The 288,358-nt window shown below is 47.5% G+C and overlaps 1 protein-coding gene across 2 annotated transcripts; it reads right to left on the bottom strand.

Moving 5' to 3' along the window:
* Nucleotides 1–186,758: 186,758 nt before the first annotated feature.
* LOC542323 (acidic ribosomal protein P2a) lies at nucleotides 186,759–188,949 on the bottom strand. 2 transcript variants are annotated; one of them, XM_008657205.3, is made up of 5 exons: nucleotides 188,845–188,949; nucleotides 188,710–188,740; nucleotides 187,753–187,841; nucleotides 187,238–187,461; nucleotides 186,759–187,039 (listed from the first exon to the last, which is right to left on the bottom strand). In XM_008657205.3, the coding sequence occupies exons 3-5, from the start codon at nucleotides 187,838–187,840 to the stop codon at nucleotides 187,013–187,015; spliced, it is 339 nt and encodes a 112-aa protein (XP_008655427.1). In that variant the 5' UTR covers nucleotide 187,841; nucleotides 188,710–188,740; nucleotides 188,845–188,949; the 3' UTR covers nucleotides 186,759–187,012.
* Nucleotides 188,950–288,358: the final 99,409 nt, after the last annotated feature.

Raw genomic sequence — 288,358 nt, 5'->3', positions numbered from 1 at the left:
GGTGCTATAGCTGCGTGAATACTTGACGGAGTTGAGGACACACTCAATTTATAGACCCCGAGGTCGGTAGCTCTCAATTTGACCGCGATGTGTTGGCGGCCGGAGAAGAAGTGAGTCACCGGCATGGTGATTCGTGGCCTCCTTACCGTGACGGCCCTCCCGGCGGTCATCAGACCAGTATGGCACCGGGGTTGCGACGTGGTAACAACAGAGGCACGTGGCGTTCGGTCGTCGGACAGCCAACTCCGGCGAGGATAACTTCGACCGACCGCACGACAAGTGGACATGACGGCCGGAATTGTTTACTGGCCAGAGTTATCCACGACGACGATATTTCTAAGAACCAAGCGCTATCCAGTTGCTTTGGTCACAATCACGGCGGCGACGGCACGAATCTTCGTGCAGGGAGGTCGTCGGCGGCGAACACGCGGCGCTGGCAATCTGATCCATTTCAGGACACTGTACCATGGCGAGACCTCATCAGAGCACCTGACAGATCATATTTAGGTCACGTTTTCTCTCAAATTTCCATAGCAACCTACCCGAGGCTCTGCAGCAAATTTGTAGAGCTACAAACCAGCAACACTTTGACTATAGGGGTTGAACTCATTTGAGCACTAGATCAAGGTTTAATTCAACTCCAAAGATGGCTCTGCTACACTGAAAACCTGAACTTCAGAGTGAAACCAGCCTCACAGTCAAACTTTAGGCTATATTATCTCCAATATTTTCTTAACAACAATGCTCACACTCTTAAGCAAAGTTGTTCTCCTATAATTGGGTTACAATTTTGATGTGGTGACCCAGGGCAAACTCTTAATAATTTGGAAGATGTAGAGCTCCAAAGTTGAGCCAATATCACTGAAAATCAGACTTAATCATTTGAGAAAAAGTGTGGCTTTTTGCATATAAGCCCAAAACTTAGGGTTTAGATTGCAAATTCACATATGAGTGACCCAAATGACTTAAGACACTTATTTAACTTGGTTTTTGCACTTTAGTCCAAAAGTGGACTAATTATGCACATAGGCCCCTAGGGTTTGGATTTAGGGTTTTCCAGGGTTCCAATTAGGGTTTTTGGCATCCCAGGGGTATAAATGTGATTTAACTTTATTTTTGGGGACATTTTATAATTATTTCCCTAAAGCCTTTAGGTTTTCTCAATTTGGGTTAGGTCTTACCCCTTTAATCCCTATTTAGGGTTAAGTTCCCTATCTAGGGTTCTATTTGCAAAGTGCTATAACAATACAACTTGTTTGAAATTTTTGCCTAGTGAATGCACTCTAGGTGTATCAAACATATGCAATGCCAATGCTTATGATGCCATGCTCAAGTTTTAGTTACAGTAACACCAGGGGTGTTACAGTCTTCCTTAAGCTGTACCAGTCCTTGGGGCACATGGTGCTCCCGGAAAGCTGCTTCAAATTCCGCCCAGGTAGCATCTCTGATGGTGACGTTGAAGGTGTCCCACCAGGCTAAGGCCATCTCGGAAAGTTGGTGGGCAGCCAGTTGAACATGCTGGTTTTCTGGGCAACCAATGGCTTCCAGCTTTCTCTTGATCGTGCGCATCCAATCGTCTGCATCGAGGGGGTTGCTTGATCCGGCGAACGTGGGAGGTTTGAGTCTTAGGAAATCCCCCATTATGTCTTGCGGTCTTCCACCATTTGGCCGTTGATTTTCCAGACTTCGAGTGAGGACCTTGATGAGTCGGGTTTGATTGGCTAGAACTTGGGCTAGGTCTAAGGGTAGTGGTGGAGGTGCGGGGAGGTGGGTTCACTTTCCTCTCTAACGGCTTCCCCTTCAGCTCTCAGGGGAAACCCTGCTCCAATCCTGGAGGCGGTAGGCGTGGTTTTATCCGAAGCCATCTGCCAGGGAAGAGAGTCACTATTATGCACATGCAAATTGTTTTCAACCAAGTTATTTTATTCATTACACCAATACATTACAAGCATAAGACTACTACAGGTTGAACTACACGAGAGCGTTCCCTGAGGTACTACCGAACTCTTTCTCTAAGGTATCCCCAAATTCCTTGAGAAGATCATCAAGGCTTGCTAGGGATATATCCTCGGCGTCGGACCAATCATCGATTCTAGGGGGAGGTGGGGCTGGAGTGGTCTTCTTCTACTTCTTCTATGTTTGGCATCCTTGGTTGGTGGTTTTCTTCTGGATTTTCTTCTTGGGAGCGAGCTTCCATAGCTTCTTGTCGTAGTCCATCTTTAAGGTTCGATAGGCCTCACGAGTGTTGGCTTCCTCGCCTTCTGCTATGTTGAGACTCTCCTGGAGAGATGCCTTCTCTTGCTTAAGCTCTTTGACCTGCTGCTCTAGGCTTTCCACTCGGGAGTTTAGGTGGGTGCAGTGGGAGGAGAGCTCATCATAGTGGTTGTCGAGGGTGTGGAGGTATCCGGCCATGTAGACGATGGTGGGGTCATCTTCTGTGGGATCTCCTCCTGACAGAGCCTGGAGTCTTTTCCTCCAGGTGGGGGTATTTTTGTTGCTGGGTGGAAAATATCGAAGGGGGTCTCAAAGATCTCTCGGCTGTAGTTTTGGCACAGCTGTTTAAGGGCTTTTCGGGCAACACCCTAGCAAGTGTCTGGAAAGCGGTGCCCGATGAAGGTGATTTGGAAGGGAGGGTGGTTTGGGTAGTTTCGGCTTTCTCCCAGGTAGACTGCCATAGAGCACTTTTCTATTCCATTTTCGCGGTATTCCTTCCAGACATATTCGGGCTTCTTGCGGATCCCCATGCGTAGCGTGCAACTTCGAAGAAGGTGAAGAAAGCCTTCCTCCTCTGAGCAATAGGATGTCCTAATAACCCAGGGGCCTTCCATCTGGTAGAAGAAAAGAAGGGTCTGTTAATATCGGGGAAAGGGGGAAGTGTTTCTTGGGGGTAAGAGGTGTTTTCTTGTTAAGGCAACTTTTAAGGTCAGGGCTGCGGTCTACGGCCAGTCCTATAGGCTCTGATACCACCTGAAGCGTCCCGATCCTTTGGGACTCAAATGTGACACAATTACTAGTCCTAGGAGGCTAGTAACCACATTCATTACTTCAAATAGTTAGAGAGTCTGAATAATGTTATTACAATACCGGGGATACAAGCTCGAGAGTGAGCCGAAAATCATAAAGCGCAGTGGAAGATAAAATAGCCCAGGCCACAGGCAGAACTGGGTGAAGACACAGCCCCATCAATCAAGCATAGCAGAAAAGAAGTCTTCAGCTGCTGAAAAACATAAATAAATCTGGGTGAATACACTAGGTATTCCGCAAGCCCACCCGGCTCCCGTAAAGAGAAAGTGACCTATATTGTACATGCTTTATATGGTGGAGTTGAAGTCACTCATACTTTTTCAGAGAAAGGCAGTACTCAATGTTTAAGGTTTTCCCAAGACAATAGAAGTAACACTTGCTTGACCACCACTGAGCTTCCCGCTCCCGTGGTACCACTTTCTTTCCAGAACATACACACACATTTCCCAGTTCCCGGTTGTAGTAGAAACACTAATTGTCATACCATACCAGACTCGTCCATACTAGTGGACATGGACTATTCGAATAGGTTTAAACTCTGCGCAGAGTGGTACACTTTACCCACTAGTCCGGCTCTGCGATCTCATGGCCAATGAGATCCGAATCCGAAACTCTTTCCTTCCTTGCACGTCCTAACCTTAACGGTTATACCGGAAGGAGTCAGGCCACCGCCATGTCCAAACCGGACAAAACATTCCCCCTCCTTATCCTCCCGGTGCTACCCCAGCCTTCATAACCCTGGGGTTGGACCGTACGAGTTCAGATCGAGTGGCTGCCCACACAACCTCGAGTGGTTGTACTTTTTATGAGTACAGGTAATGAAAGATGACAAACCGGTCCTTATACGAGAGGACAATCCTTCTGCTCACGCCTAAACCAGCTGAGCCAACACCTTAGGCCCTCCCCTAAACCAGGGAGTCCCTGATCATCCTGCTCACAAGGTGATGAGGGTGAATACCCTTCATCGCACACTTTTGGAAAACATGTCACTTGTACCCTTTTTACTTGCCCCATATATTTTAATCAAAGTAATAGTTAATGCGGGCTTTCTCATGCTCACCATGCAATTCGATTCCCATCCCATAATCCAGGCTTAGGCAGTGGTAGAGAGAAATAGGTAAATAATGCATCAAGGGAAGGATGGACTTGCCTTCGTCAAAGCTTTCCTGGCATAAGAGGTTTATCTCGGAGGGGTCGGGTTTCTGCCCTTCTTCCGGAGCTATAAGTTCCGGAGGATCGGATCCCTCTTCCGCTAATCAAACACAGATAATAACAATACATCAAACATAGTGACTTTAGTGGGGTGTGCAAGTTCTTATACTTTATTATTTTTGTGCCCTATAATTTATTTAGACTATTTTTGGTGCATAAAATATTAGCATCTAAATATATATGTGAAAATGGGAAAAAGAAATGGGAAAGGAAAAAGAGAAAGGATTTTCCAGCTAGCCGGGCCGAGGGGGGGGGGATTTCGGCCCAGTTGGCGCGAGCGTGCGGGGGCGGGCGTGCTTTCGGCCCAGTTGGCCCAGCCGCGCGGGGTGACGGCGGGGGACGGCGCCGTGGCGCGGGCCCGCACGCCAGAGAGAGGGAGGGGCGGACGGCGCTAACGGCACGGAGGAAGGGGGGAAGCTTGACCGGGGTCCGGCCGGCGGCGAGTCCGGCGGTGGTTCTCCGCCGTGGGTCCGGTTCTTTGACGGGGAGGTGGTGGCGAAGCACGGGCGGGTGAAGGGGGTCACGGGGGTGGGGCGAATTTTGCCTGCGGGGGCCTATGGTGGCCTGTCGGCGGCACGGTGGCGGGTGCCCGCGGCGGTGATGCCGCCGGTGAGGTCGCCGACCACAATAGGGGGGGAAGTGGCGCCCTATGACCGTGAGAGTGTGGTGGAGCTTCGATCATAGCTTAATTGGACAGAGGATCGCTAGAGAAGGGGAAGGGAGCTCACCGGAGCGACGAAGGGAGCACGACGGCGCTAGCTCGGTAGGCTCAGGGAAGAAGGCAGTGGAGGGGCCGGAGCTGTGGGGTGAAGACGGGGCTCGGGCGGGTCCTTTTATAGGCACTCGGGGGAGGGAGGGGGGATGGAGGTGACGGCGAGCACCGGCGAGCTCGCCATGACGGCGGGAATGGTGCTAATGCCGATTGAGATGGCTCGGGCAGGCGGGGGTGAGGGGACAGCTCGAGCACAGTGGCGGGGTTGTCGCGGAGGCTAGGCGAGCATTAATGGCGAGGCAACGAGGCGAGGGGGGGCTCGGCGGCAGATGCGCCGGTCAGGGATGGGCGAGAGGGACGAAGCTGACAAGCGGGCCCTGGCTGCCAGCGAGAGGAAGCGGCGCGAGAGGGAGGGGGACAAGGCGCTGACGGGCGGGGCCCGGATGTCAGCGAGAGGGAGCGGCTGGGCTGGGTAGAGAGGAGGGGAGCGCGGGCGCGCAGGGCTGGTTGGGCCGAAATTCGGCCCAGCCGAGGGAGGAGGGGAGTTTTCTTTTTCTTTTCTTTTTCTAATTCTAATTCCTTTCCTTTCCTTTTTCTATTTTTGTTTCTTTTCGTTTCTTTCTCCTTTGAGACCAAAAATATTTTCTAAGTGATCTTGAGTGAGAAATATAGTCTATGTGAGGTGCTCTAATTATTTCAAGTGTATGCACATGAGAAGGGGTTCTAAGGGTAGAGTTTAAGGGAGAAAAATAAAATAAGGGGGGGGGGGGGAGATTTGGAGGTTAGGGTGTCAAACCTTGGTTGGGATTTTGGGATGTTACACCTGGCCAGGGTGCAGCTGTCCGTCCTCCATCCGGACGATGGTCGTGTCGTGCGCAAGCGGCTGCTGTCGCCGGTGCTGAAGTGGCGGCTACCGCTAGCGAGGCTTCCCACCGCAGCTGTGGTTGCTTCCGTCGACGAGACCGTCAGTGCCACCTGCGCTCTGGGCCTCTGGCTCTTTGGCTTTAATGGCTAGTTCTCGTCCCCCATGAGGGGACGTGAACGAGGGCCTTCCAGTGGTAGCGTTTGCCCTGAGGCCATCGCTGCTGCTGTCTAGCCGTCCGAGACGGAGGTCGTTGTCGCGCTGCTGGTGCAGTGGTTGCCGGCGAGCCACCTGGAGTTTGTTATCCCGCAGGCCTTCTGGTGTGGAGGTTGTTCATTCCTGCGGGAATGGACCCAGAGTCCCGTTTGTAATGGTACCCTCTTGAGAGCAAGATGTAATAGCTTTAGGTACTAAGACATCTGCCGTAGGTCAGGACAGCCGCCAAGGGTGCTGCCGACGTCTGAGTCTAGGTACCATTGTTACCCCAAGTACGTGTGTTTGTTCTTTGTGGCTGCTGATGCCTGATCATTTGGGTATAAAGCCGTGTTTCTTTCCTCTTGTTTCGAGCATTAGGACTTGTTCGTCGGTAGCAGAATCACTTATCCGAGCATGAGCTACCTTTCGATGAAGGTGACGAGTGAGGTATCCGTATCCCGGAGGCGTAGGAGTCCCTCGGCTTGGTCGGCCTTGCCGCTCAAGGTCTCTCTTGCTCGTCATTAGGATTCCGCTATCAACGCAGTCGAAAGGCACGAAAGTCGTTTTGGCGAAAAACTTTTCCGAGGAAAGTTTTGGCGCAGAGGGGGCTTCCCCCTTCTAGACCCGAGGCGACCGTTTGGACTGGGACCCTTGCGGAGGGTCTGGTCGTGGTCGTTGGGTCTGCTCGGTCTACCCGAGGCACGACCTCAAAGCAGCGTGCCTGGGCCAAGGGTATGTTTTGCCCGCTCTGTGACTTTGTTTTTGTCTCCATTCTTCTCCTTTCGTCTGAAGAATGTTGTCCTGCTGCCTGCAGGGCTCGAGACGGCTCTTGACGAGGCTGCCAAGAACTGCAAGGCGCTTGCCAAGGTGGCTGAGCAGATGGAGGCCAAGCGTGTGGCCATGTCTGAGGCCATCTCGGCTTTCTGCCAGGCCTTTGGCCTCGACGGCGTCCCCTCGGGTAGCTCCCCCTAGAGTCATCTGCAGGCCTTGGGCGGCCATGTGCGCAACAGACTCCGCGGGGCGCTGCACCACGGCGTTAGGCGGTCCTTCGTCGTGCTCGCTTCCCACTACGACGTGGATCTGGAGCGGGTTAGCGAGGGGTACTGCTTACCTGACGAAGAAGAGGCTGCCTTAGCCGAGGTCCAGAGGCTTGATGCGGCTGTCGAGGGTCTAAGTGCGGCGCTGGCTTCCTCCTTTGAGGTGGAGGTCCTTTCGCCTGTGTCACCGCCTGGGGCCAGGCCAGATTCTGCCAAGGGTGGAAACGACGCCGAGGGTGCCGCTCCTCCCCCTGCCGCTGTCTGAGCCAGCAAGAACAGTTTGCTTGAAGTATGCGTATGTTTTTTGCGGCCGCTGAGGCCTAAACATTTTAGTCGTTGGATTATAAAGCTGCGTTTTCTTTCCTCTCGTTTCGTGTGTTAAGACTTGTTCGGTAGCAGAATCCCTTGTCCGAGCGTGAGTCACTTTTCGCGGAAGGTGATGAGTGAGGTATCTGTATCCCGGAGGCGTAGGAGTCCCTCGGCTCGGTCGGCCTTGCCGCTTACGTGGTCCCTCGTCGTTTTTAGGATTATGTTATCGACACAGTCGAAACAGCACGAAAGTCGTTCTGGCAGAAAAGTTTCCGAGCGTTAGGACTTGTTCGGTAGCAGAATCGCATATCTGAGCGTGATCTACTTTTTGCGAAAGGTGACGAGTGAGGTATCCGTATCCCGGAGGCATAGGAGTCTCTCGGCTCGGTCGGCCTTGCCGTTCAAGGTCTCTCTCGCTCGTCTTCAGGATTTTGTTATCGACGCAGTCGAAAAGCACGAAAGATGTTCTGGCAAAAGACTTTCCCGAGGAAAATTTTTGACGCAGAGGGGGTTCCCCCTTCTAGCCCCCGAGGGAGGGTCGGGCCTTGCTGAGGCAAGGCTGATCCTTCCTTGATGGTTAGACTTTATTTGTGCATGTAAAGAAAGCGAGGTACAAAAACGACTTGAAACATTTTAAGGGTAAAAGCGACGTAGCTGTTGGATGTTCCGAGCGTTGCTCTAGACCTCGCTTTGATCGTTGGATAGCTTGTATGTCCCGGGCTTCAAAATCTTGGCGATGATGAAGGGCCCTTCCCAGGGAGGAGTAAGCTTGTGGCGCCCTCGGGCATCTTGTCGCAGCCGAAGTACCAAGTCTCCCACTTGGAAGCCTCGGGGCCGAATCCTTCGGGCGTGGTAGCGTCGCAGGGACTGCTGATACCGCGCCGAGTGTAGTAGGGCCACGTCCCGAGCCTCTTCCAGCTGGTCCAACGAATCTTCTCGGTTGGTCTGGTTGCTTTAGTCGTCGTAAGCCTTTGTCCTCGGCGAACCGTATTCTAAGTCCGTGGGTAGGATGGCCTCGGCCCCATAGACTAGAAAGAACGGCGAGAAACCCGTGGCTCAGCTCGGCGTCGTCCTCAGACTCCAAACCACCGAGGGTAGTTCCTTTATCCACCGCTTGCCAAACTTGTTGAGGTCATTGTAGATCCTCGGCTTTAGTCCCTGCAAAATCATACCGTTGGCGCGCTCCACCTGCCCATTTGTCATTGGGTGAGCTACGACCCAGTCCACACGGATGTGGTGGTCTTCGCAGAAGTCCAGGAACTTCTTCCTAGTGAACTGCGTGCCATTGTCGGTGATGATGGAGTTCGGGACCCCAAAGCGATGGATAATGTTTGTGAAGAACGCCACCGCCTGCTCGGACCCGATGCTGGTTAAGGGTCGGACCTCGATCCACTTGGAGAATTTATCGATGGCGACTAGCAGGTGCTTGAAGCCCCCGGGTGCCTTCTGCAAGGGACCGACGAGGTCCAGACCCCATACGGCAAACGACCAAGTGATGGGTATTGTTTGCAGGGTCTGAGCGAGCAGGTGCGTCTGTCTCGCGTAGAATTGACACCCTCTGCATGAGTGTACAATCCTAGTGGCATCGGCCACTGCGGTCGGCCAGTAGAAACCTTGTCGAAAAGCGTTTCCGACGAGGGTCCGAGGTGTTGCATGGTGACCGCAAGCCCCCGAGTGTATTTCTTGTAACAGCTCTTGTCCTTGGGCAATGGATATGCATCGTTGGAGAATGCCTGAGGGGCTGTGGTGGTACAACTCCTTTTCATCACCTAGTAAAACGAACGACTTGACGCGCCGAGCCAGTCGTCGAGCTTCGGCCTTGTCGAGGGGCAGCTCTCCTCGGCAGAGATATTGCAGGTATGGGGTTTGCCAGTTTTGGTTTGGCGCAACCCCATTCTGCTGTCCCTCGATGCGCAAGGCCTCACCCTCGGCGGTCGAGGGTACCTCGGGCTGGGCCGAAGTCTCATCGGGCTCGGGCGCGTCGTCGAGTTTCACGGATGGTTGATATATGTCCCTGGAGAAGACATCCGGGGGAACCGTCGTTCGCCCTAAGGCTATTTTAGCCAGCTCATCCGCGGTCTCATTGTACCATCGAGCAACATGGTTGAGTTCCAGCCCGTGGAACTTATCCTCCAAGCACCGAACTTCGTCGCAGTAGGCCTCCATTTTTTGATCGCGGCAGTGGGAGTTCTTCATGACTTGGTCAATGACGAGTTGCGAGTTGCCCTGAGCGTTGAGGCTCCGAACCCCTAGCTCGATGGCGATGCGCAACCCATTAACCAAAGCCTCGTACTCGGCCATGTTGTTTAACGTCGGAAAATGGAGGCGCAACATGTAGAGCACATGTTTCCCGAGGGGTGAGATGAAGAGCAAGCCAACACCTGCTCCTATTTTCATCAGCGACCCATCGAAGTACATGGTCCAAAGTTCGGGCTGGATTGGAGCTGTCGGCAATTGGGTGTCGACCCATTCAGCCAGGAAGTCCGCCAAGACTTGGGACTTTATGGCCTTCCGGGGGGTAAATGAAATTGTTTCACCCATGAGTTCCACTGCCCATTTTGCTATCCTACCCAAGGCCTCTCGGCACTGGATGATCTCTCCCAGGGGGAAGGATGACACCACAGTCACCGGATGAGACTCGGAGTAGTGTCGCAACTTTCGCCACAACAGAATTACTGTGTACAGTAGCTTCTGAATTTATGGGTAGCCGATCTTGGTCTCGGACAGCACTTCACTGATGAAGTAGACCGGCCTCTGGACGAGCAATGCATGCCCCTCTTCTCGTCTCTCGAATACGATCGTGGCGCTGACCACCTGAGTGGTTGCGGCTACATAGATCAAGAGGGCTTCTCCCGCAGCGGGGGGCACCAAGATGGGTGCGTTAGTAAGGAGTGCCTTTAAGTTCCCGAGGGCTTCCTCGGCCTCGGGGGTCCAAGTGAAGCGCTCGCCCTTCCTTAAGAGGCGGTACAAGGGCAATCCTTTCTCGCTGAGGCGCGAGATGAAGCGGCTTAGAGCCGCAAGGCATCCCATGACCCTTTGTACTCCTTTTAGATTCTTGATGGGTCCCATGTTGGTGATGGCTGCGATTTTGTCTGGGTTGGCCTCGATGCCTCTTTCGGAGACGATGAACCCCAGGAGCATGCCTCGGGGGACTCCGAAGAGACACTTCTCGGGATTGAGCTTTACGCCCTTTGCGTGCAGGCACCCGACAGTCACTTCGAGGTCGGAGAGGAGGTCGGAGGCTCTTCTTGTCTTGACAACGATGTCATCGACGTAAGCCTCGACCGTCCGGCCGATGTGCTCTCCGAACACATGGTTCATGCACCTTTGGTAGGTTGCACCTGCATTCCTCAAGCCAAAGGGCATAGTAATATAACAATACATGCCAAAGGGTGTGATGAAAGAAGTCGCGAGCTGGTCGGATTCTTTCATCTTGATTTGGTGATAACCTGAATAGGTGTCGAGGAATGACAGGGTTTCGCACCTAGCAGTGGAGTCCACAATTTAATCGATGCGAGGCGGAAGGTAGGGAACCTTCGGACATGCTTTGTTTAGGCCAGTGTAGTCTACGCACATCCTCCATTTCCCACCTTTTTTCTTCACAAGCACAGGGTTAGCTAACCATTCGGGATGGAATACCTCTTTGATGAACCCTGCAGCCATCAGCTTGTGGACCTCCTCGCCTATGGCCCTGTGCTTCTCTTCATCAAAGCGGCGCAGGTGCTGCTTCACGGGTTGGGCTCTAGCTCGGATATCCAGCGAGTGCTCGGCGACATCCCTTGGTATGCCCGGCATGTCCGAGGGACTCCACGCAAAAATTTCAGCATTTGCGCGGAGAAAGTCGACGAGCACTGCTTCCTATTTGGGGTCGAGCTCGGAGCCGATCCTGACTTGCTTGCAGGCGTCGTTGCTGGGGTTGAGAGAGACGGATTTAACCGCCTCAGCTGGTTCGAAGTTGCCGGCGTGGCGCTTCGCGTCAGGCGCCTCCTTTGAGAGGCATTCCAGGTCGGCGATGAGGGCCTCGGACTCGGCGATGGCCTCAGCGTACTCCACGCATTCCACGCCGCACTTGTAAGCGTGGCGGTACGTGGATCCGACGTTGATGATTCCGTTGGGGCCCGGCATCTTGAGCTTGAGGTACGTGTAGTTGGGGACGGCCATGAACTTGGCGTAGCGCGGTCTCCCCAGCACCGCATGATAGGTTCCTCGGAACCTAACCACCTCGAACATGAGGTTTTCCCTGTGCAAGTTTGAGGGAGCTCCGAAGCAGACGGGCAAATCAAGTTGCCCAAGGGGCAGGTCGCGCTTACCGGGGACGATCCCGTGAAAGGGTGCTGCACGGGCCCGGATCATGGACAGATCTATCCCCAAGAGCCCTAGGGTCTCGGCGTAGATGATGTTGAGGCTGCTGCCTCCGTCCATGAGGACCTTGGTGAGCCTAGCGTTGCCGATGATGGGGTCGACGACAAGCAGGTACCTTCCTGGGATCGGCACATAGTCGGGGTGGTTGCCTTGGTCGAAGGTGATGGGCTTGTCGGACCAGTCTAGGTAGACCGGCGCCGCTACCTTCACCGAGCAGACCTCCCGTCGCTCCTACTTGCGGCGCCGAGCCGAGGCGTTCGCCACCTGTCCGCCATAGATCATGAAGCAGTCACGGACCTCCGGGAACTCCTCATCCTTGTCGCCCCCTTCTCGTTGTTGCCTTGGTCCTTGCCACCTTCTGCCGAGGGTCCCGCCTTGATGAAGTAACGCCGGAGCATGTCGCACTCCTCAAGGGTGTGCTTGACGAGACCCCTGTGATAGGGGCACGACTCCTTGAGCATCTTGTCAAACGTGTTGACTCCTCCGGGAGGCTTCCGAGGATTCCTGTGCTCGGTAGCAGCGATGAGATCCGCGTCAATGGCGTCGCACTTTGCTTGCGCCTTCTTCTTGGCCTTCTTTTTCGAGCCACGCTGGACGGACGCCTCAGGGGCGTCTTCTTTCTGTCTTCCTTGAGGCTGCTTGTTCTTCCAGAAGATGGCTTCTACCGCCTCCTAACCAGAGGCGAACTTGGTGGCGATGTCCATCAATTCGCTCGCCTTGGTGGGAGTCTTGCGCCCCAGTTTGCTCACCAGGTCCCGGCACGTGGTGCCGGCGAGGAATGCCCCGATGACGTCCGAGTCGGTGATGTTGGGCAGCTCGGTGCGCTACTTTGAAAACCATCGGATGTACTCTCGCAGGGATTCCCCTGACTGCTGGCGGCAGCTTTGGAGATCCCATGAGTTCCCAGGGCGCACGTACGTGCCTTGGAAGTTTCCTGCGAAGACCTTGACCAGGTCGTCCCAATCGGAGATCTGCGTAGGAGGCAGATGCTCCAGCCATGCCCGGGCAGCTTCGGAGAGGAAAAGGGGGAGGTTGCAGATGATGAGGTTGTTGTCATTCGTCCCTCCCAACTGGCATGCCAGTCGGTAGTCCGCAAGCCACAACTCCGGCCTTGTCTCCCTTGAGTACTTGGTGATGGTAGTCGGGGCTCGGAACCGGGCTGGGAACGGCGCCCGTCGTATGGCCCGGCTGAAGACCCTCGAACCCAGCGGTTCGGGCGAGGGGCTCCGATCTTCCTCACTGTCATAGCGTCCTCCGCTCCTGGGGTGGTAGCCTCGGCGCACCTTCTCTTCGAGGAGGGCTCGACGGTCGCGGCGGTGGTGCTCGTCGCCAAGGCGATCTGGGGCTGCAGGCGTCCCGTCCCGCGTGCGCCCGGTGCGGACCGAGGTCTCCCGCATGAGTTGGGAGGACGTTGCGCGATTCTCCGAGGGGCACCTTTGCCTTCGGGAGGCAGAGCTCTCGGCTCGTCGGACCGCCGCGTTTTCCAGGAGACCCTTAAGTTCGCCCTGGATACGCTACCCCTCGGTGGTGGATGGCTTCGGCATTGCTCAGAGTAGCATCGCCGTTGTAGCTAGATTCTGGCCGACCCCGCTGAAGGTCGGGGGCAGCCCTGCCCTGGCATCGTCAACGATACGGCACTGGACGTCTCGGGCCCGATGAGGCGCTCCTCCGGCAAGTGCTCGGCCTGCCCACTCCTGCTCGATGTTTTGTCGGAGCTGCACAAGCCACCCTGCTTCTTCGTCGAGCTTGGCCTGCATCTCGTAGAATTGCTCGAGTTGTGTGGCCTGACCCCCCGCAGGGACTGGGACCACAGCTAGCTCACGCGGGATGTCAATGCGAGACGCAGGCACAGGGGCGTTGTCATCTTACGGCATGCCGAGGTGGTTGTCCTCACCGTGATCCCCCTGATCGATGTGGAAACACTCGCGGCTTGGGTCGCAACCCTTGTCACCGAGGCTATGGCCATCGTCAGAGCAGCCGGAGAGGCAGTAGTCACATGCGGACATGAAGTCTCGCATGGCACTGGGATCACTAAGTCGGAGTCATCGTCTTCCTCGGAACCCGCGGGTCCAAAGGTTGAGACGGCCATCAGTCGGTCCCAAGATGACCGCATAGGATACCCCGGAAGGTCAGGGTATGCCCTTGCGGAAGCGCTCACCAAAGCGGGGTCGCTTGGTGGATCGAAGCTGAATCTAAATGGGTCAGGGTGGAAAGCGGATAGTACCTCTTGGTCGATGGACGGTGACAAAGTCGCATCGGGGACGGACTGCACCGTTATCTCAGGTACGAGGCTAACGCCTAGCAAGTCCTTTGCAAGGGTGCTGGCGTCATCAGTCCGCTTGGGGTTGGCACGTTGCGGGGAAGCGACACCCGTTGTTGTCTCAGGTGCGAATACAACACCCGACATGGCCCCCGCAGGGGTGCCAGTGTCATCGAATCGCTCTGGCCTGACAGCCGACGAGGTGCCGCCTCCTGCATGGCCATGGTTGCCCCGTCTCCTCCTCCTCCGGTGAGGAAGGTGGCGGCGCAAACCCGGGTGTTCCTCTTCTGCCACGGTGGGAATTCATCGTCGAGTTCGCCGCCGCCAGGCGAGCCGACGATCGTCGTTGCTGTCGCGCTGCGGGGGGAGGAGTACCATGTTGTAGCTACCGTCAAGGGACATGAACTCGAGACTCCCGAAGCAGAGCAGCATCCCCGGCTGAAGAGGCTGCTGGAGGCTACCCATCTGGAACTCAACGGGAAAGTGTTTGTTAACACGCAGCGAGCCCCTACCTGGCGCGCCAACTGTCGACGTTTCAGACCCGCGAGGACCGTCAACCGACTAGTAAATTTGTTGCTGCGTGTCCCTGCCCAGATGGGTTGATGCAAGATGGAACACAAGAGGGAAATGAGTCTTATGTTATCTCGCACCGGGGTGCTCGTAGTAGGGGTTACAAGCGTCGCGCGAGGGAGCGAGGGCGAGAGCAAGAGAGAGAGAGAGAGTCTCTGCGTGCTGCCTGTCTCATCTGCCCCGCCTGTCCTCGACGTCCAACATTGTCAGTGTTGCAACGTTTGTCCACGACGTCCCCTCGTGAACGTCCTGGACATCCCCTTTTATAGATACAAGGAGATGCCAAGCTGTACAAGGGGGTGTAGCTATGTGCTATCGTGGCTGGCGGAGAAGCGCCTTGAGCCCTGTAGACGAGCTAACGTGAGCGTCGGAGAAGTGCCTTGAGCCCTGTAGAAGCACAGCCGTCGGCGCGGCATGGATCCTGCTGACGTTGTCTTGCTTTCGTAGGGGGTTTGAGAGCAACCGACGTTACCGGAGTAACCTTAGATGGGACACCGGTCTTGTTCCTTCATAGCCTGAGGCAGCTAGCTAGGAGTAGGGTAATGATGTATCCCCTGTAGCGTAGTCGGTCCGAGGCCTAGATCGGGCGAGGCATAGACTTCTCCTGAGGCCGAGGCTGGCCTCGGGCGAGGTTGTGACTCCTCCCGAGGCCGAGGCTAAGGCCGAGGCCTGGGGTCGGGCGAGGCGGAGATCTTCTTCTGAGGCCGAGGCCGAGGCCTGAGGTCGGGCGCGGTGGAGCTCCCTGTTGCGCCCAAGGCCAAACTCGTGGGAGATCGTGACTCAGTTTTATCCTGGTGGTTGGCATGATAGCCGGAGCGGGGCGAACAACGCTGTTTTCCTGTCATATCGGTCAGTAAAGGGGCGAAGTGACTGCGGTCACTTCAACCTTGCCGACTGAGGCACGCGTGTTAGGATAAGGTGTCAGGCGATCCCCGCATTAAATGCGCATGCGATACGGTCGACTGGTAAGGCGATTTGGCCAAGGTCGCTGCACGACAAAGTCTACCCAAGCTGGGCTTTGGGCGAGCCGAGGGTGCGTCTGCTGGCTGAGGGGACCCTCGGGCGAGACGTGAATCCGTCCGGGACTACTGTTCTCGCCCGAGGCTGGGCTCGGATGAGGTCGTGTCCCTCGGCAGACGTGGCCTTGACTTGAACCGCGCTTTATCAGCCGTGTATGGTTTATTCTGAAGATGTTTTCCAGCCGGATTAAGGAGCATTGGAGGTACCCCTAATTACGGTACCCGACAGCTTGAATTTGGTCTCTGCCAAAGTAGAACGCCGGTCATCGAGTAAATCGACCGGTATAGGCTCACCGGAGCTCGGCCCCGCGCTGTTCGCCGTCGTGGACTTCGGACTGTAAAGAAACAGGGGTTCTTAACGAGTTATCCAAGCCATCGGGGGCCTCTATGCAAATCCGCCAACGAGGGCGCGCACGCGTCCCCGTTTTCTGTTCGGGTTGGGCCGTTTGGGTCAGTTTTGGCCCAACACTATTGAAAGATTTTCTTTTTCTTTTTCCGAGAAGCTTTAGAAATCCATAAAAAATTTGTAGAAAAATGCTAAAAATACCAGACCAATTTTGCTAGGCTTCTAATTTCTTATAGTATTTAATAAAAATAGTTTCCTGATTTTTAGTTCCAATAGGGAATTTTGGGGCATTTAAAATAGCCAAAATCCATACTTCTGGAATTTTAGAGAGTAATTTATAATCCCAAAATTCACCAAACTTTTTAGACAAGCTTTAAGTAATATTTAGAAGCCTTGGGTAAAGTTTGGTATGATTTGGACCATGTTTGATACTTAGAACCCAAAACCCTAGCCCCTGCCCTATGAACTTCACTATGGACTCCGAAAACCCTAATTTCTCGGAGATCCGTGAAGGAAAGTTATATTCAAGACATTAGATAATAAAATTTTATTATCTTAGCATTTTCATGAGCATTACATGAGCATTCATGATTATATATGGTTATGTCTAGAAAACGAGGAGGAAATAGAAGTTGAAGAAGCGAGGACTTCACCACCACCACCTGAAGAACCTCAGGCAGGAAACTGCTTTTACTTTGATATCTGCGGAACAGAGCCCGATTCACCTATCATACAAGGCAAGCCCCGGTGCATTTGCCACCCCCTTGTTATTTTGAAATCTTTCTCACTTACTTGATGCATTAGGTTATAGGAGTTGTGTGCTAAACCAGTTGTTGTATTTCCTTCCTTGGATTTGATTACTTCTCCTTAATCCCTGATTTACCAAAAGGTTTTTCTTATGCTTAGCCTTGCTCTAGAAAACAAAATGTTTTGTTTTCCCAAAAGATGATGCTTCAAAGTGGGTGGGATGTTTTCAAAAACAAAATTTGATGGTGGATCCATCATGGCCATGATGGGTTCAACATCGGAAAAGATGTACCTCTACCAGGTACCAAACTTTGGGTTTGAAATGATAAAGCTGAGAATGGGCGAGTGACTTGCACGAGAAGAGAGTCTCGGTGTAGTGTCTCTGTCTGAGTCGATTAAGGACCTTGTCGATGTAGGCTTGCTGATCGAGGACCCTTTAACTGACACATGCCTCATCATGGGTAAGCTTTGCCTCGGGCAGACTAATACCAGAATAAGATAACACACAATGGGAGTGGAGAGATGGCGAGAGTAGCGTGTACCCTCCGTGGCAAGAGGCTGGACGGTGGTGTATCTGTGCTCTCGGTTGGCGTGAACCTGATCTGGTCTTAAGAACCCCGGTGGCGAGTTGACATATGCAAGGGTTAAGTGCTACATATGTCGTGTGATTGGAGATCCTCAGCTGAGTATAATTGATTTGGATCGCCGTAACTTCGCGGACATGAAGACTTGGTCACTGCCCTACACGTAGCAATCCAGTGAACTAAAGGGATGATGAAAAGACGGCTAGTATAGGCCAAGTGTTTGAACTAGGGTAGAAAGAACTATAGCTGCAGGTAACTTTACTTAACCTGACAAGTAAAACTGGATTTTAAGGATCCACTATTAGTAAGCATTTCTGCAAAACAGAGTCCTTGATTCTTGATAAGCCTTTCCTTGAATCCCGTTTGAAACCAGCATACCCTTGAGTGTCTTTTCTTTAGTCGGGTAAGTCTTGCTGAGTAATTCCATACTCAGGGTTTTATTCCCTGTTGTTTTTCAGGTTATAGTTTTGTGCTGCTGATGATGGTGTTAAGTGCCGGTGGGCTTGGCCTTCTTATAAGTCTAAGTAACCCTTCTATACTTCTTATTGAGGATAGTCCTTTGAGCTAGCATATATTCCAAACTTATACTTTTGTAATCACTCCGATAAATATAATGTAAAAAAATTTGTAACTTGTAAAATTTGGTATTAAGATTTTTGCTGCAAAAATGTTGGTGTGTGATTTGTGTTACTTAATCTTGTGGTCCTAGTTGTAAGTGGTTTATCCGATGTCCTTGGGGCAATCGGACGGATCCTGTTAAGTTATCTGGTGCACATGCATAGCCATCTGAGGTCTTTGAGACAAGGACAGGTGCATGTGGGCCCAATAACTTGGGAGGTTCTGCCACAAAGAACATGCGCATGTGATCCGTTCCCCATCAGCAAGGCTCCAACCTCTTTGCACTGATTAGAAGAATGCAAAGAAATATGAGCACACACATGAATGTTAGCACCAGTGTCAGCCCACCACTCAGGGGATTAACACACTAAAAGAACAGTAGGTAAAAGATTACCATACCCTGATATTCCTTCTGCGATCTCACTAACAACCATGTTTACTGATTTCTTCTCTTGAGCTGGTTTATTCTCTTACTTAAATTTGCGGTCTGAACAAGCGTTTGCCAGTGATCAGTACTCCCGCAAACAAAGCAACCAACTCCTTTGTTCTTCTTTTTAAATGAGGCTACTTGATTGGGCTTCGTGGCATTCTATTACTTGTTCTTCTTTTTATTATTATTATGTGACACATTGGAGTTCTTCTTTTGTACCATATTGGCACTAGAAGTCTCAACTTCTTTTCCATGAGTGTCTTTTGCTCTCGCCCTCTCCTCAACATCAAGAGAACCAATAAGCTTCACGGGGTCGGGCTCTAGCTCGGATATCCAGCGAGTGCTCGGCGACATCCCTTGGTATGCCCGGCATGTCCGAGGGACTCCACGCAAAAATTTCAGCATTTGCGTGGAGAAAGTCGACGAGCACTGCTTCCTATTTGGGGTCGAGCTCGGAGCCGATCCTGACTTGCTTGCAGGCGTCGTTGCTTGGGTTGAGAGAGACGGATTTAACCGCCTCAGCTGGTTCGAAGTTGCCGGCGTGGCGCTTCGCGTCAGGCGCCTCCTTTGAGAGGCATTCCAGGTCGGCGATGAGGGCCTCGGACTCGGCGATGGCCTCAGCGTACTCCACTCATTCCACATCGCACTCGTAAGCGTGGCGGTACGTGGATCCGACGTTGATGATTCCATTGGGGCCCGACATCTTGAGCTTGAGGTACGTGTAGTTGGGGACGACCATGAACTTGGCGTAGCACGGTCTCCCCAGCACCGCATGATAGGTTCCTCGGAACCTAACCACCTCGAACGTGAGGGTTTCCCTGTGCAAGTTGGAGGGAGCTCCGAAGCAGACGGGCAAATCAAGTTGCCCAAGGGGCAGGACGTGCTTACCGGGGACAATCCCGTGAAAGGGTGCTGCACGGGCCCGGATCATGGACAGATCTATCCCCAAGAGCCCTAGGGTCTCGGCGTAGATGATGTTGAGGCTGCTGCCTCCGTCCATGAGGACCTTGGTGAGCCTAGCGTTGCCAATGACGGGGTCGACGACAAGCAGGTACCTTCCTGGGATCGGCACATAGTCGGGGTGGTTGCCTTGGTCAAAGGTGATGGGCTTGTCGGACCAGTCTAGGTAGACCGACGCCGCTACCTTCACCGAGCAGACCTCCCGTCGCTCCTGCTTGTGGCGCCGAGCCGAGGCGTTCCCCACCTGTCCGCCATAGATCATGAAGCAGTCATGGACCTCCGGGAACTCCTCATCCTTGTCGCCCCCCTTCTCGTTGTTGCCTTGGTCCTTGCCACCTTCTGCCGAGGGTCCCGCCTTGATGAAGTAACGCCGGAGCATGTCGCACTCCTCAAGGGTGTGCTTGACGGGACCCCTGTGATAGGGGCACGGCTCCTTGAGCATCTTGTCAAACGTGTTGACTCCTCCGGGAGGCTTCCGAGGATTCCTGTGCTCGGTAGCAGCGATGAGATCCGCGTCAATGGCGTCGCGCTTTGCTTGCGCCTTCTTCTTGGCCTTCTTTTTCGAGCCACGCTAGACGGACGCCTCGGGGGCGTCTTCTTTCTGTCTTCCTTGAGGCTGCTTGTTCTTCCAGAAGATGGCTTCGACCGCCTCCTAACCAGAGGCGAACTTGGTGGCGATGTCCATCAATTCGCTCGCCTTGGTGGGAGTCTTGCGCCCCAGTTTGCTCACCAGGTCCCGGCACGTGGTGCTGACGAGGAATGCCCCGATGACGTCCGAGTCGGTGATGTTGGGCAGCTCGGTGCGCTACTTTGAAAACCGTCGGATGTACTCTCGCAGGGATTCCCCTGACTGCTGGCGGCAGCTTTGGAGATCCCATGAGTTCCCAGGGCGCACGTACGTGCCTTGGAAGTTTCCTGCGAAGGCCTTGACCAGGTCGTCCCAATCGGAGATCTGTGTAGGAGGCAGATGCTCCAGCCATGCCCGGGCAGCTTCGGAGAGGAAAAGGGGGAGGTTGCAGATGATGAGGTTGTTGTCATTCGTCCCTCCCAACTGGCATGCCAGTCGGTAGTCCGCAAGCCACAACTCCGGCCTTGTCTCCCCTGAGTACTTGGTGATGGTAGTCGGGGCTCGGAACCGGGCTGGGAACGACGCCCGTCGTATGGCCCGGCTGAAGACCCTCGAACCCAGCGGTTCGGGCGAGGGGCTCCGATCTTCCTCACTGTCATAGCGTCCTCCGCTCCTGGGGTGGTAGCCTCGGCGCACCTTCTCTTCGAGGAGGGCTCGACGGTCGCGGCGGTGGTGCTCGTCGCCAAGGCGATCTGGGGCTGCAGGCGTCCCGTCCCGCGTGCGCCCGGTGCGGACCGAGGTCTCCCGCATGAGTTGGGAGGACGTTGCGCGATGCTCCAAGGGGCACCTTTGCCTTCGGGAGGCAGAGCTCTCGGCTCGTCGGACCGCCGCGTTTTCCAGGAGACCCTTAAGTTCGCCCTGGATACGCTACCCCTCGGTGGTGGATGGCTTCGGCATTGCTCAGAGTAGCATCGCCGTTGTAGCTAGATTCTGGCCGACCCCGCTGAAGGTCGGGGGCAGCCCTGCCCTGGCATCGTCAACGATACGGCGCTGGACGTCTCGGGCCCGATGAGGCGCTCCTCCGGCAAGTGCTCGGCCTGCCCACTCCTGCTCGATGTTTTGTCGGAGCTGCACAAGCCACCCTGCTTCTTCGTCGAGCTTGGCCTGCATCTCGTAGAATTGCTCGAGTTGTGTGGCCTGACCCCCCCGCAGGGACTGGGACCACATCTAGCTCACGCGGGATGTCAATGCGAGACGCAGGCACAGGGGCGTTGTCATCTTACGGCATGCCGAGGTGGTTGTCCTCACCGTGATCCCCCTGATCGATGTGGAAACACTCGCGGCTTGGGTCGCAACCCTTGTCGCCGAGGCTATGGCCATCGTCAGAGCAGCCGGAGAGGCAGTAGTCACATGCGGACATGAAGTCTCGCATGGCACTGGGTTCACTAAGTCGGAGTCATCGTCTTCCTCGGAACCCGCGGGTCCAGAGGTTGAGACGGCCGTCAGTCGGTCCCAAGATGACCGCATAGGATACCCCGGAAGGTCAGGGTATGCCCTTGCGGAAGCGCTCACCAAAGCGGGGTCGCTTGGTGGATCGAAGCTGAATCTAAATGGGTCAGGGTGGAAAGCGGACAATACCTCTTGGTCGATGGACAGTGACAAAGTCGCATCGAGGACGGACTGCACCGTTATCTCAGGTACGAGGCTAACGCCCAGCAAGTCCTTTGCGAGGGTGCTGGCGTCATCAGTCCGCTTGGGGTTGGCACGTTGCGGGGAAGCGACACCCGTTGTTGTCTCAGGTGCGAAGACAACACCCGACATGGCCCCCGCAGGGGTGCCAGCGTCGTCGAATCGCTCTGGCCTGACAGCCGACGAGGTGCCGCCTCCTGCATGGCCATGGTTGCCCCGTCTCCTCCTCCTCCGGTGAGGAAGGTGGCGGCGCAAACCCGGGTGTTCCTCTTCTACCACGGTGGGAATTCATCGTCGAGTTCGCCGCCGCCAGGCGAGCCGACGATCGTCGTTGCTGTCGCGCTGCGGGGGGAGGAGTACCATGTTGTAGCTGCCGTCAAGGGACATGAACTCGAGACTCCCGAAGCGGAGCAGCATCCCCGGCTGAATAGGCTGCTGGAGGCTACCCATCTGGAACTCAACGGGAAAGTGTTTGTTAACACGCAGCGAGCCCCTACCTGGCGCGCCAACTGTCGACGTTTCAGACCCGCGAGGACCGTCAACCGACCAGTAAATTTGTTGCTGCGTGTCCCTGCCCAGATGGGTTGATGCAAGATGGAACACAAGAGGGAAATGAGTCTTATGTTATCTCGCACCGGGGTGCTCGTAGTAGGGGTTACAAGCGTCGCGCGAGGGAGTGAGGGCGAGAGCAAGAGAGAGAGAGAGTCTCTGCGTGCTGCCTGTCTCGTCTGCCCCGCCTGTCCTCGACGTCCAACATTGTCAGTGTTGCAACGTTTGTCCACGACGTCCCCTCGTGAACGTCCTAGACATCCCCTTTTATAGATACAAGGAGATGCCCAGCTGTACAAGGGGGTGTAGCTATGTGCTATCGTGGCTGGCGGAGAAGCGCCTTGAGCCCTGTAGATGAGCTAACGTGGCCGTCGGAGAAGTGCCTTGAGCCCTGTAGAAGCACAGCTGTCGGCGCGGCTTGGATCCTGCTGACGTTGTCTTGCTTTCGTAGGGGGTTTGAGAGCAACCGACGTTACCGGAGTAACCTTAGATGGGACACCGGTCTTGTTCCTTCATAGCCTGAGGCAGCTAGCTAGGAGTAGGGTAATGATGTATCCCCTGTAGCGTAGTCGGTCCGAGGCCTAGGTCGGGCGAGGCATAGACTTCTCCTGAGGCCGAGGCTGGCCTCGGGCGAGGTTGTGACTCCTCCCGAGGCCAAGGCTAAGGCCGAGGCCTGGGGTCGGGCGAGGCGGAGATCTTCTTCTGAGGCCGAGGCCGAGGCCGAGGCCTGAGGTCGGGCGCGGTGGAGCTCCCTGTTGCGCCCAAGGCCAAACTCGTGGGAGATCGTGACTCAGTTTTATCCTGGTGGTTGGCATGATAGCCGGAGCGGGGCGAACAACGCTGTTTTCCTGTCATATCGGTTAGTAAAGGGGCGAAGTGACTGCGGTCACTTCGACCTTGCCGACTGAGGCATGCGTGTTAGGATAAGGTGTCAGGCGATCCCCGCATTAAATGCGCATGCGATACGGTCGACTGGTAAGGCGATTTGGCCAAGGTCGCTGCACGACAAAGTCTACCCAAGCTGGGCTTTGGGCGAGCCGAGGGTGCATCTGCTGGCTGAGGGGACCCTCGGGCGAGACGTGAATCCGTCCGGGACTACTGTTCTCGCCCGAGGCTGGGCTCGGATGAGGTCGTGTCCCTCGGCAGACGTGGCCTTGACTTGAACCGCGCTTTATCAGCCGTGTATGGTTTATTCTGAAGATGTTTTCCAGCCGGATTAAGGAGCATTGGAGGTACCCCTAATTACGGTACCCGACAGCTTGAATTTGGTCTCTGCCAAAGTAGAACGCCGGTCATCGAGTAAATCGACCGGTATAGGCTCACCGGAGCTCGGCCCCGCGCTGTTCGCCGTCGTGGACTTCGAACTGTAAAGAAACAGAAGTCTGGGGACCTCTGTGTAATTGTCAGTGAGACGATGAATAGTGGCTAGGGGTTCTTAACGAGTTATCCAAGCCATCGGGGGCCTCTGTGCAAATCCGCCAACGAGGGCACGCACGCGTCCCCGTTTTCTGTTCGGGTTGGGCCGTTTGGGTCAGTTTTGGCCCAACACTATTGAAAGATTTTCTTTTTCTTTTTCCGAGAAGCTTTAGAAATCCATAAAAAATTTGTAGAAAAATGCTAAAAATACCAGACCAATTTTGCTAGGCTTCTAATTTCTTATAGTATTTAATAAAAATAGTTTCCTGATTTTTAGTTCCAATAGGGAATTTTGGGGCATTTAAAATAGCCAAAATCCATACTTCTGGAATTTTAGAGAGTAATTTATAATCCCAAAATTCACCAAACTTTTTAGACAAGCTTTAAGTAATATTTAGAAGCCTTGGGTAAAGTTTGGTATGATTTGGACCATGTTTGATACTTAGAACCCAAAACCCTAGCCCCTGCCCTATGAACTTCACTATAGACTCCGAAAACCCTAATTTCTCGGAGATCCGTGAAGGAAAGTTATATTCAAGACATTAGATAATAAAATTTTATTATCTTAGCATTTTCATGAGCATTACATGAGCATTCATGATTATATATGGTTATATCTAGAAAACGAGGAGGAAATAGAAGTTGAAGAAGCGAGGACTTCACCACCACCACCTGAAGAACCTCAGGCAGGAAACTGCTTTTACTTTGATATCTGCGGAACAGAGCCTGATTCACCTATCATACAAGGCAAGCCCCGGTGCATTTGCCACCCCCTTGTTATTTTGAAATCTTTCTCACTTACTTGATGCATTAGGTTATAGGAGTTGTGTGCTAAACCAGTTGTTGTATTTCCTTCCTTGGATTTGATTACTTCTCCTTAATCCTTGATTTACCAAAAGGTTTTTCTTATGCTTAGCCTTGCTCTAGAAAACAAAATGTTTTGTTTTCCCAAAAGATGATGCTTCAAAGTGGGTGGGATGTTTTCAAAAACAAAATTTGATGGTGGATCCATCATGGCCATGATGGGTTCAACATCGGAAAAGATGTACCTCTACCAGGTACCAAACTTTGGGTTTGAAATGATAAAGCTGAGAATGGGCGGGTGACTTGCACGAGAAGAGAGTCTCGGTGTAGTGTCTCTGTCTGAGTCGATTAAGGACCTTGTCGATGTAGGCTTGCTGATCGAGGACCCTTTAACTGGCACATGCCTCATCATGGGTAAGCTTTGCCTCGGGCAGACTAATACCAGAATAAGATAACACACAATGGGAGTGGAGAGATGGCGAGAGTAGCGTGTACCCTCCGTGGCAAGAGGCTGGATGGTGGTGTATCTGTGCTCTCGGTTGGCGTGAACCTGATCTGGTCTTAAGAACCCCGGTGGCGAGTTGACATATGCAAGGGTTAAGTGCTACATATGTCGTGTGATTGGAGATCCTCAGCTGAGTATAATTGATTTGGATCACCGTAACTTCGCGGACATGAAGACTTGGTCACTGCCCTACACGTAGCAATCCAGTGAACTAAAGGGATGATGAAAAGACGGCTAGTATAGGCCAAGTGTTTGAACTAGGGTAGAAAGAACTATAGCTGCAGGTAACTTTACTTAACCTGACAAGTAAAACTGGATTTTAAGGATCCACTATTAGTAAGCATTTCTGCAAAACAGAGTCCTTGATTCTTGATAAGCCTTTCCTTGAATCCCGTTTGAAACCAGCATACCCTTGAGAGTCTTTTCTTTAGTCGGGTAAGTCTTGCTGAGTAATTCCATACTCAAGGTTTTATTCCCTGTTGTTTTCAGGTTATAGTTTTGTGCTGCTGATGATGGTGTTAAGTGCCGGTGGGCTCGGCCTTCTTATAATTCTAAGTAACCCTTCTATACTTCTTATTGAGGATAGTCCTTTGAGCTAGCATATATTCCAAACTTATACTTTTGTAATCACTCCGATAAATATAATGTAAAAAAATTTGTAACTTGTAAAATTTGGTATTAAGATTTTTGCTGCAAAAATGTTGGTGTGTGATTTGTGTTACTTAATCTTGTGGTCCTGGTTGTAAGTGGTTTATCCGATGTCCTTGGGGCAATCGGACGGATCCTGTTAAGTTATCTGGTGCACATGCATAGCCATCTGAGGTCTTTGAGACAAGGACAGGTGCATGTGGGCCCAATAACTTGGGAGGTTCTGCCACAAAGAACATGCGCATGTGATCCGTTCCCCATCAGCAAGGCTCCAACCTCTTTGCACTGATTAGAAGAATGCAAAGAAATATGAGCACACACATGAATGTTAGCACCAGTGTCAGCCCACCACTCAGGGGATTAACACACTAAAAGAACAGTAGGTAAAAGATTACCATACCCTGATATTCCTTCTGCGATCTCACTAACAACCATGTTTACTGATTTCTTCTCTTGAGCTGGTTTATTCTCTTACTTAAATTTGCGGTCTGAACAAGTGTTTGCCAGTGATCAGTACTCCCGCAAACAAAGCAACCAACTCCTTTGTTCTTCTTTTTAAATGAGGCTACTTGATTGGGCTTCGTGGCATTCTATTACTTGTTCTTCTTTTTATTATTATTATGTGACACATTGGAGTTCTTCTTTTGTACCATATTGGCACTAGAAGTCTCAACTTCTTTTCCATGAGTGTCTTTTGCTCTCGCCCTCTCCTCAACATCAAGAGAACCAATAAGCTCAGCCACGCTAAACACCTGTCTCCTATGTTTTAGAGTGGTAGCAAAATCTGTCCAAGAAGGTGGCAGCTTAGCGATAATACCGCCAACCATGAACTTGTCAGGCAAGACACATGGGAGCTGTTCGAGTTCCTTAGCCAATGCCTGTATTTCATAAGCCTGTTCGACTACAGGACGATTTTCCACCATCTTATAGTCAAACATCTGCTCCATGATGTACAACTCGCTACCAACATCAGAAACACATAACTTCTCATCTAATACATCACATAACGTTTTTGTAGATGTGCACGTTAGAGAAGAATCAACATACTTGTTGGCAAGAGCGCCAATCACGGTGCCTCGAAATAGGTTATCGGCAACATTGAACATTCTCTCCTCTTCAGGAGTGAACTGTTCGGGTTTCCCCTGTGCGACATGATAGCAGTTCATTGCAGTCAATCAAAGTATCATCTTACTACGTCACCTTTTATAAAATGTCCCATCAAAAGGTTCACTTGGTTTTAACGCAACAGCAAAACCAGTAACAAAAAATGCCTAATATCAGGTTTTTGGATTGTTAGAGAAATAGGCATTTTCAGTTTTTAATTTAATCGAGAAAACCACAGTGATGTATGTGATGACTTGTATGTGCATGTGTGTATCACTACTCACATAAGCAGTAAACAACAGTAAAACAAGCACAATTACTAAGAACAGAATGTACCCTACGGAGGGACCGATGCTCAAGGCATCAGTGGCTCCATTCACATGAGACATCTCGTGTGTATGTTTGATGTATTCGTACGCAGTCAATGAAGGCAAATGTACATAGTGCAGTCCCTCGAACGGTGCCAGCGACGAGGAACCTGATTAGCGTTGGTCGAGCGGACGAAGCAAGCAGTCACGAGTACACTCCCCAAAAACCTAATCGCTCGCACACCCGTGCAAGAGTAGCTCTGCGAATGGCGATTTCGGAGGCCTGCTCTCCCACACCCTCTGTGCTACCAGAAGGTGGGACGGGAATGGCTGTGTGCAACGAGTCTGAGACTGTTCGTACATGCTGTAACCAGAAGCAGCCTCACCTCCTCTGTATATGTACACGCGCAGAGGGAGGCGAACGAACAGTAACATTCACCATCAGAGCTACCGTTACAGCTAGCCACCCGTCTGTTACTAGCCATAACACAGGAAACAACCAGTAACGGGCGACAGTAATGGACGGTCATCACTCCAGGAAAAAAGTGTAAACATTAGGAAGGAATATTCGGACCAAGGTCCGATCTACCACGGCCATGGCCCAGCCCGACCGGCGTTGTGCGCGCGTGTGGCAGTCCTTCATCCTTTTCTCAGCTTCTCAATAGATGCACCAATGGTCCACCTATTTAAGTTGATTGAATTGTCCCTTGAACTTTTCGGTATGGTACTAAAGTACTAGTACACCATAGCATTAAAGTGGGCCTTTAGCATTGACTATTATTGAATATTAATTTGGGCCAAGCCCACATTAATTCAATAATCCCCACCAAATGCTAAGTCACACTAAAATGCTCTCATCATCTCAAATGTTTAATATACTGGTGTTTCGATGGAGACTGTTAACTTGAACATCCACCTAGAATCTAGATTACACTTGACCACATCTGCACAATGGACTAGGCCTTGAATTGGCAGTTTTGCGTGGAATAAGTTTCATATAAACTCTTTACTAGTACTAGATTGACGACCACATCCCCTCTGGTTGGAGCATACAAGTCAAACTCCATAGCCTTTCATGGGTATCTAGAGACCATCCAGATCTTATAAACTGTTACTAGCAGTTAACCCATATAGGTATGTTCCTCTAAAGATGTTCTATAGGACAACATCTTTGCTTCACAAAGCCACTTGGACCTTATTAAGGTGTAAACACCAACCTACCTTATAGTAAGGAAAGATGTGCATATGAAATGAACCTTATTAAGGGTCTTTCCACTCAGTCTATCACTAGCTTGTTTCACCATTCTAATTCACGGGATCTCCGATTACATAGAACAGGTTACCACTATGATAAACTTTAGGTAGGTCTCAGGCCCATCTCATCGATGCACTATCTATCACACTACGTGATAGCCCCTTAGTAATTTGATCTGCCAGATTTTTTGACGTATGCACATAGTCCAACGCTATTACTCCGAAGTTTCTCAACTTCCTGACAGATTTTAAACGCCTCTTTATGTGCATTGTTGACTTCATATTATCCTTAGAACTATTTATCTTGATTATCACAGTCTGATTATCATAGTTCATAGAAATAGCCGACACATGTTTTCAACCACTGGTAAATTTATAAGGAGTTCACGAAGCCACTTAGCCTCAACTGAAGCGGTATCTAATGTTGTGAGTTCTGCTTCCATAGTCGACCTCGTTAAGATGGTCTGCTTGCAAGAATTCCATGCAAAATGTGCAACCGTTAGGTAGGAATATTCAGACCAAGGTCCGATCTACCACGGCCCAACCCGGCCAGCGGTGCGCGCGCATGTGGTAGTCCTTCATCCTTTTCTCAGCTTCTCAATAGATGCACCAATGGTCCACCTATTTAAGTTGATTGAATTGTCCCTTGAACTTGTGGTATGGTACTAAAGTACTAGTACACCGTAGCATTAAAGTGGGGCCTTTAGCATTAACTATTATTGAATATTAATTTGGGTCAGACCCACATTAATTCAACAATTATTTCCGCTTCATTCGGTTTAATTGAGAACATGTGGCACAAGAAACAAAAAAGAATACCTTTTGAAGATAGAATGTTCTTCTTTTTCTCCCAGTGATGTTAGTTATGAGAAGGACCTATATAAAAACTGGGGCAAAAATCCTACCAAATAGGTGTCAGATTGTGTGTGGACCAGTGGATGTGTGCATGAGAGGAGAGGTCGTGCCTGCTTTGAATTTGATGCCCAACTCCATACAGTGAAGTGCTAGAGGGTATTGTTTTAATTCGTGAGCACCTGTGAATGTGATTATGTTAGTGGACGGCGATGATGATGATGACATACTGATGAGGCTAACTAGATTGAAAGTGTTCGTTGGCTTGCCGGCAGACATTTCTGTGTCTAGGTTCTCAGCGGTTCTTATGGCCAGCAGATCAGAGAACAACCAACTACTACTACTAAGATGATACATCATCTTGTTCTGGTTTCGAACAAACGTAGACCGTGTCGCCTCATCATAGGGAGAGTAGAAGTGTATATGATGATATAATCGTAGTGCCTTCATTTGTCAGGGTAAGCAAATTCCTCGAATGAAAGGCATCTACAGGCTTCCTATTGGGAGTCTACCTATGAGCACGTCATAGTCAGTGACCACCGTTGGGGATCGACATGTTGAAAGCTACTGCATGTACACAATCGAAGCGTCATTGTAACATCCCTGATGTTACAAGAACTAAAACTTGGGCATGACATCATATCCATTAACATTTCATTATGTATGTTACACCTAGAGTGCATCCACTAGGCTAAAAGTTCAAAACAAATTGTGATGTGATGACTTGAAGTGATCCTTAACCCTAGGATAGGATACTTGACCAAGGTATAGAGGTATGTGGGTGTGTGATAACAAATTGAGTATGATCTCAAAGGTTAGTGGAGATGTTCAAAAGAGACTAAACATAGAGAGTTTGAGTGGAACATAAACCCTAGAACACTCAAAACCCTAATTAGGACCCTAGAAACCCTAATGAGTGCTCTATGAGATGAGATCAATTTCTATACACTTTTGGACCAAAGCGCATATATCAAAGTGGTAGAGTAACAAAAACTAAGCAACTTTTACATTTGGATATTTCCAAGTTTTGTGGAACAATTTGGAGTAAATTGCAAAAAGTCTCAAAGGCACCCATATGGCTTAACTCTGAAAAATAGTGAGATTGGGCTGGCTTGGGTCAGATTTGGCCTAGCACTATTCATTATTTCTCTTTTTCTTTTTACTGACAGTTTAGGAAAGTTGTATAAAATATTAGAAAATTGGTAAAATCATGAGACCCATTTTTGCTAGACCTCTAAAATCACATAGTATTTAATAAAAATAGTCCCAAGATTTTTATCCCAAACCTAGAATTATGTAGCCTTTAAAGGTGCTCAAACCAAGCCTTTTAGAATTTTAGAAATAATTTAGTAACTCTAAAAATTGTAAAACTTTTTGGGTAGGCTTTGTATGATGATTGAAGACCCTGAGTAAAGTTTGAAATGATTTGGACATTATTTGGTCACAAACCCAATAACTAGCTTCCTAGGGTTAAGTTACTTAATACTAATAGAATACCAACTTAGAAAACCCTAGTGATTAGTTTGTACCATGAAGGAAAGTTGTATTCAAGATACAACTTAGTATGTTTCTATTGTAACTACATATTCATGACATCGCATAAGCATTCATGTACATGTGTTGTCATGTATAGAAAACGAGGAAGAATCTATGGTTGAAGAAGTTGTCTCCCAAGCTGAAAATCCTCCAGCCGAGAACAACTTCTACTTCGACATCTGTGGAGTGGACCTTGACCCTCCTGCAACACAAGGCAAGCCCCGGTGCATTATCCCTTTTCCTTGTTGTTTAAAAACTTTATCACCTTGTTTGATGCATTAGGTGATAGGAGTTGTGTGATAAACAGTTGATGCATTCCCTTCCTTGGAGAATTGATTACCATTCCTTATTACCTGATTTATTCAAACAAGTTTTCTTATGCTTAGCCTTGCTTTAGAAAACAAAATGTTTTGTTTTAAACAAAAGGTGATACTTCATATGGGATGGGGATTTTTACAAAAAAGACTTGTGATGGTGAATCCATCATGGTCGTGATGGGTTCAACATCTCAAAAGATGTACCTCTGTAAGGTACCAAACTTTGGGTTGTAAATGATAAAGATGAGACCGGGCGGGTGACTTGCACGAGAAGGAAGTCTCGGTGTAGTGTCTCCATCTGAGTCGATTAAGGACCAAACCGATGTAGGCTTGATGATCGAGGACCTTTTAACTGGCCACATGCGTCATCATGGGTAAGCTTTGCCTCGGTCGGACCAATACCAGAAAGGCCACCATGCAATGGTAGTGGAGAGATGGCGAGAGTAGCGTGTACCCTCCTTGCCTCCGTGGCAAGAGGCTGGACGGTGGTGTATCTGTGCTCTCAGTTGGCGTGAACCCATTCTGGTCTTGAGAAACCTAATGGCGAGTTGACATATGCAAGGATTAAGTGCTACATAGGTCATGTGGTTGGAGATCCCCAGCTGGGTATTAATCGATTCAGATCACCGTTACTTCTCGGACATGAAGACTTGGTCACTGCCCTACACGTAGCAATCAAGTGAACTAAAGGAATGATAAAAGACAGCTAGCATAGACTGAGTGCTTGATCTAGGATAGAAAGAACTCTAGATGCAGGTAACTACTTAACCTGATAATAAAAATTGATTTTTAAGGATCCACTCATAGTAAGCTTTTCTGCAAACAAAGTCTTTGAATCTTGATAAGCTTTACCTTGGTTGCCAAAAGCTAGCATATCCTCGAGAGTCTTTTTCCTTTGATGGGTAAGACTTGTGAAAGTACACTCCATACTCAGGGTTTTCGAACCCATGTTGTTGTAGGTGATGAAACAATTGAGTTCTGCTGTTTTTGCTCCAAGGTGGTGCCCAATCAGGAGGAAGAACACTAAAACTTATTTGGGGAGGGTGTTTTGCCTCCCGGTAATGTAATAATAAATTCCACACTCAAACACCCGGTTATGTAATAACTACTCTTTCTATATTTTTGGTATGAATGTAAATTATGTTATTGTAATCCTTTCCGCTCATTCTCTACTCCGATTATGTGTAATGTCTGCGTGATGGTTAAGCGCTCTTGGGTGATATGATGAAGATACAGATAACCGAACTTGCCGAGTCATTATGCACACCTACATGATTGTCTGAGGTCCTTAGGACAAGGACATCTGTAGGTGGGCCTAATACCTTGGAAGCTTCCGTCACAGCTGGCATCGGAGCAAAACCCGTATCTTCGGACATTACGTAGTACTTCAAAAGGTTTTAAAATACTTACCTTGACACATTCTTTCAGTCATATCTTGCCACTTTCTGGTAGTAACTTATCTTTTAAAGTCGGGTAATAGAGTGCCAAATAATAGTATACGTAGGAGATAGGGGATCAACGAAAAAGTTGGTTCCATAATGATTAGGTTATGCATGCATCATGTTCAAACTATACTAAATAAATCTTCCCTTCTTATGGAAGTATGGCGCACACCAAGACTACCTAACGAAAGGCAACCAGACCTCGAGGTGTGCCCTGACACCAGTTGGCTCCTCGACATTAGGGGAGCAGTAGTGGAAGCAATGATCCCATAGGGGATCTAGAGGCAGGGTGGAACAACTCATGTCAGAACTATGCCATGGAAATAGGGAGCGTGCATGAGATAGCCGCTGTATTGCTGAGCTATTAGCGGAGGTTAACCGCTTGCAGCAAGAAATCATGGAACGAGACACGGCTATCGACTGGGCCGTAAATTCCCGCTCTTTTGCCTGGGATTGCGAGGCAAATGCTCTAGCCCGTGTAGCGGAACTAAGCACATCCTTGGAGAATCTGCAAGCATACTGTAACACTCTGCATGAGGAAGTGCACGTGTTATATGACCGACTGCATCCAAATGTGCCACCGAAAGTTGCAGCAATGGGAGCCGGAACATCTGGAGCAGCTAGTGGAGGACCTGATGGGGAGTTGGATCTTTTTGGAGCCCCTCCTTCCATGAACCTCACAGATGAACGTTCTCTCGAAGCTGGCAGTGGAGTGGGAGCGGCCAAGGACGAAGATAATTAGAGTAGTCTAGTATAAGTGGTGTCCTTATGTAAATTAAATAAGAAAGTTGAGTTGTACTAATGAGTATGTATAATTTGTACTAGTTGGGCATAATGTAATAAAGGTGGTGTACTTTCGGCATGTAATCTATTACTACTCTATTAAGAATGTAAGGAGGGCGTCCATAGCCCTGGTGCCCCTGCCTGCCCCCGCTCCCGCGAACTTCGCCCAGCGACCACGATCCCAAGCCTCGACGGACGCCATTACAGGATGACCGCATCTTCCCTTTCCATCCATACCCCCACCCCGCTTGGAAACTCTGCAAATCCATGCCCAAAATCTTCGACCATCGTCGCCCCCCATGCCTCGCTCGCTCGCGCTCCGCCTTCCATTCGTCGTGAATGTCGCCCTCATCCAACCACCGGCGCATCAACCAGATCCACTCCATCCAGCCAGATCTCGGCGACAGTAGAGGACCAAATGGTGGTGAAGGCGATTCATGAGTGCCCCTGGGAGTCGCTCCCCAATCGCCACCATATTCCAGTCCGTGCCATCGATTTCGGCTACCACCACGCCATCAACCCTGGCCGCCCCCGCTCCCCCACGCAACAGCCGTCGCTATCCCCTCCCTATCCGGCGTCCGTGATGCTCGCCGCCTCTGCTTCCCCACGCTGACTACACGCACCCTGCCATCCCCGCCCTCCTCCGCGCACAAGTCGGACGCTCGCCATGCTCGCCGCCCTCCCCTTCGGCCCTTCCCTCGCGCTCGCTCAAGAAAAAGTCTAGCCCCCAACCTCCCCAGCGGGGGCGAGCCTGAGAGGAAGAGCCATCACCACCATGTATGGCAGAGCCACCCGCGACCGCCTCGCTCCCCTTCAGCCCTTCTGTCGCGCGCTTGGAAAAAAGTCTAGCCCCCAAACTCCCCAGCGGGGGTGAGCCTAGGAGGAAGAGCTGTCGCTGCCATGTATGGTAGAATCGCCCACGACCGCCTCGCACGTACGCGCCTCACGATTCTCCCTTGGTTCCGCTCTGCTCTCGACTCACCAGGCGGTCGGGTGCCTAATCTGTTTTGCTGCTATGCTGCTGGCGCAGTGTTTCGTTGTGAAGCCGCCCGACAGAATGATGAACCTCATGATCTGGCACTGCACCATCCCCGGCAAGCAAGGGGTAAGCGACCTAGGGCTTAAGACCCTACCTCTAAAATGTGTTATTGCGCTGGATGTTTAGATTATTCCACTGCATCATCGATCGGGGCTGGATCAGGCGGGTCGATTTGTGTCCCTACATTTGCCCACTGTTTTAATCAGAATCCTCGTCCGATGAACAAGGCGGGGGACTTGTGTGTATGCAGCAGCCTCCAGTCTACCACGTGACATTTCAGTTCCTGCTTTGTGTGTCACGAGTTTCAGAGCTTGATTGAGATGATTTATGTGCCATGACATTCAGAGTTTGATTGGGGTAATTTGTGTATGAAAGGATCACGATGCCCAAGAGAGGGGGTGAATTGGGCTTTTCTAAAAATCAACACTAATTAAAACCTAAGCAAGAGCTAAACAAGAGCCCAACTTCACCCCAACAACTAGCACTAAGAATATAATACTAGAAATGTAACAAAGCTAAGATAATACTTCAAATACTTGCTAAACAAACACACAATGTAAAGTGCTTAAATTAAGTGCGGAATGTAAAGCAAAGTTTAGAAGACTCCTCCAATTTTTCCCGAGGTATCGAAGAGTCGGCACTCTCCACTAGTCCTCGTTGGAGCACCCGTGCAAGGGTATCACTCCCCCTTGATCCTCGCAAGAACCAAGTGCTCACTACGAGATGATCCTTTGCCACTCCGGCGCGGTGGATCCCTCGAGACCGCTTACAAACTTGAGCCGGGTCACCAACAAGATCTTCACGGTGATCACCGAGCTCCCAACGCCACCAAGCCGTCTAGGTGATGCCGATCACCAAGAGTAACAAGCCATAGACTTTCGCTTGACCAAGAGAAGCCTAATGCAAGTGGTGTGTGCTCTAGGTGGCTCTCACTAGCGCTAATGAGGAACAAGCGCGGATTATGATTCTCTAATCTCCTCACTAGGCTTTTTGGTGCTTGCAATACTCTACCAAGGTGTTGGAATAAATGTGGAGTACAAGACATTGAATATGGTGGGTGGAGGGGGTATAAATAGCCCTCACCCACCAACTAGCCGTTACAGGCAATGTGCTGCGCGATGGCGCACCGGACAGTCCGGTGCGCCACCGGTGCGCCAACGGTGCGCCACCGGTGCGCCAACGGTCACTTCCAACGGCTAGTTCTGACAGCTAGCCGTTGGACTCATGGTGCACCGGACAGTGAACAGTCCACTGTCCGGTGCACACCGGACAGTCCGGTGTGGTGTCCGGTGTGCCACTAAAATTCATCTCCGAAGACTGCGCTCTCGGGTTTCTGCGACTGGGAAGACTCTGCTGTGGACCAGCCAGGCCCCACCTGGCAGAGGGTGCACCGGACAGTCCGGTGCACACCGGACAGTCCGGTGCCCCAAAGCCAGAAACCCTACCTCTTGTTTTTCAGCTGATTTTCAAATCGGTTTTCGCTCTAACTTGTGTGTGAGTTCTAGAGTGACACCTAGCACTGTATATGAGTGTGATTGTGCACCAACACTACACTAGAACTTTCTTGGTCAAACTACTCATCGACAACCCCTCTTTATAGTACGGCTAAAAGAGAATAAAAGACTTAACTAAATCGCGAGTGTCCACATCTCCTTGACACTCGGACTCCTTAGACCTTCATCTTTTGTTCCGTTGTTTTAGCCGTCGCTTCAAGTTCTTATCTCCGGGATTGTTTTCACCGTTGTAGTACTTTTACCTGTCATGCGACCTAACTTACCATTTGTCTCTGCAAAACACACGTTAGTCACATATAATATTACGTTGTCATTAATCACTAAAACCAACCAGGGGCCTAGATGCTTTCAATCTCCCCCTTTTTGGTGATTGATGACAACCCTACAAGTTTTGTGAGAGTAGTTTGTTTTGAAGATTCTGTCAATAGAAAGAATGGTTAGTTATACTCAGTAATTTTTGACAGAAAGAATGTGTACCATAATAATAAGAGTGAGCGCATACACATCATAAGATTCTTGTTCATATAAAAGAGAAAGTAAATTAATGAAACAAGAGCTAGAAGACTGGTGATATGATATAAAGTGAAAACGTAATACACACAGTCAACCATAAGCAATGAGAGTATATGACGAGTTTGTGAGCCAAAAACATCAAGCTAGTACAGAGAGTAGCAGGCACAAATATTACATCAAAAGGACACTGACTCTCTACTAACTCTCTAACTCCCCCTAGCTCTCACAACTCATATCTCTCCCCCTTTGGCGTCAAACACCAAAAGGGACCCGAACCTAAACATCTGAAGCAGGAGGAGGCGGCGGGGGCGCATCCGGTCGAGGTCGAGGTAGCAGAGCGAACACCGACGGAGGGTCAGAGTCAGTCTCGGATCCAGGATCTGCGGTAGAAGCTGGAGCTTGTACTGACTCGGACGCAGGCAGCGCTGCAGGAGGTACCGGAACAGAAGCGGTCACAGATACTGCCACAGCGGTAGTGGTAACAGCAGATGCTGGTGGCACTGGCGGCTGCGGGCAGACAGAGCTGAGAACCGGAGAAGTGAACGCCAAGGTGACCGGCCGGAGCGGAGAGGTAACAGCAGGGGGTGCAGACAAGATCGAAGGCACCACTGGAGCGTGAAGCGAAGAAGGCGGAGCAGACTGAACCGGAGGTGCTGAGATACCAGAATGCTGAAGCATGAGAGCCATGAATGCCCTATTCTCTGCCCTATCCTGAATAAGCTGCTGCTGAAGTGCATCCTGCCTGTCCTGCATGCTCTGAAACATCGAGAGCATCCTGTCAGATAAACGAGCCTGCTCGGCTGCCAGGAGAGCCTGCTGCTGGGTGAGAGTCTGCTGCTGCTGGGTGAGAGTCTGAAGAATCGAAGCAAGGGCAGGGTCCATAGCCTGAGGATGAGGAGGGGCAGCACTAGAACTCCCAGCCTCATGATCATGTGAGCGTGGAGGCATAGGAGGCGGAGGCGGAGGATGAACCCCAAAATCATCATCATCATCATCATCATCATCATCAGCTGCTGTACCCTGAGTGTCAAATTGTCGTAGAGCTGCATCCTCGGCCTGAGAGTCAAACACAGAAGCAGAAGCTGGCACTGGAATCTCAGGAGCAGGGCGGTAAGATCCAAATACAAGGCATGAGGCCTCAAGGGTGCTCTGAAAACGAGGTGGCTGAATCAGCTGCGCAAAGATGTGGCATAAGTAGTGAGCATAGGGTAGCTGCCGACGAGCACGAATCCCATCCAGAACGGTGTCCTCAATCTCACAGATCAGAAAGTCCACAACATCAAACTCAGAGTGGGACACCAGGGCACCAAGGAGCCAAAGCTGAATATGAGTGGTAGCCTCCCTGTATCCCATCCTAGGCAGGAGTGTCCGTCTGACGAGCTCATATAAGTACTTTGCCGCTGTAGTGAAGTCTGCTGGAGAACGTCGCGACCCATCTGTGAAAGGCGGGCGGAACAGAGCCGTGACGTGAGCTGTCCCTAGAGCCACACTGCCGTGAGGGCGACGTGGAGGATCTGAAGTGCCGTAGCAGAGACTGTGAAGGCGAGTCGTCGACTCAGGGAATCCAAATAGCTGTCTGATCTGACTGGCAGTGATCGTGACATCCTCGCGCTCAAAGCGGAACCTCATCCAATGATGATCCGGGTCAATCCAAATAGAGGCGTAGAAGACGCGGACCCACTCCTCAACATATCTGCCGCTGATAGTCAGAAAGGACAGAAGGCCTGGCAAATAGGTGAGATGCGCCTCAGACTCAGCACCGGCTGCTAGCAAGAAAGCAGGAAGATCCAATAGGCGGTGCACACGTAGCGCAATCTAAGCAGACATCTGAGCCCTGAAGAAAGACTCCTGAATCCGTGTGCTGAAAAGAACTCCTGCTGCTGGGTCTCTCTGAGCTGGCAGCCAAGACTCCACGGGTACGTACCGGAATCGACGTACCCGGGCTGCAGTAGCACGCTGAAGGTCAAACAGACGAGGATCCGAAACCAGAGGACGGACCTCAGTCTCATCACGCTCCCGGAAGCGAGGTGGAGGGACAGGAGGAGCTGAAGAGGGAGCGGGGGCAGGGGAAGCAGTGGAAGCTGGCGTAGTGCTGGTAGTGGGTATGGCGGTGGAGGTGGATGGAGCAATAGGAGTGACTGGAGTAGGCAGTGTGGGTGGCGGAGTGGAAGCGGAGGTGTGAGAGGAGGAGCGAGACCGGGAGGCGAGACGACGAGCACGGAAAGCAATCTGATCTGATGGAACATCCGGCTGATCTCCAAGTGCTGCCTGCGCAGCGGCTGCTGCAGCTGCTGCTGCTGCACGAGCCTCTCTGTCCGAACGCCGCTTCTTGCGGCCTTCCTGCTGCTCCAAAAAGACAGTCTTGCCCTTCACCTGCCTGAAGGGACGACGAGGGTCCTCGTCATCGCCACCCCCTGACGCCGACGCATTCTTCGTGCGCGGCATCCTGAACTAAAGTCTGCAAAGGAGATAGAGAGACTAAGCACAGAGCAAAAGTGACGGATAGATTTAGCAAAGAGTGAGATGTCTACCTGGAAAGCTCACACAAGAGGTGACGATCCAGGCAGGACGGGAGACGGCACACTGTCACACAAGGTCACTGAAATGACAGAAGAGGTGAGCACGTATTAGTCACATAGTCATAAGCATATGAAATGTGAATAAATACATACACAGAGAGATATGGCACGAGACAGGACGATCAAAAAGTCAAACGTCGTGAAAACGGCGTTTGACAGACAAATAGAGACATAGGATGATTGGAATTTGAATTGAGGCACGAAACGATATGGGATTGAGCCGATACTTCACGAATAGGTTTATATAGGTGAATATGAGTGAAGTGTGTGCTTGGTTTCAATTTAGGCGAAGAAATAGGGTTTTGGGCACTCGGCTCGGAAACGATCGCGCAAAACGGGAATTTTGGTGAAATTTAAGCCTGGGATCTTGGATTGACGTGAAATTTGGCAAGTAGGTTACTGGAAGTGTGGTGAAAGTGCCTGAAAAATTTGGGTTCAATTGGAGCAAGTTTGGCTGGTTTGGGCATTTCATCGAACACGTGGTGTGCGGGGAGCTAGGGTTTTAGGAATATGGCCATTTGAGGTAGGAATACCCTCCCGAAGGAGCCAAGGACCTGCAGGGATATGAGATAGGGACAGGGGAACACAATCCACCAACTGGATGCAAGGGATTTCACAGAAATTTGAGTTTACCACCAAGGGAGAGAGGGAAGAGCTCCACTGCCCACCAAGAACAGAGAACAGCAGAGAAGGGGAGAGGAGAGGCTGCTCACCGAGGGGGAAGAGGAGGGGAGCCCAAGGTCACCGGAGCACGGCCGGGGAGGATGGCCGCCGGTGGAGATCGCCGGCGAGGGGAAATCGCCAGACGCAGAGAGCTGGGCGGCTCGGAGAAGAAACAAAGCCTCTGGCTCGGCTTGGTCGGGCTGGGGGCGGTTTTTTAAAACGCGAGATGGGCACACCAGACAGTCTACAGTGGCTGTCCGGTGCACACCGGACAGCGCACAGTAGCTGTCCGGTGAGCCATCGGACATCGCACAGGAAAATGACTTTTAGCGCGCGGCTGCCGGTGCACCGGACATTGCACAGTGCAGTGTCCGGTGCACACCGGACTGTCCGGTGAGCCCAGACAGAGGGGAGTTTGGAAAATTTTGAATTTTTCTATCTAACTCCTAACCAAACCAAATCCCAACTTATAATCACACAAAATAACACTTGTTGGGATAGGTATTGGCACCCTCATATACTTTTCAAAATATTTTGTCATAGGCTAGATAATTTTTAGAGAAAATAGGCAAATGGTGAAATTTGCATTTGTGCTTGCACTAGGGGTTTTCAAGAGTGATTTGAGTTTTGAATACTCCCCCTAAGTGCAGTACCTCATGCATATTTCAAGAACCAATAATTGCATGAAAAGTAAGAATTTAAGTGCTAAAAGCTTAAAAACTAAGACTTCTCAGGTTTGACCCGAGTTAAGCTTTTTCACTCGCTTTATTGGCGGTTATCTCAACTAGGTTACACAAGTCCTAGATGCAATACAAGGAATTTAAATATGCAATGCAAGTGACAACACCATTTGACATTTCACATAAAATTTCTGAGATCAAGGATATTTAGTTCATTCCTCAACATGCAAAAGCGGGTCTTATCAAGTGGCTTAGTGAAAATATCCGCTAATTGATCTTCCGACCTCACTCCTTCTAAAATGATATCTCCTTTAGCAACATGATCTCTAAGGAAGTGATGACGGATATCAATGTGCTTGGTGCGAGAGTGTTGTACAGGATTATTAGCAATTTTAACAGCACTCTCATTATCACACAACAAAGGAACTTTTTCTAGAACTACGCCATAGTCTAGAAGAGTTTGCTTCATATATAAAATCTGTGTGCAACAAGCACCTGCGGCAATGTATTCCGCTTCGGCAGTTGACAAGGCAACACTATTTTGCTTTTTGGATGTCCATGAAACTAGTGATCTACCAAGCAGATGGCATCCCCCAGAAGTACTTTTCCTATCAATCTTGCAACCGGCATAATCCGAATCGGAATAGCCAATTAAATCAAAGGTAGCTCCTTTGGGATACCACAGACCAACGCTTGTGGTGTGCTTGAGATACCTAAGAATTCTCTTAACAGCGCGAAGATGAGCTTTCTTAGGATTAGATTGAAATCTAGCACACATGCAGACACTAAACATAATATCGGGCCTAGATGCGGTAAGGTATAATAAACTACCAATCATAGAACGGTAGAGAGTTTGATTAACCGGGTTACCTCCCTCATCTAAGTCGAGATGTCCATTTGTAGGCATGGGGGTCTTGATTGGTTTGCACTTCTCCATGTTGAATCTTTTCAACAAGTCTTTGGTATACTTCTCTTGAGAGAGAAAGTTACCATCTTTCATTTGCTTGACTTGGAAGCCGAGGAAGTATGTTAGCTCACCAATCATTGACATCTCGAACTCCTTCGACATCAACTCACCAAATTCCTTGCAATGATAGTCATTTGTCGAGCCAAAGATTATATCATCAACATATACTTGACAAATGAAAATATCACCGTTATGTTTCTTTGTGAAGAGAGTTGTGTCGACGGTCCCGATTTTGAAGCCCTTTTCGATGAGGAAGTCGCGAAGACGCTCATACCAAGCCCTTGGTGCTTGCTTTAGCCCATATAGCGCCTTGGACAACCTGTAAGCATGGTTAGGATATCTAGGGTCTTCAAATCCAGGCGGTTGCTCAACATATACAAGTTCATTTATGAAGCCATTTAAAAATGCACTTTTTACATCCATTTGATAAAGTTTTATATCATAGCATGATGCATATGCAAGTAGGATACGGATGGCTTCCAGTCGAGCAACCGGTGCAAAGGTCTCTCCAAAATCTAAGCCTTCAACTTGAGAGAATCCCTTTGCGACAAGTCTTGCCTTGTTTCTTACGATCACACCTTGATCATCTTGTTTGTTTCTGAACACCCACTTTGTTCCAATGATTCTTGCATCTTGTGGGGGTTTCTCCAGGGTCCAAACTTCGTTACGGGTGAAGTTGTTAAGTTCTTCATGCATGGCATTCACCCAGTCCGGATCCTGTAGCGCCTCATCTATACAAGTAGGCTCAACACAAGAAACAAAAGAGTGATGTTCAATAAAATTAGCATGTTTATGTGATCGAGTAATAACCCCTTGTGAAGGACTCCCGATGATTTGGTTTTGAGGATGAGCTTGAAGTAGTGATGAGTTCCTCCTGTCAACCACTTGGGAAGAAGATCCTGGAGCATCAACATCTTCGGCTTGTACCCTTGCTTGTTCATGAGAGACAAAAGTATCTTCATTTGCATGCCTCTCATCTTTTTCATCATCTTGTGGTACATTTGATGAAGAAGGCCTGTCAATGATTTGCACCTCTTCTTCATCTTCTTTTGGTTTGATAGCTCCAATAGGCATGTTCTTCATTGCTTCCCTAAGTGGCTCATCACCTACATCATCAAGATTTTCAAGTGCTCCTTGGGAGCCATTAGTCTCATCAAATTCCACATCATATGTTTCTTCTACCACGCCAGTGGCATGGTTGAATACTCGATATGCTTTGGACTTTAATGAATAACCCAAAAGAAAACCAATATCACAACGTCTTTGAAACTTCCCTAGATGATGGCGTTTTTTGTAGATGTAGCATTTGCACCCAAACACCCAGAAGAAAGAGACGTCTGGCTTTTTCCCATTTAGCAGTTCATAAGGAGTCTTCGCAAGTAGCCGGTGAGGAAATAGCCTGTTTGATGCATAGCAAGCAGTGTTGACAGCTTCGGCCCAAAACCTCTCCGGTGTGTTATACTCATCAATCATTGTTCTTGCAAGAGTGATCAAGGTCCTATTTTTCCTTTCAACAACTCCATTTTGTTGAGGTGTATATGTGGCAGATACTTCATGCTTGATCCCAATTTCATCACAGTACTCATGAATGTTGGTGTTGTCAAATTCTTTGCCATTGTCACTTCTAATCTTCTTAATCTTGCAATCAAATTCATTTTGTGCTTTCTTGGCAAACTTCTTGAATATAGATGCAACTTCAGATTTGTCATGGAGAAAGAACACCCAAGTGTATCTTGAGAAGTCATCAACAATCACTAGACAGTAGAGGTTGCCACCGGCACTGACATAATTTGTAGGTCCAAATAAATCCATATGAAGTAGTTCCAGTGGCCTTGATGTTGACATGAAAGCTTTAGTGGGATGTGTATTAGCAACCTGCTTTCCAGCTTGACATGCACTGCATGGCTTGTCCTTTTCAAATACCACATCCTTTAATCCTCTAACCATATCTTTCTTTAATACCTTCTTGAGTGTGCTCATCCCAACATGTGCAAGCCTCCTATGCCAAAGCCATCCAAGAGAAGCTTTGGTGAAGAGGCAAGTTCTTAAGTCTGCATCTTCTGAAGTGAAATCCACTAAGTAGAGGTTGTTGTATCTAAAACCCTTGAATAGCATTGATTCATCATCCATTTTTGTTACAATAACCTCTGATGGAGTGAATAAGCATTGAAGTCCAAGATCACAGAGTTGTCCCACTGATAATAAATTGAAGCTCAAAGGTGCAACTAAGAGAACATTTGATATTGATAAGTCATTTGAGATTGCCACCTTGCTAAGTCCTTGTACTTTTCCTTTTGAGTTGTCTCCAAATGTGATTTTATCTTGACCATCAACATTCTCATCTAATGAGGTGAACATCCGTGGGTTGCCTGTCATATGTTGTGTGCATCCACTGTCAATAACCCAATGGCTCCCACCGGTCTTGTAGTTCACCTACATTCACAGACAATTCAAGCTTGAGTTTTGAGAGCCCTATATTGCATAGGACCAGTGACTCTCTCAATTAAGGACTTTGCCACCCAGATTTGTCTAGGTCTACTCTTATTTGGTGGACCTAGGAATGTAACCTTAATCTTTCCATTTGCAACCTTTCTTAGAACATAGTGAGCATTGAAAGCAAATGGTCTTGAGTGCTTAGGCAAGGGAGTTGGTGGTTTAGCTTTGCAGTTGTGGGCAAAATGACCTTCATTTCCACACTCAAAGCATTTGATAGGCTTGTGAGTCTGCTTTGGCTTGTATTGAGTGATAGCTTTCTTTTGCACAAAAGCATTGTAACCAATACCACTCTTGTTATTTTTCATAACAGTGTTCATAAGCAGCTCATTTTGGAGGTATTGACCCTTGTTGAACTTTTGCACACTTGTTGCAAGATGTTCATTTTCACTTTTTAGTTTCTTGACCTCATTCTTAAGCCTTTGATTATCCACTGCCAACTCAATGTTGAAATCATTGTTCTCAATAGCAACTTTTCCTCTAGTAGTTGCATCAGTCAAATAATTCTTCAATTTTTGGTTGTCTAAAGTCAGGACTTCAACTTTTTCAGTCAATTCAGCATGTAGACTAGTTTGCTCTTCTTGAATCAAATCATCACATGAGGTTGCTACATCAAGCTTAACAACAGGGTTAATAGCCTCATGTGTTTTGCAAGATAAAAGTTCATTTTCAACAAGAAGATTGTCATGATCAAATTTAATTTGAGTATAGTCTTCCTTGATCTTAACTAGTCTATTTTGCAATTCCCTATTAGCTTCATTTAATTTGTCATATTTCTCCTTAGCTTCTTTTAGGGAGTTTGTGAGCTCATTTACAGTTGATGACATAGTTTTATTTTCTTCTTTTATTTCATCACTAGCCTTTATAACTATGTCATACTTGGCATTTAAAGATTCATTTTCATTTTTCAACCTATCACATTTAGCTTTTGACTTTCTAATGATTTGAGTATATTCTTTAAGTAAGTCAGCTAACTCATCATATGAAGGTGAAGCAAATTCTTCATCACTATCACTATCACTATCATCATCAATATTAATATCATTTTGTACCTTTCGTTCACCCCTAGCCATGAGGCATAGGTGAGAAGTGGATGATGGCGATGGTGGTGGTGAAGAGAAATCCCCGGCGATGGCCGCAACTTTTTCATCATCCTCTTCTTCACTTGAAGAAGATCCACTTGATGATTCGATGTCGGTGAGCCAGTCGCCAACAATATATGCCTTTCCATTCTTCTTCTTGTGGAACCTCTTTTGCTTCCCATCCTTCCTCTTGAAGAACTTCTTTTCCTTCTTTTCATCATCGCTGTCATCTTCCTTCTTGCCCTTGAACTTGTTCTTCTTGGGCTTGTTGCATTGATGAGCAAGATGACCAAGCTCACCACAGTTGTAGCAGTCCATCTCAGAAATGGGCTTTCTTTTGTTGGAAAAGAACTTCTTCTTTCTTGAATCAAATTTGATGCCTTCTCTATTTAGCTTCTTCAACATCTTGGTGGTCTTCCTTACCATCAAGGCAATGTTTGCATCAAGGTCATCATCACTTGGGGACTCTTCCTCAACTTGTATTTTTGCTTTTCCTTTTCTTTCATGATTTGCTTTGAGAGCCAAATCCTTTCTTTTGGAAGATGATTCTTCTTTGTTGATGTGCATGTACATTTCATGGGCATTGATCTTTCCCAAAATTTGTGTAGGTGTGGTAACTGAAAGATCCATTTGATGTAGCACAGTGACAATGTGTCCATATTTGTCTATTGGGAGGACACTGAGAATCTTCCTCACAACATCCGGTTGTGAGATTTGAGTAAGCCCCAATCCATTGACTTCCTCTACAAGAATATTAAGTCGTGAGTACATAGCGTTTGCATTTTCATTAGTAAGCATTTCAAAAGAATTTAACTTTCGCATAGCTATGTGATATCTTTCCTCACGTTCACTTCTAGTTCCTTCGTGTAGAGCACAAATGTCCATCCACAAATCATGAGCATTTTTATGATTCCGAACTCTATTGAACACATCTTTGCAAAGGCCTCTAAAAAGGGTGTTTTTGGCCTTCGCATTCCATTTCTCATAATTGAACTCATCACCTACAAGATTTGTGGGATCTCTAGGTTGGGGAAACCCTTGTGTGGCGGCTTTATAGACACCAATGTCTATAGCCTCTAAGTATGCTTCCATACGAATTTTCCAATAAGGAAAATCGTCACCATCAAAAACGGGAGGAGGTCCATCCCCACCGGACATCGTAACTCTAGCGGTTTAAGCTAATCTATGAGCAACAAGGCTTTGATACCAATTGAAAGGATCACGATGCCCAAGAGGGGGGGTGAATTGGGCTTTTCTAAAAATCAACACTAATTAAAACCTAAGCAAGAGCTAAACAAGAGCCCAACTTCACCCCAACAACTAGCACTAAGAATATAATACTAGAAATGTAACAAAGCTAAGATAATACTTCAAATACTTGCTAAACAAACACACAATGTAAAGTGCTTAAATTAAGTGCGGAATGTAAAGCAAAGTTTAGAAGACTCCTCCAATTTTTCCCGAGGTATCGAAGAGTCGGCACTCTCCACTAGTCCTCGTTGGAGCACCCGCGCAAGGGTATCGCTCCCCCTTGATCCTCGCAAGAACCAAGTGCTCACTACGAGATGATCCTTTGCCACTCCGGCGCGGTGGATCCCTCGAGACCACTTACAAACTTGAGCCGGGTCACCAACAAGATCTTCACGGTGATCACCAAGCTCCCAACGCCACCAAGCCGTCTAGGTGATGCCGATCACCAAGAGTAACAAGCCATAGACTTTCGCTTGACCAAGAGAAGCCTAATGCAAGTGGTGTGTGCTCTAGGTGGCTCTCACTAGCGCTAATGAGGAACAAGCGCGGATTATGATTCTCTAATCTCCTCACTAGGCTTTTTGGTGCTTGCAATACTCTACCAAGGTGTTGGAATAAATGTGGAGTACAAGACATTGAATATGGTGGGTGGAGGGGGTATAAATAGCCCTCACCCACCAACTAGCCGTTACAGGCAATGTGCTGCGCGATGGCGCACCGGACAGTCCGGTGCGCCACCGGTGCGCCAACGGTCACTTCCAACGGCTAGTTCTGACAGCTAGCCGTTGGACTCATGGTGCACCGGACAGTGAACAGTCCACTGTCCGGTGCACACCGGACAGTCCGGTGTGGTGTCCGGTGTGCCACTAAAATTCATCTCCGAAGACTGCGCTCTCGGGTTTCTGCGACTGGGAAGACTCTGCTGTGGACCAGCCAGGCCCCACCTGGCAGAGGGTGCACCGGACAGTCCGGTGCACACCGGACAGTCCGGTGCCCCAAAGCCAGAAACCCTACCTCTTGTTTTTCAGCTGATTTTCAAATCGGTTTTCGCTCTAACTTGTGTGTGAGTTCTAGAGTGACACCTAGCACTGTATATGAGTGTGATTGTGCACCAACACTACACTAGAACTTTCTTGGTCAAACTACTCATCGACAACCCCTCTTTATAGTACGGCTAAAAGAGAATAAAAGACTTAACTAAATCGCGAGTGTCCACATCTCCTTGACACTCGGACTCCTTAGACCTTCATCTTTTGTTCCGTCGTTTTAGCCGTCGCTTCAAGTTCTTATCTCCGGGATTGTTTTCACCGTTGTAGTACTTTTACCTGTCATGCGACCTAACTTACCATTTGTCTCTGCAAAACACACGTTAGTCACATATAATATTACGTTGTCATTAATCACTAAAACCAACCAGGGGCCTAGATGCTTTCAGTGTATCAATACATAGGGTTACTGAATTTTGCATATCGTCGTAATCTGACGCCATTAAATTTTAAGGGTAGGTGCATTGTTTTCACTCTATTGTATAGGTTCTATGAGTGCTAGCGCAGGTAATAGATTCTATGTGTGCTAGAGCAGGTAATGGAGCAAGAGGTTCACAGTGTCGACGAGGTGTATGCCGTGACTAAGGCCTGGGCGCCAAATAATGGCATTCTGATCAGTGGGTGCCAGACTAACCAAACAACAGCCGATGCAACTACACCACAGGGTGTCTCCTTCGGTGCTCTAAGCAATGCTATCCAGACCATTCTTGCAAATGAGCACGAGAAGGTGACGAATGCTATCCAGACCATTCCTGCCGACGCGAGCACGAGGCACACGAGCTGTGCTGTGTCATGCATGGCAAGCGAAACAAGTGCATGATGATGAAGAATGACCACCTGTTGCCGAGGAGAGCGTGGAGCTGGATGATGGTCTGCTCCTCCTGCAGCGTGAACTTGCCCCGCTTGATGTCCGGCCACAGGTAGTTGGTCCACCGGAGCCGGCAGCTCTTGCCGCACTGCCGCAGACGTGGCGAGAGACGGACACGCGACAGCATGCATGCATAGATGATGAGCATTCTGCTGGATGGCAAATATACTAAAACGAATGGAATGCGAAGAAAACGTGAGGTCGATGGATATATCGTCGAGCTCCGTCGTCGGATCCTCACCGGCCTAGCTGGTATGTACGAGTACGATACTACATGCAGCAAGCAAGTAGGTGAACTTAATTGCATCTCAGCCGGTCCATGTACCCAACGGTGTAGTTCTTCGCACCAAATTCTTCCAGCGCACAGGGAGTAGATGAACTTGCTTGTAGCACTTATTTATTTGTTGATTGGATCTAAGATTTGTAGCTTCAGTTGATTCAAGAAAAGTGGTCAGCGACATACAGTGAATTTTCTTTAATCAGGAACAAGTGTATGTAAAACTCACTAGATATCTATAATGCCTATGACCATATGCCTTTGTTACCTATTTGATACATTTCCCTTAAAAGTCATTAAGGTTGCTAAAATACTAATAAAAAGTCGAGTCATATGCCTCTATTCTTAAATTTCTCACGTGGGATCTTATGTTTCAGCCTAACAGTAGATTCAGCTCCCTTTTTCTTCATTTTGTTTCATGTTTCTTCTTTGTTCATATGGATTTATGTAGTGCAATTGTTGAAACGGGCAGCACACAAGCTCCAATTTCTCAGGGAGAGTTTACTTGTGGCACTTATTTGTTTGTTGATTGGATCCAAGATTTGTAGCAGTCAAGTCATTAGACCTGGGTTAGCTACATGTTCACTTAATGAAGAATCATCTAGATTAAGCATAGGTTATAATTCATTTTGTTCTTTAGAATTGAGTTTAGACTACAAGGTTCTTAATTTAGTTGTTGGAATATTCTTTCTTTCAGCAAAATAGCAAGTGGCATCCTTTCAGTCCAAGCGCTTGGAACATATGTGCAACCTAGCAGTAAATCTCGTCCAAAGACCATCCCTGCTGGCCCCGATTGACGCGCAGGCGCTCATCCTAGCTTGACTGCTACGATGAAATTAGAAGGCGTAGTTAGTGAATTTTAGTGGAAAATGGTACTGGTAGCTGGCCACAGCTTGTTCTCGTCCAGTTCAGATGCGCTAGCACTATAGTATACATAATTGTTACTTTCTGTAATAAATAATATTTCTAGAATATGATTTGACATCGTTATCTGTCTAGAAAATCAATAGTGCTTTTCTTTCTCAGATCTGACTGTACTATTGATTGTTGTATGCCATCTTAATTTGTGTTACCTGTGAACTAATAGTAATGTTTCTAAGCTTTGCATTTTCTTTTTATAACCACCAAAATTGTTTTTCTCTTTTTGCTTTATTGAGAACTTAAGTATAGATTATGGCATTGTCATGTTGTCTAAACCATCTTATTGTGTCTAAACACTATTTAGATGATCTAAACGATTATACTTAAGTATAGATTATGGCATTGTCATGTTGTCTAAACCATCTTATTGTGTCTAAACACTATTTAGATGATCTAAACAATAATCGTTGTGCAATAAAGTTTTATTGAATATTTTGTATGCCGTTGCAACGCACGGGCACCCAACTAGTAATCTAGTATATTTTTCTTCCTCAGATGCCATCAAGAACTCGTTCTCAAGACGGGGCATGAACTTCCCGCGATGGGGAGGAAACTCCAAACCCGCCACCTGTACCTCCCACATTAGCTGAGGCTATCACTGCCTTAGTTAATGCCACCGCTGACAACACTCGTTTCCTGTGTGAATTGGTGGGGAATCAGTTTCAGCAACATGGAGGCAGAGGTCAACCCTAAGGGCCCCGAGACACCATGTACTTGGAGTTTTCTGAAACTCGCCCGTCGCTTTTTGTTAAAGCTAAAGAACCTTTTGAAGCAGATGAATGGATACGAGTCATGGAGAAAAAATTCGGACTGATCCGATGTACTGAGACCCAGAAGCCTCTGTTCGCCGCCCAACAATTGAGAGGTCCTACCAGCACCTGGTGGGCAAATTTTTCAGCTATTCAGCCTGCCGGACATCTGGTCACATGGGCGGAATTCAAGCAGGCGGTCAGGGAACATTATGTTCCAGAAGGGGATTTATAGATGAAGCTGGAGGAGTTTATACGTTTAAAGCAAGGGGGAGACTAGGTAATGCAATATCTCAACAAGTTCAATCATCTCTCCCAGTATGCTATCGACCAAGTGGACACGGATTTAAAGAAGAAAAATTGCTTCATGAGAGGTTTGAATGATCGACTCTAGCGCAAGATGGCCACATGCCTGGATCTCACTTATAGCAGGGCTGTAAGCACAGCGCTGCCAGTGGAAGCCAAGAATTTGGGACAAGGGAAAACAAAGAGATATTGGGGTGAAGGATCATCCCAAGGGTCTAAAAAGCGGTCAACGTTGGTCATTTGTCCTTTCAACCCAAATCGCTCTTCTCCTCGTCCACCCACATATCCTTTCAAGCAACCAGTGTTCATCCGTCCCACTCCTGCCCCGCCCAGAACAATCAGCCGAGTGCCCCTGGTGGTCGTTTCCCCGCTCTACCCAGTTCCTCAAATGGTTGCTTTAATTGTGAAAAGTCTGGACACTTTATCAAGGACTGTCCCTATCCAAAGCAGAATAAATCAAATTTCTAACAGGCTTCTGGGAACGCGACTCAAGGAAATGGAAATGTGGCCAACCCTACAGTGGGCAAAAATACAAAGAAAACTGGGCGAGTTTACTACACCCAAGTGGTGACCACCCTAGAAGGAGAACCGATGATGATTGTACATTTTTCGTTGCCAACCATCCCGCCGTCATCCTTTTTGACTCTGGTGCATCACATACTTTTATGAGCAAGACTTTTGTTGAGAAACATTGCATACATAGTACTGAATCAAAAGAGGGTTTTGTTATTCAATCGCCTGGGTGTAAAGCCTAAATTTTGTATCAAGAAAATAATAATAATAAAATAATATATATATATATATACCTGTACATAGATTATATTTGCTTGGAAAAAAAATCATCCCTATTGAATTATATATTTTTATGCCACTATGCTTAAAAAGATGAAATAGATAAGTAAAATATAATGGTTGCATGCATTCTAGGGTTTTGCTTGTGTGCATTCAACTAGGAAATTCGAACCCCAAATCAAATTGAATTTTGAACAAATTTAGAATTTGTGATTAGATTTGGAATAAAAATTCAAAAAAAAAAGAAAAAGAAAATGAAGTTCATGTACCCTATGGGCCGAATTGAACTTAGTCGGCCCAACTCCCCTTTCCACTTCTCTCCTCCTGGCCAGCCACTGTGCCCTGCCGTTCTCACCGTGCCGTGGGCCCCACAAGCCAGCGGCCTCAGCTAGAGTCTGTGCGCGCCTACGCTGTCCTCAGCACCTCTCGCCTGGGTGTCTTGCGTGTGGGCCCAGCCTGTCAGGGTCATCCCCTTCGCCGCGCCGTCGCCACAACTCGCACGCCCGGCGGGATCGGAGCCAGTCCTTGCGCGGAGTCCGCCCGGGAATCTTGCGCCGTGAATGGTTCTCCCTGCTTGTGTCGTCTGACCGGCGGGCCTTCCTAGCCAGCCCCCCTCGGTCGCCCAGCTATGGCGGCACCACCAAACCCCGCGCGATGCGCGGATGCCGTTGTGGTTGCGCGGATTTGCGAGCTAGAAAGTCTGGGTCGGAATTCCGTCGCCCATGGTATATAAATTGATGGCCGCCACCCCTGCCCAACATCAGAGAGTCATCAAAAGCTTCGTCGTGCGCAGAGAGAGAAAGGATGCCGTCGCGGTTGAATTCGTGGGGAAAGTGAGCAGATAGTGTCGCCAGCCGCCGCGGAAACCACCCGTTGACTCGCCGGGTGAAGTCAAGCTCCAGGCGACGGGCGATTTCTCACCGAAGCTGTACCCATTTCCGCCTGCCGCGTGACGCCGTGGTCGGGCCTCTGAGCTTCATCCCCTCGGTAAGAAAACTATCGCTGGTGATCGCTTTGTCTCCCGCACCGCTTAGCTCGGTCTAATTTAGTGCTTAGTACTCGGGGGTGATCGATCGACTACCTCACCGGCGTGCGCCGCCGTGCGTGCTCGGTGTTGCCGCGCAGCGGATTTGGGGAAGGAAGAAGAACCGTGGGCCGTAGGATCTCAGGTTGACGGCTCTGATTAGAAGCAGGCGATACCCCTTCGCGACATTAAATCAGGGTCGTTGATCTTTGATCGGAAGACGTAGGATTGATCTGCGGGCTCTCGTCAAATGCTGGTCTAGAAAGAGATAGATCTAATCCTGACCGTTGGAATTGATCTGACGGTCCAAATTAGAGTGTACCCCTTCGCGGTGTAGCATTTGCTAAAAAGCCCCTTGACTTATTCAAAAACAACCCGCAGTCCGTCACAGTATAACTCTGTGTCTCGGGGATTCTTATAGTTATGCCCTTGTACTCTTCGATATTTGGCGCGCAGTCCAGGAATTAAAGAAAAACAGGAAAAGAGATTTAGAAATCGATTTTGAGTATAAAAATAATCCTAGAACTTATATAACTCATAGAAAATTTATTTTAGCTCCAAATTAACCCATTCCAGTTGCAATAATTTTGTGTTAATATTGTCTATCAACTAATAACACTGTTTAGCCATGAAACTTGAGTTAAAATTGTTCATTAGGATTAATCTATTCTAAGCACTAAATAATTTCGAAAATTCATAACTTAATAATTGTAACTCCGAATTTAGTTGTTCTTGTTTCTACGATCTCGTAGCAAACGTGTAGATCATAATTATATAGTTTATTCTTATGTTTGGTGTAATGTTAATTTTTGCCTATACAATGTTTGTTTGTATTGCTACGACTAGAGCGAGGTCACGTGTCACCTGAAGATCATCCTGGTACCTGGAATCTCAAGTCCCAGGCAAGTTGTGCCCTTGATCACTTCTTTTACCCAGCCATGTTCTGATTAATCATAATGATCTGCATAGGTTAATTTTGATGGGACCCAATAGGTTATCCTAGTTTGTCTATCTTTATACCTTGTTTACCACTGAACTTTTTGGGTAGTACTTGCTAGTGCTTTATGTGGTTTTGGGTATGAAGATACATTATTCATGATTATACTTTTGTTATCCGTTGTTATTTACTGTTCATGATAAGATCATTATGTTAATTGGAACATGGAGCGACCACCCGGGAAAACAGTGCTACCACAAGGGTATAATGGGACGCGCTTGGCTGATTAATTAGGAAAGCTAGTGGAGGACTACCTTACCCGAAAGGGGCAAGGGCAGTAGGGGAGTGGTCAGTGTAGGGAGGCCCTCGGGAGGATTTTGCTGCGATGGCGGTCCTGCAAGGGATTCCTGCATTGGAGCTTCCTATAAACTGTAGCGGGTTTTCTGAAGCTAGTGGAACTTTGTAAAGGCCTCGTAGTGTTACCCTGCCTCGCCTCCTCGGTAGAGGTGTATGGGAAGTCGCGATCCCTTGGCAGATGGGTAACATGACTTGTGGGTAAAGATGCACAACCTCTGCAGAGTGTAAAACTGGTATACTAGCCGTGCTCACGGTCATGAGCAGCTCGGACCCTCACATGATTAATTTATGGAACTTAAATTCAATTTGTCATATGCATTGCATCGCAGGTGATGTTGTTACTTCTGTTCTACTACTTAATTGGGTTGGTATTTACTTATACTTAGTAATTGCTAATAAAATTTTGACCAACTTTAAAAGCAATGCTCAGCTTCAACCATCCTCTTTGGTAAGCCTTACACTTCACGTGAGCTCCCACCTTTGGCGAGTTCATGCACATTATTCCCCACAACTTGTTGAGCGATGAACGTATGTGAGCTCACTCTTGCTGTCTCACACCCCCCACAGGTCAAGAACAGGTACCACAAGATGAGGCGCTTGGAGGATGATGCGATGTGTTCGTGAGAGGTCTAGGTCGTCGTCTCCCAGTCAACTTTGGGTTGCTGGACCGTTGTCTCCTTATAATGTAATTGTTTATTATTTTGTATAGAACTAATATTATATAGTAAAGTTGTAACATTCGATCCTGTGCCATGATTCATCATATGTGTGAGACTTGGTCCCAGCACACCTGGTGATTATGTTCGCGCCCGGGTCTTGGTGCCCCGAAACCCGGGTGTGACAGAAGTGGTATCAGAGGAATGTTGACTGTAGGACGAAACCTAGATGGAACTGGACAACCAATACTTACTTATCTTTGCTACTCTGATTCTTTTCTAAACTTCTCTTAATCTTTCTCATCTATTTCCGCTTACTCTGATTATTCTTACCTTTTCTTTTCTAAAGACAAATGTGGATTTCACACTTTGAAATCCTGTGCCTAAAGTGACTTTTAGGAATAGGAGACCTAATCTTAGGAACAAAAACAAAAATATTTTTTACCTCTATGAACTTGAATGTTTGTTCTTATGATACATGTCTGATTTGGTTCTTTGATTGAGTGTGATGAGTTGTGGAGTAATGTCCACAATTCCATCTACATATACATACAGGCATAAGAAATCATAATATAACTAGATCAACTAAGAATATCCTCCATTAAAATATATCTAGCTTCATAAGATCCATCTTATCTTAAAAGATATTCTCTTACCTTAATAGATTCATCTTATCTTAAAAGAATCTATCTTATCTTATCTTATCCTAACCACTTTGCTTATCTCACCTCGGAGTAACAATCATGATCCAATCCAACTTAATTAGATCTTATCTAGTTCAAGCTAGTCACACCAATCTAACCTAGATCTGATCTAATCTAAGGTGACTTATCAAACATGTTAGAAAATACTGATGAAATAGATTAGACTCTACTCCTATAGAACATGTCTTAACTTAGTTCACCCTGCACTAAATTAAGAACGACAGACCAACTTGGCCATATGCAACTACCTTAACCATTCGATAGTTGCAAAACCCCTTGATTTTAACCTAGCAGGAGATTCTAACCTACCTATACCACATAATCCATCCCACTCACATGTCCTTAACTCGGATGGCAACTCCAAGAAGAAATGCCAAACAAGACCAACTACATCAAAGAAGGATAAGCATCAACTCAAGTCTTCAAAGATCAAGTTGAATCGTCAGCGGAATCAAGATCCACAGTTTTGATGAAGTCTTTCCTTATTATACTCTTCCTTGCCACAACCTATACTTGCCATAACCGTACCTCATCTGACATAATAAATGCCTAGACATGTATATCAATATTTTCCAAATCATCTACTAACGTGAAAAAAAGCTTCAAACACAACTTTTGATTCCTAAACCAAATGAGAAACTAAATTTCAAACCAAACTGGTTGCACCCCTTTTTCTTACAAATCTCGAGGACGAGATTTCTGTTAAGGGGGTAGGATTTGTAAAGCCTAAATTTTGTATCAAGAAAATAATAATAATAAAATAAAATATATATATATATATACCTGTACATAGATTATATTTGCTTGGAAAAAAATCATCCCTATTGAATTATATATTTTTATGCCACTATGCTTAAAAAGATGAAATAGATAAGTAAAATATAATGGTTGCATGCATTCTAGGGTTTTGCTTGTGTGCATTCAACTGGGAAATTCGAACCCCAAATCAAATTGAATTTTGAACAAATTTAGAATTTGTGATTAGATTTGGAATAAAAATTCAAAAAAAAAAAGAAAAAGAAAATGAAGTTCATGTACCCTATGGGCCGAATTGAACTTAGCCGGCCCAACTCCCCTTTCCACTTCTCTCCTCCTGGCCAGCCACTGTGCCCTGCCGTTCTCACCGTGCCGTGGGCCCCACAAGCCAGCGGCCTCAGCTAGAGTCTGTGCGCGCCTACGCTGTCCTCAGCACCTCTCGCCTGGGTGTCTTGCGTGTGGGCCCAGCCTGTCAGGGTCATCCCCTTCGCCGCGCCGTCGCCACAACTCGCACGCCCGGCGGGATCGGAGCCAGTCCTTGCGCGGAGTCCGCCCGGGAATCTTGCGCCATGAATGGTTCTCCCTGCTTGTGCCGTCTGACCGGCGGGCCTTCCTAGCCAGCCCCCCTCGGTCGCCCAGCTATGGCAGCACCACCAAACCCCGCGCGATGCGCGGATGCCGTTGTGGTTGCGCGGATTTGCGAGCTAGAAAGTCTGGGTCGGAATTCCGTCGCCCATGGTATATAAATTGATGACCGCCACCCCTGCCCAACATCAGAGAGTCATCAAAAGCTTCGTCGTGCGCAGAGAGAGAAAGGATGCCGTCGCGGTTGAATTCGTGGGGAAAGTGAGCAGATAGTGTCGCCAGCCGCCGCGGAAACCACCCGTTGACTCGCCGGGTGAAGTCAAGCTCCAGGCGACGGGCGATTTCTCACCGAAGCTGTACCCATTTCCGCCTGCCGCGTGACGCCGTGGTCGGGCCTCTGAGCTTCATCCCCTCGGTAAGAAAACTATCGCTGGTGATCGCTTTGTCTCCCGCACCGCTTAGCTCGGTCTAATTTAGTGCTTAGTACTCGGGGGTGATCGATCGACTACCTCACCGGCGTGCGCCGCCGTGCGTGCTCGGTGTTGCCGCGCAGCGGATTTGGGGAAGAAAGAAGAACCGTGGGCCGTAGGATCTCAGGTTGACGGCTCTGATTAGAAGCAGGCGATACCCCTTCGCGACATTAAATCAGGGTCGTTGATCTTTGATCGGAAGACGTAGGATTGATCTGCGGGCTCTCGTCAAATGCTGGTCTATAAAGAGATAGATCTAATCCTGACCGTTGGAATTGATCTGACGGTCCAAATTAGAGTGTACCCCTTCGCGGTGTAGCATTTGCTAAAAAGCCCCTTGACTTATTCAAAAACAACCCGCAGTCCGTCACAGTATAACTCTGTGTCTCGGGGATTCTTATAGTTATGCCCTTGTACTCTTCGATATTTGGCGCACAGTCCAGGAATTAAAGAAAAACAGGAAAAGAGATTTAGAAATCGATTTTGAGTATAAAAATAATCCTAGAACTTATATAATTCATAGAAAATTTATTTTAGCTCCAAATTAACCCATTCCAGTTGCAATAATTTTGTGTTAATATTGTCTATCAACTAATAACACTGTTTAGCCATGAAACTTGAGTTAAAATTGTTCATTAGGATTAATCTATTCTAAGCACTAAATAATTTCAAAAATTCATAACTTAATAACTGTAACTCCGAATTTAGTTGTTCTTGTTTCTACGATCTCGTAGCAAACGTGTAGATCATAATTATTCTTATGTTTGGTGTAATGTTAATTTTTGCCTATACAATGTTTGTTTGTATTGCTACGACTAGAGCGAGGTCACGTGTCACCTGAAGATCATCCTGGTACCTGGAATCTCAAGTCCCAGGCAAGTTGTGCCCTTGATCACTTCTTTTACCCAGCCATGTTCTGATTAATCATAATGATCTGCATAGGTTAATTTTGATGGGACCCAATAGGTTACCCTAGTTTGTCTATCTTTATACCTTGTTTACCACTGAACTTTTTGGGTAGTACTTGCTAGTGCTTTATGTGGTTTTGGGTATGAAGATACATTATTCATGATTATACTTTTGTTATCCGTTGTTATTTACTGTTCATGATAAGATCATTATGTTAATTGGAACATGGAGCGACCACCCGGGAAAACAGTGCTACCACAAGGGTATAATGGGACGCCCTTGGCTGATTAATTAGGAAAGCTAGTGGAGGACTACCTTACCCGAAAGGGGCAAGGGCAGTAGGGGAGTGGTCAGTGTAGGGAGGCCCTCGGGAGGATTTTGCTGCGATGGCGGTCCTGCAAGGGATTCCTGCATTGGAGCTTCCTATAAACTGTAGCGGGTTTTCTGAAGCTAGTGGAACTTTGTAAAGGCCTCGTAGTGTTACCCTGCCTCGCCTCCTCGGTAGAGGTGTATGGGAAGTCGCGATCCCTTGGCAGATGGGTAACATGACTTGTGGGTAAAGATGCACAACCTCTGCAGAGTGTAAAACTGGTATACTAGCCGTGCTCACGGTCATGAGCAGCTCGGACCCTCACATGATTAATTTATGGAACTTAAATTCAATTTGTCATATGCATTGCATCGCAGGTGATGTTGTTACTTCTGTTCTACTACTTAATTGGGTTGGTATTTACTTATACTTAGTAATTGCTAATAAAATTTTGACCAACTTTAAAAGCAATGCTCAGCTTCAACCATCCTCTTTGGTAAGCCTTACACTTCACGTGAGCTCCCACCTTTGGCGAGTTCATGCACATTATTCCCCACAACTTGTTGAGCGATGAACGTATGTGAGCTCACTCTTGCTGTCTCACACCCCCCCACAGGTCAAGAACAGGTACCACAAGATGAGGCGCTTGGAGGATGATGCGATGTGTTCGTGAGAGGTCTAGGTCGTCGTCTCCCAGTCAACTTTGGGTTGCTGGACCGTTGTCTCCTTATAATGTAATTGTTTATTATTTTGTATAGAACTCATATTATATAGTAAAGTTGTAACATTCGATCCTGTGCCATGATTCATCATATGTGTGAGACTTGGTCCCAGCACACCTGGTGATTATGTTCGCGCCCGGGTCTTGGTGCCCCGAAACCCGGGTGTGACACTGGGGGTCAAATATTTACTAAGAAAGTAGTCTTCCACGTACTCGTGAGATTGGTCGGACATGAGTTCCCTACCAACATGATAGTTATAAAGGGACAAGATGTAGATGTAATTCTAGGCATGAATTGGTTGGCCCAGAATAAGACTATCATCAATGCGGATCAAAGGACTATTCAATTAAGTCATGGACAAGAAGAAGTTATGTTGTACATTCCTATATCTGTCCCAGTTAAAGTATCTGGACAAGTTTTTGAAGCCATAGTGCAAGAGATACAGGACATTCCGGTTGTGTGTGAGTTCTCAGATGTATTCCCTGAGGATTTTCCCGGGTTACCTCCGAAAAGGGATGTGGAGTTTGTGATTTAATTGAAGCCTGGTACGGCTCTTATCTCCAGAAGGTCGTACCGTATGCCACCCAATGAGCTGGCGGAACTCAAGATGCAATTGCAAGACTCAAGGCATCCGTAACTAGATTTGCCTTGCCCGGGTGATAATGAATCTCCAAATCATAATCCTTAATAAGCTCCAACCAATGGCGTTGCCTAAGGTTGAGATCCTTCTGAGTGAATATGTATTTCAAACTCTTGTGATCGGTGTACACTTGGCACTTGGTTCCCATAATATAATGTCTCCATATTTTGAGCGCATGCACTATGGCTACCAATTCTAAGTCATGAGTGGGATAGTTCAACTCATGTTTCAGCAACTGACGAGACGCGTAGGCAATCACGTATCCTTCTTGCATAAGAACACATCCCAAGCCTTGGCCACACACATCACAATAGATATCAAATCCCTTCTGTAGATCTGGCATAACCAACACTGGGGGTGACATTAATCTCAACTTCAGTTGATTAAATCTATCTTGGCACTTCCAGTCCCACTTAAACTCTCTCCCCTTCTCTAGAAGTGAGGTCATAGGCTTAGCAATCTTAGAAAACCCTTCAATAAATCACCGATAATAGCCTACAAGTCCCAAGAAACTTTGGACTTCAGTAACTGTACTGGGTATGCTCCACTCCACTATCTCCTTGACTTTAGCAGGATCCACTGATATCCCACCATTAGAGATGATGTGTCCAAGGAATGGCACTTCATCAATCCAGAACTCGCATTTGTTGTACTTGGCGTAGAGTTGATTTTCCCATAGCTTTTGTAGCACCAATATCAAATGTTCCTCATGATCACTATCACTCTTGGAATAAATAAGAATATCATCGATGAATACCATGACGAATCTGTCGAGATACTCCATGAACACCTTATTCATCAGATTCATAAAATAGGCTCGTGCATTAGTTAGTACAAATGACATAACTGTGAATTCATATAAACCATATCGGGTTGAAAAAGTCGTCTTGGGAATATCAGATGGCCTAATCTTCATTTGGTGATAACCCGATCGGAGATCAATCTTCGAGAATACACTAGCACCTCTCATATAATGCAACTGATCACGAGGCATTGAGTGGGGCTGTCTTGCGGGAACCATGGGTCGACGTCGTTAGGTGAGGCTGGGCCGCGCGGCGCACGAGTGAAGTGGGCCAAGGCAGGAGGTTCGGGCCCATGCAAGCATTTTCAATTTTTCCTTTTCTTTTTCCTTCCTTATTTTCTTTTCTTCCTTCCAAATTCAAAGCTTTATTTCAAATTTAAATTCAAATCTTGTGGAAAATTGGTCCTCAGTTTATATTACACAGTTAAAGTACTAATTTTGCGGATACATTTCTATACATACGAGCTACAGCTACAGAAATAATTATTTGCTTCAATAATTATCACCACAATCAGAGAACTTACAAGCAGAAATTTCAGTTCGTGGGCAATCCAACAACTTAATTCACAAGCAGGCAACAAAGTATTACTAATACTCGGCTCTATATTACTATGACATAAACATAAAACGTTGAATTGGCATTAAGGAATAACTTAAGCATTTCAAGAAACATGCACACTTTTGTTTACTTCTAATTTTTCACTAACACTTCTTATAATTATAAAATGGATGTTATTTTAGCATCATATGAAACTATCTAATTTAAAGTTGGAATTTTTAAGAGGGATATGTAATAACAATTCATGACTAATGTACAAAATTTACATTGTCAGGTTATATATATTAATTACTACAAATATGACAAATTGCTAATGCAATAAAGCATGTGTGTCAGCGTTTTGACCCCGGGGGGTCCCTGGACCGACGAGTAAATTTGTCGCTGCGTGTCCCAGCCCAGATGGGTTGGCACAAGATGGAACACAAGGAGGAAACGCGGCTCATGTTATCTCGCACCAGGGGGGGTGTGCTCGTAGTAGGGGTTATAAGCGTTCGCGAGAGGGAGAGAGTGAGCCTGTTCGTCCGCTCGTTCCCCCGCGCGACCCTCCGACATGAAGGCCCTGGACCTTCCTTTTATAGATGCAAGGAGAGGGTCCAGGTGTACAATGGGGGGTGTAGCTATGCGCTAACGTGTCTAGCAGAGAGGTACCTGAGCCCTATGTACATGCCAACGTGGCTGTCGGAGAGGTGCTAGAGCCCTGTGTATGCGGTATCGTGGCCGTCGAAGGAGTGCCTGAGCCCTATAGAAGAACAGATGTCGGTGCTGCTGGGATCTTGTTGATGTCGCCTTACTTCCGTAGGGGGCTAAGAACCACCGTCGTCATGGACGCACGCGGGGAGCCATCATTACTTGTTACTGGGGCGAGCCAGATGGGACACCGGTCTTGTTCCCCCGTAGCCTGAGCTAGCTAGGGGTAGGGTAATGATGTATCCCCCGTGGCGCGGTCGGTCCGAGCCCAAGGTCGGGCGAGGACGCGATTCCTCCTGAGGCCGAGTTGAGGCCGAGCCCTAGGGTCGGGCGAGGCAGAGACCACCTTCTGAGGCCGAGGTTGAGGCCGAGCCCTGGGGTCGGGCGAGGCGGAGACCTCCTTCCGAGGCCGAGGCCTAAGGTCGGGCGAGGCAGAGCTTCCTGTTGCGCCTGAGGCTGAACTTGGCTGTTGTCAGCCTCATCCTGGTGGGTGGCACAGCAATCGGAGCGGGGCGAGCGGCGCTGTTTTCCTGTCAGGTCGGTCAGTGAAAGGGCAAAGTGACTGCGGTCACTTCGACCTGGCCAACTGAGGTACGCGTGTCAGGATAAGGTGTCAGGCGATCCTCGCATTGAATGCGCCTGCGATATGGTCGGTTGGTGAGGCGATTTGGCCAAGGTTGCTTCGCAACGAAGCCTGCCCGAGCTGGGCTTCGAGCGAGTCGAGGGTGCGCCCGTCGCTTGAGGAGGCCCTCGAGCGAGGTGTGAATTCATCCGAGACTACTGTTCCCGCCCGAGGCCGGGCTCGGGCGAGGCGAGATCGCGTCCCTTGGTAGACGAGGCCTTGACCTGAACCGCGCCCATCAGTCTTTGCGGTTTGTGCTGATGGTGGTTACCAGCCGTGTTTAGGAGTGTTGGGAGTACCCCTAATTATGGTACCCGACATTAGCCCCCGAGCCTCAAAGGGAGTGTTGGTACTCACTTGGAGGCTTTGCAGCACTTTTTTGCGAGGGGACCGGCCTTTCTCGGTTACACTTTGTTCCGGTGGGTGCGCGCGAGCGCACCCGCCAGGTGTAGCCCCCGAGGCCTCGGACGAGTAGTTTGACTCCTCTGAGGTCTTAATGCCTTTCGTGACGCCTCGGTCGGCCTGGTTGTTCCCTCATGCGGCCTGGCCGTAGCCCGGGTGCATGGTCAGGTTCCGAGTTTTTAGGCTGGTTTGTTGACGCTGTCAATGGTTTAGCCGTAGCCGGGTTTGCGAGAGCAGCCCCCGAGCCTCTGCACGGAGCAAGAGGACGATCAAGGACTGTCTCAACTTTTATTATACGCCCCTTCGTCGCCTTTCCGCAAGGAGGAAGGGGGGGAAAGTGCCATGTTGCCCTCGGAGGGCGCCGAACATGGTGTCTCCAGTGAGTTGCTAACGGGTGATCCGAGTGGACGCCCGTGCCCCGTTCGATAAGGGTCGGCTAGTGGCCCAGAGGCGTGCTCCAAAAGTACCTACAGGTGATTTGCCGGACCCGGACCCGTTCAATAGGGTCCAAGGGCTCGATGCCTCCCTCTGTTGGGATTCCGTTACAAAATCGCTCCTGCTGGTCTCGGAAATGTCCTAGGGTACCTCGGGAGCGTAGCCCGAGCCTCGGCCATGTAACAGACGTACCCAGAGTCATCCCTTGCTCTACGTGCTCTGGGCGGCTGTCGAACCCTTCCGAGGGGCCAGCCTTCGAACCCCTGATCAGTAGTGGGCGCGGAGCCCGAGTGCTCTGGGGCGGCTGTCGAACCCTTCCGAGGGGCCAGCCTTCGAACCCCTGATCAGTAATGAGCTTGAAGCCCGAGTGCTCTGGGGCGGCTGTCGAACCCCTCCGAGGGGCCAGCCTTCGAACCCCTGATCAGTAGGAGGGCTCGGGGCCCGCTTCCTTCGCAGAGAAGGATCCCTTTCGAAATATCCCCTTTCCCGGTCCCTATAGCAAGAGAGAGAAAATGGGAAGAGGAAAAGGATATGAATTTAGACGGTGTGGCACACCTTTTTTGATGCGGTCATCATGGCGGAGGTGAAACGATGCCCGCTTCGCCTGCCAAAGGTGTCGCTTGCCCTGCCGAGGAGTTAATGCGATGGGACGGGCGATTCGCGGGGTAGCCGTTGCGCGTGCGCGAGTCGTTCGAGGAACGGGCGTTTCGCCTTCGAGTTTGAATTTCGTGGCGTGTTCGGGCGAAGTTTTGAATGGATCTCGCCCGGGCCTTTATATACCCGGAAGAGGGGCCGGCGGTGGTTCTTTACTCTGCCATTTGCGCTTGCCTTCTGCTTTGGTTTCTGCAACCTAAGAGAATAGCCAGAGAAAATAAAATCGTGCATCTTGTCCCCTCCGCATCCACCCCCTTCGTTCAGCGATGGCTGACAAGGTGACCGTCGTTCCACCGCGCGATCCGTGGCCTTTCTCCACCGTCACGGTGGACGATCTGGAGGCCCTCGTCACCGATGGTTTGCTCTGTCCCCTCTCCAGTGACCCACAGCCGGAGTGGATGGCCCCTGCGAGCGAGGCCGACCCGACTCCACCACCGGGGTATGTGGTTAGTTTCGTCTCCTTCCACGAGCGGGGGTTCGGAGTGCCAGCGAGCCGTTTCATGTGGGCGCTCCTGCTCTACTACGGGGTGGAGCTGCACAACTTCAACCCCAACTCCATTGCGCAAGCGGCCATCTTCGCGGCGGTTTGCGAGGGTTTTTTGGGGATTGACCCCCACTGGGATCTGTGGACCCATCTCTTCTCCGCGGAGCTCTTCGCCTTGACGACGGGGGAAAAGAAGGTTCGCATGGCGGTGCGGGCCGGTGGCTGCACCCTCTAGTTGAGGCAGGGGCGCGCGCAGCAGTACATCCCCGCCATCCTTGTGTCTTCTGAAAGGGAATTAGGCTTACACCTAATTTCTATATAATTTTGGTGGTTGAATTGCCCAACACAAATCTTTGGACTAACTAGTTTATTCTAGTGTACAAGTTATACAGGTGCAAAAGGTTCACACTTAGCCAATAAAAAGACCAAGTATTGAGTTCAACAAAAGAGCAAAGGAGCAACCGAAGGCTCCTCTGGTCTGGCGCACCGGACTGTCCGGTGTGCCACCGGACAGTGTCCGGTGCACCAGAGGACTCCAACTCCAACTCGTCACCTTCGGGAAAATCCAGAACCGGCACGCTATAATTCACCGGACTGTCCGGTGTACACCGGACAGTGTTCGGTGCTCCAACGAAGACGCTGCTCCGGAACTCGCCAGTCTCGGGATTTCACGAAGGCTGCTCCGCTATAATTCACCGGACATGTCCGGTGTGCACCGGACTGTCCGGTGCATCCTCGGAGCAACGGCTACTTCGCGCCAACGGCTACCTGCAACGCATTAAATGCGCGCGCAGCGCACGCAGAAGGCAGGCGTGCCCATACCGGCGCACCGGACACTGAACAGTTCATGTCCGGTGCGCCACCGGACATCGAGGCGGGCCCAGAAGTCAGAACTCCAACGGTCAGATTCCAACGGCACTGGTGACGTGGCTGGGGCACCGGACATGTCCGGTGTGCACCGGACTGTCCGGTGCGCCATCGAACAGACAGCCTCCACCAACGGTCAAGTTTGGTGGTTGGGGCTATAAATACCCCAACCACCCCACCATTCATCGTATCCAAGTTTTCCACTTCTCAACCACTTACAAGAGCTAGGCATTCAATTCTAGACACACCAAAGAGATAAAATCCTCTCCAATTGCACACAAGTCTTTAGTGATTAGCGAGAGAGATTTGCCGTGTTCTTTTGAGCTCTTGCGCTTGGATTGCTTCTTTTCTTTCTCACTTGTTCTTGTGATCAAAACTCCATTGTAATCAAGGCAAGAGGCACCAATTGTGTGGTGGCCCTTGCGGGGAAGTTTTGTTCCCGGTTTTGATTTGAGAAGAGAAGCTCACTCGGTCGGAAGGATCGTTTGAGAGAGGGTAAGGGTTGAAAGAGACCCGGCCTTTGTGGCCTCCTCAACGGGGAGTAGGTTTGCGAGAACCGAACCTCGGTAAAACAAATCATCGTGTCTCACTTCGCATTTGCTCACGATTTGTTTTAAGCCCTCTCTCGCGGACTCGATTATATCTCTAATGCTAACCCGGCTTGTAGTTGTGATTATTTTTTGAGAATTTCAGATTCGCCCTATTCACCCCCCCTTTAGGCGACTTTCAATTGGTATCAGAGCCCGGTGCTTCATTAGAGCCTAACCGCTCGAAGTGATGTCGGGAGATCACACCAAGAGGGAGATGGAGACCGGCGACAAGCCCACTACGAGCCAAGGGAGCACTTCATCAGAAGAGTCCCGCACCAAGAGGAAGGAGAAGAAGAAGGACTCCTCCAAACGGAAGGAGAAAAGATCTTCCTCTTCTCACCACAAAGAGAAGAAGGAAAAATCTTCTTCTCACAAGTCGCATCGGAAAGGCGACAAGCACAAGAGGATGAGGAAAGTGGTCTACTACGAGACCGACACTTCATCAACATCAACCTCCGACTCCGATGCGCCGTCCGTAACTTCTAAGCGCCAAGAGCGCAAGAAGTTTAGTAAGATCCCCTTACACTATCCTCGTACACCTAGACATACTCCATTACTTTCCGTTCCATTAGGCAAACCGCCAACTTTTGATGGCGAAGATTATGCTAGGTGGAGTGATTTAATGAAATTTCATCTAACCTCACTCCACAAAAGTATATGGAATGTTGTTGAGTTTGGAGCACAGGTTCCATCCATAGGGGATGAGGATTATGATACGGACGAAGTGGCCCAAATCGAGCACTTCAACTCCCAAGCTACAACCATACTCCTCGCCTCTCTAAGCAAGGAGGAATACAACAAGGTGCAAGGGTTGAAGAATGCAAAGGAAATTTGGGACCTTCTCAAGACCGCTCACGAGGGTGATGAACTCACCAAGCGGGAAACGATCGAGGGGGAGCTCGGCCGTTTTCGTCTTCGCCAAGGGGAGGAGCCACAAGATATGTACAACCGGCTCAAAACTTTGGTGAACCAAGTGCGCAACCTCGGGAGCAAGAAATGGGATGACCACGAAGTGGTTAAGGTTATTTTGAGATCACTTATTTTCCTTAACCCTACTCAAGTTCAATTAATTCGTGGTAATCCTAGATACACACTAATGACTCCCGAGGAAGTAATCGGGAATTTTGTGAGCTTTGAATGTATGATCAAGGGCTCAAAGAAGATCAACGAGCTTGATGAACCCTCCACGTCCGAAGCACAACCTGTGGCATTCAAGGCGACGGAGGAGAAGAAGGAGTCTACATCGAGTAGACAACCAATTGACGCCTCCAAGCTTGACAATGAGGAGATGGCTTTAATCATCAAAAGCTTTCGCCAAATCCTCAAGCGACGGAGGGGGAAGGACTACAAACCCCGCTCCAAGAAAGTGTGCTACAAATGTGGTAAGCCCGGTCATTTTATTGCAAAATGTCCTATGTCTAGTGACAGTGACAGGGGCGACGACAAGAAGGGAAAGAGGAGAGAAAAGAAGAAGTACTACAAGAAGAAGGGCGGCGATGCCCATGTTTGCCGGGAGTGGGACTCCGACGAGAGCTCCACCGAGTCCTCCTCCGACGAGGATGCCGCCAACATCGCTGTCACCAAGGGACTCCTCTTCCCCAACGTCGGCCACAAGTGCCTCATGGCAAAGGATGGCAAAAGGAAGAAGGTTAAATCTAAATCCTCCACTAAATATGAATCCTCTAGTGATGATAATGCTAGTGATGAGGAGAATAATTTGCGTACCCTTTTTGCCGATCTTAACATGCAACAAAAAGAAAAATTAAATGAATTAATTAGTGCCATCCATGAGAAGGATGATCTCTTGGACTCCCAAGAGGAATTCTTAATCAAGGAAAATAAAAAGCATGTTAAGGTTAAAAATGCTTATGCTCAACAAGTTGAAAAATGTGAAAAATTGTCTAGTGAGCTAAGCGCTTGCCATGAGACTATAGACAACCTTAGAAATGAAAATGCTAGATTAATTGCTAAGGTTGATTCTCATGTTTGTGATGCTTCAATTCCCAATCTTAGAAATGATAATGATGATTTGCTTACTAAGATTAAGGAATTGAATGATTCTCTTGCTAGCCTTAGAGTAGAAAATGAAAATTTGATTGCTAAGGCTAAGGATTTTGATGTTTGCAATGTTACTATTTCCAACCTTAGAAGTGAGAATGATATATTACATGCTAAGGTTGTTGAATTAAAATCTTGCAAACCCTCTACATCTAATGTTGAGCACGTTTCTATTTGTACTAGATGTAGAGATATTGATGTTAATGCTATTCATGATCACATGGCTTTAATTAAACAACAAAATGATCATATAGCAATATTAGATGCTAAAATTGCCGAGCATAACTGAGAAAATGAAAAGTTTAAATTTGCTAGAAGTATGCTCTATAATGGGAGACGCCCTGGCATTAAGGATGGCATTGTCTTCCAAAGGGGAGACAATGTCAAACTTAATGCTCCCCCTAAGAACTTGTCTAACTTTGTTAAGGGCAAGGCTCCCATGCCTCAGGATAACGAGGGTTACATTTTGTACCCTGCCGGTTATCCCGAGAGCAAAATTAAGAAAATTCATTCTAGGAAGTCTCACTCTGGCCCTAACCATGCTTTTATGTATAAGGGTGAGACATCTAGCTCTAGGCAACCAACCCGTGCTAAGTTGCCTAGAAAGAAAACTCCTAGTGCATCAAATGATCATGGCATTTCATTTAGGACTTTTGATGCATCTTATGTTTTGACTAACAAATCCGGCAAGGTAGTTGCCAAGTTTGTTGGGGGCAAACACAAGGGCTCCAAGACTTGTGTTTGGGTACCCAAAGTTCTTGTTTCTAATGCCAAAGGACCCAAAACCGTTTGGGTACCTAAAGTCAAGAACTAAAATTATTTTGTAGGTTTATGCATCCGGGGGCTCAAGTTGGATACTCGACAGCGGGTGCACAAACCACATGACAGGGGAGAAAAAGATGTTCTCCTCATATGAGAAAAACCAAGATCCCCAACGAGCTATCACATTCGGGGATGGAAATCAAGGTTTGGTCAAAGGATTGGGTAAAATTGCTATATCACCTGACCATACTATTTCCAATGTTTTTCTTGTAGATTCTTTAGATTACAATTTGCTTTCCGTATCCCAATTGTGTCAAATGGGTTACAACTGTCTATTCACTGATGTAGGTGTCACTGTCTTTAGAAGAAGTGATGATTCAATAGCATTTAAGGGAGTGTTAGAGGGTCAGCTATACTTGGTAGATTTTGATAGAGTTGAACTCGACACTTGCTTAGTTGCTAAGACTAACTTGGGATGGCTCTGGCACCGCCGACTAACCCATGTTGGAATGAAGAATCTTCATAAGCTTCTAAAGGGAGAACACATTTTAGGACTAACCAATGTTTATTTTGAGAAAGACAGGATTTGTAGCGCATGCCAAGCCGGGAAGCAAGTTGGCACTCATCATCCACACAAGAACATCATGACTAGTGACAGGCCACTGGAGCTCCTACACATGGACCTATTCGGCCCGATAGCTTACATAAGCATCGGCGGGAGTAAGTACTGTCTAGTTATTGTGGATGATTATTCTCGCTTCACTTGGGTGTTCTTTTTGCAGGAAAAATCCCATACCCAAGAGACCTTAAAGGGATTCTTGAGACGGGCTCAAAATGAGTTCGACTTAAGGATCAAGAAAATTCGAAGCGACAATGGGACGGAGTTCAAGAACTCACAAATAGAAGACTTTCTTGAGGAAGAGGGCATCAAGCATGAGTTTTCTTCTCCTTACACTCCACAACAAAATGGTGTAGTGGAGAGGAAGAATCGAACTCTATTGGACATGGCAAGAACCATGCTTGATGAGTACAAGACACCGGATCGGTTTTGGGCCGAGGCGGTCAATACCGCATGCTACGCCATCAACCGGTTATATCTACACCAAATCCTCAAGAAGACATCCTATGAACTCCTAACCGGTAAAAAGCCAAATATTTCATATTTTAGAGTTTTTGGTAGCAAATGTTTTATTCTTGTCAAAAGAGGTAGAAAATCTAAATTTGCTCCTAAAACTGTAGAAGGTTTTTTACTAGGATATGACTCAAACACAAGGGCATATAGAGTCTTTAACAAGTCCTCAGGACTTGTTGAAGTTTCTTGTGACGTTGTGTTTGATGAGACTAACGGCTCTCAAGTAGAGCAAGTTGATCTTGATGAGATAGGTGAAGAACAGGCTCCATGCATAGCGCTAAGGAACATGTCCATTGGGGATGTGTGTCCTAAGGAATCCGTAGAGCCTCCACATGCACAAGATCAACCTTCCTCCTCCACGCAAGCTTCTCCACCAACCCAAAATGAGGACGAGGCTCAAGTTGATGAAGGAGAAGATTGTTGGGGACTTGTTCTCAAATGCTATGAGTTAAGAACAAGGCAACATAGAAAATGTTAATCGTTAAAGTCCTTCATCCTCCGAAACATTATTTCCCTTAGGATATAATGGTTTTACGGACGAAGGTTATGAAGAACGTACCTTCATAAATTCATTAAACAATGACGAAGGATGAAACATAAAGAATATAAAAGACAACATGAACAATTATATATTATTATCAGGCATAAACAGAAGTATCGTTGAATTACAAGTGTACCTTCAATCGGAAGGAGATCACAATACAAGCGTGACGCAAAAAGCGAATGCCAAGTCAGCGTGTCCAGTACGGGGGTACTGTTCACCTATTTATAGGCGCGGGACACAACCCACACAAAATTACATTCATGCCCTTTACACTTGATAATAATTCTATAGTAATCTATCGAGGTCTAAATAGCCTTTTCGTCTTTAAGTCGGTTCCACCTTCTGCTGTCACGCCGAAGCTTTCCTGCTTACACCTTCGGCGCTGCACCATCCTTCGTATTATTCTGGTCTACTGTGATGCCGACTTGAGTCCGAAGATACCTGTTCACACATTATACTCCAGAAATACTATTAAATCCTGTTTTTGAGGACCTTCGGATGCCGAAGGTCCCCAACAGTAGCCCCTCGCAATAATAATTTGTTTAAAATAATAAATTTAGATTGCGACATGGACGAAGGTTTCACACCGAAGGTCCGAAAAAACACCTTCCCTTTGCTAGAATAGCAACATTCACTGACAAGCGGGGTCTTTCAATTTTCAACGCACTTGGCGTATAAATACGGCCCATACCGCAAACTCATTTGACACGCTCTCTGGCCAACTGCTCCCGCTCACTCAATTTTTAGCTCTTGTGCACTACGATTTGCTAAGCTTTTTGTTCTGAAGCTTCGGCTTTGAAAATAGTTTTTTAGTGTCTCCGAAGATGTCTGAAGATAAGAAGACTGCTGCTGAGATGAAGCTGAGCCTCGACGAAGAGAAAAACTTGGGATTTCTCATAGCGATGTCAAAGACCAACACAGAAAAAATTACCAAGGAGATTTTGGAAGGTTTGTCTGAAGATACTGGTGACAGTGACAGCTATGATGTGGACAGTGGTGGTGAAGACTCCGAAGATCGTCCCTGGCGACCAAGCCATTCAGTTTATGGTAAATCAACTATCAAAGAGAATCATCTTATCAACATGAGAGGAAGGTATTTTCGGGATTTGTCCATTGTGAGGGCCGACGAAGGGGAAAAAACTTGCCCACACCCTGAAGAGAATGAAGTCGTAGTGTACCGAAGCTTTTTGAAAGCTGGATTGCGATTTCCTTTGAGCAGCTTCGTTGTAGAGGTGCTGAAAATATTCGAAGTCTATCTCCATCAACTTACCCCTGAGGCAATTATAAGGCTGAATATCTTTGTGTGGGCCGCGAGAAGCCAAGGTCTGAAGCCTGACGCAAAAAGCTTCTGCAATATACATGAATTATCATATGAAACAAAGCCTTGGGGTAAGGAACAGTATCACAATAATTTTGGCTGCTACAGTTTCGTTTCTCGGTCCGGGTCAAGCTGCCCCGTGCCAACCTTTCGGAAGAGATGGCCCGGAGACTGGATGACAGAATGGTTCTATGTGAAGAATGATCTGACAATACGAGAAGATATCAAAGGTATAATTATGCGCCCTATTTGGCAAAGCTTCGGCCTTCGGAGGCCGAAGGTTGAAATGAATGAAGCCGCCGAAGAATGCCAGAGGGCCTTCGGCGCAGTCTGCTCTTTCATTGGAACGAGAGACTTAGTACAAGAGCATATTGCCTTCAGGGTATGGCCGCTCGCGGAGAAATGGGAAATGCCACAAGAAACCGTAAAAGAGGCCGACGAAGGTGGACTTATCAGATTGAAGTACACTTTTAAATTTGGAGATAAATTCGTTGAGCCAGATGACGACTGGTTGAAAAGCATTGAAAATTTAAGTGATGAACTGCTTGGGACTTATTCGAAGGCCGAAGACACTGCAATGTCAGCAGCCTTCGGAGGCCGAAAAAAGAAGAGGCTGAATCGAGTATTTGATGCAATCGGGTTTGTCTACCCTGACTATTGCTATCCTATTCGAAAGCAGAAGAGAAAAAACACAACCTCTGCAAAAGAAGAAGCTGCAACTGCTCCTAGCGAGTCAGAACCGAAAAGAAAGAAGTTAAAGGTCCTTACACATCGGCCGCGGTATATTGAACCAGCTTCGGTGCCTGAGTTTACCGGAGAAACTTCTTCGGCCACCGAAGCTGAAAAACCAACCGAGCCAACCTTGCTGCCAGAAGTCGCAGAAACGGCCGAAGTGCCAACAAAGATAGAATTGGAACAATCAAAGATTTTATTATCAGAAACGAAAGAGAAAGCCGAAGCGCCGTCCACAGAAAAAATGGAAGAGGTAAAGGAAGCAACTGAGGGCTCCAAAACATCAGAAGTTTTGAGTCCTGCAGCAAACATTGAGACAGTAAAAAATCAAAAAGTGCCAGTAGTAACTCCGAAAAGAAAGAGAATGGCTAATGTGCTAGATGTACTGGAAACGATCAAATCTTCAAGCACACCTCCGAAGAAGGCTGCTGTCATTCCTGAAACAACAACTGAAATTTCTGGTTCTAAAGCTCCAGAGCAAGAGACTGAAGCCGAAGCTGGGCCCTCAGAGCCCGCAAAGATAAAACCCTTGGAAAGTGAAGCAGAAAAAATAACAAAGCCAACTTTTGTTGAAGAAACCGGTGTTATTGCCCCCGAAGCATCCCCCAAAGTTCGTGATTATATTGTTCGTCATGCTTCGGGGAAAAAACTATCAGAGAAAGAAAAGCAAGAGGCCCAGCACTACGCCCAAAAACTGAAATATCCAAAGGGGGCGTTAATATTCAATGGCAGTGGGGAATAAGACTTCTTGTATTGTCTCCCCGACAGCAAGGAGATTTCTGTCTGTCGGGAGATGAGGAAGAGCTTCGGGTTCCCAACTTTAGAAGACGGGCTCTCAGTGCTGTCGAAGAACGATCTGGCCGACAGCCTGGCTTATAATAGCTTAAAGGTGCAACAAATGAAATCCTTGTATTTTTTGTTGAGTCCAAAATTTTTCGTTTGTTTAAACCTATTGACGCACACATCTTTGCAGGGCCTGATACTTAGCAATGCCCTCAGGGCACAGAAAGATGCTGAAGACGAAGGGTGTTCTATAGCCCTGAGCAACCTTCGTTCCGAAGTTATTGAACTGAGGAACGAAGGTCTCGAAAAAGATAAAATATTACACTCATTGATAAATAAAATAAAGGAAGACGAAGCTGCTTTTAAAGGTCAAGCTGAAGCTCAGAAGCACGAAATTGAAGATCTTCGGAAACAACTGGCCAGAGCCAAGGAAGAACGCATACTTGAAGAAACAAAGCGAGAACTCAGCGACCAATGGGCAGATCACCTAGAAATAACTGTTGAAGAGCTTCGTTCGTCCAGAAAGAGATGCTATAACAAATCTATAGAGTGTGTTAAGAAGTTAAAAGCTAGCTTCGCCAAGGTTGGCGCCTTCTCAAGCGAAGAAAACTTTACGAGAGGCAATCCCGAAGGTCCCATCGAATGGATCGACCACGAAGCCGAGGCCTTCGAAGAAATTTTAAATAGCCGAGGAGATATATGTGCCTTCTCTGGTGTCAGAGGGATTGTCACCATCTTAGAGAAGAAGGGCTGCGAACATGTAAAAATTTTAGCACAATCCGAAGCTGCTCTGTCCTTTGAAGATGCGAGAGATCCTTCAGCCGAAGCTAGTATAATTGGTGGAAAATTTTTTACCGATATCTGGGATAATGGTGGTCGAGAAATGGCCGGAGAAATTATTCGAAGAAGTGAAAAGGGCATTCACGATGCTAGAGAAGTAGCTGAAGCTGCTGAAAAGAGCGCAGAGGCCGAAGGTCAATTAGGTATTAACTAATAGTTTTTATTGTGTTGTAATCTTAGGCTTTAAGATTTGTTTGCGATTTGTAATAGCAATGTAGCCGTATCCTGTCTTACTTCAGATCCTGCTAAAGCGTCTTCGGGCCCTCAGCCGAAAGGAGACGACGAAATTAAAAAGATGGCTGAAGATATTATGGATGAAGTCGTTAATCGGCTCCTGAACGAGGCTGCAGAAGTCGTTTTGAGAGAAGATTAAGTATTTTTGTAAAAACTTCTGAAATGTAATATGCTGTAACATTTTGTAACCCCAAATGTAATATACCTATTTTTGTTAGTCGATTCTTTACGACGCATGAAACTTTACACGTACCGCTTTTGAGTCTTTGACGAAAAAACACCTTCCCTTCTTTTCATGCTTCGTGAAGAAGAATTTTTCTTTGTCACAACAATATCCAATGTTCTGATGAATAATATCCAGGCTACACTTCCGAAGATATTTTCCGAAGCTACACTTCCGAAGACCAATGATGTATCTTTTTGTGACTTTGATTTCTCCCCTTTTTTCAAAGCGTTCTTCTGTAGATTAATAATGTGCCCACCTCTTGTGCCATGTGCAAAATGATGTATGATGCTTATGCCATGCGAAATGATGCGATGATGTTATGCTATGTGAGATGACGTTTATTCCGAAGATACATACGCATCCCTGCAATAAAACACAATCTTTTATAAGCCTCCCTTAGGAGCTTCTTCGCCTTTTACTTCAGCGGAATCAGAGTTTATTTTTCGCTGTAAGCCTCCCTTAGGAGCTTCTTCGCCTTTTACTTTCAGTGGTATTCGCGTTGACTTTTCGCGCTTCGCCTTTTACTTAGGCGGTATCAGCGTTGACTTTTCGCTGTATGCTCTGCATTCCCTTTGGAACGACTTTGGAGCAGAAAACTTACACTGCGCTCCCTTTGGAACGACTTTTTGTGACTTCGGCAAACTTACTCTGCGTTCCTTAGAACGACTTTTTGTTGCTTCGAAGAATTTTCGATAGTTCGAAGGTCCTTTTTATTATCACAGGTCTTTGAACTTCAATCAATTTAAGCCTGTGAAGAAAACATATTTTTCTTGTAGGAATCAACGAAACTAATTACATGAAACCTAAACAATGTCCTTTATTACAGAAAATAAAACTGAACGAAAAAGATTGCTATTAAGGTAGGATATTCGTCAATAGATGTGCTTTGACTCTGGCACAGTGCTATTGACTGTACGAGCTTCGGACTGCTCTCTGAAGTCCCTCTGGTGTGGAGCATACTGGCTCCCTTCTGGCTGCTGGCCTTGTTGCAACGGAGGTGGAGGCGGAGGCTGTTGCCAGGAAGCTTGAGGCTGACTCGCCGAAGCAACAGAAACTGCAGGATGATTGCCCACATATTCTGGGATGTAGGGCGAATGATACGAAGCTGTATGCATGACCTGCTTCGGCTGAGCTTGTTGTGCTGCGGCTTCAGCTATTTCCTTTTGCTTCTGAATAGTAACATGGCACATCCTGGTAGTATGGCCTTTGTTCTCTCCGCAGAATAAGCAAAAGATTCTTCTCGGTTGATCGCCAAATCTTCCTCCAAAGCCCCTGGCGCCTCTGCCTCTTGGAGCTGGTGGTCGGAAGGAGCTTTGCTGTTGCCCCGAAGCCTGTGAGGAGCTTTATGGCCTTTGCTGTTGGCTTCCTCTATCATCATTTTGTGTAGAGTTATGAATTGATCTCACGTGCCTCGGGTAGAACCTCCCTCCGAAGCCCCTGGTTATTTCAGAAAACCTGAAAGCCTCCTCCCTTCTTTGACGAAAATCATTATCGGCCCGAATGTACTCGTCCATCTTCTGGAGCAGCTTCTCCAAAGTTTGAGGAGGCTTCCTGGCGAAGTACTGAGCTGACGGTCCTGGCCGAAGCCCCTTGATCATGGCCTCGATGACAATTTCATTGGGCACCGTTGGTGCTTGTGCCCTCAAACGCAAGAACCTTCGGACATACGCCTGAAGGTATTCTTCGTGATCCTGGGTGCACTGGAACAGAGCCTGAGCAGTGACCGGCTTCGTCTGAAATCCTTGAAAGCTAGTCAACAACAAGTCCTTCAGCTTCTGCCATGAAGTGATCGTTCCTGGTCGAAGGGAGGAATACCAGGTTTGAGCAACACTTCTGACAGCCATAACGAAAGATTTGGCCATAACTGAAGCATTGCCACCATACGAAGATACTGTTGCTTCGTAGCTCATCAAAAACTGCTTCGGGTCTGAGTGGCCATCGAATACGGGAAGCTGAGGCGGCTTGTAGGACGGAGGCCAAGGTGTAGCCTGCAGCTCAGCGGACAAAGGAGAAGCATCATCAAAAACAAAATTCCCATGATGGAAATTGTCATACCAGTCATCTTCGTTGGGAAAACCCTCCTGATGAAGGTCTTGGTGCTGAGGCCTTCGGTGTTGCTCATCCTGAGCAAGATGACGAACTTCTTCAGAGGCTTCGTCTATCTGCCTCTGCAGTTCAGCTAGCCTGGCCATCTTTTCTTTCTTCCTCTGTACTTGTTGATGGAGCATCTCCATATCTCTGATTTCTTGATCTATCTCGTCCTCTGGTGGTGTCGGACTGACAGCCTTCCTTTTCTGGCTTCGGGCCTCCCGCAGGGAAACTGTCTCCTGATTGTGGTCCAGTGGTTGCAGAGCTGCAGCCCCAGTCGCTGAAGCTTTCTTCGGCGCCATAACGAAGATTTATGATCGCCGAAGGTGTTCAAAAAACTTCAAAGAGTGGAAGTGAGTTCACCGGAGGTGGGCGCCAATGTTGGGGACTTGTTCTCAAATGCTATGAGTTAAGAACAAGGCAACATAGAAAATGTTAATCGTTAAAGTCCTTCGTCCTCCGAAACATTATTTCCCTTAGGATATAATGGTTTTACGGACGAAGGTTATGAAGAACGTACCTTCATAAATTCATTAAACAATGACGAAGGATGAAACATAAAGAATATAAAAGACAACATGAACAGTTATATATTATTATCAGGCATAAACAGAAGTATCGTTGAATTACAAGTGTACCTTCAATCGGAAGGAGATCACAATACAAGCGTGACGCAAAAAGCGAATGCCAAGTCAGCGTGTCCAGTACGGGGGTACTGTTCACCTATTTATAGGCGCGGGACACAACCCACACAAAATTACATTCATGCCCTTTACACTTGATAATAATTCTATAGTAATCTATCGAGGTCTAAATAGCCTTTTCGTCTTTAAGTCGGTTCCACCTTCTGCTGTCACGCCGAAGCTTTCCTGCTTACACCTTCGGCGCTGCACCATCCTTCGTATTATTCTGGTCTACTGTGATGCCGACTTGAGTCCGAAGATACATGTTCACACATTATACTCCAGAAATACTATTAAATCCTGTTTTTGAGGACCTTCGGATGCCGAAGGTCCCCAACAAAGATCAAAGAGATGAGCCCCCTCAAGATGATGGCAACGATCGAGGGGGAGATGCAAATGATCAAGACAAGGAGGATGAAGAACCAAGGCCGCCACACCCAAGAGTCCACCAAGCAATACAACGAGATCACCCCGTCGACACCATCCTCGGCGACATTCATAAGGGGGTAACTACTCGATCTCGTGTTGCACATTTTTGTGAGCATTACTCTTTTGTTTCCTCTGTTGAGCCACACAGGGTAGAGGAAGCACTTCAAGATTCGGATTGGGTGATGGCGATGCAAGAGGAGCTCAACAACTTCACTAGGAATGAGGTATGGCATTTAGTTCCACGTCCTAATCAAAATGTTGTAGGAACCAAGTGGGTCTTCCGCAACAAGCAAGACGAGCATGGTGTGGTGACAAGGAACAAAGCTCGACTCGTGGCCAAGGGGTATTCACAAGTCGAAGGTTTGGATTTTGGAGAAATCTATGCACCCGTAGCTAGGCTTGAGTCCATTCGCATATTATTAGCCTATGCTACTTACCATGGCTTCAAGCTTTACCAAATGGACGTAAAGAGTGCCTTCCTCAACGGACCAATCAAGGAGGAGGTCTATGTTGAGCAACCTCCCGGCTTTGAAGATAATGAGTACCCTAACCATGTCTATAGGCTCTCTAAGGCGCTTTATGGGCTCAAGCAAGCCCCAAGAGCATGGTATGAATGCCTTAGAGATTTCCTTATTGCTAATGGCTTCAAAGTCGGCAAAGCCGATCCTACTTTATTCACTAAGACTCTTGACAATGATTTGTTTGTATGCCAAATTTATGTTGATGATATCATATTTGGGTCTACTAACGAATCTACATGTGAAGAATTTAGTAGGATCATGACACAAAAATTCGAGATGTCGATGATGGGGGAGTTGAAGTATTTTCTAGGATTTCAAGTCAAGCAACTCCAAGAGGGCACCTTCATTTGTCAAACGAAGTACACTCAAGACATTCTAACCAAGTTTGGAATGAAGGATGCCAAGCCCATCAAGACACCCATGGGAACAAATGGGCATCTCGACCTCGACACGGGAGGTAAATCCGTCGATCAAAAGGTATACCGGTCGATGATTGGTTCATTGCTTTATTTATGTGCATCTCGACCGGACATTATGCTTTCTGTTTGCATGTGTGCAAGATTCCAATCTGACCCTAAGGAATCCCACCTTACGGCCGTAAAACGAATCTTGAGATATTTGGCTTATACACCTAAGTTTGGGCTTTGGTACCCTCGGGGATCCACATTTGATTTGATTGGTTATTCGGATGCCGATTGGGCAGGGTGCAAAATCAATAGAAAGAGCACATCGGGGACTTGCCAGTTCTTGGGAAGATCCTTGGTGTCTTGGGCTTCAAAGAAGCAAAATTCGGTCGCTCTTTCTACCGCCGAAGCCGAGTATATTGCCGCAGGCCATTGTTGCGCGCAATTGCTATGGATGAGGCAAACCCTGCGGGACTACGGTTACAAACTAACCAAAGTTCCTCTTCTATGTGATAATGAGAGTGCAATCCGCATGGCGGATAATCCCGTTGAGCATAGCCGCACTAAACACATAGCCATTCGGTATCATTTTCTTAGGGATCACCAACAAAAAGGGGATATTGAGATTTCATACATTAACACTAAAGATCAATTAGCCGATATCTTTACCAAGCCACTTGATGAACAATCTTTTACCAGACTTAGGCATGAGCTCAATATTCTTGATTCCAGGAACTTCTTTTGCTAATCTGCACACATAGCACACAAGTATACCTTTGATCATGTCTCTTTTATATATGCTATGACTAATATGTTTTCAAGTGTCTTTCAAACCAAGTCATAGGTATATTGAAAGGGAATTGGAGTCTTCGGCGAAGACAAAGGCTTCCACTCCACTCTACTACTCATCCTTCGCCGTCACTCCAAGCATCTCTCCAACTTTGGTATAATCTTCACTCATCCATTTTATAACCAAAGGAGGAGAAAATATTTCGTAGGGCTCTAATGACTCCGTTTTTGGCGATTCATGCCAAAGGGGGAGAAAGTATTAGCCCAAAGCAAAAGGACCGCACCACCACCTAATTTTAACATATAATTTTCAATTGTTAATTTGGTATCTTAATGTGTTCAAAAAAAGGGAGAAAGTAGTATTTCAAAATTAATTCATCAAAACCCTCTTGAACACTAAGAGGATAATTTCATTTAGGGGGAGTTTTTGTTTGGTCAAAGGAAAAGCATTTGAAACAGGGGGAGAAAATTTCAAAACTTGAAAATGCTTCGCAAACTCTTATTCATTTACCTTTGACTATTTACAAAAGATTTTGCAAAAACAAAACATGTGGTGCAAGCGTGGTCCAAAATGTTAAAAATGAAGAAACAATCCATGCATATCTTGTAAGTATTTATATTGGCTCAATTCCAAGCAACCTTTGCACTTATATTATGCAAACTAGTTCAATTATGCACTTCTATATTTGCTTTGGTTTGTGTTGGCATCAATCACCAAAAAGGGGGAGATTGAAAGGGAATTAGGCTTACACCTAGTTTCTATATAATTTTGGTGGTTGAATTGCCCAACACAAATCTTTGGACTAACTAGTTTATTCTAGTGTACAAGTTATACAGGTGCAAAAGGTTCACACTTAGCCAATAAAAAGACCAAGTATTGAGTTCAACAAAAGAGCAAAGGAGCAACCGAAGGCTCCTCTGGTCTGGCGCACCGGACTGTCCGGTGTGCCACCGGACAGTGTCCGGTGCACAAGAGGACTCCAACTCCAACTCGTCACCTTCGGGAAAATCCAGAACCGGCGCGCTATAATTCACCGGACTGTCCGGTGTACACCGGACAGTGTCCGGTGCTCCAACGAAGACGCTGCTCCGGAACTCGCCAGTCTCGGGATTTCACGAAGGTTGCTCCGCTATAATTCACCGGACATGTCCGGTGTGCACCGGACTGTCCGGTGCATCCTCGGAGCAATGGCTACTTCGCGCCAACGGCTACCTGCAACGCATTAAATGCGCGCGCAGCGCGCGCAGAAGGCAGGCGCGCCCATACCGGCGCACCGGACACTGAACAGTTCATGTCCGGTGCGCCACCGGACATCGAGGCGGGCCCAGAAGTCAGAACTCCAACGGTTAGATTCCAACGGCACTGGTGACGTGGCTGGGGCACCGGACTGTCCGGTGCGCCATCGAACAGACAGCCTCCACCAACGGTCAAGTTTGGTGGTTGGGGCTATAAATACCCCAACCACCCCACCATTCATCGTATCCAAGTTTTCCACTTCTCAACCACTTACAAGAGCTAGGCATTCAATTCTAGACACACCAAAGAGATAAAATCCTCTCCAATTGCACACAAGTCTTTAGTGATTAGCGAGAGAGATTTGCCGTGTTCTTTTGAGCTCTTGCGCTTGGATTGCTTCTTTTCTTTCTCACTTGTTCTTGTGATCAAAACTCCATTGTAATCAAGGCAAGAGGCACCAATTGTGTGGTGGTCCTTGCGGGGAAGTTTTGTTCCCGGTTTTGATTTGAGAAGAGAAGCTCACTCGGTCGGAAGGATCGTTTGAGAGAGGGTAAGGGTTGAAAGAGACCCGGCCTTTGTGGCCTCCTCAACGGGGAGTAGGTTTGCGAGAACCGAACCTCGGTAAAACAAATCATCGTGTCTCACTTCGCATTTGCTCACGATTTGTTTTAAGCCCTCTCTCGCGGACTTGATTATATCTCTAACGCTAACCCGACTTGTAGTTGTGATTATTTTTTGAGAATTTCAGATTCGCCCTATTCACCCCCCTCTAGGCGACTTTCATCTTCGAACAAGGGGTGGCAGCGCCGGTGGTTTTACCTCTGGAACAACAACGGAAGGCTCCCGTCGTTTCCTCAACGAGTGGTGACCGCCGCCGACAGCAACTGGTGCTGGGGGGCCACGCGCGAGAAACAGGAGAAGCTCCAGCCTCTTCTGGAGGCCTTGCAGAGGTTACGAGATGGGGGTCTTACCACCGCGGGGGTCATCGCCGCTACCCATCGCCGAAGGGTGCTTCTTTGGCGGAGCGGCGATTGCCGCTTTCGGAGATGAAGCCGGGTGTCGATTTGGAGGGCTCGCAGACGTCCTCGGCTTCCCTCCCCGTCGATGACCTCCGCAGGCGGGTAGCAGGTACGGTAGGGAGGCTGGATGCCGGCGCCCTTACCCAGCCCGCGATGCGCCCCGACCACGGGTACGTTTCTCTGGTAAGTGCCCGATCTTTCTTCTGTTTTGCACTGAGTCGCCTTTGATCCTTACTATTGGGGATTTTGTTCGTCCTCAGTGTTTGAGGTTTTACAAACCCTCCTTGCCACCGGTCCTGGAGGACGCAGTGGACTGCTGCGGAGAAGAAAAAGGAGAAGAAGGACACAGAAAAGGCCCGGGCCCGTGAACGGATGCGGGCTCGGGCAGCCTTGGAGAAGCGTCGTCAGAGGCAGGAGAGGGACGAGCTCCTGAGGGAGCCGTCGTCGGAGACGCCTGACGATGATGACGATGATGATGATGATGACGAGGGCGACGACATGGCGGCCCGTCTTGGCCTCAGCCCGGATCTGAGGCTGGGCTAGGGGTCGTCGAGCCAGCCAAGTGGGCTGGCGCCATCAGCATCTGGGGCCGGAACATCAAGGTCCCGGTCCGAGGAGCGGAGGCAGGCCGGGGGGGTACTTGACCCCTTGGCCAAGGTAATTGAGGTGACTCCGGGGAGTCAGGTCGATCCGCTCGCTCCCTAAGAGCAAGCGCCCGCGTCGGCTGTACAAGAGGTTGATCCTCGGGCCGTCGTGATGACGCCTGGGCAGGTCGTCCCTTCGGTGCCTCGGGCGCCCGAGGTGGGAACAACGCCGAAGCCGGCAGCGAGGCAATCCTCGGCAGCGCCTGCGGGGATCGAGGCCTGAGGGGCCTCCCCGCAGGCATGATTGGCCTTGGTCCGGAGCGGGTAAGTATCTGAGGATACCTCTGTTTTGGCTCTTTCTCTGTGTGCCTTGATCCTGCTCTATGATGAGCTGGAGGTAGAGGCAGCAGCGGCGCAGGCAAAGGCAGCGTCGGCACAGACGGAGGCGCAGCAGCGGCAGCTAGAGCTTGGCCAGGTCATTGGCGAGCGGGACCAATCTTGGAGCCAGACTATCGAGGCTATAGGCCGGGCTGAGGCCCTTGGGGGTCAGCTGGCCGAGGTGTCTGCTCAGGCCATATCCCTTGCGGAGGACCTGGCTGTGGCCGTCCGGTCTGCTCAGTCCGCCCAAGTCGTAGCCTCGGAGCAGCGTGCCCAGGCCGAAGGTACGTTTCGGCCACTTTGCGACTTCGATTCAGCTTCATTCTTCAACTCGTGTCTAAAGAATTTTGTTCGGCTGTCTGCAGAGTTCGAGATGGCTCTTAACGAGTCCGTCAAGGCGCTTGCCCAAGCGGCTGAGCAGAAGGAGGCCGACCGCGTGGCCATGTCCGAGGCTATCTCGGCCTTTTGCCAGGCCTTTGGCCTCGATGACGTCCCCTCGGGTAGCTCCCCCCAGAGTCGCCTGCGGGCCTTGGGCGGCCATGTGCGTAGCAGACTCCGCGGGGCGCTGCATCACGGCGTTAGGCGGGCCTTCGCCGTGCTCGCTTCCCACTACGACATGGATCTGGAGCGGGTCAGCAAGGGGTACTTTATACCCGACTAAGATGAGGCTGTCTTAGCCGAGGTTCAGAGGCTTGACGCGGCCGTCGCGGGCCCAAGCGCGGTGCTGGCGTCCTCCTTCGAGGTGGAGATCCTTCCGCTCGCGTCGCCGTCTAGGGCCGGGCCAGATCTTGCCGTGGGTGGAGACAACGCCGAGGGTGCCGCTCCTCCCCCGGGCGATGTCTGATTCTGCCGGAGCAGTTTGTTTGGAGTATGCATGTGTTTTTCGCGATCGCCGAGGCCTAAACATCTTATTGTCGTGTTATAAAGCTACATTTCCTTTCCTCTCATTTCGAGTATCCGGACTTGTTCGTCGGTAGCAGAATCGCTTATCCGAGCAAGAGTTACTTTTCGCGGAAGGTGACGAGTGAGGTATCCGTATCCCGGAGGCGTAGGAGTCCCTCGGCTTGGTCGGCCTTGCCGCTTACGTGCGCTCTTACTCGCTTTGCAGGATTATATTATCGATATAGTCAGAAAGCACGAAAGTCGTTTTGGTAGAAAACTTTTCCGAGGAAAATTTTGACGCAGAGGGGGTTCCCCCCTTCTAGCCCCCGAGGGAGGGTCGGGCTTTGTCGAGGCAAGGCTGACCCTTCCTTGACGGTTAGAATTTATTTATGTATGTAAAGAGAACGAGGTATATGAACGACTTGAAACATCTTAAGGGTAGAAGCGACGTAGCTGTTGGATGTTCCAAGCGTTGCTGTAGACCTCGCCTTGATCGTTGGCCAGCTTGTATGTTCCGGGCTTCAAAATCTTGGCGATGATGAACGGCCCTTCCCAGGGAGGAGTAAGCTTGTGGCGCCCTCGGGTGTCCTACCGCAGCCGAAGTACCAAGTCTCCCACCTGGAAGCCTCGGGGCCGAACCCCTCGGGCGTGGTAGCGTCACAGAGACTGCTGATACCACGCCGAGTGTAGTAAGGCCATGTCCCAAGCTTCTTCGAGCTGGTCCAGTGAGTCTTCTTGGCTGGTCTGGTTGCTTCGGTCGTCGTACGCCTTTGTTCTCGGGGAACCGTATTCTAAGTCTGTGGGTAAGATAGCCTCGGTCCCATAGACTAGAAAGAACGGCGAGAAACCCGTGGCTCGGCTTGGCGTCGTCCTTAGACTCTAGACCACCGAGGGTAGCTCTTTCATCCTTCGCTTGCCAAACTTGTTGAGGTTGTTGTAGATCCTTGGTTTAAGTCCCTGCAAAATCATATCGTTGGCACGCTCCACCTGCCCATTCGTCATGGGGTGAGCTACGGCGGCCCAGTCCACACGGATGTGGTGGTCCTCGTAGAAGTCCAGGAACTTCTTCCCAGTGAATTGCGTGCCATTGTCGGTGATGATGGAGTTCGGGACCCCAAAGCGATGGATGATGTTCGTGAAGAATGCCACCGCCTGCTCGGACCTGATGCTGGTTAGGGGTCGGACCTCGATCCACTTGGAGAATTTGTCGATGGCGACCAGCAGGTGCGAGAAGCCCTCGGGTGCCTTCTGCAAGGGACCGACGAGGTCCAGACCCCACACAGCAAACGACCAAGTGATGGGTATTGTCTGTAGGGCCTGAGCGGGCAGGTGCGTCTGTCTCGCGTAGAATTGACACCCTTGGCAGGAGCGTACAATCCTAGTGGCGTCGGCCATCGCGGTCGGCCAGTAGAAGCCTTGTCGGAAGGTGTTCCCCACGAGGGCTCGAGGTGCTGCATGGTGACCGCAAGCCCCCGAGTGTATTTCTTGCAATAGCTCCTGTCCTTCGGCGACGGATATGCATCGTTGAAGAATGCCTGAGGGGCTGCGGTGGTAGAGCTCCTTTTCATCACCCAGTAAGACGAACGACTTGGCGCGCCGCGCCAGTCGTCGAACTTCGACCTTGTCGAGGGGTAGCTCTCCTCGGAGGAGATATTCCAGGTTCGGGGCCTGCCAGTTCGGGATAGGCGTGACCCCATTCCGCTCTCCCTTGACGCGCAGGGCCTCACCCTCGGTGGCCGAGGATACCTCGGGCTGGGCCGAGGCCTCCTCAGGCTCGGGCGTGTCGTCGATCTTGACGGAGGGTTGATGTATGTCTCTAGAGAAGACGTCCGGGGGAACCATTGTCCGCCCCGAGGCTATTTTAGCCAGCTCATCCGCAGTCTCTCGTTGTACCGTCGAGCGATATGGTTGAGTTCCAGCCCGTAGAACTTGTCTTCCAGGCGCCGAAATTCGTCGCAGTAGGCCTCCATCTTCCGGTCGTGGCAGTGGGAGTTCTTCATGACTTGGTCAATGACAAGCTGCGAGTCGCCACGAGCATCGAGGCACCGAACCCCTAGCTCGATGGCGAGGTGCAACCCATTAACCAGAGCCTCGTACTCGACCACGTTGTTTGACGTCGAGAAATGGAGGCACAACACGTAGCGGAGATGTTTACCGAGGGGTGAGATAAAGAGCAGGCCAGCACCTGCTCCTGTTTTCATCAGCGACCCATTGAAGTACATGGTCCAAAGTTCCGATTGGATCGGAGCTGTTGGCAATTGGGTGTCGACCCATTCCGCCAGGAAATCTGCCAAGACTTCGGATTTTATGGCCTTCCGAGGGACGAATGAGAGCGTTTCGCCTATGAGCTCCACTGCCCACTTTGCTATCCTACCCGAGGCCTCTCGGCACTAGATGATCTCCCCCAGGGGGAAGGATGACACCACAGTCACCGGATGAGACTCAAAGTAGTGTCACAACTTTCGTCGCGTCAGAATTACTACGTACAATAGCTTCTGAATTTGCGGGTAGCGGATCTTGGTCTCGGATAGCACTTCACTGATGAAGTAGACCGGCCTCTGGACGAGCAGTGCATGCCCTTCTTCTCGTCTCTCGACTACGATCGCGGCGCTGACCACCTGAGTTGTTGCGGCTACGTAGATCAAGAGGGCTTCTCCTGCAAAGGGGGGCACCAAGATGGGCGCATTTGTAAGGAGTGCCTTTAAGTTTCCGAGGGCTTCCTCGGCCTTGGGGGTCCAAGTAAAGCGCTCGGTCTTCCTTAAGAGGCGGTACAAGGGCAGCCCTCTTTTGCCAAGGCGCGAGATGAAGCGGCTCAGAGCTGCAAGGCATCCCATGACCCTTTGTACTCTTTTCAAATCCTTGATCGGTCCCATGTTGGTGATGGCCGCGATTTTCTCCGGGTTAGCCTCGATGCCCCACTCGGAGACGATGAACCCCATGAGCATGCCTCGGGGGACTCCGAAGACACACTTCTCGGGATTGAGCTTCACGCCCTTCTCTCTTAGACACTTGAATGTCGTTTCAAGGTCAGAGAGGAGGTCAGAGGCTTTCCTCGTCTTGACAACGATGTCATCGACGTAAGCCTCGACCGTTCAGCCGATGTGCTCTCCGAACACGTGGTTCATGCACCTTTGGTATGTCGCACCTGCATTCCTCAAGCCAAATGGCATAGTAGTATAGCAGTACATGCCAAAAGGTGTGATGAAAGAAGTAGCGAGCTGGTCGGACTCTTTCATCTTGATTTGGTGATAACCTGAATAGGCGTCGAGGAATGACAGGGTTTCGCACCCAGCAGTGGAGTCCACAATTTGATCGATACGAGGCAGAGGGTAGGGAACCTTCGGACATGCTTTGTTTAGACTAGTGTAGTCTACGCACATCCTCCATTTCCCACCTTTATTTTTCACAAGCACAGGGTTAGCTAACCATTCAGGATGGATTACCTCTTTGATGAACCCTGCAGCCATCAGCTTGTGGATCTCCTTGCCTATGGCCCTGCGCTTCTCTTTGTCAAAGCGGCGCAGGTGCTGTTTCATGGGTCGGGCTCCAGCTCGGATATCCAGCGAGTGCTCGGTGACATCCCTCGGTATGCCCGGCATGTCTGAGGGACTCTACGCAAAATTTCGGCATTTGCGCGAAGAAAGTCGACAAGCACTGCTTCCTATTTGGGGTCGAGCTCAGAGCCGATCCGGACCTTCTTGTCGACGTCATTGCTGGGGTCGAGAGGGACAAACTTAACCGCCTCAGTCGGTTCGAAGTTGCCGGCGTGGCGCTTCGCATCAGGCACCTCCTTGGAGAGGCACTCCAGGTCGGCGATGAGGGCCTCGAACTCGGCGAGGGCCTCAGCGTACTCCACGCACTCCATGTCGCATTCGTACGCGTGTCGGTACATGGATCCGACGGTGATGACCCCGTTGGGGCCTGGCATCTTGACCTTGAGGTACGTGTAGTTGGGGACGGCCATGAACTTGGCGTAGCACGGTCTCCCCAGCACCGCGTGGTAGGTTCCTCGGAACCCGACCACCTCGAACGTGAGGGTTTCCTTTCAGAAGTTGGAGGGAGTTTCGAAGTAGACAGGCAGATCGAGTTGTCCAAGGGGCAGGACGCGCTTCTCGGGGATGATCCCGTGAAAGGGCGCCGCACCAGACCGGATCGTGGACAGATCGATCTTTAAGAGCCTGAGGGTCTCGGTGTAGATGATGTTGAGGCTGCTGCCTCCGTCCATGAGGACCTTGGTGAGCCTGGCGTTGCCGATGACGGGGTCGACAACGAGCGGGTACTTTCCTGGACTCGGCACGCAGTCGGGGTGGTCGCCTTGGTCGAAGGTGATGGGCTTGTCGGACCAGTCTAGGTAGACTGGTGCCGCCAGCTTTACTGAGCAGACCACCCGGCGCTCCTGCTTGCGGTGCCGAGCAGAGGCGTTCGCCACTTGCCCACCGTAGATCATGAAACAGCCGTGGACCTTGGGGAACTCCTCTGCCTTGTCGCCTTCCTTCTTGTCGTTGTCTTGGCCTTTGCCATCTCCCACCGGGGACTCGGCTTTATGGAAGTAGCACTGAAGCATGACGCATTCCTCAAGGGTGTGCTTGATGGGACCCTGGTGATAGGGGCACGACTCCTTGAGCATCTTGTCGAACAGGTTGGCCCCTCTGGGAGGCTTCCGAGGGTTCCTGTGCTTGGCGGCAGCGACAAGATCTGCGTCGGCAGCGTCGCGCTTCGTTTGCGACTTCTTTTTTGCCTTCTTCTTCGTGCCACGTGGGGCGGACACCTCGGGGACGTCTTCCTGCTGGCGTCCCTGAGGCTGCTTGTCCTTCCGGAAGATGGCTTCGACTGCCTCCTAACCAGAGGCAAAATTGGTGGCGATGTCCATCAACTCGCTCGCCTTGGTGGGAGTCTTGCGGCCCAGTTTGCTCACCAGGTCGCGGCAAGTGGTGCCAGCGAGGAATGCCCCGATGACATCCGAGTCGGTGATGTTGGGTAGCTCGGTGCGCTGCTTCGAAAACCGCCGGATGTACTCTCGCAGGGATTCCCCTAGCTGCTGGCGGCAGCTTTGAAGATCCCAGGAGTTCCCAGGGCGCACGTACGTGCCCTGGAAGTTTCCAGCGAAGGCCTTGGCCAGGTCGTCCCAGTTGGAGATCTGCGCAGGAGGCAGATGCTCTAGCCAGGCTCGGGTAGCGTCGGAGAGGAACAGGGGGAGGTTGCGGATAATGAGGTTGTCGTCGTCCGTTCCACCCAGCTGGTAGGCCAGCCGGTTGTCCGCAAGCCACAACTCTGGCCTTGTTTCCCCCGAGTACTTGGTGATGGTAGCCGGGGCTCAGAATCAGGTCGGGAACGACGCCCGTCGTATGGCCCGGCTGAAGGCTTGCGGACCTAGTGGTTCGGGCGAGGGGCTCCGATCCTCGTCACTGTCGTAGTGTCCCCCACGCCTGGGGTGGTAGCCTCGGTGCACCTTCTCGTCGAGGCGGGCTCGACGGTCACGGTGGCGGCGCTCGTTGCCGAAGCGATTCGGGGCTGCAGGCGTCGCGTCCCGCGTGCGCCCGGTGTGGACCGAGGCCTCCCGCACGAGTCGGGAAGTCGTTGCGCGATGCTCCGGGGGGCACCCTTGCCTTCATGAGGCAGAGCTCTTGGCCCGTCGGACCGCGGCATCCTCTAGGAGATTCTTGAGTTCTCCCTGGATACGCCGCCCCTCGGTGGTAGATGGCTCCGGCATTGCTCAGAGCAGTATTGCTGCTGCAGCCAGATTCTGGCCGACCCCGCTAGAGGCCGGGGGCAGCCTTGCCCTGGCATCGTCAACGATACGGCGCTGGACGTCCCGGGCCTGATGACGCTCTTCTCCGGCGAGTGCTCGGCCTGCCCACTCCTGCTCGATGTTTTGCCGGAGCTGCACAAGTTGCCCTGCTTCCTCGTCGAGCTTAGCCTGCATCTCGCGGATTTGCTCGAGTTGTGTGTCCTGACCCCCCGCAGGGACTGGGACCACAGCTAGCTCCCGCAGGATGTCAACGCGAGAAGCAGGCCCAGGGGGATCGTCATCCTCTGGCATACCAAGGTGGTTGCCTTCGTCGCGACCCCCCAGATCGACGTAGGTCGAGACGGCCATCAGTCGGTCCCAGGATGACCACATATGGTACCCCGAAAGGTTAGGATATGCCTTTACGAAAGCGCTCACCGAAGCAGGGTCGCTTGGTGGATCGAAGCTGAATCTAAAAGGCACAGGGTGGAAAACGGACGGTACCTCTTGATCGATGGACGGTGACGAAGTTGCGTCGGGGACGAACTGCACCGTTATCTCAGGTACGAGGCTAACACCCAGCAAGTCTTTCGCGAGAGTGCTGGCATCATCTGTCCGCTTGGGGTTGGCACGTTGCGGGGAAACAACACTCGTCGTTGTCTCAGGCGCGAGGACAACGCCCGACATGTCCCCCGCTGGGGTGCCAGCGTCGTCGACTCGTTGACAGCCGACGAGATGCCGCCTCTTGCCTGGCCACGGTTGCCCCGTCTCCTCTTCCTGCGGTGAGGAGGGTGGCGGGACAAACCCGGATGCTGCTCTTCCGTCACGAGGGGAAGACGTCGTCGAGTTCGCCGCCGCCGGGCATGCTGGCGACCGTCGTTGTTGCTGTCGCGCTACGAGGGGGAGGAGTACCATGTCGTAGCTACCGTCGAGGGACATGAACTCGAGACTCCCGAAGCGGAGCACCGTCCTGGGCTGAAGAGGTTGCTGAAGACTACCCATCTGGAACTCAACGGGAAGTTGTTCGTTAACACACAGCAGGCCCCTACCTGGCGCACCAACTGTCGGCGTTTCGACCCCGGGGGTCCCTAGACCGACGAGTAAATTTGTCGCTGCGTGTCCCAGCCCAGATGGGTTGGCGCAAGATGGAACACAAGGAGGAAACGCGGCTCATGTTATCTCGCACCAGGGGGGTGTGCTCGTAGTAGGGGTTACAAGCGTTCGCGAGAGGGAGAGAGTGAGCTTGTTCGTCCGCTTGTTCCCCTGTGCGACCCTCCGACATGAAGGCCCTGGACCTTCCTTTTATAGATGCAAGGAGAGGGTCCAAGTGTACAATGGGGGGTGTAGCTATGCGCTAACGTGTCTGGCAGAGAGGTGCCTGAGCCCTGTGTACATGCCGACGTGGCTGTCGGAGAGGTGCTAGAGCCCTGTGTATGCGGTATCGTGGCCGTCGGAGGAGTGCCTGAGCCCTGTAGAAGCACAGCTGTCGGTGCTGCTGGGATCTTGCTGACGTCTCCTTGCTTCCGTAGGGGGCTGAGAACCACCGTCGTCATTGATGCCCGTGGGGAGCCATCATTACTTGTTACCAGGGCGAGCCAGATGGGACGCCGGTCTTGTTCCCCCGTAGCCTGAGCTAGCTAGGGGTAGGGTAATGATGTATCCCCCGTGGTGCGGTCGGTCTGAGCCCAAGGTCGGGCGAGGCGGAGACTTCTCCTGAGGCCGAGGCCGGGGTCGGGCGAGGACGCGATTCCTCCCGAGGCTGAGGTTGAGGCCGAGCCCTAGGGTCGGGCGAGGCGGAGACCACCTTCCGAGGCCGAGGTTGAGGCTGAGCCCTGGGGTCGGGCGAGGCGGAGACCTCCTTCCGAAGCCGAGGCCTAAGGTCGGGCGAGGCGGAGCTTCCTGTTGCGCCTGAGGCTGAACTTGGCTGGTGTCAGCCTCACCCTGGTGGGTGGCACAACAGTCGGAGCGGGGCGAGCGGCGCTGTTTTCCTGTCAGGTCAGTCGATGAAAGGGCGAAGTGACTGCAGTCACTTCGACTTGGCCGACTGAGGTACGCGTGTTAGGATAAGGTGTCAGGCGATCCTCGCATTGAATGTGCCTGCGATATGGTCGGTTGGTGAGGCGATTTGGCCAAGGTTGCTTCACAATGAAGCCTTCTCGAGCTAGGCTTCGGGCGAGTCGAGGGTGCGCCCATCGCTTGAGGAGGCCCTCGGGCGAGGCGTGAATTCGTTCGGGACTACTGTTCCCGCTCGAGGCCAGGCTCGAGTGAGGCGAGATTGCGTCCCATGGTAGACGAGGCCTTAACCTGAACCGTGCCCATCAGTCTTTGCGATTTGTGGTGATGGTGGTTACTAGCCGTGTTTAGGAGTGTTGGGGGTACCCCTAATTACGGTACCCGACAATGTGAGAGCAAATTAAATCTGAAATTAATTATTTTCTGTGGATGCATGACCATATTAAGATTCCTTAGACTACTATAACATCATTCAAAGACCATGGAATACCATTTCTCATTTTTTACATATATATATTATTTTTAAATCATTTAAAACTACTAAATGTGTATCCAACAAGTTAAATCACTAACTCAGTGATACATGCACCATAAATCATGCAATGTTTACCAGTCACCAAGCAACATACATAGCATCTACTGTAAAATTTTCAATTTATTTGGAGCACTATAGCTACAGATCCAAAATAACAAGCAAATCATTCATCCTTTTTTCTATTTAACATACTTTTATTAACTCACCAAGAAAACATTAAACAATATATGGGTTTTATATTTTTCTTAGCTAGGGTATGACACCATCTAACTAACAAAACAAGTCTCATCATTTTCAAAAATTTTAAATTAAAACTAAGGAGAGAAGCAAGCTCATTTATTTTCTAAATCCCTTTTAAATTCGAATTTTTGCAGCAGCAATTTTTCACTAAAACATGCCAACTTATAGATCTAACAGGCAGAGCATTTCATAAGGAAGGCAACAAAACAAGTTTCATGATTTTAGGAGCTACCAAACTCAAGATATGGATCTTTGAACACAACACAAAAATCTGCAATTGGTGTGCACACTCACATTTGGCCCTGGGCCCACATGTCATGGATAGGGAGGTCTTCTTCCTCATGCAAGGAGCAGGGAGCAGCGACCTGAGGGACCTTCGCCTAGGCAGCCGGCGCTGGAGGAGCCGTGGCCAGGGAGAAGTCTGGCGGTGAGGTGGGTGGAGGTCCGAGTAGCGACGGCTCGGTGGCTTGGTGAAGAAGCCCGAACCGAACAAAGGAGGAGCAGGGACGGTTTGGACCCAGCTGCGGTAATGGAAGCTGAGACAGGAGCTTGGCGCGTCCAAGGAAGATGAGAGCAGAGAGGGGCGCAATTGGCCGTATTTAAGGGCCTGCGGAGCTCGCGGCAAGTGGTCAGCGTGAGCCGTTGTGGCTTGTAGTTGGCTGGGCGACAGTGGCCATGGATTGGGCAGCCATGGCGGTGGCTAGACTCAGCAGGCTTCCTTAGAAGCAAAGCAACAAACGGTGGTAGGTGTGTTATGAGACGTTTTCAAATGGGTAATAGAGGTATCAGACATGCTCTTTTGGCAAAAGAGGTAGCAAATGATCTCTTCCTTGTTCTATACTCTACATATCTTGCACAAGACTTGAGGTGATTCGTGTACTGGTTAGAGAGATAATGATCCCCGAAAACAGGTTTGTCGCTGCTGCTGAACAAGTGGAAACTGAGTGTCAAAACATGTCAAATGGAATCAGATGAACGTCATATTTTAATATGTTGTGCCTGTATTAGTTATTAACAACTTTTATACTTGTGGAAACTCGATTTGCTTAGCAAAAATTAGAGAACGCGAGACGTCAACCCGATTGGCATCAATTTCAGACTTGGAAAAGTTTAAGTTTTGAAAACAGAATTTTAATCCAACTTGAGGGCACTGTTTGAGATATTTAGAGGTTGAATCAAGACTTAAATTAGATATAAAAATTGTTGTATATTGCTTGTTCTAACTTTTGTAAAAGGTCAACCCTCATATTGTGATTAGAAATAGAAATTTCACTCTGGTCAAGGTAGTATCGTTATAAAGCTTCAAATTATAATTATAAGGCAATCGGAGTATTTTCTCGACATTTTCTTGGCATGGACCCTTAATAACTTTTGTTGTAGAGTTTACATAGAGTTGTTTGAGAAAGATGGCAAGGCTTGGTTGAATATCAAAATTCGCATTTGTTCAAACGAGCAGTTTCAAGCAAGCATAGGATTTATCTTCTCATGCAAGTATTTGGTTCAACTTCAAGAAATCTTTAGAATACACCTGATGGATAAACATGAATGATGATATAGAGATAACAAGTCGGTTTACACATTAGAGATTCTGCTTGAGAGTACGAATTTAGATTAATATTTGGACATAAATTGGATATTGAGAAAGCGATATTCGAGCATAGGTCGGATAACAACCATCGAGAGTTCGAATAAACGAGTTGAATGATTTTGGAATCTTGTTTTCGCTAAAAGTTTTAACAGGCTCCAAATTTTGGCATTTCATGAGATTGAATAATTCCAAATTCGGTGAAACTTTCATGAGTAACTTGATAAAAGGAGATAGACACGATCGAGAAATAGAAATTTTCACTAAGGATCCGAGCTTAGGATAAATCTCCCAACGTAACATGAAATAGACACTTGGGGTGTCACAGCCTTCCCCCTTAAAAGAATCTCGTCTTGAGATTCGAATGAGAATCATTAAGGGTGGAGAAGCATGTAACTCCCAGGTTGAAGGTAGATGCCAATTCATGAGATGGTATTTTGATAAGATACAGAAGATAGATTTTGACAGAACATCGCGACATATTGAGACGAAATGCAGCGATCACTTTGAGAGAATGTCCACAAAAGATAGCACATCCATATAGTCCCATAATGGATCATGACTATTAACCGCGATACCAGCGCGTGCCGAGGAGCTCAACCTTTTGTGCGCGCCCACATGAGGCTCTCAGTTTTGTCGCGACACCATCAGTCGTCAGTCACAACACCATTACCAAACGTATCCAATGAGAAATGCACCGACATAGATAGAGGGAGCCCTTGAGAGTATGGCTCGGAAAATACGACGAAAGTTGAAACATAGATCTGTTGTCACAAGGAGCAACGAATAAGAATTTTCTTCAACTTTATGTACTCCTTTATGATCACCATGAAGATTATCGAGTCAGAGATTAGTAAGAGAGGATATGAGGAGGGAGCGAGCATGAGAATAAGACTGATAAACTTGTAGATACATGAAAGAACAAAAGACAACAACAAAATCCATTGAACCAAATGGATACGCTGTTTAGAGATACAGTTGAAAAAACAAGCTCATGATCCTCAGAGAAAAGAGTATGAGGATGATTAGAACACGAGATTTAGATTGATCAACATCCAGTACTTGAGAATGGGTTGGAGCAGATTACAAGATAACAGGGCAGGATCAATAGGAGATCCAGAGATTCGGATGATAAGCCACAACATGATTCACAAAGGAAAAGATTACTAGATCCAGGCGAAAAGAGAGGTCGCCAAACCAGTTGGCTTCTAGGATGAGCAAATGAGAGGTTAACGAGAATTTGGACAAGGCTTCCAAGAAGAATTTGTGATTGGATATTGTTTTGCGGAAACAGACACCAACCAATTTTTTGACATAAACAAGTGTACAAGGAAGCTTTGGTCGGTCAAGCTATGGGGGTCTACAAGCTGTGCAGGTGCAACTTTAAGGGTAAAATACACAAGGGTTAGAAAATACTAACACAAGCATGGTTTTTATGAGCAGAACAAGCAACAACTTTTGGTGGTTAAGGGCAAAAAGGACTGAGCAACTACAACATGTCTTAGATAGCAAGGAAAAAGAAACACATAACACAACCTAGAAACACACGATAAGTTATTTTCTTGCAGTTGATAAAATAGCAATACATCACATTATTCACAATTTCTTATTATTGGAATAAGGATGAGGGAAGCATGTTAATTAATAAGAAACAATGATGCAACAATCATGATGCATGCTCATTCTAGGCATCTTCTCAGACCTAACTACTTTTCGGGTGCTTCTACAGCATCCTTCCTAATAATAGTAGCCTTTACGGCCTATATAAATAGCCACATATCTATCCATCTATTTCCTAAGGCTTCACGTCCTAGGTCTATTCTTATCGTCCTGACGATCTATCCAACATTGGTTTCTAAGCATGTTTTACTTTAGAAAAAGTTGGAAATGATGACTTATTGACTTCTCTGTAATGGTATTCGCTCCTATACCAGCTGTGGCAGAACCACTCAGATTATTCTAGCTTAAGTGCCCGAGTCACGCCTTGAAGGCAGCGACACACTTAAATTGGAATAACCTGTCAATTCCTCGGATCTAGTCTGATAGAGCCACTAACCAAGGATCGAGTACCATTAGCTCACGCGATGGTGAGACTCAGAGAAAATGCAATGAACATGAAACCATAAATTAAAGTATTTGAGTTATTACATAAATCGGAGTTTTAATAAAAGATAACATTGTTCTTAACATTGCAGCGGATGATAATTAACGTCGATAAAAAGGAATAGGACAAGGCCTAGCCCACTACTCCTCCTAATCCTCTCCTACCGAGGCGGGATCCCACTCGACCGTCCAACCCGATGGCAGGGTGGCTGGCCAAGTCACACCATCAACCAAGTCATGCAGTGAACCTGTAAAATAATACCACAAGCAAGTCTGAGTATACTAATACTCAGCTAGACTTACCCGGTGTGAGGAGTCTACTCCTCTACCTCTAGACCATGAAGTTGTTTGGCTGAGGGGTTTGGTTTGCCAAAGCACTAGCTGAGTCTAAAACAAGTTTTAGCTTTTCAAGTTCTATAATATTCCTTAAACTAGGTTTGCTCCTTTCTAAGCATACAGGGTAACAAACATTTAGTGCAACACACATATTATCTCAAGAATCCTCATTTCACTTCTTACTCAATGCAGCAGCATGGATCAAGCAGTCTCATTAGCTGCAAGAAGCAGACAATTCGAATCGAGTTTTAACCTTGCAAGGTAAACCTAAACACATGACATGTTAGGGCACTTCGTCCCCACACATATCAATCGTCCCCATCGATTCCTTGGCAACAGAACAGGGCTCACGACCTTGTCATACAATGCTCCACTGACCTCGGCCGCCACCGTGCAGTGACCGCACTTGTACCGACCATATCTAGAATGGGAGACTCTGTCTCAGGTCCAATGAGGAGTAAAGTCTACGGGCAGGTTCAATCAGGTACTAGGCTTATCGTTTACCATATTTCTCGACATGTGTTTAGTACGTTCAAACGCTTCACACACGGTACCACACATTAATCCTTATTCCAATTTCGTCTCATAGACAATGCATCCCCATGGATCCGTGTCCATAGACCATCATAATTTTGTTATAAAAAATGGATACAACCAATTCCTGACCTCACACGAGTGCTAGAAAAATCACTCTACTTCTATCGAGATTCTTAATTAGCATAGCAGCTACTCGACCTAGCATACTAGTATCCATCTCAAAAGGAATCCTGAGTTCATGCAACTAGGGTTTCAAGCAATTCCTACACTTAAGTGCACAGTACAAGCCTACAAACATTAAGTGCAGTAAAATAGCATATATAATGGTTATGCATAAAACCAGTGCTTGCATGGAATCCAACACTAGGTAGTGTTCGCTAGATGACACTCACTTGGCGAGCATCTCCTATCTTGGCCTTTGTTCAATCCATCCATCTTCAAGTTGTCTACCGACTTTGCCTTGTGGTCAGCTCCACTTTACGTCCTTCATTTCGCACGATCAATATCTCTCGGTCCTAAATGAGATGCAAGATGCATATGTATGAACAGGATGGAAAATAGCACAAGACACTCCAAGGCATACCGTAGCAAACTAAACATTAAATCGTAAGACACTGTAAACAGCCACACACTAGCGTTAGCTATCTATACATCATTGGGCACATGAATCAAAACCACCGGAAAGACAATGAACGCTTCTTATAGTTATCCAACGCAAACACGCCATCACAAGTACAAGCATTTACCACATTTACTTTAATCATTCTTGGTTATTTTATTATTAAACAAGTAAAGTACACATCAATTTTCTATGGCTTCTTATATAGGTAGACTTAGTTAAAAAGGAATGGTTACTTAATTGGGTTCTTCAATCATTCACAATATTCTAATGCAAGCACACACATAAAGTAATAGACTAATCACACTGCTTATTATACTAGCCTAATGAGGTTGGTTATTTAACAATATTAGATTAGCAGCATAAGTATTAGAAATGGTAACATATCATTAATTGTGTTTCTTATCCATATAATGACACTTGCTAAAATAACGTTGATTGAAGCTGATTACTTACTAGACTTCAACAATTTAATTTACTACTTAGGGAGACGTGCACTAGTTACTTATATATAGCCCAATTATATTAGTTACTATCATTATTAGTCATATTTCACTCAAAACCAAAACAAGTAAGCAGTCATTCAAGACAGACACAAGACAGTAGTGCAATTAACCACAATCAACAAGTTTCTGGACAGCAACATAGCAGTTCCTTGTTTTAATCATAACTCACAAGAGATTCATCCAAAAATAGTGATCGAATACTTTTTTGAAAGTTCAAAAATTCTCTACAACTTTGGTATTGTCATCTCAATGTGAGTAGACACATAGCGAGGTTAAATAGTGCTGAAATGACAGCTCTGTCCAGATTTGGACAAATTTAGACTTGTGACTTCAAAAATTCATAACCAAAGATTTATGCATCCAAAACAAGTGATCCTAGACTTTATATAAAGATAATGAAATTGTTTACAAATAATTTATGAACATCTCAGGTTGATTTAATTTGTATCAAGAGTAAAAGACACTAGGAAGGCCTTATTGTCTAGATTTACACAGATTCAATCTTCACACTTCAAACAACTATAACTTCACCTTTAGAACACCAAAAAGGATGATACAAGCATTTTTGGAAAGCTTAGTAAAAGTACTATATAACTTTTATAATCACCAAGAAGTGGTTCCAATTTTAATTAACTCAAACAATATAGTGTTCAAAATTTGTCCACACAGTGGACAGAACACAACAATCATCTTGTAAAATTCATAGCTCTTAAACTATCAGGCCTATAGTAATGAAATTTTAACACAAGCAAGATAATAAATTTATCTACAGCTTTCTTATCTATACTACTCTATAAGCTTTCAACGTAGGCGTCCACAACCGTGCCACCGCGCGCAACAGCCCCCTCCCCCCGTGAATCACGCAAGGTCCCCACCCATCGATGTCGCCCATCCGTGTTGTCCCCCTCCCCCTGAATCACGCAAGGTCCTTGCTCGTCGATGTCGCCCATCCACGTCGTGCCCCCGACATCGTGTGTCGGGATCCGGGACTCCAGCGGCAAGGCAACCACTACGCCGCACGGGTGCGGTGCAGGAGCTCCTCCAGCGGCGCCGCAACCGCCTCCGAGCCCTCATGGTCCAGCTCGAGTGCTCGACCCACCCGCTCCGCACCCGCCCTTGTCCCCCAGGCGTCGACGTGCGGGATTCGGTAACGATGCTGGAGCTCCTCCAGTGGTGCCGCAACCGCCTCCGATCCCTAAGGTTTGGCTCGAGGCTGATGGCTAGGTCGACCGTCTCCTCCATGCGCAGGAGGACGATCAGGCCGCACACATCGTCGAGGAGAAGCAACAGTAGATCGAGTACCCCATCTTCACCGAGGGCTCGTAGGAGCTTCTCAAGGCGCGTGTCGACATTGTATAGTACTTGCTGCCCTAGAAGGTTGCCACGACATTGATCCGCCCCACCCATCGCCTGTCAAGGAAGGTTACCGGCGGTCAACCCCTGCAGCGTGTGGATGCCGACGGGCAACGGTGGGTGGTGCGCCGGCCTGAGGTCGCGGGCGGCGGATCTCACCGGCCTCGAGATGGGCAACCTGCGCGGCGGCGGGGGGGGCTCTTCCGCGCGAGCCCGCGATATGGGCGCTTGCAAGCCACAGCGACAGGTGCGTCTCGGGCTACGGATAAGATTGATGCATTGTACTTGTGGATCGATTCGGTTGGGGTTGGTGTCATGAACACATGCTTGTGGTACTGGGGGCAGGGGGTTTGTTCTGGGAGAGGGGGTAATGTAACTGCTGACTGCAGTTAGATTCTGTGACAGCTGCCAGGGGATCATGATATTGGATCTGGAGGTCGATGGATTTGGTAGTCCATGTTTTATGCTCAGCACCATTGTTGTGTTTGCGTTGGGGGGATTCATGGAAACGCGGTGCATTTTCACTATCTCGATATGCTATTGTGATCGTCCTGGGTGGTGGTTAGTTGGGGATCTGCCGTGCTTATTATTTGATTCAGGTTTTTGAGGCATCATAATATTTGTTATGGTCCCTCTGAACCCCGTGGGGGCGATGATCCTGATCTGAATGCCTCTACTATGAATGCAATTTTTATGTGTAATTTTGAATAGTGCAAATATTTGTTTTTAAGAAAGGTAGGAACATTGCCACTCACAATTAAATTAAGTCACTTTTTAGAAACCAGAGAAAGCGGGTACTTGTAGAAGAGGAATCTGCATGATTATGGAGTCCATGTATTTTGTGTGACCCATAACGGAAGGTGATGTGGGTAGATTACTAAATCACCTTCAGTGTTGCAGATGTTTTTCATTTGCACACTTTTCTACTGCAAGTTTAAATGGCAGACGACATTCAGTCTCTGCATTCTCTCAACTCATTTGATTACCCTTTTATAGTTGACCCTGAAGATATTCCATTGGAGAAGGTTCAAGTTAAATCCTTAGGACATGTTCTGCCATATGTTGGTGTTGCTTGTTTGGGGGCTATTCTGTTTGGTTACCATCTTGGGTATGTACTTTATTGCTACTACAAGATGCTTGTTTCTTAAGCACAATTGGATGAAGCATAATTTACTGCATTTTTATTGACAAAAATGAATAATGAGCTGGAAGTATAACAATTACATCTTTTCTGCACTTCTGTTGTGGGCACAATTGGATGAAGCATCGTCGAGGAGAAGCAACAGCAGATCGAGTACCCCTTCTTCACCGAGGGCTCGTAGGAGCTTCTCAAGGTGCGTGTCGACATTGTATAGTACTTGCTGTCCTGGGCCAAATGACACCACGAGGACCCCGATGAAGATACTGAGGCGGAGGCCAAACTCGTCGTCAAGAAGGCTGGGCAGTTTGTGCTCGAGTGCAACAAGATTGGAGATGATTGCCTGCTCACTGGTTGTTCCTTCTCTCGTGATGCATCAATGCTTACCACAAGGTACTTCCTCTTAACCATAAGGAATTAAATGACTGATTTCACTATGTTGTTTGTGCGTATATTCACTCATCTGTTTGCTTGGCTCCATTTTTCTTCATTTAAGGCAAAATGTGAACTGCGTTTTGAAATCAGAGATGTTATGTCTATTCTTCAGAGAACCTTTTTCTTACACTTGTATGCATTTGCAGATGGATACCATAATTAGTGGAATAATGCATTAAATTGCCCATGTGTTTTACAGGTCACATGAAAAGATTCTAATCTTTTGCAAATTAACACCTTGGACCAGATTAAACTCTCTTATGAAGTAGCAGCTTTGGCTTCTAGTTCCTGCATATTCAAGCAAACGGAATAGGTTATACATGACGTGTCAAGAAAATACAAATACTATATAATTCAAGTTTTCTTCATTGCATTTATACAACTGTAGTCAAAACATGTATGCTTCTGAGTTAACACAGAACTCTCTTATGAAGCAGCAATTGGAGGATATTTTTGATAAAAATTTGTAAAATGGGGTATTGTTGGAGCCATTTTTTATCAATTGAGACCTATATTGTCAAGATAGGACACTGAGCTAGGGCACTGTTGGAGATGCTTTACTTGATAGCTGGTTAGACTTCTACTTGACATTTCTACCTGGCAGGCTATTGTACTCACAAGCCAAATTCCTCGAAATACTGGATAGTTCCTTTACTGTAAAAGTGTGTTTCCCCTAGCTGTCGAAGTTAGAAATGCCATCTTCTCTAATGAAGAAGCACAAGGAATATTGAAAATTCATTTCTCAAATTGCTTCTTTACTGCAATGTCTAGAATCTAGATGGTTTCATGCTATAGTGTTGTTCATATTATATGGTGATAATGTACATATAGAACTTATGATGGTGTTAGCTATGCTGTCATGGATCTAATTTCTTTCATGATATTGTTTCTACTATGCAGGGTTGAAAACCAAGAGGATGCTGTAATGGATCTGTTCATGTGTCTGATCCATGTATCCATTTTCTTCTGCAGGATGGCTGGCGATGCTTTTGACGGGGCCAACATTATTTTTTAAGAGAAAATATAAATAGAGAACAACACATGAATAGGGGAAAACGGTGAGTGGAAGCTATGTTTTCCTGTGTAATACCTTCCACAACGACTCTCTATTCACCAACCTAGGGAGGGCGAGGGAGTGCACTTGCTCTCCGTTGAGATTAGGGGGTTAGGGTTCATAGATAAATATTTTGCCTGGTATATTCTCGTCACATCAAGAGTTCGATTCATAGTATAATTCACCCACGCTTTTCTATTTACCCCTTCCAATGTTTTATTTATGTTATTCAATTAGTACTTGCATGTCGTCACTGAAGTGCAATACAATATATATACTAGAAGCACATGTTCTGTAGTTATGTGAAACTATATTATCATACATTAATTATTTTATATGATTATATTTAAATTTCTCGTGCTAAAAAATGGGTAATAAATACATGTAGTTATGTGTTCTCTTCATGGTTTGTGAAGCTCACCTAGTATTTTTCCAAAAAAGGAAAGCTCAAGAGATGTCACTATTGCTCTTGATTAATAAATATTGTTGATGCAGTTTGTTTTTAGGATTTGACAGTAATAGTCTAAATACCATATGTACAACTATAGCATTGAGAAGTATCTATATCATCCTATTTTAGACAACATGACCATGCGTGTAAAACAAATTAAATGTTTCTTTCATTTCTACCTTCATGATTCAGTATTGTGCATATTGTCCTCCATATGTTCCAAATTACATGTTGTTTTAGCTTTTCTAGATACATAGTTTTCTTATACACCTAGCTACATACATAGCAAAAGCTAAAACGATTTGTAGGCACCATGTAGTCCTTTCATTTGGTCGGTTTGTTTTGCTATAAATCTGTCGTTATTTTTTCTAATCGCGTGCACCATGTGTTGGAAGGTGATGTGGTGGCATGCTTTGCTGGTGCAAATTTCACTCCACATATAATTATTGTCGCTCCTGATGAGGTATGGATCTATATGTTATCTATGGTGTGTACAACTGTTGTTTACACTTGTTCTCGTTTAGTGATTTTCAGTTTAGAGTATTTTTGTGTCCTAGCCTAACAGTCGTTATTTGTACCTTTATCTTCTATGTTACCTGAAATGTCATTTTTATGGACCTTGAGTTAAACAAGTCTTCTTTAAAACAAAAAAATGTTACCGTCACCGAGATTTTTATTTTTGTTGACATATTTCATTTCATATAATCACTCACAAGCGATGTGAGGAGCACAGAAATTATAGACTACACACTCAGCTTTATATGATTATATTTTAATTTTTCATGCTAAAATGGGTAATAATCACCTGTAGTTATGTGTTCTCTTCATGGTTTGTGAACCTTACTTATATTTTTCCAAAAAGGGAAATACCAAGAGATGTCAGTATTTCCCTTATTTAATAATTAAATATTACTGATGCAGTTTGTTTTTAGAATTTGACAGTAATAGTCTAAACATCATACATACTGCTACAACAATGAGAAGTGTTTGTAGCATCCTATTTTAGATAGCATGATAATATGAGTGAAATAAATTAAATGCTTCTTCCATTTCTACCTTCATGATTCAATATTATGCCTATGCTCCTCCATCTGTTCCAAATTATATCAGGCAAAAAAAATTCTAGATGCATAGTTTTCTTATACACCTAGCTACATACATAGCAAAAGCTAAAACGATTTGTAGGCACCATGTAGTCCTTTCATTTGGTTGGTTTGTTTTGCTATAAATCTGCCGTTATTTTTTCTAACCGCATGCACCACTTCTACTGTCGGCCTCGCTGCTCCAATAGGGAAGAATGTGCGTCTTCAAAGGAAGGTAAACTTTAGAGTAAAAGCAGCTAATGAATTGTAGTTCAACAAGGATGGCTCAACTATCAAGAATCTCCAGGTGAGCTCCACAATTTTTTATTTATGATGATACAATGATGTGTTGTTGGCCCTTAACCAGTCGCTAATCGTTTCTTTTTCCCTACATTTTAGACTAGAGTCAATAAGCTTGTTACTGCAGTTATAGGGTGATTACTGAATGAAAATAACTTTTTTAATAGTAATAAGGTTTTTGTTCTATTAAACACAATCAAGATTTGTTAGCTTGCTTGCTGCTGCTTAGATCAATATTGGTTTCTCACATCAACTATGCTAATGTTGAGGTGATAATCAGTCCTTCACTAGCATAAGGATGTATATGCAGACTAATTTTTGTCTCCGTTGCATGGCATTTGTGTTGTTGTATATCGCTCAAGTACTGCTTATGAGCTTGCTTGAACTTTATCCTAGAGCCTCAAGAGTTGTCGTTGGTCAAAGCTACTTGTATCTTTCTTTCAGTGTTTTGCTAGAACTCATAACGTTTCAAGTTTGTAGAAGGATGAAGCATAGAAAGTTATTGTGTGCATCCATGGTTATGGTCTTGAACAGGGTTATTTATGTGAAATGATGGAAGCGCTTAATGTTCCATTAGCAGATACACCTGTGAGTAGCTCATTTGTTCTTCGCGTTCAACACTGAAATGTAACCATATGCATTCTAGATAAAGATATATTAGGTTCGTCAGATAAGTTGGTGTGCACCATATACTTTACAAACTAAATTGGGCATTAAATGTGTTGTCAGAGTGTAACACTGGATTTTAAGAAATGTTATACCAAAATTCATGTTGTTCATTTAGATTACTATGAGAAAGTGCTCAGTTAATATAATTGACTGACCTTTTTTAGTCTATTATTCATTGAATTAAACTTCATGTATTGGTTTACTGTCCCCAAGTGCCTCCTCTGCCCCGCACCACCATCCAAGAACCCAAATCACGCTGCTTCCATTCTCCCGTCTCCTCTCTTCGCTACTCCTCCCCCTTCCATAGCAGCGAACTGATGATATTCTTGTGGACTCTGAAGCTTTGTTTGCCTAGAATGGTAATTTTGTTGTATTCTATTTTACAGGATAAAACCGAGTTGAGCAATTGTCGTTCATCTTAGTGCTAATTAAGGGTTTCTACATTTTTTCGGAAAACGGTTAAACGTCTAGCATAGAGTATATTGCTACTTAACAATAACATTCAGTTATTGTTGTATGGCACCAGTGCTTCATGGTAACATATAGTTTATTGCTACTTAAAAAATAAGGTCGACATATGTGATATATAGAAACCATAGCAACACACGTATATAGAAGTTAGTATGGTACTAATGATTGCAATTTAGCGGTTCCGTTGCAACGCACGAGCACTCACCTAGTAATCATCTTAAGATTATTTGGTGATTAACTAGCTGGAACATTTCAAAGAAACATTGTTATTCAGGTTTGGACAGATTTCAACATGCAACTTTAAATAGTCATGAATAGAGTTCTTTATGTCCAATAAAGGTGGTTTTAGACTTTTTAGAAAGTTTAGGAACATTACTACAACTCTTATAATACCCCTAAGAAGTGATTCTAATTCTAACTCAGTCAAACCACACAATCATTCAGATCGGTATAGGAAACAACAAAACGTGACAGTCAACTTGCTACAAGCATAACTACTAAATCATTTAGCATAAGCTCATGAAATTTTTGGATAAGTTATATGTTAAAGTTAGCTACATATTTTGTAGAGAACACAACCACAGAAATGATAATTTGCTTCACTAAATTATCACCATAATCGGAGAACATACAAGCAACAATTTCAGTTCGTGGGCAATCCGACATAACTTAATTCACAATCAGGCAACAAAGTATTACTAACACTCAGCTCTATATTACTATGACATAAACGTAAAACGTTGAATTGACATTAAGGAACAACTTAAGCATTTCAAGAAACATGTACGCTTTTGTTTACTTCTAATTCTTCACTAAGTCTTCTTATAATTATAAAATGGATGTTATTTTAGCACCATATGAAACCATATAATTTGGGGCTAGAATTTTTATGAGGCATAGGTAATAACAATTCATGACTAATACACAGAATTTATATTCTCAGGTTATATATATTAAATACTACAAAAATGATAAATTACTAATGCAATAAAGCATGTGAGAGCAAATTAAACCTAAAACTAATTATTTTCTGTAGATGCATGACCATATTAAGATTCCTTAGACTAATATAACATCATTCAAATACCGTGGAACACCATTTCTCATTTTTACATCTTTATATTATTTTTAAATCATTTAAAACTACTAAATGTGCACCCAACAAGTTAAATCACTAACTCAGTGATACTTGCACCATAAATCATGAAATTTTTATTAGTCACCAAGCAACATACATAGCGTCTACTGTAAAATTTTTAATTCATTTGTAGCAATATAGCTACAAATCCAAAATAACAAGCAAATCAGTCATCTTTTTTTCTATTAACATATTTTAATTAACACAACAAGAAAACAGTAAACAACATATGGGTTTTATATTTTTATTAGCTAGGGTATGACACCATCTAACAAAGAAAACAAGTCTCATCATTTTAGAAATTTATAAATTAAATTTATGGAGAGAGGCAAGTTCATTTATTTTCAAAATCTCTTTTAAATACGAATTTCTACAGCAGTAATTTTCCACTATAACATACCAACTTATAGATCTATCAGGTAGAGCATTTTATAATGAAGGCAACAAAACAAGTTTCATGATTTTAGAAGCTACCAAACTCAAGATATGGATCTTTGAACAGAACACAAAAATATGCAATTGGTGTGCACACTCACATTTGGCCTTGGGCCCACATGTCATGGACAGGGGGTCTTCTTCCTCACGCAAGGAGCAGGGAGCAGCGACCTGAGGGACCTTCGCCTAGGCAGCCGGCGCTGGAGGAGTCGTGGCCGAGGGAGAAGTCTAGCGGCAAGGTGGATGGAGGTCCGAGCAGCGACGGCTCGGTGGCTTGGTGAAGGAGCCCGAACTGAACATAGGAGGAGCAGGGACGGCTTGGACCCGGCTATGGTAATGGAAGCTGAGACACGAGCTTGGCGTGTCCAAGGAAGATGAGAGCAGAGAGTAGCGCGACTGGGCGTATTTAAGGGCCTGCGGACCTCGCGGCCACTGGTCAGCGTGAGCCACGGCGGCTTGCAGTTGGCTGGGCGACAGTGGCCATGGATTGGCAAGCCGTGGCGGTGGCCAAACTGAGCAGGATTCCTTAGAGGCAAAGCAACGAACGGTGACATGTGTGTTTTGAGGCATTTTCAAACAGGCAAAAGAGGTATCAGACGTGCTCTTTTGGCAAAAGAGGTAGCAGATGATCTCTTCCGTGTTCTACACTCTACATATCTTACATAGGACTAGAGGTGATTCTTGCATTGGTTAGAGAGATAATGATCGCCGAAATAGGTTTGTCGCTACTGCTAAACAAGTGGAAATTGAGTGTCAAAACATGTCAAACGGAATCGGATGAACGCTATATTTTAATATGTTCTCCCTCTATTAGTTATTAACAACTTTTATACTTGTGCAAACTCGAGTTGCTTAGCAAAAATTAGAGAACGCGAGACGTCAACCCAATTGGCATCAATTTCAGACTTAGAAAAGTTTAAGTTCTAAAAACAGAATTTTAATCCAACTTGAGGGCACTGTTTGAGATATTTGGAGGTTGAGTCAAGACTTAAATTAGATATAAAAATTGTTTTATATTGCTTGTTCTACTACTTTTGTAAAAGGTCAACCCTCGTATTGTGATTAGAAACAGAAATTTCACTCTGGTCAAGGTAGTATCGTTATAAAGCTTCAAATTATAATTTTAAGGCAATCAGAGTATTTTCTCGACATTTTATTGGCTTTGGACCCTTAATAAATTTTGTTGTAGAGTTTACATAGAGTTGTTTGTGAAAGATGACAAGGTTTGGTTGAATTTCAAAATTCACATTTGTTGAAACAAGCAATTTCAAGCAAGCGTAGGATTTATCTTCTCATCCGATTATTTGGTTCAACTTCAAGAAATCTTTAGAATACACCTGATAGATAGAGATGAATGATGATATAGAGATAACAAGTCGGTTTACATAAGAACTAATTAGAGGTCTACAAATTAGAGATTTTGCTTGAGAGTACAAATTCAGATTAATATTTGGACATAGATTGGATATCGAGAAAGTGGATTCGAGCACAGGTTGGATAAACGACTTGGTTGATTTTTGAATCTTGTTTTCACTAAAAGTTTTAACAGACTCCAAATTTCGGCATTTCAAGAGATTGAATAATTCTAAATTCGGTGAAACTTTCATGAGTAACTTGATAAAAGGAGATAGACATGATCAAGAAATAGAAATTTCCACTAACGATTCGAGCTTAGGATAAATCTCCCGACATAACACGAAATAGACACCCAGGGTGTCATAGGAACAATGAATAGCTATGTCGTTTTTATCCTTAGAATTCCAAGTCATTATGTATTTCGACCTTCAAATATAAATAAAAGATCTGACCTTCAAGTGAGGCTCGACCCTGTCTGAACAGACCAAACCTCCCTCGGGGGCAAGAAGGGCGGAGCCCCTCTGTGCCACTTTTTCTCAGAAGTGTTTTTAACTAAAAAATGACTTTCATGTTTTTGGCCTAGTCAAAAAACAGAATCCTAAAAGAACTAGAGACATCCCGATAGGAAAGGATGGCCGAGCCGCGGGAACACCTACGCGCTCCTGGATACGGTTTCCCCACTCACCACCCTTCGCCTAAGAAGGTAACTCATATTTTGATAGGAATCCCGTGAAAAGACAAGCCAATAAACACGAAACAGGAGAAAAAGTGCATGATAAAATGCAAAAAAACAACGAAAAGTCTTGGAGAAATCAAACAATCATAAACAAACTTAAAAGTTTTTCACACAACCCTGCAGGGCCAGCAACTCAGGCATCGGAAGAAGGCGAGGCAGCACCCTTAGCATCATTGGGGGCGTTGCCGCAGAGTAGGATCCTGTCGAGCGGGGACACTAGCGGAATCACCTCCTCTTAAAAATGACAAGCCATCATCGAGCTCGGCCCTTAGACGACATTCGCGAGCCTCCAAGCATCTGCCTCGGCAAGGTCATCACCCTCCGGGAGGATGTAGCCCTCGCTCACTCGCTTGAGATCAATCTCGTAGTGAGAGGCGACAACAGCTAGCACCCGCTTCACTCCTATACGCAGGGCCTCGTGGAGTTCGCTCCGCATGTGGCCACTTAGGGCCAACATGCGCCTCCGTGGGGAACCAACCGAGGTGATGTCCTCAGCCCCGAAGGTCTGTCTGAAGGCTGCCATCACGTCGGACAGGGCGTCGTACACGACGCTCTTCTAATCGACGGCTCAGAGAGCATCTGGGACATCTCAATAGAGGTATGGAGGTCCCGCTCAAACTCTAAAATCAACCAAACAAAACACTAAGGAACAACTGAAAGTAGTCTGGGTAGGCAAAACATAGGTAAACAACACATACCTCTCGCCCGGGCCTGGCCACGGCCAGTTGAGCCTTGAGTTCCTTAGCAAGGGACCCATCTTAGGAAGAGGCTTCTATGGCTTGACGCTGAAACCCCTTATGTTCATTGGATACCCTCTTAAAGTCCTCTTCCAGCTCGCAAACCCTCTTGATCGGAGGCGCCGCCTCTCACCGCGATGTGGTAGCCTCGTCCCTCAGCTCCGAGTAGAGCGCTTGAATATCCGTCGCTTCAACACTATTCTAGGCAAGCTGCTCATTTGTCTGAGCAAGCAGGCCCCTCTGGCGCTGCAGCGAATCCCAAACGCCGAATTCGCGGCGAAGGAACATAGACTTGGCCGCATATTTCACCATAAGGTCCTGAAAGGAAAATAGATGCCATCAAGACACGTCCTAGGCAAAGGAATGTGTTGTTGTTCAAAAAGATCCTTCCCCTTACCCGACCGAGGAGCTAGAAGTTCTGCCACATTTCCATCTCCTCCTGGTCGTCGAGTGCGAACGCCGACATGCCATCCGAGGAGGCATAGTCCTGCAACGTAAGACATGGTCCTCCCCACACGAAGGGATTCCTCCCAATGGGGACGACAACGGTGCTCTCCTCGTCGAGAAAGAGCATGGTACGCTCTAGGGTGGGGCCCTCAGGTCACCCCGAGAGACTGGCTTTGTGATCGCCAGTGTTGGGGACCTTCGGCATCCGAAGGTCCTCAAAAACAGGATTTAACAGTATTTCTGGAGTACAATGTGTGAACAGGTATCCTCTGACTAAAGTCGGCATTGCTGTAGACCGGAATAATACGAAGGTTGATACAGAGCCGAAGGTGCGAGCAGGAAAGCTTCGGCGTGACAGCAAAGAGTGGAACCGACTTAAAGATGAAAAGGCTATTCAGACCTCGATAGACTACTATAGAATTATTATCAAATGTAAAGGGCATGAATGTAATTTTGTAAGGGCTGTGTCCCGTGCCTATAAATAGGTGAACAGTATCCCCGTACTGTTCACGCTGATTTGGCATTCACTTTTTGCGTCACGCTTGTATTGTCATCTTCTCTCGATTGAAGGTACACTTGTAATTCAATAATATTTCTGTTTATGCCTGATAATAATATATAATCGTTCATATTGTCTTTTATATCCTTTACATTATCGCCTTCGTCATCGTTTAATGAGTTTACGAAGGTACGTCTTTCATAACCTTCGTCCGTAAACCATTATATCCTAAGGGAAATAATGCTTCGGAGGACGAAGGACTATAACGATTAACATTTTCTGTGTTGCCTTGTTCTTAACTTTTAGCACTTGAGAACAAGTCTCCAACATTGGCGCCCACCTCCGGTGAACTCACTTCCATTTCTTGAGCTTTTCAACACCTTCGGCAAGCATCACCTTCGTCATGCCGCCGAAGAAGGCTTCAGCAACAGGGGCTGGCACGCTGCAGCCGCTGGACCCCAATCAAGACGTCCTTTCTCTTAGAGAGGCACGAAGCCAGAAGAGGAAGGCTGCCAGTCCAACACCTCCGGAGGATGATCTAGATCAGGAAATTCAAAATCTGGAAATCCTTCAGCAGCAGGTTCAACGCAAGAAGGAGAAGATGGCCCGTCTAGCTGATCTTCAGAGACAAATAGATGAAGCTTCCGAAGAGGTTCGTCATCTTGTTCAAGATGATCAAAACCGAAGGCCTCCACGCAGAGAGCTTCACCAGGAAGACTTCCGTAATGAGGATGACTGGTATGACGATTTCCATCATGGAAACTTTGCTTTTGATGATGCTTCTCCTCTCTCAACAGAATTGCAGGCTACACCTTGGCCACAGACTTACAAGCCACCCCAGCTTCCTATATATGACGGTCACTCAGACCCTAAGCAATTCCTAATGAGCTATGAAGCAACTATATCTTCGTATGGTGGCAATACGGCAGTCATGGCAAAATCCTTTGTTATGGCCGTCAGAAGCGTTGCTCAGACTTGGTACTCTTCTCTTCGGCCAGGGACAATCACTTCTTGGCAGAAATTGAAGGATATGCTGCTAACTAGCTTTCAAGGGTTTCAGACGAAGCCGGTCACTGCTCAGGCTCTCTTCCAGTGTACCCAGGACCATGAAGAGTACCTTCAGGCATATGTCCGAAGGTTTCTGCGATTGAGGGCACAGGCGCCAACAGTGCCCAATGAGATCGTCATTGAGGCTATGATCAAGGGGCTTCGGCCAGGGCCGTCAGCACAGTATTTTGCCAGGAAGCCACCACAAACGCTGGAAAAGCTACTCCAGAAGATGGACGAATACATTCGAGCTGACAATGATTTTCGTCAAAGAAGGGAGGAGGCTTTCAGGTTTTCTGAGATGACCAGGGGCTTCGGAGGAAGGTTTTACCCGAGGCATGTCAGGTCAATTCACAATTCTACTCAAAATGATGATAAAGGGAGTCAACAGCAAAGGCCACAATACTCCTCACAGGCTTCGGGGCAACAGCAAAGCTCTTTCCGACCACCAGCTCCAAGAGGCAGAGGCGCCAGGGGCTTCGGAGGAAGATTTGGCGATCAACCGAGAAGAATCTTTTGCTTATTCTGCGGTGAGAACAAAGGCCATACTACCAGGATGTGCCATGTTACTATTCAGAAGCAAAAGGAAATAGCTGAAGCAGCAGCACAACAAGCCCAGCCGAAGCAGGTCATGCATACAGCTTCGTATCATTCGCCCTACATCCCAGAATATGTGGGCAACCATCCTGCAGTCTCTGTTGCTTCGGCGAGTCAGCCTCAAGCTTCCTGGCAACAGCCTCCGCCTCCACCTCCGTTGCAACAAGGCCAGCAGCCAGAAGGGAGCCAATATGATCCGCATCAAAGGGACTTCAGAGAACAGTCCGAAGCTCGCACGGTCAACAGCACTGTGCCAGAATCAAAGCACATCTATTGACAAATATCCTACCTTGATAGTAATCTTTTTCATTCAGTTTTATTTTCATTCAGTTTAAGGATTTGTCATACCAAAGAGGACCTTCGAATTATCGAAAAAATTCTTCGAAGCAACGAAAAGTCGTTCCAAGGAACGCAGAGTAAGTTTGACGAAGTCACAAAAAGTCGTTCCGAAGGGAGCGCAGTGTAAGTTTTCTGCTCCAAAGTCGTTCCAAAAGGAATGCAGAGCATACAGCGAAAAGTCAACGCTGATACCGCCTAAGTAAAAGGCGAAGAAGCTCCAAAGTCGTTCCTAAGGGAATGGAGAGCTTACAGCGAAAAGTCAACGCTGATACCGCCTAAGTAAAAGGCGAAGAAGCTCCAAAGTCGTTCCTAAGGGAATGCAGAGCTTACAGCGAAAAGTCAACGCTAATTCCGCTGAAGTAAAAGGCGAAGAAGCTCCTAAGGGAGGCTTATAGCGAAAAATCAACGCTGATTCACAAAAAGATTGTGTTTTATCGCGCAGATATGCGTGTGCCTTCGGAATATCACCTTACATAGCATAACATCATCACATCATTTTTTGCATAACATAAGCATCATACATCATACTGCATGTGGCATAAGAAAGAGATATGATACCAATCTTCGGGAAAACGCTTTGAAAAAGGGGCAAATCATGCCAAGTCACAAGGAGAAATAATATTGATCTCTGAAGTATAGCCTTGAAGAATGTTTCTACGAAGCTTCAACACTTTTCAGGATACTTCGGATATTGTTGTGATAAATGGTAATTCTTCTTCACGAAGCATGAAAAGAAGGGAAGGTGTTTTTTCGCCAGACTCAAAAACGGTACGTATGTAAAGTTTCATGCATCGTAAAGAATTGAACCATAAAGAAAAATAAAACAAATATATTACATACAGGATTACAAGATATTACACATGTTACATTTAAAATGTTTTTACAATAGCATTTAGTCTTCCCTAAGTACCACTTCTGCAGCTTCGTTCAACAGTCGATCGACAACTTCATCCATAATAGCTTCAGCCATCTTTTTAATCTCATCGTCACCCCTAGGCCGTGCACCCGGAGATACTTCAGTAGGATCTGAGGAAGGACAGGACACGGCTGCATTGCTATTACAAATCGCAAACAAATTTTAAAGCCTAAGATTACAACACGATAAAAACTATTATTTAATACCTAATTGATCTTTGGCCCCTGCGCTCTTTTCAGCAGCCTCAGCTACTTCTCTAGCATCGTGAATACCCTTTTCACTTCTTCGAATAATTTCTCCGGCCATTTCTCGGCCACCATTATCCCAGATATCAGTAAAAAACTTTCCATCAATTATGCTAGCTTCGGCCGAAGGATCTCTTGTATCTTCAAAGGATAAGGCAGCTTCGGACTGTGCTAAAATTTTTACATGTTCGCAGCCCTTCTTCTCTAAAATGGTGGCAATCCCTCTGACGCCAGAGAAGGCACATATATCTCCTCGGCTATTTAAAATTTCTTCGAAGGCTTCAGCTTCGTGGCCAATCCATTCGATAACACCTTCGGGATTGCCTCTCGAAAAGTTTTCCTCACTTGAGAACGCGCCAACCTTGGCGAAGCTAGCCTTTAATTTCTTAACACAATCTATAGATTTGTTGTAGCATCTCTTTTTGGACGAACGAAGCTCTTCAACAGTCACTTCTAAGTGATCTGCCCATTGATCGCTGAGTTCACGCTTTGTTTCTTCAAGTGTGCGTTCTTCCTTGGCTCTGGCCAGTTGTTTCCGAAGGTCTTCAATTTCGTGTTTCTGAATTTCAGCTTGACTTTTAAAAGCAGCTTCGTCTACCTTTATTTTATTTATCAATGAGTATAATATTTTATCTTTTTCGAGACCTTCGTTCCTCAGTTCAATTACTTCGGAACGAAGGTTGCTCAGGGCTATAGTACATCCTTCGTCCTCAGCATCTTTCTGTGCCCTGAGGGCATTGCTGAGTATCAGGCTCTGCAAAGAGGAATATGTCTGTGTCAATAGGTTTAAACAAACGAAAATTTTTTTGAACTCAACAAAAATACAAGAATTTCATTTGTCGCACCTTTAAGCTGTTGTAAGCTAGGCTGTCAGCCAGATCGTTCTTTGACAGCACCGAAAGTCCGTCTTCTAAAGTTGGGAATCCGAAGCTCCTGCTCATCTCCCGACAGACAGAAATTTCCTTGCTGTCGGGGAGACAATACAAGAAGTCTTCTTCTCCACTGCCATTGAATATTAATGCCCCCTTTGGATATTTTAGTTTTTGGGCATAATGCTGGGCCTCTTGTTCTTCCTTTTCTGATAGTTTTTTCCCCGAAGCATGACGAACAATATAATCACGAACTTTGGAGGATACTTCGGGGGCAATAACACCGGTTTCTTCAACAAGAGTTGGCTTTGTTATTTTTTCTGTCTCACTTTCCAAGGGTTTTATCTTTGCGGGCTCTGAGGGCCCAGCTTCGGCTTCAGTCTCTTGCTCTGGAGCTTTAGAAACAGAAGTTTTAACTGTTGTTTCAGGAGTGACAGCAGCCTTCTTCGGAGGTGTGCTTGAAGACTTGATCGTTTCCAGTACATCTAGCACATTAGCCATTCTCTTTCTTTTCGGAGTGACGGCTGGCACTTTTTCATTTTTTACTGTCCCAATGATTGCTGCAGGACTCAAAACTTCTGATGTTTTGGAGCCCTCAGTTGCTTCCTTTACCTTTTCCATTTTTTCTGTGGATGGCGCTTCGGCCTTCTCTTTCGTTTCTGGTAACAAAATCTTTGATTGCTCCAATTTTGTCTTTTTTGGCACTTCGGCCGTTTCTGCGACTTCTGGCAGCACAGTTGGCTCGGTTGGTTGTTCAGCTTCGGTGGCCGAAGGAGTTTCTCCGGCAAACTCAGGCACCGAAGCTGGTTCAATATAACGCGGCCGATGCGTAAGAACCTCTATCTTCTTCCTTTTTGGTTCTGGCTCGCTAGGAGCAGCTACAACTTCTTCTTTAGCAGAGGTTGTGTTTTTTCTCTTCTGCCTTCGGACGGGATAGCAATAGTCAGGGTAGACAAACCCGATGGCATCAAATACCCGATTCAGCCTTTTCTTTTTTCGGCCTCCGAAGGCTGCTGACATTGCAGTATCTTCGGCCTTCGAATAAGCCCCAAGCAGTTCATCGCTTAAATTTTCAATACTTTTCAACCAGTCATCATCTGGCTCAACGAATTTATCTCCAAATTTAAAAGTGTACTTCAACCTGATAAGTCCACCTTCGTCGGTTTCTTTTACGGTTTCTTGTGGCATTTCCCATTTTTCCGCAAGTGGCCATACCCTGAAGGCAATATGCTCTTGAACTAAGTCTCTTGTTCCAATGAAAGAGCACACTGCGCCGAAGGCCCTCTGGCATTCTTCGGCAGCTTCATTCATTTCAACCTTCGGCCTCCGAAGGCCGAAGCTTTGCCAAATAGGGCGCATGATTATACCCTTGATATCTTCTCGTATTGTCAGATCATTCTTCACATAGAACCATTCTGTCATCCAGTCTCCGGGCCATCTCTTCCGAAAGGTTGGCACGGGGCAGCTTGACCCGGACCGAGAAACAAAACTGTAGCAGCCAAAATTGTTGTGATACTGTTCCTTACCCCAAGGTTTTGTTTCATATGATAATTCATGTATATTGCAGAAGCTTTTTGCGTCAGGTTTCAGACCTTGGCTTCTCACGGCCCATACGAAGATATTTAGCCTTATAATTGCCTCGGGGGTAAGTTGATGGAGATAGACTTCGAATATTTTCAGTACCTCCACAACGAAGCTGCTCAAAGGAAATCGCAGTCCAGCTTTCAAAAAGCTTCGGTACACTACGACCTCATTTTCTTCAGGGTGTGGGCAAGTTTTTTCCCCTTCGTCGGCCCTCACAATGGACAAATCCCGGAAATACCTCCCTCTCATGTTGACAAGATGATTCTCTTTGATAGTTGATTTACCATAAACTGAATGGCTTGGTCGCCATGGACGATCTTCGGAGTCCTCGCCACCACTGTCCACATCATAGCTGTCGCTGTCACCAGTATCTTCGGACAAACCTTCCAGAATCTCCTTGGTAATCTTTTCCGTGTTGGTCTTTGACATCGCTATAAGAAACCCCAAATTTTTCTCTTCGTCGAGGCTCAGCTTCGTCTCAGCAGCAGTCTTCTTATCCTCGGACATCTTCGGAAACACTAAAAAACTGTTTCCAAATCCGAAGCTTCAAAGCTAAAAGCTTAGCAAATCACAGTGCACAAGAGCTAAAAATTGAGTGAGCGGGAGTGGTTGGCCAGAGAGCATGCTAAATGAGTTTGCGGTATGGCCGTATTTATACGCTCGGTGCGTTGAAAATTCAAAGACCCCGCTTGTCAGTGAATGTTGCTATTCTAGCAAAGGGAAGGTGTTTTTTCGGACCTTCGGCGTAAAGCCTTCGTCCAGGTCGCAATCTGAATTCGTTATTATAAACAAATTAATATTGCGAGGGGCTACTGTTGGGGACCTTCGGCATCCGAAGGTCCTCAAAAACAGGATTTAACAGTATTTCTGGAGTACAATGTGTGAACAGGTATCCTCTGACTAAAGTCGGCATTGTTGTAGACCGGAATAATACGAAGGTTGATACAGAGCCGAAGGTGCGAGCAGGAAAGCTTCGGCGTGACAGCAAAGAGTGGAACCGACTTAAAGATGAAAAGGCTATTCAGACCTCGATAGACTACTATAGAATTATTATCAAATGTAAAGGGCATGAATGTAATTTTGTAAGGGCTGTGTCCCGTGCCTATAAATAGGTGAACAGTATCCCCGTACTGTTCACGCTGATTTGGCATTCACTTTTTGCGTCACGCTTGTATTGTCATCTTCTCTCGATTGAAGGTACACTTGTAATTCAATAATATTTCTGTTTATGCCTGATAATAATATATAATCGTTCATATTGTCTTTTATATCCTTTACATTATCGCCTTCGTCATCGTTTAATGAGTTTACGAAGGTACGTCTTTCATAACCTTCGTCCGTAAACCATTATATCCTAAGGGAAATAATGCTTCGGAGGACGAAGGACTATAACGATTAACATTTTCTGTGTTGCCTTGTTCTTAACTTTTAGCACTTGAGAACAAGTCTCCAACAGCCAGCCACCTCCTTACCCAGGTCGGAGGCTGGGGAACCAGGGATGGAGATCGCCGATGCCGTTGACCCGCTTGAGGACGTCGTTAGTGGTGAGGGCGGTCGACGCCATCCGAGAACTCTCCATAGAGGCCTCGGTGAAAGGGAAATGTGCCCTTGGGCCATTTCCATATTGTTTTGGTGATTAGATGCACAACACATTATGTTTAAACTAACATGATGTATGAGCAAAGGTATATGAAGCAAATTGAGCTCGGAAAAGGACCTAGTGCAAAATCTATATGGACCGAGTAAAAAGGTAAGCTCTGGACACTTAGTCAATTGTTTTGAGTACTAATTATATTTTTCTAAGTGCCAGGTACTTTACGAAGTCAAGTCCAAAAGGAGCAAAAGAAAACAAAGAAAGAAAAAGAAAAATCATGCTGGACTGTCCGGTGCCTCTCATCGGACAGTCCGGTGTGCACCGGACAGTCCGATGCACGGTTTGTCTTACTGCTCGCTCTCAAGAATTTTAGCTAGCGTCGATTATAATTCACCAAACTATTTGGACGGAGTGTCGGATAGTCTGGTGTGCCAGTAGCCAACAGCTAGTGGCCACATCAGCCCCGGGCCAACGGTCATGTGGGGCACCGGACGGACTAGAGCCACCCACTAGACAGTCTGGTGCCCCCTAGAAGCAGAAAGTTGCCAATCAGGGGATTCTGTGCCCGTGCATTGTTCACTGTCCGGTGTGTACTGGATAGTCCAGTGCACCCGTGGACAGAAGGCAACGAGTGCCCTCCAAATGGAGCTCCAATGACTCCTAGGTCCTTTGGGGCAATAAAAGGGACCCATTGGCGCATGGAGCTTGACACCAAGCACCCATTGAACATTCTACAACACCGAGACTTCGCAAGCACGCAATTGTTACGTTGTGATAGAGATTTGAGCACTTCTTTGAGCTGTAACTCTGATGTGTTGTTTCGTGTGCTCTTTCTTCACTTGTGTGCGTGTTGTTGCTGCAACTCTAGTTCTTGTGTGTCTTTCTATTCCCCCTTACTCTTGTGTTCATTTTAGATCATTTATGTAAGGTGTGAGAGACTCCAAATTGTGGAGATTCCTCACAATGGGATATTGTTGAGATAAAAAGAACCATGGTATTCAAGTTGATCTTTGGATCACTTGAAAGGGTTTGAGTGCAACCCTCGTCCATTAGGACACCACAACGTGGAGTAGGCAAGTATTCTACTTGACAAAACCACGGGATAAAAATCGTTGTGTCACGTATCTTTATCTTGCTGCGATTTTCTCTCTATTCACTTCACTTACATAATTGACCTAAGTTTAATACTCACTTAGTGAAGAGCAATTAAGTGAAGAAGTTTACTCCTATCATACTCCTCATTTGAACTTGGCTGTTGCTGTCGGTGTTTTGGGTCCGACCGCACACCCGGGGTTGCCCCTCAAGGTGCTTTTAGGAGTAGGACGGTGTCGACAACTGTAGCAAAATGGTTCGTGCCGATTGCACGAGGAACAGTAGACAAGGTTTACAGGTTCGGGCCGCTTAGAGATGCGTAACACCCTACGTCCTGGTGAGTATGCTTGATGAATGTGGTTACAGGAGAGCTCTCTGGATTGAGAATACAGAGAGTTGACGTAGGTGGCTAAGTAATAGGGTCGATCCATCTGAAGGGGTGCCCCCTAGGCCTTATATACTCGACCGTGGGGCAATACACGTGGATATGATAACAACAAGTAGCTAAAAGATAGTGAACCTCTTGAGTTTATCCCTACGCAACCCTCGCCGACTTATCCTCGCATGGCTCCGTTGCATGGGGGCTCCAGCGCGGGAAAGTCGGATCTCTGTTGTGGTCACTCGCTCGACGTTGTGGGCCGTCTGGGTTTGCACCAATCCGGCCTTGTGTCGCTCTGCTTTGCTTGGTTGTTTCTCCCCAGGCCCACGAAAGAATGACCTTACGATTCATTGGGCCCTTGGGCCTTTCGTGAGGTATTTTACTCTTTTAGTGGACCCGGGGGATATCTATCCCCCACAGTTGCTTTAACTAATCCAATATTAGTCCAAGTTTGTTTTGTTGAACTGTTTTGTACAGGATCACCTATTTGCCCCCCCTCTAGGTGCTCTTAATTGGTATCAGAGCCATTCTCTTCATCAAGGGACTAACCGCCCAAAGAGATGGATCCTAAGGGAAAGGGGATGGTGATCAACGACAAGGAGAAGGACAAGGAGACTCTCTATGTTGATGAGCCAAAAGGTGACAAGCCCACTGACTCAGGCTGGAAGAACAAGAGGAAGGATGGAAAGAAGAAGAGGCACATCAAGAACATCATCTACTACGACAGTGACGCCTCCTCTTCATCACCAAGGGATGACGACGACGAAGACTCTTCGTCGAAAAAGAAAACGGTTAATCAAAACTATTCTTTTGATTATTCATACATGCCTTATAATTCGAATGATCATTTATTGTCTATTCCACTTGGAAAACCCCCTCACTTTGATGGAGAAGATTATTCTTTCTAGAGTCATAAAATGTGTAGCCATTTGTTTTCTCTCCATCCTAGTATTTGGGAGATAGTGGAAAATGGAATGCATTTTGATAGTAGTGATAATCATGTACTTATCAATGAACAATATCATAAAAATGCCCAAGCTACTACTGTTTTGTTAGCAACACTATGCAGGGATGAGTACAACATAGTCAGCGGTTTGGACAATGCCAAGCAAATATGGGACACCCTCAAGATCTCTCATGAGGGAAACGACGCCACTGTTGGTCACTTATTCTCAAATGTTGTGAATCAAGAACAAGGCAACACAGTTGTTAAAGATTAAGGAAGAAGAACTACAGGAAGGCGAAGTGCGAGGTGCACATCAGCAAGGAGTGGGACTCGGACTGCTCTTCATCTGACTCCGACGATGAGCGACTTGCTGCCTCAGCCTTTGACAAGTCCTCCCTCTTCCCCAACGAGCATAACACATGCCTCATGGCTAAGGAGAAGAAGGTACATACTCGAGATACCCCTAAGTACACTTCTTCTAGTGATGAGGAATCTGGTGATGATGTATACTATAGTGATCTCTTTAAGGGTTTAGATAGATCTAAAGTAGATAAAATCAATGAATTAATTGATTCCCTTAACGAGAGGGATAGGTTGTTAGAAAAACAAGAATATATTATTTATGAAGAACATGATAAACTTGTAAGTGTTGAAAAATCTCTTGCTTTAGAGACTAATAAAAATGAAGTGTTGTCTTCTGAATTGTCTTCTTGCCATGAGTCTATTTCTAGCCTTAAGAGATTAAATGCTAATTTAAATGCTAGAATAGAAAAATTAAATACTGCTAGTCAATCTGTGGAGCATGTTTCTATTTGCAATAGATGTAAAGATTTTGATGTTGATGCTTGCAGTAATCATGCTTCCACTATCTCTAAGTTGAATGATGAAATTGCAAACCTTAATGCTCAACTTAAAACTTGCAAGAATGAGTGTGATAAAATAAAATTTCCAAGGGATGCCTACACCATTGGTAGACATCCCTCCATTAAGGATGAACTTGGTTTCCAAAAGGGAACCAAGAACTTAACAAGCCAAAGGACTTCCAATCTCATCAAGGAGAAAGGGAAGGCACCTATGACTAGTAGCTCTCATTCGTTTCATGACAAAAAGAACCATGCCTATTTGTATGCTCATGTTAAGAATGTATCTGATATTGCGCATCATGATGGTTGTTATGATCATGTTGTTTTTCCTGTACATCATGATGATGTCTTTAATTCCCATGCCATGTTTGCATCTTCAAGTTCTTCGCATGTTCATGGTAGGAGTAGATCTAGGCGCCACGCTCACCAGGTTGTTTCTCATGCGCCTAGCAATGCAACTAATGGCCCAACTATGCTTTATCATACTTATAATGCTTCATATGTGCTAGTTTGTAAAAATGATAAAGTTGTTGCTAGAAATGTGGAGCCTAAGTGCAAGGGAGGTAAGACTTGCATTTGGGTTCCAAAGTCTTATGTGACTAACCTTGTAGGACCCAACAAGAGTTGGGTACCTAAATCCCAAGCTTAAATCACCTTGCAGGTTTATGCATCCGGGGGCACAAGTTGGATTATTGACAGAAGATGCACAAACCATATGACGGGGGAGAATGTCACACCCGGTTTTAGAAGGCAAACCGAATGCGAACCATGTATGTGCCAGGATCAGCAATTCACATACACAGCAGTTACATAACTGGACATCATCACACAGTGCTCAAATAATAACATAAAGATAGTAATAGTCGATTACATCATGATGTCTGAGACATCCACATAGTCTTTAACAATAATCAAAGTGCGAAAACGAAACGTAGATACACGCGGCCTTCACAGGCAGCCGACTGGGGTTTGCCGCTAACCCACGCCTAAAACTCGTCGTACTCTTGGAACTCCTGGAAGTCTTCCTCCACGGCTTCATCTTCTCCTGAGCACGGGTTGCAACATGGACAACCTGGGGGGTTTGGTGTGTAGAGCAAGGGTGAGTACACATCAACATACTCAGCAATTGTCCCATTGGGCTGTAGTGGAGTAGCTTTATGTGGAGTTAAGTCAAGCAGTTGCTTTTAGTTGGTCAGGTTATTATTACTAGTAGAAAGCCAGGTTTTAACATTAACCCAAGTTATTAACCCAAAGTACCCTTTCCAAACAGAAAGAATACCACTTACCATTACCATAGTCATAACCATCATCCTTGTCACCACCTGTAAACCAACCATCTCTGATCAAGTATCTCTAATCAATGGAGCTCCCTTGGCCGCTCATAACCGCGAGCACGGAGAGAGCTACTCCCCATTGACCACTACCTAGGTGGCCTGGCAGGGTATCACTACGAAGCCTTTACAAAGATTCCCCGAGGCTGTAGCCGCCCGTTAGGTTTCTAAATGTACCGCACCCTCCCCAAGGGGCAATCCACCCTTGGCAGAGAGAGCCGCATACACCGAGCCCTATTGACGGCACGACGGCGAAGCGAACTACACCCCATTTCCTCTAATTATTCAGCTAAGGGCGTCCCATACCACCCTCATGGTTGCACTGTTTTCTCGGACGGTCATCCAACGGACAGGTCCTTACGGAGAGGCACTCGAGAAACCGCTTGAGCCCCCTTAAATGCCACAAGTATATCATCATAATCAAAAGGGAAAATAGCGTATCATAGATAATCTCATCATGTTCATTGATTAATGTGAAGCACTAGCATGAAGCTAAAACCAAAATAACCCAACCCATATAGGTGAGCAAGGACAAAGTAAACAAAAGCTAGTCAATCATTAGGTATAAACTGTGTAAATGCGAAAAGTGAATTATAGAATGTATAGGACAAAGATAGGTCAAGGGACACTTGCCTCCACCAACCAGCTGCTGCTCAGGGTCTTCTCCTGTGATCTCTTCGGACTCCACAACCAGACCGTTATCTATGCGAGTGCAAACATACATCCATATCCTTGAATTAGGAAATAAATAGTACACCATACAAGAGAGCAGATCAATTGAACATGCACATGACATATGGTTTGCATTCATAATTACGAGAAAGAGAAAAAGGAATCGCAACGGCTAAAGCTATAGTCGAGAAACATTACGTGCAGGCTTTGCGATTAATCATTATAACATTTAATTCCACCTAGCCATACTAATAGGTATTAACCACATGCACTAATAGAGTTACACTTGGTTTCCGATTGGCCGACACTAATAAAGTTGTCGTTTGCCTACGTGAGATAATTAATGTGAACGATTCTAAGTGGAGTTTAACTACGTGAAATAAACAGCACGCTCAACGCGCACGATGTGCACGGGGGGGGGGGGGGGTCGGGGAAGAGGGAAGCGGGGGAGAAGGGAGATGGGGAGGCTCACCGCGGGGGATGAGGGCGGCGTGGACGGACGGCGTCAAGGGCAGGGGCGGCTCCGGGCGGCTTGGAAGAGAGAGGGAGAGATGAACTACGCGGGTGAGAAAAAAACGGGCAACGTGGAGGTTAGAGGAGGTGAACAGGGGGCGACCAGGGCACTGACGGGTGGGCCCCACCAAGGGCGGCAGCGGCTGGTCAACCGCCCAGCGCGCACGCGCGCGGAGGGAGCGGGGGGCTGTTGAGGGGCAGCTGGGTCGTGCACCAGCCGGCCGGCCCAAGACAGGGTGGGCCACGCATGGGGGGGAGGAGGAGGGGGAGGAAGAAAGGTCACGGCTAGGCCGCCGCCAGACTGGGCCGCGGGGGAGGGGGCACGCCAGGTGGGCCGCCAGAAGGAGAAAAGGGGGAAGGAAGGGTTTGGGGGTTTCTATTTTCCTTTTTGCTCTAATTCTTCACCTAAGTGCACATTTCACAAATTCACTCAACCACCAACAAAAATAGATGCATGATCCGGCATGATGGAACAACCAAAAGGATTACTCCTAGGGTTTACCTATACACAATATCGAGTTAACTCTCACTAGAACTTTGAGAAGAAAAAGAAAAAGGAAAGACAATGCCTGAATTTGGTGAGTGTTAGAGAAAGAAAATTTTAACCCTCAAATTCAGGGCGTTACAAAGAAGAAGATGTTCAACTCCTATGTCAAGAACAAGGATTCCCAAGATACGATTATCTTTGGAGATGGGAACCATAGCAAGGTCAAAGGTTTGGGTAAAATTGCCATCACTACTGAGCATTCGATTTCTAATGTATTCTTAGTAGAATCGCTTGGTTACAGTTTGCTTTCTGTAAGTCAATTATGTCATATGGGCTACAATTGTTTGTTTACAAATATTGATGTATCTGTCTTTAGAAGGAGTGATGGTTCATTAGCTTTTAAAGGTGTATTAGATGGCAAGCTTTATTTAGTTGATTTCAAGAAAGAGAATGTCGATCTAGATGCATGTTTAATCGCTAAGACTAATATGGGCTGGCTCTGGCACCGCCATCTAGCACATGTTGGAATGAAGAATCCTCATAAACTTCTAAAGGGAGAACATGTGTTAGGACTAACCAATGTTTGTTTTGAAAAAGACAGACCTTGTGCAGCATGCCAGGTAGGAAAACAGGTGGGAACTATCATCCAAGCAAGAACATGATGACAACATCAAGACCACTGGAACTCCTCCATATGGATCTCTTTGGGACCGTTGCTTATCTTAGAATCAGGGGAAGTAAGTATGGTCTTGTAATTGTTGATGATTTTCCCACTTCACTTGAGTATTCTTTTTGTAGGATAAATCAGAAACCCAAAGTACACTAAAGCGCTTCCTAAGGAGAGCCTAAAATGAGTTTGAGCTCAAGGTGAAAAAGATCAGGAGCGATAATGGATCTGAGTTCAAGAATCTTCAAGTGGAAGAGTATCTTGAGGAGGTAGGCATCAAGCATGAGTTCTCCGCTCCCTACACGCCACAGCAAAAAGGTGTAGTAGAAAGGAAGAATAGGACGCTCATCGACATGGCGAGGACAATTCTTGGAGAGTACAAGACGCTTGAGCGGTTTTGGTCGGAAGCTGTAAATACAGCTTGTCGTGCCATAAATTGGCTCTATCTTCATCGCCTCCTCAAGAAGAATTCTTATGAGCTTCTAACCGGTAACAAACCCAATGTGTCATACTTTCGTGTCTTTGGAAGCAAATGCTACATCTTAGTTAAAAGAAGTATACGTTCAAAGTTTGCTCCCAAAGTTGTAGAAGGGTTTTTACTAGGTTATGATTCAAATACAAAGGCATATATGGTCTTCAACAAATCTTCGGGTTTTGTTGAAGTCACTAGTGACGTTGTATTTGATGAGACTAATGGCTCTCCATGCGAGCAACTTGATCTTGATGATATAGATGAAGATGAAGTTCCAACGGCCGCAATCAGAACTATGGCAATAGGTGATGTGTGACCTCAGGAACACCAAGAACAGGATCAACCATCTTCCTCAACACTGGTGCAACCCCCAACTCAAAATGAAGAACATGTACCTCACGATGAAGGCATGAATCAAGGGGAGCACATGAAGAAAAGGATAAAGGGGAAGAAGTACAACAAGAACCTCCAACTCAAGTCTAGGCCACCATCCAAAGGAATCATCTAGTAGATCAGATTCTGGGTGACATCGGCAAGGGAGTAACCACTCGTTCACGTTTAGCTATTTTTTGTGAACATTACTCTTTTGTTTCTTCTATTGAGACTTTCAGGGTTGTTGGGGGTATTCTTCTCCGCCGAAGGTCCTCAATGCAAAACATCTTCGGCAAAATAATACAAAGGCTTGCCAAAGCTACCTTCAGCCTCGGTTTAGCTCATCAAGACGAAGACTCTGCGTAGAGGCGACAATGCAGAATGCCGAAGCTCAATAGCTTCGGTCCAGACCAAGCAGAGAAGGAAAAATGACTAGATGGACCTTATTAGTTTTAGTTGCTTGTAAACAAATGTTCAAGGGCATGGATGTAATTTTACCTAGGCTGCATGATAGGAATGGGGGTGCCCGATCTTCCGTCAGGTGAAGGTAACTATCGATTTGGTGGAGATGTCACACAGATGATCCGGCTTCCAATCAACACGACTAGAACCCCGCAATTGTAGCACCACTTCTACTCTAGTTATCAACCGTGCACTGCGCGATTGACCTCGCCACGAGGGCTAATTCCTGCCTGAGAATCGAAGACACAAGCAAGAACAAGAAAGAACACAATCTAGAATATTGTGGATGAATGATTAAGCTCACAAGTTGGGGTCCCACAAACCGATCTACAGCGACTGTTCTTGACAGATCTAACTTAAGCAAAACCCTAACCTAATATGGCAGCGGCTTCTGAATAAATAGAGTATTAGGGCATGTGTGACCCCTGGACTCGCCCCTAATGGGCTCCGACGCGATACACGGCCCAACTGCCCAACAGACGGTGTCGCAGCACCAAAACAGAATCTGAACGCTGACTTGTTTCGACGATTCCCATTGACTTCGGATGAATTTTAGGGTGGAACCAGTTGGGTTAGTTAGATAATATCCTTATCTTTCCAACCGTATCAAGTCCGTCGCTATCGGAGTCCGGATGCATCTTGGGCGTCCATTTTAGTGCAGACTGGTCCTAGAACCCGAGATAGAGTCGCAGTCGAGTCGGACTTGATCTCCTTCCTGTTGTGGCGCCCTTGCTCCTCCTGCTCAACACCTAGGCCTTTCCTTAGTCCTTGCTGGTCCTCTCCAAGGTTCCTAATCATCAAAACATCCATGGCCCCAAGCGTAAGCTCTAAAACACAATTGACTAGGGTAGAACGTACCTGGAGATTTAGCTGTTGTGCACGCGATCGTGTTATCGGTCCATTCATTGTATGTATAGAAGTGATGTCCTCATCATCCTCCTCCTCTTGAATTGGAGTCGTTCTCGACTCGATCTCATCTTCGTCACCCATATATGGCTTCAAATCTGAAATGTTATCTAGAGGCAACTCAGGTGGTAATCCAGGGGGTATCTCAGAGGGAAACACATCCATGTCCTCATCATCCTCCCCCTCTTGAAGTGGAGTCGCCCTCGACTCAAGCTCATCTTTTTTCCCAAATATGGCTTTAAATCTGAAATATTAAAGGTGGGACTAATCCCAAACTTGGGGGGGCAACTCAAGTTTATATGCATTGTCATTAATCTTCTCCAAAATTTTAAATGGTCCAGCAGCTCGGTGCTGCAAAAGGTTAGTCACAGATGCAGGCAAAGTGCTAGCAATATCATCAATAGAAAAGAAAGCATCTTTGCAAACCAAAGCATAGCAACAAGCATCAGTATCATGAGTTTCAAGAAGATCAGATTTAGTAGCAAGCATGACAGGAGCTTTCAATTTAATTTGTTGCTGAATTTCTGTCTCATTAGTTGGTTCCTTATGGGTACTTGCAGCTCTATCTTTATCAGCTTGTACAATTTCAGCAAGAGTCAAAGGTAGCAAAGTAATGTTTTTATCTTTATGCCTAAAAGTGTATGTATTACTCCTACCATGGTGACATGCATCAGTATCATATTCCCAAGGTCTACCCAACAAAAGAGAACAAGCTTCCATAGGTACTACATCGCAATCTGCATAATCAGAATACATACCAATGGAGAAATGCACTCGTACCATGTGTGTTACCTTAACCTTGCCTGAATCATTGATCCACTGAATGTGGTATGGATGTGGCTGTGGACGTGTGGTCAAGCCAAGCTTCTTGACCAAATCTGAACTCACCAAATTATTGCAGCTTCCACCATCAATAATAACACGTGCACGCCGATTCTCGATGGAGAAGAAAGTCTGGAACAAATTATGGTGTTGCTGCTTCTCTGATGATTCAGGATGAGAACTAATAATACGCTGCACCATGATGCTTCGAAGGTTCACCGTAGCATTAGCACCAAGCATGGCATCATCATTAGCAGCAACATCACTAGAGTCATCATCGTCACCCTCACCGACGGAAGCACTAATGTAGCCATCATCCGTAGCAATGTATGTTCGCTGACTCGGGCAATCCTTCTTCACGTGACCAATCCCATGCCAGCGGTGGCAAACAATACCCGAAGAACTACCACTGGAAGGTGCGGCAGGTGCTGATGAATTCTGTTTCTTGGCGGGTACCTACAAAGGAAGGTTACCAACATGTGCAGCAGGTGTCGAGGGAGTATGACTCGAGGCAGGTGTGTGCGTCCGTGATGCAGAGGAGGCGCCAAAAGTAGCCCTTGGTCGATGTTGGCGTCCCTATAATTCCTTCTCTGCGAGCATAGCAAACTGGAACAACTTGTTGACAGTGTTAAATTCTTTGTAATCCACAATGTCCTGAATGTTACGACGCAAACCTGAATAAAAACGGCAAAGAGCGTCCTCATGTCCCTCTACTATCCCACAACGCTGCAATCCTTTCTGAAGCTCAGCATAATAATCTTGAACAGATTTATCCCCTTGCTCTGAACGCATCAATTTCTTACGCAATTCTCTATGATAAGATGGGGGAACAAATCTATCACGCATAGCTACCTTAAGATCTTCCCAAGTCGTAGGTGCTCTACCATCCCCAACTAGACCAGTCCACCAGACAATAGCAAAATCTTTAAATTCACTAGTGGCTTGTCTAACTTGATGTCGTTCAGGTACAAGGTGGGCAGCAAATTTCTGTTCTATCGTCATCTCCCAATCAAGATATCCCTCAGCATCATAATGACCCGAAAAAGATGGTATAGAAAATTTAATCTTAGCATAAGGGTCATTAGGAGCATGATTGTTATTACCTTGCTGGCAGTGGGGCATACCTTCTATGTTTTGATGAAGACGGCGACGTAGGCGCAAATCTCTGGTGGCCGCTTCATCATAATTACCTTCTTCATCAAACACCGCATCATCGGGAAGACGTGGACGAGGAGGTGGTGGTGGCGGTGCTTGTTGTTGCGTCTCCAACACAGCAAGTCTGTCGATAATCTAGGACAATCATCGATCTAGCCTCTCGTAAGTCTTGCCAAAGTTCATGTCAATGAAGGCATCATGCACTGACTTGTGGACCGTCTCCTCCATTTGCTCCTTCAGGAGCTTGTTGTTTGCCTCAAGATCTTGGCGGCTAACACATTCATCGAAGTCTGTAGGGATCCTTGCTTCTTCTTCGTCGCCTGCCATCGAAACACAAAAACAAGAAACACACGGTGAAGGTTATCCCTAATAATCTCACTACATGCTCCTCTCGGGTGGAACACAGGAACACGCTCTATTGTATCTTACCAAGCTCTTACAAGTGTCTGACGAAATACAAAGCAAAGGATGGTACAATCAGAGGCTAGTTCGTGATACTTACCAAGAGGTAGTGAAACCGCGATTGCAAGGTCAAATCTGTACTAATCAGAAGATATAGTATGTGGAGCTGTAGGATAGGCACAATATGTATATGAATGTGGAACAAAATCGAGTGCCGATGAGCGAAGTTCAATAAATATCCAAAGCACAAGTCACAATTGTTGGCTAAGAGATGTATCCGAGGCGTATCACAACAAGTTGGAACAAAGAACAATGGAAATAGCAGAATGGCAGTACCGTAAATATTGTACTAGCGAGGCCAAAAAGGCACTAGTAGGATTCACTGGTGATTTTGTTTTTCTTTTTTGTATGATTTTTTTTGATATTTTTCTCAGCACAAGAAGCAACAAAATAGAAGCTACACCAAGTTTCATCTAAAACAGAGATCAGATGTGGTCTACAGAAAATGAGCAAGTTCTCTGAAAAGCATGCAAGAGCTTTGACAAATTTTTTTCTTTATTTTCCTGAATTTTTTTGACAATTTTATCGAAACCAAACAGGCCGTAGGCAAGTTGGGCTGGCCTCAGAATGATGTCAACAAGCTCCTGTAAAAATTTCAGATTTTTTGGACACTCGAGCGAAAAGTTATGTCCGGTTTAAGGAAGGTACCTCAAGTTATGTTTTTGGAGGCACGACTAGAAAGCGGCGGTTAGGGCAAAAATTCCCTATCTGCAATCACAGCGGTTAGGGCAAGTCGATTAATGGGGTGGATTGACTTGTGATCTGGGTAATGGTGGATGGGATAGCAGCGTATCTGCAATCTATCTAGGGCTGGCGCGGCGGCGGCTAGCGAGGCCAAGTCGATTAATGGGTGGATCGACTTGTGATCTGGGTAATGGTGGATGGGATAGAGGCTAGCGAGGGCAGTTGATCTACGACGAAGATACACCCTAAACCAGCAACACGACTCAACCACGAACATGAACTGAACAAAGCCAAAGTGAAAACGAAATTACAAAGGCTAAACAAGGGTTCTAGGACAGCGGAAATTTTTTTGTATGGAAATTATCTGGAGTTATAGGATGAAAAACCTAAACTAAACTAGGGTAAGCCTAATGGTAATACCTGAGTATTTGAATACCACTGGATAGGAACGGGGGTGCCCGATCTTTCGTCAGGTGAAGTTAACTATCGATTTGGTGGAGATGTCACACAGACGATCCGGCTTCCAATCAACATGACTAGAACCCCGCAATCGCAGCACCACTTCTCCTCTGGTTATCAACCGTGCACTGCGCGATTGACCTCGCCACGAGGGCTAATTCCTGCATAAGAATCAAAGACACAAGCAAGAAGCAGAAAGAACGCAATCTAGAATATTGCGGATGAATGATTAAGCTCACAAGTTGGGGTCTCACAAACCGATCTATGGCGGTTGTTCTTGACAGATCTAACTTAAGCAAAACCCAAACCTAATGTGGTGGTGGCTGCTGAATTAATAGAGTATTAGGGCGTGTGTGATCCCTGGACTCGCCCCTAATGGGCTCCGACGCGATACACGGCCCAACAGCCCAACAGATGGTGTCGCAGCACCAAAACAGAATCTGAACGCTGACTTGTTTCGATGATTCCCGTTGACTCCCGACGAATTTTAGGGTGGAACTAGTTGGGTTGGTTAGATAATCTCCTTATCTTTCCAGCCATATCAAGTCCATCGCAATCGGAGTCTGGATGCATCTTGGGCGTCCATTTTAGTGCAGACTGGTCCTGGAACCCGAGATGGAGTCGCAGCCGAGTCGGACTTGATCTCCTTCCTGTTGTGGCGCCCTTGCTGCTCCTCCTCAACACCTAGGCCTTTCCCAAGTCCTTGCTGGTCCTCTCCAAGGTTCCTAATCATCAAAACATCCATGGCCCCAAGCGTAGGCTCCGAAACACAATTGACTAGGGTAGAACTTACCTGGAGATTTAGCTGTCGTGCACACGATCGTGTTATCGGTCCATTCATTATATGTATAGAAGTGATGTCCTCATCACTACGTCCTGTGCCTATAAATAGATGAACATTACCCCTATACTGTCCACGCTGGATTGTAATCGCTCTCGCGCCATTTTCGCTCTCTCACCTTCCGGCAAGCCGAAGGTACCATTGTAATATGAATATTGTTAATGTTTATTCATGTACAATGAAGATAAATGAATCATGAATATATAACAAATATTATCTTCATTTCTTTGTATTCCTTCATTTCCTTACTTATATCCATGTTTATATTATAAAATGATGAAGGTGTGTCCTTCATGACCTTCGTCTTAAGATCATTATATCTGAGAGGAAATGATGCTTCGAAGGACGAATGTCTTTAACCATTAACAATTGTGTTGCCTTGTTCTTAGTTTATAGCATTTGAGAACAAGTGAACAACATTGGCGCCCACCTCTAGTGAACTCACTTCCACAACTGCGACGTTGGCTTTGCAAAGCAACCAAGTTGTAGCACCTTCGGCTACGAAGTTGGTGCTCCCAATCACAGGCGGCTCAAGCTCTAAACCAGCCAACAAGAGGCAAAAGAAAGAAGCACAGAGAAGGGTACAACATGTTGGAGTGCAAGGACCCTTCATCAAATCCAAATGGTCTCACATACCAATCACCTTCTCCCAAGAGGATCTTCAGCTCAAGGATTGTCCCCACAACGATGCAATGGTTATATCTTGTGTCATCAAGGGATTTCTGGTCCATAATGTCCTGGTAGACATAGGCAGTGCAGCGGATATCATTTTCGCGAAGGCTTTCAAATAAATGCAAGAGTTGGATGACAAGATACATGATGCAACACACCCTCTTTGTGGTTTTGGAGGAAGACAGATTGTAGCACTCGGCAAGATAACCATGCCGGTCACATTTAGCTACGTTCACAACACAAGGACAGAGCAGGTTGTCTTCGACATTGTTGATATGGAGTATCCATACAATGCAATCGTTGGTCGAGGGACGCTCAATGCCTTCGAAGCAATACTTCACCTAGCATATCTTTGCATGAAGATACCTTCGAAACAAGGGCCCATTGTTGTACATGGGAGTAAAGAAGCTGCCAGGAGAGCCGAAGGAAGTTGGACGGATTCGAAGGCCATCCATAATATAGATGAAGCTGAAGCTTATCAGCAATATAAGCATAAAAGAGAAAAGGCTGCTTCGGTAGATCAACCAAAGCCTATGCTCTTGTGTGAAGATATTGCTGAGCAAAAAGTGTTGTTGGGATCTCAACTATCTGATGAACAAGAGAAGACCTTGCTAAGATTTTTGTTTAACAACAAAGATGGTTTTGCTTGGACAGCTAATGATCTCTGTGGTGTCAATAGAGACATTATTGAGCACTCACTCAATGTGGACTCGTCCTTCAGACCAAGAAAGTAGAGGCTTCGGAAAATGTTCAATGATAAAGCCGAAGGTGCACGAAATGAAGTGAAAAGACTTCTAAGTACCAGCGTTATCAGAGAAGTAACATACCCAGAGTGGCTGGCCAACACCGTCATGGTAAAGAAAGCAAATGGAAAATGGAGAATGTGTATTAACTTTAAGGATCTCAACAAGGCATCTCCGAAGGATGAATTCCCATTACCAAGAATAGATTCCCTTGTGGATGCAGCAGCTACTTCGAAACTCAGGAGCTTATTGGATTGCTACTCAGGTTATCATCAAATCTGGATGAAATAAGACGATGAGCCGAAGACAAGCTTTATAACTCCTAGTGGCACCTATTGTTATCTTTGGATGCCTGAGGGGCTCAAAAATGTTGGAGGAAGCTTCAGCAGAATGACTGCCAAAGTTCTTCACTCCCAGATCGGTAGAAATGTGCTAACTTATGTCGATGATATCATAGTAAAGAGCATGAAACAAGAGAACCATGTTGCTGATTTGCAAGAAACATTTGCCAATTTCAGATAGGCTGGTCTTAACTTAAATCCAGAAAAATGTATCTTTGGAGTGAAGAAGGGCAAGTTTCTTGGTTGTCTGGTATCGACAAAGGGTATTGAAGCCAACCCAAGCAAAATCGAAGCTATCCTTCAGATGGAACCGCCAAATTTGAGAAAGGAGGCTCAGAGGTTAGCAGGAAGGCTGGCATCATTGAACAGATTTATTTCAAGATCAGCAGAGAGGAACCTGCCTTTGAAGAGCTGAAGCAGTATTTGATAGATCTAACAACTCTAACCCCACCTTCGTCAGGAACCCCATTACTTCTATATGTGGCTGCTTCCCATGCCGCGGTTAGTGCAGTGCTTGTACAAGACAAACAAGATAGCCAAGTAAAAAAGAAGGCACCGGTATACTTCATATCTGAAGTACTCAGTCCATCAAAGAAGAATTACATGGAGTTGAAGAAGGTATTGTATGCTGTATTAATGGCCTCCAGGAAGCTTCGGCACTACTTCCAAGCATCACGTAATAGTGCCTTCATCACAACCCCTGAAGGATATAATGAGGAACAGAGAAGCTATAGGAAGAGTCAGAAAATGGGCTGCTGAACTCAACAAATTTACCATTGATTATGTTCATAGATCTTCGATCCAGTCTTAGGCGTTAGTAGACTTCATTGTTGATTGGACGCTAGGGGCTCAGGACGAAGAAAGAATAAACGATGATGAAGCTTGGACGGTATTTTGTGATGGGTCTTGGGGGACCTTCGGCGCAGGGGCAGCTGTCGTTCTAGTTGCACCATCCATAGTTAGAACCTGCTATGCAGTAAAACTAGACTTCAGCTGTACAAATAATATTGCAGAGTATGATGCTCTTCTTTTGGGGCTTCGGAAACTTAAGGACAAATAATATTGCAGAGTATGATGCTCTTCTTTTGGGGCTTCGGAAACTTAAGGCAATGGGTATAAAAAGGGCAATCCTCAAGACTGATTCACAAGTTATCTCGGGTCATGTGGACAAGAGCAGTAAGGCAAGAGACCCAAAGCTTAAAACGTACCTAGATGTTGTCCGAGGGTTGGAAGCCTCTTTTGAAGGATTCTCTGTAAAGAATATCCTAAGGGGAGAAAATGAACATGCAGAATTGTTAGCCAAATCAGCGGCACAGGGGCTCCCATTACCTTCGGAAGTATTTTTTGAAACAATAAAAGCGCCTTCAGTCGAGCTCATGGAAAGAGCGGTGCTCACAATTTCACTAGTACATAGTGAAGATTGGAGGACTGTGATTGTATCTTTCCTCCAGGGCAACTGTCTTTTGGATGATGAAGTTTATAATAAAAGAATGGAAGCAAGGACAAGACCATATGTAATAATAGAAGGGGAATTATACAAGCACAGAGTTTTCTCTCCATTGCTCAAGTGCTTGTCCAGAATCGAAGGGCAAGAATTAATGAAGGAGATACATGCGGGATTATGTGGGGCCCACATTGGGTCTAGGCCTTTGCTGGGGAAGGTTTTTAGACAAGGTTTTTACTGGCCAAAGGCAGCTTCGGATGCAGCAGATTTAGTTCAAAAATGTGAAAATTGCCAAAAGTGTGCCAGAGACCAGAAGCAGGTCTTTAACCCAGCTAATACAGCCAACCTGGTCATCGCAAAGATGGGGCCTGGATTTGTTAGGTCCACTCCCACCAGCACAAGGCAACTTGAAGTATGTTGTAGTGGCAGTAGAATATTTTTTAAGTGGATTGAGGCAAAGCCCTTGGCTACAATAACTTCGGCCATGGTCCAAAAATTGTTCTGGCAGAATATTGTTTGTCGCTTCGGTGTGCCGAAGGCTATAACAGTTGATAACGGAACTCAATTTGATGCTGAGACATTCAAAACCTTCTATACTCAGATTGGCACAAAAATACACTTCACATCAGTAAGGCATCCGGAGTCAAACGGTTTGGTAGAAAGTGCAAATGGAATCATAATAACAGGAATAATGAAGTCAATCTTCAATCAGCCTAGAGGAAAGTGGCCTAACAAATTAATAAAAGTGGTGTGGAATCACAACACTGTTGTGTCAAGGTCAATAGGATTTACCCCGTTCAAACTTCTGTTCGGTGACGAAGCAATTACACCGGAAGAAGCAAGAATGGGTTCAATAAGAATTTTAGATTCAACAGAGGACGAAGGTGACTGCCAAATAACAAAAGACACCATAGAAGGGACCAGACTACAAGCCATAGAGCATATCAATAAATACCAGGCCGAAACAATCAAATGGCGTGATAGAAAAGTAAGATTGAAGAACATCAAGCTAGGCCATTTGGTGCTTCGAAGGGTGGCCAACCCTGATACAGTGGGGAAGCTTAAGCTCAAGTGGGAAGGCCCTTTTTTGGTGGTATCTTCGTCAAGACCCGGTTCCTACATACTAAAAGATATGGACGACAACGACATACCCAGGTCTTGGAATGCGGATGAGCTTCGACGATACTATGTATAAACAATGTAATTTTCTTATTTTTCCCCTATGGCACACTTTTCCTTTCAAGGGGGGAGAAAGGTTTTTAATGGAACCATAGGTTGTAATTTTCATTTTTTTGTTTAGCCCTCTGCAATACAAGGGCCAAATTCCCCCACATGTAAAATGTAACACTAGGATTTGCACCATCGAGTGCAAAAGGTCATGAAGAAGCTCCAAAGTCGTCCCTAAGGGGATGCAGAGCTAAAATGTCACCTAAGAGGTGAAGAAGCTACAAAGCCATTCCTAGGGGGACACAGAGTAAGTTAAGAAGCTCTAAAGTCATTCCTAAGAGAATGCAGAGCTAAAATACCATCTAAATCAAGGGTGAAGAAGCTCCAAAGTCGTTCCTAAGGGTATGCAGAGCTTAAATGCCACCTAAGTCAAAGGTGAAGAAGCTCCAAAGACATTCCTAAGGGGATGTAGAGCTTAGCTCCAAAGTCGTTCCCAAGGGGATGCAGAGCTGAAATACCACCTAAGTAAAAGGTGAAGAGACTCCAAAGTCGTTCCTAAGGGGATGCAGAGTCTGGGCATGTTTTTGGCATACATTTGCATAATTCATCACATCATTTCTTGCATTCATACAAACATTCATTAGACATTTGTAGGATCATCATCATGACATAAAGCACAAACATTAACAAGAAAGACAGAAGATGTCTGTCTTCAGTGACAAAATGCTTCTTTGAATACGAATATGCTTCGTCTCAGATAAAAGAAGGGAAGGTACTTCGTCTCTAATGAAAAAATGCTTTGATGTGAACGAAAATAAGGGAAGGTGTTTTTCGCCTTCGGCTCAAAAGATTGCAAGCGATGGTTTCTTCCACAACAAAGCAGTTCATACAGGAGCGAAAAGGTGAAATTATATTACAAGGTATTCACAAATAAGTACAATATTTTGTTCAAACTATCAGTTACAATCTTTTGCCAAATGATGCAAAGATATCCTAAGCTTTCTATAGATAGTTACAAAAGTTCTAAGAATCTTCAGCCCTTCGGAACAAACTTCGGCTTAACGGCCTTCGGCGCCACCATTCTACAGAGAGAAGAAGGTATGAAGAAATCAGGAAATATGGTAAAGGAAAACCAAGGTAAAGAAGACAGGTAAAATTTTCATACCGAGTTAAGTAGTTTTCGCGCTTCATACCCAGCCAGTTCGCGCCCGCCTTTTGCCCAGATTTGAGTGATAAATATGTTCCCTATGCTTCGGGCTTCGACTGGAATGTCAACTAGATCTGATGTCGAAATATTGAAATTTGGCTTATTAACAGTTTTTACGTGAGTGCATCCAGCCTTCATAAAAGTTGTGGTTGTACCGCGCGAAGCCACCAGGGCACAGAAATCCCCGTGCCCGGTGATAACTTCGTCAAGGGCTTCAACTTCATTTTCAATGTGATCAAAGGTCCCGGGGATGTCTTCGGTCGAAGGGTTAAATTCTTCAGAAGCAGCTCTGTCGGCGTTTCGAGACCGGGGGGTCCCTGGGCCGACGAGTGAGTGTCGTCGCGTGCCCCAGCCCAGATGGGTCGAGCGCGAGGGCGAGCGCGAAGGGGGGAGAGCGAGGCGGCCGGAGACCGGCGTGAGAGAGGTGGGAATCCCGCGGCCTTCGTGTTCGTCCCGCGCCCAGGTCGGGTGCGCTTGCAGTAGGGGGTTACAAGCGTCCACGCGGGAGAGGGAGCGAGCGGCCCCAAGCGAGCGCCTGTCTCGTCCTCGTCCCCGCGCGGCCAACCCTCTCTAAGAGGGCCCTGGTCCTTCCTTTTATAGGCGTAAGGAGCGGATCCAGGTGTACAATGGGGGGTGTAGCAGAGTGCTACGTGTCTAGCGGGGGAGAGCTAGCGCCCTAAGTACATGCCGTCGTGGCAGCCGGAGAGATTTTGGCACCCAGCTGGTGTGATGTCGTGGCTGTCGGAGGAGCGATGGAGCATGGCGGAGGGACAGCTGTCGGAGCGGTTGGGTCCTTGCTGACGTCCTCTTGCTTCCGTAAGGGGGCTGAGAGCCGCCATCGTCACAGAGCATGCGGGGCGCCATCATTGCCTATCTGGCGGAGCTAGCCAGATGGGACGCTGGTCTGGTTCCCTGTGGCCCGAGTCAGCTCGGGGTAGGGTGATGATGGCGCCTCCTGTTGACGTGGCTGGCCTGCACCCTAGGTTGGGCGATGCGGAGGCTCCTCCGAAGCTGAGGTCGAGTCTGTCTTCTGTGGCCGAGGCCGAGTCCGAGCCCCTGGGTCGGGCGAGGCAGAGGTCGTCGGCTGAGGCCAGGGCGGAGTCCGAGCCCTGGGGCCGGGCGAAGCAGAGTTCGTCGTTTTCTGGGACTTAGCCCGAGTCCGAGCCCTGGGTCGGGCGGAGCGGAGTTCGCCGTCTTCCGGGACTTAGCCCGAGTCCGAGCCCTGGGTCGGGCGGAGCGGAGTTCGCCGTCTTCCGGGACTTAGCCCGAGTACGAGCCCTGGGTCGGGCGGAGCGGAGTTCGCCGTCTTCTGGGACTTAGCCCGAGTCCGAGCCCTAGGTCGGGCGGAGCGGAGTTCGCCGTCTTCCGGGACTTAGCCCGAGTCTGAGCCCTGGGTCGGGCGGAGCGGAGTTCGCCATCTTCCGGGACTTAGCCCGAGTCCGAGCCCTTGGTCGGGCGGAGCGGAGTTTCCTATGGTGCCTCCGGTGGGGCCTGACTGCCTGTCAGCCTCACTCTGTCAAATGGCACCGCAGTCGGAGTAGCGCAGGCGGCGCTGTCCTTCTGTCAGGCCGGTCAGTGGAGCGGCGAAGTGACGGCGGTCACTTCGGCTCTGCCGGGGGGCGCGCGTCAGGATAAAGGTGTCAGGCCACCTTTGCATTAAATGCTCCTGCGACTTGGTCGGTCGGTGCGGCGATTTAGTCAGGGTTGCTTCTTAGCGAAGGCAGGGCCTCGGGCGAGCCGGAAATATGTTTGCCGTTGGAGGGGGGCCTCGGGCGAGACGGAAATCCTCCGGGGTCGGCTGCCCTTGTCCGAGGCTAGGCTCGGGCGAGGCGTGATCGAGTCGCTCGAATGGACTGATCCCTGACTTAGTCGCACCCATCAGGCCTTTGCAGCTTTATGCTGATGGGGGTTACCAGCTGAGAATTAGGAGTCTTGAGGGTACCCCTAATTATGGTCCCCGACAGTAGCCCCCGAGCCTCGAAGGGAGTGTTAGCACTCGCTTGGAGGCTTTCGTCGCACTTTTTTGCAAGGGGACCAGCCTTTCTCGGTTGCGTTTTGTTCCGATGGGTGCGCGCGAGCGCACCCGCCGGGTGTAGCCCCCGAGGCCTCGGAGGAGTGGTTTCACTCCTCCGAGGTCTTAATGCCTCGCGTAACGCTTCGGCTGGTCTGGTTGTTCCCTCATGCGAGCTGGCCGTAGCCCGGGTGTACGGTCGGGTCCCAAGTTCTCGGGCTGGTATGTTGACGCTGTCAACGGTTCGGCCGGAGCCGGGTTTGCGAGAGCAGCCCCCGAGCCTCTGCACAGGGCGAGAGGGCGATCAGGGACAGACTCGGCTTTTTTACATACGCCCCTGTGTTGCCTTTCCGCAAGGAGGAGGGGGGAAAGCGCCATGTAGCCCTCGATGGGCGCCGAACATGGTGTCTCCGGTGAGCTGCAAGCGGGTAATCCGAGTGGACGTCCGTGCCCCGTTCGTTAGGGGTCGGCTAGGGGCCCAGAGGCACGCCCAAAAGTACCTGCGGGTGATTTGCCGGACCCGGTCCCCTGGCAACGGGGTCCGAGGGCTCGATGCCTCCCTCTTATGGGATTCCGTTACAAGATCGCTCCCGCTGGTCTCGGAAATGTCCTAGGGTACCTCGGGAGCGCAGCCCGAGCCTTGGTTATGTATCGAACGTACCCATGGTCATCCCTCGCTCGGTGTCTGAGGCGGCTGTGAACCCTTCGGGGGCCAGCCTTCGAACCCCTGATCAGTAATGGGCACGGAGCCCGAGTAGCCTGAGGCGGTCGTGGAACCCTTCGGGGGGCCGGCCTTCGAACCTCTGACTAGTAGTGGGTGTAGGGCCCACGCGATCTGAGGCGGCTGTCGAACCCTTCGGGGGGCCAGCCTTCGAACCTCTGATCAGTAGGGAGGCTCGGAGCCTGGTTCCTTCACGAGGAAGGACCCTTTTCGGGGTATCCCCCTTTCCCGGTCCCTGTTGCAAGAGAGAGAGAAAGAGGAAAAAAGGAAAAGGATACGAAATCGAACGACGCGGCGTACCTTTACTGGCGCGGTCATTATGGCGAAGGCGAAGCGTCGCCCGCTTCTCCTGCCAGAGGCGCCGCCTGTCCCGCCGCGGAGTTAATGTGACGGGGCGAGTGGTCGGCGGGGCGACCGTTGCGCGTGCACGAGTCGTCCGGGGAACGGCTGTTCGCTTTGCGTTTTCGAATCCCGCGTCTGGTCCGGGCGGAACGTTTGAACCGGTCTCGCCTAGGTCTTTATATACCCGGGAGAGGGTCTGGTGACGGTTCTTTGCTCCGCTTCCTGCCTTCTTCTTAGGTTTTTGTAACCCGAGAGACTTAGCCAGAGAAGAGGAAACCGCCCTTCCTGCCCCTTGCGCCGCCATCCCTTCCGCTTGGTGATGGCTGACCGGGTGACCATCATCTCGCCGCGCGATCCATGGCCTTTTTCCATGGTGACGGCGAGTGATCTGGAGGATCTGGTTGGCGAGGGTTTACTTCGCCCTCTCACCGATGAGCAGCGACCGGAATGGATTCCTCCCGTGGGTGGAGCCGCTCCATCCCCACCGCCGGGGTACATCGTGAGCTTCGTCTCCTTCCACGAGCGGGGATTCGGTGTGCCGGCGGGCCGCTTTATGCGGGCGATCCTGCACCACTACAGGGTGGAGTTGCACAACCTCACCCCCAACTCCATCTCGCAGGCTGCCATCTTCGTAGCGGTGTGCGAGGGGTACTTGGGGATCGCCCCCCATTGGGATTTGTGGACCCATCTCTTTTTCGCGGTGCTTTTTGCCTCGCCGACGGGGGAGAGGAAAGTCCACGCAGCGGTGCGGGCCGGCGGCTGCACCCTTCTGCTGAGACAGTCGCGGGCGTCGCTGTATATTCCTGCCATCCTCGCGTCCTCGAACAAGGGGTGGCAGCGCCGGTGGTTCTACCTCCGGAATGACGGTGAGTTGCTCCCGCCGTTCTCCCAGCGAGTAGTCACCACTGCCGCTGACGCTTGGCGCCACGGGACCCCACACAAAAGACAGAAGAACCTCGAACCCCTTCTCCAGGCCTTGGAGGCGTTGCGGAAGGGGGGACTCACCGCTGCGGGAGGGATTGCCGCCATCCACCGTCGGAGGGTGCTTCCCTTGGCGGAGCGACGACTGTCGCTTTGGGAGATGACACCGGAGGCTAACTTGGAGGGCTCGCGGATGTCCTCTGATCCTCTTCCCTTCGACGCCCTCCACGGGCGGGTGTCCGTCGCGTTGGGGAAGCCGGACCCCACCGCCTACTCCCAGCTTTTGATGCGCCCAGACCAAGGGTGCGTGACTCTGGTGAGTGTCCGCTTCTTCCTTCCTCTTGCATCGGGTTGCTCCTGGTTCTTACGGTTGGGTTTTTCCCCCTTCTTCAGGAGGTGGGGTGGCACAAGCCTTCCCTGCCACGGGTCCCGCAGGATGCGGTGGACCGAGCAGCGCGGCGGGTCGCCGTGGTGGAGAAGAAGAAGAAGAAGGACGCGGAGAAGGCCCGGGCCCGTGAGCGGAGGCGGGCTCGAGACGCCTTGGAGAAGCTTCGTCGCCGGCAGGAGAGGGAGGGGCTCCCGAGGGAGCCGTCGCCGGAAACGCCCGACGACGACGACGATGATGAAGATGATGACGAGGAGGACGACATGGCTGCACGCCTCGGCCTCAGCCCCGGCTTGGGGTTTGGCCAGGAGCCGTTAAACCAGCCCCCGAGCAGGCTGATGCCGTCAGTCCCTAGGGTCGGGACGCCGAGGTCCCAGCCCGAGGGGCGGGGGCAATCCGAGAGGGTACCGGACCCCTCGGCTGGAAGAGCTGAGGCGACCCCGGGGGGCCAGGCCGGAGCGTCTGCTCCCCGAGAGCCACCGCCCGCGCCGGTAGCGCAGGGGAGCGACCCTCAGGTCGCCGTGACAGTGCCTGGGCAGTCCGCCCCCCGGGCGTCCAGGGCGCTCAAAGCAAGGGTGGTGCCGAAGCTGCCGGCGAAGCGGACCTCGGCGGTGGTTCCGGGGGTCGAGGTCCAAGAGACTTCCCCCAGGCACGGTTGATCATGGCCCGGAGCGGGTAAGTATCTCGGAATGTCTTCGTCCTGGCTTTTCATTCATATGTCCCGGCCGTGATTTTCCTTTTTCCCTCAGCAAGCGGAGCCATGGCCTGACCGACCTGGCACCCCGGAAGGCCCTTAAGACGGCGCTGGCTTGCGTGGCCAGCGCCGCTCTAGGCCTTGCCTTCCAGCCGACCTTCTCGCAAGGCGTTCCACCGTAGGGGGCTCAGGCGGCACCGGTCGCCGTGGAGCAGGTTCCTGAGGCTGGCTCTTCTACCGAGGCGGCCATTGTGATAGGGGAGGCGGCTGACGCTGACGTGGTCCCGAGCCCACCGAACATGCCGGCCATGCCGGCGCCTGCCGCTACTGAAGTCGCTGCCGCCCCCGTCGGAGAGCGATCGGTTGCTGCCGATGTTGAGACGGCTGATGCGTCGGCGCTTGGTGCCTCAGAAGAGGGGGGCGTGGAGACGCAATCCGTCCCGCCGGGCGGCAGCCTCGTCGCTGTGCGGCAGAGCTCCGAGGGCCGGCGCCAGTTGCTCCGGTTCCGGACCCGTGAGGCCTCGGACCCCGTCTTCGTTCTCGATGATGAACGGGAGGACCAGTCCTAGGATGAGCTCCGCGAGTGTGCTGAAGCAACGGTGGGGTCGCTCCGGTCGTCGCTGGAGGTTTTCTACAGGGACATCCCCAAAATCCTCCAGGTAACGGTTTCAGGCATACCTTTTCTCTTCTGTGACCGAGGCGTTCTTCGTGACGCCCCGCTTCCTTCCCTCAGGATCTGACGGATCGGAGCGCCGCCAAGTCATCGTTCATCCGCCGCGAGGTCGACGTCTGGGGCTCGCTGCGATCCCTGAGGACCTCGCTCGCCGGGGCTACTGCGCGCCTTTCTCAGCTGGGTGCCGAGGTAGCGGACCTCCAGTTGCTCTGCACCGACCTGAGAGCCGAGGCGGCAGCGGCGCGCGCGGAGGCGGCCGCGGCGCGCGCAGAAGCGCAATTGCAGCGGTCGGAACTCGACCGGGTCGTCGAGGAGCGGGACCAATCTCGGGGCCGGGCTGCCGAGGCCGAAAGCCGGGCCGAAACCCTTGCAGCTGACTTAGCCGTAGCCCAGGTCGCAGCCTCGGAGCAGCGTGCCCGAGCCGGAGGTACGCCTTGGCCATCCTTGGTTTTCGTTCCTGTTTGTTTCCTCTGCTTGTGTTTGAGATCTTTCTTCTGGCTGTTCGCAGAGCTCGAGTCCGCCCTTGATGAGTCCGCCAAGGCACTTGCCGAGGCGCTTGCCGGGGCGGCCGAGCAGAGGGAGGCTGACCACGCGGCCATGTCCGAAGCCGTCTCGGACGTGTACCGGATCCTTGGCTTCGGCGACGTTCCCTCAGGAAGCTCCCCTCAAAGTCGCCTCCAAGTCTTGGGCGATCATGTGCGCGGCAGACTCCGCGAGGCGCTACACCACGGCGTCAGGCAGGCCTTCGCCGTGCTCGCTTCCCACTATGTTGTGGACCTGGAGCGGGTTAGCGAGGGGTATTGCCTTCCCGACGAAGATGAAGCCGCCCTGGCAGAAGTCCAGAGGCTCGATGCGGCCGCCACGGGTCCGAGCGCAGTGCTGGCGACCACCTTTGAGGCGGAGATCCTCCCACCTGCGCCGTCGCCGGAAGCCGAGATGGACCTCGTTGAAGGTGGGGACGGAGCTGAAGGCGCGGCTCCTTCCCAAGGCGACGCCTAACTTGTTGGAACAGTTTCTGTTGGATGCGCGTGTGTCTTTCTGTGGCCGCTGAGGCCTGAACACTTTGTTACCGTTGCATGAAGTCGTACTCCTTTTCCTTTTATTTTGCGTGTCCGGCTTCGCCTGTCAGTAGCAGGGTGGCTTCCCCAAGTAGGGGTCACTTTTCGTGGCGGGTGACGAGTGAGATGTCCCTAACCCGGAGGCATGGGAGTACCTCGGCTCGGTCGGCCTTGCCACTTACATGCACCCACGTTCGCTCCTTGGGGTCCTGCTTCTGACATAGCCGGGGGAACGTAAAAGCCTTTTTGATTGAAAATTTTGGACGCAGAGGGGTTCCCCAATCTTGATGCAGAGCGATAAAGGGGGGTTCCCCCCTTTTTAGCCCCCGAGGGAGGGTCAGGCTCTGCCGAGGCGAGGCTGACCCTTCCTTGACGACTAAGACTTGCGTGGGAGCGAGGTATATGAACAACTTGAAAACATCTTAAGGGTAGAAGCGACGTAACCGTTGGATGTTCCAAGCGTTGCCGTAGACCTCGCCCTGACTGTTGGCCAGCTTGTACGTTCCGAGCTTCAGAACTTTGGTGGTGACAAGCGGTCCTTCCCGGGGGTGCGTGTAGCCCCCGGGTGCCCCCAACAAGGGCTCGGGGTGCTGTGCGATGGTCGCAATCCTCTCTGGGTGGGCTTCGATGCCCTGCCTGGAGATGATAAACCCCAAGACCATGATTGAGCTTGGCGCTTTTCGCCTCTTTGATGAACTCCACCGCCATTAGCTTGTGGATCTCCCCGCCTATGGCTCTGCGCTTCTCCTCGTCGAATCGGCGCAGAGGCTGCCTGACGGGTCGGGCTCCGACCCGAATATTCAGCGAGTGCTTGGCGACATCCCTCGGTATGCCGGGCATGTCCGAGGGACTCCACGCGAAGACGTCGGTGTTCGCGCAGAGGAAGTCGACGAGCACTGCTTCCTATTTGGGATCGAGCCCGGAGCCGATCCGGATCTGCTTGGAGGCGTCGCTGCTGGGGTCGAGGGGGACGGCCCTAACCGTCTCCACTGGCTCGAAGTTGCCGGCATGACGTTTCACGTCTGGCGCCTCCTTAGAGAGGCTTTCCAAGTCGGAGATGAGGGCCTCGGACTCGGCGAGGGCCTCGGCATACTCCACGCACTCCACGTCGCATTCGAACGCGTGCTTGTACGTGGGGCCGACGGTGATGACCCCGTTGGGGCCCGGCATCTTGAGCTTCAGGTAGGTGTAGTTGGGGACGGCCATGAACTTCGCGTAGCATGGCCTTCCCAGTACCGCGTGGTAGGTTCCTCGGAACCCGACCACCTCGAACGTCAGAGTCTCCCTTCGGAAGTTGGAGGGCGTTCCGAAGCAGACGGGAAGGTCGAGTCGTCCGAGGGGCTAGACGCGCTTCCCGTGGAAGGGCGCAGCGCCTGCTCGGACGGAGGACAGATCGACGCGCAGGAGCCCGAGGGTCTCGGCGTAGATGATGTTGAGGCTGCTGCCTCCGTCCATGAGGACCTTGGTGAGCCTGACGTCGCCGATGACGGGGTCGACGACGAGCGGGTATTTCCCCGGGCTCGGCACGTGGTCGGGGTGGTCAGATTGGTCGAAGGTGATGGGCTTGTCGGACCAGTCTAGGTAGACTGGCGCCGCCACCTTCACCGAGCAGACCTCCCGGCGCTCTTGCTTGCGGTGCCGAGCCGAGGCATTCGCCGCTTGTCCACCGTAGATCATAAAGCAGTCGCGGACCTCGGGGAACTCTCCTGCTTGGTGATCTTCCTTCTTGTCATCGTCGCGGGCCCTGCCACCCTCCATGGGTGGCCCGACCCTGTGGAAGTGGCGCCGAAGCATGACGCACTCCTCAAGGGTGTGCTTGACGGGCCCCTGATGATAGGGGCACGGCTCCTTGAGCATCTTGTCGAAGAGGTTGGCACCTCCGGGGGGTTTCCGAGGGTTCTTGTACTCGGCGGCGGCGACAAGGTCCGCGTCGGCGGCGTCGCGTTTCGCTTGCGACTTCTTCTTGCCTTTCTTCTTGGCGCCGCGCTGAGTCGACGCCTCGGGAGCATCTTCCGGTGGGCGGCCCTGGGGCTGCTTGTCCTTTCGGAAGATAGCCTCGACTGCCTCCTGGCCGGAGGTGAACTTGGTGGCGATGTCCATCAGCTCGCTCGCCCTAGTGGGGGTCTTGCGACCCAACTTGCTCACCAGGTCGCGGCAGGTGGTGCCGGCGAGGAACGCGCCAATGACATCCGAGTCGGTGATGTTGGGCAGCTCGGTGCGCTGCTTCGAGAATCGCCGGATGTAGTCCCGGAGAGACTCTCCCGGCTGCTGCCGGCAGCTTCGGAGGTCCCAGGAATTCCTGGGGCGCACATATGTGCCCTGGAAATTGCCGGCGAAGGCTTGGACTAGGTCGTCCCAGTTGGAGATCTGCCCCGGAGGTAGGTGCTCCAGCCAGGCGCGAGCGGTGTCGGAGAGGAACAGGGGGAGGTTGCGGATGATGAGGTTGTCGTCGTCCGTTCCACCCAGTTGGCAGGCCAGGCGGTAGTCCGCGAGCCACAGTTCCGGTCTCGTCTCCCCCGAGTACTTTGTGATAGTAGTCGGGGGTCGGAACTGGGTCGGGAACGGTGCCCGTCGGATGGCCCGGGTGAAGGCCTGCGGACCGGGCGGTTCGGGCGAGGGACTCCGATCCTCCCCGCTGTCGTAGCGTCCCCCATGCCTGGGGTGGTAGCCTCGGCGCACCCTCTCGTCGAGGCGGGCCCGACGGTCGCGGTGATGGTGCTCGTTGCCGAGGCGACCCGGGGCCGCAGGCGCGGTGTTGCGCGTGCGCCCGGTGTAGACCGAGGCTTCCCGCATGAATCGGGAAGTCGCGGCATGAGGTTCCGAGGGGTATCCCTGCCTTCGGGAGGCAGAGCTCTCGGCCCGTCGGACCGCGGCGCCTTCCAGGAGATTCTTGAGCTCCCCCTGGATTCACCGGCCCTCGGTGGTTGATGGCTCCGGCATCACGCGGAGAAGTATCGCTGCGGCAGCCAGGTCCTGGCCGACGCCACTAGATGCGGGTGGCGGCCTGACCCTGGCGTCGTCGGCGATGCGGTGCTGGAAACCCTGGGGCAGATGACATATTTCTCCGGCCGGGGGTTGGACCACCCATGCCTGCCCGATGTCCCGGCGGATCAGCTCAAGCGCCCCTGCTCCCTCGTCGAACCTGGCCTGCGCCCCGCGGATTTGCTCGAGCTGTGGGTCATGGCCCCCCGCCTGAATGGGGACCACAGCTAGCTCCCATGGGATGTCGACGCGGGGCACTGGCCTAGGGAGATCACCGTCCTCCGGCATGCCGAGATGATTGCCTTCGGAGGGACCCCCTAGATCGACGTGGAAACATTCGCGGCTTGGGTCGCAGTCCTCGTCGCCGAGGCTGCGGCTACCGTCGGAACAGTCGGAAAGGCAGTAGTCACATGCGGTCATGAAGTCCCGCATGGCACTGGGGTTGCCAAGTCCAGAGAAATCCCAACAGATGCTGGGCCCGTCGTCTTCCTCGGACCCAGAGAGCCCGTAAGTCGAGATGTCTGTCAGCCGGTCCCAAGGCGACCGCATGCGAAACCCCAGAGGGTTTGGACTCGCCTCTTTTGGTCGACGAGCGGCGATGAAGTCACGTCGGGGACTAACTGCACCGTCGTCTCAGGTGCGAGGGTGACGTCCAGCAAGCTCTCCGCGAGCGCGCTGGCGTCGTCCGCTTGCTCGGGATGGGCGTGTCGCGGGGAGACGACGCTCGTCTTCGACTCAGGCGCGAAGTCGATACCCGGTGCGCCCCTCGTTGGGGTGCCGGTGCTGTCGGCTCGCTCAACAGCCAACGAGGCGCTGCCTCCTGCTTGTCCTTGGTCGCCCTGCCTTCCCCTCCGTCGGCGGGGGAAAGGGCAGGATGAGCTCGAAGGTCGTTCCTCCACCACGCGGGGAAGACGTCGTCGATTCCGCCGCCGGCGGGCGGGTTGTCGGTCGCCATTGTCGTCGTCGCGCGGCGGTGGAAGCAGTATCATGTCGTAGCCGCCGTCGAGGGACATGAACTCAAGACTCCCGAAACGGAACACCGTCCCGGGTTGGAGAGGTTGTTGGAGACTACCCATCTGGAGCTTGACGGGAAGCTGTTCGTCAACACGCAGCAGGCCCCTACCTGGCGCGCCAACTGTCGGCGTTTCGAGACCGGGGGGTCCCTGGGCCGACGAGTGAGTGTCGACGCGTGCCCCAGCCCAGATGGGTCGAGCGCGAGGGCGAGCGCGAAGGGGGGAGAGCGAGGCGGCCGGAGACCGGCGTGAGAGAGGTGGGAATCCTGTGGCCTTCTTGTTCGTCCCGCGCCCAGGTCGGGTGCGCTTGCAGTAGGGGGTTACAAGCGTCCACGCGGGAGAGGGAGCGAGCGGCCCCAAGCGAGCGCCTGTCTCATCCTCGTCCCCGCGCGGCCAACCCTCTCTAAGAGGGCCCTGGTCCTTCCTTTTATAGGCGTAAGGAGCGGATCCAGGTGTACAATGGGGGGTGTAGTAGAGTGCTACGTGTCTAGCGGGGGAGAGCTAGCGCCCTAAGTACATGCCGTCGTGGCAGCCGGAGAGATTTTGGCACCCAGCTGGTGTGATGTCGTGGCCGTCGGAGGAGCGATGGAGCCTGGCGGAGGGACAGCTGTCGGAGCGGTTGGGTCCTTGCTGACGTCCTCTTGCTTCCGTAAGGGGGCTGAGAGCCGCCGTCGTCACAGAGCATGCGGGGCGCCATCATTGCCTATCTGGCGGAGCTAGCCAGATGGGATGCCGGTCTGGTTCCCTGTGGCCCAAGTCAGCTCGGGGTAGGGTGATGATGGCGCCTCCTGTTGACGTGGCTGGCCTGCGCCCTAGGTTGGGCGATGCGGAGGCTCCTCCGAAGCCGAGGTCGAGTCTGTCTTCCGTGGCCGAGGCCGAGTCCGAGCCCCTGGGTCGGGCGAGGCAGAGGTCGTCGGCTGAGGCCAGGGCGGAGTCCGAGCCCTGGGGTCGGGCGAAGCGGAGTTCGTCGTCTTCTAGGACTTAGCCCGAGTCCGAGCCCTGGGTCGGGCGGAGCGGAGTTCGCCGTCTTCCGGGACTTAGCCCGAGTCCGAGCTGTGGCAGAACCACCCGAATTATTCCAGCTTAAGTGCCTAAGTCACGCCTCAGGGGGCTGTAACACACTTAAATCGGAATAATCCGTCAGTCCTTCAGATCTAGTCTGATAGAGCCACTTAACCAGGATCAAATTCCACAATCTCACTCGAAGGCGAGTCACAGAAGAAATACAATAAAACAGGAAACCTCAAATTAAGTGCGGAATTATTACATAAATCGGAGTTTTTGAGTAGCAAATAAAGTTCACAGAATAAAGTGCAGCGGATAATCGATGTCGTCGGTAATGGGGAAATGGGCAAGGCCTAGCCCACTACTCCTCATGCTCCTCTCCTGCCGGAGCAACATCCCACTCGACCGTCCAACCCGGTGGCAGGGTGGTAGGCCAAGTCACACCATCAACCATTTCCTGCATGGTACCTGCAAAAATGGTGCCACAAGCAAGGCTGAGTATACTAATACTCAGCTAGACTTAACCGGTGTGAGGAGTCTACTCCTCTACCTCTAGACTATGCAGCTGTTTGGCTGAGGGGTTTGGTTTGCCAAAAGCACTAGCTGTTTCTAAAATCAATTTTTAGCTTTTCAAATTCTACCATCATTAACTTAGCTAGATTTGCTCCTTCTAAGCATTCATGGTAACAATCAATTAGTTCAATCAACAAGTTATCTCATATCACCACCTTTCACTTCTTACTCGATGCAGTACAAGGAATCAAGCAGTCTCATTAGCTGCGAGAAGCAGACGATTCGAATCGAGTTTTATCCTTGCAAGGTAAACCTAAACACACAGCATGTCAGGGTACTCCGACCCCACACATGACAACCGTCCCCATCGATTCCCCGTTCGCGTCCAGGCCTCACCGCCTTGGCATACAATGCTCCACTGACCCCGGCTGCCGCCGTGCAGTGACCGCACTTGTACCCACCATAGCTAGCATGGGAGACCCAGTCTCAGGTCGCATGAGGGATAAAGTCCGCGCCCGGCTTGAATCAGGTACTAGGTTTACCGGTTACCATTTTTCCCAGCATGTGCTTAGTACGTTCAAAAGCTTGACTCAGGTATCCACACATTAATCCTTAATTCATTTTTCCCGTCTCATGGACAAGGCATCCTCCCTGGATCCAAATCCATAGACCAACATAAATCCCGTTATCAAGATGAATACAATCAATTCCTGACCTCGCGCGAGTGCTAGAAAAATCACTCGACTTCTACCGAGATCCTGATTAGCAAGCAGCTACTCGACCTAGCATACTAGTATTCACCTCAAAAAGGAATCCTAAGTTCATGCAACTAGAGGTTTCAAGCAACTCCTACACTTAAGTGCACATTGCAATCCTACAAGCATTAAGTGTAGTAAAGTAGCATAATTAACAGGTTATGCATAAAACCGGGGCTTGCCTTCAATTGCTGGGGCTGCGGGGAGATCCTCAATAGAAGCCTCTGAAGCCTGCTCCTGGTCCTCCTCTTGGACAGGTCCTTGCTCGGGGATGAGCACGTACTCTCCGTCGGCAAGATTACAATCTAATGAATGCAATGCGTAAGATATATGCATGATATGACATGTGCTTTTAGAAATTACAACTTTAAAGGTGTATGATCTTTTGAGTTTAAACAAGTTAACTTTACTTATGTAAGACCCTTAGTGGTATACTTGGTAAATTGGGTTAGACTTAGCTAAGGTAAGTAGATTAAATTTTTGGGGTTCCACTGAATTCTTTTAAGTCTTGGTGAGAGTTGATTAAGTTCTCAAGTTAGACTTATTGGGGTGAGGTTTATTTCTTCTTCTCTTTTCTTTTACTCTCAAGGTTTGGAGTAGGTTTGAACTACAAGTTGCCTTTATAAAATTCCAAAAATTCTGCAAAAATTACAGTGGCTGGTTACTGGTGTGTGTTTCTCTGTCTCAAAATTTGGGGATCAGAAGGTGAATAGTTTTCTCTGGATAAAATTATTAAATTTTAGGGCAGAAGGGGTGCTTTGAACTACAACTATTATTTAACAGTGGGTAATTCTCTAAAACTCATTTTTGCTGGCTTTTATGTGTTATAACATGACTTGATACAAACTTCTAGTCATTAATACCTTTTAATTATTTTCCTATGGTTTTCTCAAGTTTCTAGCCAAATGGGTGCTTTCTACTACCACTATATTTGAAAAACATCAAACAACAAAGTTCTTATTTTTCTTGGTTATTATTTTGTACAAGAGCAATCATTTTGAAGTTTGGCCTCTTTTTGCTTAAGGAAAGGGGTGGTATGCATTATTTGAATTAAGTGGCCTTTCTCATAAATCTTTAGCAATAGGTATGAGTTTGCTTCTTTTTCATGGGTTTGCATTTTTCTCTGGTAGTTCATCTCAGAATGGACTTAGCTAATTTTTGGTTGTCCATTATTACATCATTAGGGTTTGTTTATGATTTATTTTCAAAATGCCTCATTATCCTTTTATATTTATTCTCCTTACTTAAATAGTTGGACTGAGGTGCTCTGTATTTTTGTAGTGGGGTTCTGGTGGTTGTAAGTCCACTGGATTTTTATTAAGCATTTTGGTTATAGTTTTGCCTCTCTAATAATTGATTTTCAGTCTACATAAGGCTAAATAAATCATTTTAATTCAAAACTGGTCCAAATTAATAGGCTCTGTAGTTTTCCTAGGTTCTCTGTTACATAAGTAAATTAGGAAAAATAATCTTAATCACTGTTCATTAATTTCTAATGTCTTTCTGATTTTCTCTAAGTTTTGGACAAAACAGCTTTAAATGAGAAACTATATCATATTTTTCAATGCTGGGGTTCCCATTATTTTTAAACAGTGTCTAAATGAGGTTTAAACACCTACAAAATTTCTTAAGTTCAGCACAGAAGAAAAACTAATTTTCCTTAATTAAACAAGGTTTAGTGGGTTTCTGTTTTTAATTTTAAACTCTAAAATCTTGAACAGAAAGTATAGGGTCTATTATTTTTAAATGATAGATTATAATATACAGGAGCTAGCAAAATTGGTTTGACAACTTTTTATTAAGATTTCATCAAGTTATGGATTTTCTAAGTTCTCTGGTCATTTTAAAAGAATAACAGAATTGGTTTAATTGGAAATCCACTTTGCACTGGGGACCCTGGCGGGTTTTCTAAGTTCTCTTCGCGAATCAGTCCTTAGGCTACTATTCACATGAGTCACTGACGTTACAGAAAACCCCTCGGGTTCTACAAATCCTAACCCGAGGTCCTTCTTCTACCTCAAACAGTAACCGCAGCGGAAGAAAGGGCGGAGGGGCTTACCGGCGGCGAGATTGCTCCGGTGAAGTGGTCGAGGACGAAGGGTAAGTCTCGGGGATCACAACGGTGTGCGGAACGTCGCCGGAGATGGCCGGAGTCGGTCGGTCCACGCGCGCAGGCGGGGATGCTCGTCGGCGGCGAGGAGACCGGCCTGGTCACGGCGAGATAGTTCAATCAAATAGGTCAGGGAGGTCCACGGGATGCCAGAGAAGACATGAGCGCAAGGAATTGGGCGGGGACTCACTGGATAGCTCGGTCCACGCGCGGCGGCGGAAGACCGAAGTCCGGTGAGGTCGATCTCGGGCCTTCGGTGAAGTTCGGCCGGGTCCGAGGGCTTGGCAAGCTTCACGGGCTACTGGTGGAGCTAGCCGAAGCACTGGCTCGACTTGAGGGTGGCTGGAGTGGGCTGGCCACGGTGGCCTAAGCTCTGGCGGCAATGGCGGGCGGAATTGAGCTTGCCGGAGCTAAGGAAAGGTGGCTGGCCGGCGAGGGTGAGTGCGGGGCGAAGAGAGGTGCGCCCGGGGAGGCTTTATAGGCGCGGGCGGGCACGGCCGAGGGCGTGGGCGCGCGGCGGACTTGACCGGACGCCGGGGCGAGCGCGCGCGCGGGTTGGGCGAGCTCTGGCGTGCCGACCAGGGTCGAACACGTGTGCCCGTGCGTTCTACCCAAGTTCTGGCGCGTGTGGTCGCTCATCCGAGCCTGCTCTCGCCTTGGTCACTGCACAAAACCTCTTCTCCTCCCTACAAGCTACCATTCTTGTGTGGGGGTCATAGGATTTTGCCTACTGGTTGCAGAGATATGGAGCCAGGAAATCTGGTCTGTCTCCCTACCCAAACCCGAGGCAAATCCAAGGTTTTGTCGTGTCTAGGGCTCGCGTCCCAATGCCATCTTCTGGCACACGACAGAGGGGTTAGTTAGACACAATTTTGTCAATGGGGCCATTAGGATTCGAGTTAGGGATCAAGGTGAACATCCCTGATCTTTGGCTCAAGGTCTGAATTTCATAATTCTAAAATTCAGAAATCCCATTAAGTCCCCACATGAGAAGCTTGATTCGGGGTTTTATTTGAGTTATTTTGGCTAAGTTTTCTCAACATTTCTTGTTGCTCATTAAATATACTTCAATTTTTATAATTGGCTCAAGTCATAATTTTAAACTTTTCATACCCTTGTTCTTATTTTCTTGAATTTTGCTCATAGGGCTCACTTAGGGTTTTTAAATTAGGGTTGCACATTTTTATCTTTTAAAAGTCTCCATTGTTTGATCATGATACTTTTTAAGCACGTACTTGGTGAATTCTTTATTACTTGAGTTATTTTGATGCTCATGCTTACTTAAGCTCCCATAAAATAATGATTCTTGGTTTGGCATTTGAGAGAAACCCTAGGTGACACTGGGGTGTCACAGCCTTCCCCCCTTAAAGGAATCTCGTCCCGAGATTCGGGCCAGAGTCCTCCCAGGGTGAAGCGAAGGGTGAGACTGATAGGAAAAAGGGTGATTATTATTATTAGGGCAAAATTGCTCTTCGAATGTCATTCTCTTTGCAACTTCAGAAGGAAGTCCTTTTAAGCTTTACTTCACAGTTACTTCATTCTGAATTAAGATCATATTTTTGAAAATTAGATTCGAAGGGCAGGAGGAGGGGTTGGGTGTGATTACGTACCAGCTTCCTTAGGTAGGCAATCGGGGAAGTTGGATCTCAAGAATTCCTCGTTTTCCCAAGTAGCTTCCTCCTCTGAGTGATTACTCCACTGGACCTTGAACATCTTGATCGATTTAGCCCGAGTTGATCTTTCTTTGAAATCCAGAATCTTGGAGGGGTACTCTTGGTACGATAGATCTGGCTCTATCTCCAATTCTGGCTCTGCTATGATCTCGGTCGGCAATCGAACACACTTCTTCAGCTGAGATACATGGAAAACACTGTGAATGGCAGACATCTTTGAAGGTAACTTCAGCTTGTATGCCACGGGTCCACATGCTTCTATGATCTCATAAGGTCCAATGTAACGAGGGGCTAGCTTGCCTTTGATCCCAAACCTCGGCACTCCCTTGGTGGGGGATACCTTGAGGTATACAAAACTTCCCACCTCGAACTGGAGAGGTTTCCTTCTTTTATCATGATAGCTCTTCTGCCTGGCTTGAGCAGCTTCTAGATTCTTCCTGATTAGCTTGACCTTCCTTTCGGCTTCCGTCACTAAATCAGGTCCAAAAACTTCTCTTTCACCAGGTTGATACCAATTGAGTGGTGTCCTGCACCTTCTTCCATAGAGAGCTTCAAAAGGTGCCATCTTTAGGCTGGATTGATAACTATTGTTATAAGCAAACTCTGCCAAGGAGAGGTGCTTATCCCAGTTCTTGCCACAATCGATCGCACAAGCTCTCAGCATATCTTCCAGAATTCGGTTTACCCTTTCCGTCTGACCATCAGTCTATGGGTGGTAAGCTGAACTCCGGTTTAGCTTAGTTCCCAAAGACTCCTGCAATTGTTCCCAAAATCTAGCAACAAATTGGGCTCCTCGGTCAGAAACAATGGTCCGAGGTAATCCGTGCAAACACACGATCCGGTCAATATACAAAAAGTCGTTAGAGTCTTCATGGCTACTGCCTCAACGGTGTCGTCCGTCCTGAGTCCAATCGTCTCAGAGTCAAGAGAACGCCAACCCGGCTGAAGGGGATGAGCCTCCAAAGCCAGCCAGACCCGACAACGAGGTACCCGATGCTCCTCATACAACTGCACCGTGTACAAAGGGGGCATAGGGTAACCGGCGGAGTTAAGCACTTCCCACAAGATGGAAGGAAAGTCATCGCGAGAAAGGAAGTCAGAACTGAAACGAGAGTCTCCTCCACTGGCGGGGGTGGGTGAATTCATCTCCGGAAGGGAATCAAAGGTAAAGATTATGGTGGAAGGAAAAAGAAAAAGAGAGCCCGGATGATTTTAAAGAAAGGGGGTTAGCTCAATTTTAAATTTCTCTTGGTGTTTTATAATGCATGCATGCTGGAAGAAACGTTGCCTCTCAAAAGAAAATAGGGTGCCTTTTTAGGGCATCCTTAAAATATAAGTATTGGCCCACAGGGCCTAATTAATTAGCCACCTATTTCTCCCTCTATGCCTAAGGCCTTTCGTCCTAGGTCTAGCGGTCTAGTCCTGACGATCTGTAGTAGTTTCTAGGCAAGTTTTAGATTTTAAAAATTGGTATTCATGGTTTATTGTCCTTCTCTGTGGTGGAATTTGCTCCGATACCAGCTGTGGCAGAACCACCCGAATTATTCCAGCTTAAGTGCCTAAGTCACGCCTCAGGGGGCTGTAACACACTTAAATCGAAATAACCCGTCAGTCCTTCAGATCTAGTTTGATAGAGCCACTTAACCAGGATCAAATTCCACAATCTCACTCGAAGGCGAGTCACAGAAGAAATACAATAAAACAGGAAACCTCAAATTAAGTGCGGAATTATTACATAAATCGGAGTTTTTGAGTAGCAAATAAAGTTCACAGAATAAAGTGTAGCGGATAATCGATGTCGTCGGTAATGGGGAAATGGGCAAGGCCTAGCCCACTACTCCTCATGCTCCTCTCCTGCCGGAGCAACATCCCACTCGACCGTCCAACCCGGTGGCAGGGTGGTAGGCCAAGTCACACCATCAACCATTTCCTGCATGGTACCTGCAAAAATGGTGCCACAAGCAAGGCTGAGTATACTAATACTCAGCTAGACTTAACCGGTGTGAGGAGTCTACTCCTCTACCTCTAGACTATGCAGCTGTTTGGCTGAGGGGTTTGGTTTGCCAAAAGCACTAGCTGTTTCTAAAATCAATTTTTAGCTTTTCAAATTCTACCATCATTAACTTAGCTAGATTTGCTCCTTCTAAGCATTCATGGTAACAATCAATTAGTTCAATCAACAAGTTATCTCATATCACCACCTTTCACTTCTTACTCGATGCAGTACAAGGAATCAAGCAGTCTCATTAGCTGCGAGAAGCAGACGATTCGAATCGAGTTTTATCCTTGCAAGGTAAACCTAAACACACGGCATGTCAGGGTACTCCGACCCCACACATGACAGCCGTCCCCATCGATTCCCCATTCGCGTCCAGGCCTCACCGCCTTGGCATACAATGCTCCACTGACCCCGGCTGCCGCCGTGCAGTGACCGCACTTGTACCCACCATAGCTAGCATGGGAGACCCAGTCTCAGGTCGCATGAGGGATAAAGTCCACGCCCGGCTTCAATCAGGTACTAGGTTTACCGGTTACCATTTTTCCCGGCATGTGCTTAGTACGTTCAAAAGCTTGACTCAGGTATCCACACATTAATCCTTAATTCATTTTTCCCGTCTCATGGACAAGGCATCCTCCCTGGATCCAAATCCATAGACCAACATAAATCCCGTTATCAAGATGAATACAATCAATTCCTGACCTCGCGCGAGTGCTAGAAAAATCACTCGACTTCTACCGAGATCCTGATTAGCAAGCAGCTACTCGACCTAGCATACTAGTATTCACCTCAAAAAGGAATCCTAAGTTCATGCAACTAGAGGTTTCAAGCAACTCCTACACTTAAGTGCACATTGCAATCCTACAAGCATTAAGTGTAGTAAAGTAGCATAATTAACAGGTTATGCATAAAACCGGGGCTTGCCTTCAATTGCTGGGGCTGCGGGGAGATCCTCAATAGCAGCCTCTGAAGCCTGCTCCTGGTCCTCCTCTTGGACAGGTCCTTGCTCGGGGATGAGCACATACTCTCCGTCGGCAAGATTACAATCTAATGAATGCAATGTGTAAGATATATGCATGATATGACATGTGCTTTTAGAAATTACAACTTTAAAGGTGTATGATCTTTTGAGTTTAAACAAGTTAACTTTACTTATGTAAGACCCTTAGTGGTATACTTGGTAAATTGGGTTAGACTTAGCTAAGGTAAGTAGATTAAATTTTTGGGGTTCCACTGAATTCTTTTAAGTCTTGGTGAGAGTTGATTAAGTTCTCAAGTTAGACTTATTGGGGTGAGGTTTATTTCTTCTTCTCTTTTCTTTTATTCTCTCAAGGTTTGGAGTAGGTTTAAACTACAAGTTGCCTTTTTAAAATTCCAAAAATTTTGCAAAAATTACAGTGGCTGGTTAATGGTGTGTGTTTCTCTGTCTCAAAATTTGGGGATCAGAAGGTGAATAGTTCTCTCTAGATAAAATTATTAAATTTTAGGGCAGAAGGGGTGCTTTGAACTACAACTATTATTTAACTGTGGGTAATTCTCTAAAACTCATTTTTGCTGGCTTTTATGTGTTATAACATGACTTGATACAAACTTCTAGTCATTAATACTTTTTAATTATTTTCCTATGGTTTTCTCAAGTTTCTAGCCAAATGGGTGCTTTCTACTACCACTATATTTGAAAAACATCAAACAACAGAGTTCTTATTTTTCTTGGTTATTATTTTGTGCAAGAGCAATCATTCTGAAGTTTGGCCTCTTTTTGCTTAAGGAAAGGGGTGGTATGCATTATTTGAATTAAGTGGCCTTTCTCATAAATCTTTAGCAATAGGTATGAGTTTGCTTCTTTTTCATGAGTTTGCATTTTTCTCTGGTAGTTCATCTCAGAATGGACTTAGCTAATTTTTGGTTGCCCATTATTACATCATTAGGGGTTGTTTATGATTTATTTTCAAAATGCCTCATTATCCTTTTGTATTTATTCTCCTTACTTAAAAAGTTGGACTGAGGTGCTCTGTATTTTTGTAGTGGGGTTCTGGTGGTTGTAAGTCCACTGGATTTTTATTAAGCATTTTGGTTATAGTTTTGCCTCTCTAATAATTGATTTTCAGTCTACATAAGGCTAAATAAATCATTTTAATTCAAAACTGGTACAAATTAATAGGCTCTGTATTTTTCCTAGGTTCTCTGTTACATAAGTAAATTAGGAAAAATAATCTTAATCACTGTTCATTAATTTCTAATGTCTTTCTGATTTTCTCTAAGTTTTGGACAAAACAGCTTTAAATGAGAAACTATATCATATTTTTCAATGCTAGGGTTCCCTTTATTTTTAAACAGTGTCTAAATGAGGTTTAAACACCTACAAAATTTCTTAAGTTCAGCACAGAAGAAAAACTAATTTTCCTTAATTAAACAAGGTTTAGTGGGTTTCTGTTTTTAATTTTAAACTCTAAAATCTTGAACAGAAAGTATAGGGTCTATTATTTTTAAATGATAGATTATAATATACAGGAGCTAGCAAAATTGGTTTGACAACTTTTTATTAAGATTTCATCAAGTTATGGATTTTCTAAGTTCTCTGGTCATTTTAAAAGAATAACAGAATTGGTTTAATTGGAAATCCACTTTGCACTGGGGTCCCTGGCGGGTTTTCTAAGTTCTCTTCGCGAATCAGTCCTTAGGCTACTATTCACATGAGTCACTGACGTTACAGAAAACCCCTCGGGTTCTACAAATCCTAACCCGAGGTCCTTCTTCTACCTCAAACAGTAACCGCGGCGGAAGAAAGGGCGGAGGGGCTTACCGGCGGCGAGATTGCTCCGGTGAAGTGGTCGAGGACGAAGGGGAAGTCTCGGGGATCACAACGGTGTGCGGAACGTCGCCGGAGATGGCCGGAGTCGGTCGGTCCACGCGCGCAGGCGGGGATGCTCGTCGGCGGCGAGGAGACCGGCCTGGTCACGGCGAGATAGTTCAATCAAATAGGTCAGGGAGGTCCACGGGATGCCAGAGAAGACATGAGCGCAAGGAATTGGGCGGGGACTCACTGGATAGCTCGGTCCACGCGCGGCGGCGGAAGACCGAAGTCCGGTAAGGTCGATCTCGAGCCTCCGGTGAAGTTCGGCCGGGTCCGAGGGCTTGGCAAGCTTCACGGGCTACTGGCGGAGCTAGCCGAAGCACTAGCTCGACTTGAGGGTGGCTGGAGTGGGCTGGCCACGGTGGCCGAAGCTCTTGCGGCAATGGCGGGCGGAATTGAGCTTGCCGGAGCTAAGGAAAGGTGGCTGGCCGGCGAGGGTGAGTGCGGGGCGAAGAGAGGTGCGCCCGGGGAGGCTTTATAGGCGCGGGCGGGCACGGCCGAGGGCGTGGGCGCGCGGCGGACTTGACCGGACGCCGGGGCAAGCGCGCGCGCGGGTTGGGCGAGCTCTGGCGTGCCGACCAGGGTCGAACACGTGTGCTCGTGCGTTCTGCCCAAGTTCTGGCGCGTGTGGTCGCTCATCCGAGCCTGCTCTCGCCTTGGTCAGTGCACAAAACCTCTTCTCCTCCCTACAAGCTACCATTCTTGTGTGGGGGTCATAGGATTTTGCCTACTGGTTGCAGAGATATGGAGCCAGGAAATCTGGTCTGTCTCCCTGCCCAAACCCGAGGCAAATCCAAGGTTTTGTTGTGTCTAGGGCTCGCGTCCCAATGCCATCTTCTGGCACACGACAGAGGGGTTAGTTAGACACAATTTTGTCAATGGGGCCATTAGGATTCGAGTTAGGGATCAAGGTGAACATCCCTGATCTTTGGCTCAAGGTCTGAATTTCAGAATTCTGAAATTCAGAAATCCCATTAAGTCCCCACATGAGAAGCTTGATTTGGGGTTTTATTTGAGTTATTTTGGCTAAGTTTTCTCAACAGTTCTTGTTGCTCATTAAATATACTTCAATTTTTATAATTGGCTCAAGTCATAATTTTAAACTTTTCATACCCTTGTTCTTATTTTCTTGAATTTTGCTCATAGGGCTCACTTAGGGTTTTTAATTTAGGGTTGCACATTTTTATCTTTTAAAAGTCTCCATTGTTTGATCATGATACTTTTTAAGCACGTACTTGGTGAATTCTTTATTACTTGAGTTATTTTGATGCTCATGCTTACTTAAGCTCCCATAAAATAATGATTCTTGGTTTGGCATTTGAGAGAAACCCTAGGTGACACTGGGGTGTCACACGAGCCCTGGGTCGGGTGGAGCGGAGTTCGCCGTCTTCCGGGACTTAGCCCGAGTCCGAGCCCTGGGTCGGGCGGAGCGGAGTTCGCCGTCTTCCGGGACTTAGCCCGAGTCCGAGCCCTGGGTCGGGCGGAGCGGAGTTCGCCGTCTTCCGGGACTTAGCCCGAGTCCGAGCCCTGGGTCGGGCGGAGCGGAGTTCGTCGTCTTCCGGGACTTAGCCCGAGTCCGAGCCCTGGGTCGGGCGGAGCGGAGTTCGCCGTCTTCCGGGACTTAGCCCGAGTCCGAGCCCTGGGTCGGGCAGAGCGGAGTTTCCTATGGTGCCTCCGGCGGGGCCTGACTGCCTGTCAGCCTCACTCTGTCAAATGGCACCGCAGTCGGAGTGGCGCAGGCGGCGCTGTCCTTCTGTCAGGCCGATCAGTGGAGCGGCGAAGTGACGGCGGTCACTTCGGCTCTGCCGGGGGGCGCACGTCAGGATAAAGGTGTCAGGCCACCTTTGCATTAAATGCTCCTGCGACTTGGTCGGTCGGTGCGGCGATTTAGTCAGGGTTGCTTCTTAGCGAAGGCAGGGCCTCGGGCGAGCCGGAAATATGTTCGCCGTTGGAGGGGGGCCTCGGGCGAGACGGAAATCCTCCGGGGTCGGCTGCCCTTGTCCGAGGCTAGGCTCGGGCGAGGCGTGATCGAGTCGCTCGAATGGACTGATCCCTGACTTAGTCGCACCCATCAGGCCTTTGCAGCTTTATGCTGATGGGGGTTACCAGCTGAGAATTAGGAGTCTTGAGGGTACCCCTAATTATGGTTCCCGACAAGCTCCAACCGAGTTGAATATCCCATTCAACTGGTTAACGCACTGAGTGGAAAAGTCAGCACACTTGTTTTGAAGGTTCTCAAAAGCTTCATGCAGCCTTGTATTCCTTTCAGTTTCGGTTGTGACCTTTGCTTCAAGCTCCTTTGTTTTGTGGTCAAAGCGCCGTGAACTTTCGTCCAAAACTGTTCGAGCTTCGTCTAGTTCCTCGCTCAACTTAGTATTTTGAGATCGTGCTTCTGCGAGGGAACCTTCGTCTGTTTGCAGCAGGATGTCTTTTTCTTTTAGAGAACCTTCAAGTTCCTTGATTTTATCCTCTAGGCCCTTAATTATGACTTCATTTTTTCTATCTTCAGAATCCTGCTGCATTTTCAATGCCTTACTTAACAACATGCTCTGCAAAACAAAGGTAAAATTAGAACACTCAATCCACCACTAAGGTAATAAAAATTTAGACGAAGGTAATAAAAATCTAGACGAAGGTCTCACCTTGAAGTTGAAATAAAATAGGCTACCGACAATGGGTTGCCGTTGGTTACAACTAATGTCGGTCTCTAGCTTCGGGAATCCAACACTCTTGGATAGAGTGTCTATTATCTTCACCTCGGCGCGGTCGCGAATGCATCCTAAAGTTTCCTCATCAACCCCGCCGAAGAGCAAAGACCCTGGTTGGTAACCGCAAGATATAGCAAATTATTTCAATTCCAACTTGTCTTCCTCAGACAGTTCCTGAACGCTGAAGTGCCGAAGATCAAAATCCCTCTTGTCCAAAGGAGTGTTATCAATTTCCTCTCCTTCATCTGGCACTGCGGCCATGTTTTCTTCTGCACCTACATTTGTCTCCTCTGCACACATGTGCAACTATATCTGACACAAGCCTGTCAACTTCTGACATTGTGGCTGCTAGTTCTTCAGCTTCGGCTTCGCCAGCAGCTTCGGCATCTGAAGGAATTGTCGCTTTTGTCGCCGAAGATGAAGGCGGAGTTTGTTCAATTGCTTGCATTATATTCATAGTTCTTTGTTTATTTTGTCCTTCGGCCTTCTCTTCTGTAGCCGAGGGCGTTTCCTTCCTCTATAAAAGTTTTGTCAGTTCCAATCCCAGAGGACTTAGCAGCTTGAATGGCGGAGAATCAGTCATTACCTTCAAAATTTCAACCACTTCAACAGCAGTTGGCGACGGAGGGGTTCTCTCTGCTGCCTCGTCGACCTTCGATTCAATAGAGGGTGTTTGGTCAAGCTTCTGCTTCTTAATTGTTGCCTTCGGCTCTGGCGCTGTTTTTGTTTTCTTTAAGGCCTTCTCATCTTCTTTTACTGAGCGGGCAGCTTGCCTGCTTAGGATGCTAACAACCCTTTTTCTTTTCACACCCCCAGCCCCTCCGTCAAACCTCTCATAATTGGGGTATTCGAAGTTTAATGCATCCATTACCCGGTTCAGCCTTCATTTCGGCCAGGTACCGAAGGCAGCAATCATTAGCTGGTCCTCCTTCTTCGTACAGTTGCCAAGAATCTCATTGCACATGGTTTCGATCATTTCTAGCCATTCATTGCATGGTTTCTTGAATTGTTTCTCAAATTTGAAGCGATAGCGGAGCCGAACAAGCTCATACTTTTTCCCCTTCCTTTTTCTTCGGCATCCCCCAGCTGCTAGAAGTTGGAAATGTTCTATTCGCTAAATATTCTTGCACTAAGTCCCTGGTGCTAATCTCGGTAGCTACCACTCTAAATTCAACTTCGGTCAGCTGGCACGGGGAGCCAAGTTGCATGTGGCACAAGGGCCTTGTCATTCCGAAGCTTAATTTCATCAGACTCATGACCATAGTCATCAATTTTTCTCTCTTCTTCTCATCAGCTTTTATATAAAACCATTCACTCGTCCACCCGGTTGGCCACTTGGTGCGGTAGCCGATTACCAAGGCCTTGGTATCCTTTCGATACACAAAGTTATAGCAGCCAAAGTTCTTATGAAGGCCATCCGCTCTGGCCTTCGTCTGGTAATGTAACTCATGCACTCGGTAGAAAGCTTCAGCATTAGCACTCATACCCTGGATTCGGAGAGCCTATATGTAAACACTGAGTCTAACGATGGCATTGGGTGTCAACTGATGAAGATATATTTCAAAATTCTTTAAAACTTCTTCTATCATTTCATGTAAAGGGAACCGAAGCCCTGCCCTGAAGAAGCTCTTGAAAACAACAACTTCGTCCTCTTTTGGCTCCGGAATCACCTCCTCCCCAGCAAAGCGGACAAGCGTACTCTCGGCCTCCCCAAAATAACCCAGCTTTTCATTATAACCATGTTGTCTGCTATTACAGTGGATTTCCCAAATTCAATGTGGCTTGGCTTCGACGGGCTTAAAATGTTGTAATCTTTTTTAGCTTCTTCATCACTTCCGTCCTTAGCTGCAATCTGCTCAGCTTCGGCAGCTTCACCTTCGGAAATAGCTTTTTTCGATGTCACTAGACCTGATCGTCTCATCATTTCTGATATCGGCGCTATCTCTGTTGTCTCAGCATCATCTCCCTCGCATGATACCCTAGCGGTGGACCTTACTCGAGCCATTTTGAGTATTCTGATTCCTTAAAGCCGAAGGTGATTTCGAACGATGAAGCGTGTGACTGCAGCAAACAAACTGGACAAGCTTCGGCTATGGTTAAATTTTTTTACAGCACAACAGTGCAATGGCAATTAATGTTGTGGTAACTCCTCACCAACCTGTCTGTTTATATAGTACTGCAGGGGGAGAAGGCGAACCGTCATACCGCCTACACTGGCTGAGCGGTGGACCGTCCGACGTCCGGAATATTTTAATCGTTTCTCGGCAACGAGCTTAGGGAAGGTGTTTTCCGGACCTTCGGCATTCTGAAGCCTTCGTGTTTTTCGCGGATCGAGCTCGTTACGGAAAAATGATCTAGCACCACGAAGGGGCTACTGTTGGGGGTCTTCTTCTCCGTCGAAGGTCCTCAATGAAAAACACCTTCAGCAAAATAATACAAAGGCTCACCAAAGCTACCTTCAGCCTCGGTTTAGCCCCTCAAGACGAAGACTCTACGTAGAGGCGATAATGCGGAATGCCGAAGCTCAATAGCTTCGGCCCAGACCAAGCAGAGAAGGAAAAAGGACTAGCTGGACCTTATTAGTTTTAGTTGCTTGTAAACAAATGTTCAAGGGCATGGATGTAATTTTACCTGGGCTGCGTCCTGTGCCTATAAATAGATGAACAGTACCCTCGTGTTGTTCACGCTGGATTGTAATTGCTCGCGCCATTTTCGCTCTCTCACCTTCCAGCAAGCTGAAGTTACCATTGTAATATGAATATTGTTAATGCTTATTCATGTACAATGAAGATAAATGAATCATGAATATATAACAAATGTTATCTTCATTTCTTTGTATTCCTTCATTTCCTTACTTATATCCATGTTCATATTATAAAATGATGAAGGTGTGTCCTTCATGACCTTCGTCTAAAGATCATTATATCCGAGAGGAAATGATGCTTCGAAGGACGAAGGTATTTAACCATTAATAATTGTGTTGCCTTGTTCTTATTTATAGCATTTGAGAATAAGTGAACAACAAGGGTAGAAGAAGCCTTGCAGGATCTGGACCGGGTACTGGCCATGCACGAGGAGCTCAACAACTTCAAGAGAAATGAAGTATGGAGCCTGGTGCCATGTCCAAAGCAAAATGTTGTGGGAACCAAGTGGGTGTTCCGCAACAAGCAATATGAGCACGGGCTGGTGACAAGAAACAAGGCACGATTTGTGGCAAAAGGTTATGCCCAAGTCGCAAGTTTGGACTTTGAGGAGACTTTTGCTCCTATAGCTAGGCTCGAGTCAATTCGCATATTATTGGCCTATGCTGCTCACCACTCTTTGAAGTTGTTTCAAATGGATGTAAAGAGCATCTTCCTCAATGGACCAATCAAGGAGGAGGTGTACGTGGAACAACCCCTAGCTTCGAGGATGACAGGTATCCCGACCATGTTTACAAGCTCTCTAAGGCGCTCTATGGACTTAAGCAAGCTCCAAGAGCATGGTATGAATGCCTTAGAGATTTTCTCATATCTAATGCTTTCAAGGTCGGGAAGTGGATCCCACACTTCTTACTAAGACTTGTAATGGTGATTTGTTTGTGTGCCAAATATATGTCGATGACATAATATTTGGTTCTACTAATCAAAAGTCTTGTGAAGAGTTTAGTAGGGTAATGATGCATAAATTTGAAATGTCAATGATGGGCGAGCTGAACTACTTCCTTGGATTTCGAGTGAAGCAACTCAAGGAAGGAACCTTCATATCCCAAATGAAGTACACTCAAGACATGCTCAAAAGGTTTGGGATGAAGGACGCAAAGCCCACCAAAACGCTAATGGGAACCGACGGACACTTGGACCTCGATAAGGGAGGTAAGTCCGTTGATCAAAAGGCAATACCGGTCTATGATAGGTTCAGTACTTTATCTTTGTGCTAGTAGACCGGATATAATGCTTAGTGTATGCATGTTTGGTAGATTTCAATCTGAACCCAAGGAATGTCATCTTGTGGCCATGAAGCGAATTCTTAGATATTTAGTTCATACGCCTTGCTTCGAGATCTGGTATCCAAAGGGTTCTACCTTTGACTTAATCAGATATTCAGATTCCGACTATGTCGAATGCAAGGTTGATAGGAAGAGCACATCAGGAACTTGTTAGTTTCTGGGAAGATCCCTGGTGTCTTGGAGCTCTAAGAAACAAACATCAATCCGCTGCCCTATCCACCGCTGAGGCCGAGTATGTTGCCGTAGGCTAGTGTTGCGCGCAACAGCTCTGGATGAGGCAAACCCTCCAGGACTTTGGCTACAATCTGAGCAAAGTCCCACTCCTATGTGATAATGAGAGTGCAATCTGCTTGGCGGATAGTCCTGTTGAACACAACCGCACTAAGCACATAGACATCCGGTATCACATTTTGAGAGACCACCAGCAAAGGGGAGATATCGATATTTGTCATATTAGCACCGAGAACCAGTTAGTCGATATCTTCACCAAGCCTTTAGATGAGAAAAGGTTTTGCAAGTTGCGTTGTGAGCTAAATGTCTAAGATTCGTGGAACTTGGATTGATCTATAGCACACATGTGTTTTATGCCTTTGATCATGTTCTTTTAAGCATTTCTGTCTTTACTTATTTTGGTGCTCAAGTTGTACAAGTCATCCCTGGACCTCACAAGTCCTTATGCAAATAATGCACATGTTTAGGGGGAGGATGTACTACAACTTGACCCTTGGAGACTAATGTGTTTGCTTGAGTGATATTGATACAGTCTCAAAGATGCATTGAAAGGGAAAAGGTGGACTTGGACAAAGAAAAGGCTTCCACTGCATTCCTGTATCAATATCTCTTGTTCCAAGTCACTATCTATATTGCCCTTGGTTTTACTTACAATTTTTGTGAGGCAATGGGGTTAAAGGGCCAAATAGTTCTTCTGTTTTGGTGCTTAATTACAAAGGGGGAGAAATTAAGGCCAAAGCAACTGGATCAGCTACCACTTGTAAATTTCAAAATATTAGTGTAAGTATACTTAATTTTTTTATCAAAATCCTCTTATTGCAAAAAAAACTGCTCTCTTATGGGGAGAAATTTGATTATGGAAAAAGGGGGAGTTTTTTTACTCTTGATCAAAACTAGTCTTGAAAGATACTTTGGTTTGCCAAAACAAGTGTTTTTGACATAGAGATAGGAAAATGAATTTGTTTTTGCGAAAACAAACCAAGTGGTGGCAAAAGTGATCCAAATATGCCAAATCCTATGATAATTTTATTGGTCTTCAATTTGACATCGATTTGCTCTGTTTAGCTCTTTTGGATATGTTAAGTCAATATGAGTTGCTTTTTGATGTGTTGGCATAAATCACCAAAAAAGGCGGAGATTGAAAGCGAAATGCGCCATTGGGCCATTTCTATATTGTTTTCGTGATAAGATGCACAACACATTATGTTTAAACTAACATGATGTATGAGCAAAGGTATATGAAGCAAATTGAGCTCGGAAAAGGACCTAGTGCAAAATCTATATGGACCAAGTAAAAAGGTAAGCTCTAGAAACTTAGTCAATTGTTTTGAGTACTAATTATATTTGTCTAAGTGCCAGTGACTTTACGAAGTCAAGTCCGAAAGGAGCAAAAAAACAAAGAAAGAAAAAGAAAAATCGTGTTGGACTGAAGAGCACCGGACGGTCCGGTGCCTCTCACCGAACGGTCTGGTGTGCACCAGACAGTCCGGTGCACGATCTGTCATACTGCTCACTCTCGGGAATTTTAGCCAGCGTCGGCTATAATTCACCAAATCATCCGGACGGAGCATCGGATAGTCTGGTATGCCAGCAGCCAATGACTAGTAGCCACGTCAGCCCCAGGCCAACGGTCATGTGGGGCACCGGACGGTCTGGTGCCCCCTAGAAGCAGAAAGTAGCCAATCAAGGGATTCTATGCCCGCACACTATTCACTGTCACCCACGGACAGAAGGCAACCAGGGCCTTCCAAATGGAGCTCCAACGGCTCCTAGGTCCCTTGGGGCTATAAAAGGGACCCCTTGGCGCATGGAGCTCAACACCAAGCACCCATTGAACGGTCTACAACGCTGAGACTTCGTAAGCACACAGTTGTTTCATTGTGATAGAGATTTGAGCACCTCTTTGAGTTGTAACTCCGCTGTGTTGTTTCGTGTGCTCTTTCTTGACTTGTGTGTGTTGTTGCTGCAACTCTAGTTCTTGTGTGTTTTTCTATTCCCCTTACTCTTGTGTTCATTTGAGATCATTTGTGTAAGGCATGAGAGACTCCAAATTGTGGAGATTCCTCACAACGGGATATTGTTGATATAAAAAGAACCGTGGTATTCAAGTTGATCTTTGGATCACTTGAAAGGGGTTGAGTCCAACCCTTTTCCATTGGGACGCCACAACATGGAGTAGGCAACCATTCTACTTGACCGAACCACGAGATAAAAATCATTGTGTCATGTGTCTTTTTATCTTACTCTGATTTTCTCTCTATTCACTTCACTTGCATAATTGCTCTAAGTTTAATACTCACTTAGTGAAGAGCAATTAAGTGAAGAATTTTACTCCTATCATACTCTTCATTCGAACTTGGCTCCTGCTTTCACTAATCCAATATTAGTCCAAGTTTGTTTTGTTGAGCTATTTTTTACAGGATCACCTATTCACCCCCCCCCCCCCTCTAGGTGCTCTCACTCGGGCTTCATCTCGTCCAAGCGCAGGCGCCGCTCCACCAGCGGCAGCACCCTCCGACGGTGGAAGACAGCGACGACCCTGGCTGTAGTAAGCCCTCGGTCGTGGAGCTTCCGTAGGGCATCCAGGAAGGGCTCCATCTAGGACTGATGCTCCCACGATGCGCCCCACCGCCAGTGCTCTCCCGCAACGGTCACGACCCTCTTGGTGTATGCCAGCAACCTTCCATCATCATTAATGAGGTAGAACCAGCAGCTCTGCCACCCCTTGTTCGAAGAGGTAAGGGAGGCAGGGATGTACAGTTGTGCCCGATCCGAGCACAGCTGGAGCATGCAGCCGCCGGCCCTCACCGTATGGTGGAACTTCTTCACCTCTGAAGGGAGGGAGAACGGCTCCGTGCGGAAGAGGTGGAGCTCAATCCCAGTGGGGCTCGATCCTGAGGTACCCCTTGTAGATCGCCGCATAAATCGTCGCCTAGGCTATGGAGTTGGGGTTGAAGTTGTCAAGCTCCACCCCGTAGTAGTGTGGGAGCGCCCGCATGAACTAGTTCGCTGACACCTCGAACCCCCGCTCGTGGAAGGATACAAAGCTGACAACGTAGCCCACGGGCGGGGTCGGCTCCTCCTCGTCCCTAGGGACGAGCCACTTGGGCTGCACCTCAAAGGTGCGGGGGCAGAGCAGACCCCCGTCAACCAGGCCTTGCAGATCTTCATCAATCAAAGAGGAGAAGGGCCACGGGTCGCAGGGAGCAAGGACGTTCAGCTTCTTAGCCATGGCAATAGAGGGAGGCGGCAGAGAAAAGGTGTGCGAGCTCTTTTCTCTCCCCATCTCAATGCGCGATTCTTGGCTGTGGCTAGAAAGAGTAGTAGTAGATAAGGCTAGGAAGGCAAAATCAAGGTAAGAACCGGGAGGGACCCCCTCCCATATATATATATATATATATATATATATATATATATATATATATATATATATATATATATATATATATATATATATATATATATATATATATATATATATAACGGACCTGTGAGGTCAAGGCCGAGCCCCCCCTGCATTGAAAAATCATGTCTAGAAACAGATTTCGTCTCTTCGAATCCCGTGTGCCCCAACGGATAGCCCGCGGACTTTGCGTCCCATCGCATTAACTCCCACCTGGGGGCACACGTCCCATCCGGCTGACGCAACCAATGGGTGTCGCTCCGTCTCCTCACGGTAGGCGCATAAAAAGGTGTGTCTCTCTCTCCTCTTCCCCTTCTCCACAGGTGACAAGAAAGAAACACCTCTTAGAATCGCCTTCCTAGCAAAGAAAATGAGGCCCAAGCCTCTTACCGATTAGGGGTTCAAAGGTTGGCCCCTCGTCGAGGTTCGGCAACCGCACTAGAGCACACGGGCTCTGAGCCCTTTACAGATCAGGGGTTCGAAGCTAGGTTGGCGCCTCGGTAGGGTTCGACAACCACCCCAAACCATAGAGTCAGGGATGACCATGGGTACATTCGTACATGGCCGAGGCTCAGGCTACAACCCAGAGGTACTCTAAGACATATCAGAGACCCTCGATAATGATTCATAGCGGTATCCCATCAGAGGGAGGAATCGAGCCCTTGGATCCCATAGAACGGGTCTAGGACCAAGCAAATCACCCACATGTGTATTAGGGCGCATCTTCGGACCGCTAGCCGACCCCTATCAAATGGGGCTCGAGCCTCCACTCGGATTACCCGCTAACAGCTCATAGGAGATGTCATGCTCGTTGCCCACTGAGGGTAGCTTGGCGCTTTCCCCCTCTTCCTCCTTGCGGAAACGCGATGAAGAGGTGTATCATTAAAAGTCAAGGCATTCCTTGATCGTCCTCTCGCCATGTGTAGAGGCTCGAGGGCTGCCCTTGCACCTATGTTGCGGCAAAATTGTTGGAAGCACCAACAACCCAACGTAGAGACTCGAGGGTTGCCTTTTCACCTAGGCTACAGCCAGGTGATGTACAATGAACAAGTCAACGATATCTATAGAGGGAAACATAAAGACCTCGAAGGAGTAATCACCCCTCCGAGGCCTCGGGGTCTACACTCGATGGGTGCGCTCGGGCGCCCCCATCGGAAATGAGTCTACCGCCTATCAAAGGATTAAGCAACATGCTTGCGAGAGGTCGGCAGAACCCCCAAGCAAGTGCCTACACTTCCTTGGAGGCTCGGGGCTACTGTCGGGTATCATAATTAGGGGTACCCAGACTATGCCCATAATCGTACCTAACACCTGAGTACCGAAAAAATCAGAAAACATGTTCCCTGAGATCAAGTACGGTTGAATCATGATTCGCCCGAGGCCCCGCTCAACGGTCGCTCAAAATTGCGTCTTGCTCGAGCCTATCCATGGGCGAAAGTCGCGCACGTGAGAAATCCTTGACTCGCCCAAGGGCCCCCTTTTTATGGAAAGTAATCTTCGTCACTCGCCCGAGCTCATCTCAGACAGAAGATAGCCTCGAGCCCAGCCTCAGTCGAAGATCTCGAAAACCATGAAGACGTGCGCATTAAATAACATCGACAAAAGGACACTCGATGCCACCAACCCTTCCACAAAGACAGCTGACAACGGAATGGCTATAGAACTGTAGGGCTGGTGTAGGTCTACTTTACGCCATACAAGATGAATTACCATGTGCTTTTTACCATATTTATCACTATTCCAACAACTACAACTCGGACAACACATCCACAAGATAGGCTCGGTTACGCGTACGAGCCCCCGATCCTAGCCTTGACTCTCTGCTCGGTCAAGATGCGGGATACAGGGCCGAACGTCCTTCCCCTGATCCAAGACAACTGCAAAGACCGAAGCCATTCCGACGGTCATGCTGCTATAGGGGCTCGGTCTCGCCTCCTCTCCTCATTTCAACAAACCTTGGTGCTCCTGAGGTCCCTCCTTAAGGCTATAAAAGAAGTGCAGGGCATCCAGGAGGGGGAGAACCACACTTCACAGGTTTTGCCCTCCTCGACCAATATTGGCACCTGCCGCAATCATCCTCAGAGACTTGGGTCCACTCCCTCTCTCGACTAGCTTGTATCCCCTACTACAAGCACTTAGGTGAAAGATAATATGAGTCTCATCCTCCTCTACTGGAAGTAGGGCCTTCTACTGCCCGAACCAAGATAAACCTTGTGTCTTCTTGCATCACCCATCTAGGCCGGGACACGCAACACTTATTCACTAGTTGGTAAGGATCCTCGGGTCAAAACACCGACATAATTCAACCAAAAAATCTTAAGTTATTGGGAGAAGGTAGACAATCCATTTATGCACTTCAACATAGTGTAGGACACATGATTTTGTGTCATTCATCAGTTGGCACTTTGTTTTCAACATATTCTAGAGGAATAGCAAAAGACTGTTGTCATTGAATATTGATGTCAATTGGTACATAACTTTGCAGTTTTCGGTAACTAAACATTGAAGTACTTCAGTACTTGTTTAAAGAGGCATAGTGAAAGTCTTCAAAACAAATGACAATAAATATAAATAAACAATTAGTAAGTTAGTAATTGTGTACTACCAATGAAAGTTTGAGCATTTTATACAAGTTCCATGCCTAAAAACTAAAACAGAGTAATGCCTGGAATATAAAAAATTAAGCTCAACAATACTACAGAAGAATCACACTAATAACAAGTGAGCAAACCTTGGAGATAGACTCTATTGAAGGTGTACCAAGTAGATCAGTCATAAGATCCAATTGATGCACAACATTCTTCCCTGGAAAGAGTGGCTTCCTGTGAGCAATTTAGCAAATATACATCCTACGCTCCAAATATCAATGGAAGGAGTGTACTTCAAAAGTTAATGCCAGATTCAGAACCTTACAATTCAATAAAATTTATAAAATAAGCAGACATATCAACCCACACCATGTGCACATTGTTCAAGTAATACACAACAAGTTCTGCAGCATTAAATCTGCATGTAAAACTCGCTTGTATGTTCAATATTAACATTTAAATGAAGGGAAGGTATAAAGTGCAACCGTACATATTGGTGCAACCAAGACACAAGGATAGAGGTGTGAGGATTGTTGATGTGTTGTAACCACCGGTTAGTAACTATCGTGCTTTGCCCGTCTCGGAGCAATGGTGTGTACAGTGGACAAAAAGGTTTATACTGGTTCGGGCGGAATGTCCCTACGTCCAATTGAGCGATTTGCTTTACCCTGCACTAGTTTGTAGTAGGAGGTTACAAACAGGCAAGAGAGCGATCAAGCTCCCAAGTCTCTTGTGAATGAGTGCTCATGGGGGTAAAAGTGCTTTGTATAGGATTTGTGCTGGCGGTTTATGCCTATGTATGCTCGTGTCTTGAACCGTGGTCCTTTCCTTCCTTTTATAGGCTAGGTGAGAGGAGGATCATGTTACATGAGTCGAAGGGTCAAGCGAAGCGAGTAGAGGTCGGGTACTGTCGTATAGCATGTTGTCCTCTAGGGTTCCCACTGGCCGATGGACACCGTGGATGAACCCTCTTGCCATCAAGGTAGTGTAGCCACGTCAATGCCACCCTGAAGCAAGCCATTACACTTTGTCACATCCTGCAATGGTTTACTCGTGTCCTTTATTGACTTACCAGAGTGGTTGAGCAGGTGCCACTCTCCACGCCGTAATATGTAACATGCGCTCTGGAATACCAACTCTTATGCCGTCATTCAGGTTGCATGTCTGTGTCAGAGCCTGACTTGCACATTCTAACGTTTGCAGTGGTCGTCATGGTACGACCCTAAGAATTTGGATCCCACGTGATCAGGCAAAGTATCCAACCCCTCATCCTTGGGGGTCGGGTGAGGTCGCTCGACTCCCAGACCCTTAGCAGTCTCGAGAGCGCGAAGATCGGGCGAGCGAAACTCCGAGGCAGAGTCATTCGTCCCCTAGACCATCGGTGGTTGGAGATCGGGTGAGGCAGAACTACGAGGCGGAATTGTCTGGCCCCTAGATCCTGGGTAGTCGGGGATCGAGGGAGACAAAAAACGTCAATCATCTGTCCTCCATGCCTGGTGGTCGGATGAGACAGGGTCTGCCTTATGAAGGTCGAACAGATTCAAATGGTTGGACACTTATACCTCTCGTTGATCCCACGCCAATGTCATACACATGATATTCGCCCCTGACAAGAACCTTTTTAAAAACATCCAAGGGAAATGAGAGGGTTGTTTTAAAAATTTATACTTTTAGAAAGATCATCGTTTGCTTTTATTACATGATGGAGATCTGACTCCATCAACTCAAAGATCACATAGATATCTTTAAATTCCCTCCTTGAAGCAGGAAGCATAATGTGCTTGATTAAATATTTTAGCCCACTTTAGCTCCTCTTTGTGGGTTAATGGAGTTAAAATATTTTAGCCCTTTTAGCTCTTGTTTGGTACTTTAGATTAAATTTTAGCCTTTTTATTTTAGGCTAGGGAAACCAAATAGGCATAGAGTATTTGAAGTTTACTTGTCATGCTATACTATATTGAAAAGTTTACTTGCCTTGTGATAGGTCTGTACAGAGAAATGGTTTCTTCCAAAACTTGCATGCATGTGTTGTAACATGATAAACTACGTGGGGTACAGGATATTTTGAGTATTTGAAGTTTACTTGTCATGCTATACTATATTGAAAAGTTTACTTGCCTTGATAGGTCTGTACAGAGAAAGGGTTTCTTCCAAAACTTGCATGCATGTGTTGCAGCATGATAAACTACGTGGGGTACAGGATATTTTTGGGGGTTTTCACTGGGTCAAGCAAACACAGCTTCACCCTTTGTTTGAGGGGCGCCAGTTGACACTGATGGCAGAAGATTTGCCACTGATGGAAGAAATAAGATTTGAGGGGCCTCTAGGCTGCAGGCAGTGCTATAGTACATACTACACCTGTTTAATTTCCTTGGATTCTTTTTACAAAATTGTCGGGGACCATAATTAGGGGTACCCCCAAGACTCCTAATCTCAGCTGGTAACCCCCATCAGCACAAAGCTGCAAAGGCCTGATGGGTGCGATTAAGTCAAGGCTCGATCCACTCAAGGGACACGATCTCGCCTCGCCCGAGCCCAGCCTCGGGCAAGGGCAGCCGACCCCAGAGGATTTACGTCTCGCCCGAGGGCCCCCTCAAGCAATGGACACACCTTCGGCTCGCCCGAGGCCCGGTCTTCGCCAAGAAGCAACCTCGGCCAAATCGCCACGACGACCGACCGTATCGCAGGAGCATTTAATGCAAAAATGGCCTGACACCTTATCCTGACGCGCGCCCTTCAGTCGACAGAGCCGAAGTGACCGTAGTCACTTCGCCGCTCCACTAACCGGCCTGACAAGAGGACAGCGCCGCCTGCGCCGCTCCGACTGTTGTGCCACTCGACAGAGTTAGGCTGACAGCAGCCAAGTCCGGCCTCGGGCGCCATAGGAAGCTCCGCCTCGCTCGACCCTAGGGCTCGGACTCGGCCTCGGCCCCGGAAGATGACGAACTCCGCCTCGCCCGACCCCAGGGCTCGGACTCGGCCTCGGCCCCGGAAGACGACGAACTCCGCCTCGCCCGACCCCAGGGCTCAGACTCGGCCTCGGCCCCGGAAGACGACGAACTCCGCCTCGCCCGACCCTAGGGCTCGGACTCATCCCTGGCCTCAGCCGACGGTCTCCGCCTCGCCCGACCCAGGGGCTCGGACTCGACCTCGACCTCGACCTCGGAAGACAGACTCGACCTTGACCTCGGAGGAGCCTCCGCCTCGCCCAACCTAGGGCTCGGACCGACCACGCCATAGGAGGGGCCATCATCACCCTACCCCTAGCTAGCTCTGGCTACGGGGGACAAGACCGGCGTCCTATCTGACTCGCCCCGGTAAAACAAGTAATGATGGCGCCCCGCGTGCTCCATGACGACGGTGGCTCTCAGCCCCCTTAAGGAAGCAAGGAGATGTCAGCAAGGACTCGACAGCCCCGACAGCTATCCTTCCGCAAGGCTCCAGCACTCCTCTGACGGCCACGACATTACACGAACAGGGTGCCAAAACCACTCCGGCTGCCACGACGGCATGTACTTAGGGCACTAGCTCCTCCCTGCTAGACACGTTAGCACACTGCTACATCTCCCATTGTACACCTGGACCCTCTCCTTACACCTATAAAAGGAAGGTCCAGGGCCCTCTTACAGAGGGTTGGCCGCGCGGGGAGGACGGGACGGCGCGCGCGTAAGCCTCTCGCTCCTTCCCACGCGGACGCTTGTAAACCCCTACTGCAAGCGCACCCGACCTGGGCGCGGGACAAACACGAAGGCCGCGGGTTTCCCCTTTTACGCCTGTCTCCCTCTGGCTTTCCCCCCTTCGTGCTCCGTCTCGCGCCGACCCATCTGGGCTGGGGCACGCGGCGACAATTTACTCGTCGGTCCAGGGACCCCCCGGGGTCGAAACGCCGACAGTTGGCGCGCCAGGTAGGGGCCTGCTGCGTGTTGACGAACAGCTTCCCGTCAAGCTCCAGATGGTTAGTCTCCAGCAACCTTTCCAGCCCGGGACAGTTCTCCGTTTCGGGAGTCTTGAGTTCATGTCCCTCGACGGCAGCTACGACATGATACTCCTTCCCCCGTCGCGCGACAGCGACAATGGCGGCCGACAACCCCCCCGCCGGCGGCGGAATCGACGACGTCTTCCCCACGTGGCGGAAGAACAACATTCGGGTTTGTCCCGTCGCCTCCCCCGCCGACGGAGGAGGAGGCGGGGCAACCAAGGCCAAGCAGGAGGCGGCACCTCGTCGGCTGTCGAGCGAGTCGACGGCGCTGGCGCCCCAACGGGGGACACGTCGGGCATCGACTTCGCGTCTGAGACGAAGACGAGCGCCGTTTCTCCGCAACGCGCCAACTCCAAGCGGACGGACGACGCCAGCACGCTCGCAAAAGACTTGCTGAGCGTCACCCTCGTACCTGAGACGACGATGCAGTCTGCCCTTGACGTGACTTCGTCACCGCCCGTCGACCAAGAGGTACCGACTGATTCCCATCTCGTGTCTTTTGGATTCAGCCTTGACCCACCAAGCGACTTCGCTTCGGTGGACGCTTTCATAGAGGCGAGTCCAAACCCTCCGGGGTACGGTATGCGGTCACCCTGGGACTGGCTGACAGTCGTCTCGACCTACGGGCCCTCGGGTTCCGAGGAAGATGACGAGCCCGACTTTTGTTGGGATTTCTCCAGACTTGGTAACCCAGTTTCATGCGGGACTTCATGACCGCATGCGACTACTGCCTCTCCGATTGTTCCGACGGTAGCCGCAGCTTCGGCGACGAGGACTGCGGCCCAAGTCGTGAATGTTTCCACGTCGATCTGGGGGGTCCCGGCGAAGGCAACCATCTTGGTATACCGGAGAACGGTGATCCCCTAGGCTTGCGCCTCGCGTTGACATCCTTCGGGAGCTAGCTGTGGTCCCAGTCCCTGCGGGGGGTCAGGACTCATAGCTCGAGCAAATCCGCGAGATGCAGGCCAGGCTCGACGAGGGAGCAGGAACACTTGAGCCGTTCCGCCGGGACATCAGGCAGGAATGGGCAAGCCAACCTCTGGCCGGAGAAGCGCGTCATCTACCCCAGGGCATCCAGCACCGCATCGCCGATGATGTCAGGGCAAGGCCGCCACCGGCTTCCAGTGGGGTCGGCCAGAACCTGGCTGCAGCGGCAATACTTCTCCGCGCGATGCCGGAGCCATCAACCACCGAGGGGCGGCGTATCCAGGGAGAGCTCAAGAATCTCCTGGAGGACGCCGCGGTCCGATGGGCCGAAAGCTCTACCTCTCGAAGGCAGGGGTACCTCTCGGAACATCGCGCCGCGACTTCCCGATTCATGCGGGAAGCCTCGGTCCACACCGGGCGCACGCGCAACACAGCGCCTGCGGCCCCGGGTCGCCTCGGCAACGAGCACCATCACCGCAACCGTCGAGCCCACCTCGACGAGAAGGTGCGCCGAGGCTACCACCCCAGGCGTGGGGGACACTACGACAACGGGGAAGATCGGAGTCCCTCGCTTGAACCACCCGGTCCGCAGGCTTTCAGCCGGACTATACGACGGGCGCCGTTCCCGACCCGGTTCCGAACCCCGACTACTATCACAAAGTACTCGGGGGAGACGAGGCCAGAACTGTGGCTCACGGACTACCGGCTGGCCTGCCACCTGGGTGGAACGGACGATGACAACCTCATCATCCGCAACCTCCCCCTGTTCCTCTCCGACACCGCTCGAGCCTGGCTGGAGCACCTGCCTCCGGGACAAATCTCCAACTGGGACGACCTGGTCCAAGCCTTCGCCGGCAACTTCCAGGGCACGTATGTGTGCCCTGGGAACTCCTGGGATCTCCGAAGCTACCGCCAGCAGCCGGGAGAGTCTCTCCGGGACTACATCCGGCGATTCTCGAAGCAGCGCACCGAGCTGCCCAACGTCACTGACTCGGATGTCATCGGCGCGTTCCTCGCCGGCACCACCTGCCGCGACCTGGTGAGCAAGCTGGGTCGCAAGACGCCCACCAGGGCGAGCGAGCTGATGGACATCGCCACCAAGTTCGCCTCTGGCCAGGAGGTGGTTGAGGCCATCTTCCGGAAGGATAAGCAGCCCCAGGGCCGCCAGGCGGAAGATGTCCCCGAGGCGTCCACTCAGCGCGGCACCAAGAAGAAAGGCAAGAAGAAGTCGCACGCGAAACGCGACGCCGCCGATGCGGACCTTGTCGCCGCCGCTGAGTACAAGAACCCTCGGAAACCTCCTGGAGGCGCCAATCTCTTCGACAAGATGCTCAAGGAGCTGTGCCCCTATCATCAGGGGCCCGTTAAGCACACCCTTGAGGAATGCGCCATGCTTCGGCGCCACTTTCACAAGGTCGGGCCACCTGCGGAAGGTGGCAGGGCCCACGACGACGATAAGAAGGAGGATCGCAAGGCAGGAGAGTTCCCCGAGGTCCACGACTGCTTCATGATCTACGGTGGGCAAGTGGCGAACGCCTCGGCTCGGCACCGCAAGCAAGAGCGTCGGGAGGTCTGCTCGGTAAAGGTGGCGGCGCCAGTCTACCTAGACTGGTCCGACAAGCCCATCACCTACGACCAGGGCGACCACCCCGACCGCGTGCCGAGTCCGGGGAAATACCCGCTCGTTGTCGACCCCATCATCGGCAACGTCAGGCTCACCAAGGTCCTCATGGACGGAGGCAGCAGCCTCAACATCATCTACGCCGAGACCCTCGGGCTCCTGCGGATCGATCTGTCCTCAGTCCAGGCAGGCGCGGCGCCTTTCCACGAGATCATCCCCGGGAAACGCATCCAACCCCTCGGACAACTCGATCTACCCGTCTACTTCAGGACTCCCTCCAACTTCCGAAGGGAAACCCTCACGTTCGAGGTGGTCGGGTTCCGAGGAACCTACCACGCAGTGTTGGGGAGGCCATGCTACGCCAAGTTCATGGCCGTCCCCAACTACACCTACCTCAAGCTCAAGATGTCGGGCCCCAACGGGGTCATCACCGTCGGCCCCACGTACCAACACGCGTACGAATGCGACGTGGAGTGCGTGGAGTACGCCGAGGCCCTCGCCGAATCCGAGGCCTTCATCGCCGACCTGGAGAGCCTCTCCAAGGAGGCGCCAGACGTGAAGCGCCATGCCAGCAACCTCGAGCCAGCGGAGACGGTTAAGTCCGTCCCTCTCGACCCCAGCAACGACGCCTCCAAGCAGATCCGGATCGGCTCTGAGCTCGATCCCAAATAGGAAGCAGTGCTCGTCGACTTTCTCCACGCAAACGCCGACGTTTTCGCATGGAGTCCCTCAGACATGCCCGGCGTACCGAGGGATGTCGTCGAGCACTCGCTGGATATCCGAGCTGGGGCCCGACCCGTGAAGCAGCCTCTGCGCCGATTCGACGAAGAAAAGCGCAGAGCCATAGGCGAGGAGATCCACAAGCTAATGGCGGTAGGGTTCATCAAAGAGGTATTCCATCCCGAATGGCTTGCCAACCCTGTGCTTGTGAGAAAGAAAGGAGGGAAATGGCGGATGTGTGTAGACTACACTTGTCTAAACAAAGCATGTCCAAAAGTTCCCTACCCTCTGCCTCGCATCGATCAAATCGTGGATTCCACTGCTGGGTGCGAAACCCTGTCTTTCCTCGATGCCTACTCAGGGTATCACCAAATCAGGATGAAAGAGTCCGACCAGCTCGCGACTTCTTTCATCACACCTTTCGGCATGTACTGCTATGTTACCATGCCGTTTGGTTTGAGGAATGCGGGTGCGACATACCAAAGGTGCATGAACCACGTGTTCGGCGAACACATTGGTCGAACGGTCGAGGCCTACGTCGATGACATCGTAGTCAAGACGAGGAAAGCCTCTGACCTCCTTTCCGACCTTGAAACGACATTCCATTGTCTCAAGGCGAAAGGCGTAAAGCTCAATCCCGAGAAGTGCATCTTCGGGGTCCCCCGAGGCATGCTCTTGGGGTTCATCGTCTCCGAGCGGGGCATCGAGGCCAACCCGGAGAAAATCGCGGCCATCACCAACATGGGGCCCATCAAGGACTTGAAAGGCGTACATAGGGTCACGGGATGCCTTGCGGCTCTGAGCCGTTTCATCTCGCGCCTCGGCGAAAGAGGCCTGCCTCTGTACCGCCTCTTAAGAAAGGTCGAGTGCTTCACTTGGACCCCTGAGGCCGAGGAAGCCCTCGGGAACTTGAAGGCGATCCTCACGAACACACCCATCTTGGTGCCCCCTGCGGCCGAAGAAGCCCTCTTGATCTATGTCGCCACTACCACTCAGGTGGTCAGCGCCGTGATCGTGGTTGAGAGACGAGAAGAGGGGCATGCATTGCCCGTCCAGAGGCCAGTCTACTTCATCAGTGAGGTACTGTCCGAGACCAAGATCCGCTACCCACAAATTCAGAAGCTGCTGTACGCGGTGATCCTGACGCGGCGGAAGTTGCGACACTACTTCGAGTCTCATCCGGTAACTGTGGTGTCATCCTTCCCCCTGGGGGAGATCATCCAGTGCCGAGAAGCCTCGGGTAGGATTGCAAAGTGGGCAGTGGAAATCATGGGAGAGACAATCTCGTTCGCCCCTCGGAAGGCCATCAAGTCCCAAGTCTTGGCGGACTTTGTGGCTGAATGGGTCGATACCCAGCTCCCAACAGCTCCGATCCAACCGGAGCTCTGGACCATGTTTTTCGACGGGTCGCTGATGAAGACAGGGGCAGGCGCGGGCCTGCTCTTCATCTCGCCCCTCGGGAAGCACCTACGCTACGTGTTGCGCCTCCATTTCCCGGCGTCCAACAATGTGGCCGAGTACGAGGCTCTGGTCAACGGGTTGCGCATCGCCATCGAGCTAGGGGTCCGACGCCTCGACGCTCGCGGTGACTCGCAGCTTGTCATTGACCAAGTCATGAAGAACTCCCACTGCCGCGACCCGAAGATGGAAGCCTACTGCGATGAGGTTCGGCGCCTGGAGGACAAGTTCTACGGGCTCGAGCTCAACCACATCGCCCGACGGTACAACGAGACTGCGGATGAGCTGGCTAAGATAGCCTCGGGGCGGACAACGGTTCCCCCGGACGTCTTCTCTCGAGACCTGCATCAACCCTCCATCAAGACCGACGACGCACCCGAGCCCGAGAAGGCCTCGGCTCAGCCCGAGGCACCCTCGGCTCGGCCCAAGGCACCCTCGGCCCCCGAGGGTGAGGCACTGCGCGTCGAGGAGGAGCGGAGCGGGGTCACGCCTAATCGAAACTGGCATACCTCATACCTGCAATATCTCCACCAAGGAGAGCTACCCCTCGACCGAGCCGAAGCTCGGCGATTGGCGCGGCGCGCTAAGTCGTTCATCTTGCTGGGGGACGGGAAGGAGCTCTACCACCGCAGCCCCTCAGGCATCCTCCAGCGATGCATATCCATCGCCGAAGGCCAGGAGCTCTTACAAGAAATACACTCGGGGGCTTGCAGTCATCACGCAGCGCCTCGAGCCCTTGTTGGAAATGCCTTCCGACAAGGTTTCTACTGGCCGACCGCGGTGGCCGATGCCACTAGAATTGTCTGCACCTGCCAAGGGTGTCAGTTCTATGCGAGGCAGACACACTTGCCCGCTTAGGCCCTGCAGACGATACCCATCACCTGGTCGTTTGCTGTTTGGGGGCTGGACCTCGTCGGCCCCTTGCAGAAGGCACCCGGGGGCTACACGCACTTGCTGGTCGCCATCGACAAATTCTCCAAGTGGATCGAGGTCCGACCCCTAAACAGCATCAGGTCCGAACAGGCGGTGGCGTTCTTCACCAACATCATCCATCGCTTTGGGGTCCCGAACTCCATCATCACCGACAACGGCACCCAGTTCACCGGCAGGAAGTTCCTGGACTTCTGCGAGGATCACCACATCCGGGTGGACTGGGTCATCGTGGCTCACCCCATGACGAATGGGCAAGTAGAGCGTGCCAACGGCATGATTCTGCAAGGGCTCAAGTCGCGGATCTACAACGACCTCAACAAGTTCGGCAAGCGATGGATGAAGGAGCTCCCCTCGGTGGTCTGGAGTCTGAGGACAACGCCGAGTCGAGCCACGGGCTTCACACCGTTCTTTCTAGTCTATGGAGTCGAGGCCATCTTGCCCACAGACTTAGAATACGGTTCCCCGAGGACGAGGGCCTACGACGACCAAAGCAATCGAGCTAACCGAGAAGACTCACTGGACCAGCTGGAAGAGGCTCGGGACATGGCCTTACTACACTCGGCGCGGTACCAGCAGTCCCTGCGACGCTACCACGCCCGAGGGGTTCGGTCCCGAGACCTCCAGGTGGGCGACTTGGTGCTTCGGGTGCGGCAAGACGCTCGAGGGCGACACAAGCTCACGCCTCCTTGGGAAGGGTCGTTCGTCATCGCCAAGGTTCTGAAGCCCGGGACGTACAAGCTGGCCAACAGTCAAGGCAAGGTCTACAGCGACGCCTGGAACATCCGACAGCTACGTCGCTTCTACCCTTAAGATGCTTTCAAGTCGTTCATACACCTCGTTCACACACAAAGTCTAACCATCAAGGAAGGGTCAGCCTTGCCTCGGCAAAGCCCGACCCTCCCTCGGGGGCTAGAAGGGGGGAACCCCCTCCGCGTCAAAATCTTCCTCAGAAAAGATCTTTTCTGCCAGAATGTCTTTCGTGCTTTTCGACTACTTCGAAAGTGGGATCCTGAAAACGACGGAGTACACGTAAGCAGCCAAGGCTGACCGAGCCGAGGGACTCCTACGCCTCCGGGATACGGATACCTCACTCATCACCTTCTGCGATAAGTAACTCACGCTCGGATAAGTGATTCCGCGGACCGAACAAGTCTTCACGCTCGAAAACTCTTCTACCGAAACGATTTTTTGGGCCTTCTCGACTATATCGATAGCAGAATCCTATGGACTAGTAAAAGTACACGTAAGCGGCAAGGCCGACCGAGCCGAGGGACTCCTACGCCTTCGGGATACGGATACCTCACTCATCACCTTCCGTGAAAAGTAACTCTCGCTCGGACAAACAATTCTGTTACCGACAAATAAGTCTAGATACTCAAAACAAGAGGAAAAGAAACGCAGCTTTACAACACGACGACAGTATGTTTGGGCCTCGGTGGCCGCAGAAAACATACGCACACTACAAGATAAACCGATCCTGCAGGCTCGGACCTTGACAGTTGAAGGGAGCAACAGCACCCTCGGCGTCAGCTACACCTTCGGCAAAGTCCGACCGAGCCTCGGACGGCAACGCGGTCGGAGGATCTCTACTTCGAAGGACGACATCAGCACCGCGCCCGGGCCATCACCGCCAGGGTCTTCCCCAGGAATCCGGCCCAAGCAGACGGCTCGGCCGGCCACCCCGAAGCCTCAGCCAGCTGTCCCCCGAGGACATCAGCTCGGCTCGTGGCCTCGGCAACTCGACTCCGGCGTCGGTCCCACCAGTGGACGGCCCGGCCAGGCTCCGGCCGACGAAGTCTTCTTTTCGAGCCAACTCCGCCTCTATCCGTGCTGACACCGGCTTCGGCTCATCGAAGAGCGGCCGAGGGTTTCCTTTAACTAAGCAAGAGAAGCCTCGGGCGGCAAGGCCGACCGAGCCGAGGGACTCCTACGCCTACGGGATACGGATACCTCACTCGCCACCTTCGCACGAGGCAACTCACACTTGGTTGAGTGGTTCAGTTAGCCGACAGACGAGTCCTAGTGCTCGAAATGAGGAAAAACACAATTCCGTGCCGAAAATACATACATGTTCAGGCCCCGACAGCCACAATGAACAAGACACCGGCACTCAAGGTGCCATTACAAACGGAACTCCGGTTCCACCTCCGTAGGTACGAACAACCCCCCACGATTGGAGGGCCTGCGGAGCAACAGAAGGCCGACGACTTCTGCTCCGAGCGGCCGAACAGTAGCAGCGATGACCTCAGGGCGGATGCTGCTGCCATGAGGCCCACGCCCACGTCCCCACTCGAGGGGCGAGGACGAGCAGAAGGCCGTAGAGTTGAAGGTCAGTCCGCGGGCGGCACCGACTATCTCTTCGGTGGAGAAACCTCTTCCGGCTGCCGTGGCGGAAGGTGGCACCGGAAGCGGCGCCGAAGCCGCTCGGGCCGGAGAGCCGGACACGCGGCAGCTGCCAGCGCCACGAACGGCGAACGCCCCCCCCCCCCGATCGCTGAGGGCACGGAGATCGACCCCAACTTGGCGCACTCCCCTCCCCAGCACTAATGATGAACATCCTTGAAGCTGAGGGAGGGGCAAAGGCCGCAGCCCGGCTTGCTTCTCCCCACCCAGGAGCTGGTGGTCACCGTCTTGGGTGACCACCGGCGAGGGGATGCGGCCGGGCTGCCTGATGAAAATCCTTGAAGCCGAACGATGGCTGAAAGGTACCAACTTCCGTGAAGTTGTGTTCCTCCAACGACAAGGCAGAAGGACTACGAGTGTTCCCCATCCGGGGGCTCAGAGGGTGGAAAGACGCGACGCATGAGGGGAGCGCAAAGACATGGTTGCCTTTCAAGGGGGTCACCCTCCTTTTAAAGGCAACTCCCCCCACTTGCGTCCTCAGCCATCGCAGGCTGAGTCTTCTCCAACACGCTCCAAGGTCCTCCCCCTACGACACAGGGGCTAGGTCCCACGCATCATGCAAGCTGGCCCAGGGCAGAAGAAGCCAAACCGCCGCGCGCGGTGCGCACAACTGCCCAGCGGTTACGAGCATTCCTCCACTTTCGCCCAGACCAGCGGGTGAAAGGGCGGACCGCCACGCAGGCGGCATGCAACCGCACCAAGTGGGCGCACCCTTTCGACTCCAACGCGTCCAGCATGGGGGCTCAGGCCCACACGCCATGTAACCGGCGCGCCGGTTGCTACGTGCAAGATACTGCACCGCCACTCGCGCCACTACCGTGCCTCCTCGACTGCGGAACCAGTACCGCGACTCGAGGCAACCCTGCGTATGACCCAACAGTGCCAGCCAGGCACATCGGTCACGGGTCAGTCAGCCGCGGGAGAAGGCGTGACGGTCGATACGGCCAAAAATGGGCCGGCAGTAATGGCGGTGGCAGGCGGGCGGAAGCAGCGGTCAAGTCGTCAGCCACGCTCACGTCCCCTCCTGGGACAGCGAGAGAACCCTCTCCCACGGCGTGAAGACGGCACGCCCGTGTTCCGTTCCTTGAACGGCTCGCGCACGCGCAACGGCTGCCCCGCGAACCACTCGTCCCGTCGCATTAACTCTGCGGTAGGACAGGCGGCGCCTTTGGCAGGCGAAGCAGGCGACGCTTCACCTCCGCCACAATGACCGCGTCAAAAAAGGTGCGCCACGTCATTCGATTTCGTATCCTTTTCCTCTTCCTCTTTCTCTCTCTTACAACAGGGACCGGGAAAGGGGATACCCCGAAAGGGATCCTTCTCCGCGAAGGAAACGGGCCCCGAGCCCCCCTATTGATCAGAGGTTCGAAGGCTGGCCCCTCGGAGGGGTTCAACAGCCGCCTCAGAGCGCTCGGGCTCCGCGCCCACTACTGGTCAGAGGTTCGAAGGCCGGCCCCTCGGAAGGGTTCAACGGCCGCCTCAGGCCACTCGGGCTTCGCGCCCACTACTGATCAGGGGTTCGTAGGCTGGCCCTCGAAAGGGTTCGACAGCCGCCTCAGACGCACAGCGAGGGATGACCCTGGGTACGTTCGATACATAACCAAGGCTCGGGCTACGCTCCCGAGGTACCCTAGGACATTTCCGAGACCAACGGGAACGATTTTTATAACGGAATCCCATCAGAGGGAGGCATCGAGCCCTCGAACCCCGTCAAAAGGGGACCGGGTCCGGCAAATCACCCGCAGGTACTTTTGGCGCGCGCCTCCGGGCCACTAGCCGACCCCTAACAAATGGGGCACGGGCGTCCACTCGGATTACCCGTTAGCAGCTCACTGGAGACACCATGTTCGGCGCCCTCCGAGGGCAACATGGCGCTTCCCCCCCCCCTCCTCCTTGCGGAAAGGCGACGCAGGGGCGTATGTAAAAAAGTCGAGTCTATCCTTGACCGACCTCTCGCTCCGTGCGGAGGCTGGAGGGCTGCTCTCGCAAACCCGGCTCCGGCCAAACCGTTGACAGCGTCAACATATCAGCCCGAGAACTTGGAACTCGACTGAGCACCCGGGCTACGGCCAGCTCGCATGAGGGAACAATCAGACCGGCCAAAGCATCACGAAACGCATTAAGACCTCGAAGGAGTCAAACCACTCCTCCGTGGCCTCGGGGGCTACACCCGGCGGGTGCGCTCGCGCGCACCGACCGTAACAAAACGCAACCGAGAGAGGCCGGTCACCTTGCAAAAAAGTGCGACAAAAGCCTCCAAGCGAGTATTAACACTCCCTTCGAGGCTCGGGGGCTACTGTCGGGGACCATAATTAGGGGTACCCCCAAGACTCCTAATCTCAGCTAGTAACCCCCATCAGCACAAAGCTGCAAAGGCCTGATGGGTGCGATTAAGTCAAGGCTCGATCAACTCAAGGGACACGATCTCGCCTCGCCCGAGCCCAGCCTCGGGCAAGGGCAGCCGACCCCGGAGGATTTACGTCTCGCCCGAGGGCCTCCTCAAGCAACGGACACACCTTCGGCTCGCCCGAGGCCCGGTCTTCGCCAAAAAGCAACCTCGGCCAAATCGCCACGACGACCGACCGTATCGCAGGAGCATTTAATGCAAAAATGGCGTGACACCTTATCCTGATGCTCGCCCTTGAGTCGACAGAGCCGAAGTGACTGCAGTCACTTCGCCGCTCCACTGACCGGCCTGACAAAAGGACAGCGCCGCCTACGCCGCTCCGACTGCTGTGCCACTCGACAGAGTGAGGCTGACAGCAGCCAAGCCCGGCCTCGGGCGCCATAGGAAGCTCGAGGCCAGGGCTCGGACTCGGCCTCGGCCCCGGAAGATGACGAACTCCGCCTCGCCCGACCCCAGGGCTCGGACTCGGCCTCGGCCCCGGAAGACAACGAACTCCGCCTCGCCTGACCCCAGGGCTCGGACTCGGTCTCGGCCCGGAAGACGACAAACTCCGCCTCGCCCGACCCCAGGTCTCGGACTCGGCCTCGGCCCCGGAAGACGACGAACTCCGCCTCGCCCGACCCCAGGGCTCGGACTTGGCCTCGGCCCCGGAAGACGACGAACTCCGCCTCGCCCGACCCCAGGGCTCGGACTCGACCTCGGCCCCGGAAGACGACGAACTCCGCCTCGCCCGACCCCAGGGCTCGGACTCGGTCTCGGCCCGGAAGACGACAAACTCCGCCTCGCCCGACCCCAGGTCTCGGACTCGGCCTCGGTCCCGGAAGACGACGAACTCCGCCTCGCCCGACCCCAGGGCTCGGACTCGGCCTCGGCCCCGGAAGACGACGAACTCCGCCTCGCCCGACCCCAGGGCTCGGACTCAGCCCTGGCCTCAGCTGACGGTCTCCGCCTCGCCCGACCCAGGGGCTCGGACTCGACCTCGACCTCGGAAGACAGACTCGACCTCGACCTCGGAGGAGCCTCCGCCTCGCCCAACCTAGGGCTCAGACCGACCACGCCACAGGAGGGGCCATCATTACCCTACCCCTAGCTAGCTCTGACTACGGGGGACAAGACTGGCGTCCTATCTGACTCGCCCTGGTAAAACAAGTAATGATGGCGCCCCGCGTGCTCCATGACGACGGCGGCTCTCAGCCCCCTTACGGAAGCAAGGAGACGTTAGCAAGGACTCGACAGCCCCGACAGATGTCCTTCCGCAAGGCTCCAGCACTCCTCCGACGACCACGACATTACACGAACAGGGTGCCAAAACCTCTCCGGCTGCCACGACGGCATGTACTTAGGGCACTAGCTCCTCCCTGCTAGACACGTTAGCACACTGCTACATCTCCCATTGTACTTAGGCCACGACGGCATGTACTTAGGGTCCTCTTACAGAGGGTTGGCCGCGCGGGGAGGACGGGACGGCGCGCGCGTAAGCCTCTCGCTTCCTCCCACGCGAACGCTTGTAACCCCCTACTGAAAGCGCACCCGACCTGGGCGCGGGACAAACACGAAGGCCGCGGGTTTCACCTTTTACGCCTGTCTCCCTCTGGCTTTCCCCCCTTCGCGCTCCATCTCGCGCCGAACCATCTGGGCTGAGCCATGCAGCGACAATTTACTCATCGGTCAGGGACCCCCGCGGTTGAAACGCCGAAAAAAATATATGGAATCCTGATACAATTCTGTAAATAGAATAGGAGGTTGTTTTATCGTCATAAAAAACATTGGCAATTTATGTGGGAAATGTTAAAAGTGAGATTATTTGTTGCTGCCAATGAAGCTAGACGTGTCTATGGCGAGATGGCCTGCCAATTCCCGCCGCCGCTGTTGGTCCCGCGGTGTCGGCCAGCTGCGTTCCTAAGCATGATCCAAATATGTTTTATGACCTTTCTGTGTTATAAATAAACCTGTGTTTTTCCTATTCCTGTGTTTTGAAAATCTTGTGTTCCAATAAACCGAGGCTGGAAATTAAATGGATATTAATATTTTGACAACGAAGTCTTAAAATTTGGAATATATGTATAAAAATAAAATATAAAACACATTTATGCATAATTTCATATACTTATAGAATTTGACCATAATTTAAAATTGTTTAAACTAAAAGGGACCAGCATTAATATCAGCTTGATAACTCTAGGCTGACCGCCATCAAGTGATTTTGTGATTGCAAATAGCTATAGTAGGTGGATAAGGATGAACAAAGCAATATTAACATGTAACAACAAAATAGTTAAAAAGCCAAGAAACTTTGGGATAACCAATTCAGGATATATAAGACAGAAAAACTCTGGTTCACGAGTAAATCCCAACCAGCATAGCAATCTACGGCTGAATTACCAAATATAAAGACAAGTAGCAGTCTTTCCAGTACTTTCCAACATAAAACAAGCTTAAAATCTAAACATGACTCTGGTTTTCCTCTGGTTTCACTGCCCAAAACAATACTGTGATGACTGTGCAGCCTAGTCGAAGAGGCTGAAGCCCATATCCTGCATAAAAGATAATCAACAATATAAAGTCTCTAGATGTGTCGACAGCAAAGGAAACAACAGTATAAAAGAATCGGTGGCCATGATATCAAGATGAATTGAAAGTAGTATATTGATAATACCAGAACAGAGTAGTTTGTTACTGCTGCTCTGATAGGGAAAAAATGTGCAGCCAGAATTGGAGAACAACGATCTTACATCATCGCTTTCTTCCTTCTCTTCCACCTTCTCTTCTTTCTTTGCCTCAGCTGCAGAAGCAGCTCCGCCAGCAGCAGGTGCAGCTGCCGCAACAGCGACACCGCCGCCACCACATGGGACTGAAGCAAACTTCTCCCTGCCCGCGGCAATGAGCTCGGTGATGTCCTTACCGCTCAGTTGGGACAGCAGGAGTTCCATCTTTTCATTGTCAACTTCACAGCCAACTGCGACATGAACAAGTAGGAATGACTGCATTAGATGCTTTTGCTACATGAGCCATGCGACCAAGTACAACCAGAAGAGCAGAACACTAAATCAGTGAATACAGGACCACTATTGTGATGAATACAATCAAACCAATTGTGCTAAATAATTGTTAACTTCTACTTAAACGTAAATACCCTACATTCAAGAAGCAGGTAATGCTATTGTCAGACTTGAATCATTTCCATAAACCAAAGCAGAGTTAAAAGTAAGAATAGTTATCCATTGGAATGACAGTTAAATGAGATTACCTGACTCCAGAATGGCAGTCAAATCGTCAGCGGAGGGGCTGGCGTTCCCAGCGAGGACAGCAAGCAGGTAGGCAGCAACAAACTTCATCCTGCTCAAGCCATCAAAAATCATCGTATCAGTTACTTCCACTCTTTTTAGCTACATGCCAGTGAGATCAGGTAATAAAATGGTAAAGCAACTGACCCAAGGAACTAAAGCAAATCAACCTAAAAATCAAATTACCAGTGTACTTTGGATCTATTGTCTGTTAGAATCCAAAGAAAAGCTCAAGCACTAATGTATGATAACAAGAGTTATGTTCAAGGTGTCAGACAACAGGACATAGTGAAGCACCAGAAAATTACCAACAGGCTTAACGGACAACCAAACAGAAGAGCATAGAGACCAGTATCTACGGTGAAAACACCAAATTTACTTGGTGAATGCGTACTACAGACCACAACAAGTAAACATACACGCTCACGGACCAGAGCAAATCTTAACAAGGCCCTACTCAACTAGAGATCTAAGTCAACAAGCGGTCAAGGGATGTTATAAATGTTTCAAGGATTCAATAAAATCCCAATATGAGAATTGAGAAACCAGCGCAGCCACCAAAGTAGCAGGGGGCCGGATCTAGTTCTCTATGCGCCAAACATTGCCGCTCAGTAAGGCCATTGTAGACCTAAACCCACGACAAGGCCCGCTAAATACCCATTCCCTAGCATCCGGTGTCACCTCCGCGTCTGCCCATCTGCGTACTCAGGTCCTCAGAGCCACACAACGTCGAGAGAGAAATCTGGCCGAACAAAGGCAGGTGATGGCAGCTGACGGTGGAATCAAACGCGAGAAGGTAGAATCGGGCGGGCATCGACGGCGATGCGCCTTGACCATGTGGCGAGTCGGCAGACGACTCAAGGTAAACATGAGGCAACTCGAAAAACTATCACAAGAAGAAGCGAAGATTAGGAACTTACGTGCTCCGAGGAACCGGTCGACTGCTAATACCTGGAACAATCAAGCAAGCGGAATGAACGTCAGTGACGATTTGCGAGGGGAGGCTATATAGTACAGGAAGAAGAAGAAGAAGAAGACGGGGGGAGCGCCGCCACCTCGAGAGGAGAGGGACTACCGAACTGCTAGGGTTTTCGCGTGCGGAGGAGACGGCTGGGAGTTTAGGTAGCTTCTGGGCTTCAGCGGGGCATATTGTCTTCACTGGGCCGGTCCGGACATCACATGTTATTTGGGCTAGACCCGAGCTGCAGCCCACTTAGCCCGGGCCAAAAACTACCGTTTCCATGAGCTGCCTCGGCGGCCTCTGCAAGCGCCCGGGTCGGCGTCAGAGGCGTGGGCCTCGTCGCGCCGAGCTGCAAAGTTCGGAGTTTGAGGAGGTTACATTAGGACATTACAGATATCGAGCAGGTATTCTCTAGACAAGACAAATATGTTGTGCATTCGGGTCCCTGTTGCATTGCTCCTCGGATCGACAGCCAAAGCAAGAGTCAAGAGTGTTAAGTAACCCTAATCAGGGTTATATGGACAAATACCGGCTTTGCCCCTGAGGGGTCTCACATCTCTATATAAGGAACCTGTACACCCCTTCATATGACAGAGAACAGAAAGAGGCCAGAGGTCCAACCCTATATCTTGTGTCTCGTGTGTTTCCTCTGTCATGCTTATGGGAAGGGAGACGAGTTCTCTACAGCTTATTGCGCCTCTACTGCTGACGGGAGGGAAGGGAGCGGATCTGGTGATCCGTGGTAACGTAATTCTCAACACGTTATCAGCACGCTCTACCTTGATATTGTTGTGGATCCGATCGGCACCGACTCTCCACCATGCCGGCAGGTCCTCCGGCCTAGCCGAACTGTCCTACGCGATAGACTTTGATTCCTCTATCCAATCTAACGGTATGTAATTTTTAGATTGTATCTATGATTTACGGGATCGCCTTTGACCGGCCGGCGCCTTTGTCCAGGCGATCGTTCAAAGCAGCCGCTAAAAATATAGATCTGACAGTTGTAATGGGGCCTGCGCTGTTGCTAGCCATGCGTGACGCACGTTTGCATGCGGCTGAGAGATAAAAAAAATCTCGGCCTAAAAAATGCATAGAAGAAGTGGATGCGACTCCGAATAGCCTGCATGGCGGCATGCGTCTTATCTCCATGCATGCATGTATGTCACGGTTGAGAAAAAAAAGGAAAATAGGCTTGCCATTTTCTCCATAAAAATCTATTGAATTAATAAACTTTGGTGAAATTTAGATTTATATGTCGGCTCCATATCTTTATTCTATTTATTTTATGTTGTAAATAATAAATAAAATAAAGCATGTTTTATGTTGCAATTTCTACTTTAGTTAATTATTTCCCGCAGTAAATAATTAGTAGAAAACACATGCTTGAATATGGAGAAAATATCTTCAAATCGCTCTAAATATTTATGTTGCGTTGAGCTTTTGAACTCACACTAAGCGATTAGATTGTATAGTGGGTACTCGACCGCGTCGATCAGGCTACGTTATTAATCGACTGAGTTATGGTAATGGCTGAGCATTGGCTGCGTCCTGGCTATAGGACGCAGTATTTGTGTCGTAAGAATTTAGTTGCGTCATGTGATTGCTATGTCGCATTCTCATTTAATCGGGCTGCTCCCGTTGAGTCAGGTTGTCATCGGCTCATCGCCGAGTCGTGTATTTTTCGCATGCCCTGTAGGCACTGTTTGTCTGTCGTGATCATTGAGTCACAATTGCGCATGTTGCGCATGTTGCGTGGACTTATCGTGTACCCCGATTACTGCGCCATAATTGTGCCTGTTGCGCTTATTACGAAGGCTTGTTGTGTTGTCGTAGCCCTGATGGTCGCACACGTGTTGACACCAGACACTAGAGCTTGTACTCGCGTGAATTGTGGTGGGTTGTTCAAACCCCTAAAGTCACATCATAACGCAACCTTTGTAAATAATTTTGTTTAGCTCTATATTTTATTTGATTGTGTTGTGTGGCATTATATATTTATTTATATTGCCAAGTGGCTATAACAACTATATCAAGCTCTATAGTGCTGGAATAATCTGGGAAAGTAAATGAAATAATATAGAACACAGATAAGTTAATTTCGTGCTCTCTTTCCTCATGCATAAAGTTTTACCTGAAGTAACCTGAAGATATATAATGCATGGAAACCTTTTTGGCATATAAAATATCACAAATTGGGATTCTATTAGTAAGCAAAAAGACCTTACCAAATAATTTAAGATCAGAAATCTCAGTCATACATTGCTCAACCAGATGTTAGCACATTGCTCTCTTTGTCGTTGAATGACATGAAGCAAACTATGAGATAAAAGGACATGCAATCGCTAGCAACACGAAGTTGCGAGTATACCAAGAGATTATTCTGAGAAAATTTTTACTATGTTTGTGTGAAAACCATAGTGTGTTCCCGTCGAACCACTTTACTCGTTCTATCTAGGACCTCTATGCTTGTGCCGCATACATCTCTCGGAATTGTAAATACTTATAGTCACTGAATTGACTCGAGATAGTCCTTTGACAAGTTTGGTATACACTGTAAGCTAAATGGTAAAGGTCGGTCCTGAATGGACACATACATGGGGTTTATGTAGCCAAACTACACTGAATTCCACTCATTGGCATGCTTACCATTATCTACCTCTGATCTACCACAAGTGAGAAGAGTAGACAAATAACTATGAAATCCCACATCACCACAGAGCTTTAAGTGTAATTGGGCATTAATATGTCATTGGTCCTTGGCGCCGGAAGATCCATAATTATTGACCTATAAACTACTAGTGATGATAATTTGTGATAGAAATATGAAGATCTTGTCGAGACCTATTGTATCCTCTCTACTCCTAATGATTTCTTCGTATGAGAGCAGTAATATCTGTTGTTGAAGATGGATCCTAGGCGGATACTAGTCTTGTTTCGTTCTTGCCAAGCAGTTATCATCATTTGCTCCATCAAAAGCTAGTTATATGGTGATTTTCCCAGATAAAATGAATTCTTGGCCTTGTTTGTTCTATTCCAAAGCTTCTCTTTTTGCCGAACAACGAAGAGATCGAAATAATGCTTTATAGAACAAATCGGTATATAATATGAGGAGAAATGTTTGCCCTGCTGGCAGCATCACAAATAATTGACTATTGTTATTAGTTCTCTCTCAAAAGTATAATACCTAAAAATGTTGCATAAATTGATACCCAATTTCAGAGCAGTATGAGTAATTGGGTAAACCATGGGCAGTGATAAAAACGAGTTGGACTATACATCTCTGCATATAAAAATCTTTGTTTGGCAGCATTGGCCTGATGCCGTGCACTTCACTACCAATATAAACACACACATTTTTCCTATGTGCTTAAAAGCACAATGCAACCAGTGAATGTCTTTGTGAGCGTTAGACCCTGATGGTCATTTTACTTGTTGATCTGAAGTCAACTACTGGCTCCAAATAACGAATGGTATGCATGAGCCCCTGAAGGATCCTTATGGATAAAATAGTGTTGTGCATATTAGTCTAAATCTTAATGATTGACTGTGCATTTGGTAATAATAACAATAAGTTGGCAGAATTGTAACCACGAAGCAACTTGTTGTTGTGTGTCTCACTGGATGTTGAGACTAACCCTTCATGTTGAAGGATAAATATGTAGTATTCATGCCACTACATTAATGTCCAAAGCTCACCGCATAAAACCCCTATCTGTAATGTGCGTAAGATTTCCCAAATAAATCACCACAATAGCATACATTGGCCATAACTGGATGATTGTGGTTGGGGATTTTATCTGTATGATTTTAAGAACATCTCGGCATTAGGGGGAGGAATGCCCATATAGTGTAATGCATCAATGTTCTATTAAACGCACAAAAGCCAAACTGAACCTGCCATTCGGTGTGTACTCCTGTGTATATGGAGTTTGCTAGAAATCGTTGAGGAGTAACCATATTGGTCTGAATGCTTCTACCTGATGTAGATGTGGATATACCCGGGATTAATATCATATCCACATTTGACTTATTGGCATTTGATCTATTCTCGGGGACGCCTGCGAATATGATCCATTGGCCTTAGTCAAAGCATATGTTCTGATTGCAGATTCACGTGGTCTGTAATAACTCTCCTCCGATTAATTCACCCTGATGGTGATTTGCCTCACGAAGAGGTTCATCTTGATGATGAAATTTCTAGCAATGCGCGCAATATCATTGTGCTGGGAATTCGAAACAATGAATCTTTCGTTTTGGGAAATGACAGAGATCATTATTAAATGTGGGAGACAAATATGTCGACACTTATCTTGCCTCTATAGATTGCAAAGGGATCCAAAACAAAGTCCTAGGCATGAGTGTTTGAAGCTCTCTTATCGGGTCATTGATAAATGCAATTGAGGTTGAACCAATAATCGCAAAATGAAAGTCACGAGCTTGAAGTTCGGACATTTATGGGCACTATTGAAATAATGTGTGGTGAATGCGATGGTTCAAGTGGTCTTGTAAGAGACCCATCCCACATGTGTGTTGAATAAACACTATTCCGCTATGTAATATATCTGGCAAATGACATGAATTAAAATATGCAGTTAATAGGATTCTGAAGATCCATCATGAGATCCTAGGAGGATTCATATCTTTGAATTATAAATATGCAACATATAAATCTTGTACCGAATAATACATTCCTGATGAATGAACACTCTCCTATGTAGAGAGAATATCTCATAGATGAGATTATAGTTCCTTAATGGAACCTTTCCAGAAGAAATAAAATCTGTGTTAAACACCAAAGTTTGATAATCCCTATAAAGGGATAAAGACCCATATAGACCCGAAAAAGAATAAGATGAGGTACCAAAGGACTTGAAGTTCACCGAATAAGCACATGTGCATTCCATGATTTTTACTCATGGTAATTTCCACTATATGTGGAATTATGGTATCCTCTAAAGCCCTGATGGCAGAAACCTATAAGGTTTAGGTGTTACTGGCAAAATATCCCCATTGTGCCAGAATGACAGACTATAACGATGTATCTTGTCGATAAAAAATCCCTGATGGATTACGATCTTTGATGGACTTTTGTTACACCATCATAGATGTTGCAATGGATGAACGCCTGGAACGATGTGTCATATTTAGAATATGTACTATTGCAACTATATTATCCCCTAAGTCCTATTGAAGGACATGTTACTTGCTTTGCACAACTATGTATAAATTGTGGTGTAAGATAGAAAATTATAGCACCCCAACCTCATCCATTCTCGTTATTCCAGATGAACAATGAGACATATATCTTGAAGAGTATGCTTGAGTTGTGAGGGATAACGACTTAGACGGATGTCATCGTCAGGGGGAGCTAAATATGTTGATACGTGTACTTACCTCGCATATCCTAGAAGTGAGTAGAGGTGAAGTTCCTGAAATAATCCTTGCAACAGTATGCAATCTGTTTGCTAAATCTCTATGTGCGTATACTTCCAGAAGAAGATGTTGTGCCATATTGATACGTTTTTCCAAGGATCAAGGGAGATTCGATGGAATCCTGATCCAGAAGATCGAAATTTGTTCTGATGACATTTGTTGTACTCTTTTTTCCTTAGTGAGTTTTTCTGAAGTTTCTCACATAAGGTTTTTAATGAGGCAACAAAGTGCAAATGCAATTTGTGTCACCATGTACTCTTTCTCCATATTTTTCCCACTCGGTTTTTGGGAGTTTTAAAGAGTCATGTGTTGGTCGCGGTATTCGCCCAAGGGGGAGTGTTAAGTAACCCTAATTAGGGTTATGTGGACAAATACCGGCTTTGCCCCTGAGGGGTCTCACATCTCTATATAAGGAACCTGTACACCCCTTCATATGACAGAGAACAGAAAGAGGCCAGAGGCCCAACCCTATATCTTGTGTCTCGTGTGTTTCCTCTGTCGTGCTTATGGGAAGGGAGACGAGTTCTCTACAGCTTCTTGCGCCTCTACTGCTGACGGGAGGGAAGGGAGCGGATCTGGTGATCCGTGGTAACGTAGTTCTCAACAAAGGGATCATATCACATGTCACATTATTTGGTCCATAACCACCTATCTATAGGGTCCTACTTTGGGTCCTGCAAAAGCAGGCGCCGTCGCCACCCTCCATCATGCATGGTAATCATCGTCATCGTCTCACGAGAATGATGCCCTCTCCCATCATCCATTGCATCCTCCTCTTCTCCAATTCTTCAAAGACTCAAATGTTGCGCTAAATAATCATTGACAGGCAGCAGGGCCACTTTGTACTGCCTGCTGAGTGTGGGGTCATCAACTTCACTGCATCAGAAATAATTCAGAGCTAGGTGGCCCTACGCCCCTGCAAAACTAAATACTCTGCTGCTGATGTTGTGAGGTGTGGACCTATGGGTACTTCCTAGTGTGCTACCGATGTTGCCCCTGCTCGTACAGTGCTGTTGATTGACAGGTAGGAGTGCCACACTGCAGTCCGTGCCATACTTGCCTCGGGATGGCAAAAGGGGATGCGACTGCGACTTGAAAGGATATATGGTCATGTTCGATTCTTCACTCGACCGCGCAGGTACTGGCGCGTTCAAGGTTAGCTAAATTTTTTAACTAGATATGATAATGGATACCTGAAACTCGATATCCTATAGACAAAAACTCTATTATGGCATAGGTATGAAGAATTTAATACCCACAAATATTTTATTAGGCCATTTACTATACTCATCGGGTATGGTGGGTATGGATATATTGTTCTTACCCCACACCCGCTAACAAATGACAGTGGGATTGAATTATTAGAAGTGTTCCTTATAAATTTAAATGTTGAATCTTGTGATAAAATTATGTTGGGTTTCATGAATTTGTCATGCCGCACAAAGATAATATGCTATTTTAGTATCTTTCAAAATTGATGAGGTATGAGGCTCCGATATTTTGTGTCGGTACTTACTTTTGTACTTAAAATAATCATGTCAACTAAAATTTTGGCGGGTAGGATACCATCTACTTCTGTTGGGTATGTGTATGAGGTAATTTTGTACCTATGATGGGTAGTGGGTATAGATAATGTTTTTTTTTCTTTGATGTGTATGAGTATGGCCTTGCGTACTCACCGGATATCTTACTCATTGTCGTCCCTAAATTTAACCGATTTAGACACGTGTTTGGTTTGTAGCCATATTTATTGCAAGATTTTTCTCCAAGTGCGTAGGTCTCACTCGTTAATGATTTACAAAAAGTGTGGAATTATTTCCCTAGTCATAATAATACACATACATCAAGTCCCGTAAGAATCCCTAAAATGAATTACAATTTAGGACAGTGGGAGTATATAATAATTGGTTCTGAGTGTCCTAGATAAATATAGGATTGAAATTTAAACATTTCTTACTTAGACTCGAAACATCTACTGTATTCTAACCTCTATTTGTACACGATAACTTTCGACAATCGTCAGTGTCACACCCAGGTTTTAGGGGACCAAACCCAGGCGCGAAATAATCACCAAGCGTGCTAGGATCAAGTCTCACACTTATGATGACTCATGGTACAGAAACGAATGTCATATCTTTACTAAATAATAGGAGTTTCTGTATAAAATAAATAAATAATTACATCATACGAAGACAACGATCCAGCAACCAAAGTTGACTGGGAGACGACGACCTAGACCACTCACAAACTCGTCACTGCATCCTTCATGCGCCTCATCCTATAGTACCTGACCTTGACCTAGGGGGATGTGAGTACAGCAAGGGTGAGCTCACATAAGTTCATCGCTCAACAAGTTGTGGGGAATAATGTGCATGAACTCACCAAAGGTGGGAGCTCATGTGAAGTGTAAGGCTTACCAAAAGAGATGGTTAAAGCTGAGCATTACTTTTAGAGTTGGTCAAAATTTTATTAGCAGTTACTAAGTATAAGTAGATACCAACCCAATTAAGTAAGAGATCAAAATTAATAACAACACCCACAATGCAATGCAAATGACAAATTAAGTTTAGTTCCATAAATTACTCATGTGAGGGTCCGAGGTGCTCATGACCGTGAGCACGACTGATATACCGGTTTTACACCCTGCAGAGGTTACACATCTTTACCCACAAGTCGTGTTACCCATTTGCCAAGGGATCGCGACTTCTCATTCATCTCTACCGAGGAGACGAGGCAAGGTACCACTACGAGGCCTTTACAAAGTTCCACTGCTTCCGAAAACCCGTTGCGGTTTCTGAGAAGGGCAATATAGGAATCCCTTGTCCGAAAAGCCATCACAGCATGATCGACCCGAGAACCTCCCTATACGTAGCTCCTCTACCGCCCTTTCCCCTTTTGGGTAAGGTAGTCTTCCACTAGCTTTCCTAATTAGTCAGCCAAGGGCATCCCATACCACCTTTGTGGTAGCACTGTTTTTCCGGGTGGTTGCTCCATGTTCCAATTAACACAATGATCTTGGCATACAATAATTAAAACAATAGTATAACTGGAACATGATGATAATATAACATTAATTCCCAAAACCAGGTAGAGCAATGACAAAACTACCTAATAGTGCTTTTGTTTGCAAGGTAGGGGATAAACAATGCTATTGAAACCTATTGGATCCCATCAAAATAACCTGAGCATGTTGAGAGCACCTAGAGAGGGGGTTAATAGGTGATCCTGTAAAATTCAACACTAATAGCCACAAAACTTGATTATGAAAGTTAGAACGGCTAAGTAGCTTTAAACCAGTTCTTGTGAACACAGATAATCAAAGAGAAAGCACATAAGAGACACGCGGTTTTATCCCGTGGTTCGGCCAAGTAACACTTGCCTACTTCCACGTTGTAGCGTCCCAATGGACGAGGGTTGCACTCAACCCCTTTCAAGTGATCCGATGATCAACTTGAATACCACGACTTTTCTTCCTTATCTCTTTTCCCGTTTGCGAGGAATCTCCACAAGTTGGAGTCTCTCGCCCTTACAACAAATATCACAATGAAAGCACAAGAGTAAGGTTGGGGAGCAACGCACACAAATCTGCAACACACACACACGCACACAAGCCAAGACTTGAGCTCAAAATGAAGCACAAAGAGTTCACAACTAGAACAGAGCTCAAATCACTAACACAATCAATCAAGTGCGCGAAGACGGAGTGTGGGAGACTTAGAATGCTTAGTGAATGCTTGGGTAACTCCTCCATGTGCCTAGGGGGTCCCTTTTATAGTCCCAAGGCAGCTAGGAGCCGTTGGAGACCAACAAGAAAGGCCAAAGTTGCCTTCTGTCGGGTGGCACACCGGACAGTCCGATGCGCCACCGGATAGTCACTGTAGACGGTCCGGTGCCGATCTCCTTCCTATTCTGGCGCAGACGACCGTTGCAGATTCGTGGCAGTTGGCGCACCGGACACTATCCGGTGCACACCGGGCAGTCCGGTGCCCCGTGCCGACCGTTGGTGCGGGCCACGCGTCGCCCGCGGATTGCACGGCCGACCGTTGCTCTGGCGGCCGTTGGCTCACCGGACAGTCCGGTGAATTATAGTCGTATGCCGCCGATTTTTCCCGAGAGTGGCATGTTCATCGGAGGCTGGCCTGGCGCACCGGACACTGTCCGGTGCACCACCGGACAGTCCGGTGTGCCAAGCCAAGCTGGACTTTGGCTGTACCAAGCCAAGTCTTTTGCATTTCTTTTGTACTCTTCTTTTCTCTGTTTCTAGCACTTAGACAATATATGTTAGTACTCAAAACAATGTACTAAGTCTAAAAACATACCTTCTCTTCGATTTGCACTTCTCTCTTCATTTAGCACATAAGAACTTATTTAAATGTGTTGGGCACTTAATCACCAAAACAAAATAGAAATTACCCAAAGGCATATTTCCCTTTCAATCTCCCCTTTTTGGTGATTTATGCCAACACATCCAAAAGCAACTAAAAGAAGTGCAACATCACTGCAATTGAGAACAAAATTGTACTTGCACAAATTTTGACATATTTGGATCATTCTTTGCCACCACTAGGTTTGTTTTTGCAAATCCAATTCATTTACCTATCTCTAAGTTAGACACACTTGTTTAGGCACAAAGAGAGATATTCCAATGGAAAAAATTGATCAAGTGCCAAAAACTCCCCCTTTTCCCATAATCATAAATTCTCCCCCACAAGAGACCAAATTTTGTAATAAGAGTATTTTGGACAAATCAAAAAATTCTAACTCTACTATTTTCAAAATTCTCAAGTGGTAGCTGATCCATTTACTTTGGCCTTAATTTCTCCCCCTTTGGCATCAAGCACCAAAACGGGATCATTCTTGGCCCTTTAACCTCATTGCCTCACCAAAAATGTCAATTAAGAGCAAAAGGCAACTAGAGCATAAGAATGAACTTGGAATTAAATACACTAATACCAGAGTGTAGTGGAAGTCTTTGCATGGTCCAAGTTCACCTTTTCCTTTCAATTCACCTTTGATACTACATCAAGTACACTCAAACACAAAGGTTAGTCTCAAAGGATCAAGTTGTAGCACTTCTCCCCCTAAATATGTGCATCATTCACACATGGACTTATGAGGTCCGGGGATCCCTTGCACAACTTGAGCACCGTAAATAAGCAACAAATTTCATAAATGCATAAAGTAACATGATCAAAGGCATAAAACACATGTATGCTATAGATCAATCCAAGTTACGTGAATCTAAGACATTTAGCTCACTATGCAGCCTGCAAAAGGTTTTCTCATCTAAAGGCTTGGTAAAGATATCAGCTAGCTGGTTCTCAGTGCTAATATGGAAAACCTCGATATCTCCCTTTTGTTGGTGGTCTCTCAGAAAGTGATGCCGGATGTCTATGTGCTTAGTGCGGCTGTGTTCAACAGGATTATCCACCATGCGGATTGCACTCTCATTGTCACATAGGAGTGGGACTTTGCTCAGATTGTAGCCAAAGTCCCGGAGGGTTTGCCTCATCCAAAGTAGTTGCGCGCAACACTGTCCTGCGGCAACATACTCGGCCTCAGCGGTGGATAGGGCAACGGAGGTTTGTTTCTTTGAACTCCAAGACACCAGGGACCTTCCTAGGAATTGGCACATCCCTGATGTACTCTTCCTATCAACCTTGCATCCAGCATAATCGGAGTCTGAATATCCAATCAAGTCAAAGGTAGACCCCTTTGGATACCAGATCCCGAAGCAAGGCATAGAAACTAAATACCTAAGAATCCGCTTAACGGCCACAAGGTGACATTCCCTTGGGTCGGATTGAAATCTAGCACACATGCATACGCTAAGCATGATATCCGGTCTACTAGCACATAAATAAAGTAATGACCCTATCATAGATCGGTATGTCTTTTGATCAACGGACTTACCTCCTTTATTGAGGTCGACATGTCCATCGGTTCCCATAGGTGTCTTCACGGGCTTGGCGTCCTTCATCCCAAACCGCTTGAGAAGATCTTGAGTGTACTTTGTTTGGGAGATAAAGGTGTCGTCCTTGAGTTGCTTCACTTGGAACCCAAGGAAGTAGTTTAACTCGCCCATCATCGACATCTTAAATTTTTGAGTCATCACCCTGCTGAACTCCTCACAAGACTTTTGATTAGTAGAACCAAATATTATGTCATCGACATAAATTTGGCACACAAAAAGATCACCTTCACAAGTCTTAGTGAAAAGAGTGGGATCGGCTTTCCCAACCTTGAAAGAATTAGCAATTAAGAAATCTCTAAGGCATTCATACCATGCTCTTGGGGCTTGCTTAAGTCCATAGAGCGCCTTAGAGAGCTTACACACATGGTCAGGATACCTGTCATTCTCAAAGCCAGGAGGTTGTTCCACATACACATCCTCCTTGATTGGCACGTTGAGGAAATCGCTCTTCACATCCATTTGAAACAACCTGAAAGAGTGGTGAGCGGCATAGGCTAATAATATTCTAATAGACTCTAGCCTAGCCACAGGAGCAAAAGTCTCCTCGAAATCCAAACCTGCGACTTGGGCATAACCTTTTGCCACAAGTCGAGCCTTGTTTCTTGTCACCACCCCGTGCTTGTCTTGCTTGTTGCGGAACACCCACTTGGTTCCCACAACGTTTTGCTTTGGACGTGGCACCAGGCTCCAAACTTCATTCCTCTTGAAGTTGTTGAGCTCTTCCTGCATGGCCAACACCCAGTCTGGATCTTGCTGAGAGCACCTAGAGGGGGGGTGAATAGGTGATCCTGTAAAAACTTGAAACTTAATCCACAAAACTTGATTAGGAGTTAGCACGAATAAGCCAAGTGACTAGAGAGGAGAACTTGCACAACACGATAACCACAAAGAGATCAACACATAGATGGCACAGTGGTTTATCACGTGGTTCGGCCAAGTCCAACACTTGCCTACTCCACGTTGTGGCGTCCCAACGGACGAGGATTGCAATCAACCCCTTTCAAGCGGTCCAAAGACCCACTTGAATACCATGGTGTTTTGCTTTCACTTTACTATATCCCGCTTGCGAGGAATCTCCACAACTTGGAGCCTCTCGTCCTTACACTTTGATGTTCACAAAGAAGCACGGAGTAAGGGAGGGATGAGCAACGCACACAAGACATGAAATCAACATACCAACACGCACACAAGTCACAACAAGAGCTCACAACACAACCCAGCGAGTTCACAACTCAAATGGAGCTCTAATTGCTATCACAAAGAATCAAATGCGCGGAATCGAAGTCTTGGTGCTTAGGAATGCTTAGAGAATGCTTGGTTTTCTCCTCCATGCGCCTAGGGGTCCCTTTTATAGCCCCAAGGCAGCTAGGAGCCGTTGAGTGCATTCCAGGAAGGCAATTCTTGCCTTCTGTCGCCTAGCGCACCGGACAGTCCGGTGCACCACCGGACACTGTCCGGTGCGGATTTCTTTCCTTATTTGGCAAAGCCGACCGTTGGCGCTTTGGAGCCGTTGGCGCACCGGACACTGTTCGGTACACACCGGACAGTCCGGTGCCCCCTTCTAGTCGTTGGCCCTTGCCACGCGTCACGCGCGGATTCCGCGGCCGACCGTTGGCCCGGCCGACTGTTGGCTCACCGGACAGTCCGGTGCACACCGGACAGTCCGGTGAATTATAGTTGTACGTCGTTAATTGCTTCCCGAGAGCAGCAAGTTCGCTAGAGTCAGCCTGGCGCACCGGACACTGTCCGGTGCACCACCGGACAGTCCGGTGCACCCAGACTGAGCTGACTTTGGCTGAACAAAGCCATCTTTAATTTCAACTTGATTTTTCCTGTTTCCAGCACTTAGACATAATACATTAGTCTCTAAAACAATGTACTAAGTCATAGAAACATACCTTTACCCTTGATTTGCACTTTGTCCATTACTTAGCATAAGTTCACTTGTGTTTGCACTTAATCACCAAAATACTTAGAAATGGCCCAAGGGCACATTTCCCTTTCAATCTCCCCCTTTTTGGTGATTTATGCCAACACAATAAAAAGCAACTTGAAGGAAGTGCAACATCAAATACAAATGAGAACTCAAAATTGTTTTGATTCAAATTTGGCATATATGGATCATTATTTGCCACCACTTGGGTTGTTTTTGCAAATCACACTCAATTTCCTATCTCTAAGTCAAACACACTTGTTGAAACATAAGGAGAGATATTTCAAGAGAAATTGATCAAAGAGTTCAAAAACTCCCCCTTTTCCCATTATCAAGCCTTCTCCCCACAAGAGTCCAACTTTTGACAATAAGAGACAAGCAAGAGTATTTTGACAACCAAAAAACTCTAACTCTACTTTTCCAAAATTCTCAAGTGGTAGCTGATCCATTTCCTTGCTTTGGCCTTATTTTCTCCCCCTTTGGCATCAAGCACCAAAACGGGATCAATTTTGGCCCTTTAACCCCATTGCCTCACCAAAATCTTCAACTAAGAGTAAAAAGGCAATAAGAGTACATGGATGAACTTGGAATAAGTTACTCTTTCATCGGAGTGCAGTGGAAGTCTTGCATGGTCCAAGTCCACCTCTTCCCTTTCAAACCTCCTTTGAGACTAAATTAAGCAAACTCAAGCACACAGTTAGTCTCAAAGGGTCAAGTTGTAGCACATCTCCCCCTAAATTTGTGCATCACTTGCAAAGGACTTGTGAGGTCCGGGGAGTGCTTGTACAACTTGAGCGCCATAAAGAAACAATAAAATGCATTAAGGAGTATGATCAAAGGCATAAACACATGTATGCTACAAATCAATCCAAGTTCCGCGAATCTAAGACATTTAGCTCACTACGCAACTTGCAAAAGGTCTGCTCATCTAAAGGCTTGGTAAAGATATCGGCTAGCTGGTTCTCGGAGCTAACATGAAACACTTCGATATCTCCCTTTTGCTGGTGGTCTCTCAAAAAGTGATGCCGGATGTCTATGTGCTTTGTGTGGCTGTGTTCAACAGGATTATCCGCCATGCGGATAGCACTCTCATTATCACATAGGAGTGGGACTTTGCTCAGATTGTAGCCAAAGTCCCGGAGGGTTTGCCTCATCCAAAGTAGTTGCGCGCAACACTGTCCTGCGGCAACGTACTCGGCCTCAGCGGTGGTGAAAGTGCATTCATCCCTTTTGTGAGTTTTGGTGATTTGGATAACAACACATTTAAAGGTCTAACGAGTTTGCTAAGTGTTGAACAGGAAATTCAGTATGATGAACATACTTGAATAGTGTATAATGATCAGTGAACGAAGGTTCAACACGATGTTAAATAACCAATGAGACAATGCAAATGGATATTATATGATCTCTATATTGGTTTGAATATATGGACAAGACCCGAGAAATCACTACATACATATGATCAGAATAGAGGATGAAGTGATTAAGAGGATAGGTCAAGCCAAAGTGAATAAGATATAAGGAATCGTGAATTGGCTTGACCATATTACTATCAGTCCATATATGCTTCTATAAGAATCAAACTAGAGCTTGATTGATCTTAGCAGTTATATCTAGATGACATTCAAGCAAGGTTCACAATATTGAAGAAATGATTCTCTCAATGGATGCTCAATAGGATGTGACTCAAGAATGGCTTGATAGGGTGAAGATAGCAAGGAAAGGGCTTCGAGGAACTAAGCGAAGGTGAAGGCCAAGCGACGACTTGTAGACCAAGGTACCATGGCTAAGGTGAAGAAGAGAGTACTTGCAATAAGTCGATGAACTAATCAGCTATGAAGAGTTACAACATGTTGATGCATCAGTAAGGTGACTTGAAGCCATGATTTAAACTCATATATGGTGAAATGGCATAAGTCACAAGCTCGATTTGTGTTTACTTCAAAAGGTGAGACAAAGATGTTTGTGATCCTTATGAAGCAACATCATGGAGAAATCACATGAGACACCAATTACTCAAGGAGTTTACTTAATTATATTTTATTTAACTTGAGTATAGGAATCGTCGTACTATCAAGGGGGATCCAAAAAGAAGGTTGGTGTTGGTACTAAAGCTCAAAATCCTTGATCTAAAACTTCCATTTTACCCTGGTTTCACTTCGGTTTTCTCAAAATCTATGCAACAGTTCAAAAACCGGTTCAACCGGACCTAAAACCGGTTTCTGCACTGTTCCCCTCTGTCACTGCCAGCTTGCAGTCAGTCCTGTTAGAAAAAGTCGTGTGCAGATTTTTGGAAAACTGGTTCAACCGAATTTGAAACCGGTTGAACCGAATTTTGAATCCGATTGAACCGAATTTGAAACCGGTTGAACCAAATTTGAAACTGGTTGAACCGAATTTGAGTCCGGTCCAGTCTCTGGCTGAGTCCGCCAGTGAATCGAAAATCGACTGGTGGAATCCGGTTCAACCGAATTTGAAACCGGTTCAACTGAATTTCAGTCAGATTTCCCTAACGGTCACCAGCTTTTGGGGCACCTTTATATACACCTCCCACACTCTTCCCCATAGTAGAGCACGCACAAAACTTCATTCCCAACCTGAGAAACACCTCCCACTCTCTCTCACACACCTCTTGCCTCTCCCATTTCAAATCTTTGGAGAGAAATCTTTGAGTGAGTTTGAGAGCTGCGGTTTTTGTGCTTTATCTCCAAATCTCTCTTGCTCTTCTTCATTCGAGCTTTGGTACTACATCGAGTTCTTTGTGGATTCATTACTCTTGGAGCTTCTAGCTCCTAGACGACTAGGTGTCTCTTGTGAGTCTCCAAATCTTGTGGAAGACCACAAGAAAGTTTGTATTACCCGCTCATTTGAGCAAAGATTATTGTGTGGGCTTGACCTTTGTGGTCGGCAAAGGGAGGATTAGGGTTGAAAGAGACCCGGCTCTTTGTGGGCGCCTCAACGAGGAAGTAGGGCACCTTGGTGGTGTGACCGAACCTCGTGATAAATCTTGTGTCTCTTGTGTTCTTGCTCATTGTGTTTGTTTGTGTTCTTCGTTCTCTCACCATTGCGTGGAAGATTTGTTTATATCTTTTTGGTGTGTGGATTTTGAGAAGTGCCCTTCTCAGATCTACTACTTTGAACCCTGTGGATCATTTAAAACATCTCATTTCCAAAGTTAACTGGGTGAATTTCGAGATCAATTCGGTTTTACCCAGTTTGCTTCTAGTTTTAGTTGAAATTATTTTAACTTGCCTATTCACCCCCCTCTAGGCAACTTTCAATTGGTATCAGAGCCTAATCCTCGTTCTAATGCTTGACCGCGTGAGGAAAAGATCATGTCGGGGGGACTAAGAAACGAAAGTGCTTCTAAGCTTGAAAAAGTTGAGGTTGCCTCGACTTCATCTTTTGTTGCAGATGTTGATCCTAGGGCAATAGATCTTGCCATGAGAATCGCCGAAAGGATGTTCCTCAAAATGAAGGAAGATGAGGCAAAGAACAAAATTGAAGAAGAAAATGATCGATGGAGACCAAACGACGAATCCACCTCTTCACAAGGTTTGTCTTTCAAATCCACTTCTCATATGTGCTTTATTGCTAATGGAAGTGACAGTGAAAGCGAAATTGAGGATGAGGAGGAGCAAGAAAGTGATAGTGAAGATGAGGATGATCTTCAACAATTCTTCGGTCAGCTAAGCAAGAAACATAGGATGAGCTTGCTCAAACTCATGAAAAGAGCGGAAGAACAAAAAGAAATGCTTCATAAGCAAGAAGACTTCCTCATCAGAAAAATCGAAGACTTAGAGAAGTTGACCAAAGAGCATGAGAAGCTAAAGTGCTCTCATGATGATTTGGTCCAAAGGTATGAAGACATTTCAATTGAGCAAATTAAAGTTGTTAATCATTCATCATATATTGATCAATTAGAAAATAAAAATGCTATGTTCAAGAACACGATAGAAAGGCTAAATATTGAAAATCTAGCTTTGCAAGAAAAACATGATATGCTTGTGTGCTCTCATAATAAATTTATGGATTCACATATCATGTTAGAAATGGCTCATGAGGTTGTGTTAACTAATTTTAAATCATACCAACCTCACATATGCACATGTACTTAAGTAGAAACTATATTATCATGTGCTAACAAATGTTGCTCTCAAGAAAGCCAATCTTCCATTGAGCTAGAAATTTCAGGAATTAGTAATATTTCTATCACACAAGAAAATAAAGAGCTCAAGGAAGAAGTTGGAAGGCTAAGAAGGAGCTTAATTATTTTGAAGGGAAAGTGTCATGCTCAACCTTCTCAAGATAACCGTGATAATATGGTGAAAAAGCTTGAGAAGGGGACAACCGTAGCATGCACAAAACCCCTTCAAAAGAATAACAAGCTTTCCAAGAAGGACATGAGCAAGACTCAAGGTGAGAAAATTAATGATCATATTATTTGCTCTAACAATGTACCTATGTGCTTCAACAAAGAAAGATCAAAGAGAAGCGATAGGAGGTGCTATGGATGCAAGGAGAAGGGTCATGAAATTGGTTCATGCCCCTGCATGAAGAACCAAGACCTTGCACGATCAAGAAAGATGACCATCAAGAAGGATGAAAGCAAAAGGCAAATGCATTGCAAGGACAAGCACCACATTTGCTACAATTGCCGTGAAAGAGGTCATCTATTCAAGGTTTGTCCAAAGGGTAAAACTCCTAAGCCTAACTTGTCGATACATTCAAATATGCTTAGGAGACCCAAATTTGACTCTTGTGCTAGAAAGGTGATGAGTTCACCACATTCTAGGACCAAGGCTATTTGGGTGCCTAAGTCCTTATTGGCTAACCTTGATGGACCTATCATGAGATGGGTACCAAAATGTACTTAATAAGTTTTGCAGGTACCCAGAGATGATATGAAGCTTTGGGGTGCTTGAGCGGTTCAACTCAATTCTTATCTCAAGCTATCAATCTTACATTGTTTATCCTTTAAGATTGACCCAAAGATGAATTGAGTTGTTATATCACTAACTTCATATTCATCTCTAGCAAGAACTTATGTTGTAGGGAATAAGGATTAACCTTTGTGGGAATCAAGCAAAAGGCCTACAACCAAGTGATATCCAAAGGATGGTAACAATTAATTCTTAAGTGCACATTGCTTTTAATTGGTATATTCCTTTGTGTCTTTTGTAGCCACATAGGAAAAATGAAGCACTTGTGAATGAACTTAAAAGATTTTACCTTGCTTTGGAAAGGATCTAATTATATGGTAGATTGCAAGTTCATATTTTTATATTGTGATAATCTACATGCTTTAAATTGATTGTATGTATCTTGTGACATATTTCAAGTTAATCATCATATTATTGCCATGACCTAGACATAAAGAGTATTATCCCATGTTCTTAAATGAATAGAGTGCTAAGTAAGAAATTCAAATTCTTATAGCACTTACCAAATGGGGAATTCTCTATATGACTAGAGTTGTGAGACTAATGTTTCTATCTAAGTGTTTATGTAGTCTCACAACATGAGAATGTGTTTCCCAAATGGAGTGTGCCATTCAACATTCAAAGAAGATCGAACCAATACTATGTGATGTATTCATTCTTGTTTAAATTGGTTTTGAGTCTTCTTCATTAATCACTCACCATGCTATGAATTAAACTTGCCATGTAAACTTAATTAAATAATCATGCTACTTTCATCTTTTTTTACAATTGATGTTATGCATGATGCTTGTAAGGGTAATTTAGTTCATATCATGAGGTTTCCTTGTTTTAGTAACCTTCTTGTCATTCATATACTAGAGGTTGCTAAATAGGAAACTATTGCTTGTGTTACTAATACAATCTCTTTTAAGATATTTAATGGAAATTCATAAGTAGAGATTGTGCTATTTAAATTGGTAAAATCACAAGCTTTAAAGGTTAATCTTCACCTAAAAGGAAGATTAGGAATGTTCAAGGCAAAGGTATGGAACAAATTGCTTCAATTGGTAGTTGATCAATAGTAGTTCCTTCCAAGTGGCATTCTTTCAATTGGTAATAATATATTCTATGGAAAGGAATGTCAATATGAAGATTACATTCCTTTTGGCTTAAATTTGTAAATTAATGCATATTGTGAATTCATTGCTCCATGTGCATTAACTTAAAAGGAATTTAATTTATGCCTTTACGCCTCATAAATGATGATTTGTTTGCCATTCATATATAGATATCATCATTCATTAAATACTTCCTTGTACTACTAATACCTCTTTTCAAAGTGTTTTATCGACTAGTTTTAAAAGGAAAAGAGATAACAAAGAAGGAAGTCTCCACAAATGATGAAAAGAAGAATACTAAGGTGACACCACCACAGATAGTAAGATCTGTCAAATTGGTATAATAAATGGTACATTCTATATGGTGGTAAGTATTCTTAGGCATAAGTTAATTCATTGCAAATTTGTCATGCCTTGACCATGATATGTAATATACTCCTCATGAGACTCTTAACTGAATTGAAAGTGCATGTGGCAAGTCATCCAAATACTTGATGCACATATCTAGTGGGAGAACATTATATATCTTGTGTCATAGAGAATAAGTTTCACTTGAGTAAGCTATACTAAGATAATCCAAAATGGTAAATTTGTATCTCATTCATATGGATTGTAATCTTCGTTTTCTAAATAGCTACTCTTGATGCAGTTTAAAATTCTCTTATCGTTAAATCTAAAAGTGCATAAGAATCTTTTTTTTGATATCCATCACATACATATGCACTAACATGGATATGATTTTTAAACTGTAAAAGGTACAATTAGTGATCCATAAATTTTGGAAACCCATATTTTGATATCTTAGAAATCTACTTCAATCGGTATCCATATGCTTCACATTGAATTGGATCACTAAGTTGTAAATTCCATGCATAACTTGTCTTTATGATATGAATGCTTGTGCAACTAACCTTGATAAGGTAGGTGCACCCAAGGTCAAGCTAGGTTCATCATCAAGAAGGCAACACAATGATGTATCAAGAAAAGGAGAAAAGGCTCCTATTCTTAACTCTTGCTCTTATCTGTGAGTTTACATATTAACTTGGAACCATAGTAAGATGGTTGTCAAGTATATGTGGATGCCTACACAAAGAGAAAGGCCACAATAAGGAATGTGTGGGTACCCAAGGCTCTTACTACTAATCTTAAAGGACTCAATTAAAATTGGGTACCAAAATACGAAGCTTAAACTTGTTTTGCAGGATCACTCCTTCAATGGATCAAGTTGGGTGCTCGATAATGAATATATAAATCATATTTGGAGATAGTAGCAAGGGTGGTAACAACTGAATCTCAAGTGCATATTATTTTCAAATCTTATCTCTTTTGTGACTTGTGTAGCCACTAAGGGAAAAGAAGCACTTGAGGATATACATTACTTATTGATTATGAAATAAAGGTCTAATTGGAAGATAAATGAATATTATCATATGGTCAACAAATCCAAAACTATGTGATGTACTCTCTCTCTAGTTAATTTGGATTTGATTCTTCTATATTAGACACTCACCATAATATGGATTAAGTCAGCCCTTTAGACTTTATTGAATAACCATGCATATTATCCATATCATTCAAAATATATTGTGCTTAAGGGCTCAAGGGAAATTTAGTCCATATTATGAGGTTTTTCTGTTTTTAGCAACACGCTTGTCTTTCGCATATAAAGGGTTGCTAAATAAGAAACTAATGCTTGTGATACTAATGTCATCTCTTGTGTTGAGTTTATCCATAGAAAATCTATGTTAAGAGATGGTGCTTGTTTTAAATTGGATAAATCACAAGCTTAAGGATATTATTCAACTAAAGTAAGATGAAGTTGATAAGAGGCCAAGGTATGAAAACTTCCTCTCCTTCAGTTGTTTTAGTATTCTTTCCTTAGTGGGATGTACCATAATATAGATTAATTTCATTGCAATATAAAATGTTCAATAGTGCATATAACTTTGACATCAACCATATATGTGCACTAATTTAAAATAAATTAATCTACCCTTTTGGGTTCTAAGAATGATGATTCATTTGCCATCCTCATATAAGGATCATCATTTGTGAAACCCTCCTTTGTGTTTCTAATGCTCTCTTTTCTAAGTGTTTCAATAAGGTCCTTCCAAGCGCTTTGGATTCAAAATCTATGGATATAAGAGCCTTGGTTGTTTCAATCATTGAGTTTTAATTGATCGAATCAAGAAAAGATGAAAGAAGTTCAAGATCACTTGGTTGGATGAAATCGTAAAGAGAAAAGAGATCACAGTGATTCAAGAAGGGAGTTATACTTTTTTTGTCAACCAAATAATGAAGATGTAGTGACATATTTATATGATATCCTTCATTATGAGGTTTTGAGGTTCATATTAGCATGCTTTACCCTTCAGGACTTCAATTGATATACTTTCAATTCTTAAACTTTCAATTGGTTTAATTTTTATCATCTATGTAAAGCATGTTATGTTAAACCAAGATATAGTGCAAACATCTCCTTTAACCTCGTATTGTTGATGTGCATAAGTGTACTTTGTGTACTCTTGCATGCATAAATTGAGGGAGAGTTTAGCCTATATCTTGTGAGACTAATGAATTCTTTCAAGTTCATGTTGTGTAGTCTCACACCTTGGAGAACATCAAATGAGGATGAATGGTTCCATAGAAATGAAGAATTTCTCTTGATTGTTTGAAGAGGATAAGCTTCTCTTTGAAATGTCAAGCCTATCAAAAGCTAAGATGGAAATTCATGATTATAATGGAGACCATGTGGCGTAGAACAAAGGTGTGTCACTTCATGAACTATTGTATTACATTTGTGTATCTAGGCTCTTACATGCTAGTGTGTGCATGTATATGCAATATCTTAAGTCACATCATAAGGTTGCACTTGTGGTGATGATTAAAGAATCTCTAGATATTTGATTAATACCTCTTGTGGTGATATCATAAGTTAGTCTTAAGTCATCTTAGTGAGGTATGAGTCAAACATGCTAACTTCTCAAGAATCTTGGCTTAAAATATTGCATATCATGTCTATTAGTATACCTTTTGATTATGAGCAATTCCTTCAATTGGTGCAATTTTATATTTTCATACTTTATTTGTACCAAGGTTCAAATTGTAGAACTTAATCCCCTGGCCTCATAAGTCCAAGTGCATAAGCTAAACAAGTATTCATCACTTGTATGCACACATTTAGGGGGAGAATGGTTTATAATTTGAATCTTTGAGACTAACTTCATTTTCAAGTCTATTATGTGTGTAGTCTCAAATTAGAAAGGAACCTTCGGGCAAAGACAATCGCTTCCACTGCAAATTTTTGATGGGTATCAAAGATTCTTTGCGCCAATAAATGTATCTTTTATACATTTCATAAGAGAATGAGTTTCTCTTGTATATGCTACTCTTATGTAACACCCCTGGTGTTACGTAAACTAAAACTCTGACATGTCATCATAAGCATCTGCATTAATGTGCTTGTTACACCTAGAATGCATTTACTAGGTTAAAACTTTACAAAAAGTGTGATGTTGTGTGTTGAGTAGTGGACTTAGTTAAGGACCTGTTTTAAGCAAAATGAGGGAAGATCATCTCTTGAGCAAGTAACAAATTGACTTGGAGTCTTAAATGTTAAAGGTAAGTCTTAGAGCCTAGAGTAGCCTTGTTTTGGAATGATGGTCAAGTGGAAGAAGCACTTAAGAAGCTAGAATAACTCCAAACCTTAACTTGAGCTTTGCTTGGAATAGATGGTTAAGTAAAGAAAATTCTAAACCAGGACATTTTGGATATGAGCTATGTGTATCAAAGATTGGATCTTGAGCTAGAGTGTAACTTTGCTCTAGGTGGAGGGATCAAAGGGATGAATCCCTAGAAGAAGCTGAAACACAAATGAAACTCATTTGAAACCCTAAAACTAGCCCAAAAGGGGAATTCAAGATCTAGAAGGATTTAGCTAAAAGTCCATATATCAAAGTTGTAGAGCTTGGAAAAGTGGATATATTTCTTATTTGGAGATTCATAAGTTGTGTGGAAGAATTTGGAGTTAAGTACAAAAATTCAGTTTTGGGTTCATTTTGGAATTGCTGAAAATAATATAAACTAGACAACTTTGGACCCTTGTAACTTCTGATCTAAAACCATTTTGAAGATGATCATTATAACAAAGTCATAGAGCTACATGAGGAGTATAAGTTTGGTTAAGTCACCTAGCCCTAACACTCTATGGAACTTGGAGAAAAACTAGTCCCAAGTAGAGCTGTCAGAAATTGTAGATTTCAGACTTAGTGAAATTCAGATTCTGAATTTCAGCAATTGGAGCAAACTTTGGGCTATTGTAGTTTGGAATCCAAGAGGTTTTGGTTAATGGTTACTATATCAAACTTGTAGAGGAGCTATAGTAGTATAAACTTTATTAAGCAACTTGCCCCTAGAAACATTTGTAATCCAGGCAAAAGAGTGGTTTAAAGTGGTGCTGCTGTGTTTCTGAATTTTCAGATTGGAAACAGTAACTGAATTTCAGTGTGGATAGCAGTTTTGGACCTGGTTTGTGGATGTTCTGTAATGTTTTGTGCTATGGTATTTATAGAGAAGTTGAAGCCCATATGATGGTGAACAAGTTTCTTTAAGTGACTTTGGCTTGTTCCCACATAAAAAGTGGATAAAAATGCCCCCAAAGATCAGCTGCTAGGCATTCCTATAACTGAATTTGGTTCAGTTCTGAAATCTGAAATTTGTTGTATGGTGCCAAGTTTGGAGCCCTTTTGTGGTTGTTCTATAAGGTTTTGGACTGAGGTTTCTATAGAGGAATTAAAGACCATATATTGGTGAACAACTTCTTTAAAGGTGATGGACATGATCCTATACGAAAATTGGAGTAACAGCTGCTCAAAGTTTGACTGTCGGGTGGTTGGTGACTTAGTTTATTCAGAACTGAAAGTCTGAAATCAATATTTTTAGTGCAGTTTTGGAGCTGTGTAGTGCCTGTTCTAGGTGGTTTTGAACCAAAGTTTCTGCAGCAAGTTTTAAGACCATATCTAGGAGAACAAACTTGTTCAAGCACTGCTGGGTTGGTGCTACACAAATTTGGGAGAGAAGTTAGCTCCAAGATGGGCTGTCAGGTTGCTTCGACTGAAATTTTGTTCAGTTCACTGAAACTGAAATTCAGTAAAAGGTACTGATTTTGGAGCTCATTTGTGGCTAATACATTTGGTTTTGGGATAAATTTTCTGTATCAAATTTGAAGACCAAAGTACAGTGAACAAGTTTTATATAGTGATGTGGACTTGGTTCCACATAAACCTGGAAGAAAAAGCTGTTCCAAGTTGTGCTGTCAGACTAGTGAATTCTGACTGTCGACCAGAGTGGCTAACTCTGAATTTCTGTATGTTGAGTCAACTTTGGGGCCTTACAGAAACTATCCTATGTGATTAGGAACAAATTTAGTGTAAGCAAAGTTGGAGAGCTAGTATTCTTGAGCAAGTTTTATTATGAGGGCCTCGCTTGCTGTCACATAAATTTAGGAGATAATGATGCTTAAACTGCCTCTGTCAAAAGGAGAAATCAGATGGGGACTGTTGACTGGAATTCGAAGTTCAGACCAGAAAAAAAGCTACCAGTGTAATATAGTTGATTTTTGGGCACCATAACTTTGGATTTATGAAGTTTGAGTCTAAGAACCCTATAGTAACTTTGAAGATCTTTGATTAGCGAACAAGTTCTGTTAACAGAGACTAAGTTGTTCTTAACAAATATAGAGAGAAACAGGTGGCTGAACAGGGGGGGGGGGGGGGGGGGGGGGTCAGTTGAGTACAGTAGATCCGGATGAACAGAAATATCTGCCACTGATCTTTTCCCTTGCCGTGCTCCACTGATGTAAAAGATTAAGATAGAGATGAGGGAATCGCAGGGATATTCAGAACCTTGGCCATCACCGAAATATCTAAAGTTTGGACTGAAAAAAAAATATCTGCTTCAGTGAACCTTATCTGCTCTATTCCCTATTTGAGTAATTGGACAAGTTGATATTTTGGGCTGAAAGTGCTGACTAGGTTCAGTGTTATGGGTGTGTCTGTGCATCTGTGAGGAACTTGGGCATGAAAGACACGTAGGGGATGTCCATGTACTGCTGGCACACTGGGAATACATTTGCACTGAATTTGTGCAAGTCCAGGGACACCTGCCCCGCTTTAGCTGCCATAAGAGACATGGTTCAGTGAACTTCTTTCCCTGAGTTCCTTGCAGCAGGTGGTCGCTGTGCCTTCAGGTTCGTGTAGCTTCTCCTTTCCCCAGCCATCAGTGTGCTCTGTCCAGGGCTGCACGCGCCAAACTCCTATGAGTTGTGACCACGCCTACCAATTTGTCACCTCGCCGTGGCCAGGCTAGTTCAGGCAAGTATTGGTCTGTGTTGTGCCTGTTCCATATCAGTGAAGCTCACCGAGCTGTTTTCCCTAACACTAATGTCGTGCTTGGGCCGGAACAGGGGCATGTCGCCGTGATCTGGCGTTGTGGGTAGCTCCACCGCAAACCATACAACTCACGTTTTCCCCGATCAACCTCGCGCGAGCATCGTGATCTATGTAAGTCAGTGATACTCTCCACGCCTTTGGAAAGGAGATAAGTTTATCTAGGGAAGAGAGGAAGTTGCTTAAGAAGTTTTAAGATTTTGGATGAGATATAAGTTAGATTAATTCCCTTGTTTGCCTAAGTGAATTCAAATTGGTCACTTTAATCGAGCGATAAGAAATAGGTGTATTCTTGTCATGTGCTTTAGTTGTAGTGTTTCTGTTCTCCACCTCTCTTTGTGATAGTTTGCATTACATGGCATTCATTCTTATATATATACCTATATGGTTATATTTAGAAAACGGAGAAGAGGGTGAAGTGACTGAAGAAAAGACACCGCCACCTTTGGAATCTCGGCCAAGGACTTGGCTCTACTTCGACAACTGCGAGTCCGAGCCTGACTCACCTACTAACGAAGGCAAGCCCCGGTGCATGCAACCCCTTTCCTTGTGTTTTTAAATACTTTTCGCACACTTAAGTCTAGTGAAATGTGCATTAGGTTCATAGGAATTGCTTGAAACCCTTTGATGCATTGCTTTCCTTGATATCCATACCTTTATAGATACTTCTGTGAAGTATCAAAATATGATTTACAAAAATGCTTAGCCTTGCTTAGATCTTGTGGATAGAGGTTGTCCTTAATTTAACTCGAGAAAGGATGGCTTCTACCTGCAAGAATATTTTCATTTGGAGCAATAATGGGATCTTACTGCAAAGTTCCCTGTGATGCTCTTTCATCCTAAGGAACAGACACAATCCTAAGGATGGAAATACTTAAATCGAGACTTGGGCTAGGAACAGGTGATGCTCCGCCCGGGTCAATTAAGGATTGGATGCGTATGTAGGCCTGTTGATCAAGGACTATCTTATCTAGCCACATGCCCTGAGAATGGGACAGGGTAAGCTTGAACCCGGCTATTCCATACATGAAAAGACAATCGCGCACTGGGCGTGGAGAGATGGCGAGAGTGGCACGTACCCTCCTGGCAACGGATCGCCTAAAAGGGGTGGTGTACTCTCGGGTGGCGCGGACCTGTTCATGCAGTGGAGGATCCGTGGGAATAGTAGACATCAAGGTTTACGAGAAACATATGTCGTGTGGTTAGAAATCCTCAGCTGAGTAAATCGATTCGGATCGCCGTTATATCCCCGGACAGTGGAGACTTGAGCTCCGACCTACAACCTAAGTCAAGATGTGAACACTATGGATAAAAATGATGTTGTATTGATGAGATGATGAAATTAGACTTGATGCAAACAGAGTCTATTAAATATTTAATCTGGCGTTAAAATATTGAAAGTAAGGACCCACTTTAGTAAGCTATTTCTGCAAAAGTATCTAAGTTGATTCTTGCTAAAGCCTCTCCTTGACTCCTATTTATCCAGCATACCCTTGAGAGTCTTTTCCTTAGTCGGGTAAGACTTGCTGAGTAATTTCATACTCAGGGTTTATCCCTTTGTTGTTTTTAGGTGAGGAAGCGACAAATTTTTGTTGCTTTTGCTCCAAGGTGGTATCAAATGAAGAAAAGCAAGAGTGAAGATGCGGGAGGACGTGGTCCTCCATATAGGATCTTTTTGTTTTAAAGCTATCGGGAGGAGTTTTTGTCTCCCTTGATATGTGTAATAATAATACTACTCAGCACTCGTTTATAGCTCTGGTCTGTAATAAGTAACTTGATCTTACTTTCTAAATAAATGTAAGTTTATGTAATTGCTTCCGCACTTCTATAACTCCGATGTTCTGTAATGTCTGCAAGACGGGTGAAACGTTCCTGGTAAGGTAAGGAAAGATACCGAACTTGTCAAGTGACTTAGGAACATCTACAGGGTGTCTGATGTCTGTTGGACAAGGACAACTGTAGGTGGGCCTAATTACTTGGGAGGTTCTGTCACATCTTATGTCATCTAAAATTGGTAAATATGTATCATATCCTTTTGGATTGCAAATGTCTAAAGTAGCATAGCTTATAAATTCTCCTTTCTAGAACTTAATTGATTAAATAGTGCACATGTTCCTTATGTTGTATGATTATATTCAATTGGTGTTTTTCAATTGATATTTTTAGTACATGATCACTAGTTGTAGAATCCATACTTGTGCAATTGTCATGTTGCCTCTTGTTGTGATAAGAAAATGCTAGGTGACATCTAGCCTCCAGGTATCAAGCTTCACCTTCAATTTAGTATGACAATCTTCATTTAATATCTTGGACCTATATCACAATTATGCCAACAAGAGCTTGCAAATGAATTCTAAATCCAACACAAGTTTGGAACTCCCCTTGAAAAGGTAAAAATGCAAAGGTACATCACTTCATGTCACTTCTCCATTACCTTTGTGCCATCTAAGGACCCTTTTCATAATAGTGTGTTCCCATCTTGCTTAATCATAATTTCTACCCTTTATATTCTTTGTATCCTTTTTGGAGATTTATGACAAAGGGGGAGAAATTTTGCATTAAAGCTTACCTTTAGTCTTATGTAACTAAGTGTTAGAAGACTTTTAAGAAGGGGAGATATAATTAACAAAAAGGGGGAATCATAAGAAAAACATAAGATGTAGAAAATTGATGAGTGCATACTATGTTATGAGCATCACGTTTATTTTATGACACACTGCACCTCATGAATAGTATAATATAAGTTGTCTCCATACTTTGACCCAAATATGTGCTTTTGGCATTTGAGTACAAAAGTGTTATTTTCTGAAATGCACATATTTAGGGGGAGGAAACTATATCATAGGATTCAAAATCTTATTTATCAAATCTTATGTAAGCTTTAAATGTGTTGTCATCAATCACCAAAAAGGGGGAGATTGAAAGTGCATTCATCCCTTTTGTGAGTTTTGATGATTTGGATAACAACACATTTAAAGGTCTAACGAGTTTGCTAAGTGTTGAACAGGAAATTCAGTATGATGAACATACTTGAATAGTGTATAATGATCAGTGAATGAAGGTTCAACACGATGTTAAATAACCAATGAGACAATGCAAATGGATATTATATGATCTCTATATTGGTTTGAATATATGGACAAGACCCGAGAAATCACTACATACATATGATCAGAATAGAGGATGAAGTGATTAAGAGGATAGGTCAAGCCAAAGTGAATAAGATATGAGGAATCGTGAATTGGCTTGACCATATTACTATCAGTCCATATATGCTTCTATGAGAATCAAACTAGAGCTTGATTGATCTTAGCAGTTATATCTAGATGACATTCAAGCAAGGTTCACAATATTGAAGAAATGATTCTCTCAATGGATGCTCAATAGGATGTGACTCAAGAATGGCTTGATAGGGTGAAGATAGCAAGGAAAGGGCTTCGAGGAACTAAGCGAAGGTGAAGGCCAAGCGACGACTTGTAGATCGAGGTACCATGGCTAAGGTGAAGAAGAGAGTACTTGCACTAAGTCGATGAACTAATCAGCTATGAAGAGTTACAACATGTTGATGCATCAGTAAGGTGACTTGAAGCCATGATTTAAACTCATATATGGTGAAATGGCATAAGTGACAGGCTTGATTTGTGTTTGCTTCAAAAGGTGAGACAAAGATGTTTGTGATCCTTATGAAGCAACATCATGGAGAAATCACATGAGACACCAATTACTCAAGGAGTTTACTTAATTATATTTTATTTAACTTGAGTATAGGAATCGTCGTACTATCAAGGGGGATCCAAAAAGAAGGTTGGTGTTGGTACTAAAGCTCAAAATCCTTGATCTAAAACTTCCATTTTACCCTGGTTTCACTTCGGTTTTCTCAAAATCTGTGCAACAGTTCAAAAACCGGTTCAACCGGACCTAAAACCGGTTCAACCGGTTTCTGCACTGTTCCCCTCTGTCACTGCCAGTCTGCAGTCAGTCCTGTTAGAAAAAGTCGTGTGCAGATTTTTGGAAAACCGGTTCAACCGAATTTTGAATCTGGTTCAACCGAATTTGAAACCGGTTGAACCGAATTTTGAATCCGGATCAATCGAATTTGAAACCGGTTGAACCGAATTTGAAACCGGTTGAACCGAATTTGAGTCCGGTCCAGTCTCCGGCTGAGTCCGCCAGTGAACCGAAAACCGACTGGTGGAATCCGGTTCAACCGAATTTGAAACCGGTTCAACCGAATTTCAGTCAGATTTCCCTAACGGTCACCAGCTTTTGGGGCACCTTTATATACACCTCCCACACTCTTCCCCACAGTAGAGCACGCACAAAACTTCATTCCCAACCTGAGAAACACCTCCCACTCTCTCTCACACACCTCTTGCCTCTCCCATTTCAAATCTTTGGAGAGAAATCTTTGAGTGAGTTTGAGAGCTGCGGTTTTTGTGCTTTATCTCCAAATCTCTCTTGCTCTTCTTCATTCGAGCTTTGGTACTACATCGAGTTCTTTGTGGATTCATTACTCTTGGAGCTTCTAGCTCCTAAACGACTAGGTGTCTCTTGTGAGTCTCCAAATCTTGTGGAAGACCACAAGAAAGTTTGTATTACCCGCTCATTTGAGCAAAGATTATTGTGTGGGCTTGACCTTTGTGGTCGGCAAAGGGAGGATTAGGGTTGAAAGAGACCCGACTCTTTGTGGGCGCCTCAACGAGGAAGTAGGGCACCTTGGTGGTGTGACCGAACCTCGGGATAAATCTTGTGTCTCTTGTGTTCTTGCTCATTGTGTTTGTTTGTGTTCTTCGTTCTCTCACCATTGCGTGGAAGATTTGTTTATATCTTTTTGGTGTGTGGATTTTGAGAAGTGCCCTTCTCAGATCTACTACTTTGAACCCTGTGGATCATTTAGAACATCTCATTTCTAGAGTTAACTGGGTGAATTTCGAGATCAATTCAGTTTTACCCAGTTTGCTTCTAGTTTTAGTTGAAATTATTTTAACTTGCCTATTCACCCCCCTCTAGGCAACTTTCAGGTGGATAGGGCAACGGAAGTTTGTTTCTTAGAACTCCATGACACCAGGGACCTTCCTAAGAATTGGCACGTCCCCGATGTACTCTTCCTATCGACCTTACATCCAGTATAGTCGGAGTCTGAATATCCAATCAAGTCAAAGGTAGACCCCTTTGGATACCAGATCCTGAAGCAACGCGTAGCGACTAAATATCTAAGAATTCGCTTCACGGCCACTAAGTGACACTCCCTTGGATCAGATTGAAATCTAGCACACATGCATACACTAAGCATAATATCCGGTCTACTAGCACATAAATAAAGTAAAGACCCTATCATAGACCGGTATGCCTTTTGATCAACAGACTTACCTCCTTTGTTGAGGTCGGTGTGTCCGTCGGTTCCCATTGGAGTCTTTGCGGGCTTGGCGTCCTTCATCCCAAACCGCTTGATCAAGTCTTGCGTGTACTTCGTTTGGGAGATGAAGGTCCCATCCTTGAGTTGCCTCACTTGGAACCCAAGGAAATAGCTTAACTCGCCCATCATCGACATCTCAAACTTTTGAGTCATCACCCTGCTAAACTCTTCACAAGACTTTTGGTTAGTAGAACCAAATATTATGTCATCGACATATATTTGGCACACAAAAAGATCACCATCACATGTCTTAGTAAAAAGAGTTGGATCGGCTTTCCCAACCTTGAAAGCATTAGCAATTAAAAAGTCTCTAAGGCATTCATACCATGCTCTTGGGGCTTGCTTAAGTCCATAGAGCGCCTTAGAGAGCTTACACACGTGGTCGGGGTACCATTCATCCTCGAAGCCAGGGGGTTGCTCCACGTACACCTCCTCCTTGATTGGCCCGTTGAGGAAAGCGCTCTTCACATCCATTTGGAACAACCTGAAAGAATGGTGAGCGGCATATGCTAGCAAAATGCGAATGGACTCTAGCCTAGCCACAGGAGCAAAAGTCTCCTCAAAGTCCAAACCTGCGACTTGGGCGTAACCTTTTGCCACAAGTCGTGCCTTGTTCCTTGTCACCACCCCGTGCTCGTCTTGTTTGTTGCGGAACACCCACTTTATTCCCACAACATTTTGCTTGGGACGAGGCACTAGTGTCCAAACTTCATTCCTCTTGAAGTTATTGAGCTCTTCTTGCATGGCCAACACCCAGTCCGGATCTAGCAAGGCCTCCTCTACCCTGAAAGGCTCAATAGAAGAGATAAAGGAGTAATGCTCACAAAAACTAACTAATCGAGACCGAGTAGTTACTCCCTTGCTAATGTCACCCAAAATCTGGTCGACGGGATGATCCCTTTGAATCATCGCTCGGACATGAGTTGGAGGTGTCTGTTGTGCTTCTTCCTCCAATACTTGATCATTTTGTGCTCCTCCTTGATCACACGTCTCCTCTTGATGAACCTATTCATCGTCTTGAGTTGGGGGATGCACCATTGTTGAGGAAGAAGGTTGATCTCGCTCATTTTGTTCTTGTGGCCGCACATCTCCAATTGCCATGGTTCGTATTGCGGCCGTTGGAACGTCTTCTTCATCTACATCATCAAGATCAACAACTTGCTCTCTTGGAGAGCCATTAGTCTCATCAAATACAACGTCGCTAGAGACTTCAACCAAACCCGATGATTTGTTGAAGACCCTATACGCCTTTGTATTTGAGTCATAACCTAACAAAAACCCTTCTACCGCTTTGGGAGCAAATTTGGAATTCCTACCCTTTTTCACTAGAATGTAGCATTTACTCCCAAAAACTCGAAAATACGAAACATTAGGTTTGTTACCGGTTAGTAGCTCATACGAAGTCTTCTTGAGGAGGCGATGAAGGTAGACCCGGTTGATGGCGTGGCAAGCCGTGTTCACGGCTTCCGACCAAAATCGCTCGGGGGTCTTGAACTCTCCAAGCATCGTCCTCGCCATGTCTATAAGCGTCCTGTTCTTCCTCTCTACCACACCATTTTGTTGTGGTGTGTAGGGAGCGGAGAACTCGTGCTTGATTCCTTCCTCCTCAAGATACTCCTCCACTTGAAGGTTCTTGAACTCGGACCCATTGTCGCTCCTTATCTTCTTCACCTTGAGCTCAAACTCGTTTTGAGCTCTCCTTAGGAAGCGCTTGAGGGTCCCTTGGGTTTCAGATTTATCCTGCAAAAAGAATACCCAAGTGAAGCGGGAAAAATCATCAACTATAACAAGACCATACTTACTTCCTCCTATGCTTAGATAGGCGACTGGTCCGAAGAGGTCCATATGAAGTAACTCCAGGGGTCTTGATGTTGTCATCACATTTTTGGCGTGATGAGAGCTTCCCACTTGTTTCCCTGCTTGACAAGCTGCACAAGGTCTATCTTTTTCGAAAGTAACATTAGTTAGACCTATCACGTGTTCTCCCTTTAGAAGCTTGTGAAGGTTCTTCATCCCCACATGTGCTAAGCGGCGATGCCATAGCCAGCCCATGCTAGTCTTAGCAATTAAGCATGCATCTAGACCGGCCTCCTCTTTTGCAAAATCAACTAAATAGAGTTTGCCGTCTAATACACCCTTAAAAGCTAATGAACCATCACTTCTTCTAAAGACAGACACATCTACATTTGTGAATAGACAATTATATCCCATATTACATAATTGACTTACGGATAACAAATTATATCCAAGCGACTCAACTAAGAATACATTAGAAATAGAGTGCTCATTTGAGATTGCAATCTTGCCTAAGCCTTTAACCTTGCCTTGGTTCCCATCACCGAATATGATTGAGTCTTGGGGATCCTTGTTCTTGACGTAGGAAGAGAACATCCTCTTTTCCCCCGTCATGTGTTTTGTGCATCCGCTGTCGATAATCCAGCTAGAGCCCCCGGATGCATAACCCTGCAAGGCAAATTTAGGCTTGAGTCTTAGGTACCCAACTCATGTTGGGTCCTACAAGGTTAGTACAAATAGCCTTAGGGACCCAAATGCAAGTTTTATCTCCCTTGCATTTTGCTCCTAATTTTCTAGCAACTATCTTCTTATCCTTTCTACAAATAGCAAAGGAAGCATTTAAAGCATAATAAATTGTAGAAGGTTCACTATTTGTTTTCCTAGGCACATGAACAACATTTCTTCTAGGCATGTGATTAATAACATTTCTCCTAGCTAAATTTCTATCATGCATAATAGAAGAACTAGAAGCAACCATGGCATAAGAATCAAAAGCATCATAACTTCTATAACCATTTCTAGACTGTCTCCTATCATGATACATGAAGGCATGGTTCTTTTGAGCACTACTAGCCATAGGAGCCTTCCCTTTCTCCTTGGCGGAGATGGAAGCCTTATGGCTTGTTAAGTTCTTGACTTCCCTCTTGAAGCCAAGACCATCCTTAATTGAGGGGTGTCTACCAATCGTGTAGGCATCCCTTGCAAATTTTAGCTTGTCAAATTCACTCTTGCTAGTCTTAAGTTGGGCATTGAGACTAGCCACTTCATCCTTTAATTTAGAAATGCAAACTAGGTGTTCACTACAAGCATCAACATTAAAATCTTTGCACCTATTGCAAATCATAACATGTTCTACACAAGAGTTAGATTTACTTGCTACTTCTAGTTTAGCATTTAAATCATCATTCACACTTTTTAAAGTAGAAATGGTTTCATGACAAGTGGATAGTTCACAAGAGAGCATTTCATTCCTTTTAACTTCTAGAGCAAGAGAATTTTGTGCACTAACAAATTTATCATGCTCTTCATATAAAAGGTCCTCTTGTTTTTCTAGTAATCTATTCTTATCATTCAAAGCATCAATCAATTCATTAATCTTATCAATTTTTGTTCTATCTAATCCCTTGAATAAGCATGAATAGTCTATTTCATCATCATCACTAGACTCATCCTCGCTTGAAGAAGCATAAGTAGTATTGTTTCGAGTACATACCTTCTTCTCCTTTGTCATGAGGCATGTGTGATGCTCGTTGGGGAAGAGGGATGACTTGTTGAAGGCGGTGGCGGCGAGTCCTTCGTTGTCGGAGTCGGACGAGGAGCAGTCTGAATCCCACTCCTTTCCAAGATGTGCCTCGCCCTTCGCCTTCTTGTAGTTCTTCTTCTTTTCCCACTTTCCACTCTTCTTTTCCTGGTCACTATCATTATCGAGACAATTAGCGATAAAATGACCAATCTTACCACATTTGAAGCAGGAGCGCTTCCTCTTCGTCTTGTTCTTGTTGGGGTGCTCCTTGCGACCTTTTAGCGCCGTCTTGAATCGCTTGATGATAAGGGCCATTTCTTCCTCATTAAGCCCGGCCGCCTCAACTTGCGCCACCTTGCTAGGTAGTGCCTCCTTGCTCCTTGTCGCTTTGAGAGCAACGGTTTGAGGCTCGTGGATTGGGCCATTCAATGCATCATCCACGTATCTCGCCTCCTTGATCATTATCCGCCCACTTACAAATTTCCCAAGAATTTCTTCGGGCGACATCTTGGTGTACCTGGGATTCTCACAAATATTGTTGACAAGATGTGGATCAAGGACAGTAAAGGACCTTAGCATTAGGCGGACGACGTCGTGGTCCGTCCATCACGTGCTTCCATAGCTCCTTATCTTATTGACGAGGGTCTTGAGCCTGTTGTAAGTTTGGGTTGGCTCCTCCCCCCTGATCATCGCGAATCTCCCGAGTTCGTCCTCCACCAACTCCATCTTGGTGAGCATGGTGACGTTGTTCCTCCCACGTGAGATCTTGAGGGTGTCCCAGATCAGCTTGGCATTGTCCAAGCCGCTCACCTTATGGTACTCGTCCCTGCACAATGAGGCTAACAACACAGTAGTAGCTTGTGCATTTTTATGAATCTGTTCATTGATAAATAAAGGACTATCCGAGCTATCAAATTTCATTACACTCTCTACTATCTCCCATATACTAGGATGGAGAGAGAACAAGTGACTACGCATTTTGTGACTCCAAAATCTGTAGTCCTCTCCATCAAAATGAGGAGGTTTACCAAGTGGAATGGAGAGTAAATGAGCATTGGTACTTTGAGGAATATGAGAATAATCGAAAGAGAAGTTTGAATTAACCGTCTTCTTTTTCTCATAGTCGTTGTCGTCATCTTTTTGGGAAGAAGAGGATTCGTCGCTGTCGTAGTAGACTATCTCTTTGATGCGCCTTGTTTTCTTCTTCCTCCCATCTTTTCTTTTGTGGATCGAGCCCGAGTTAGTAGGCTTGTCCTCCTTTGGATCATTGACAAAGGACTCCTTCTCCTTATCGTTGACCACCATCCCCTTGCCCCTAGGATCCATCTCTTCGGGCGGTTAGTCCCTTTCTTGAAGAGAACGACTCCGATACCAATTGAGAGCACCTAGAGGGGGGTGAATAGGTGATCTTGTAAAAACTTGAAACTTAATCCACAAAACTTGATTAGGAGTTAGCACGAATAAGCCAAGTGACTAGAGAGGAGAACTTGCACAACACGATAACCACAAAGAGATCAACACAGAGATGGCACAGTGGTTTATCCCGTGGTTCGGCCAAGTCCAACACTTGCCTACTCCACGTTGTGGCGTCCCAACGGACGAGGATTGCAATCAACTCCTTTCAAGCGGTCCAAAGACCCACTTGAATACCACGGTGTTTTGCTTTCACTTTACTATATCCTGCTTGCGAGGAATCTCCACAACTTGGAGCCTCTCGCCCTTACACTTTGATGTTCACAAAGAAGCATGGAGTAAGGGAGGGATGAGCAACGCACAAAAGACACGAAATCAATGTACCAACACGCACACAAGTCACAACAAGAGCTCACAACACAACCCAGCGAGTTCACAACTCAAATGGAGCTCTAATTGCTATCACAAAGAATCAAATGCACGAAATCGAAGTCTTGGTGCTTAGGAATGCTTAGAGAATGCTTGGTTTTCTCCTCCATGCACCTAGGGGTCCCTTTTATAGCCCCAAGGCAGCTAGGAGCCGTTGAGTGCATTCCAGGAAGGCAATTCTTGCCTTCTGTCGCCTGGCGCACCGGACAGTCCGGTGCACCACCGGACACTGTCCGGTGCGGATTTCTTTCCTTCTTTGGCGAAGCCGACCGTTGGCGCTTTGGAGCCGTTGGCGCACCGGACACTGTCCGGTGCACACCGGACAGTCCGGTGCCCCCTTCTAGCCGTTGGCCCTTGCCACGCGTCACGCGCGGATTCCGCGGCCGACCGTTGGCCCAGCCGACTGTTGGCTCACCGGACAGTCCGGTGCACACCGAATAGTCCGGTGAATTATAGCCGTACGCCGTTAATTGCTTCCCGAGAGCAGCAAGTTCGCCTGAGTCAGCCTGGCGCACCGGACACTGTTCGGTGCACCACCGGACAGTCCGGTGCACGCAGACTGAGCTGACTTTGGCTGAACAAAGCCATCTTTAATTTCAACTTGATTTTTCCTGTTTCCAGCACTTAGACATAATACATTAGTCTCTAAAACAATGTACTAAGTCATAGAAACATACCTTTACCCTTGATTTGCACTTTGTCCATTACTTAGCATAAGTTCACTTGTGTTTGCACTTAATCATCAAAATACTTAGAAATGGCCCAAGGGCACATTTCCCTTTCACTTGCAAGGCCTCTTCTACCCTGAAAGGCTCAATAGAAGAGACAAACGAGTAATGCTCACAAAAATTAGCTAAACGTGAGCGAGTTGTTACTCCCTTGCTTATGTCACCCAGAATCTGATCGACGGGGTGATTTCTTTGAATCGTCGCTCGGACTTGAGTTGGAGGGGCCAGTGGTGCTTCTTCCTCCATAACTTGTTCTTCTTGTGCTCCCCCTTGATCACGCGCCTCTTCTTGAGAAACATATTCATCATCTTGAGTAGGGGGTGCACCATTGTTGAGGAAGAAGGTTGATCTTGCTCTTGTTGTTCCTGTGGTCGCACATCTCCAATCGCCATGGTGTGTATTGCGGCCGTTGGAACATCATCTTCATCTATGTCATCAAGATCAACTTGCTCTCTTGGAGAGCCATTAGTCTCATCAAATACAACGTCGCTAGAGACTTCAACCAAACCCGATGATTTGTTGAAGACTCTATACGCCTTTGTATTTGAGTCATACCCTAGTAAAAACCCTTCTACAACTTTGGGAGCAAATTTGGAATGTCTACCTTTCTTCACCAAAATGTAGCATTTGCTCCCAAATACACGAAAGTAAGATACATTAGGTTTGTTACCGGTAAGGAGTTCGTAGGGGGTCTTCTTGAGGAGGCGATGCAGATATAGCCGGTTTATGGCGTGGCAAGCTGTGTTCACAGCTTCCGACCAAATCCGCTCGGGTGTCTTGAACTCTCCAAGCATCGTCCTTGCCATGTCGATAAGCGTCCTGTTCTTCCTCTCTACCACACCGTTTTGCTGTGGTGTGTAGGGAGCAAAGAACTCGTGCTTGACGCCTTCCTCCTCAAGATACTCCTCCACTTGAAGATTCTTGAACTCAGACCCGTTGTCGCTTCTTTTCTTTTTCATCTTGAGCTCAAATTTGTTTTGAGCCCTCCTAAGAAAGCGCTTTAGGGTCCCTTGGGTTTCTGATTTATCCTGCAAAAAGAACACCCAAGTGAAGCGGGAAAAGTCATCAACTATAACCAGACCATACTTACTTTCCCCTATGCTAAGATAGGCGACGGGTCCAAAGAGGTCCATGTGAAGAAGCTCCAGCGGTCTTGATGTAGTCATCACATTCTTGCTGTGATGAGTGCTTCCCACTTGTTTCCCTGCTTGACAAGCTGCACAAGGTATGTCTTTCTCGAAGCAGACATTGGTTAGTCCTAACACATGTTCTCCCTTTAGAAGTTTATGAAGGTTCTTCATCCCAACATGTGCTAGACGGTGATGCCATAGCTAGCCCATGCTAGTCTTAGCTATTAAGCATGCATCTAGATCGGCCTCCTCTTTCGAAAAATCAACTAAGTAGAGTTTACCGTCTAATACACCCTTAAACGCTAATGAACCATCACTCCTTCTAAAGACAGAAACATCTATATTTGTAAATAGACAATTATAACCCATGTTACATAATTGACTCACAGATAATAAGTTGTATCCGAGCGATTCAACTAAGAACACATTGGAGATAGAATGCTCAGATGAAATGGCTATCTTTCCCAATCCTTTAACCTTGCCTTGGTTCCCATCTCCAAAGATGATCGAATCCTGGGAATCCTTGTTCTTGACGTAGGAGGTGAACATCTTCTTCTCCCCCGTCATGTGGTTTGTGCATCCGCTATCGATAATCCAGCTTGAGCCCCCGGATGCATAAACCTGCAAGGTAATTTACACTTGGGTTTTAGGTACCCAACTCTTATTGGGTCCTACAAGGTTAGTCACAATAGCCTTTGGAACCCAAATACAAGTCTTATCTCCCTTGCATTTAGATCCCAACTTCCTAGCAACTACTTTTTCATTCTTACAAAAAATTGTAAAAGAAGTATTGCAAGCATGGTAAATAGTAGAAGGTTCATTACATACTCTCCTAGGCACATGATGCACAACATGATTTCTCCTAGGCTTACTTCTATCATGCACAAAAGTAGAGCTAGAAGCTAACATAGTATGTGAATTAAACGCATCATAACTCCTATTATAATGAGCATTCCTAGAAAATTTTCTATCATTATAAATGAAAGCATGATTCCTTTGAGTACTACTAGCCATAGGGGCCTTTCCTTTCTCCTTGTTGGGAATGAGAGCCCTTTGGCTTGTTAAGTTCTTGGCTTCCTTTCGAAAGCCAAGTCCATCCTTAATTGAGGGGTGTCTACCAACGGTGTAGGCATCCCTAGCAAATTTTAACTTATCAAAATCAACCTTGCAAGTCTTAAGTTGAGCATTAAGACTTGCCACCTCATCATTTAATTTGGTAATAGACGCAAGATTTTCATCACAAGCATCAATATTAAAATCCTTGCATCTATTACAAATTACAACATGTTCTACACATGAACTAGGTTTATTAGCTACCTCTAGCTTAGCATTTAAATCATCATTCAAAATCTTTAAGCTAGAGATAGATTCATAGCAGACAGATAACTCAGAAGATAGCATTTCATTTCTCTTAGTTTCTAAAGCAAGAGATTTTTGCACACTAACAAACTTATCATGCTCCTCATATAAAATGTCCTCTTGCTTCTCTAGCAATCTATCTTTTTCATTTAAAGCATCAATTAACTCATTGATTTTATCTACTTTAGTTCTATCTAAACCCTTAAATAAATCAGTATAATCTACTTCATCATCACTAGAATCATCATTGCTAGAAGTAGTGTACTTAGGGGTATCTCAAACACTTACCTTCTTCTCCTTGGCCATGAGGCAAGTGTGGCGTTCGTTGGGGAAGAAAGAGGACTTGTTGAAGGCCGAGGTAGCGAGTCCTTCGTCATCGGAGTCGGAGGAAGAGCAGTCCGAGTCCCATTCCTTTCTGAGGTGTGCCTCGCCCTTTGCCTTCCTGTAGCTCTTTTTCTTCTCCTTCTTCCCGCTCTTTTCTTGTCCCTGGTCACTATCATTATCGGGACAATTTGCTATAAAGTGACCAGTCTTACCGCATTTGAAGCAGGAGCGCTTTCCCTTTGTTTTGTTCTTGTTGGGGTGCTCCTTGCATCCTTTCAATGCGGTCTTGAAGCGCTTGATGATAAGCGCCATCTCATCTTTGTTGAGGCCCACGGCCTCCACTTATGCCACTTGCTTGGTAGCGTCTCCCTGTTGCTGGTTGCTTTAAGGGCAATGGTTTGAGGCTCGTGGACGGGTAGTGGACTGTTTAGAGCATCGTCCGCATATCGAGCCTCCTTCACCATCATGCGCCCGCTCACAAACTTCCCAAGAATCTCCTCGGGCGTCATCATGGTGTACCTAGGATTCTCACAAATAAGGTTTACAAGATGGGGATCAATTACCGTAAATGACCTTAGCATTAGACGAACGACGTCGTGGTCCGTCCATCTTGTGCTTCCACAGCTTCTAATTTTGTTGATCAGGGTCTTGAGCCTATTGTATGTTTGTGTTGGCTCCTCTCCCCTAATCATCGCGAACCTTCCTAGCTCGCCTTCCACCAACTCCATCTTGGTGATCATGGTGGCGTCGTTTCCCTCGTGTGATATCTTGAGGGTATCCCAAATTTGCTTGGCGTTGTCCAGGCCGCTCACCCTGTTGTATTCATCCCTGCACAAAGATGCTAGCAAAATAGTGGTAGCTTGTGCATTCTTATGAATTTGTTCATTAATAAACACCGGGTTATCCGTACTATCGAAATGCATTCCATTTTAAACTATCTCCCAAATACTAGGATGGAGAGAAAATAAGTGACTACGCATTTTGTGACTCCAAAAAGAGTAGTCCTCTCCATCAAAGTGTGGAGGTTTGCCAAGTGGAATTGAAAGCAAATGAGCATTGGAATTGAACAGAATACGAGAATAATCAAATGAATAGTTTTGATTAACCGATTTCTTTTTAGATGAGTCATCGTCGTCGTCGTCTCTAGGTGAAGAAGAGGAGGCGTCGCTGTCATAGTAAATGATCTTCTTGACCCGCCTCTTCTTCTTCCCGTCCCTCTTCTTATGACTCGATCCTGAGTCTGTGGGCTTGTCGTCCCTTGGCTCGTTGAAGAGGGACTCCTTCTCCTTGTCATTGACCACCATCCCCTTTCCCTTAGAATCCATCTCTTCGGGCGATTAGTCCCTTAGATGAAGAGAATGACTCTGATACCAACTGAGAGCACCTAGAGGGGGGGTGAATAGGTGATCCTGTAAAATTCAACACTAATAGCCACAAAAACTTGATTATGAAAGTTAGAACGACTAAGTAGCTTGAAACCAGTTCTTGTGAACACACATAATCAAAGAGAAAGCACACAAGAGACACGCGATTTTATCCCGTGGTTTGGCCAAGTAACACTTGCCTACTTCCACGTTGTGGCGTCCCAATGGACGAGGGTTGCACTTAACCCCTTTCAAGTGATCCGATGATCAACTTGAATACCACGACTTTTCTTCCTTATCTCTTTTTCCCGTTTGCGAGGAATCTCCACAAGTTGGAGTCTCTCACCCTTACAACAAAGATCACAATGAAAGCACAAGAGTAAGGTTGGGGAGCAACACACACAAATCCGCAGCACACACACGCACACAAGCCAAGACTTGAGCTCAAAATGAAGCACAAAGAGTTCACAACTAGAACAGAGCTCAAATCACTAACACAATCGATCAAGTGCGCGAAGACGGAGTGTGGGAGACTTAGAATGCTTAGTGAATGCTTGGGTAACTCCTCCATGCGCCTAGGGTCCCTTTTATAGTCCCAAGGCAGCTAGGAGCTGTTGGAGACCAACAAGGAAGGCCAAAGTTGCCTTCTATCGGGTGGCGCACCGGACAATCACTATAGACAGTCCGGTGCCGATCTTCTTCCTGTTCTGGCGCAGATGACCGTTGCAGATTCGTGGCAGTTGGCGCACCGGACACAGTCCGGTGCACACCGGACAATGCGGTGCCCCCTGCCGACCGTTGGTGTGGGCCACGCGTCGCCCGCGGATTGCGCGGCCGACCGTTGCGCTGGCGGCCGTTGGCCCACCGGACAGTCTGGTGCACCACCGGATAGTCCGGTGAATTATAGTCGTACGCCGCCGATTTTTTCCGAGAGTGGCCTAGTCACCAGAGGTTGGCCTGGTGCACCGGACACTGTCCGGTGTGCCAAGCCGAGCTAGACTTTGGCTATACCAAGCCAAGTCTTTTGCATTTCTTTTCTACTCTTCTTTTCTCTGTTTCTAGCACTTAGACAATATATGTTAGTACTCAAAACAATATACTAAGTCTAGAAACATACCTTCTCTTCGATTTGCACTTCTCTCTTCATTTAGCACATAAGAACTTATTTAAATGTGTTGGGCACATAATCACCAAAACAAAATAGAAATTGCCCAAGGGCATATTTCCCTTTCACTTGTCACAGTGATTAACAGGAACATTATTAGGTAAAGAAAAGTGATCAAGGGCACAACTTGCCTGTGACTTAAGATTCCCAGGTACCAGCTTGGTCTTCAAGATTCTCGTAACCCTTGCTGCTAATTGTAGCAATACAAACAAACATGGTATAGGTAAAATTACCATCACACCAAACATAAGAACAAACTGCATAATATTGATCTACGCATCACGACGAGATCCTAGGTTTGAGAACCACTAAAATCGGATTTACGGCTAAAGAGTTATGATTTTCCGAAGATTTAGGTGTTCGATATAAAACCAACTAAGTGTATAACTTTAACCTATGTTTCATAACAAAATAAGGTTACTAGATGATAAACAACATTATTATGAATTTAATGCAACTGGAATGGGTCAAAAAGGAGTTAAGATGAATTAAATATGAATTAAATAAGTTTCTAGAATTATTTTTATACTAAAAATCATTTTCTCAAAATTATTTTACTTAATTCAAGAACTGTGGACTGTGGACATTATTTTAACCAAGTCCAGGGTTTAAAACATAAAGTTTAGGACCTATTGGCGATGGTTCTTCTATTGCGGTGGACCACGGGTTGGTTCCATAAAAATCCAGGGACTCTTTAACAAATTACGCACGGTCGAAGGGGTATTGGACGATCTGAGTCGTTGGATCACTCACCAAGTGCCCAGATTAGATGTAAATCGATAGGCAACCAGGGGCATCAGATTTCAGATCTATGGTCCACATTTAATTTGGGCGCAATCCAATCTTCGCCACCCGATCACCCCGCAACGGTTGGATCTATACGAGACAAAGGGGTATGGAAAGATTAAATCACTGTCGTTTGTCCACGATCCAACAACACACAGGTCATCTTCCACCCATAGCCGCCGGCAACAGCCGAGCCTCCGCCCACACGGTTGAGGCCTCGTCGGAGCACCGCGTCGTAGCACCCCAGTGCTCCAATCTCACACCCACAACGCCTAATACCCAGCCAAGAATCATGCGAACACAATTAGGGCACTGACCAGTGACGAAGTCCGTCGTTGCGCGCGATCATGACGGCGCACGATTCCCAAAGCCTGTCGAGAAATTGTCAGCTCCGTAGTCACCTTTCTTGACCGAAGATGCCACGCACGACATACTTAACCTCTAGTGAACATCGGCACACACAGGCCAGGGCTCAGACGAGGGTGTGCTAGAGTCTTCTTCGTGGCGGCAATTCTCCCCTCCTACCCTTGGAGACCGCTGCTGTCCACTCGGTACATCATCCTCTCTCTCTCCCATCCATAGACAATGACGCTAGCACTCGCTATTTGTACACCGAGAGGATACAAATCCGGAGCTCGGATTAACGATGGCGCACGAGAATCTTGGGTGGACAGTGGCGGGTTTGTTGCGTCCACTGAGCTAAAGCTGGTTCGTCAAGTGGTGGTCCCACAAACCAGCGATACGGACGCATGGGGGAGGTTGGACTGGCTGCCACACAGGGCCCCATGCGGTCACCATTAGTGAGAATACACAAGCGATGGACGAATGGTTGACATTTGGGACCGTGCTGTCGGTGCGAAGGAACCAGGCGGGTGTGTGTGCCACCTGGGCCCACATGTCGGCGCAATGGGGTTATCCGGGCACACGTGAGGTCACCGGCAAACCGAGGCCACATGTCAGTGGGACAATGGTCGCGTGTGTGTGAAGCTGGGCTGGCGAAACGGTGAGTCAGATGGACCGAGGGAGGGGGGAATCTGTCGGTGTTTTGGGTCCGACCGCACATCCGGGGTTGCCCCTCAAGGTGTTTTAGGAGTAGGACGGTGTTGACGACTATAGCAAAATAGTTCGTGCCGATCGCACGAGGGACAGTGGACAAGATTTACAGGTTCGGGCCGCTTAGAGATGCGTAACACCCTACGTCCTGGTGAGTATGTGTATGTGGTTACAAGAGGGCTCTCTGGATTGAAAACACAGAGAGTTGAGGTGGGTGGCTAAGTAAGATAGGGTCCATCCTTCTGAAGGGGTGTCCCCTAGGCCTTATATACTCGACCGTGGGGCAGTACACGTGGATATGATAACAACAAGTAGCTGAAAGGTAGTGAACCTCTTGAGTTTATCCCTACGTAACCCTCGCCGACTTATCCTCGCATGGCTCCGTTGCATGGGGGCTCCAGCGCGGGAAAGTCGGGTCTCTGTTGTGATTCACTCGTTCGACGTTGTGGGCCATCCGGGTTTGCACTAATCCGGTCTCACGTCGTTCTGCTTTGTTGGTTGTCTCTCCCCAGGCCCACGAAAGAATGACTTTACGATTTATTGGGCCTTTGGGCCTTTCGTGAGGTCTTTTACTCCTTTAGTGGACCCGGGGGATATCTATCCCCAACAAGCCCCCGATCTTTGGGTTAATTTAGAGGTAATCAGCCTAAAGATCCCAGGTCCAACTTGCGGGTGTTTTGAAGAAAAACGACTTCCTGCTGTCTTCTCCTGCTCCAATCACTCATTTGACCGAAGCTTAGTTTCGTGCTTGTGCCTTAGAGGTCGGCACTTCGATTTGTAGGATTCTGAATTTCATTGGGTGCTCCGGAGGTGCACCCAATGGGTGTAGCCCCCGACCTTCAAATGGATTCTTTAAGGATAATCCATTCGAAGGTCTTCCTTTTGCTTGTAAAAATTGGCATGAAGCTATTTGTATTATGCTTTGGAGGTCAGCATTATGTCATCAATTTTTTGCTGCAGAGGTCAGCATATATTTTGTCTTTAGCAGCCGAGTTTGCAATCCATCCATATCTTGCTAGGTAGTGCAATTTATTTGCTTCTGCGACTGATTGGACGTTTGATGGACGTTCTCTGTCTAGTCTTCACGTCGCTTCTGTCGGCCATATCTTGTACTTCGCTGGCTATTTTTGGCTTTCCTCTGATCCTTACTGATATCTCATTTTTGTCTTGAGGTATTCACTGCGTGCCCTGCACGGATGTGACCGTTTTGAAAAATATACTTGATAATTCCTGGGCGTCCCCCCCAATGGGTGTGGGCAAGGGACGGCTTGGTACGCTGAGTGTTTTAGCCGGCTGCTTCTGAGTAGTAATGTGATGGGACGACGAGTGTAATCATATCCTTTGCGTTGTTGACTGGAGTCCCAATGGGTGTAGTGTTGCATGAAACGGCGTCAGCCGTCTGACGTGTCTTCAGACGGGTGGAAGTGCTTATTGAATGCTTTGCGACTGTTCAGTGACCAGGTTGGAGGTGAGCGGTTACCTTTCCCTTCTATAAATAACGCTGTTGCTCCTCTGGTTTTTTCACATCTCTTCGCTGTTCTTTACTGCATCCTTCTCTTCCCTTCTGTCTGCTTCCGCCATGGGCAAGAGTAACAAACGCAAGCGTGAGCCGACTCCTCCATCGGAGGAATTCGGCGACTCGGAATACTCGGAGGAGGAGTTCTCCTCCGAGTCCGAGGGGTCTCCGGCTCCCGTCTCTCCCCCGGCGTCGTCTGATGATTCAGACGACTCCCAGGGAATCGCCGCGGAAGTCTGGACGTACATCCGGGCCGTCGAGCGCTCCGGGCTCGAGGGCTCGGATGAGTCGGAGTTCTCCTCGGATGAGGAGGACTCGGACGACGGCGAGGACGAGGATGACGACGACGACGACGGCGACGACGACGACGGTGGCGACGGCAACGGTGACGGCAGCGGCAGCGGCAGCGGCGGCGGCGACGGGAGCAAGGGTGGCACCAGAGGCGGCAGCAGCACAGGCAGCACCAGAGGCGGCAGCAGCAAGGCCAGTGGCTAAACGCCACTGGTCTTTAGATATTAGTATAGTGTAGTTAGAATAATGTAGTAGTAATGTAGAGTAGTATAGTGTAGTATAGTAGTAGTAGTAATGTAGAGTAGTATAGTGTAGTATAGTAGTAGTAGTAATGTAATGTAGTAATAGTAGGGAAGCATCAACTCGCAAAGAGTTGGTTTGTAAGCTTATTGTCTTCCCTTAATGAAAAAATGACGTTGGCTCCTTCTCGATGACTCGCTTTCCTTGATTATAGAACTGATTCTTTTGAGACAGTAGATGAATAACTTGTGCATCACACTGACGCTTCCAGAAGTAGTTGCCGAGTAATCTTGTAGTCGGTATCGGCGTTTTAGAAGCAACACCGAGTGATTGAAGGTCGACGTCAGCATTTTAGAAGTAATACAGAGCAATCGAACACGAGATCAGCATTTTAGAGGCAACGCCGAGTGGTTGAAGGTCGACGTCGGCATTTTAGTGGTAATGTCGAGCGATCGAACACGAGATCAGCGTTTTAGAGGCAACGCCGAGTGACTGGAGGTCAGCATCGGCTTTTAGAGGCAATGCCGAGCGATCGAACACAAGATCAGCGTTTTAGAGGCAACGCCGAGTGACTGGAGGTCGGCATCGGCTTTTAGAGGCAATGCCGAGCAACTGAATATGAAATCAGCGTTTTAGAGGCAACACCGAATGACTCGAGGTCGGCATCGGCTTTTTAGAGGCAATGCCGAGCAACTGAGTATGAAATCAGCGTTTTAGAGTCAACGCCGAGTGGTTGAAGGTCGACGTCGGCATTTTAGTGGTAATGCCGAGCGATCGAACACGAGATCAGCGTTTTAGAGGCAACGCCGAGTGACTGGAGGTCGGCATCGGCTTTTAGAGGCAATGCCGAGCGATCGAACACAAGATCAGCGTTTTAGAGGCAACGCCGAGTGACTGGAGGTCGGCATCAGCTTTTAGAGGCAATGCCGAGCAACTGAATATGAAATCAGCGTTTTAGAGGCAACGCCGAATGACTGGAGGTCGGCATCGGCTTTTTAGAGGCAATGCCGAGCAACTGAGTATGAAATCAACGTTTTAGAGTCAACGCCGAGTGACTGGATGGTGACGTCGGTATTTTAGAGGTAATGCCGAGCGACTGAATACGAAATCAGCGTTTTAGAATCAGCGCCGAGTGATAGCCGGCCGCATGAGTTATTTCAAGGATGATAACCGAGTGATGAGGTGGCGCATCGGCTTTTTGGAAATAACCGCCGGATGACCACGTGGCATGCTGGGGTTTCGGAAATAACCGCCGGGTGATGACTGGGCACTTTTTGAAACGGTATCTGGCTCGAGAATATCCCATAAGAGCTGCGCTTTTAGCCGCCTTTGCTTTCCGTGCCCTAGTTCTTGCATTCCCGCCTCTGAATCCTCTCTGCCATTCGCCTCCTACTCTGTTCGCTGGTGAAAATCGAGATGGCGCCCAAGAGGAAAACTGCGAGCTCGTCTGCTGCGGTGATCCCTCCAATCGACCCCAACAGCCAGTTGCCTTTCGCAGGTAACCATATGTCCATTATTTCCGAAGCTGAACTCCTCCACCTCGTATCCATCGGGGTTCTTCCTCCGCGGGAACTCTGTTCTTGGCGGATTTGCCACGGGACTACTGTCCCGACAGAGGATACCCACGAGTCTGTAGTCTACGCTCCTTTTCTTCTCCGCGGCCTCGGCCTTCCCATCTCTCCCTTTTTCCGCGGCCTCCTTGATTTCTACCACATTAACTTGACCCATTTGAATCCTAATTCCATTATGCAAATCTCCATTTTCGTCCATTTATGCAAAGTCTTTCTTGGCGTGCTGCCGCATTTCGGCTTATGGAAGTATTTGTATCATTGTCGCCCTGGGATGGCCGGGGGACAGCATCAGTTGGTCGGAGGTGCCAGTTTGGAGATGCGCCGCGGGCGGAAAACCGAGTATCTTGAGATTCCCCTCAAGGACAGTATTAAGGGGTGGCGTCTAGAGTGGTTCATAGTTGATAATTATGGAAATTCTCTTCCCTCCCGGTCGGGAAGACAGCCAGACGTTCGTACTTCGAGCTGGACCGAGTCTCCCACAGATCAGGAAGTGGCTGAGGCAGGTGTGTTGCTAACTGAGGTGGGACTGCTGAAAGAGAGAGGTCTAACTGCTGAAGCTGTGGTCGCTGACTTTGTTTTCAAGAACATTCAGCCACTGAAAGATAGGGCCTATCCAGCATATCTGTATCGAGGGCTGGCCGACTCAACTCGGGTTACCAATAGGAGAATTCCTTCTGTAGACTTCGTAAGCCGACTTGAAATGATTCTCAGGGGTAAGGTGTCAAATGTTGGTGCTCCAGCGGCATACTCGGCCTGGAACCTGCCTCCTCCCAAAGCCTTCACCCTTTTTGTGTCAAATCCGCCTGTGACTGATGGCAATTTGGGCCTTAGAGTGTGACCCTCTGCTGAAGAAATCAATACTTTGGTTGCTTCACTTGGGGAGATTCCTGATGATGAACGGCAGGTTCATTTTGAAGTGCCCCTGAACCCTAGTGATGCGGACATAAATGATATGCTTGATCTGCTAGCTGAGGATTCCTCCGACGCTGCTCCTGTTGGTACGTTGGCGGTGGTGCCCCTTCCAGAGGTTGATACAACTTTGGATGTCCAGAAACCTGTTAGTACTCGCCCGAGGCGTCCTAGCCGAACCAATCAGCCTGAGCCTTCTGCTGATGAGCAAAAGAAGAAAAGAAGACGCCTCCGGCGAGTATCCAGTTTTGATGAGGATGCTGGTACCTCAGTTCCTGCTGCTGAAGAAGTGCCTGCGACTGGACTTACTGACGCCGACCCCAATGGGTGTACCCAAACTGCTACTGAACCCAATGGGTGCACTGTGGAAGATGAGGAGGAAGAAAATGAAGCTCCTTTAACTCGGAAAAACAGTCGGCAGTTCATCGCCAGCGGTGGAAGTAGTGGAGTTCCTTCTCCTGCTTTGTCTGCCCTCATTGGTCTGCAAGAACTGTCCCTGGCCAACTTTGATCAAACTCTTGAGGATATGGTCCCAGAGGACTTGTTATCAGAGCCAGTGGATGATGATGCAACAGAGACTTGCGCTGCCGTGCCTGATGCTAGGTTGAGGTCATCCCGCGCCTCGTCGACCTTAGAGCGCGATCTCGAGGGTCGGGATGCTGACTTGGATTGTCCTGATCCCATGGAAATGGCTGAAGGCCCGTCAACCTTAGAGGTGGTTACTGCGGAGAGCCTGGACCTCAAGAATGGTGCTGACACATGCCCAGCCCCCGAGGATGTCGCCGGGGATGACTTAGCTCGGGTGAAGAGTGTAAGCCACTGCCCAGCCCCCGAGGGTGTTGCCGGGGATGATCCGGCTCAAGTGGGCAGTGCCAACCATGACCCAGCCCCCGAGGGTGCCCAGGTAGGGTCTCCTTCCTGCACTTCCATGGACGTTCACGCGGGATCACCTCCACACTCTGGCTGCATGGTGGTACCCCAAACTTTGGACCAGGGAGGCGCTTTAGAGGGCAGCGTCCCCGCTGATCGGGCGTTTGGCTCTGTTGAAGGCACTGAACTGATTCCTACTGGCCCGTCGCAAGCTGCTTCGGGTGGTGGCCTTGCGCCTGGTTATCAGCTGATTTCTCCTGATTTGGGGATCCCTTCGTTCTTTTCCAACCTCCAGGTACTGTGCTGTATTTTAGCTTGTTCTTTATGTTGCATGAACTTTTGTCATTATGCCCATTTGTTCTTCTCATCACACTTTGGTAGATGGGATGGCCAGCCAGCTGAGATTGCAGGGTGCTTCCGTCCCAGAAATGGCTTCGTCTCTTGCGTGTTGGAATCCAGTGTCACTTCATCGTCGTGTATCCGAGCTGGAGGCAACTAACGCTGGTTAGTGCCCTTTTTCTTCTCTTCGCCTTTGTTGTGGACTGTTTTACCTTCTGACCTCGTTTTGTTTGATTACTTCTTGCTAGGGATGACTCGGCAGATTGCAATTCTTGAGGAAAAACATTCCCGAGATCAGGCTGAAATGGTTCAACGGTGCGCTTACTTCGAGGAGAAGTACTCTCAGAGCCAAACTGAATTAAATCAGGTTTCCGCTGCCTTGGATGATGCCAATGCCCTGAGTTCTTCTCTTCATGCTCGGCTTGACTCTGAAAAGGTAACTTACAAAACCGTGCCTTGCCTTGCTATGCTCTTATTACTTGCTTGATTTCTGAAGGAATTGATTTTTGTTTGCAGGAAGAAAAACGTATCCTTGCTGCTTCTCGTGACAATCTAGACAGATTGTATCGTGATTCTAGCAACTCGCTGACCATTTTGGAGAGGAGTCACCGCTTTACAATGGAGGAACTGGACAATCAACGTTGTAGGCTGCAAGAATCTGTGGACGAAGCGACCTGCCTTAAACAATTGATATCAGCGAAGGATGCCACCATCAAAGAGCTCCGAGCTTCCAAGAAATCCATTGCCCAGGAGTTAGAGGCCGCTCGGCTGGCTGCTAAAGTTGCTGAAGAAACTGCAGCTACTCTCAAAGCCCAGCGCGATAAAGCCATGGATAAGGCTATTCGTGCTGGACGAATCTTAATGAGGAGACCCGGCGTGGTTGTTCCTGAAGACATAAAGGCTGACATGAATGCTGCCCCCGATTCCTCGAGTCGTCCTACTTCGTCGGTTGCTCCTGAAAAAGACATTGCGAAATAGAGAAACATTTTGCGTGCTCTGAGCGCGCGATTAGCATGATCGAGTATTTGTTAGAAGACATCAGTTTATCATTCGAATGACATAATTACTCTCTTATTGCATCAGAATTTATTGGTTCGTAAATTTGTGGTAATGAAATTTGTTGGCGGGATATGGAAGTCATCCCCTGAATTACATAGGCGCGAGTATGTAGCACCGGCTTAAACCGCCTCTGACTTTGGCCGGTAGCTCCGTTAGTAGGGTATAGTGGTCACCCCGAGTCGAGTAAGTATGAGCATGTTGCACTGCCTTAAGCCGTTGCCGACTTAAGTCGATTGCTCCGTTTGTAGGGCATAGTGGTCACCCCGAGTTAAGTAAGCGTGAGCATGTTGCACCACCTTAAGTCGTTGCCGACTTAAGTTGATTGCTCCGTTTGTAGGGTATAGTGGTCACCCCGAGTTAAGTAAGCATGAGCATGTTGCACCGTCTTAAATCGTTGCCGATTTAAGTCGATTGCTCCGTTTGTAGGGCATAGTGGTCACCCCGAGTTAAGTAAGCGTGAGCATGTTGCACCGCCTCAAGTCGTTGCTGACTTAAGTCGATTGCTCCGTTTGTAGGGCATAGTGGTCACCCCGAGTTAAGTAAGCGTGAGCATGTTGCACCGCCTTAAGTCGTTGCCGACTTAAGTCGATTGCTCCGTTTGTAGGGCATAGTGGTCACCCCGAGTTAAGTAAGCGTGAGCATGTTGCACCGCCTTAAGTCGTTGCTGACTTAAGTCGATTGCTCCGTTTGTAGGGTATAGTGGTCACCCCGAGTTAAGTAAGCGTGAGCATGTTGCACCGTCTTAAATCGTTGCCGATTTAAGTCGATTGCTCCGTTTGTAGGGCATAGTGGTCACCCCGAGTTAAGTGAGAATGCAAGTCAATCGTAAACGAGCCGAGTATCTTTGAAATCTCTCTTTATTGATGACATATTTCCACTTTACAGAATACATTGTCGCCCCAGCAGTTCTGAAATACAGCTAGGGATAAAATTTTCTGAGGTGCTCTATGTTCCAGGAGTTCCCAACTTCCGTGCCATCCATCTGAGTGAGGCGATACGATCCGGGCCGAGTGACTTCTGCTACTATGAAGGGTCCTTCCCATAAGGGTGATAACTTGTGCCGTCCCTCTCCCGTTAGAATTTGGCGGAGGACGAGGTCTCCTACTGAAAAGAACCGTTGCCGCACAGCCTTGTCGAGATAGCGCCTTAGAGTCTGCTGGTACCGTGCTGATTGGATTACCGCATTCAGCCGTTCTTCCTCAAGTACATCAACGTCCTCCAGCCTGGTGGCCTCAGCTTCTGCTATACTTTCGAAGATCAACCTTGGCACCCCAAACTTGAGATCAGCAGGTAGCACTGCCTCCGACCCATAGACCATGAAGAAAGGAGTGTTTCCATGCAGGGCTCGGCTAGGTTGGGTTCTTAGGCTCCAAACAACATAAGGCAATTCTCTTATCCACTTTCCTGCGAATTTTTCATTCTTATCGAAGACCCTTTTCCTGAGTGCCTCCAATATCATTCCGTTGGCTCGCTCAACCTGCCCGTTGGCTCTTGGATGTGCTACAGATGCATACTTGATCTGAATGCTCTTTTGCTCGCAGAAGTCGAAGAATTCTGAACTGGTGAAGTTGGATCCTAGGTCAGTGATGATACTGTTTGGTATCCCGAATCTGAATATTATGTCTTGTATGAATTCCACGGCCTTAGCAGAGGTTAGAGAAGCAATGGGCTTGAACTCTATCCACTTAGTGAATTTGTCAATCGCCACCAATACATGAGTATATCCCCCTTGAGCTTTCTTGAAAGGTCCAATCATATCCAGTCCCCAGCATGCGAAAGGCCAGGTTACTGGTATGGTCTGTAGTTGCTGTGCTGGCATGTGCTATTGCTTTGACAAGTATTGGCAAGCTTCACATCTCTGAACTAACTCGGCTGCATCGTTCTTCGCCGTCGGCCAATAGAATCCTGACCTGAAAACCTTTCCGACTAGTGTTCTGGATGCTGCATGAATTCCACATTGCCCTGCATGGACCTCCTCCAGAAGTTGCTTCCCAGTGGACGGGAGAACGCACTTCATGAGGATGCCTGATGCGCCCCTTCTGTACAATTCCTCCCCAATGAGTGTATAGTGAGCCGACTGCCTGGCAATGCGCTCTGCCGAGTTCTTGTCGTCTGGTTCTTCTTCATTCTTTATGTACTTAATAATCAGCCTTCTCCAGTCATCAGAGTCTAACTCGGGTTGATTTATGATGTTGCACTCTTCTGTTTGATCCATTGAGATACTCGGTTGCAGAATTTCTTGCACGAAGACTCCGGGTGGGACCTGAGTTCGACTGGATCCGAGCTTGGACAGTACATCAGCTGCTGTGTTCCGATCTCTTTCTACATGATGAAACTCCAGACCCTCGAATTTATCTTCCAACTTTCGGACGGCAGCGCAGTATTTTCCCATTGAATCACTTGAACAATCCCATTCCTTGTTTATCTGGCTGATGACTACCAAAGAATCTCCGTATACCATCAATCTCTTGACGCCCAGCGATATGGCGATGTTCAATCCGTGTATCAAAGCTTCATACTCGGCTGCATTGTTAGAAGCCGGGAATAGCAACTGGAGGGTGTACTTGAGGTGTTCGCCTCCAGGTGCGGTGAAGAGGATCCCTGCTCCTGCTCCCTGCAGCTTCAGCGAGCCATCAAAATACATTCGCCATACTTCTGTAGTTTCTGGATTATCTGGTACTTGCTGTTCTGTCCACTCTGATACGAAATCAACTAGTGCTTGAGTTTTGATGGCAGTGCGAGGTCAGAACTCGATGTCGTGGGATCCCAGCTCGCAAGCCCACTTGGCTATTCGACCAATGGCTTCCTTGTTGTGAAGAATATCCCCTATTGGAAAACCAGTGACTACTATGACTTTGTGGTCGTCATAGTAGTGACGCAACTTGCGGGCAGTTAAAAGTACTGCGTATAATAGCTTCTGAACTTGAGGATACTTTTTCTTCGAGGGGCCTAGAACTTCACTGATGAAGTAGACGGGATGTTGTACTGGATAGGCATGTCCTTCTTCTACTCGCTCGACTACCAACGCGGTGCTTACCACGTGAGTCGTGCAAGAGATATACAGTAGCAAATCTTCAGCCGGTTGAATCGACGTAGCTCGCCGGGGTGGTTTCAGTACTGGTGGTGTTGTCAAGAATTTCTTCAGTGCCTCTAGAGCTTCTTGTGCTTCTGAAGTCCATTGAAACTTATCCACCTTCTTGAGTAGCTTGTAAAATGGCAAACCTTTTTCTCCCAGCCTGGATATGAATCTGCTCAGAGCTGCCATACATCCAGTAAGTCGCTGAACCTTCTTTTGTGACCGAGGAGCTTCCATCTTCATGATAGCTTCAATCTTATCTGGATTAGCCTCAATTCCCCGGTAGCTGACAATAAACCCGAGCAATTTTCCTGCTGGTACCTCGAAAACACATTTTTCGGGATTGAGCTTCCATCTATATCGTCTCAAGCTGTTGAAAACTAGCCGTAAGTCTTCGATGAAGTTTTCCGAATTTTTTGTTTTGATTACCACATCATCTACGTAAGCCTCCACACGCTTGTCCCAGTGATCGGCTAAGCATGTTTGAATGGCTCTCTGATAAGTCGCTCCAGCGTTTTTGAGGCCGAACGACATGGAGGTATAACAGAAAGCACCAAACGGAGTGATGAACGCCGTTTTTTCCTCGTCTTCTTTTGCCAAACTAATTTGATGATACCCGGAATAGCAATCTAAGAAAGACAGCACGGAACACCCGGCAGTAGAGTCCACCACCTGATCTATCCTCGGGAGCCCGAAGGGATCCTTCGGACAGTGTTTGTTGAGATCAGTATAGTCGACGCACATGCGCCAATCCACTTTATTCTTTTTGAGTACAAGAACAGGGTTGGCTAACCACTCGGGGTGTAATACTTCTCTAATAAATCCAGCCGCAACGAAGCGAGCTAACTCGGCGCGAATGGCCTCTCTCTTATCGGGCGTGAAACAACGTAGCTTTTGCCGGATCGGCCTCGCCTGGGGATAAACCTTCAACTTGTGCTCGGCCAGTTCTCTTGGGACTCCCGGCATATCCGCAGGTTGCCATGCGAATACATCTCGGTTATCTTGCAGGAACTGGACGAGCGCGCTTTCCTATTTGTCGTCCAAGCTAGAGCTGATGATGGCTGTCTTGCGCTCATCAGCGAACCCCAGGTTGATTCGCTTGGTTTCTTCAGTCGGCCGCATAGAGGTCGCGGCCTGAGCTTCGTTTGCCGGTACGGCGAGGTCCTCCTCAGGCTTAGAGTTCGCCAGTGTAGAAGGGACCGTTGACGGCTTGGTGGTGAGAGCCGCTTGGATGGCCACTCGGAAGCATTCTGCGGCGCCTTGGAAGTCGGCGCGCACAGTTATGATCCCTTGCGGTCCTGGCATCTTCAGTATCCCGGCCTTCCGATGATGGCGTTGTACCCGCAGTCGAAATTTGCCACTTCAAACCTCAGGAACTCGGTTCTGTAGTTCTCCGGAGTTCCGAAGGTGACCAGCATGTAGATGTGGCCCAGCGGGTATTCCCCCTCCGTCGGCACGATGCCGAAGAAAGGAGTGTCCGACTTGTGGAGCTCTTTGAGGTGAGCCCCCAAGCCTTGGAGCGTCCGGGGGAAGGTGACGTTGATGCTGCTCCCCCCGTCCACTAGCACCTTCTTCACCCGGCTCTCTCGGATCACCGGATCAACGAGGAGCGGGTATTTGCCTGGATGGTCGAAGTTGAGCCATTGATCTTCCCGAGTGAAGGTGATCGGGTGTTCTGACCACCGGTATGGGGCGGGAGGACCGGTGGTCGCCACCAGTATCTGGCGGTCGTTGAGCTTTTGTTGTCTCTTGTTCTCCTGCGACCCATGTCCGCCGAAGATGACGTTGACCTCCCTGTCGACGCGTGGGAAAGCTCCTCCTCCTCCCTCCTCCGGCTGATGAGGTTGTCGCGGTTCATCCGGTCCTCCCCTTGGCGGAGGAGGAGGTAGAGGTTGGAAGGGTCGGCCATGCCCAACGGAGTGCTTGAAGTCCCGGCAGTTGCGAAGAGTGTGGCGCATGTCCTTGTGGTATGGGCACTAGGCGTCGAGGATGGCGTCCAGTGTGCGCTCGCCTCCGCGAGGTCCTCCTCGGGCGCGAGAGGCAGGCGGTCCGGCGGTGTGTACTTCTTCGCGAGGCCTCTTCTCCCAGCGTTTGTCGGGTGGCTGGTTCGCGTCGCGTCGTGGTGCTGCCGGCGCAGGCTTTGCTCCTCCGATGAGGTCCTGAGCTCGCTCGTCGGCGGTGATGTAGAGGTCGGCTTCCTGGAACAGCTCCTCGGAAGTAGTCGGTGCCTTCTGTAGTATGGCTCGGACAAAAGTCGAGTCGTTGGATCCTCTGTAGAAGTCCTCAATCACGGCCGCCTCCGTGACCTCGGGGATGCGGTTTCTCATGGTCTGGAACCTTTTGAGGTACGACCGGAGAGTCTCATCCCCCCGGTGCTTGATGGATTTGAGGTCCCACGGTTGCGCTGGCTTGTCGGAGAGGGACTAGAAGTTGGCGGTGAAACATCGACTGAAGTCTCCCCAGTCGTCGATGCAGTGTCGGGGTAGATGTCGTAGCCACTGTAGCGCATCTTGCCCAAGGACGATGGGCAGATACGCGGTCATAACGTCCTCAGATGCTCCGATAGCCCGAGCAGCGGTGGTGTAGACGGCTAGCCAACCCCCTGGATCCTGCTTAGGCTCATATTTGTCGACATTGGATACCTTGAAGTTGGGAGGCCATTGGATGGCCCTAAGGCGCGGAGTAAGAGCGGACACTCCGCACATGTCCTCCTGTCGTCAGGGACGATGTATGTCCCGGGGAGGGGAGTTGTGATTGTGGTTCCTCGACCGTCCCCGGGTGGTTCCGCCAGTTGAGGCCGTTGCCGACTCAGTCCTGGTGGCCTGACTCTGAGTCGGGATGCCATGATCCCGGTCGTACTCCTCCCGACGGCGAATCTCGTTCTCATGCCGCCGTTCGCGCGAAGCATTGATGGAGCTTCGCGTGTCTCGGCGACTGTTGATGGCGTGTCGTAGATCGTTCGGCGGGTGAGCAAGCGGTAGAAGATGGTTGGCTGCTTGGGTGAACAGGCGTCGGTATCCCTCGGCGTCGGGAGTCCGAGGAAGTCCATCAGCTATCCGAGCTAGTACCCCTCCGACTTCGCTTGGCGTGTTCATAGCTCGGGCGAAGTCGGGATTCAGGTTGCGCCCGAAGAGCGGATTCTCCCGGCGTTGCCTTGCGTCTTGCTCGGCCTGTTCCTGAACCCGCCGACGATCACGTCGTCGGGAGTTCCTTCGTTCTCTGAAGACGCGTTCTTCCGGAGTTTCTCCTATCTCCGAGACCTTGTCTCGCGAGACAGGCTGCTCCGGATCCCGTTCTCCGGCCGCGTGATGTCGTCGAACGTTCCTGCGTCGGTTCCTCCGTCGGCGGGATTCTCGTTGAGGCGGTTCTTCTCCGGGCGCGGTCGGCTCGTCGTCAGAGACGGTGGGCGACTCCACTCTCCCGATGAAGAGGACGTCGGGGTAGAATGGTGCTGCTGTCGTGGCGACTTTCTTTCCGTTCTCTTTTGAGGCCAGAGGAACGGAAAGAACGACTTGTTTTTCCCTGGTCTCTTTCTTCCTCGCGATCCGTGTCCATTCTTTTGTCGGGGAAGTAGACAGCGGAGTCTTCCGGGTCAGCGAACTCTCGGCCCCCGGCTTTCCGAAGACGATCTTTTTCCGAAGAGCCGGAGGTTGCGCCTCTCCGGCATTTTCGGGGTTTGTTGGAGGAGACTTCTTTTCCGGCGGATCCGCGATACGGTGTAGAATTCCCTCTTCATCCGCTACAGATGAGATTGTCCCAAAGTAGAATACGGATCCGGGACGCATGGTGATCTTGCTGTTGAAGGTGACGGCCATTGAGCTAGCTTGGATCGTCGACACACCCCCTACCTGGCGCGCCAGCTGTCGGTGTTTTGGGTCCGACCGCACACCCGGGGTTGCCCCTCAAGGTGTTTTTAGGAGTAGGACGGTGTCGACGACTGTAGCAAAATGGTTCGTGCCGATCGCACGAGGGACAGTGGACAAGATTTACAGGTTCGGGCCGCTTAGAGATGCGTAACACCCTACGTCCTGGTGAGTATGTGTATGTGGTTACAAGAGGGCTCTCTGGATTGAAAACACAGAGAGTTGAGGTGGGTGGCTAAGTAAGATAGGGTCCATCCTTCTGAAGGGGTGCCCCCTAGGCCTTATATACTCGACCGTGGGGCAGTACACGTGGATATGATAACAACAAGTAGCTAAAAGGTAGTGAACCTCTTGAGTTTATCCCTACGTAACCCTCGCCGACTTATCCTCGCATGGCTCCGTTGCATGGGGGCTCCAGCGCGGGAAAGTCGGGTCTCTGTTGTGATTCACTCGTTCGACGTTGTGGGCCGTCCGGGTTTGCACTAATCCGGTCTCACGTCGCTCTGCTTTGTTGGTTGTCTCTCCCCAGGCCCACGAAAGAATGACTTTACGATTTATTGGGCCTTTGGGCCTTTCGTGAGGTCTTTTACTCCTTTAGTGGACCCGGGGGATATCTATCCCCCACAGAATCGGCCCAGCAGGAGAAAGGGGGGGTCCTTTCCCTTTTATTTTTTTGTTTTTATTTTTATGCTTTATTATTTCTAATTTCTATTTTCAAATTTAATTTTCAAATTTCAAACTCAATTCTATGTTGATGTTTCAGATTTAAATATGCACAATCAAAAAGCCCAGCATGATGCAAAGTATAAGTATATGTGATTTTATTTTCTCTAAGTAAATGCTATATGGCTCAATAAAGAATACATCACAATGAGATAACTAAAGACCCCTTTTAAAATAAAATAAAATAAAATAAAAAATGACCTTATTTAAAAATTAAGTGTTTATTACCTATTCGTAGATACCCATGAACTCTATATTAAGCAACAATTTTGTGTAATCCTTCAGAGAATATTTCGAAGTATAAGTTTTTTAAGGAAGAATAACTCATTGGAGGCCTTTTCCATTTTTTGATTTAATCCCTTATTTCAAAACATAATCATTTAAATCTTGATATAAACTTTTTCTAAATTACCCAAAATGATATTTTGGGATGTTACAAATTCTACCCCCTTAAAAATAATCTCGTCCTCGAGATTACTAAGAAAAGGGATTACAGAGGGTTTTGGTTTGTAGGTCAGTGTTGGTTCTAATATGCAAAGGTTTTTTCTCTAAGTTCTTAACTTCGAGTAAGGTGACTAGCAAAGCATGAGTACTCGTTATGTCTAGCTATTTTTTAGGCAAGATGAGATTTGGTTAGAGCCAGGATATATTGGGTAAGAAAGATTTTGGCAAGGAATGACTCCATCATGAAGGGTGGATCTTGACTCATCTGGTGATCCCGCTTGGTCTTTGTCTTTGAAGAGTTGAGTTGGTGCTTATCCTTCCTTGACGAGGTTGACCATCTTCTTTCCTTTGGTCGTGGTGTGATCATTCGAGTTAGGGACATGTAGTTAAGATAATTGTGGGTGGCATTATGGATGGGATAGATTTCATGAGGTAGGTTGGTTAGAATCTTTGTTTTGTTGTTAGGTTGAAATAGAGGGGCTATGCAACCATTTGATGGGTAAGGTAGTTACATGAGGCCAGGTAGTTGTATATGGTCAAGTTAGCCTAGGGCACCAATTTAGGGTAAAACATATTTATAGGAGTAGGGTCTAATCTATTTCATCAGGATTAACTAACTTGTTGAGTAACTCATTTTAGATTGGATCTAGATTAGTTGGGCGTGACTAGATTTGACTAGATAAGATCTATTTAATTTTGGATTAGATCATGGTTGTTACTTCATGATGAGATAAGCGAAGTGGATGGGTTGAGATGGGTGGATAAGATAGAATCTTTTTAAGGTAGGATGTATCTTATTAGGATAAGGTATCTCTACTAGATGAAATGGATCTATTAAGCTAGATATATTTTTAATGGGGGATAATCTAGGTTGGCTAGTTATCTTATAACACATTTTTTATGCCTATATGTATATGCAGATGCAATTGTGGACATTACTCCACAACTCAATCAAAGAACCAAATCAAACAGTTATCATAAGAACAAAACATTCAAGCGTATAGATACCTACAAAAATAGTTTTATTTTTGTTCCTAAGATTAGGTCTCCTATTCCTAAAGGTCACTTTAGGTAAATGATTTCAAAGTGTGAAATCCGCTTTTGTCTTTAGAAGTGAAAAGGTAAGAGTAATCAGAGTAAAGCACCAATAGATGAGAAAAGATTAAGAAAAGTTTAGAAAGAATCAGAGTAGCAAAGGTAAGTAGGTAAGGTTATCCAGTTCTATCTAGGTTTCGTCCTACAGTCAACATTGCTCTGATACCACTTCTATCACACCCGGGTTTTAGGGGACAAAACCCGGGCGCGAAATAATCACCAAGAGTGTTGGGATCAAGTCTCACACAAATGATGACTCATGGTACATAAACGAATGTCACATCTTTACTATATAATAGGAGTTCTGTACAAAATAAATGAATAATTATATTATATGAAGTCAATGATCCAGCAACCAAAGTTGACTGGGAGACAACGGCCTAGACCACTCACAAACTCGTCACTGCATCCTTCATGCGCCTCATCCTATGGTACCTGACCTTGACCTAGGGGGATGTGAGTACAACAAGGGTGAGCTCACATACGTTCATCGCTCAACAAGTTGAGGGGAATAATGTGCATAAACTCACCAAAGGTGGGAGCTCATATGAAGTGTAAGGCTTACCAAAGGAGATGGTTAAAGCTGAGCATTACTTTTAGAGTTTGTCAAAAATTTATTAGCAGTTACTAAGTATAAGTAGATATCAACCCAATTAAGTAAGAGATCAAAATTAATAACAACACCCACAATGCAATGCAAATGACAAATTAAGTTTAGTTCCATAAATTACTCATGTGAGGGTCCGAGCTGCTCATGACCGTGAGCACGACTAATATACCAGTATTACACCCTGCAGAGGTTGCACATCTTTACCCACAAGTCATGTTACCCATTTGCCAAGAGATCGCGACTTCCCATTCATCTCTACCGAGGAGATGAGGCAGGGTACCACTACGAGGCCTTTACAAAGTTCCACTAGCTTCTGAAAACCTGCTACAATTTCTGAGAAGGGCAATATAGGAATCCCTCGTTCGAAAAGTCATCGCAGCATGATCGACCCGAGATCCTCCCTATATGCAGCTCCTCTACCGCCCTTGCCCCTTTCGGGTAAGGTAATCTTCCACTAGACTTCCTAATTAGTCAGCCAAGGGCGTCCCATACCACCCTTGTGGTAGCACTGTTTTCCCGGGTGGTCGCTCCATGTTCCAATTAACACAATGATCTTGTCATGAACAATAATTAAAACAACAGTATAACTGGAACATGATCATAATATAACATTGATTTCCCAAAACCAGGTAGAGCAATAGGAAAACTACCCAATAATGCTTTTGTTTGCAAGGTAGGGGATAAACAATGCTAGTGGAAATCTATTGGGTCCCATCAAATTAACCTGAGCATGTTACAGTGATTAACAGGAACATTATTGGGTAAAGAAAAGTGATCAAGGGCACAACTTGCCTGTGACTCAATATTCCCAGGTACCAGCTTGGTCTTTAAGATTCTCGTAACCCTCGCTACTAATCGTTGCGATACAAACAAACATGGTATAGGCAAAATTATCATTACACCAAACATAAGAACAAACTTCATAATAGTGATCTACGCATCGCGACGAGATCCTACGTTCGAGAACCACTAAAATCGGAGTTACGGTTAAAGAGTTATGATTTCCCCAACATTTAGGTGTTAGATATAAAACCAACTAAGTGTATAAATTTAACCTATGTTTCATAACAAAATAAGGTTACTAGATGATAAACAACATTATTATGAATTTAATGCAACTGGAATGGGTCAAAAAGGAGTTAATATGAATTAAATATAAATTAAACAAGTTTCTAGAATTATTTTTATACTAAAAATCATTTTCTCAAAATTATTTTACTTAATTCAAGAACTGTGGACTGCAGACACTATTTTAACCAAGTTCAAGGTTTAAAACATAAAGTTTAGGACCTATTGGCGATGGTTCTTCTAGTGCGGTGGAGCACGGGTTGGTTCCATAAAAATCCATGGAGTCTTTAACAAATTACGCACGGTCGAAGGGGTATTGGATGATCTGAGCCGTTGGATCACTCATCAAGTGCCCAGATTATATGTAAATCGGTAGGCAACCAGGGGCATCGGATTTCAGATCTATGATCCAGATTTAATTTTGGCGTAATCCAATCTCCACCACCCGATCACCCCGCAACGGCTGAATCTATATGAGACGAAGAGGTAAGGAAAGATTTAATCACCACCGTTCGTCCATGATCCCACAACACACAGGTCATCTTCCACCCATAGCCGCCGGCAATAGCCGCTCCTCCGCCCCGCACGGTTGAGGGCTTGCCGGAGCACCGTGTCACGGTACCCCAGTGCTCCAATCTCACACCCACAACGCCTAATACCCAGCCAAGAATCCTGCAAACTCAATTAGGGCACTCACTAGTGATGAAGTTCGTTGTTGCGCAACGGTCATGACGGCGCTCGGTTCCCCAAAGCCCGTCGAGAAATTGCCAGCTCCGTAGTCACCTTTCTTGACCGAAGATGCCACACACAACATACTTAACCTCCAGTGAACATCGGCACGCACAGGCCAGGGCTCAGACGAGGGTGCGCCAGATTCTTCTTTGTGGCGGCAATTCTCCCCTCCTTCTGCCCTTGGAGACCGCTGCTGCCCGCCCGATACAGCATCCTCTCTCCCTCCCATCCATAGACAATGGTGCTAGCACTCGCTATTTATACACCGATAGGATACAAATCTAGAGCTCGGATTAACGACGAGGCACGAGAATATTGGGTGGACAGCGGCGAGTTTGTCGCGTCCAGGGAGCTGAAGCCGGTTTGTCAAGTGGTGATCCCATAAACCAGCGATACAGATGCATGGGGGGGGGAGGTTGCACCGGCTGCCACACAGGCCCCCATGCGGTCACCATTGGTGAGAATACACAGGCAATGGATGAGTGGCTGACATTAGGGACCCAACTGTCGATGCGAAGGAACCGGGCGGGTGTGTGCCACCTGGGCCCACATGTTGGCGCAATGGGGTTATCCGGGCACACGTGAGGTCACCGCCAAATCGGGGCTACATGTCAGTGGGACAATGGTCGCGCGTGTGTGAAGCTGGGCTGGCGGAACGGTGAGCCGGATGGGCCAAGGTAGGGGGGCTTTGGCCCAGCAGGAGAAAAAGGGGGTCCTTTACCTTTTCTTTTTTTGTTTTTATTTTTTCTGCTTTCTTATTTCTAATTTCTATTTTCAAATTTAATTCTCAAATTTCAAACTCAATTCTATGTTGATGTTTCAGATTTAAATATGCACAATCAAAAAGCCCAGCATAACGCAAAATATAAATATATGTGATTTTATTTTCTCTAAGTAAATGCTATATGGCTCAATAAAGAATAAATCACAATGAGATAACTAAAGACCCCTTTTAAAAGAAAATAAAAAATGACCTTATTTAAAAATTAAGTGTTTATTACCTATTCATAAATACCCATGAACTCTATATTAAGCAACAATTTTGTGTAATCCTTGAGAGAATATTTCGAGGAAGAATAACTCATTGGAGGCCTTTTCCTTTTTTTTCATTTAATCCCTTATTTCAAAAATAATCATTTAAATCTTGATATAAACTTTTCCTAAATTACCTAAAATGATATTTTGGGGTGTTACAGTCAGCCTCCTCTAGCAGGGTCATGACCCTCATTTAGCTAGAGCTGGATGTGATCGATCCAACACTCAGTTCTTTGAGAACTGAGCGATGCAATGGATCCTGCCCCGAGTTCACATCGCATCACAATCTCATGGATAATCTGGACAAGGAAACATGTGATGTATCTGTATGCACTAGTGTTTGTGCATAGCACCAAGGACAAGGACAGGGTCCTAAACTAGTGATGCTTCTAGTCAGCTTCTTGCCTGGGTCCTTGTCACACCTGGTTTTGGAAGGCAAACCGAATGCAAACCATGTACGTGCCAAGATTAGAAACTCACGTACATAGCGATTACATAGTTGGACATCATCACACATTGCTCAAAATAAGTAGCGGAAAAGGTACTTTATTACATCAAGATGTCCAAGACATCCACAGAGTCATTAACATAACATAGTCATTAACGTAATCAAAGTGCGGAATACGAAATGTAGTAGATAAGGCCTTCACAGGCAACTGACTGGGGGTTTGCCACTAACACAACTAAAACTCGTCGTAGTCCTAAAACTTCTCAAAGTCCTCCATGTTGCCTGCATCTCCTTCTTAGCACTGATTGCAATGGGAACAACCTAGGTGAAAGTCGCCTAGAGGGGGTGAATAGGCGAAACCTAAAATTTATAAACTTAAACACACACTAAGGTCGAGGATTAGCATTAGAATTAAATTCAAGTTCAAACGAATATCTCTCTTGCTAGGAGTCGCTCAAGGTTTGCAGATAACGTATGGGAGCCAACTCAAATTCACACTAGCAAGGAAATGTTAGAGAGCGAAAACAAATCCAACAAGAATCAAGGCGAGTGAACACGATGATTTGTTTTACCGAGGTTCGGTTCCAAAGAACCTAGTCCCCGTTGAGGAGGTCACAAAGACTGGGTCTATTTCAACCCTTTCCCTCTCTCAAACGGTCACTTAGACCGAGTGAGCCTTTTCCTTAATCTCACGGGTCATTTAGACCCCGCAAGAACCACCACACACTTAGGTGTCTCTTGCTTCGATTACAAGTCACTTGAGAAATAGAAGGGATAAGAAAAAGGCCAATCCAAGCGACAAGAGCAACAAAAGAACACAAAAACACCCTCTCTCAAGTCCCTAATGGAATTGAGTTGATTTGGAGGCTTGGAGAGGATTTGATATATTGAATGTGTCTAGGAGTGAAGTCTTTTGCTCTTGCAATAAATGGTATGTTTGGAATGCTTGGATGGTTATGAATGAGGTGGTTGGTGGGTATTTATAACCCCAACCACTTCCATAGCCGTTGGTGAAGGATGCTGGCGATGGGCGCACCAGACAGTCCGGTGTGCCACTAGACAACTTCGGTGCACTGTCCGGTGCGCGCCACGTCAGCGCAACCATTAGGGTTCGAAGCTGGTCGACCGTTGGAGCCTTTGTCGTCTTACTGCATCGGACAGTCTGGTGCCCTCTGACTTCTGCGCTCTGGCTTCTGACTTGCACTGTTCATCGTGGCAGGTGATCGTTGGCGTGCAGAGAGCTGTTGCTCGGCTGGTTCACCAGATAGTCCTGTGAATTATAGTGGAGCGTGCCCTGGAATTCCCAGGAGTGGCTGGTTTGGAGTTGTACGGCCCTGGTGCACCGGACACTGTCCGGTGTCACAACGGACAGTCCGGTGTGCCATTTTTCAGCACACTCAAGTTCTTTGCTCCAATTAAATTGTGTCCCTAACTTGATTTATTTCTTGGTTTATTTGAACCTTATGCACCTGTAATATATGAATTCTAGACAAACTCAAGTTCTTCAAAACTTCCATATGTTTGTGTTGGTCGTCAACCACCAAAATTAATTATAGGAAATGGTTAACCCTATTTTCCTTTCAATCTCCCCCTTTTGGTGATTGATGCCAACACAAACCAAAGCAATGAAATGTGTAGAAATGTAACTAGTTTGCAGTTTGAGATGATTGTGCATATGTTACTTAGAATTAAACCAATGAAAGATTTTTAAACATATGAATAAGTGTGAATGGTTTGGCTTTCTTTTATTTAATATTTTGGACCACATTTGCACCATAGGTTTTGTTTTTGCAAATCTTTTGGAAATCTATTCAAAAACTTTTGCAAATAGTCAAAGATATAGAAATATGATTGCAAGAAGCATTTTTAGGATTTGAAATTCCTCCCCCTGTTTCAAATGCTTTTCCTTCGACTATATAAAAGCTCCCCCTGAATGAAATTCTCCCCTTAGCTTTCAAGAGGGTTTTGAAGTAGATACCAATTAAAATTTTTCTCTCACACATGAGTTGAAAGTTAGATACTTATTGAAAATAAACTAATTGAAATTCTTTCATACTTAATGTGAAGTTTTGAAGATACCAATTGAGAAATTTTCTTCACATATCAATTGAAAATCCATTTTGATCAAATACCAATTGAAATACATATTTATGAAATTTTGAATGGTGGTGCGGTCCTTTTGCTTTGGGCTTAATATTTTCTCCCCCTTTGGCATTAATCGCCAAAAACGGAGAACTTGAGAGCCCTTGAGTATTTTCTCCCCTTATGGGGCCTATACTTTCTCACAAATGGTAAAATGAATACGAGTGAAGGGTTATACCATTGAGAGTTTGTGGAATACCGGCAAAGGGTAAATGATACCGTTCGAGTTGAGTGGAAGCATTGTCTTTGCCAAAAACTCCATTTCCCTTTCAATCTACAACTTAGTATAGAAATACACTTGAAAATGCATTAGTCGTAGTCTTGGCACAAGAAGAATAAGGAATATGCATTTGCACCAAATGAAAGAGATATGATCAAGGGTATATTCATGAGCTATGTGTGCAATGTTTCAATCAAAGTTCTGAGAATCAAGTATATTTAGCTCATTTCTAAGTTTGCTAAAGGGTTTCTCTTCTAGTGGCTTGGTAAAGATATCAACTAATTGGTTGTGGGTGTTAACATAAGCAATTTCGATATCCTCCTTTTGTTGGTGATCTCTCAAAAGTGGTACCGGATGTCTATGTGCTTAGTGCGACTTTGTTCAACAGGATTATCCGCCATGCGGATTGCACTCTCATTATCACATAGGAGGGGGACTTTGCTCAATTTTTAGCCATAGTCCCTAAGGGTTTGCCTCATCCAAAGTAATTGTGCACAACAATGGCCTGCAGCGATGTACTCGGCTTTGGCGGTGGAAAGAGCTACAGAGTTTTGTTTCTTTGAAGCCCATGACACTAGAGATCTTCCTAGAAACTGATAAGTCTCTGATGTGCTCTTTCTATCTATTTTACATCCGGCATAATCGGCATCGGAATACCCAATTAGATCAAAGGTAGATCCCTTAGGGTACCAAAGCCCAAACTTAGGAGTGTAAACTAAATATCGCATGATTCTTTTCATGGCTCTAAGATGAACTTCCTTAGGATTTGCCTGAAATGTTGCACACATGCATACAGAAAGCATAATATTCGGTCGAGATGCACATAAGTAGAGTAAAGATCCTATCATTGACCGATATTACCTTTTGATCTACATATTTACCTCCCGTGTCGAGGTCGAGATGCCCATTAGTTCCCATGGGTGTCTTGATGGGTTTGCCATTCTTCATTCCAAACTTATTAAGTATGTCTTGAATGTACTTGGTTTGGCTGATGAATGTGCCATCTTGGAGTTGCTTGATTTGGAATCCAAGGAAATACTTCAACTCCCCCATCATAGACATCTCGAATTTCTGTATCATGATCCTACTAAACTCTTCACATGTTGACTTGTTAGTGGACCCAAATATAATATCATCAACATAAATTTGGCATATAAATAAGTCTTTTGCAACAATTTTAGTGAAGAGAGTAGGATCGACTTTACCGACTTTGAAGCCATTAGTGATAAGAAAATCTCGCAGGCATTCATACCATGCTCTTGGGGCTTGTTTAAGCCCATAAAGCGCCTTTGAGAGTTTATACACATGGTTAGGGTACTCACTATCTTCAAAGTCGGGAGGTTGCTCAACGTAGACCTCTTCCTTGATAGGTCCATTAAGGAAGGCACTTTTCACGTCCATTTGATAAAGCTTGAAGCCATGGTAAGTAGCATAGGCAAGTAATATACGAATTGACTCAAGCCTAGCTATGGGTGCATAAGTTTCATCAAAATCCAAACCTTCAACTTGTGAATAACCTTTGGCCACAAGTTGGGCTTTGTTCCTTGTCACCACACCATGCTCATCTTGTTTGTTGCAGAATGCCCATTTGGTACCTACAACATTTTGATTAGGACGTGGAACTAAATGGCATACCTTATTCCTTGTGAAATTGTTGAGCTCCTCTTGCATTGCCGCCACCCAATCCGGATCTCTTAGTGCATCTTCTATCCTGTATGGCTCAATAGAAGACACAAAAGAGTAATGCTCACAAAAATGTGCAACTCGAGATCTAGTGGTTATCCCCTTATGAATGTCACCAAGTATGGAGTTGACGGGGTGATCTCTTTGAATTGCTTGGTGGTCTCTTGGGTGTGGCGGTCTTTGATCCCTAATTTCTTGATCATCTTCCTTGTCTTGATCATCTTCATCTCCCCCTTGATCAATGTCCTCCTCTTGAGATGGCTCATCCTCTTGATCTTCATCTTCATCATCTTGAGCCTGATCCTCGTCTTGAGTTGGTGGAGATGCTTGTATGGAAGATGATGGTTGATCTTGTGCTTGTGTGGGCTCTTCGGATTCCTTAGGACACACATCCCTAATGGACATGTTCCTTAGTGCGACACATGGAGCCTCTTCATCATCTAATTCATCAAGATCAACTTGCTCCACTTGGGAGCCATTAGTCTCGTCAAACACAATGTAACAAGAAACCTCAACTAATCCAATGGATTTGTTGAAGACTCTATATGCTCTTGTGTTTGAGTCATACCTTAGTAAAAAGCCTTCTACAACCTTAGGAGAAAATTTAGAACTTCTACCTCTTTTAATAAGAATAAAGCATTTACTCCCAAAGACTCTAAAATATGAAACATTGGACTTTTTACCAGTGAGGAGTTCATACGATGTTTTCTTGAGGATTCGGTGAAGGTAGAGCCGGTTGATGGAGTAGCAAGTGGTGTTGATTGCTTCCGCCTAAAACCGGTCTGGAGTCTTGTATTCATCAAGCATGGTCCTTGCCATGTCCTGTAGAGTTCTATTCTTCCTCTCCACTACACCATTTTGTTGAGGTGTGTAGGGAGAAGAGAACTCATGCTTGATGCCCTCCTCCTCAAGAAATCCTTTAATTTGGGAGTTCTTGAACTCCGTCCCATTATCGCTTCTTATCTTTTTGATCTTTAATCCGAACTCATTTTGAGCCCGTCGTAAGAATCTCTTTAAAGTCTCTTGGGTTTATGATTTTTCCTGCAAAAAGAACACCCAAGTGAAGCGAGAATAATCATCCACAATAACTAGACAGTATTTACTCCCACTGATGCTTATGTAAGCTATCATGCCGAATAGATCCATGTGGAGTAGCTCAAGCGGCCTGTTAGTCGTCATGATGTTCTTGTGTGGATGATGAACTCCAACTTGCTTTCCTGCTTGACATGCACTACAAATCCCATCTTTCTCAAAATGAACATTGGTTAGTCCTAAAATGTGCTCTCCCTTTAGAAGTTTGTGAAGATTCTTCATTCCAACATGGGCAAGTCGGCGATGCCAGAGCCAACCCATGTTAGTCTTAGCTATTAAGCAAGTGTCTAGCTTAGCTTTGTTATCATTAAAATCAACTAAATATAGCAGACCATCTAACACTCCCTTAAATGCTATTGAATCATCACTTCTTCTAAAGACAGTAACACCTACATCAGTAAATAGACAGTTGTAGCCCATTTTGCATAATTGAGAGACAGAAAGCAAATTGTAATATAAAGAATCCACAAGAAAAACATTGGAAATAGAATGGCCAGGAGATATAGCTATTTTTCCTAAACCTTTGACCAAACCTTGATTTCCATCCCCGAATGTGATAGCTTTTTGGGGATCTTCATTTTTCTCATAGGAGGAGAACATTCTTTTCTCCCCAATCATGTGGTTTGTGCACCCGCTATCAATTATCCAACTTGAACCACCGAATGCATAAACCTACAAAACAATTTAGGCCTTGTTCTTAGGTAACCAAACAGTCTTGGGTCCTTTGACGTTAGAAACAAGCACCTTGGGTACCCAAACACAAGTCTTGGGACTCTTGTGTTTGCCCCCAACATATTTGACAACTATTTTGATTGATTTGTTAGTTAAAACATATGAAGCATTAAAGTCTTAAATGAGACATTATGTTCATTTGATGCAGCAGGAATTTTCTTTCTAGGCATCTTAACATGAGTGGTGTGCCTAGAGCTAGAACCCTCATTTTTATAAATGCATGGTGAGAAACAGAATGAGGTTTTCTAGCATGAATCTTTCTAATCTTATGTTCGGGATAGTTTGCAGGATATAAAATATAGCCCTCACTATCCTGAACCATAGGAGCTTTGCCCTTCACAAAGTTAGACAATTTCTTAGGGGCATTAAGCTTGACATTGGATTGGTCCCCTTGATGGAACCCAATACCATCCTTAATGCCAGGGCGTCTCCCATTATAAAGCATACTTCGAGCAAATTTTTTTTTCATTTTCTAGTTCATACTCGGCAATTATAGCAGTTAATTTAGCTATGTGATCATTTTGTTGTTTAATCATGGAAAGGTGATCATCCATAGCTTCAATATTAACATCTATACATTTAGTACAAATAGTAACATGATCAACATTAGATGTAGATGGTTTGCATGCATTCAATTCCTCAATCCTAGCATTTAATTTATTATTCTCATCTCTAAGACAGGAAAATGAATCATTATAAACATTCAATTTTTCAATCTTAGAAACTAAACTGGGATTCTCAGTTCTAAGACTTGAAATTGAATCATGACAAATGCTAAGCTCCTCAGATAAGTTTTCACATTTTTCTATTTCCTGAGCATAATCATTTTTCAATTTAACAAAATTTTTATTCTCTTTAACAAGAAAGTCCTCTTGGCTTTCCAAGAGATCATCCTTCTCGTTAATGGTTTCAATTAGTTCATTTAATTTTTTCTTTTGTTCCATGTTAAGGTTGGCAAAAAGAGCAAGTAAATCATCTTCATCATTGCTAGAGCTACCCTCATCACTAGATGTAGTATATTTGGAGGTACTTCTAGAATGTACCTTCTTCTTCTTGCCGTCTTTTGCCATGAGATATTTGTGGCCGATGTTGGGGAAGAGGAGGCCTTTGTTGACGGCGATGTTGGCGGCATCCTCATCGGAGGAGGAGTCGGTGGAGCTCTCGTCAGAGTCCCAGTCCTGACATATGTGCGCATCGTCGCCCTTCTTGTAGTATCTCTTCTTCTCCTTCTTCCCTTTCTTGTCTTTGTCCCTGTCACTTTCACTTCTTGGAGCGGGACTTGTAGTCTTTCCCCCTCCTTTGTTTGAGGATTTGGTGAAAGCTCTTGATGATGAGCGTCATCTCCTTGTTGTCGAGCTTGGAGGCGTCGATTGGAAGCCTACATGGTGTAGACTCTTCCTTCTTTTTTTCTGTCACTTTGAATACGACGGGTTGCACCTCGGGTGTAGAGGTAGCGCCTTGCTCCAAGTTGACAATGTGTTTGGAGTCTTTGATCTTAAGTTCAAAGCTCACAAACTTGCAATAACTTCCTCGGGAGACATTAGTTTATATCTAGGATCCCCACATATTAATTTAACTTGAGTAGGATTGCGAAATACGAGGGATCTAAGAATAACCTTGACCATCTCATGGTCATCCCATTTGGTGCTCCCGAGGTTGCGCACTTGGTTCACCATGGTCTTGAGCCGGTTGTACATGGCTTGCGGCTCTTCTCCTTTGTTGAGGACGAATGGACTGAGTTCTCCCTCGACCATTTCACGCTTAGTGATCTTAGTCACCTTGTCCCCTTCGTGCGCGGTTTTGAGGACGTCCCAAATTTCTTTGGCGTTCTTTAACCCTTGCACCTTGTTATACTCCTCTCAACACAAGGAGGCGAGGAGTATAGATGTGGCTTGGGAGTTAAAGTGCCTAATTTGGGCGGCCTCATCCGAGTCGTAGTCCTTGTCCCCCACCTTTGGTGCCTGCGCTACAAACTCAACAATATCCCAAATGCTTTCGTGGAGTGAGGTTAGATGATGCCTCATTTTATCACTCCACATACAATAATCTTCACCATCAAAATATGGTGGTTTGCCTAGGGGTATGGAAAGTAATGGAGCACACTTTGAAATACGGGGATAGCGTAGGGGCATCTTACTATACTTCTTGCGCTCATGGCACTTAGAAGTAGTGGACGATTCCGAGCCGGATGTGGAGGGTGATGAAGAGTCGGTCTCGTAGTAGACTACCTTCTTCATCTTCTTCTTCTTGTCACCTCTCCGATGCGACTTGATGGAGGAAGAGGATTCCTCCTTGTGTTTGTTGCCGGACTCCCTTGAAAGAGTCCTCCCCGAGCTCGTGGGCTTTTCGCCAGTCATGATCTCCCTCTTGGAGCGATCTCCAAACATCACTTCGAGTTGGTTAGGCTCTTAATGAAGCACTGGCTCTGATACCAATTGAAAGTCGCCTAGAGGGGGTGAATAGGTGAAACTTGAAATTTATAAACTTAAACACACACTAAGGTCAGAGATTAGCGTTAGAATTAAATTCAAGTTCAAACGAATATCTCTCTTGCTAGGAGTTGCTCAAGGATTGCGGATAACGTATGGGAGCCAACTCAAATTCACACTAGCAAGGAAACATTAGAGAGCGAAAACAAACCAAACAAGAATCAAGGCGAGTGAACACAGTGATTTGTTTTACTGAGGTTCGGTTCCAAAGAACCTAGTCCCCGTTGAGGAGGTCACAAAGACCAGGTCTATTTCAACCCTTTCCCTCTCTCAAACGGTCACTTAGACCGAGTGAGCCTTTTCCTTAATCTCACGGGTCACTTAGACCCCGCAAGGACCACCACACACTTAGGTGTCTCTTGCTTCGATTACAAGTCACTTGAGAAATAGAAGGGAAAAGAAAAAGGCCAATCCAAGCGACAAGAGCAACAAAAGAACACAAAAACACCCTCTCTCAAGTCCCTAATGGAATTGAGTTGATTTGGAGGCTTGGAGAAGATTTGATCTATTAAATGTGTCTAGGAGTCAAGTCTTTTGCTCTTGTAATGAATGGGATGTTTGGATGGTTATGAATGAGGTGGTTGGGGGGTATTTATCGCCCCCAACCACTTCCATAGCTGTTGTTGAAGGCTGCTGGCGATGGGCGCACCGGACAGTCCGGTGCGCCACCGGACAACTTCTGTGCACTGTCCGGTGCGCGCCATGTTAGCGCAACCGTTAGGGTTCGGAGCTAGTCGACCGTTGGAGCCTTTGTCGTCTTGCTGCACTGGACAGTCCGGTGCCCTCTGACTTCTGCACTCTAACTTCTGACTCGCACTATTCATCATGGCAGGTGACCGTTGGCGCGCAGGGAGCCGTTGCTCGGCTGGTTCACCGGACGGTCCGGTGAATTATAGTGGAGCGCGCTTTGGAATTCCCAAGAGTGACTGGTTTGAAGTTGTACGACCCTGGTGCACCGAACAGTCCGGTGCGCCATTTTTTAGCACACTCAAGTTCTTTGCTCCAATTAAATTGTGTCCCTAACTTGATTTCTTTCTTGGTTTATTTGAACCTTATGCACCTGTAATACATGAATTCTAGACAAACTAGTTAGTCCATATGTTTGTGTTGGTCATAAACCACCAAAACTAATTATAGGAAATGGTTAACCCTATTTCCCTTTCACTAGGGTGGGGTGGTTTTTAAAGCAAGGGTGAGTACACATCAACGTACTTAGCAAATATCCCGTTTGGCTAAAGTGGTCTAGCTATATGTGTAGTTAAGGTTAAAGCAGTTGCTTTTAGTTGGTCAAGAATTTATTACTAATAGTAAGCCAAGTTTTAGTAATAAACCCAGTTATTACCCAAAAGGTACTCCCTCCAAGAGGAAATACCAGAAACCACAGTTATATTCATCATCAGTTACCATCATCATAAAAGTAGCCAAAATATTCTAATCAAAGAGGATCACAAGACTGCTCTTAACCGTGAGCACGACTGATATACCAGTTTCTAACACTCTGCAGAGGTTGCACACTTTATCCACGAGTCGTGATCCCTTTTTGCATCGGGTCGATCAAACCCTCAAACACTACCAAGGTGAGTAGGCAAGGTTTCACTATGTAGCATTTACAAAGATTCCCAAGAGGTCATAGCTGACTGTTAGGTTTCTCTAGTTAGATAAACACAGTACTTCTCCCCACAGGAAGAGTGACTAACAAAACCAAATCGAAAGAACCTCGGCAACCAGCCTCGGCAGAGCAAGTACTGTGCCCGGACCCCATTGACGACCCTACAGTGAAGCCGACTACACCTCTAGTTCCTCTAATTATTCAACTAAGGGTGTCTCATTCCACTCTCATAGTTGTATTGTTATCCTAAGTGGTTTCTCAACAAACAGGGCCTTACGGAGAGGTACTCAGGAAATAGCCGGAGTCCCCTAAAGTATCACAGTTCATCATCATAATCAAGATAACATCATCATATCATAAATATTCTCATCGTGTTCATTGATTAATGTAAAGCAATAGCATGAAGCTAACATAATAACCCAAAAGGTAATCAAGGAGAAGGTGAATACAAACTAGTCAATCCTTAGGTTTCAATTAAGTAATGTGAGACAATGAATTATAAAGTAAGTAGGACATAATAGGTCAGAGGACACTTGCCTTCACCAGGTTGCTGCTCAGGGAAGTCTTCGGCAACACACTCAGGAACCACGGACTGCTTGTTGTCTACACAAAGCGATCATACATTCAACACATTTGGATAATGACAAATAAATAGTACACCAATCATGTACAATCAAGTGAACACAACCTCGAAAGTATGGTATACACACAAGAGTGAAATCTAGGTTCTACGGTGGACAATTACACCTAGAGGTTTGTGATTCTCTAAGTACCGCTTTTCTCATGGATCACATAACTTAACTTCCTTTATCTTAATGAATTATTAAAATTATACCATGTATGGTTTCATATATTACATGATATTAACCTCACAAAGTTAATCATCTAATTACCATTAGGGTTTTCCTTTTATTTTCCTATTAATGAATAAACTATCACTTAAACTAACCTATAGTCTAGACTTAAAATTAATACCTACAGACAGTGAATGATTATAATTTCAACAGATGGTGAATAATCTTATGAACATTTTGCAATTTGAATCACTCAATTTGGAGTTCATATGAAAAAGATATGAAATAAACAAGTTTTTGGAATTCAAAATACAAAACTAGGTCTAATTATGTGATAAACTAAAAGGTCAGAGGCTATTCTGGAAAAACAGACGGGCCTGCGCATGAAACCTAGGGACAACAGGTTGATTTTCAGAAAGCCGAGGATCTTTTTAACAAAACTACCACGCGAAGGGGTACAGGGTTCTGCCAGCCTTCCGATCTTCGAACAACGGATATGATTAGATCCAGCGTACGAGCTCGCGGGCGCGTGGGCGCGGACGCCTAACAAGCGGGGTCCACGGGCCAGCGGCGCCGGCGCGGCAGGGGTTCGTGATAGAGCGCTAGAGCATTGGCCTCTGACAGGCGGGGCCACGACGAGAAAGGGCCCGCTGGTCAGCGGCGCGAGGCAAACGCGGGCGCGAAAGCAGATGCGCACTGATAAACGGGTCCCGCCAGTCAGCGGCACAAAGTGGGGGAAAGGGCTTTGATGCCGCGCGCAGCACTGACGCGCAGGACCGGGGTCCACAGGCCAGTGACCGCGCGAGGGGAAAGAGGGGGGAGGGAGTGAGGCTGCAGGGTGGGCCACGGCTATCGGAATCGTCTTCAACCCCGAGCCGGGTGCACAGTCGGCCATGCCCGACGGCGAGGGGCTTTCTCCGGGGTGCACGAGCTACGGCCACCAAGGCGGAGTCATCGGGCAACACAGCCGCAACGAATGGATGAAGAATGGGGAGAAAGGAGGGAGTATTGGGCTCACCGTGGGTGACGCCGGTGAGTACGATGGCACGGATCTCCGGCGGCGCGTATGTCGACGGCCAATGGGCAATGACAACGGCCAAGGCACAGACGAGAGCGCGGGGTGGTTAGCAGAGGCGGGAGCACGCGGGGAAGGGGAGGGGGTTTTATGCTCCGAGGCCGGCCATGGCGAGTGGACGTCATGGGGGGAGAGAGAGAGGCTGATAGGTGGGCTCGGGGCGACATGGGCTAGTGCTCCGCGTGGGGGAGCAGTTCGGGCCAGGACGAGGGGTGAGTTGCTGACAGGTGGGCCCATCGGACAGTGACCGCGAACGCAACATGAGACGGGGCGCAGGCATGACTGGTAGGTGGGACCCACGCGCAGAGAGAGGAGGGCATGCACTAGGGAAAGGCGGTGGCACCGACATGCCGGCCCCACCGAGTAAGGAGAGAGAAAGAAAGCGCGCGGTCGCGGCTGTCGCTGACGCTGACAGGTGGGACCCACCTGTCAGGCGGAGCGCGCGCGTGCGACTGGCTGGGCCGAGCTGGGCTTAATGGGCCGAAAACTGTTTTCCCTTTTTCCGGAATTTCCAAATGCTTTTCTTTTTTTAATTTTCTCTATGGAATTCAAATCAAATTCAAACCCAATTCAAATAATTCAAACATGTGCATCAAACAAAAGAATAATTTAGGCTCAGCATGATGCAACATTTCATGACTCACATATGTTTTTCTATATTAAATAAATAGTTAATCCCTCACCTAATTGATATAATTCTAATAAAAGGGAAGAGAGAAGAAGTCTAGAGAGAGAGAAACAAGAGGTAACACCTGAATTTGGTCGGCATTAGAGAAGAAATTTTATACCCCTGAATTTAGGGTGTTACAAACCTACCCCCTTAAAAAGAATCTCACCCTCGAGATTCAGGGTTGGCTAACAAAGAGTTCGGGATATTTGGCTTTCAGATCACCTTCTCTTTCCTTGGTTGCTTCTTCCTCTGAGTGATGGCCCCACTTGACTTTGCATGTTCTGATGGTGCTTCTTCGAGTGACTGTCTACTGTCTCCAGAATCTAGGTTGGCTTCTCAATATAAGTTAAGTCTTCTTGAACCACGAGATCCTCGGTTGGCAATTTCTCTTCTGGTACTCGCACACTTCTTCAGTTGAGACACGTGGAACACATCATGCACGACTGGCAGACTCTCTAGTAGGCTGAGCTGATATGCCACTTCTTCATGTCTTGCCTGAATCTGGTACGGTCCGATGTATTGAGGTGCTAGCTTGCCCTTGACCCTGAACCTTTTGATTCCTCTGATGGGTGACACCTTCAAGTAAACATTATCTCCCACTTCGAAGCTCAACTCTCTTCTTCTTGTGTTAGCATAGCTTTGCTGCCTGGACTTTGTTGTCTTCAGATTCTCCCAAACAATTCTGATGTTCTCTTCGGCTTCAATCAAAATATCCAGGCCGAACACCTGCCTTTCACCGGGCTGGTCCCAATGCAACAGAGTGTTGGTCACTTGTTTTTGATTGTTGTGAACCAAAAACGAGGCAACACAATTGTTAAACATTAAGGACCTTCGTCCTTTGAAGCATTATATCCTTTCAGGTATAATAGTCTTCAAACGAATGAAGGTCATGAAGAACGAGTATTCATCATTCATAAATGTAAGAATATACATGCAAAATGTGATGTCATGTCACATAATTATTTCATAATAAATGAATAAACCTTATCAAAGTTTATATTACATTGATAACTTCGGCTTGTTTGAAGGTGATGACACGGGAGCAATTACAATCCAGCGTGAACCGTACAGGGGATATTGTTCACCTATTTATAGGAACGAGATGCAGCCTGAGTAAAAATACATTTATGACCTTAACATGTGCACATAATCCTAATACAAAACATTAGGGATTAACTAGTCTTTTCCTCTTTGACTCGTCATTATGTTTGACCTTCGTCGCCACCTTAAGCCGAAGTTGTCATCCTTCGACTCTTTACACATGTTCGTTGTAGCTTGGGTATTCAATCTTGTTGCTTACAGACAATATCTTCGTATTGAGGACCTTCGGCAGAGGAGACCCCCAACAATAGCCCCTTCGTGGTGCCATGCCGTTTTTTCATAACGAGCTCGATCCGCGAAAAACATGAAGGCTTCTGGATGTCGAAGGTTCAAAAAACACCTTCCCTAAGCTTGTTATTAAAAACGAATAAAAACCTACGACGCTTACCAGTCCACCGATCAGTCAGTACGCACGTTTCGGCGGTTTGCCTTCTTCACCTGCGGGGCTATATAAACAGACGAGTTGGTGAGAAGTTACCACAACATTTATTGCTACTGCATCATTGCGCCGTTGAAAATTTTTACTTAAGTCGAAGCTCTCTGCTTTCCGTGCACTTGCTGTCCAAGCTTCGGACAAATGTCCAATTAGTTGAATCTAGCTTCGTCTCACAGAACTGAAATGGCTAGAGTCAGGTCTACTACCAGAGTAACAAATGAAGGAGAAGAAGCTGAAGCTACTGAGACGACCCCTATTTCAGAAATGATGAAACGTTCTGGGTTAGTTGTATGAGAAAAAAAAGAGTATGTTCCGATAAAAGATGTTGTTGTTTCCGAAGCTGAACCAACTATTTTCGAAGCTGATAGTGATGATGAAGAGGATGACAGCATTTTGAGTCCAAGCAAGCCTAGCCACATTAAGTTTGTAAAATCCATAGTTAAGGCGGAAGATTTGGTTTTAATGAAGAAATTAGGATATTTTGGAAAAAATAATGACGAACTGATACGGTTCACTGGGGAAGAAGTGGTTCTTGAACCAAGAAATGACAAAATCGTTGTTTTAAGAGCTTCTTCAGAGTAGGACTTCGGTTCCCTCTATATGAAATGATCGGTGAAGTTTTAAAGAAGTTTGAAATCTACCTTCATCAACTAACCCCAAATGTTATAGTCAGACTCAGCGTGTACATATGGGTTTTACGAAGTCAAGGAAAAACTGCTAATGGCGAAGGATTTTGCAGAGTACACAAACTCCATTACCAAACTAAGGCTAGGGCTGATGGACTGCATACTAACTTCGGGTGTTACAATTTTGCATACCAAAAGGATACTAAGGCTCTTGTGATTGGATATCGTACCAAGTGGCCGACTGGCTGGACAAGTGAATGGTTTTATGTGAAAGCTGATGAAAAGAAAATGGAGAAGCTTATGACTGGTGATGAGTCCCATGAGATTGAGCTTCGACATGACACGACCATTGTGCAACATGCAACTTGGCTCCCCCTGTCAGTTAGCCGAATTGGAATTCAGAGTCATGTCAAAGCACATTAGTACTTGAGATTTGGTGCAAGAATACCTGGCTAACAAAACCTTTCCAATATCTGTTGGGTGGGGGGTGCCGAAGAAGAAAGAAGGGAAAAATTTGAGCTCGTTCGGTTGCCATATCGGTTTAAGTTTTAGGATTCTTTCTGTGGCCCTTATGCCGAATGGTTGGAAATGATAGAGACAATGTGCAATGAGATCCTTGGGAATTATACGAAGAAGGAGGATCAATTGATGATAGCTGCCTTCGACACTCAAAAAACGAAGGCTGAACGGAGTGATGGACGCCCTTAACTTCGAGCACCCAGACTACGAAAGGCTTGACAAAGGAGCTGGTGGAGCAAAGAAAAAGAGGGTTGTAAGCATTTTGAAAATACAAGCCATGCGTTCCATTGAAAAAGATCAGAGGGCTTCTAAAAACAAAAAAAATTCAGTGAAGTTGAAGGTTTTGGCTCCCAAAAAACGAAACTCCTCAATCTTGGCCCCTACCGAGGCGAAGGTACAAGATGTACCAGAGAAGACTACTGGCACCTCTTCATCCTCCTCTACCGACGTTACAGAAATATTGAAGGTAATGACTGAACCCTTCCCGTTTGCTATGCTAAGTCCCCTAGGGTCGGATCTGACTAGCTTATTGCAGTCAAAGGAGAAGGGGTTGAAAAAGGCGCGGAATGGGAGAAGATTGCTTCGGCAACTGGGGGAAATGAGTGGGTCAGAAGAAATGATGCATGATGGATGTGATGAAAGCTATCCATAAGACCCCGCCCCCAGTCTCGGCAGAAAAAAGTGTTGCCCCTGCTAATGCCGAAGCTAATGCTGATGTCGAAGCTGATGAAGCGGCCCCTGAAGCTGAAAATAGAGGAGGCCCTCTTGGAACCACAATGTCAGAGATTGACAGGATTATAGCTGATGTGGTTCCCGAAAGAGAAATGGCTGAAGTGACCACTAATAGGGCTTCGCCCTAGCCCTTAAAAATGAAAGAATTGGAAGGAGTTTCTTTGGAGGATAGAGAGTTGAACCTACGACACTTGGGGGCCAGGAACTCTCCAAAGAAGATATCTCTGAGTTAAAAAAAATTCGCTATTGCTGGCGGCTACAAGCCTGGATCCGTGCTCCTTGGTGGTTTCGACGAGGAGATTCTAGGGTGCATCACTGACCGTGCCGGAGCAAAAATTGTTAATACTTTATCAAGGAGCATCGAATTCCCAAAGCTCGAACGAGATCTCAACAATTATAGGAGACACCATGTTACTGGGAGCTTGTTCTATTCAAATTTTAAGGTATAACTTTAATGTTTACCTCTTTAACTTATTAATTTTTAAATTTCGAGAGTTTCGGGCTAACGTGACTTCATCTTTTTAACAGAGCCTACTATTGAGAAAAGCTTTAAAGTTGCAACAAGAAAACAAAGACAGGAAAATGAGCTTGTTATCAATAACTTGGAAGAAAGAGTGAAAGAACTTGAAAATCTTCTGGAAGAAAAAGATTCAAAGATTAAGACTGCCGAAGCAAACCTGACTAAAGCTCACCTTCGGATTAAGGAGCATGCTACTCGAATTTCTGATCAAAACAAATAGCTTGAAGAAGCACATTCAAATTTAAAGGAAGCTGAAATCCGTTATGAGCATGAGGTTAAAGGTTTAAAGGATAAAGTCAAAGCCGAAGCAGAGAAACATTCTAAATTATTTGAAGCCCTCAAAATGCATCGGGGCACCTACTCTAGCTTCACAACTCGATGCTCCCTTCGCCCGCGCGAGATTTTTAGTTCAATCGGGGCAATGTGAGGAGAAGAGAAATATTCTGCCGATGATATTTTGAAGGCGCTTGAGTTTGTGGAAAAAAGAAATCAATGAGTTTGACAAAGTGATGGAGGGGCACGGAGATTTTTGTGCCCTAGTGGCCGCTCGAGGAACAACTAATATATTTGCAAAAGCTGGGTGTAAGCATTTGAGAGATGTTAACAAGCCCACCTTCACTATCTCCCCAGCTGACCTTGAGAATATTCCAAGCGAACCTCGAAGCGTGGGTAATATTACCCAGATATGGGCGAAGGGCGGTCGAGAACTGGCCGGAAACGAAGTTCGAGCTCTTCTTGATGAAGTCTGAAATAACGTCCTTACCTTTCAACTTCTGCTTTTCTCTATTTCAAACTGCTAAAACACTTTATATAATAAAATTTTCAGCCTGATGTCGGCGAAGAGTGAAGAACTGAAGCTGAGAATTTTTGGTGTAGTCTTAGAAAAAATCTTGTAACTTTTGTACAAAAAATGTATTTAGGTAGATAAATTAATGTAATGGAAACAATGAAGGGTTGGCTTGTAAAATACTATTACCTTTGCAACCTTACCTTCATCTGCTATCGTTTGCTTTGTTGTGGACGAAACCACCTTGTTTATTCTTGCAAGGTAAACCTAAACACACGACGAGTTTTTATCTTGTAGCTGCGAGAAGCAGACGATTCAAATCGAGTTTTTATCCTTGCAAGGTAAACCTAAACACACGACGTGTAGGGGCACTCCGTCCCCACACACATCAACCGTCCCCTTCGATTCCCTGGCAACAGAAAGGGGCTCACCGCCTTGGCGTACAATGCCTCACTGACCCCGACTGCCGTCGTGCAGTGACCGCACTTGTACCCACCATAACCGGAATGGGAGACCACGTCTCAGGTCGCGTGAGGAGGGCAATCTGCGGGCAGGTTCACTCAGGTACTAGGCTTACCGATTTACCATATTTCTCGGTATATGTTTAGTACGTTCAAACGCTTGACACACGGTACCACACCTTAATCCTTATTCCAATTTTCATCCCGTGGACAACCAACCCCCATGGATTGTTGCCCACAACCCAGCATCATTATGAGAAGAAAGTGGATACAACCAATTTCCTGACCTCGCGCGAGTGCTAGAAAAATCACTCGACTTCTACCGAGATCCTAATGAATAAAGCAGCTACTCGACTTAGCATACTAGTATTCATCTCAATGGGATTCCTAGATCATGGAACTAGGGTTTCAAACAACTCCTACACTTAAGTGCACAATCAATCCTACAATCATTAAGTATATTAAAATAGCATAAATAACAGGTTATGCATAAACCGGGGCTTGCCTTCCAAGGCTGTAGCAGGCAGATCCTCTGGTGCAGGCTCTGGTGCTGGATCCGGGGCTACCTCCTGAGCAGCTCCTTGCTCCGGCACGAGGACGTACTCTCCGTCAGCGAGGTTACAGTCTATCGAAATGCAAGGAATATGTATGTCATGATTATGCAGGATTTAATAACATTATGCTAAAGGAAGAAAAACTAAGTTAATGAGTAACTTAGGGTTTTCTTGGTCATATGTGGCTTTTAGTGGTTTATGCTTATAACTCTTGGTTTAGGTTTTGCTAGAGATAGGCATAGTGGATTGGTATTTCCTTTATATTTCAGTGGACAATTTACAAAGGGTTTTGGGATGACACCATTTTCCATTATTCATTTTCCTTTCTTTATTTTCTATTTATGACTTCTAGTGGAGGTTTGAACTACAACATTGGTTTAACTTTTTTCCAAAAATTTTGTAAAAATTACAGTGGCTTGCCTATAGTCAATATAGCCTGTTCTAGGACTTTGAGGTTCCATTTAAAAAGGCTATGCTCTAGACAAAAATAACAAAAGTTGTGTAAATGGGCCACTTTGCACTACAACTCTTAATTAGGGATGGGTTCTGTCCTAAAGGTTATTTTTGTTGGCATCTAACAGTAATAATAAGCTTCTATGCCAAAAATTACAGAAAGCTAAAGGATGATTATTTAGTTGTGATTTTCCAAAGTTTATTGCCAAAAAGGCACTTTCTACTACATTGTTACTTGAAAAATGTCAAACAGCAGATTTCATATTTTTCCTAAGTTCTTAGTAACAAAACATTAACTATCCCAAGGGTTGGGGTGTTTTCACCTTGGGGTTATTTTTGTAGGGTTTTTCTAAGTTTTCCTTGTTTTCTTAAAATAAAAGGTATCCTACTTATTTTATACTAAACCAGGGTATAATAGATTTTTCTAGCGAACTACATTGAATAAGTACTCTAACAAAAATAGGAGTGCCCTCTGGTTCATCATTTTAATCACCTTTTCTATTTTTCTTAATCTTAAGCATATTGTAAAATAAATGGCAAAAACTAACTTAATGGGGTGGACAGAGAGGTTTAGCATTTTTAAACAGGTCAGTAGGTGGACATAAACTTCTCCAAATTTTCCTAACCTTAGTCAAATAGTGCAACTATTTTTATTCCTATTATTTAGCTTTTGGTCAAAACAATAATTAAATCAGAACCCTAAAGTTTTCTGTAGTACATAAGGGTTTTATATTTTTCCTAAGCAGTTTACATTATTTAAAGTCTGAAAAAATTGGTTTGACTAAATTTGGATGAATAAAACAGAAGTTATGAATTATTCAAGTTCTGTTCGAAATTTAAATCAGATTTAATAAAGGTTTCCTGGAAAACTACTTTGCGCCGAGGACCCTGGGTTTAATCCAAATCAACCCACTCAAATCTACCCCTGCGCCACTATTCCCCTGAGTCACTGACAGTTCAAAAATCCCCCTGACCTTTCCTTCTTCTTCCCCGAGGTCCTTCCCCTAATGTAAACAGTACCCGCGGGAAAGAAAAGGGCGGCGCGGCTTACCGGCGGCGAGAGAGGTCCGGCGAGGGGCGGGGTTGGCTCGGGGAGGCTCTGGCGGTCACAACGATGTACGGCTCGACGGCGGGGATGGCCGGAATCGCTCGGTCCACGCGCGCAGGCGGGTGTCCTCGTCGGCGGTGGGTGTGCCGGCCAAACCACGGCGATCTAGTTCAATCCAATGGCCCGGTGAGCTTCACGGGGTGATGTAGAGGCTATCTGTGCATTGAATCGAAAAATGGCGCAGTGGCTTACCCGGTCTACGCTCGCCGGCGGTCGGAGGGAGTCCGGCGACCGTGGACTGGCCTCTCCGGTGAAGCAAACTTCGATTCCTCGCTCGGGGAGCTTCACCGAGGTGTGCTCAGTCCTCTCCGAGGGTCGGACGGGGTTGGGAAGGGCTTGGTTGGCCGGTCTACGGTGGCAGGGGCTCGGGTGGCCGCGGACACGCCGTGCACGGGCAAACGCCGGTGAGTTTGAGCTCCGGTGAGGTTGAGCATGCGCAAAAGGGTACGGTTAAGGTCACTGGGCGTTATATAGGCGCGGGCGCGGGCCATGGCGTCGGCTGGCCTTTGGCGCGACGCAGGGCACGCGAGGTCGGGCGCGGGCATGCTCTGGCGCGTGCAGAACGCGTCGAACACGTGGAAGTGTTCATCTGCCCGTGTTCAAATGCCTACTGAGATCACAAACGTGCGAATCTTGGCAAAAAATCCGGTGCAGACCTCTTCCTGGCACCTATGGCTATCTCTCATATGTGAGTTCCAAGGGAAGATAAGCCCTAGGTCAGAAGATATGCGGACGCCAAAACTGGCTTGTCCCCCTGCCCGCTGCGCGACAAAAGTGATGCCAAGCCATGTCAAACGTCAAGGTCTCGGTCTCAACTTTTTCCAGGGGGTGCCCTAGGTGGTATGCCACATTTTTGGTATAGAACTTAAGGGGTTTTGGTGCCATCTTCAAGGTGAACACGGTGGATCTTTAGATTAGGTGTAGTTTTTGACTTAGAGAGAATTAGAGAGCTCTAGCTCTTTCTCTACTTAGGGAATGGATTTGGGGTTTCTTAAGGGGTCTTTTAGCAATGTTTCCTCTCTATAATTGTAGGTTAATAAGTTACTTAACTTTGTGCCAAAGGTTTGGTCATGACTTGCACCTTTGCTTAATCTCTTCCCTTTAACCAAGGTGTTTAGGTGATAGGGTTCAAGAGAGGTCTAGGGTTTACTCCCTTCTTGAACAAGGTGATAAGTGTACACAACTTGGGTAATGTTTTTGGTCTTTCACATTTCTTGGTTAAACCTAGTCTCCAAGGTTCTTATACTCTTCCCCTTAAGTTTCTTCCTCATGTGATCACAGTCATTAAAGCATAAATGTGCCCTAGCCATGGTAATACCTGAGGTGTTACATCAAGATCATTAATGTTAATTAGAATATGGAGCTTAACTTGAGAAACACGTGCCACCACAAGGGAGGAATGTGACCCCTTGGCTAAATAATTAGGAAAGCTAGTGGAAGACTACTTTACCCAAAAGGGGCAAGGGCAGTAGGGGAATTGCATGCAAGAAGGTTCTCGGGTTGATTTTGCTGCGATGGCGGTCAGACGGGCGATTCTTGCAAGTGCTCTTCCCATAAACTGTAGCGGGTTTTCGGAAGCTAGTGGAACTTTGTAAAGGCCTCGTAGTGTTGCCCTGCCTGCCTGCTTCCTTGGTAGAGGTGTATGGGAGTCGCGATCCCTTGGCAGATGGGTAACATGACTTGTGGGTACAGGGTACAACCTCTGCAGAGTGTAAAACTGGTATACTAGTCGTGCTCGTGGTCATGAGCAGCTCAGGACTCTCACATGATTAATTTATGAAACTTAAATTCAATTTGTCATTTGCATTGCATGGGATTATTTATTAATTTTGTTCTATTATTTTTATTATGGTTTGGTATTCACTTACATTTAGTAACTTCTAATAAAATTTTGACCAACTTATTAAAAGCAATGCTCAGCTTTAACCCCTATTGTTGATTAGCCTTACACATCACATGAACTCCCACCTTTGGTGAGTTCATGTACCCTAGTTTACCCACAACTTGTTGAGCTATGATCATGTGTGAGCTCACCTTTGCTGTCTCACACCCCCCACAGGAGAAGAACAGGTGGTTCAGGAGGAGCCACACAACGAGGAGTTTGATCTGATCTAGGTGGCGTCTCCCAGTTGACTTTATGGCGCCAAGGATGATCCTTAGTTCATTTTATATTTATCATTTATTTTGTAAGACTTCCGCTATGTAATAAGTACTCTAATGTTTTTGTGACATTTATCTCTATACACTCTGTTATTATATATGTTGTCTTCTTTGGCGCATGTATGAGATGCACTCGACTTTGTCACTTAAATCCGGGTGTGACAGAAGTGGTATAAGAGGAAATGTTGACTGTAGGACGAAACCTAGATAGACATGGACAAGACCCTTACCTACTTACCTTACTCTGATTCATTCTATACTTATCTTATCTTGATCCTGTCTCACCTTTTGATGTCATACTCTGATTACTCTTATCTTTTCCACTCTAAGACAAGATGGATTTCACACCTTGGAATCCTACATTTATGACATTCTTAAGATATAGGGAACCTAAGACGAAATTACAACTATTTTTTCTATTTAAAAATGTTGGTTGATTGTTCTGATGATAAATGTCTGATTTGCTTCTTTGATTGATTGAGATATTATAAATGGACATCTTAGCATGTACCACCATAAGGTAATGAATTAGTTTTGGTAAGTAAAACATAAATCTACTTTGCTAATAAATCCCCGAAAGTAACATGCCTCATAATTACCTGCCTTGTCTACAATCCTTTCTCTCTTACCATATGTTTCTAACTCAGATGGTCAATACCAGGAAGGGTGGTGGAATTGATCTACCTCCCAATCAACACACTTGGATGATATTTAGACAACCACAACAACAACCTGAGATGGATCCTCCACAGCCTCCACCAGCCGGAGCTGACCCCGCAGTTGCAGCCTAGATGTGGATAATGCAATAGATGGCAGACACCATGGCGGATATGCATGTGTAGATGCGGCAGGAACGCCAGGAGATGCGCCAAGAGCGAGAGGATATACGCTAGGAGATGCGCTAAGAGCGAGAGGAGATACGCCAAGAGAGAAGGGCGCAACAGCAACAGCAACAGCAGCAAGCACCACTGCCTCCACCCCCACCACCAGTTCCACCCCGGGACAAGCACTGGGAGTTCATGAGCCATAAGCCACCGACGTTCGCTATTTCTTCTGATCCACTGGACGCTGATGATTGGCTGAAGTCTATGGAGAAGATGTTGATTATTGCCTAATGCTCTGACCGGGAGAAGGTTCTATATGCTTCTAGTCGTCTGACAGGTCCTGCTGCTAATTGGTGGGATTCATACATCGCTGCCCACGATGCTGCTGATACTATCACATGGACGGAGTTTGCTACTTAGTTTAGAAACTACCATATTCCTGCTGGACTGATGAAGATTAAGAAGAAGGAATTTCTATCGCTGAAGCAGGGAAGCATATCAGTCAGCGAGTACTGCGACAAGTTCATTTAGCTCTCTAGATACGCACCAGATGAAGTTGCTGAAGATGAGAGGAAGCATGAGCACTTTATTGAAGGACTCAATGGACCTCTGCAGTATGCTCTAGTGGCACATACATTTCCATCATTCCAGAGGCTGCTTGACAAGGCCCTAGCTATTGAACACAAGCGTGTTCAGCTGGGAGATTTGAAGAGGAAGGCGATATCCTAGGGTCAGGGAAGCAGCAGTGTTTGTCCTCGCTACAGTTCACCCCAGGGTACACCAGTTCGCACTGGAGGAGGCCAGCGCCCAGGTCAGCACTCACCTCTGGGGACTCCACCGACTCGTCAGGCTACCCCCACTGGCAGCCCGACAAAATTTTCAGGACAGAGTGCAGGCACAACTTGCTACAAGTGTGGGAAGACTGGACATTATGCAAATGTTTGCCCACAGAGGATTGCTACTACCCCAGTTCAGAACAAACAGCAGACTCCAAGATCTGGTAAGGGATTCTCTATTGCCAGGGTTATTCAGGTCAGCGCTGATGCTACTGCGGAAGGAGCTGACATCGCACTTGGTATGTTTTACATTAATGCAATTCCTGCAAAAATATTATTTGATTCTGGTGCTACACATTTATTCATGTCTGCTTGACATGCCAACACAAATGAGTTACCACTGAAAAATATGAAAACACCAATGATAGTAATTACACCTAAAGGGCCTGTTGAAGCAAGTTATATGACACATAGATTGACATTAACATTAATGGGAAGAGAATTCTTGGCTACCACTATAATATTAGAGGCAAGCAGTATAGATCTGATCCTTGGTATGTCATGGCTAAGAAAGGCAAAGACCATTATACAATGTGGTAAGGGTACTATAGAACTCACCAGCCCTAAAGGAGAAAGGTTTCAAGTTGAAATTGCAGTAACTACTTCTACCCAACGTGCGACATTCTTTATAGATGGGGAGTTTGTTGGTGACAACATCCGGGTGGTTAGGGATTTTCTGGGTGTCTTTCCACAGGAGTTACCAGGGATGCCACCAGATAGGGAAGTTGAGTTTGTCATTGATCTCTTACCTGGGACTGCTTCTATTTCTAAACGGCCATACATGATGTTCGTAGAAGAACTAAAGGAACTTAAGAAGGAGTTAACGGAATTATAGGAGGCTAGGTACATTCGCCTGAGTGTGGCAGAACCGCCCGAATTATTCCAGCTTAATTGCCCAAGTCGCACCCTTAAGGGCAGCAACACACTTAAATAAGAATAACCCGTCAGTCCCTCGGATCTAGTCTGATAAAGCCACTTACCAGGATCGAATACCACTAGCTCACACGAAGGTGAGGCACAGAGAAATACAATAAAACATAATACCACAAATTTATTAAGTATCAATAGTGATTACATTATCGGAGTTTCAGAAATAATAATCATAAATTTTAATGCAGCGGAAATAACTAACGGAGAAAACTGAGTAACATAGCGAAGCCTAGCCACGCTACTCCTCCTGGTCCTCTCCTGTGGAAGCAGTAACCCACTTGACCGTCTATCCCGGTGGCAGGGATGGAGGCCAAGTCACACCATCAACCACAACAAGGAGGTACCTGCAAAAATTATGCCACAAGCAAGGCTGAGTATACTAATACTCAACTAGACTTACCTGGTGTGAGGAGTCTACTCCTCTACCCCTAGACATGCAGCTGTTTGGCTGAGGGGTTTGGTTTGCCAAAAGCACTAGCTGAGTCTAAAATCAAGTTTTAGCTTTTCTAGTTTTAGTATGATCCTTTTTAAACTAGATGTGTACCTAGATATGCATACATGGTATCAAACATTTTATCAATCAACATCTTTTGCCAGTCACCTCATTTCCACTTATTACTCAATGTAGCAGCATGGATCAAGCAGTCTCATTAGCTGTGAGAAGCAGATGATTCGAATCGAGTTTTCAAACCTTGCAAGGTAAACCTAAACACACGATGTGGCGAGGCACTCCGTCCCCACACACATCAACCGTCCCCATCGATTCCCCGTTAGCAGAGAGGGGCTCACCGCCTTGGCGTACAATGCCTCACTGACCCCGACTGCCGTCGTGCAGTGACCGCACTTGTACCCACCATAACCGGAATGGGAGACCACATCTCAGGTTGCGTGAGGAGGGCAATCTACTGCCAGGTTCACTCAGGTACTAGGATTACCGATTTACCATATTTCTCGGCATGTGCTTAGTACATTCAAACGCTTGACACACGGTACCACACCTTAATCCTTATTCCAATTTCCGTCTCGTAGACAACGCATCCCCATGGACCGTTGTCCACAGACCATCATCATTATGATATAAAAATGGATACAACAAATTCCTGACCTCGCGCGAGTGCTAGAAAAATCACTCGACTTCTACCGAGATCCCTAATTAGTAAAGCAGCTACTCGACCTAGCATACTAGTATCCATCTCAAAAGGAATCCTGAGTTCATGCAACTAGGGTTTCAGGAAACTCCTACACTTAAATGCACAGTACAAGCCTACAAACATTAAGTGTAGTAAAATAGCATATATAACGGTTATGCATAAAACCGGGGCTCGCCTTTAATTTAACACTTAGATAGTGTTTGCTGGGGGAGGTGCTCGCTTGGCGAGCATCCACTGGTTAAGTCCATGCTTCCTTGGGTCGTCCACCAATTGCATCTTGTGCTTGGCACCACATCACTTGCACGATCATCCTCTCTCGGTCCTAAATGAGATGCAAGATGCATATGTATGAATACAATGAAATAGCACAAGATACTTTAAGTACACGCTAGCGAATTAAACACTAAGTAGCGCAACCACACACACTAGCGTTAGCTAACTACATATCGTCGAGCGCACAACATTAACACCTCTAAAAAGACGACAAACATTTTGGATATTTACGCAACACAATACTACATCACAATTAACTAGAGAAAGAAACGTATAAAAAACATGACACATATGTTGTCGGCGTTTCGACCCCGGGGGGTCCCTAGACCGATGAGTAAATTTGTCGCTGCGTGTCCCAGCCTAGATGGGTTGGCGCAAGATGGAACACAAGGAGGAAACGCGGCTCGTGTTATCTCGCACCAGGGGGGTGTGCTCGTAGTAGGGGTTACAAGCATTCGCGAGAGGGAGAGAGTGAGCCTGTTCGTCCGCTCGTTCCCCCGTGCGACCCTCCGACCTCCCGCATGAAGGCCCTGGACCTCCCTTTTATAGATGCAAGGAGAGGGTCCAGGTGTACAATGGGGGTGTAGCAATGCGCTAACGTGTCCAGCAGTGGAGTGCCTGAGCCCTGTGTACATGCCAATGTGGCTGTCGGAGAGGTGCTAGAGCCCTGTGTACGCGGTATCGTGGCCGTCGGAGGAGTGCCTGAGCCCTGTAGAAGCACAACTGTCGGTGCTGCTGGGATCTTGCTGACGTCTCCTAGCTTCCGTAGGGGGTTAAGAACCACTGTCGTCATAGACGCACGTGGGGAGCCATCATTACTTGTTAGCGGGGCGAGCCAGATGGGACGCCGGTCTTTTTCCCCCGTAGCCTGAGCTAGCTAGGGGTAGGGTAATGATGTATCCCCCGTGGCGCGGTCGGTCCGAGCCCAAGGTCGGGCGAGGCGGAGACTCCTCCTGAGGCCGAGGCCAGGGTTGGGCGAGGACGAGATTCCTTCCGAGGCCGAGGTTGAGGCCGAGCCCTGGGGTCGGGCGAGGCGGAGACCTCCTTCCGAGGCTGAGGCCTAAGGTCCGGCGAGGCGGAGTTTCCTGTTGCGCCCGAGGCTGAACTTGGTGGTTGTCAGCATCGCCCTAGTGGGTGGCACAGCAGTCGGAGCGGGGTGAGCGGCGCTGTTTTCCTGTCAGGTCGGTCAGTGAAAGGGCAAAGTGACTGTGGTCACTTCGACCTTGCCGACTGAGGCACATGTGTCAGGATAAGGTGTCAGGCGATCCTCGCATTGAATGCTCTTGCGATACGGTCGGTTGGTGAGGTGATTTGACCAAGGTTGCTTCACAACGAAGCCTGCCCGAGCTGGGCTTCGGGCGAGTCGAGGGTGCGCCCGTCGCTTGAGGCCCTCGGGCGAGGCGTGAATTCGTCCGGGACTACTGTTCTCGCCCAAGGCTGGGCTCGGGCGAGGCGAGATCGCGTCCCTTGGTAGAAGAGGCCTTGACCTGAACCGCGCCCATCAGTCTTTGCGGTTTTGTGCTGATGGTGGTTACCAGCCGTGTTTAGGAGTGTTGGGGGTACCCCTAATTACGGTACCCGACAGTAGCCCCCGAGCCTCAAAGGGAGTGTTGGTACTCGCTTGGAGGCTTTGCCGCACTTTTTTGCGAGGGGACCGGCCTTTCTCGGTTACACTTTGTTCCGGTGGGTGCGCGCGAGCGCACCCGCCGGGTGTAGCCCCCGAGGCCTCGGAGGAGTGGTTTGATTCCTCTGAGGTCTTAATGACTTTCGTGACGCCTCGGCCGACCTGGTTGTTCCCTCATGCGGCCTGGCCGTAGCCCGGGTGCATGGTCAGGTTCCGAGTTTTTAGGCTGGTTTGTTGACGTTGTCAACGGTTTGGCCATAGCCGAGTTTGCGAGAGCAGCCCCCGAGCCTCTGCACGGAGCAAGAGGATGATCAAGGACTGTCTCGACTTTTATTATACGCCCCTTTGTCGCCTTTCCGCAAGGAGGAAGGGGGGGGAAAGCGCCATGTTGCCCTCGGAGGGCGCCGAACATGGTGTCTCTAGTGAGTTGCTAATGGGTGATCCGAGTGGACGCCCGTGCCCCATTCGATAAGGGTCGGCTAGTGGCCCAGAGGCGCGCTCCAAAAGTACCTGCAGGTGATTTGCCGGACCCAGACCCGTTCGATAGGGTCCAAGGGCTCGATGCCTCCCTCTGGTGGGATTCCGTTACAAAATTGCTCCTGCAGGTCTTGGAAATGTCCTAGGGTACCTCGGGAGCGTAGCTCGAGCCTCGGCCATGTAACGGACGTACCCAGAGTCATCCCTTGCTCTGCGTGCTCTGGGGCGGCTGTCGAACCCTTCCGAGGGGCCAGCCTTCGAACCCCTGATCAGTAGTGGGCGCGGAGCCCGAGTGCTCTAGGGCGGCTGTCGAACCCTTCCGAGGGGCCAGCCTTTGAACCCCTGATCAGTAATGAGCTTGAAGCCCGAGTGCTCTGGGGCGGCTGTCGAACCCTTCCGAGGGGCCAGCCTTCGAACCCCTGATCAGTAGGAGGGCTCGGGGCCCGCTTCCTTCGCGGAGAAGGATCCCTTTCAAAATATCCCCTTTCTCGGTCCCTGTAGCAAGAGAGAGAAAGGGTAAGAGGAAAAGAATATGAATTTAAATAGTGTGGCGCACCTTTTTTGACGCGGTCATCATGGCGGAGGTGAAACGACGCCTGCTTCACCTGCCAAAGGTGTCGCTTGCCCCTCCAAGGAGTTAATGCGACGGGACGGGCGGCTCGCGGGGCGGCCGCGTGCGCGTGCCATTCGAGGAACGGAACACGGGCACGTCGTCTTTACGCCGTGGGAGAGGGCTCCCCTGCCGCTCCAGGAGGGGACGCGAGCCTGCCGACGATTTGACCGCTGCTTCCGCTCGTCTGCTGCTGCCATTACCGCCAGTCCACTTTTGGCCATATCAATCGCCACGCCTCCTCCCGCGGCTGACTGACCCATGATCGTTGTGCTCGATTGGCACTGTTGGGCCACACACAGGGTTGCCTCAAGTCGCAGCACCAGTTCCGCAGTCGAGAAGGCGCGACATTGGCGCAAGTGGCGGTGCAGTTTCTTGCACGTAGTAACCGGCGTGCCGGTTACATGACATGTGGGCCTGGGCCTCCATGCTGGATGCGACGAAGTCGAAGGGGTGCGCCCCCACGGTGCGGTTGCACGCCACCTGCATGGCGGTCCGCCCTTTCGACCGCTGGTTTTGGCGAGGATGGAGGAGTGCTTGTAACCGCGGGGCGGTTACATGCTCCGCGTGCGGCGGTTTGGCTTCTTCCGTTTCGGGTTAGCTTGCATGACGTGTGGGACCCAGCCCCCGTGTCGTAGGGGGAGGACCCTGGAGCACGTCGGTGAAGACTTCGCCCGTGACGCTTGAGGATGCGAGTGGGGAGAGCCGCCTTTAAAAAGGGATCGATCCCCCGGGCGGTAGCCATGCCTTCGCACTCCCCTTATGCATCACGCCCTTCCACCTTCCGAGCCCCCGGATGGGGAGCACCCGCGCTGTCTTTGTCTTGCTGCTGTTGGAGGAGCACGATCTCGCGGGGGTTGGCACCCTTCAGCCATCGCTCGACTTCAAGGATTTTCATCATGCAGCCCGGCTGCATTCCCTCACCAATGGTCATCCAGGATGATGACCACCAGTTCGGTGGTGGGGAGAAGCAAGCCGGGCTGCGACCTCTGCCCCGCCCTCAGCTTCAAGGATCTTCATCATCCGTGCTGGGAAAGAGGGCGGGGCGAGTTGGGGCCTACCTCCGCGTGGGCCGGCGACCCGCTTCTTCCTCCGGCGCTCGGGGGAGAGGGGCATCCTCCAGCTGTGCGGAGGAGGTGTCCTCCAGCCATGCGGGGGAAGGCGAACTGCTGCTGCTCGGATAGGGTGCAACTGTCCGTCCTCCACCCTAGGCGGCGGTTGTGCCGTGTGCGGGCCGGCCACGTCTAGGTCCTCCCTGCGCCATCGGCTGCACAACACGTCGTACATCGCGAGGGCGGTACTCGTGTTCTGGGACGGTCCCGTTCTCGTTCTCGTGGCAAGAACAGAAGTGAGGACTTGCCGGTGCGCTTTGGGCGGCCGCCGCTCGCTGGTGCGGTGTTGGCGGGCAGGTGGCCGCTGTCGTTGGTGCTGAGGTGGTAGCAGCCAGAGAAGGTTTCTCCGCCGACGAGACCATCGGCGCCACCTGCGGTCGGACCCCGGCTCTTTGGCTTCGATGGCTTGTCCTGGCCCCTCGTGTGGGGACGTGGGCGAGGGCCTTGTCACAGCAGCGTCTGCCCTGAGGTCATCGCTGCTGCTGTTTAGCCACCCGAAGCGGAGGTCGTTGTCGCTGCTGGTGCAGTGGTCACCGGCGAGCCACCTGGAGTTTGTTGTCCCGCAGGCCCTCTGGTGTGGAGGTTGTTCATACCCGCGGGAGTGGAACCGGAGTTCCATTTGTAATGGCACCCTGAGTGTGGGTGTTTGTTCATTGTGGCTGTCGAGGCCTGAACATCTGGGTATTTAGGCGTGAAGCCGTGTTTCTTCCTCATTTTGAGCACTAGGACTCGCCTGTCGGCTAGCTGAACCGCTTAACCGAGTGTGAGTTGCCCTGTGCGGAAGGTGACGAGTGAGGTATCCGTATCCCGGAGGCGTAGGAGTCCCTCGGCTCGGTCGGCCTTGCCACTCAAGGCCTCTCTTGCGCAGTTTTAGAACCTTCGGCCGATCTGCGATGAGCTGGAGCCAGAGGCAGCGGTGTCGGTGTGGACAGAGGCGGAGTCGGCTCGAAAAGAGGCTTCGTCGGCCTAGGAGCAGGTGGCTTCCCAGGCCGAGGAGGTGCAGCAGCGGCAGCTGGAGCTTGGCCAGGTCATCCGCGAGCGGGACCAACCTCGGAGTCATGCTGCCGAGGCTGTGAGCCGGGCTGTGGTCCTCGGGGGACAGCTGGCTGAGGCTACGGAGCGGCCAACCGAGGTGTCTGCTCGGGCCGGGGCCTTGGCGGAGATCCTGGCTGCGATGGCCCAAGCGCGGTGCTGGCGTCCTCCTTCAAGGTGGAGATCCTTCCGCCCGTGTCGCCGTCCGAGGCCGGGCCAGATTCCGCCGAAGGTGGAAATGACGCCGAGGGTGCTGCTGCTCCCCCTGCCGATGTCTGAACCTGTAGGAACAGTTTGTCTGTAGTATGTGTATGTTTTTTGCGGCCGCCGAGGCCTAAACATTTTAACGCCGGATTATAAAGCTGTGTTTCCTTTCCTCTTGTTTCAAGTATCAGGACTTGTTCGTCGGTAGCAGAATCGCTTATCCGAGCGAGAGTTACTTTTCACGGAAGGTGATGAGTGAGGTATCCGTATCCCGGAGGCATAGGAGTCCCTCGGCTCGGTCGGCCTTGCCGCTTACGTGCACTCTTACTCGTTCGCAGGATTTTGTTATCGATATAGTCGAGAAGGCACGAAAATCGTTCTGGCAGAAAAGTTTTTGAGCATTAGGACTCGTTCGGTAGCAGAATCGCTTATCCGAGCGTGAGTTACTTATCGTGGAAGGTGATGAGTGAGGTATCCGTATCCCGGAGGCGTAGGAGTCCCTCGGCTCGGTCGGCCTTTCCGCTTACGTGTACTCTCGTCGTTTTCAGGATCCCGCTATTGAAGCAGTCTGAAAGCACGAAAGACGTTCTGGCAAAAGACTTTTTCCGAGGAAAATTTTGACGCAGAGGGGGTTCCCCCCTTCTAGCCCCCGAGGGAGGGTTGGGCTTTGCCGAGGCAAGGCTAACCCTTCCTTGAAAATTAGACTTTATTTATGTATGTAAAGAGAAAACGAGGTATATGAACGACTTGAAACATCTTAAGGGTAGAAGCGACGTAGTTGTTGGATGTTCCAAGCGTTGCTGTAGACCTTGCCTTGATCGTTGGCCAGCTTGTATGTTCCGGGCTTCAAAATCTTGGTGATGATGAACGGCCCTTCCCAGGGAGGAGTAAGCTTGTGGCGCCCTCGGGCGTCCTGCCGCAGCCGAAGTACCAAGTCTCCCACCTGGAAGCCTTGGGGCCGAACCCCTCGGGCGTGGTAGCGTCACAGAGACTGCTGATACCGCGCCGAGTGTAGTAAGGCCACGTCCCGAGCCTCTTCCAGCTGGTCTAGTGAGTCTTCTCGGCTGGTCTGGTTGCTTCGGTCGTCGTACGCCTTTGTACTCGGGGAACCGTATTCTAAGTATGTGGGTAAGATAGCCTCGGCCCCATAGACTAGAAAGAACGGCGAGAAACCTGTGGCTCAGCTTGGCGTCGTCCTCAGACTCTAGACCACCGAGGGTAGCTCTTTCATCCATCGCTTGCCAAACTTGTTGAGGTCGTTGTAGATCCTCGGTTTAAGTCCCTGCAAAATCATACTTTGGCACGCTCCACCTGCCCATTCGTCATGGGGTGAGCTACGGCGGCCCAGTCCACACGGATGTGGTGGTCCTCGCAGAAGTCTAGGAACTTCTTCCCAGTGAACTGCGTGCCATTGTCGGTGATGATGGAGTTCGGGACCCCAAAGCGATGGATGATGTTTGTGAAGAACGCCACCGCCTGCTCGGACCTGATGCTGGTTAGGGGTCGGACCTCGATCCACTTGGAGAATTTGTCGATGGCGACCAGCAGGTGCGAGAAGCCCCCGGGTGCCTTCTGCAAGGGACCGACGAGGTCCAGACCCCACACAGCAAACGACCAGGTGATGGGTATTGTCTGCAGGGCCTGAGCGGGCAGGTGCGTCTGTCTCGCGTAGAATGGACACCCTTGGCAGGAGCGTACGATCCTAGTGGCGTCGGCCACCGCGGTCGGCCAGTAGAAGCCTTGTCGGAAGGCGTTCCCCACAAGGGCTCGGGGTGCTGCATGGTGACCGCAAGCCCCCGAGTGTATTTCTTGCAATAGCTCATGTCCTTCGGCGATGGATATGCATCGTTGGAGAATGCCTGAGGGGCTGCGGTGGTAGAGCTCCTTCTCATCACCTAGTAAGACGAACGACTTGGCGCGCCGTGCTAGTCGCCGAGCTTCGGCCTTGTCGAGGGGTAGCTCTCCTCGGAGGAGATATTCCAGGTATGGGGCCTGCCAGTTTGGGTTAGGCGTGGCCCCATTCCGCTCTCCCTTGACGCGCAGGGCCTCACCCTCGACGGCCGAGGATACCTCGGGCTGGGCTGAGGCCTCCTCGGGCTCGGGCGTGTCGTCGATCTTGACGGAGGGTTGATGTATGTCTCTGGAGAAGACGTCCGGGGGAACCGTTGTCCGCCCCAAGGCTCATCTGCAGTCTCGTTGTACCGTCGAGCGATATGGTTGAGTTCCAGCCCGTAGAACTTGTCTTCCAGGCACCGAACTTTGTCGCAGTAGGCCTCCATCTTCCGGTCGCAGCAGTGGGAGTTCTTCATGACTTGGTCAATGACAAGCTGCGAGTCGCCATGAGCATCGAGGCGCCAAACCCCTAGCTCTATGGCGATGCGCAACCCGTTAACCAGAGCCTCGTACTCGGCCATGTTGTTTGACGCCGGGAAATGGAGGCGCAGCACGTAGCGGAGATGTTTCCCGAGGGGTGAGATGAAGAGCAGGCCAGCACCTGCTCCTGTTTTCATCAGCGACCCATCGAAGTACATGGTCCAAAGTTCCAGTTGGATCGGAGCTATTGGCAATTGGGTGTCGACCCATTCCGCCAGGAAATCCACCAAGACTTGGGACTTTATGGCCTTCTGAGGGACGAATGAGAGTGCTTCGCCCATGAGCTCCACTCCCCGCTTTGCTATCCTACCCGAGGCCTCTCGGCACTAGATGATCTCCCCCAGGGGGAAGGATGACACCACAGTCACCGGATGAGACTCAAAGTAGTGTCGCAACTTTCGCCGTGTCAGAATTACTGCGTACAGTAGCTTCTGAATTTGCGGGTAGCGGATCTTGGTCTCGGATAACACTTCACTGATGAGGTAGACCGGCCTCTGGACGAGTAGTGCATGCCCTTCTTCTTGTCTCTCGACTATGATCGCGGCGCTGACCACCTGAGTGGTTGCGGCTACGTAGATCAAGAGGGCTTCTCCTACAGCGGGGGGCACCAAGATGGGCGCATTTGTAAGGAGTGCCTTTAAGTTCCCGAGGGCTTCCTCGGCCTCGGGGGTCCAAGTGAAGCGCTCGGTCTTCCTTAAGAGGCGGAACAAGGGCAGCCCTCTTTCGCCAAGGCGCGAGATGAAGCGGCTCAGAGCCGCAAGGCATCCCATGACCCTTTGTACTCCTTTCAAATCCTTGATCGGTCTCATGTTGGTGATGGCCGCGATTTTCTCCGGGTTGGCCTCGATGCCCCGCTCGGAGACGATGAACCCTAGGAGCATGCCTCGAGGGACTCCAAAGACACACTTCTCGGGATTGAGCTTCACGCCCTTCGCTCTCAGACACTTGAATGTCATTTCAAGGTCAGAGAGGAGGTCGGAGGCTTTCCTTGTCTTGACAACGATGTCATCGACGTAAGCCTCGACCGTTCGGCCAATGTGCTCTCCGAACACGTGGTTCATGCACCTTTGGTAGGTTGCACCTGCATTCCTTAAGCCAAATGGCATAGTAGTATAACAGTACATGCCAAAAGGTGTGATGAAAGAAGTCACGAGCTGGTCGGACTCTTTCATCTTGATTTGGTGATAACCTGAATAGGCGTCGAGGAATGACAGGGTTTCGCACCCAGCAGTGGAATCCACACTTTGATCGATGCGAGGCAGAGGGTAGGGAACCTTCGGACATGCTTTGTTTAGACTAGTGTAGTCTACGCACATCCTCCACTTCCCACCTTTCTTTTTCACAAGCACAGGTATAGCTAACCATTCGGGATGGAATACCTCTTTGATGAACCCTGCGGCCATCAGCTTGTGGATCTCCTCGCCTTTGGCCCGGCGCTTCTCTTCGTCGAAGCGGCGCAGGTGCTGCTTCACGGGTCAGGCTCTAGCTCGGATATCCAGCGAGTGCTCGGCGACATCCCTCGGTATGCCCGGCATGTCCGAGGGACTCCACGCAAAAATTTTGGCATTTGCACGGAGAAAGTCGACGAGCACTGCTTCCTATTTGGGGTCGAGCTCGGAACTGATCCGAACTTGCTTGCAGGCGTCGTTGCTGGGGTCGAGAGGGACGGACTTAACCGCCTCAACCGGTTCGAAGTTGCCGGTGTGGCGCTTCGCATCAGGCACCTCCTTGGAGAGGCACTCTAGGTCGGCGATGAGGGCCTCGAACTCGGCGAGGGCC

This window comes from Zea mays, chromosome 8, assembly GCF_902167145.1.
Source record: "Zea mays cultivar B73 chromosome 8, Zm-B73-REFERENCE-NAM-5.0, whole genome shotgun sequence".
NCBI lineage: Eukaryota > Viridiplantae > Streptophyta > Magnoliopsida > Poales > Poaceae > Zea > Zea mays.
The sequence above is the reverse complement of the archived record's forward strand: the minus strand, read 5'-3'. Positions and strand labels throughout refer to the sequence as shown.

Excerpts from the sequence above, each read along its gene's own strand:
- LOC542323 (XM_008657205.3), bottom strand. The coding sequence starts at position 187,840 with ATGAAGTTTGTTGCTGCCTACCTGCTTGCTGTCCTCGCTGGGAACGCC. Across the intron at positions 187,462-187,752 it reads GACTGCCATTCTGGAGTCAG|TTGGCTGTGAAGTTGACAAT; the intron begins GTAATCTCATTT and ends TTCATGTCGCAG. Across the intron at positions 187,040-187,237 it reads AGAAGGAAGAAAGCGATGAT|GATATGGGCTTCAGCCTCTT; the intron begins GTAAGATCGTTG and ends TCTTTTATGCAG.